Source organism: Nyctereutes procyonoides, unplaced genomic scaffold (assembly GCF_905146905.1).
Source record: "Nyctereutes procyonoides isolate TBG_1078 unplaced genomic scaffold, NYPRO_anot_genome, whole genome shotgun sequence".
NCBI classification, from domain to species: Eukaryota; Metazoa; Chordata; class Mammalia; order Carnivora; family Canidae; genus Nyctereutes; species Nyctereutes procyonoides.
The window spans coordinates 23,019,238-23,307,595 of NW_026575051.1; the positions used below are offsets into that span (position 1 = coordinate 23,019,238).

General features: G+C 35.3%; 2 protein-coding genes across 2 annotated transcripts; one reads left to right on the plus strand and one right to left on the minus strand.

Moving 5' to 3' along the window:
• Positions 1-40,415: 40,415 nt before the first annotated feature.
• BMP5 (bone morphogenetic protein 5) lies at positions 40,416-154,820 on the minus strand. The gene is made up of 7 exons (XM_055330452.1): positions 153,696-154,820; positions 97,307-97,499; positions 78,043-78,191; positions 58,090-58,284; positions 46,908-46,984; positions 45,480-45,590; positions 40,416-42,136 (listed from the first exon to the last, which is right to left on the minus strand). The coding sequence occupies exons 1-7, from the start codon at positions 154,183-154,185 to the stop codon at positions 41,987-41,989; spliced, it is 1,365 nt and encodes a 454-aa protein (XP_055186427.1). The 5' UTR covers positions 154,186-154,820; the 3' UTR covers positions 40,416-41,986.
• Positions 154,821-268,242: 113,422 nt separating this feature from the next.
• On the plus strand, positions 268,243-269,009 carry LOC129512918 (dynactin subunit 6-like). Its single transcript, XM_055330510.1, has one exon. It carries the CDS (start codon positions 268,254-268,256, stop codon positions 268,824-268,826), a length of 573 nt encoding a protein of 190 aa, XP_055186485.1. The 5' UTR covers positions 268,243-268,253; the 3' UTR covers positions 268,827-269,009.
• Positions 269,010-288,358: the final 19,349 nt, after the last annotated feature.

Consider the following 288,358-nt stretch of genomic DNA (forward strand, 5'->3'; position numbering starts at 1 on the left):
ATGAGACATGAATACTACTAACATTATTTCTAGGGTGGTTAAATACAGATATTTTAAATACATACATAAGAGTACATTCACTATTGTGTAACAGGAGTTTTTAAATAATATGCAATCCATAGTTGGGGAAAATAGATTGTCAAATTAAAATACAAATGTATTAATGTAATTTATCCAAGTGAAAATAATTCCTATTAAGTTTGGCATGTGGCCATAATTCTCTGTCCTTTTCATAGTTTACTTAGGCTCTGACACTCCCCATGAATTTAACAGGAGTTTGCTGTGCACATATGAAGTATACACTCTTAAGATTTAGATACTTTTGTTCTTAGCTATAAAATTATTTTCCTGTTGTATATAAAATGACAATGTTAAAGTAATTTTGAAAAGGCATATGTGTATCTTTAAAATATGCATGTTACAGTAGATGTATATATTTACAAATGTGTTCCAAATACAGCAGACCCTTGATAAATATTTTATTATCTTTCACTTAGGTATTCCTTTTCATGACCGTCTGGTTTGGCATCAGGGAACATCTAGAAAATATACAGTACATTCAAACTGACTGCAAAGAATAATACACTCTGTGATGAAAAAAATAATATTGAAAACTTAATATTTTTAATACTTCTCATGAATTTACCAGGAAAATTAGACTGTGTTCACTTGTGGAAGTTATTTAAAGTAAGGGTTTTCTGTATAAAAGGTTTTAATGAGCACAACTTCAAAGAAAGTTTGAATAGTAGCAAGGATTCATAGAGTTACATGCTTTCTTTCAAAAGTGTGCCGTAGCTGCTGTTGATTTTCCTAACATTTGGGGTCGGAATACGAGGCCAGGCAAAGGGCAAAGATGATTCAAAAACCAGTAGATTAATTTACTTTTAGCCAATTATAATTAATATCACATCAAAGCTGTTTACATTGCTGCTGTCACCCATATGCATTAGCCCCAGGTTAATGTGGGAGCCATGAACCAAATGCTAGCTTGCATAAATCTCCACTGTTGTTAGATAGTAAAGTCCATTGCCCTATCCTTACTTCCTGGGAATAACCTTTGATCTTCAGATCAACAGTAAAAATAATTACTGACTTTGGCCAAACTGGGATTAGTCATTTCAGTTCTAAGTAGCTGCACAGCTGGAGACAGATGTGCAGGTCTCCTGCATAGATCCTAAAGAACCTTCCCCAAGCGTTTATATCGTGCTTGTCATTCGTTTATCAGAGGCCAAATGTTTCTCTTTTGTAAACGTGTGTAAAACATTCTCAGAATTTCAAACAATAACAAATCACGGTTGGCTGTGGCCAAAATGCAAAAAAGAAATCTCCCATCTGTCCAAATCAGACAGTTATATTATCAGAAAATGAGTGCTGAAAACAACATACACACACACACTTATTAATATACAGTTTTAATAATTTGCCCAAAGAGAGAATAATAATCAGAGAAAATGTCAAAAATTTAAACAAGGGAGAATTACTATAGAATATATTTTTAATTATGAAAATATTTTAATGTGTTAACTCTTGAAGTTAATTTTTATTGTTAAATGTGTTTTCTCTTCTTTCCTTTTTTGTGCATTGATATTACAATTAATATGTTTGGAAAAATAATCTACATTAATACAATATTCCATATGAATTTTTATATTTGTTCTTGGTGCATTTACATGTCACTTGTTCAGAGAAGATTATTCATTCATTTATTCAATAAATATTATTTAGAGTCTTTTAAGTGCTAGATACAATTCTAGGCATTGAGGATAGAAATTGCTAAGACAAAATGTGAATCTATAGATTCAGACAGAATTAAATTCTACTGAGAAGAGACAAACAGTAAATGAGTGAATAGGTTACTTTCAGGTACTGAATGGTGATAAGATCAGAATTCAACAAAATGACTGAAAATAGCCGAGGTGGGTACATGGCCTGCTTTAAATGAGGTAGTTAGGGAGGGCCTCCCTGAAATTTGTATCTCCTGGTACAAAGCTTAATGACGATAAAGAGTCAATCATAGAAAAATCTGGGATTAAAAACTGTCTGGGCAGAACGAGCAACAAATGCAAGGGTCCTGGGAGGGATTGAACTTGATGTATTCAAGGAGTGCAGAGAAAGCCAGCATAACCAGAGCACAGAGGGAGCTTGAGGAATGGGGCAGGCTCTAATGTCCACTTGGCCTGAGGCTGTGATAAGGAGATCTGATTTTATTTTACATGTATTTTTGTTTTTTCCTAGACATATTTTGAATCTTTTCCCCTAAAGAGCATTGATAACATGGAAAAGCTAGAACTTTCTCTTTCTAAAATAATGAATAAGAAAGAAAAACAGGTACAATGGGGCCTGTTCTAACATTTAAAAAGAATCACTTAACAGACAACTCTTATTTTGTAAAGGATATATATAATCCAGCCAAATTGTGTTTTTGCCTATCTCTTCAGGCTATTGTCAAAGACAAGGCGATAAGGGAAATTTCAAGGTAGATTTCACAACTGTCAAAAACCTCTTGGGGCTGATTTTTACATTTTACTGAGTTTGGCTTCTGGATTGCCTGAATTGACAGAAATGACTTTACTCGGGTATCATACAGACACAGACTAATAAATAAGCAGTATTTCAGGAAGTCTATTGTTTTTATTTCAAGTGTTTACTAGAGCTAGACCCCTTCTTGTTCACTTTAGAAATGACTATCCAGAGGTCACACCACATTTGAAACCAGCTCAGGATTTATATCTTTTTTATACCTAAGCAATAAGCTCCCAAAGAAATTAATAACATTTTACTAAAGAATTCATTAAGTAGATATTATTTTAATTCAGCTTCCCAAAGTCAATAATTTTATTTCATTTAAAATCAAATACATGGGATCCCTGGGTGGCGCAGCGGTTTGGCGCCTGCCTTTGGCTCAGGGCGCGATCCTGGAGACCCGGGATCGAATCCCATATCGGGCTCCCGGTGCATGGAGCCTGCTTCTCCCTCTGCCTGTGTCTCTGCCTCTCTCTCTCTGTGTGACTATCATAAATAAATAAATTAAAAAAAATAAATAAAATCAAATACATGACTTGTAAAGACAATTAGAAAAATACAAAGAAAACCTTACAGGTAATTCCATCATTAAGAGATAGCCCTAGTTAATATTTCAGTTTCCACTTTTCAGTTATTGAGACTCTTGAAATTTACATACTCTCTTATTTCCTGTTTGTTTGTTTTTTAACTTAATTTATCGGGTTTCATATTTTTCTAAGATGAATTCTGGTGATAATTGATAAACTGTAACTATGTAGCCAATATTCTACAATCAGGCCTTAAAACGATTCTAAATGTTCCTTTTATAAGAGAGGGAAAAAAGTTTTCTGAAATCATAAAACTCCTAGAAGAAAACATACGTGGTAAACTCTTTGACATTGGTGTTTTTGGGTTTGACACAAAAAGCAAAGGCAATAAAAGCAAAATTAAACAATGGAGACTACATCAAACTAAAAAGCTTCTGCACAACAAAGAAAACCAATAAAATGAAAAGACAACCTATGAAATGGAAGATAATATTTATAGATCACATATCTGATAGAGTATTATTATCTAATATATATATAATGTACACAATTTAATAGCCACTAATCCATCTAAAAAAAATGGGCAGATATCCTAAATAGACATTTTTCAAAAGGCATAGAGAAAGCCAACAGGCATATGAAAAGATGTTCAATATCATTCATTATCAGAGAAGAGCAAATCATACACACAATGAGATATTACCTCATACCTGTCAGAATAGGTATTATTAAATAGAAGAAATAACAAGTGTTGGCAAGGATGTGGAGAAAAAGGTGGACCTTGTGCACCATTGTGGGGAGTAAATTGGTGGAGCCATTATAGAAAACAGTATGGAAATTCCTCAAAAACCTAAAAAAAGAAATACTATATGATCCAGTAATTCTACTTCTAGGTATTTATTCATAGGTAATGCAAATACTAACACAAAAAAAATTTGCACACCCCTGTCTATGTTTACTGCAGCATTATTTATAGTAGCCAAGACATGGAAGTAACCTAAGTGTTCATCTATGGATGAATGGACAAAGAAAATGTGTTTTATTGATTGATTGAAGAGAATATATTAAGAGAATATATTAAGAGAATATATTAAAAGTTCTATTTTCAAGGAAAAAACTATAAATGTTAACTAGGCATATTATGGTGACCATTTCACAATATATACAATTGAATCATTTTATTATATGCCTGAAAGTAATATAACAGTATATATCAATTACACCTCAATTAAAAAAAGAAAGATTGTCAGGTCCAAAAAATTGATAGTTCTGAGGCTGAGAAATCCTAGTTTAAGGTAAGAAATGTATGATCTTTGTAATTGGAATGAGATCTGTGTTCTTTATGAACTAGAGGGAAGGGTAGTTAGTCAAAAGAGAAAGAGAAGGGGAAAAAAGCTTCCCAAGAGAAGTATACACAGGAAAACTGAGATATTCTTTGTTCTGAGCCCCGTATCTTGATGAACTGGTTACATTCCTGCCTTTGGTTCCATGAGGTATTGCACAGTATCCTTATATCAGTTATTTTTATTTCTTTTTTCTTTTTATTTTTTTCCTTATATCAATTTTTACTTAAACTAGCTACAGTTGGTTTCTGCTACTTGGTCTTGCTTTGAACCTGTGCTTTAGGAAGTAGTTCCAAGAAAATTTACTTTTTGTGAAGAAAACAAATAAAGGATTATAGATTAATGCACAAGTAAAAGAAAGAAGAAAGAAAGAAAGAAAAGATGCAAGCAGTAAAACATACCCCAAGATCAAAATAATCTATATTGTGAAGTGGGAGAAACAAATTATCAATGAATAGTAAATATGAAAAAAAGTATTTACAATTATTTAAATTTGTAAGAGTGTAAGAGGTAAGTTTAAATGAAGTTATGGAGTGAAATATTTATTCCTCTTTTTTTAAGTTCATTACATTGTCTGAGCTCAGTTTCCTCATATGCAAAACTAGATATCAAAAACAATATGACTTCAATCTTTTCACCTGAATGAAAGAAAACCAACTCTATTTTATGAACAATTTGTGACACAATCTTAGTGTGCCCTGAATCAGTAGAACCCCTAAACCTTAAATACATCTGAAACCAGCCATTTTGTTATCAGACCTCTCTTTATCTTCCTTCTTCCCTCTTGCTCTAAAATCTCTGCTTCATTCATTTTTTAAAATAAGCTTTTCTAAGATATACACTTAAAAACATAAGCTTAGTGGCATATAAATTATAGTTCACATTTTTCTAAATAGGCCTCCTCAGGCAAGAGAAACAAAAGCAAAAATAAACTATTGGGACTAGGTCAAAATAAAAAGCTTTTTCCACAGCTAAGGAAATCATTAACAAAACAAAAAGGCAATATTCTGCGTGGGAGAGAATTTTTACAAATAATAAGGGGTTAACATCCAAATATATAGAGAACTTCTATAAGCCAAAACCCAAAAAAACAAATAATCTGATTTAAAATGGGCAGAGGAACTAAACAGACATTTTTCCAAAGAAGACATAAAGTTGACTAACAGACACATGAAAAGATGCTCAACATCACTAATCACTGAGGAAAATGCAAATCAAAACCACAATGAGATATCACCTTACACCTGTCAGATGGCTATTATCTTGTCAAAAAGACAAGAAATAACAAGTGTTGGTAAGCATGTGAAGACAAAAGAGCCCTTGTGCACTGTTGGTGGTGATGTAAGTTGGTGCAACCATGTGGAAAACAGGATGGACATTTTAATTTTAATTTTAATAAAATTAAAACTAAAATACCATATGATCCAGTAATTATTTACCCAAAGAAAATGAGAACATTAATTCAAAGATATACACACCCCTGTGATTATTGCTGCATTATTTCTAATAGCCAAGAAATGGAAGAAACCTAAGTGTTCACCGACACATGAATGGATAAAGAACATATGGCATATACCTACCCACCCACCCACCCACACATCACAGAATATGCCTCAGCCATAAAAAGAACAAAATCCTGACATTTGCAACAACATGGATGGGCCCAGAGGGCATTATACTAAATGAAATTAGTTAGAAAAAGATAAATGCCATATGATTTCACTTATATGTGTAATCTAAAAAACAAAACAAATGAAAAAAGAAACAAGTAAATGAAAAGCAGAAATAGACCCATAAATATGAGAACAAACTGATGGTTGATGGAGGGGGGAATGGGCAAAAATGAGAGAAGAAGAGTAGGAGCACAGGCTTTCAGGTATGCAATCAAGTCAGGGGAATAAAAGGTGGAACAGAGGGAATATAGTCTTTGGTACTGCAAGAGCTTTGTATGGTGACAGATGGGACCAAGCTTGTGGTGAGAATAGCACAAAGTATACAGACTTACGGAATTACTATGTTGTAGTCCTGAAACTAATGTAATGTTGTGTCAACTATACTTCAATTACAAAATAAACTTGATGCAATGTAAAAATAAGTAAATACATAAAGTGCATAATGCACAAGGTTGTGCAACCATCACCACCATCTAATTCCAGAACATTTTTATCACTCCAAAAAGGAACCCCATACCTACCAGCAGTCACTTTTCATTCTCCCTTTCCCCAGCCCTAGTCATCCATTAATCTCTGTCTCTATGTATTTGCCTATCCTGGGTATTTTATATTAACAGAATCACAAATGTGACTTTTTGTGTCTGGCCTCTTTAACTTAGCATGTTTTCAAGGTTCATCCATGTTATAGCACATATCACAACTTTTTTTTTCTTTTACCATCATTGTTTCACTGCTTCATTTTTCTGATTCTATCTGGACTAAAAGCCTCACCGCTGTGACATGGAGGGAAATGGTTGTGAACAAGTCTGGGCCTAAACTTCTTACAAATTCACATCTCCTACCTTGCAAAAAAGTGGCCACTTTTCTGTTTGTAGAATTGCAGCAATTCTTTCCTCAGATCGCTGATTGACTTCACAGGTGTTCAAAATGATTTGATAACTAGCTGAATTCCAGGACCCAGAAGAAATCAGGGTCTCCTACTCCACCATCTTAACGCCTCCCTAATCCATTGTTGATACTAGTGAAAACTCCGTGTTAGTGAAGATTAATTAAATTATATTATTATCCTTATTTTTGTATGCGGTTGAAATTTCCCAAAACGAAATGTAAAAGAATTAAAAATGCCCCGTTATAATAAAAATAATTATATTTTTAGTTACTAACCCTCATGTACAAATGTCCCCTAATTTGGTATCTAAAGGGAGGCTTTAGACCTTTAAAGCAATGTGTCTCATTGTTAATGTATAGAAATGTAACTGATTTCTTTTTTTTAGATTTATTTATTTATTTATTTATTTATTCATTCATTCATTCATTTATTCATTCATGATAGACATAGAGAGAGAGAGAGAGAGAGAGAGAGGCAGAGATACAGGCAGAGGGAGAAGCAGGCACCATGCAGGGAGCCTGATGTGGGACTCTATCCCAGGACTCCAGGATTGCGCCCTGGGCCAAAGACAGGCACCAAACCGCTGAGCCACCCAGGGATCCCCTGTAACTGATTTCTGTGCATTGATTTTATACCCTGCCACTATGCTGAATTCCTGTATAAGTTCTAGCAATTGTGGGAGTGGAGTTTTGTGGGTTTTCCATATCATGTCATCTGCAAAGAGCGAGAGTTTGACTTCTTCCTTGCCTATTCAAATGCCTTTTATTTCTTTTTGTTGTCTGATTGCTGAGGCTAGGACTTCTAGTATTATGTTGAATAGGAGCGGTGATAGTGGACATCCTTGCTGAGTTCTTGACCTTAGGAAAAAAGCTCACAGTTTTTTCCCATTGAGAAGAGAAATTAAGTAGTCATTCCCATTTATAATTGCACCCAAAACCATAAGATACCTAATAAACCTAACCAAAGAGGCAAAAGAAATCTACTCAGAAAACCATAGAACATTATAGAACATGAAAGAAATTGAGGAAGACACAAAGAAATGGAAAAATGTTTCATGCTCATGGATTAGAAGTACAAATATTGTTAAAATGCCTATGCTACCCAGGGTACTCTATACATTCAATGCAATCCCTAACAAAATAGCATCAACTTATTTCACAGAGGTGGAACAAATAATTCTAATATTTTTATAGAGCCAGAAAAGATGTCAAACAGCCTAAGGATTGTTGAAAAAGAAAACCAAAGCTGGTGGCATCACAATTCCACATCTCAAGCCCTATTACAAAGCTGTGATCATCAAGACTGTGGTACTGGCACAAAACAGACACATAGTCAACGGAACAGAATAGAGAACCTGCAAATGGACCCTCAACTCTATGGTTAACTAATCTTCAACAAAGCAGGAAAGAATATCCACTGGAAAAAAGACAGTCTCTTCAACAAATGATGTTGGGGAAAATGGACAACTACATGCAGAAGAATGAAACCGAACCATTTTATTATACCATACACACAAATAAACTCACAATGGATGACAAACCTAAATGTAAGACAAGAATCCATCAAAATCCTAGAGAACACAAGCAGCAACCTCTGTGACCTCGGCCACAGCAACTTCTTGCTAGACACGTCTCCAAAGGCAAGGGAAACAAAGGCAAAAATGAACTATTGGGGCTTCATCAAGATAAAAGGCTTTTGCACAGTAAAGGAAATAGTCAACAAAACTAAAAGATAGCCTACAGAATAGGAGAAGATATTTGCAACCGTCTTATCATGCAAAGGGTTGGTACCCAAAATCTAAAAAGAATTTATCAAACTCAACGCCCAAAGAACAAATAATCCAATCAAGAAAAGGGCAGAAGATGTGAACAGACATTTCTCCGAAGATGACATGCTAATGGCCAACAGACACAGGAAAAAATGTTCAACATCACTTGGTCTCAGGGAAATCCAAATCAAAACCACAATGAGGGGATCCCTGGGTGACTCAATGGTTTAGTGCCTGCCTTTGGCTCAGGGTGTGATCCTGGAGTCCTGGGATCGAGTCCCACCTCAGGTTCCCTGCATGGAGCCTGCTTCTCCCTCTGCCTGTATCTCTGCCTCTTTCTCTCTCTGTCTCTCGTGAATGAATGAATGACGAATGAATGAATGAATAAATAAACAAATAAATAACAAACCACAATGAGATACCACCTCACACCAGTCAGAATGGCTAAAATTAACAAGTCAGGAAATGACAGAGGTTGGTGAGAATGTGGAGAAAGGGGAATCTTCTTACACTGTTGGTGGGAATGCAAGCTAATACACCCGCTCTGGAAAACAATATGAGGTTCACAGATGTCCATATACAATGGAATATATAGAAATAAGTTAATCAGGGAAAGACAATTATACAATCTCACTCATATGTGGAATTTAAGAAACAAAATAGAGGACCATGGAGAAGAGAGGAAAAAATAAAGAGAGGGAGACAAACCATAAGAGACTCTGAATCCTAGAAAACAAAATGAAGGTTGCTGGTAGGGGAACGGGGTAACTGGGTGATGGATATTACAGTGGGCACATGATGTAATGTACACTGGGTGTTGTAATGCTGATGAATCACTGACTTCTACCTCTGAAACTAATAATACATTAAACATTAATTAATTGGATTTGAATAAAATTCTTTTAAAAAGCAATGTGCCATTGTAAGATCTAGGATATGTAAGAGGGCTATCTTTTTTTATAATGTGGGTCAAGGGCATATGGGAATGGGATGCATAAATCATCCACATGAACCAAGATGCACAAATAAAATAGCATTATATTTATATTTTGATCTAAAATAGAAAGGAAATACACTTTTTAATAATATTCAATGTATGTGCTGAAACATACCTGTATTATCTGGTATTACAGTTTATCTGAGGGAAGAGTGCCACAAAGCTGAACTGTTAAGAGTTAGGTATTCACTAGATCATTTGGTTTTGGCATATTTGCAACAGAATAATCACTGATTTTGTTTATATCAATGTTTGGCTTCTTTTACTACAAAGAATATAATCTTTACAATTTTGATATAAAACAGAGGGTGATCATGAAAGATCATGTGTATTCTACATAGATTCATCAGTTATTACACAGCAAAATATTTAAAAGAGTTGTTGAATATAAATTTGAAACCCCCGCCATTTAAAAGGTAAGAAAAAAGCATGAAGAAAAGACTAATTTGTTTTACTATGCTAAGAATTTATACCTCTCCAGACCATAAAAAAAGAGTGAAAAAGCAAGCAACAATCTAGAAAAAGACATTTGCAACTCATAAAACTAAGGATTAGTATTCTGAATGTATATTTAGAATTCTTGTAAAGCAGTATGAAAAGCATAAAACACCCCTACCAACCATACATAAATTAATAGGAATTTCACAGTATCAGATGCAAATAGGGCTCTAAAGTTATAAGATGTCCAATCTCATTAGTAATCAGGAAAATTAAAATTAAAACCACAAGGAAATACCATTTCAACCCCACCATCTGTCAATACTAATACCTGTGAGAATGTAAAATTAAATCATCTGTGAGGGAAGCAAGTGAATTCAGCATGATGGTTAACTGGTGGGAGTGAGGAATGAAATTGCATGAGGGATAGTAAAGAGTAGATAAGGAGCTTCTAGTGGCCATATGGATCTATACATTTTATTGTTTTAAAATTATACATGTACATTTCATTTACTTGTTTAAATGATATATTTAATTATTTAAAAGTTATTCATTCCCAACAAATAAGATGGGGGTGGTAAGAGAGAGAATATGAGAATTAATTTGTTTTTGGTCTTGATTTTTTTGTTTGCTTTTGTTTTTACAAAAAACAGAGTGTTCGGTGAAAAAATTCCTGACTTTTTCTGTAATGGTAACTAGCCAACATTTATATGTTGTCAACACGATGGGGAGTGGGTATTGGGGAACACATTTTATGTGACTATCAAGATAATGTTTATAACAAGAACGTAAGAGAGAAATTGAAAAATTCATTTTAGAAAATGTTTTGTCATTCCAATTTGTGGTAAAATATAATGTATAATACCTATAAAAATTGTGGAGGCCGAGAAAATTAAGGCATTCCACTTTAAGTTCAGTGTTAGCACAAGTACAGCCATCCCAGGCCCCTGTGATTAAGAGCTGAACTTTACTACTTCAGTTACAGGAAAAAGCTTACAGCTTAACATCCTAGAAAGCCCCATATTAGAATGAGAACAGAGCTCAATGCCCTTGAAAGCCCCATATCAGAACGCAAACAGAACTTGAAAAATTCCTCCACCCCTTCTGGAGGTCCCCTAGACCAGCCCTTAAAACTAAGCTGAAACCCACCCCGGGGTCGAGTCCCTGCTCCGCTGTGTTGGGCACACTTGGACCCAAGCTCGAGCTTGTAAACAACTTGTGTGTTTGCATCGGTGTCGGCTCCTTGGTGGTTTCTCGGATTCGCAATCTTGGGCACAACAAAAATTACATAAGTACATATATAAACTTGTGAAAAAAAGGTATTTTATTAACTTTTTAAAACATTCCAAATGAAGAATATCAGTGGTTAACCTATTTGTTAAAATTGTTAAGATAGTAACTCCAAAATAGTTTGCAAGATAAACTTACTGACACCAAGAAAGATGGAAATTTTATAGTCAAGTTACAGCAAGAATTCTGAATCTATATATCATTGTGAGTTATTTTTTCAAGCTGACAGCTTCAAAGTCAAGCTTGAAAAAAACCCTTGAAATCAAAAGGGTTTGCCATATTACACATTACTAAACAAAGATTCTAAGAATGACAAAACATTTTCAATTACATTATGTTCACTGCAATAGTGTTACTGAATAAAATAGTTGCCAGCATTACTAGATAAAATAGATTTATTATTTACTTCAAATGTATTTATTCCAAATTTATCCATTTATTTCAAAATCCTATCAATTAAACATATCAGTTATTCTCATTTTAAATGCATATTTTGTGTACTAATGTTTATTGTCTAGTATTTCAGTGGTTTATATGCATCACATACATATAAATATACATACATTGCATGTGCATGCAACATATATGATTTTTTAAAGTATAGAGACCAACAATCTACATAGCTTTCTATCATCACATGAAATTTTAAATTTGGATTGTTTTCCCTTCACCATAAACATGTGGTGAGAGGACCAATATCAGCCATCACGTTAATTACACAAGTGTTAAAGTTCTGTGTCTTGTTATACAAATCTGCGTTCTTACATCAGTTTTGTGAGGCCATTGTTTTGAATGTTCATATGATTTGGTTCTTTCTTTAAGCTGAGTTTCTTACTTTCTGGTTTTTCAACATTCAACACACCAGTTATTAGTACTTATCTTACACATACTATATGAATAGTTGAATTTCTAAACAGAAGGGAAATGAATTTAGAGAGATGAATACTTTCTAAAAACATAAACTATAACTAGGAAATGAAGCTCTTTGTCATTCTGAGTGCTGCAAAAACACTTTTTTATTCAGCTGCATGAAACATCTCTTTTTTTTCTGGCAAATGCTTTAAGAGTCAACAGAGGCATCAACCATTTGATGAAATTTCCCATCTTCCTCAGCAAGACTCAGGAATTCTTTCTTCTGGACTTTTTCTTCTTGTGTATGTTTCATTAGATTTTTAGGTATTATCATTATTATCACAACGATATTAAGTGTTTGCATCTATCTCAATCAGTAAATTCTAAATCATTGAGGAAAAGAGACTGTGTCTTATCTAAACTTAGATGATTGAAGAATTATTTTTGAATGAATAAATTAGTCATATACTCCTTATTCCTTACATCAGTGTTTCACAAAAGTCTTTTTTAAAAAGTACTACCTTTGAAAATCTTTAGGTTAAAGAGTTCCATTGCTAAATATTATTGTGCAATGCATATACTACATTTCCCTACTAGAAATCCAAAATGTACAACAGTCCGTTAAAAGGTTCTGAGAATTCCTATAGTAAATACAGGAATTTGAATTTGAATTTGAATTTTCTTAACTCAGTATTTCCCAAATATATGAGTCAAACCTTTTCTTTTTATCCTCTGGAACATGTAGTAGTAATGTCCTGTGGAAGTGAATGTCCACGCAATAATACTTTACAAATGCCATGTTATAACATTTCTGCTGTTAAATGAGAGAAAGCAATCAAGGGGAAGAGCAATAATTATACCTATGTAAGTCAGTGGTCTGTTTGCATCTAAAGTAAAGGAAATGAATTCTAAATAGTTAAATTATTTACCCATGAAGGACTATGTCATTTGTTTATATTAAAAACATATGTTCCAAATTGAGAGGTAAATTCTATTCCATATACCTTTTTAGAGGAGAAAAGAATTGTGGTTTGAATGCCTAAAAATTACTATAACATAAAAACTAAAAAGTGTTGCTTTAAATTAAGCCCACAGAAGTTATAAGTCCAATACAATAAATGTTTGTTGCCTTCTCTAGTGTTAGCCTTGAGAATCTCTATATTTAAAACCATGTTATTAAATATCTCTAGGGATAGTTCACTAATCACAAAAGAAAATTATTCTCATCTTTTAATTTTTTACCTGAAACAGCATTATGAAATGATCACCGATTTTATTCTTCAAGTTGGGATTTCAATTTTGTCTATTATTCTAAAAAACTCTATTAAAGGGTATAAGTTTTTTATTGCTAAAGTTACTCAAAAGGAATTCATTTGGTAAATAAAAGTAAATTTTATTTTTTAAAGATTTTATTTTATTATTTATTCACGAGAGACACAGAGAGAGAGGCAGAGACACAGGCAGAGGGAGAAGCAGGTTCCATGCAGGGAGCCGGAAGTGGGACTTGATCCTGGGACTCCAGGATCACACCCTGGGCCAAAGTCAGGCGCTAAATCGGTGAGCTACCCAGGGATCCCCTAAAAGTAAATTTTAATTGATAACATTTATTCTGAAATACACTTTGACATTCAAAAATCAGTTTCATCCCTTTATATAGGTGTCATGGTAGAGACACTTCTATATGAATTTACTAATGAATATGTTGATTATTTGCGATATTTCTAAGATCACAGTTCATTAACTCAAAGAGACTTTTTTTTAAGATACCTTTTAGGTGAATAAAATACTGGAGTAAATTGCAAATAGTAAGTCATCTTTATTCCTTCAAAGGTATCAGTTAGTTATGAAACTAACCAGACCGAATGTCAGTGAAAGATGAATTCTTATAGCATATGCGTGACTAGCAAGACAGCTTAAAGTTCGACTTTTTTTTAGAACCAGAAAATATTTGATGGATGTTTCTTCACATGGAAAACGAGCTATTTCATTCAATCTCAACCATTTGACTTAGTGGAGGTGAAAGGGACAGAAACACAAAAATCATAAGAATTAGACCTGTAATGTTTTAGAATCTTATGTTCCTGATGGGACTGAGTTCAAATGCATTAACATAAATTCTGCAAACCCTTAACCCCCATTCAAAATTATGATGGGAGGAAGTAATTTTTAATTTTCTATATATCTTATTTTGTTCTTTGAGAGATCAAAGAAAGAAGTCTACTTCCATTCAAATAAGCATCAAAATCAAGTGAATATCTCTAATAATGAGAAAACAATTATATTTTCCATCCCTTCCATGTGATTAAATTACATGGAATCAATACAGGTGTGACATATGAATAACTATGAAATCACTAAGAGTGAGGAGGAAGTACCAAGCACTCTTTAACTTTTAAACTATCTTTACAGAACTCTGTAATACAAAAAAAAAAAAAAAGGAAGAGGGCAAAAAGAGGAGATGGGACAAGAAAGAGCAAAATAACTCTGTCCACTTTTTACCATACACTTTTGTTTTTGTAAACTGCTTCCCGGGTGACTGGGTGATGGGCACTGGAGGGGACACTTGACAGGATGAGCTATATGTTGGCAAATCGAACTCCAATAAAAAAAATACAAATAAAAAAAAGAAAAGAAAAAGAAAACTGCGTTCCACACAGCCTTCTTTCCTGTGCATGTGCTATTAATACATTTGTATTATTAATATAATATATACTAAGACTAGAGTAAGATATTTAACAAAGTGAAGCTATGAGTGAAGAAAGGAAAAGATAGTTATTTCTAAAAACTGGGATATGCAATATTCTTTTCAAACACAGAGGAGTCCCACATTTATTTTAATGTTTAGTTTGTTCACTTTTAAAAATTATTTATTAATGGTATTTACTCTAGTTTTTAATAAAATCCATAACTATTTCGATACACAACATCATTGTGAAAATTTCAACAATTTATAGATTTTTAGAAGACTGATATCTTGAAATCACACCATCCACTCATTGCTACACATTTATACATGCAGTCACAGTACTAAAATGTAGACATACTACACGTTTGCCAAGATAGAATGCCCTGGAGCATATACTGCAGCGTCTGTGATCTATATAGTGTGACCTATTTTTAAAATGCCAGTTGCACAAAGGAAAACATAACCTGCCTGAGAAATATTCTGTTGACTGAAAGTCTCATTCTATAATCTTGCCTTTCCTGGTTTTAAGAACACTGGCCAATCATAAAAGTGAAATTTTCATCAAATTTGGTGCAATGATCAAATATTAATTTAGAAGGGGAGTGGGATAGTTTATTGGATCCCAGAGGACAGGCAGAGAGAGCAAGTGTTTACCAAAAGTTGGGGATACTGATATAAGAGAAGCTTATGGAGTCAAGAATTGAGCTGGAAGTGGAGTTTAGTTATCTTTAGAAGTAAATCAACATCAGGCGATTAGAGGACACATTAATACGTAGAAAACTAGAGCAGGGAGAGTAGAAGCAAGGCAGAGAGGGGTTGTGAATGGTCATCTAATGTACATATTATTGTCCAAAGCTGGCTTTAAGGAACTTATTGAGGGGTAACCTAGAGAAAGTCTGGCATCTAAAGGACTGTTGGTTTCAACTACCTTATTAATTGACACTTTTTTTTTCAGATGTGCAGGTAGTTTCCTTCCAAAAAACTGAATCATAAACAATTTGAGTGACAAGACTGTTCTAATGTTTGTCCATTTCAAGGAGAACATGAGGTGACAGAAGAATGTGGCTCCAGTTTTAGTTTTTTATTCCATTTCTATTATTGCCAGAACAAACTACCACAAAGTTAGCAGCTTAAAACAATACACATTTATGATCTCCAAGTTCTATAAGTCAGAAGTCTCAATTTACTCAACTGGTCTCTCTGATTTTCCCAGGCTGTTCTTGAATGTGGTAGGACTGATTTCCTTGCTGGCTGTCAGCTCAGCCTCTAGAGGCCGCCCACAATCTCTGCCTTGTGCCTGCCTTCCTCCATCTTCAAAGTCAGCAACAGTGGGCACAGCCTTTACTTTACTTCCCCTCCTGCCACATCACTCCAGCTACCCCTTTGTGCTACATCCTCCCTCTGGTTATTCTCTTCCTATTCTGCTTTTGAGGATTTCTGGGATTAGATGGGGCCCACCGAAATGGTCCAGGATGATCTCCCTATTTTAACATGACCTGACAGGAAACTTTCGTTCCATCTGCAAGATCCCTTAACAGTAGTGCCTGGATTAGGGTTTGATGAAATAACCCAGGGAAAAAAAGCTGGAGTGCACATCTTTATAATTCTACCTATAACAGTTTTACTACAAAAAAAAAAGTAATTCCTGGACAAGATAAGCATCTTCCCTTAGATATAGGTTTCCATTATAAAAATTCAGAAATCAGGCCTAATAAATGTTAGCTTTCATTTCAGCTCTCTTTGTCAATACCTAGAATCTCCTGATCTTAGCACATGTTAAGCCATTAATGTCCAATGAATATTTCTTGTTAGAGATGAAATAAATGGCCACAATTGTTGAATATTGACCTTATCTCAGTTTTTTTGTTTCATTTTATAAAACTGCTATATTTAATGAAAGTTTATATAATTTATTATATTCTATTATGTACCTAAATTAAAATTTACATAATTTAAAAACTAAAAATATTTTTTATTTTGTAAATAAATAATACAATACCATTGGCAGCTTTTTAAAAAAATCCTATGCCCCTTTCCCTACTCCCAGAACTGGCAAATCCTGCTGTTTTTCACCATCCTGCTACAGTTACAATTTTATTTTTTTATTTTTTTTTTAAATTTTTTTTTTGAATTTATTTATTTATGATAGTCACAGAGAGGAGAGAGAGAGAGAGGGGCAGAGACACAGGCAGAGGGAGAAGCAGGCTCCATGCACCGGGAGCCTGATATGGGATTCAATCCCGGGTCTCCAGGATCGCGCCCTGGGCCAAAGGCAGGCGCCAAACCGCTGCGCCACCCAGGGATCCCCTACAGTTACAATTTTAAATAATATATTATTTGGATGTGAAATATAACTATTATAACTAATATAACTATTGCTTAGCCACTATAAAAGATGAAGAATTTACCAAAATTCCACCTACATTACCCTCTTCCATTTACATCCCAAAGGCATTGGGAATCATGGCAGATTATGTTTTCCAAGGTAAAATCTCCCACTCCTCATCTTACAATGTGATGTTGATTCCCCCATCATCAAGAGGTGGGATATTTGTTCTCTCCTCTTGGAACTGACATGCTTGGGAAAAGAGCAGAAACAATGTTACTTGACTTCCAAGGGTAGATCACAAAAGACAAGAAGACAACAGAGCTTTTATCATTGTTCTCTTGGTATATTCATTCTTGGAAACCAGCCACCATGCTCTGAAGAAATCCAGATTGCCAGGAGAGGCTGTGTGTAGGTGTTTCAACCAATAGGGCCAGCTAAGGTCCTAGCTGGCAGTCAGGATCAACCACCAGACATGGGAGGAAGTCTTGGAGATGACTCTAGTCCCAGCCACCATCTGACTGTAGTCACAAAGTGGGTAAGCCCAGTCTGTCCTCCAAATCATTAAGAAATAACATAATTTTTTTAAGCTGCTATATTTTAAGTTAGCAATAGGTAACTGGAACAGTTACATCTATATTTTACTGTCTTGCAATTCTGGTCAACGGCTCATAGTTTTGTTTGATTTGATAAATGGCTCATTTTAATAACAAAGAATAAAAACATTTAGTGTGATGTGATGATACAAATGTAACTTAATGCAGAATTAAGAAATAAGATTAAACTCCTAGAGAAGAATATGTATTCCTACCTTACTAAGTCCTGTGGTGCAATACATTTTCTACTAAGGTTTTCAGCTTTCTTTTTGTTTTTCATAGTCATAATCAGCTCTCATGCTTTATTTAAAGATATCCTTTTCACATAGTTCTCTTATTCATTTTCTTTTTTTTAAGATTTTATTTATTTATTCATGAGAGACACACACACACAGAGAAGGCGGTGGGGGGGTGGTGGCAAACGGAGAAGCAGGCTCCATGCAAGGAACCCGATGTGGGACTTGATCCCGGGTCTGCAGTATCACACCCTGGGCTGAACTGCTGACACATCCAGGCTGCCCCTCTTATTCATTTTCTTGAGTAATTTTATCTTCATTAGGGACACATGAGCAGGAAATATTCTGAGTTATTAGTATTTTTAAATGTATTTTGCTCTTTTACTTTCTTTATAATGTGGCTTGGTTTAGAATTCTAAATTAAAAATATTTTTGAAAGAAATTGAAGGCATTGCTGTATCATTTTCTAGTGTCCAATGTTATCTTTGAGTCACTGAAATATTTTTAACTCATTGTATTGTAATCTGTTTTTTGTGTTTCATCTATTTATCTAAAAAATTTCAGAATTTTTTTCCTCTTCATTCATATTTTGATCTTTCATCAGGAGACATTCATATGTAAGCCTTTCTTAGTTTGTCCCTTTTGGCCACTATAGGTCCTTTCAGTTTGAAGAACTGTCTTGTTATAGTTTGGGGAAATTTTAATATTTTAAAATTTTATTTTAATATTTCTTTGATTAATTTCTTCCATCTTTCATTCTTTTCCTTCTCTTCTGAACATGTTTTTAAGGATCTTCTAGATCTACCTTCCATGACTCATGCTGTTTTCCCATTTGTCTTTAGCTCTGCACTATGGAAGAGCTCCTTGTTTTTATATGATAAATCCCCAGTTTTCTTTTTTTTTTCCTTGAACCATTTTATTCTTTGGCCCATTCATTTGATTGGTTCAATTTTTGAAAAAAAATTACTTGTTTATTATAATTTGTTTTGATTTCTAATTGTTCATTCTTTAGTAACAATCTAGTCTTTATTTATATAATAGTCTCTCGCATCTCTCTGAATAAACCTAGTATTACTCAAGTGAATTAGTCTCTAAGAGGACATTTGGCAACATCTGGAGATACTTTTGTTCATCACAGTTATGGCAGTTTCTACTGATACCTAGTGAGTGTGGTCAGGGATGTTACTAAATATCCTACAATTTACAGGAAAACACCCTAGAAGAATTAACTGGTTCAAAATGTCAGTAGTACCAAACTTGAGAGACCTGAGAATATACCTATTAGAAATTGTTAAATTCCCTTGGTTCCATATATCACTTTTGATTGCTCTGGAGTTTGTGGATATGTTTTCTTCTATTTATGGTGTGTGTCTGTGTTCCAAATATGTAATGATCTTAGTTCCTAATTCACATTCACACAAAAAGTACAAAGTTGATTCATGGATTTTTCTCTTTGGTGATGTCTATTTTTTTAAGAGTTTCACCTTTGAATGAGACAGCCAATGATTGGGGTCCATTAGAGGGTGGAGTCATGTCAACAGCTCAATAGCCCTGTAGAGTGCTTGAAAATAGAGCAGGTAGGCTAGAGATTCCCATAATTATCAAATTAAAGACATTTTTACTCTGGGGATAAAGTCATTTACTTTATCATTAGTCATTTACTAATTCACTACCAGATGAAAATTGCTTTTTCTTTTTTTTCTTTCTCTCATTTAAGATTTTCTCTGTGTCTGATGTAAAAGTCTGAAGCTATTTCAAATCCTTCTCTACTTCTCTCACAGACCCAAACTCATTCTAGAATACCTCCCCAGACAGGTGTTAGGTTCTAGCCTGGAGGCAAATACTATTGCTGTCAGTCATATCATCTGTGTATATGGCAGAGGAGGAGGGAGTGGGATAGTTCTCCAGGCCTAGCTATTACCAAAGCATTTATTTAATTAATTAATTTCCCTGATGATTCCCCAAACCATCTCCTAGTCTTTGTATTGTCACTGATCTTAGAGTTTCTCATGGGCTCCATTAGGATTGATTGCTCTCACTTCTGGAATCTTGGCTTGGATTCTTCTGCTCTGTTTTCTACATTAATTCCATCCCACCTGTTTTTTAGCTTCCAGGGTTTGTTTAAACTTTCTGGTCTGCTGGTAGCTCTATTTCCTGTTTTCTAACACTATTATGTTTTGATTCTTTATTTAAAATGTTGGTCCCAATCATTTCAATAGAACCATGGGTGGAAAAGAAGGTAAACATGTAAACCAGAAGTTTTCCTGAATCAATTACAGACCTTAGTTTTAATAGATTTTTGTCATTTTTAAAAATTGTCTAATGCTCTGTATTTGGTCATGTTTCCAGAAACATATCCTTAGACAAGGATTCCTGTGTAAGTGATTTATTGAGGAAATGACGCTAGGGGAAACTATTATATTGGGGAGGGGGAAGCTAGGGAGGATGCTAAGTGTGATAGGCAGAATAATGCCCCTCATAGTAAAAAACAAAAACAAAAACAAACCCAAATATGTCACATTCTAAACTCTGGAACCTATGAATTTGTTATCTTTATGGCAGAAGGAACCTTACTGTTGTAATTATGTTAAGGATCTTGAGATAGATTATCCTGAATTATCCAGGTAGGCCCAATGTAATCACAAGAACCTTTGAAAGTGAAAGAGGGAGGTAGCAGTGTCAGAGACTGAGATTTGAAAATGCTACCTCACTGGTAAAAGATGAAAGAAGAGCCCTCAAGTTAAGAAATAAAGACAGCTTTTAGAATCTAGCAAAGACAAAGAAATAATTATCCTTTAGAGCTTTCAGAAGGACTCGGCACTATCAACACTTCATTAGCCCAAAGGAATCAATTTTGGACTTCTGAATTTTCAGTTTGTGTACTTTTAAAACACTGAATTTGTGTAATTTGTTTCAGCTGCAATTGTAAACTAATACATCAAGCATGAGTGAAATTTCAGGCAAAATCTATCTAACAGCTTCTTTGGTCTGACCCCACAGGAGCACCCGCAAGTGCAAGAATTGCCTCTGAGTTGCCCCACATAAGTCAAGGGGCCTGAAGCTTGGATATTACCACACCTGCCCCTGTTGACTGTTAGAGCGAAGTTCCCAGAAATGATTCTCTGTGCCTTCAAATCTAGGGGTTTTTTTTTTGTTTTTGTTTTTGCTTTATTTATTATTTATATGTTTGTATCTAGAAAAGTCCTTCTTTGACGAAGATACAGTCATTCTATTTCTTGTAACATAAGGTTTGAACAATATAGCGAATGGGTTGCAGGAAAGAACCTTCAAAAAATGTAAGGAATTTGGTATTGGTCATCTGATTAAAATAGGGTAGAAGGCAGGGAAAGTCTCGTTAATATTCCAAGACAGGAATCAAACAGCTTTTAACATGAAGTGCCAGCAACTGAAAAAAAAGTATTATCTAAGATCATCAATAATCAAGTACCCTTTGGAGGCAAAGACCTAGGGTACTGTGAGTCTGGGGCTAAGAACATATAAATGGTATAAAGAAATCAAATACTCAGAGATAAATAGTTCTGAATTTAGAAAATTTATAGGGAAAAAAACATGAAAGTCTAAGTACTAAATAAGAAGTGCAAGAAATAACTCTAATAACACACATGTACCCTTGACCTGATAAGGGATAAAACCAAAAAGATATTTATTTAATTCATTCTTTCATCTACTAATTTATATTTGAGCAATGTCTATAATATATTTGCACTTGGTTAGTTACTAGAAATAACAGGGATAAGGCTCCACACATATACAATTTTTGCCTTCAGGAAGCTTACAGTCTCAAACCAGAGGACAGATATAGATTCCTAAATATAAGATACATATCCATTTTATAAGTATAAAATATTTAATTCATTAATATATTAATTAAACTAGTTGACCCTCATTAGGCAAAAGCTGACAAAAAACACAATTCTGGAAATTAGGTCAGAAGGATAAACTGGCTCTAGAGATACTGTATTTGGTTAAATAATTACCTTAAAAATATGGCACAGTCAAAAATATCCAATCTAGATAAACAATTCCTTTCCACCAACACACTCTTTCTAATTCCACAAAAAAAGTTTCCATCAGCTTTTGTGGAAAAAGTATATTATATATCCTCTTCACCATGTGAAAAAGTAATTGCCTATTTCATCAGATCAATGTGGTACTTAAACCTGTAAAGATTTAACCAGCTGTTTATAATTTCATCTATCTTTTATTTTACTCACATTAACTTAATATGGAATTTGGGTAATTGCATGATGGGAATTCAAAACTCTTATTACTATAGAAGATGAGATTTGAAATTGGTTTTTCATATCGACTCTATACAATTTTAGAATTATTGATTCTTTTTTTTTTTAGGTTTTATTTATTTATTCATGACAGACACGATTGAGAGAGAGAGGCAGAGACTCAGAGGGAGAAGCAGGCTTCCATGCAAGGAGCCTGACGTGGGACTCGATTCTGGAACTCCGGGATCACACCCTGGGCTGAAGGTGGTGCTAATAGCTGGGCCACCAGGACTTCCCAGAATTATTGATTATAAAATGAAGATCCCATTGATAAACTAAAACTATTTCTCTACCCTATAACTACACTCACCTATATTACAACTAAAAAACAACCTCAAGCTGTATCTATTTAGTGTGAGTAATTTAAAGTCACATTTCCTTGATTACAATAATATCCTTGAATATATTCAAAGCAAAACCTTCAATCCAAAGCACTTTTACTTTATTTTCCTGGAAGTGAAATTGTATCCAAAAATCTTAGGGTAAAATTGAGTTTTTATATGTTCTAACAAAATGTTTATAAATCATCTCTAGAGCTCTGGCTTGTTAATTCAGTTAGATATGCTGAAATCCAGGTGAGAGAAATTGTGATTACACTAGATTTATTCCTTTTATGAGCCAGAACTACTCAATTCAAAATTCTAAAATCTTATACATTATTTGTAAAAGATATTTATCTAAATTAAACTACTGAGATGCTTGATAAAGTAGATATATGGACTAATTATCAATATCTTACTATTCTTTTATTACTTTTAATATGCTTTAGAAATACAGTATTTTCTACTAAAAGAAAGGCTGCTAGGCATTTATTTTTATTAAACTCCCTTTTCATTAGTTTTACTTGTCATACAGAATTTTTTTTAAAGATTTTATTTACTTACTTGAGAGAGAGAGAGAGTAAGGGGAAGGGCAGGGAGAAAGAAAAGCTCCGTGGTGAGTATGAGCCCCCAAAGTGGAGCTAGATAGCAGAACCCTGAAATCATGACCTGAACTAAAATCAAGAGCCATCCATTTAATCAAACGAACTTCTCAGGCACTCCTGTCATATGGAATTTTTGACTAAGTTTTTTAATAGTTTGTCATTGCTGCTGCTATTTAGGGGGGTTTGTTTTTGTTGCTGCTAATGTTGTTTCTTTTTTTTTAAGATTTTATTTATTTATTCATGAGACACAGAGAGAAAGGGAGAGGCTGAGAAAGGCAGAGGGAGAAGCAGGCTCCCTGCGTGGAGCCTGATACAGTCTCGATCCCAGGACCCTTGGGATCACAACCTGAGCTGAAAGCAGATGCTCAACCACTGAGCCACCCAGGCATTCCTAATGTTGTTTCTATCATAGAAAATGCCATTAAAAATGCCATTTCACGGAATTCTATAAGGGACAATGTAGCCTGGGGTCCAAGGCCAATGTTACAGATAATAAGTTCTTGAAAGTTGAGCTCTGGACAAAGAAAGTACCAAGGTCCATCTACCTGACCAAGTTGCTTTTCTAATTCCAGTTGTCCAACTACTGCCTTTCAGATTGTAACTGTAGTTCATACCTACAAATTTAATCTATTATAACTGAAATATATTACTTGAGCTAGGGTTGGACATTAATCTAGTGATACCACCATTTGACTTCCCAGACATAGATATAAGAGTAGAACCAAATAAAAAGGTAATAACCAGGAGTATATGGCATTTGGTTGCTTAAGTAGAGCAGAGGAGAGACAAAGGGAGTTTCTAATATTAGTCATCCATACAGATATGTCTAAACTGGACTCGAGGTATATGAGCCTTTTAGATACCTGGGAGAAAAGTAACCAGAATTGGTATGATATTCTAAGAAGGAAATATTCAGGAAGAGGAATGGGAGCAGGTAAAGAGTAATACAGTCTTCCTATTCTATCATATTTTTCAAGATGGATCCTTGAAGAACATAAATAGTAAATCCTTTTCTAATGTAATTTATTCACCATAGTATGCTTCTCTGGAAAATTTCCAGTTATTATTTATAAAATGATTTTTTAACATATCTTTCACCCAAAAATAAATAATTAACTATTTTTTGTTAAAAAATAACCTTATGTTAATTAGAACATATAAAAATGATGGCCAACAGCTATATAGACATTCATAAAACAAAATATATCAGCTGGTAGGTGACAGTATGTAAATATCAAGATCCTCCTACTGTATAATTAAACTATAAACATTCTTTTTTTAAAGGTTGTCACTAAATTATTATTCTCTTGATACAAAATAAGGGCAAAATTTTTTATTATTCTTGGGAAATAACTTGACCATTAGCTTCCCAGACTGATAATCTGGGAATTTTCAACAGAAAAGCAACAGTTGTTTCCTAACTACAATGAGGACTAATGGGGGATAAAGTAGGTGATATAGTATTATATATTCACTGTCTGCAAAAGTAAAGGAAAATAAATTGTAAAATAATTCAAACTATAAGTGAGTACTATTTGTTTAAAGAATATAATTTTACCTTTGTGATTTGATAAGCGAATGGAAAATTATTTGATATGTACAGCAAAAATTAACTTTGTTTTATTTCTCTTTTATCATAATGTAAGATAGGATGTGAAGAGTGAATCTTAAGTCTCATGGAAAAGTAATAAACAAATGACAGATATTGTACATTAATATTCATTCTACAAATAAGCTGTATAAATCAGATCAATGGACTTGTCCAGAACTAACCTTTTGAGAAACCAGAGGGAGCATAATGATACCCACAATCAGGGCTCTTGTTATATAAACCAAACATCTTTCACCACCTCATTTCACAAAATGAGAAGAGAGCACTTGGAACAAAATTCCACCTTCTGTTTATAGCTATGTATCAATAAGCTAAGTCTACAATAATGCTATGCAACAATCAATCACAAAAATCTCAGCTGCATACAGGAATAAGCATGTATTTACTTGCAAGTCTTCAGGTTATCTCTGGGTCAGCTAATCTAAGGGGGTAAAGCTTGGAAGCCCTATGGAGCTTGACTGTGTTGTTGCATGTGTCTATGGGTCCATACCTCCAAGATTTTCTCATCCTTCTCCTGAAATAACAGGGTAGCCTAAACATATCCTCATGGTATTGGTAGTGATGCAATAGAAAAAGTCCAATCATGCAAATGCTTTCCCTTTTTTTTTTCATTTTATACTTGCCAATCTTCCATTAAACAAAGTAAGTTATGTTGTCAAGTTCAAAGGCAAGGAGTGGAGAAATACACTTCACCTTTTTGTGAGAGGAACTTTCAGTCTAACAACTAAGCATATGGATACAGAAAGGTTGAATAACTGAGTCTATTAATACAGTCTACCATAACCCTGTCTGTAGCACATAGGATTCAGCTTCTCCTATGGCTTCCTTCTCTCTAATTCCATGGGCTCAAGAGCTATCTACATTTGTTATTGGTAGTTTTCATTTGCTTTTTTTTTTGAAGATTTTATTTATTTATTCATGAGAGACAGAGAGAGAGAGAGAGAGAGAGATTGAGAGAGAGAGAGGCAGAGACACAGGCAGGAGAAGCAGGCTCCATGCAAGGAGTTCGATGTGGGACTCGGTCCTGGGACTTCAGGATCATGTCCTGAGCCAAAGGCAGATGCCTAACCACTGAGCCACCCAGGGGTCCCTTCATTTGCTTTTAAACATATATAGTAAACCTCTCTTGATCCATGAAGATACCATTCGAAAACACCTCTTCCAAACTGCCTGTTTGGGGAATCATTTAGAGGAATGTGGTATCTGAGGTTCATTCTTTAGAGAAAGTTTGATGCCAAGGCCAATACTTGAGCTCTTCTTTTAAGGAGGGGCTCTAGTAGACACTAAAGCCCAACAGTGTAAACATGATAATCAAGTAGCAAAGGATAACAAAGAATGTGGGGAATGGACACTCTGCTTCCTGAGCTTCCTTCCTGCCTCCCATCCCTTCTCTAAATTGCAGCTAGGCCAATCTTTCTATTTAATCTTTTCTTGCTAAATTATACTTTTTATTGCATCATCCCACTTGTTTTTAATTTCTTTGTTACAAGCCATATACATATGATATGACAGAAGGTAAACAATGAAGATGAAAATTTCTCAATAGTTTTAGCAATTACTTTTAGTTTGAAAAAATTAGATATTTATCCACAATTATCTAAATAATAAGCCCTTCTTCATGAAATTTTTTAGATTCCAATATCAGAGTTTTTATAGTCAGTTTATAACTTTTATAAGAATCCTAATAATAATCATGAATAAAATTATAGTATCAGGCTTTTTTGATTTCCTGCCATTACATATATGATTGTGTGCAATGTTTGGCAAAGCACGCATTCTGTGTCTTTTTTTTTATAAATTTATTTTTTATTGGTGTTCAATTTTCCAACATATAAAATAACACCCAGTGCTCATCCCATCAAGTGCCCCCCTCAGTGCCTGTCACCCAGTCACCATCACCCCCTGCTCACCTCCCTTTCTACCACCCCTAGTTCGTTTCCCAGAGTTAGGAGTCTCTCATGTTCTGTCTCCCTTTCTGATATTTCCCACTCACTTTTTCTCCTTTCCCCTTTATTCCCTTTCACTATTATTTATATTCCCCAAATGAATGAGACCATATACTGTTTATCCTTCTCCAATTGACTTATTTCATTCAGCATAATACCCTCCAGTTCCATCCAAGTCGAAGCAAATGGTGGGTATTTGTCGTTTCTAATGGCTGAGTAATATTCCATTGTATACATAGACCACATCTTCTTTATCCATTCATCTTTCGATGGACACCGAGGCTCTTTCCACAGTTTGGCTATTGTGGACATGGCTGCTATAAACATTGGGGTGCAGGTGTCCCGGCGTTTCACTGTATCTGTACCTTTGGGGTAATACCCAGCAGTGCAATTGCTGGGTCGTAGGGCAGATCTATTTTTAACTCTTTGAGAAACCTCCACACAGTTTTCCAGAGTAGTTGCACCACATTCTGTGTCTTTAAGTAATGTTTATTTCTCAAGCATCAGGTAGGTTCATTTTAAGGAAATAAAGAACCATATTCATGTTCTTTTCACTGGCCTGTTTAACGTGTGTGGGCCATCTGGGTCTAGAGACCCAGAAAGAAAGGTCTAAGGACATGTTCAGAATACAGGAGAAAGCCTTAAGAGTATAATTATATCCTGATATACCTTAGCCTGCTAGGGCTAGAACTAAGGTAGTGGCTGTGTTAATGAATTTTAGCCCCCTCCTTTCTTTCTTTTTTTTTTTTTAAACCAACCCAAGACCTTTCCTGACCAAAAAAAAAAAAAAAAATCTTCCAGGCAGCCTTGACTAATATATGAGAAGTGACATTAATATAAAAGCCTTTTTCCATTCTTACTTTCCAAAATTTTGTATTAACCTTCTAGAACACCATACTTTCTTTCACACTGCTGTCTGATAGCTTATACTATTTACAACAGCTAACTTCTGTAACCAAGAGAACTCAAAATAAAAATAAATTCCACCTTTCTCTGGAATCTGAGACATTCCACATTCCAACCTTCCAGTTGAATGGTAAGGAAGAAGACAGAGCCCAGACCAATATCCTTGATCCAATGATGAAAATTGTACTCATCAGTTCCACTCCTATTCCTTGGTGAGAACTTTGTTATGAGGACAGAACTAGTCTCAGGTTGGTCTGGGAATATGGTTTCCAGTTGGACACTTAGTTATGTGTCTATGATAAAGGGGGGTTTGGAGGGGAGACAAAATTCTTCCTCAAGGTTTTCTTTTTAATGTCATTACCTCAAAAAATGTCATTACCTCAATTATTTTTGATACCCAACATATAAGTTCCACAACCTTCCTCCTATCATCCAAGTCCCTGTGTTACCTGATGCCTTCCTACAGGTAGGGTTTTATATTTCCAAATACTGTCATTTAAACATATAGCTTCAATAAAAATTAAACAATAAACAAATCCCCCTTCAACTTTTCCCTTTCTTGCTTCAAGATTATTTATTGTTAAATACAACACATTTTCACCTCCCCAAACCCTCTCTATACCTGCATATTTATCAAGTTTCATCAAATGCTTCCTCTTGCTATAGAGCCTGACATGAGTGCTTAAACCACAATAACAATAACCCTTCCTCCATGAAGCATCCTGAACTCTTTACCTATCTCTCTCTAGGTGCTGGTCATATTCTTTTTGTTAATTTTAAGACTTTTATGATACAATGTTAATACAATATGCCAAGTAATATGAAATATAAAAATCAATGTGATAGATTGTTACAGTAATTACAGTAATAACCCCCAATTTGTTCATGCCTATCCATATTCATGTTCTTATGTATTTCCCTCCCACATGGACGCTGGGTTTGGTTTATTGGATAATAGAAAATGTGACACAAGATCCTGAATGGACTTGCACATCAGACTGTGCTTTCTACCTTCTCTTAGGAACTCTGTAATGACTAGCATGGAAATAAGCCTACAGGTGACATGTGGCCAAGCCATCCCCAATTATTCCTACCTGAAAGAGAACCAACCAACAGCCCCCACCAACTGCCAGACATGAATAATGCTGTCTAGGACCATCCAGCCTCAGCAGATGCAAAAACTGACTACAGCTTCAGGAGTGAATCCAGCTAGGATCAGTAGAACAAGGAGAGCTGAGTCTCGTCCAAATTGCTGATCCACAGAATTGTAGGTTAGTAAATCATTGTTGTAACTCATTAATATGTTAAGGTATTCTTTTATATGACAAAAGCTAACTGAGACATAATATATGTATCCATATTTTTAAAAATATTAATAAACTCAGCTTTTCGTACTACCATTCATACTAAGAAATAGCATTACACGTAACTCCATCCTCAGTTAAAATCATTTTCCCATCCCTTTGGGCTAACCATTATATTGACTTTTGATTTTTTTTATCATGCCCTTGTTATTCTTTAGTGTACATACGTACATATATATATGACTACAGGTGTATTAGTTTTGCTTTATTTTGAAATTTATAAAATTACATCATACCATATATAATCTTCTACAATGTACTTTATTTTTCCAATATTATGCTTGTGAGACTTACCCACAGAGTTGTGGTTTACTCATTTCACTGCTGTATTACATGACATATTTGTCCATTTTCTGTGGATGAACACCTGTGTCATGTTTGGCTTTTTATTTGCAACATACATATATTTGTTTGTTTTTTATTATTTTCCCAGATGAACATTTTTGTCATAAACCTTCTTGCATAATTTTCCAGTTCAGATCTTCAGAAGTGTTGCCACTGAATATTTAGAATAGGAATCATTAGGTGGTAAAGTCTGTGAATATTCTTTACAGATTATGCTAAATTGTTTTCAAAATTATTGTACCAATTTATACTTCCATTAGCAGCATAATGATCCAAATTCTCTCCAAAAATCAATATCAAAACACTCTTCAATAAAAACTATTTGCTAGGGCACATGAGTGTGGCTCAGTGGTTGAGCATCTGCCTTCCACTCAGGTTGTGATCCCAGGGTCCTGGGATCGAGTCCTGCATTGGGCTCCTCCCAGGGAGCCTGCTTCACCCTCTGCCTATGTCTCTGTCTCTTTCTCTATGTCTCTCATGAATAAATAAAATCTTTTAAAACATGAATAAAAAAATAAAAACTATTTGCCAATCTGGTATGAAATGCTATCTCACTGTGGCCTTTATTCTACCCCCTCCCTTTTTTCTTTTAAGATTTCATTTCTTTATCTGGGAGAGAGAGACAGAAAGAGCAAGCATAAGCCGGGAGGAGAGGGAGAAACAGACTCCCCAGCCCGATGTGGGGCTCGATCATAGGACCCTGGGATCATGACCTGAGCAGAAGGCAGAAGCTTAACTGACTAGGCCATCCAGGCATCCCTTAATTTACCTTGTATAAATAGTAGCGAGGCTGAACATTATTCACGTATTATTTGGCCATTATTTCCTTCTTTGTGAAATGCCTGCTCAAATTTTTACTCCTTTTTCTACTAAATTGCTCCTATACCTTTTCTCATTTTTTAAAAAGTTTGTGTCGTCTCATCTTAAAGCATGTCTCGAGTACATTTAGCTTACAAGTAGGGACTCAAACTCTTCACCAAGGAAAGCTAGACAACAGAGAGTTACGCATGTGTCAATTTACACAGCTCCTTCACAACAAGCATTTTTCTTTTTCACAGATATTATTATAGTAAACTGGTTTAGTACACTTATTTCAGAACAGATTAAGTGTTTGTCTTTCTGATTTGATTGTTTGGCACTCTCCACATCCTTGTGAGGAGATGCTTGAAAAGAAAAGTAAGAAAACAGACATCTTCAAAATGTTCATTGTAGTTAAACATGCAACATACTTGGCCAAGCTCTTCTAAATCAACTCACAGAACGTCATCTAGCATATAGCACTCCCTCAGAGAGCTGTTAGAAACCCTGAATAATAAAACAAATAAAATACAGAGCATACTTAAAAGACTTCTTCAGACCCTAGAGACAAAATTTGAGGCACTGATATTTAAAGCTAGTAAAATTGAAATAAGAGCAAGCAGCACAGATTAAAGAAAGGTATCGGCAAAAAATTAACCATATATTTTATTTTTGTAATTAGTATGAACACATGATACATGATAATGTCTACTGGTAAGTAAAACATCTTAACCCTGTAATAATACTGTGCTCCTATAAGACAGTTACACTGATACTACACGTCTAGAAAATTTTGGACTCCTACTCGCGTGGCTTCCTTGTGATATAAATTCTTCTGTATCAGTATACACAGTTCTCCTGAAAACAAATTTCCTTACTAGGTCCTAATGCAACAACAACAACAAAAAGTTTCAGTTTTACAAACAGAAAATACCTCTAATTTTAGATCAAAATAAAGCTATGAACATGAAAGAAATTTTAATAATAGGCTAGGGAATTTACAATTAAGAGTTTCAAGGTGCAATTGTACCTTATCATTGCTGAGAGAGAGGGATGATCAGAAACACCTCAAGAAAGGGGTTTTCAGTCTTTTTTGAAGAACCATTTTAATGTTTGGTAAAACTTTAAATTAGAGATATCTTCATTATGTCTCTCCTGAACCTTTTATGCTACCTTGAAAGCCCCCCCTTCCACTTAGTGCATGTATAGAATTGATGGAGAATAATATATTACTTTTTAGATTTGTTTTTCTTTAAGTCATATGCATATAGTATTTATGCCAAGGACATTCCCAGATAATTAGCTTCATCTTTTATTTCCTCACTACCACTTCACTTTGTCAAAACTCTTTTGACTCTTTTAAGTGCAAGCATTATTATTAAAAAATTATAGAAAGTTATTTAGTAAAAGAATCCCTAAATTTTATTTTCTACAATACCTATAGGGAGTTCCAATTGAGCTTTCTCAATAAACAGATAAACAGATTCACAAAGCCCTGTGGCTGTGAGGAGCACAACTCAGTTGATTTTTCCTTCATGTCAATGCCAATGTGTGTTTCCCACAGGTAGTCCTTGGGCACGATTAAGCAGTGGGTAATAAAAGCTGGAGAAGTGTTCTCACTTAACTGCTACTACTTGCAGCAGTGATCTCATCGATTGCTTGGCTTTAAGTATCACCTATATACTAATAATTTACAGATTTATATCTCTGCCCAGGACCTCTCCTGCAAACTCAGGTTTCATATTTCTAACCACTTTTTGAACATTTCACTCAGAAGTTAACGTTCTCCGAATCAAACTCTTAACTCCTTGGGGCAAACCATCCTATCCTATGTTATGCTGGAGTTCAGTAAATGATTCTCCTTCCATTTTCTCAGCCATATTAATGGCAGTCACCTTTAACTCATGCTTCTGTCCCATTAGCAAATCCTATCTCCTCTACCTGTCACCATAGTCAAGACTGGATTATTTCAAAATCCTCTAAACTGTCTTTTTGCATCTGTTTTTTCAATCTTACCCAGAGATCTCCTCACAACAGCCAACGTTCATTTTATTTTTTTAAGATTTTATTTATTCATGAGAGACACAGAGAGAGAGACAGAGACACAGGCAGAGGGAGAAGCAGGCTCTGTGCAGGGATCCCGATGTGGGACTCGATCCTGAGACTCCAGGACCACGCTCTGGGACTCCAGGACTATGCCCCTGGCCGAAGGCAGGTGCTCAACTGCTGAGCCAGCCAGGTGTCCCTCCAAAGTTCATTTTATTTTATTTTTTTTATTTACTTATGATAGTCACAGAGAGAGAGAGAGAGAGAGAGAGAGAGAGAGAGAGAGAGGCAGAGACACAGGCAGAGGGAGAAGCAGGCTCCATGCACCAGGAGCTCGATGTGGGAGTCGATCCCGGGTCTCCAGGATCGTGCCCCGGGCCAAAGGCAGGCGCCAAACCGCTGCGTCACCCAGGGATCCCCAAATTTCATTTTAAAACACAAGTCATGACCTCTTCTACTCAAAAACTTTGAATGTCTTTTCATTTCAGAGTAAAGATTCAAAATCCTTGTGGTGGCCTTTAAGACTCTACATATGTGGCTCCCTAATATCTCCCAGAATTCATGTCTTTCCTCTGGCCTGAACACTCACTCTTCTCTACCATGGCCACACTAGCCTCCTTGCTTCTCAGAAGTGCCAAGAACACTTGTTGCTACCTCGGTGTGGAATGTCCTTCCCACAGATGACTACATAAATAACTCCTCTTGTTTCTGTGTTCAATTCTGTGTCACCACTACATGAACGAGGTAGCACTTTCCATCTTTCTGAAAGCCTTCCCCCACCCCTTTTATAATTTAGAAGTATTAATCATCCTGTGGACTCCATATTGTGCTCCTTGTTTTATCCCAAGTAGAATGCCCTGGAGGTTCTAGTTCAAGATGGCAATATAGGAAGATCATAAACTTACCTTCTCCCATGGGCACATCTACAGCTATGTAAACGGAACAATTTTCTCTTAAAAAAATCTATAAATTGGCAGAGCAACCCCTTCATGCTGGGTAAAAAAAAATGGAAATCACACTGAAGTGAGGAGGAAAGTCTGAGACACTATCTCACCCTAAACCCAACCCCCAGCATGGAGACCCACAAATAGGAGGCAGCTCAAAACCTACAGCTTCTCCCTGAGGAGCAAAGGGTTGGTTCCTCACATTAGGCATGACACTTTTTGAGACCAGCACCTGAGAAATGAGCCTACAAAATAGCAGACTTAGGGATCAGCTGTGCTTGTGCCCATGAGAGTTGGGAGACTGAGGTGAACTGAGAAACACCATTTAAGGTGCTTACTTGCAGATTCACCTGTTCCAGGGTCTGGTGCCGAAGCAGTCCTTTGAAACATACCGAGATTTTTTTTTTTAATTTTTTCTTTTTTTTAAGATCTTATTTATTTATTCATGAAAGGCATAGAGAAAGAGAGAGAGAGAGAGAGAGAGAGAGAGAGAGGGAGAAGCAGGCTCCATGCAGGGAGCCTGACATGGGACTCGATCCCAGGTCTCCAGAATCACACCCCGGGCTGAAGGCAGTGCTAAACCGCTAAGCCACTGGGGCTGCCCTGAAAAGTACCCAGATTTTATGTGAAAGAGAATCATTTGCTAATTTCGAAGCACTGGTCTGAAGGGCTGGAATATACCCCTCGTTGGAGGCTGGTGGTTGCCATCTTGTTAAAGCCTCTACCTCTGACTTGTTAAAGCTAGCAGGCACCACCATCTCCCTTTCCTTCTTTTTTCCTTTCCTTTCCTTTCCTCTCCTCTTCTCTCCTTCCCTCTCCCTCTCCCTTTCCCTCTCCTTGTTTCCCTCTCCCTGTCTCCCTCTCCCTCTTTCTCTCCCTTCCTTTTTCCTTTCCTTTCCTTTCTGCCCCTGCCTCTTCCCTTGCCCCTTCTCTTGCCCCTTCCCTTTCCATTCCTTCTTCCTTATTCTTTTTTTCTTTTTTCTTTCTTTTTCTTTTTTTTTTTAAGTAGGTACAATCCCTGCCTTGGTCCAGCCAGTGGGCACCATGTTTACATTCTCCAGAGTACTAGTATCTCCTGGAGGGGAACTTCTACATAAGTCTGGTGCCTTGATTTTTCGTCTAAAGACCCAGTTTTTGCAGCTGCCACCCAGGGGACACTCCTTGTTTTCCTGACTCTGGAGGCCAGGGATACTTGTGTTCCTAGGTCCCATAGGACTGTAACAATCAGATTGTGCTTGGCAAGCTACCAGCCCCAGGGCACTGGCCAAATAAGAGACTGAAACACACCCACAGCTTTTCTGTGAAAGAGGCCTACTGCTAGTCCTGGAGCTTTGGCCTTAGAAGTAGGCTTCAGGTTTGGCACACATCTAGAAGCTACAGAGATACTCCCAGGGAACATAGAGGGGGACACCATGTTTGCACTCTCCCTCTATCTTGCTGCAGGTCATGGATACCTCCTTAAAAAGGTGCTTATACACTCATCTGAAGTTCTGATTTTTGCTACTGCCTCTCAGAAAGGCCTCCAGATTACCTGATGATGGTGACCAGCAGAGCTTCACTTTGGTCCCAAAGAACTGTATATATTTGCATGCTTTAAAAGCTGCTGCCTGAGGGTGTGGCTTCCATTCACCCTGAATCTAGAGGCTGACTGAGATTTCCCCCTGTCAGTCAGTCACTGACTGATCTTGGCACACCCTCAACTACTGGGAGCTATTAAAAATAGATAGGCTGTTTATCTCACAAAGATTTGAGAGACAACCAAGAGCTAGGGAAAGGTTGAATGCTCAGGTTCAGCAACTACCCTAGGCTACTCCTTCAACAGTGGAAGATGAGGCCATTTCATCTAATGCATAGAAGCCAATGCTGTGCCAAGCAAAATAAAGAAGCAGAAGAATATGTTCCAAGCAAAAGAATAAGATACAATCTCAGGAGAGAGAAAGAAAAGAAAAAAAAAAAGAAAAGAAAAAAGAAACCTTAATGAAATGCAGATTAGAGGGATGCCTGGGTGGCTCAGTGGCTGAGCATCTGCCTTTGGCTCAAGGCATGATCCTGGAGTCCCAGGATCCAGTCCACATCAGGCTCTGCACAGGGAGCCTGATCCTCCCTCTGCCTATGTCTCTGCCTCTCTCCCTGCATCACTCATGAATAAATAAATAGAACACTAAAAAAAAAAAAGAAATGCAGATTAGAATGTCCTAAAAATGAAAGATATGTTGCTTGGGGACATGCTGCTTTAAAAAAAAGAATTGAGTCCCCTCACTGTCTCAGTTTTGACAGTATTCCTTTTATGTTTGCTCTTTTCCATTAAAATAATAAATGAAACCACCTTCTATTCATTTCCCAATTATTTGTAGAACATCAACTATGGGAGTATCTTTATGATAATACTTCAGGAATCAATAAATGAGTGAACATGGTAGGACTTCTTCATGTTGCCATGTAGAAGAAATAGAAGATTTTCCAAATAACTCTAATAGCTGGCATAACGTGATATATGTCTGAGAAGCAGGAGTGCTACAGCGGTTTATTAGAGCGATTAGACACATCTGGTTTAGTGTATGAGGTGTTTTTGAAGGAAACAGCAAATGAGAAGTCACTCCAGGAATCAGTAGAATATCAGCAGCAGAATTAAGGAAGGGCATTTCTGGTGAATGGAAAAATGTTACCAAGGCCCAGAAGCTAGATGAGTGTACTGGGGATACAGGAACTACTTTATTTCCATTTAATAATAACCGTAGGAGGTTGGTGTGAAAGGAGATTCATTGGACTTATTATGTTCAATAGCCAAGATTTTTCAAATATTCTTTCTTTTCATCATAACTAATTTTTGGAGAAGTGCTTGTTCTCTCATAAAGGCATTATTTCATTTTCAAAATGGAAACACCTTAGAGAGTCTCACTGACATCAACATGCACTGTTAAACATGATACCGTGAATTTTCATCTTAAAGACAAGTAATTTTCAAATTAACAGTCTTGGAGCACCGGTGGCTTAGTCAGTTGAGCATCCAATTCCTGATTTCGGTCCTGATCATGATTTCAGGGCTGTGAGATGGAGACCCACCTTGGGCTCCATACCGGGCGTGGAGTCTCCTTAAGATTCTCTCTCTCCCTCTCCCTTTGCCCCATTCCCCCTGTACTCACATGCACACACTGTCTCATAAATAAATAAATATGTTCAAATCACCAGAGTCTTAATAACCTTAAGAAGAGAATGACATTGTATGCCAAGATAAAATCCTTTTATATTAACTTTAAACTTACAATTTTAAAAACTATTCTAGAAACAATTTTGTGGGATTTGCCAAAAGGGAACAGGCAACAGTATGTCCTTATATTCAAAACAGTAATGGCTGGTTTGTATTAAAGTGTAAATATACTTTATTAATATAATTAATCCGGTTTTCCTGTGGTGGGTATTTTCCAGGTATATATTTTACCTTCCTTTTACTTTCAACCTTCCTGTGTTTTAAAGTTTTAGGTGTTGGGCAGCCCTGGTGGCACAGCGGTTCAGAGCCACCTGCAGCCCGAGGTGTGATCCTAGAGACCTGGGATCAAGTCCCACATCGGGCTCCTTGCATGGAGCCTGCTTCTCCCTCTGCCTGTGTCTCTGCCTGTGTGTCTCTCTCTCTGTGTCTTTCATGAATAAATAAATAAAAAATAAAATCTTTAAAAAAAATAAAGTTTTAGGTGTGACTCTTTTGAATAGAACTTTTTTGGCCGTTGAATTCATCTTATATCCAATTTGGATATAGTGATCTTTTCAGGCCATTTACATTTAACATTATATGACTGTGTATGGATTTACTTCTATCATTTTCGTATATGTAATATTTCCCCTTTGCTATATTTTTAAAAAACCACTTCTTCTTTTTTATCTTGTTGAATTGATTGTATGTTGCCATATTGCAATTATCCCTTCTACTGGTTTAGAATAGACCAGCAAAACTGCAAGCCAAACTTCACCCACCACCTGTCTTCTTAAGTAAAACCTTACTGGAATACAGCTACCATACTCACGAGCTTACTGTCTTCAGCAGCTTTCACACTACTGCAGCAGAGTTGAGTACTTGAAACAGAAACCCCAAGTCTGGGGCACCTGGGTGGCTCAGTGGTTAAGCATCTGCCTTTGGCTCAGGTTGCAATGCTGGGGTCCTGGGATTAAGTCCTTCTCACATCAGGTTCTCTGCAAGGATCCTGATTCTCCCTCTGCCTGTGTCTCTACTTCTCTCTGTGTGTCTCTCATGAATAAATAAATAAAATCTTTAAAAAACCACAAAACCTAATCCAAAACTAATAATCATATCTTTCACAGAAAGATTTTGTCAATCCTGAGTTAAAATATACACACCACTTTGTGTTCTAAAATTAATGAGTTTAATTTAATCATCATTAAGTAAAATGCAAAACCTATTATCTCCAACCATCCACCTTCTATTATATGCTCTATAGTCGTACTATAGTTTACTCTATTCAACTTGATTTGATATTGTTTAATTCTCTTGATTTTTAAAACCATAATTATTAAACATTATTATTTATTGTAGTCTGGTCCCATGTTTACCATCTTCTTGCTTATCATTATGGTCTATATTTCCTTTTGGGGTTGTCTTCCTGGGTAAAACCTTTAGCAGTGCTTTTACTGTTGATGATTAATTCTCTCTCAGTTTAACTCGCCTAAAAATGTTTTTATTTTGCCCTAATATTTGAAATAGTTTTGCTAGATATAGAATTCTACATGACAGTTATTTTTCCTCAGTAACCTGAAGATAGCCACTATCTGTTGACCGACTTCCAAGATGAGAAGCCAACTCTGATGAAGCTGTTAATCCCAAAATTATCTCCAGTCTTCTGGAACACAGATTAATTGGACATTAGAACTCCCTTTGATCCCTTTGATACTTTTAAGTTCTTTCAAATTTCCCATTTTATATTTTTCTTTTCACAAAGTCCTAATGGTTCACTTAAAATATTTTGTATTCCTGGGCAGCCCCAGTGGCAAGCAGTTTAGCACCGCTTTCAGCCCAGAGCCTGATCCTGGAGACCCAGGATGGAGGCCCATGTCGGGTTCCCTGCATGGAGCCTACTTCTCCCTCTGCCTGTGTCTCTGACTCTCTCTCTCTCTCTCTCTCTCTCTGTGTCTCTCATGAATAAATAAATAAAATCTTTAAAAAAATTTTGTATTCCTATTTTTCTCTCTTTTTTAAAACATAAAAATATACCTTTTTTAAGTGTGTGTGTGTGGGGGGTGTATGTGTATTACTGAAGAAAGTATACATAATCTAAGACAACTTATTGGCCTTGTGGCTCAATGTAAAGGATTATTTCTCTAGTTTGGGCTTTTTCTATAGGTATCTGCAGGAAAATAAACACAGTCCAGCTTTTTAGATGGGTTCTATTATATTTCACCACATAGTAGTAGCCACAATAAACTGAGGAAAAAATACTGCACACCTCACTAACCCCTCAGCTTAGGTTCAAACTGGCTGGGTCCAGGGACTGCTTATGCAGTATTTTGTCTCTCATCCCTCCATATATAACCTCCTGATTTTGAAGCTGTAGTGCATCTAACCACTCTCTCTCCATTGTGTATATACGTTGGCCTTTGAGAAATGATGGGAGACTAGCTGCCTCTGCAAAGTTGAAGCTGAGATGCAAAGGTTAAAATGCATGTTTTAAAACTTCTGAAACTTCTTTATTATTTTTAAAGAGTATATCTGATCCAGGTTCTTCTGCCTTTGAGAGGCCCATATTTCAAATAGGCTTTAACAAATATTACAACAGATGTTGTAATTTTGCAGAACCTTTGCTCTCTTTAAATTGCTAGCTTGGATATAGTGTCACTTTTCTGCCCAAATAGGAATATATACTGGCATTGATTGTTACTTTTTCTACTTTCTCTTCAATTATGATCTTAACCAAATTTTATAAAATACAGATGTGATGTATACTTAGCAATGTATATGTTTTATCAGCAAAGGAATCTTCACTTCTAACTCTAAAAAGTTCCAGGCTGAAAAAATAAAATAAAATGAACTAAAATGCAAAAGAGGAAACATAGAAAAGCAGGTAATCTGATATGGAAATTGAATGATAGATTAAGTACTTGACTGAGTAGTTATGAGACGGTGACTTGTGTTTGGGAAAGAGGATTTCTTCTATCTTGAACAGAAGTGCATAAAAAAATTATTCATTGTAAATTTCTTGGGAGATGATATTTGCCAGACTGTAGAGTAGCCAGTAGACTCTGGCTTAGATTTGATGATAGTGATTATAAAATGACAGTTCTTGAGAAAAAAATAAATTTGGATTTTCTTTCTTGTGTTTTTATTATTTCTTTAGTTCGATTTATTTTTACCTTAAAGAACTTGAGTATTTGTGATTTATGCTCTTCTACTTTCAAAAAGAATTAGTCACTTTACAAAGCAAAATAGATATGAAGCAGGAAATATAAAAACAAACACACAAACAAAAAGCCAATACCTAACTAGCTAAAAAGACCTGAGTTGTTTGGATCCTGCTAAAATAGGCTAAATTATTCTGGTCTCTGATAGTAGCTTAAGTATTACCAAAGTAATACTAAAAATTTACTATAATAGCTATTGAGAATAATTTAACTATGCATGTATATATATATATATATATATTTATATATCTAATCTGAAAAATTATGAAAATACTGATGCCAATTATTGTCTTACGTAAAAAGAACAAGTGAGGTAGTTTTCCTTCCCTGTCATTTTTGCTATTTTAAAAATTTCTTTGTTGTTTGAGCAGATTAAGAAGATATTTAATTCATGGATTGCTACTTTGTCCATTTAATAGTGAATATTTATTAAAAACACAAAAACTAGTTTTAGGAATTAAAAACAACATAAGGATCATGTATTCTGCAAACATTTTACATCTGATAGTCATATAGTCTCAGTGTATGACATACTTACATTTTTGTATCCCTCTTAAATAAAGAGCCAAATCAAGAAGCACAGTAAAAACTAGCATCACAAGTTTAATATATTTTTAAAGTATAGAAATATCTTTAAACAGCACATTTAAGGAATAATATAATAGACTTCCGTTTCTTATTCTTACAATGGTACACTATTTACTTAAAAATATATTACTTAATGTACTCCCCAATATAGTTATTATCAAATTCTCTTTAAGATAAACTGTATTTTAAAACAATATTGCAATATACCTGAATTACAGATGAACCCATAATATTTTTAAGCTATTTCTGATGTAAGTTTTACTTGAAAGGTTCAAAAAGGTGATTAATAAATGATGCTTTCTGAATATTTTAGGTGAACTGTAAATAAGCTCAACCATGGAGTCACCATAAATAGCAAGTAATCCATCTAAATGTCATTATTCTGAAAGTGAGTGTGTATTAAAGAAAAGCCTTAGAAGGCAAAGAAAGAAAATAAATTAATTTCAGAGGGAAGAATACACATGCACATACACACAACAGAACCTTCCCATTTGGAATTATTTGTGCTTGGAGGAAGGTTTACAAAATCCCCTTACAAAATAAGGTTTTCATTGAGCACATTCTCAAAGATATGAAAAATGGATTTCAGCTGTTCTTTCGAAATGGCAATTCTGTCAAAGCCATTCTGGGATTTTTGGTAATTTCCTTCAGTTTAGTTTCAGTGCTTTTACCTTAAATAAAATCCCTTGCATCACATCAATCAGCAAACTCAGTTATAAAGGAGAGCTAAAGAAAATGGCTCTGTCGGCATCTCTGCTCCAGTATATTTTATGTATGCAGTGACTCTTGTCTGTGGGGAGGGAGGTGGAGTGCATGTAAATGTTTCTTGATTTTGGACTGTTTTTGAATCTGAAAAAAAAATCTGCAGCAGTAGTGTTCTAGATAATAGGCAGACATGATTTATTTGAGGTAAGAAGGTTGTACTACAATTTTTTAGTGTTAACTTGGAAAGTTATGGACATAGGCTCAAGCCTGTCTCCACAGAGTTCCTGAAGTTTTGAGCGCTTTGCAAAATCTACAATCCACAAGCCAAGAAGGAACATGCTCCTCCAGTTACACCAATTCTGTTAAAGCAAACAGTTACAACAATTATGTGTAATCTTTCAGCTTCTATGTTCTGCCTACCGCTTATTTATTCAAATCCAGTTCAACATTTCACTTTATCTAATGAAGCAGAAACTCTGAAAGAAAAATTGTGTTTATTCAAGCATTTTTGTTTGGGTTGTTACTTTTTTTTTCTTTTTTAGTTTTATTTATCCTATCATAGTTTTCACTGGCACAACATAACCAAATGCATTCAATTTCCTTCATCAATGATTAACATCTAAAGGAGTTTTAGTTTCAGAAAATTATATAAAAATCATATTAGAAAAAATGTTGAAATGGAATTGACTTGGACTTAGCATATCCCACTGAAAGTTACTGGGCTATCTATTGTGTAATAGACCTATAAAATAGATTTTATTGATAAGGCATCCACAAAGGAGAATATATAACTTTAAATAAATAAAAGTGACTATATACACAATATTGTACATAGGTACAGAGATGAAATGAACCAAACTAATTTTGTGAAATTCCCTTCTTGTCTGAAAGCATACTTTTTATTATAATTGTAAACCTTAATACAGATATTTTTCTTATTACCATTATTATTTAATATTAGTGGCAGCCACATGAGCGCACTACCATATTTCTGTATTTTTTCAGAATGACATTGGAGCTGTCATCAAAGTACAGCACGGAGATGGCATTTAATTTGGTTGGAGCACAACAAGGCTTTGGTACGTGGTCAGGAAACATCAGATGTACCTGGGAAAGAAAAACATGTTTTGTTTTCTTGAGAAATAAGATAAACATTTTGTCTACAGTTTTCAAATAATATTCTCGTTTTGTCACTCACAATCAGGCACACCCTTAAACTATCACTCTTCTATTTATGTTCAATGGCTGGGGTGGGGGTTGGGGACTGGTAGTGAAGGATGTATTTTTAAGCATTAACACCTAGAGTCAACTCACCAGTTCTAATTATGTGTTGGGGCCTTGAAAAATATTCTACCAAGTAAGGAAAACTCCTTCTATGGAGTATTCAGTGGAAATTTTCCTGGGGGAAAGAACATGGCAACTAGCACTGAGTTGCTTTTGGTTAGAACAATTACTTCTATTTACTTCATGAGAAATACAGAAATTATAAATACAAATCAGTGAAGGGACACAACTAGCTGTAGAAAGATTTGAATCTAAATTATTTTTTAAAGGACAATTAAGCAATAAATCATAAAACTTATGCCAACTCTTAATTTTCCACAGTAAAGGAAGCATAAAGATCACAGCAAAGTAAACTCCAGGTATAATCCAAAACTTATTTTAAAGCAATAATTTCAACTCTTCTCTACAGAATCTTTTACCAGACTGGCTGGAGTTTAATATCCTTTTACTTTCTTTCTCTCCCAGACAAGTGCCAAAAAGCAGGCTCAACTAAATCAGAAGCAAGGAGCCTAGATATTTTACAAATTGAATATTCCATCTCCTCCAAAAGCCTGAAAAGGTAGCTGTACACCGACAGTGAAATACTCAAGCAAAGGGTTTACTCTCATTTTGATCAGACTGGCAGTCTGCCTGATTTCCATAATTGAGCAAGGAGCCAGAACATGGTTCCCCCTTTCCCACCCACTTACCCTGGCCCTTCCCCCAAAGGAGTTTATGGGAAGTCCCACTGATGAATCCTAAGGGATCCACAAAAAGCAAATACAGCCTCTTAGAGTTTTGGCTGCACAATGTCCTGGCTGAAATGATATAGGAGCACTGCATGTGGACAGAAACAGCAGGAAAAATGAGGTGATCTGACATGAACTTGAAATTTCCTAAGACCTCACAAAACTAAAAGTTGGATAGTCTCTACAAATTTCAGATGCAGCTTGTGTCCCTCATAAGCTTTATCTTCCATAACCCACACATACATGATTGATAACCCCTTGTTTCAATGGCCTTGGCAGCTTCGCGAAGCAATTGTTCTGAAAAAAAAAAGGATTGTTCTTGAATGGTTTCTCAACCATATTAGTCAAAAATATGCTTTCTTTTAGGAACAAACATGCCTGTCTTCTTGTTTCATGTCCTTCAGAGAACAAACGTACAGAGTATACAATGCCAGGAAAAAAAAATCAAACTTCCCATGTATGCTTTAAGTTTTGCAATGACTTATGTCCCATATCCCAGGACAGTGATGCAGAGCAGGATCTTGTTCCAAGTCCATGTCAGATTTTTTTAATGTTTGTTTTTTGACACTGCCTTCTAGACCTCAGCCCTAAAAGCTGACAATATGTGGTTATATATTTATAAGGAAAAAAAGAAAAATGAGAGGTAGAGTATTTTGACAATTTTTTCAATAATTAAACATTGCTTAGCCTGAGGCCGCCTTTGATTCAATAGATACATATTAATGAAGCAGAAGTCTGCTTTTTGAGGCATTGAGATGACAGGAGGCATTTTCTGAGAAATTAAGTGTCATTCCTCTGTAAGCTCAATAGTAGCTATTCTTTTGACCACATGGAAAGACAGTGATTATGTCTATTCTTCCAAGGCTTGAAACAAAGCATTTCTCTCTGTGTGATTGGCTTTTGGGTCATCATGAATCCTCATAGGTAAGGATAAAAGGTTAGAGAGTTCACAGAGATTCTTGGAATACAGTACACCCTTCCTTGCAGAGCTCCCCATTCCCCAGAAATGATATCCTGTATCAAGTACTTTTATTGATAGATAGCAAAGATGAAAGCATAACAAGTCCTAAAATTTTCCCAGTTATTTACTCTATACTTTGCCTATGGCACAGAGATAGACAATCTCATTGGTCAAGAATAAAAAGAAGAATATTTATAAATAACTGCCTTTCAAAATATGGATTTATCTCCCTGTTTCTCTTTACTCCAAAGTTATTCCCAAAGTTTTGGGCAATACCCATGCTCTAGTTGCCATAGATGTGCATCTTTGGTACTACTCTCTAGTACCTGTGATGTCCAGACCAGAAAACATCAAGTCATTCAAGGATTTAATCTGTCAATTTACATATATCATTCCTTATTCAGAAGAAAACTAGGAGAGTCTTTCCATCAGCTTTAAATGTTAAATTAATTCTGAAAAAAAAATGACCTTCTAAAGAGTCAACTCACAAATTCTAATAGTTAGGTTTTTTTGTTGATCGTAAACAAGACTCACCCACAAAGATAGACTATTTTATTCTTATGGCTACTGCTCTCCTACTGCCATCCACCAAATAGCCACTTCTGTCACTAAGTCTTGAATCTAAAACAATTAGTCCTCTTCCTTCTATCCTGATGACATATAGTTAAAATGTTCACATTAACCCAAACATTAATTCAGAACTCCATCACATAGTCTACTGCACCTTCTAGGAGACTCTTAGTCTTCCAGAGATTGTCCCTCTGCCAAATCAGTAAGTCACACACCATAAGACAGGTACGTCAGACTCTCAAGAGGTTTCATGAGCTAATTGGATATAGTACAACCATTTAGAGACCACAAAATCAACATTTCATTATTGTTTTCACAAAAATAAGCTCAGGTTACTAGAGATTAAATCACTACTAAATTCCTGAGTGAGGAAGGGAAAAAATGAAGATGAAATTCTGCCTTAAAAATCATAAAAAAATAAGGATCAAGAAATTGAAATGAGTCTTTTACTTATATTCTACTTGAAGAACTTTAATAATACCAAAGTATGCTGTGAAACATTCTTAAATAATCAGAGTAAAAGCCCTTAGATGAAATTCAGTAAGGCTATTATTCAATGTTTTTGCAATGATTACTAATGAATTGCTAGGTTTGAAACAGCCCCTGGGAACCTGTGTGGTTAGTCATACTGCATAGTGAAGAAATCAGTGCAGAGTGATCACTTCATGCAGTTACTTCAATTTTCCTAGCTAAATCCTTCCCATTCTGGAATCAGGACGAGTCTTTAAACTAGCCTGAATTTCCTGACTATACACATAATCGTTACTTTGGCTCTAAAAAGTACCAAAGGAGTTTTTTTTTTTTTTAATAGTGCATTTATAGCACAAACGGATGCTTTCCTTTAAAATAATGTTTATATGATGCTGGCATCATAAACCATTTTAAATTCTACAAAAACAAAGCATACCAGAGTCTGAACTATGGCATGGTTGGTGGCATTCATGTGAGCATTGAGTGGAAAAGAACATTCTCCATCACAATAAAATGCAGCATATCCTTCTGGTGCTATAATCCAGTCCTAGAATGCACACACACACACACAAAGAAAAAAAAAAGAAGAAAAATAAAGGAAATCGCAAAAATAAATTAATTCTTAAAGATATTCATATTTAGGTCTGCCTAGGTTTCTCTTCTTCATTTAGCAATTATTCTAATAAGACAGCCACCCTCAAGCCTTTAATTTATTTTTAAGTTGAAGTTTACAACACAACTATAAATATTTTCATAAGAAATTGTCCTCTGTAATTTCTCCCAAGAGGTTGCTATGTAGGATAGTCATAGTATGCATTAATTCATGGATTCATGAATAAAAACCATATCATTAAATAGCATTGTAAATATTGTTTAAACAGGAAATGATGAACTCTGGAAAGTTCAAGTGAACCAGAAAGGAAAAGAAGAATAAACTTAATTGAGATAATTCCTATTACTTCCTAATAACTCATTCCTGGCTTTAGAAGTCTGACAATTTCCTAAAGATTTAATATTTGCTCCTTTGCTGTTTTTCTTTCTGTTCACGTGTTAGCTTTATAGTCTCTTTAGAAGAAACAAATTGGAGCAAATTCTTGAGAACTGCACATGAAAATTTGGGGAAGCCAAAAAATTGGCATATGGAATGATTGCCCTGATTTTTTTTCCCCAAGAAGTAAAACCTGGTCCAAATGTAAACTTACTGAATGAATCATGTTGAAATGTTATTATAAAAATTTTAAATGCTTATGCTTTAATATTACTTTTCAATGAGATAGCCCAAATTCAATTCTACAAATCCATTGTAATGGGATAATGTAATCCAAAGATATCAATTTAAACTATCAATACATAAAGACATTAAAAACTGTTTTTGGTTAAATCTTCCTCCTTACCCTTTTTGTGAAGCATATGGAAAAGAGAACAATAAAACTCTTATTTTCAAGAAAAAAGCATTTTTCTATAGATCTACTTTATGACAGACATTGTCATTCAAGGATCCTATTTCCTAGCCATAGAGTTTGAGACTTTGGGGGCAAATGGTGCCGCTCAAATTAATCTGAAAAAGTGATATTAAAATTAAAATTTTGGGATATTAAAACAACAGCACTTTTTCCCACTTTCTGATATCATAGGGCTATGTTTCTTCTTCACCATAGCTATTTTTTACTATAAACCCTAATGATGAGGTTTCAATGGTGGAAAGATAATGGAGAAATAAAAATGATGTGAATAACTCATATACTGAATAGTCATAAAAAATAATTGGTTAGTCTATTGGAAAAATTACTAACAGAGATTACAAGTAACTCCAGATTTATAATAAAACAGAAAAGAAGCATCTAAGTTGACCAACCATTCTTACCTGCCATCCCAGATCCCGGAAACTCACATAGAGCTCATGCTTCTTACAGGCTTGTTTTTGTTCACTCGTATTATAATCTGAAGATAAAAATCGGATTTTTAAAAAATGGAAGCTTATCAGTTATCTTATATTTCTTTTGTGGGATCACTGATAAAACTAAAAAGAAGCTGTAAATTGTTGTAAAACGTTGTAAATTATGAGTTTGAATCTTAAAGCCAGAACCATTTAACTAGCCATGTGAATGTTAGGCAAATCACTTGTCCTGAGTTTCTTATTCTGTAAAATGGAGTCAATGCCATTTACCTTGTGAAGTTCTAACAAAATTTGGTTAGACTCTCTGTTTTATGGTGCACAATCTGATGCCTGCTGTTCACTGAGTACTAACAAAGAATGCTTGTTTACTAATTAATTCACACTGCAGTGGTACTTAAAATTATTATTTATGTATATTAAATACTCATACAATATTTTTTAACATCTTCTATGCGGTAGACACTGAGAAAGTACCAACTGGGTTCTTACTGAGTTGATTTTATTTTAATTAATATATTAAACTCGGAATACTGAAAGTTGAACTTTTCATTTTCACCCAAAAGACATGTCCAACATGTAGACCCTTCCATTTTTGACTGATGACTGTTCTCCCAGCAAAGGGAGAGAGAGTCAAAATACACTGTTTTTTCCTCTTACTCTGTCAAGAAATTCATTCTGTCATTCAATCTGTCAAGAAATCCAACACATTCTACCTTCAAATTGGTCCAAAATCCACCTACTCTTACCACCTCCATGACTAGTCCTGGTTCAAGCCACCATCATCTTTCACCTGAATTACTGCAATATTCTCATTACTAATTCTCCTTGCTCCTGCCCTTGCTCTTCTACAGCAAAGCGGTCAAGTAGACTTCTGACAAGTAACTTGAATTATATCACTCCCCAGCAAGAAGTCCTACCAGGTGGCCCCATATCACTAAGAGTATCCTTTGTGGTTTACAAGGCCCTATCTGATTTGACCCCATTACCCCTCTGACTCATTTCCTACCACTCTTCCTCTCCTTCACTCCATTTTGGCCATGACACCTCCTTGCTGTTTTCCATGTAGGTCAGGTTCCTCCTATCTTAGGGACTTCACTCCCACTCTTCCCTCTTCCTAAAATGCCTTTCCCTTAGAAACATAGGTAACACCTAGAGTTTCTTGAACTTTTCACTTAGGTATCATCTTGTTAATGAAGCCTTCGCTAACTATCCTATTTAAGACTGAAACTCCCACTATGGTATTCCTGATCTCCCTCATCTTGCTCTTGTTTTTTTTCCCCATTTCACTTAATTTTTAATAGGCTATGCCTTTTATTCATTTATTATATGCATTGTTTCTTGTCTATTTCTTCCCCCTAGAGTGTCAGCTCTACAAGTTCAAAGATCTTTGGTTCTGTTTGGTGCTCTAATATATCCCAAGTTTTAGAAACAGTCTCTGAGGGCACCCCAGGTGGCTCAGTGGTTTAGTGCTGCCCTCAGCCCAGGGCCTGATCCTGGAGACCTGGAATCAAGTCCCACGTCGGGCTCCCTGCATGGAGCCTGCGTCTCCCTCTGCCTCCCTCTCCCTCTCTCTCTCTCTGTCTTTCATGAATAAATAAATTAAATATAAGGATAAGAGTGCTGCATTCCATAAATTCTCTTTTCTCGTTTTCCATCATTATCCACACATTTAATTTGTTTTTTTTAAGGTTTTATTTATCTTTATTTATCTTTACTAGCTGAAGTAATGATCTCAGGATCATGAGATTGAGGCCTAAGTCAGGCTCTCTGCCTGATGAGTGAAGTGTGCAGCCTGCTTAAGATTCTCTCTCTCTCTCTCTCCTTGTAGCCCCTCTGGCCCCCCTCTCGTGCTCTCTCACTCTAAAAAAAAAATAATTAATTAAAAAATAAGGATATAAATGGAGAACCTTAATATTGCATCTGAAAAAAAAATATTACATCTGGACTAAAGGAATACCAAAGAAATACAGAGCTTTATAGAAAATCTATGTTGTCTTCTTTGGCATTTGTTCATACGTTGTACAAATAGCATTCTAAAAGCTAACCCATTTTTATTATTTCTAATATGAAATGTGAAAGTGGAAAAAAATATAGGGTAAGGGAGCCAGCAAAATGACTTATTTTTAAAGAAGACAGCTAATTTTTTCTCCTAGGAATAACTGCTACATTCACTCTGACAGTCATCTCTGTCAAATCAATATAGTAGTTTACGAGGCAGAGTAGTGGGTCTTAGGATGTCACCTTCCAGTTTAATTATCCTCAATATCTAGTGAAACTGTAGGCACATCAAAAATCCATGGAGCCTGTCTTAGTGGGTCTTGTCATCCACCTTTCACAGTTACTTCAGGTAATTCTTTTTTAATTTCTGTCTGCCTAGAAAACAAAATAATGATTAAATATTGAACTCAGACTTTTTTACTTCTTGGTCAGAGTTATTCCTGCTATGTAATTAGCTTCATTAAAACAAATTAAATAGGAGATGCCTAGGTGGCTCAGCAGTTTGGCGCCTGCCTTCGGCCCAGGACATGATCCTGGAGTCCTGGGATTGAGTCCCCAGATTGAGTCCCGAGATCAAGTCCTGCATTAGACTACCTGCAGGAGCCTGCTTCTCCCTCTGCCTGTGTCTCTCCCTCTCCCTCTCTCTCTCTCTGTGTCTCTCATGAATAAATAAGTAAAATCTTAAGAAAAGAAACCAAATTAAATATGTAGATAATGATGGAAAATGAGAAAAGAGTATTTATGGAATGCAGCACTCTTATCCTTTGGGTAAACTTTTCCCTTGATCAGAATAGCACAAGGAGTTAATTTTGTCCAGGCAATGGATGAGCATACTGTAACACTAAGTACAATAACATGAAATGGATAAGTTCTCTATACCATTTTTATGGAAAAGAAATAATTGATTCTGGTGCTAGTTTTATTACACAAACTTTTTGAAATTTAGACTAAGAAAATCAGCTTGCATTAGACCAGGGTTCAGAAAACTTTCTTTTTTAAAAAGATAATAAATATTTTAGTCTATGGAGTCTTCCCTTGCAATGACTCAACTTTGCCACTATAGCATGACAGCAGTCATAGACTATGTTAAATGGATGCATATGGCTCTATTCCAATAAAACTTTACTTCTGGATGCTAAAATTTGAATTTCATATGATTTCTATGTGAAAGAAAATGTTATCCTTCTTTTGAATCATTTTCAAACACTTAAAAATGTAAAAACCATTCTTAGCAATTGGGTCTTACAAAAACAGGCCACGGGGCCTTGCTTCACCAACCCCTACATTAGACAATAATGAGAATATTTATTCATTCATCCTTGTCTTAATTAAAAACATTGGATATGAATAAAGACATTGTAGCCAATAACACAAGTATATATGAAAAGTCATAAACTATGTATATGGTTATATGAATTCCATGTTTATAGAAAAAGAAAGTAAAACTTAAAAGTCAAAATAGATCTGTTCCATCTATGAAGCTTTTCATACAGGCTAAGTGATGTATATAATGTAACATCGCATAAAGGTAACGAGCAATGAAATTTATAACAGAATCTGATTCCAAGAGTCTGATTTCATAGAGCGCTAGGACCATATGCTTATTCTGTCAGAAATAAAAATTAATGGATGACTGAAGTAAATGTTGTACCCAAACCAGCAAAGTCTGCAGTTAGGTTTACTATAAATGGTTGGCAGGATAAACTAAAGGAGGAAGGACAAGGAAATTAAATTTATATCTCTAAAAAATATTGGTTGATAGCCCTTCAAAAATTAAAATGAAATGGACATAATGCTACTCTAGATTAACCTGCCTGCAGATGACGAACTCTGCCAGAAATTACTAAGATGTTCTGGTGCCACAAGCGTACTAGAAAAGCATGCTGACATTCCTTGACCATAATGCAGATGTTCCAAATGCGGCATTTCTTTGTTTTGTCTTTTAATGGTAACAATATTGGGAAACCAGGGCCAAAATATTGAAAGTACTGCTAAATACTTTATGTAAACTTTCTTACGACCAATTTCTATAAGCAGTGCAAATTTAATCTTTTTCCTAGTTGAACTTTTGAGAAGTTATTTTGTCTTAGAAAAAAAATGTGAAAAAATACATACTTATAGATGAAAAGTTATTTAAAAAAGAAAGAAAGAAAGAAAAACAACCCTGAACTATACATGGGACTTCAAAGGTCTGTCCACTAGTCTCTGAAAAACAACCAACCAAACAAATAGACATGGGTTAGCTTAGCAACGAAGTGGGGATAAAAAAATTTAAATCCAGGTAACTCCATATACTAATATGGGTTTCATTTTTCTTTCATCTAGTAGTGGCTTTTTTAAAGAATAAAATATATATATATATTCATATATGAATGGTGTGACACCCCACCCCAGGGGAAAAGATGTCCACCTCCATCGGCCAACAGCACAGCCATTCAGGAGCTGTTCAAGCACATCTGGGAGCAGTTCAAGGCCATGTTATGGCACAAGGCCTTCCTGTACTGGTACAGAGGCGAGGACGTGGACGAGATGGAGTTCACAGAGGCCAAGAGCAACATGAACAACCTGGTGTCCGAGTACCAGCAGTACCAAGATGCCACGGCCGAGGAGCATGGCGAGTTCGAGGAGGAGGTGGAGGAGGAGGAGGTGGAGGAGGTAGAGGTGGAGGAGGTGGCCTAGAGCTGATAATCTAGTAAAGCATGTGGAAGCTGTGTGAACTCCTGATGTAAGCATCAGGATTTTCGCTAATTTATAAAAATGGAAATGACAAATGAATGAAGATATAAAAGGTAAAGAAGCAGGAATAATGCTACAACAAACTATTTAATAGTTAATTTTAAAATGACCCTGGGAGTAGAGAAATTCATAATAAACCCTAAACACATAATAATCCCTTCAAAGATGAGGGATTTTAAAAATGCTACTTTTCTGTATTAATCACCATCTTCCATATCCAGTAAATTCCTTGCTTGAATTTATGTACAACCCACCAGAATTACTACTATTGATTTGTATGGGGATAACTGTATTTGTTTATGAGTAGAAATGTCCGACACAGAACAGATACCACAAAATAACTATCCTGTGTGTTTGCTTAACTATGTTTAGCAAAGTGTCTACGTGGATGACCCAATTAATATCTTCACCTTTGAGCTTACTGGCATAAAAACTGTCCACAAACCTGAGTTTCCAACTGCCCACTAGACATCTCCAAATAAAAGCTTCCTGGATGCCTCCGACTCACTATGTTTACTTCTGATCTTGCACTCTTAAGATGCTCACTACTTTGGTTAACAGGATCACCTGTCATTGAGTGGTCCAAGAATGAACATTTAGTAAGTTTCTTGATTTTCTTTATTTCTCCCTCATGTCCTACATTAAATGGATCCACAAAGCCCACTGACTGATCCATTTCTAGTCTAGATAACCTATTGGAAATTCTTTGTTCTCTTGATTACCTCATACTTCCTCAACATCCTCTTCCAGTAACTTGGTCCTAGAATAACAGTTTATCCCTAGTCTCCCTCCTCCACCTCTGACTGTAAGTCTTTCTCTTTTATGGAATTGCTTTTTCTCCTTGCCTATACTTAAAGGACTAATCCTCCCATGGAAGGCTCCATTCCTGCTTTTCTTTTATGTTATTTTCTGTGGCACTGTCCAATCCTATGCTTCATCTAAGCTCATATCCCCATCTTTTTTCTACACCTGCCACTTATTCTTGAAACTTCCTATCCAGAGTCCTGTCTCATCACCCTCTGCTGGTGCCATTCCACATGTTTTGGTTTCCACTTCTCCGTTTCCAATTTATAATCTTCATAGCTTGTAGTGCTGGATTCGACTCCTAATCATTATCTGGGCTTTCAATTTCCTCCCTCGGCATCCTATCCTTTACTCTGATGCCAAATTTAACTTTTTAAAATGCATATCTGATTATGACACTCCTTTTTCCAATTGTCTGCCTGAAGATACTATAGTTCCTTATTATTGCATACCCTACTCTTTGTAATTTGGTTCCTGAATACTTTTCAAGCTTTTCTCACACCTTTCAAACAAGAAAACTTGTGTGCCCAACTATTTAACATGGGTATATGATTCTGTAACTGCACATCAGTCTGAAATGGCTTCACCCACCCTTCCATTTCCAGAAAATGTATATTCTTTCTTGTGTAAGTCTCTCATGAAGTCTTTTGAGCAATACCTAGGTGCTGCTTAGGCGCTCTGTCCTTCCTACTATTTAGTACCCTATACCTACTCTAATAGAATTGACCTGCTAATAATTACTAAGCTCATGTCTTTCCTATTGTCTGTGGGAGTTCTTTTTAAGAAGCAAGATCGTTAGCTATCTATCTTTTATCAGTATATAGTTAATACTGTACTTATCATAAGTGGACGCTTATTTAATATTGAATAAATTTATTTTACAATAAATCATGCCCAGATATATTCTCTCTAAGGATTCTCTTTAGACAGACTTGGCAATAGATGATGCATTAATGCCTATTGACAAGTTTATTTTATATTATATAATTAATTTTCAGGTAGGTTGGCCAAATTAGTTTAAATCACTAAAATTCTTCTTTTTTCTAAGTTTCAAAGACCAAGAAATTCCAGTAAATGACCAGGGCTATTGGTACTTTTTAGGAAGAGAACTTCTAGTTTTCTCTGATGTAAGAGTCTGAACTCTTTATGTATCAGTTTTGAAAAATGAAACCATATGAACTCATTTAAGAAGTCACAGTGATAATGGCTAACAACAAATAAGCATGCACCACTGTTCTTAGACCTTTACACATATTAATTCATTTAATCTTCACAATTATTGTAATCTAACCCTAGGGGGCATATACATTAACATTCTCACTTTACAGATGAGGACACAGAGACAGGGAAAGGTGACATTTGGTCCAAGATTATAAAAATAGTAAGTGGTGGACCCAGGATTAAATGATAAAATGATAAATAGATGATAGATAAATAAATGTACAGATGGATAATATAGACACTGAAATTGTTGTTTTAGGAGGGATTTCCAAGATTCTGTATTATTCAGGGCACAAATAAAGTTTTCAGTATTAATTATTATAAAAATCAAGTGGATTAGAAACATTCTCAATGTGTAGCCTTCTAAGATTTTTCACTGCAGCCTTGATCTTGAGAGCCCCAATTTGAAAACAACCAAAATGTCTTTTAAGAGTGACATGACCAAATAAATTCTGATGCAAGCACTGTTGACTATATTGCAACAGTTAAAAAGAATGAGGTCACTCAATTTGAAAGATGGCTGAGGCATATTGTTTTTTAAAAATCCATCAAACCAACTCTATAACATTCTGGAATAGCCAAAACTATGAGGACAATAAAAAGATCAGTGGTTGCTACGGGGAGGAAAGGATGAATAGAGGATAAATAGCCAGAGGAAAGAGGATTTTGAGGGCAGTGAAAGTACTCTGTATGATACCATAATGATGGATGCATGTCATTATACATTTGTCCAAACCCACAGAATGTACAACACCAAGAGTGTACCCTAATGTAAACTATAAACTTTGGACAATTATATATTCATCCTTGTGATTTATCCTTGGTAAGAAAGGCGCCATTCTGATGAGTCATGTTGATAATGGGGGAAACTAAGCAACATGGGGCAGAGGAATATGGGAAATCTTTGTACCTTCCTCTCAGTTTTGTTGTGAACCTAAAATTGCTCTAAAAAATAATCCTTAAGAATACACAAGGTATATAATTTATATAATTAAACACACATAATAAAAATATATTCTCTAAAAGAGATGTATATATATGGAGGAAAAGATTTGCATGTATAGGAACCATGGTGATATATCAGAGTAACCTATCTCAAAAGCATTTAGATGATCAAGAGTGAATTTTAGCTTTATTAATGTTTTGATTATCTTTAAATAATGAAAATATGTATTAATTATATGACATAAAACATTCTAAAGAGATAATTGTAATTAATTGTTCTTTCTGGTTTTGATTAACATCTGTTTGTCCAAGAGGCATGAGCTTACATTGTATATATTAGGCAAAAGACACTGCCTATCAAATTTGAGAATAACTATAGAATGTTTCCATTTCAATGACTCTTTGAAAGATCTGGCCTAAGAAATCACCATGGTTTCAGGCAAGGCCACTAAGGATTGGATTCACTTTCGACAGTCCCTAGTATCCAGCACACACTAAGCAGTCTTTTCAAGCAGTCTGCAGTATGCCAGGACTTGCCATTTGTCTTATTGATTCTCTCAGAATCTTAATACTCTATTCTTTTCAGCACTCATATAGTCCTGACAACAGCATCTTGCTCTTGGCAGATTCTTTAAGACCTTATAAACATAACACCGAAAGCCTTTAAGCTAACTAAAAAATTTTAAGCTAACTAAAAAATTAACTATTACCTCCATTTCCTTTCCTCCACACCGACATTCAAATAAACATCCATTGTGCTGCCTCATGGTGAAAGAGGCATCTCACACAATGTGTTTGCTCAACCTCCTTGCCAAAAATCTGAAGAGGAGCAAAGAGGGACAGTTTCTGCAGAAAATCTGGACACAATGTTCCTGTGTATATTCACCTGAAAGAGGAATTTAGTTTTTTTCCATTCAGTAGATACATTAATTTATTTAACAAGTTCTTATTTTGTGCTAGACATTGTTCTAAGTTTTTCCATAGGGATACAGAAAAACAAAGGATCATTGAGAAGTTGGAAGACAAGAATCTTTGAAATAGGAAAGAAATTGGGTAAAGAAAGCAAGAATGACTTGGGTTTTCATTCTCCTAGATTAACTGAGACTTTCAACATTTGACAGTATACTTTGCAGAAAAATATGCAATCAGGCAAACATCAAATACAATTCTTTTCCCTGCCATTGGCTTCTTTTTTAGCCGTGTAGTCTTCAAACAGTATTTTATTGTAAAGGCTTAGTACTGTTACAGCATTTATTATTTATATTTGAATAATTTTTAAATTTCACTGGCATTTCAATTTCCTAAGTATCAAATTTTGTGTTTATATTAGCATTCCCTTTCCTTAAATCCCTGTCTGTTAGGCCAAATCCTATGAGAATTTTTCCCGTCTGCTTGATTACTACCTATTGAAAGGTTACGTCTCAAAGACACAAACCAGCTACTTTCTTTCTTATTATCAAAATATGAACATGCTCCAAAACTATCTACCACATATTTCACAGAAATGGTGCCAATGACAAACTTTTTAAAAAGAAAATATTGGTCTATATTAGAATAATTTTCTACTTTAAATGGTGCTAGGAAACTGGTGAAAAGTTACATGATTTCTCTGTTCCATGTGTTTTATTCATCTCTAGTTATAGAAGTACATTTGTTACTTGTGGTCAGAAAGAGAAGATAAATAGAGCTCACCAATAGGGAAAAGGACTTTGATGTCTTCAGTCCTTAGACTGAACACCTCTGCCACAGTCCTTAAGAGCTCCAATAATAAGTATGCAACTTACACTTTTCCCATTGTCATTTCCTCAAAAATTATTCACTATTCTATTCATGGTTTAACAAACCTTTTTTTCTTAATGCAGTCTGCTACATCAAATTAAAAACATTTCAACCAATTTCAGAACCATTCAACATGAAAAGAAAAATATACAACTTTGACAGCCTAGTATTTACAAGGAAGAAAAGGTCTTAGAAAGTTATTTTTCTCCATCTTTCATATTAAGCAATTACAATTTTTGCCAAACTAAATATCTTGTGAAGATCTTTATAAAATAGCTTTGTAACAAGGTACTAATATCTTGTTTTACTTTCAAGTGAAAAATATGGTTAAACTTATTTGTTGGGGAAAATTATTTTAAAACATTGCTCTCTATGTAGCACGTAATTCAGTATAATATAGTTTCATATAGAAATCTTCCCCATTTCTGTTACTAAACACATCAAATAGATGTCTATCTAACATGATGTCTGGGTGCTCATATTTTAGGAAGATGGTAATGAATCCCAGTTTAGTATTTTTGTTAAGAATCCTAGGTGCAAAAAAAGAGAATTACTATGCTAACTTAATAAAAAAAAATGCAGTATTATTTTTCAGTTTTAAGTGACGGGGTAAAAATGAAGATTTCACGAATAATGACAAATACTGTCTGAATGTGTCTTTTTGGAAGAGTAAAGCATTCTAATTTGCTTGAATACCATATGCAGAGATCGTGTCTGTTTTGTTCACCAGTTCATCCATTGGGCCTGGCAAGTACACTGCATATGGTGGCCATTAACATAGAACACATATTTTTCAAATGAACAAACATATTGTACTAAGTTGGGATGTCCTAGGATAAATTTTCCCCTTCAAACAGATTTATTTTTTTATAGATAAAGAAAATTTCTTGGAATAAAATAGCCATCATTTTCATCTAAGAACAGCTTATGAAAATCTGTTTGCAGCCTGGACTAAATACGGTACTTATTGGTATAAATAATATGATTAAATAACTTCAGATTTTGGCAGTTAGAATCATTCAGACAACCATACTTTTATCTCCTTGTCTATCAATTGATAGATTAAATTGCAAGCATATTGGGATCATTGTGCATCTGTGATATTTTGTTACTAGATTTTATACATATGTGTGTTCGTACGTACATACACTTAAAGCAGATTATCTAGATAACACCCTTCCAAATATATACCGGAAATGTAAATATTACCTCAATTTCCATATAATCTATGCTGCTTTTATTGTCAGAGAAAATGGAAACTGTGTGAATCACATGCATCATCTTAAGTACCAAAGAAATATTTTTATGTTGAATTTACCTGGTTGCCCATCCACATTTGAGAGGCCCTGGGGAATTCAACTCAGCAAGTTGTGTAGTTCAGTTTTGGCTAGACTTCATTGACGTAGCTGGTTCATAATTTTATTACTGCCAGCTTGATTTTAATTTGAACTGAATCTTTCAACATACAAAGGCAAGCCATACTTATTTTGAAATGAATTATTGAGTGATTCACTGATGAAACATTCTGAGGATGTTCGAAACATTGTCGGATGATTTAATAGACCAAACAAAGGTATATCCAGAGGGTAAATTTACTGTGGCTACTTGATTTGCAACATATGACCCCATAACTCTGTGCACAACTCTTGCTCAGGTTTTATCTTACCTCCAACACTGGACATTCTGGAGGAGTCCTGATGAGAGCTGGATTTATTGCGGTTTTGATTTTTCCGTTTGTTAGCTGCTCTCACAGATCGAAGAAGTACCTCACTCGCCTTGAAGAAGGCCACCATGAATGGTTGTTTTGACTGAGGCCCATGTCTTCCCACAAGACCAGCGGATTTTACATTGATGCTGCGTCCTAGAACAAAATGCACAAGTGCTTGTTTTATGAGAAAGAAAGTTTACCTGACGTGAATGAATTCTGAGGGTGCTTTGAAAAAGTAACATTATCAGAATGTTTTCTTTGCAGGCCAAAGATTTTTATAAACATTGAAAGTTTGCCATTACAGACAATTATCCATGCTTGGTTTTACATTTTGCATCATTCTTCACCACAGAACACCCTCGGGCTGCCTTCATTACATGATCCTTCTCAGACCTGGAAGTTAGCAATATTTTAAATGGAGAGTCTTGACTACCATCAGTCTGGAAATGTCCACATTAAATAAGAATTTAAAAAATATTACCTATGGACTCTTCTGCTTGAAATGCTCTATAATTTTCCTCTAAGCGATAAAAGCTGAATGGCTGTCTGGGTGTTTCTACTTTCTCCAACTTTTTCAAACCTTTCAAGTGTTAATTAGTCCTGAGAGCCTTCCCCCTTCACCCCTGGCTTATGCCCAGCAAACCTGACAAAGCTATGCTCTCCTTAAAGCTCTTCACAGATCATTCTAGAAGCCCCTGCTGGGGATGAAGTTCTGCTTTCAACTCTAGTTGTTCTTCAATGCAAAGTTCTAGTTGTTCTTCAAGGCAAGGTATTTTGAAGTAATCATGGAAATTTCAGAGCTCCTCCCTCTCTCAGTTTGGACACACCTGAATGTTTACTGAAAGGATTTCAAAAGTTGTTAATCAAACCTGGAGACCCTCAGAGAGAAAAGTTCCAGGTGAGTTTGGAGACTCACCTTTGTCCCTAAACCAATGGTTGTGTATCAGAGGGTGATTGCAACCACAGCTTGTACAGGAATGTGTTAGAAGTCAAAGTGTCCTAGAGACTAGAAGTAGATGTTGATAAAGAACCTCTTGGGGATCCCTGGATGGCTCAGTGGTTTAGTGCCTGCCTTAGGCCCATGGCGTGGTCTTGGAGTCCTGGCATCTAGTCCCACATCAGACTCCCTGCGTGGAGCCTGCTTCTCTCTCTGCCTATGTCTCTGCCCCTCTCTCTCTATGTCTCTCATGAATAAATAAACAAAATCTTTAAAAAATAAAAATAAAAAAGAACCTTTCCCATAAGGTAACAATAATACTTAAAATAATGCCAAAGGCATTTGGAGCACTTACTATGTATGTGCTAGGTATTTTTCTAAGTATTTTCCATACAATATTTAATTTGATTCTACAAATACTTTAGGAGTTAGGTATTACTATTTTCCCCTTTCTACAATTCATTCTTGTTATGCTCTTCTAATTAAAAAAAATCACTGAAAATTATATATTTATATCTATCTATAAAAATATATCTCATTAGGTGATATCTAGTTCCATGAAAATCACCCAAGGAAGATGAGCTATTTAACCTTAGGTTGTAAACTTAGTTAAGAATTACTAAAAACTCATGTGAAGTTTCTACTCTTGATACAGAAGTTTCTGATCTTTTAAGAGTAATATATAATGTGGTTTGAAATATGTGCATGATTGACTCTGCCTTCCCCCCTGAGAGATGTGCATGTTTTCTTAAAATATTTATTCAGTAAAGACTGTGGAGTAACCTCAGTCCATTATAAGACCTGACCCACCTTAGAAGAAAGAAAAGGCAAACAAGTCCTTGAAACGGCATCAATGGCATTTTAGCAAATAAACTCTTGCTCTTAACAAAATTTATTTTGGCAGCATAAACACTTTTGTGTATACTGTATTGTGCAGAGACCTTCTACCGTCAGAAAATGAGACTGTGTCATGTGAGGCTGTGCAGCTGTTGGGAGGGACACAGAGGTCCTTTAAACGTGGAGGTATTGGTTTAAAAAAAAAGAGAAAAAGAAGAGTGTGTGCTAATCCAAGCAGCATCCGTGCCTTCATCAATTGTTCTACAACGTATTGGGAAAACTTGTTCAGTTCCCACAATTATTAACGGCTATCTGCCTCACAAACACTGCTACAGTCAAACGAAAGAAAGAACTTACAAATAATCAAGGCAGTAAACCTTAAACAAATAAGCATATAGGTTTCTCTTTTAAATGCAAACTTACAGTGGCTCTATGCCAGAGTCTATATTTCTTAGAAAAACTCTATCACTGGCATAAATGAAAGAGGCAGTTTGATTTGTGGTCAGAGCAGTTTCCATTCTACTTCCACTGTAACAAATGTATTAATTCAGCTCAGACTTCCTCCTTCTGGCAGCCCTTTTGCTGTAAAAAGAGAAATTAGAAGTTCCAGCCAAATACCATACCTTGAACTGACCCACTTCAATACATAAACACTTTTACAACATGTTTATTCAGGTGTAGCACTTGAAATTGGTTTAAGATGTTTCCAGTGACAGAGAGCTCAGCAAAAGAAAAGGAAAAAAAAAAAAAAAAGAACTGAGAAACTTAACTGTTATGGAATAGAATAACTGGTGATCTGTTCTTCAAAAACGTTTTTTTCCTATCTTAAGAGTATAACATAAAATGTATTTGTTGAGCTTTTATTTTGATTTTTTAATGAAGTGTTAATTTAACAGGAACTAAATTTTTACTTGTATACATTGATGACTGCAGAAATCATTTTTAATATATGATCTCTCTAATACTAACAGAGGTTGCCACAAGATGTTCACAAATGGAATAGACGTAAAATTGGTTTTCCATTCATTCATTACGGTACACACTGCCCCTTTTAGTGTCAACTAAGCACTTAACACAAAGTGCCAAGTTTCCTTCGATTTGCAAGAGTTTTTTTTATTATCATTCTAAAGACTTTCAATACTTTAATTTTTATCTGTGGAGAAATAATACTGCTCTAAAGATTTATGTTCTGAAAACTGTAAAGATGTGTGCATGTTCCAAATACAGGTTTCTTGGGCTTTACAAAGGTGGATATTGTGTGGAAGCAAAGTAGTCTTCAAACCAATGTGAACTCCCTTTAAAATAACTTTTGATATTATTAAGTTTCCTCTTGGTTTCCTTCCTTTCATTCAGCAATGAGGTGACTTTTCACATCCCATAAGTTAATGCTTGCTCAGTTACTCTTGGTCTTGAGCTACACCAATAGAACATGAGCTATGTGACCTATTCTTTCAGATACAATATACCTGGACTGACCATGTAGGCTAAACCTTTTGAATGGCTGAGCAGTGGTTGCTAAAAGTGTTAATAGGCTCCCAGACTATATTGCATGTGTTGAAAATAGTCTTTTATAAATTGTATTTGAATATGTTGAATTCTATTATGAGATGTACAGTAGGCTTTAGCTATTGCAAATGTATCTATCAATAAAGAAGACTTACCTAAAACACTTTGATTTAGGAAAATTATAGGTAGGTGTGTATCACCGTGGTTTTATTTTTCAAAGGCGGTCCTTATTTTTGATTTCCAGCTAAAACCCATAGATATCTAAGGACTAAGGATTGAATATACAGTGAAAATGGAAAGGGAATGGGGTCAAGTAATGAAAAGAATATTAAAAGGTTGGTGATGAGCTTAAGACCAGGCTTCATCCTCTTAGACATGCCTAGGACTTTGCTAGGTTTAATTCACACAGCATGGAGTAAAGAACTACATCATGGGAAAGAACTCATCCTAAGAAAAAGGTGAACCCAGAAGGTATCAATTCAGAGCAATGCCCCAGGGTGTACAGGGAAAAGAAACAATTTGAGCAGCAAATATATGGGCAAATTATTCCTCAGTTTTATGAACTACAGAGTGAATAAAGATGGGCTTAGGATGATATCTTCTGAAGAAATGATTATTCTTGTCATACAAAAATCAGGAGGGAACTATGTGGAGCTGAGGCTCTAACCTGCTTAATTTCGCTATAACTGAAGTTGGAGATTGGAGACCTCCAGACCTGCTACTCTGACCCTCATGCCTTTGTATAAGCACGGGGGTCAGGATATTATATTCACATGCGCCTCAGGGCACAACTAACTATTTCAAATTTACAGTCATTGAGAAGATAGAGTGGCAAACAAAAGATCTATCCCAAGCTTCCTAGTTCTGTATTTCAGACAATTCTTTTTGGAAAATGTGACTTTCAAATGTTTATTTCTTTAAAAAGAGGGTTATTAAAGGAGACTCTGACATAAAACAGCTCTTTAGAGGCATGTTGATATTATAAGGATAAGTGGTTCCAAATATGACCATTTAGCTTCCCTGCAGAATACACAGTTTGAAAGACATTCATTGGAGGATTTATCAGTCTAAACGTTGATATCGCTCTAAGATGTTTGCATAAATTCCAGTTTGTTTTTTTCTTTTACAAACCCATAGTAATTGACTGCTTAACCCAAAACACCTGGGATGTGCCTAAATTACCTTTCCTTCATTTTGAAAAAGACTCTTGCAGCATCCTTTATGGACTATTTCATAGAAGACAAATCAGTGCATTGTTTCTCATCCACATATCCTCTTGATCTGCATTTATTTTCAATCTGTGATTAAATTTGATTCTGGTGCTCTTAAATTATAGTTTCTGGGACTCTAAATTATACTGGAATTTTACTCTTTTTAGAAACAGACGATTTAAAATGTGCAGAATTCTCTGCCCAACATACAGACTAAATCATTTTTATATCAGATTTTAAAGAATGTGGGGAAGACAGAATTTTGTCTACTTAAATCCCATATACATTTTAGCTCAAATTAACTTAAATTAAACATATTGTAATCTAGATATAAATTTCAACTGTTATAATAATTTGATGACATTTGCATAGTTTCTGGTTTTATGGTAAAAACACTGGCCTATTGCCAGATATAAGCACATGGATTTGAAGCATCACAAACAAGAATTTTACATTTATGCTCAAAACTTTCTTGTTTTCAAGATGGTTTACATTGCCTTATAATATCAAACAAAAACAAGGAAAAGTTGGGATTTTAAACTATTTCAGTGATACTGGAAACTCACAGTTAAGAGTCTTGAAAAGTTTCTGAACTTTAGAATGCAAGGTAGTAAGATCTTTGATTCTTCAAAGTAATTCCGGGACTCTATTTAGCAAGCTGGGCTCTTAATGCAATGCCTTTGCTAGATCCCTCCATTCTCTTCTTTATACTGACATTTAAAAGAGTTAATTAAAAATAATCCCTTTGTTTTCTATTAAATATTATGTATTTGCAATTATATATTTGTTATGAAAACATGTTAAAAACAAAAGAAGGGACAAATGTCATAATATATGTGAATAGGTAACAGCAGCGGTATTCCATTTTCTTCTATGACTGAGGTTTGTGAAGGGTAAAGAAGTTTAAAGAAGGAAGATATGTTTTAAAGAATTGAAATTGGGCAGCCCGGTTGGCTCAGCGGTTTAGCGCCGCCTTCAGCCCAGGGCTTGATCCTGGGGACCCAGGAATGAGTCCCACGACGGATTTCCTGCATGGAGGCTGCTTCTCCCTCTGCCTGTGTCTCTGCCTCTCTCTCTCTCTCTCTCTCTTTGTCTTTCTCCCTCTCTCTCTCTCTCTCTTTCTGTCTCTCATGAATACATAAATAAAATCTTTTGAAAAAATAAAGTAAAATAAAACTGGAATTTAAATAAATAAATAAATAAATAAATAAATAAATAAATAAATGAATGAATGAATGAATGAATGAATAAGTTGGAATTTGGGGGGTGCCTGGGTGGCTTAGCCGGTTAAGCCTCCAACTTGATTTCAGCTCTATTCATGATCTCAGAGTTATGAGATCAAGTCCCACATCGGGCTCCATGCTGGGTATAGAGCCTGCTTAAGATTCTCTCTCTGCCCCCTCTTTCTGCCTTTCCCTTCTACTCCTCCCTCCTCTCTTCCTCTCTTAAAACAAAAATCTTTTAAAGACTTGATTTTTTTTTCTAAAAAAATGTCCTGAAATCTCTGCAATACCCCATAGTTTGAGAAAGTGGAAGAAAAAAAAAATAGAGTGGTGGGTTGGAAACATTGGCAGGATGAGTCAAGGCATGATGGATGGGGTTGTGGGGAGCAAATGGCTGGGGACTGCAGCTCATGAGAGTCCATGAAGGAGGGCCTGGGGAAAGAAAGGCTGAGAACTATAAAGGAGCAGGGCCAAAGGTTTGTGCCTAGTTGTGGAAGCTGTCCAGAACACTCAAGTGTTTTATTGCACCAAGGGTGGGACTGAAGTGATGGAAATGATCAGTCTCCTTCCATGGGACATCATTCTGAGATGAGGAGGCTTACTGTCTCAGGCCTGACAAGCCCAACAAATGTCTTTTACTCGGGCATGATTTTCAGCTGGTAGAAAGATGAATCCCCAACTAGGAACTGCAGTTTACCTTCACATAAGCACTTACTTTTTAATAGCTCTTTGCTTTATATATAGCGCCTTTCCCCTGAGACCCTACAAGCTTTACAGACATCATCTGTCACATGCTCCCAAAAGATTGGTTAGCAGTTGGTCTTACAGTCCTCATTTATTTTAAGAAAGCAGAAACATTCTTTTCAGAAAACCATGAAAAGAGTGAATTATTTTTAGCCTTTTTTCCAGCTATTATGTGACTTTTTAAAATAAAAAAGTACACACACACACACACTTCTTTCCTTTAAAATCATAGATTTAAAGAAAACTATAACAAAGCAGAGTTTCAGCAGAAATCAACCAAAAAGTCTTTAAAACTTTTTTGATGTGTTAAGAACCCGTGAAAAAGCTCATAGTATTCAAACTCATTTTAGTTTGATAGCAGTGAAATTAATTTAATTTCACACTTCATTTTATCTTTAGAAGGTAAAAGTGGTCTTTGAAAGAACTGAATGCAGTTACTTGGGAAACTGATGTGTGTCTAAAAGAAACATTGTTTTTTTTACCAGGTTATATGATAAATGATTCAAAAGAATTGTTATCATACAGAAAAGCATGGCTCACTAAATGTCTGATTTTTCCTCTCAGTTTGATAAATGAACCTGTGAAATGATCACAACCCACTTCCAGAATCTTTAGACTACTCCATGCCACCAAAATGAAAGAGAATTTTTTTTTCATCTAATAATACAAACACACGATCAGTGTCCACTTTTGCAAACAAAAAAAGAGTTAAGACATTGTGAATTTGATTCTTTCCTTCACATGTAAAGGTTGGATCACAAAACATTCTTTTGAGTGAAAAAAAAAAAAAAAAAAGCAGAACTTTTCTTTACCAGTTTCTCATGTCTCTGGCTCTGGCGAGTATATAAATTGGCCTGCCTCACATAAAGAACCAGTCACAAGATGAGATCTCATACCACCATGATACCATGATGTTTCCCAGAGTAAAAGCATCCTCTGAGCTGCCTGCATACAAACTAATGGCTGCGTTCCAAGAGTGGTACCTTTTTGGTCATCCTGGCTTAGCAGCAGCATCTAATTGCATAGCCTAAGTAGATCTTTCATATTTCTATCAGCTATATTACTTCGGAGAGAAATCATGTGAATACCTCCACATATAACTGGTACCCAAAAGTAGTAATAAGCATGTACTCCCAGAGGATCAAGAAAATTGGGAATTGAGAAGCTTAGTTCAGTAAATACTTCTAATGACAAAACAGCTACCATCTCTTGAAGTAGATTTATATCCCTCATATTTACTCCTTACAATAAGACAAGGGTTAAATTTTAAAAATGAATAAAATAAGACGCAGAGAAGGATCAGATTTTTAATTCAGCCCTGTGAACCCTAGAGTAGTATGTTAGTCCTTTAAGTACATCGTGTTCCCCTTTGTTAAGGATTGGTTAGGGCTGATGGTTTCTCTTGGGTCTCTGCTTTCCACCTTGAAAAGACTGGAGGAAAACCATCCATCTCAGATCTGTCAATGATACACACATGGTGTCTGGAAGAACAGTGTTATAGCTGCTGCTTTTGTAAAGTTCAAGGTCAGACTGTCTTTAGTAAGCAGGAAAATAAGGATTCAATACTCCTTGCCAGCCATGAAGGGGCAGGTGGTTTCCTCAGTTTCTGTTCCACTTAAATTGAAACTTGTCACACTTCAGAGAAGTTAGCATGCATTTTTAAGGAGCTGGGATATGTAATTTCCTTATCAAATTATTTTACCTCTACTTTCAAATTTTGATCACCTCTTGCAACACAACTATGGGCTCTGGTTGTCATATGTTTTTGTTTCTCTTTTGGTTTACCTCTCTCCCACGTGAGCTCACACCAGGTGTGCCAAGGCGGAATCTCAGCAGCACCGAACACACTGCTCATGCCTTATAGTGACTAAAACTTCCCTTTTCTTCCCATTGTGTTCTCTGCTCACAACGCAAAACCAACCCTGCTGTTATTTTTGCATACGTCTTTAAGAAATATGGATCGGCAATACATTAAACTCACAATGGAAAGAACAATGGGAAGAACAGAGTTAATTCTAGTGCATTGCAAGAATAAGGAGAATATCATATTATTTATGGCCCTCAATCAGTATTACCATGAAAATATTTACCCCTCAGATCATTAGTTAAACCAGAATTAGAGTCTAGAATAGGGAATATAACAAACAACAAAAACAGGCATATGTTCCTGACACTGGCATTTGTTTGGCAAGATTGGTGATCCATGGTTACTGTTCTGAATTAGGGAAAATCAAAAACAGAAATACAGATGTAGCCAAACACTTCCAAATCCCTTTTCATTAAGGGAAATCTATAAAATGGTAAAATACGTCTTTCACCAGATAATGAAGCAAGACTAACTCACTCTTGTTTGTCTCTGCTTACTTAAAATCAGTGATTTCAAAAGTTTGTCACATATATATTTGAATTATGATGCTAAAATTTGGATAAGCAAATTATGTTCACCATGTGTCTCTCATTGAAATATATACATACTGTAAATTAAAGAAAACTGCCATTAAAACCTAGTTTTCAGACACTACATATATATGTATGTATATATGTGTATATATATGTATATATACAATAAACATAGTAAAATAGCACTTTCAAGTTTTTCCATATTTTCCATATTCCATAATCAACATCTATTTATAAAGAAAATTATTTTCTCTCTATGAATCATCATGCAAGACTAAATTAGGCTACGGGAGGCCAATTCAGGGTACTGATCAGAGAAAAAATATAATATAGATATGAAAAAAAGATGTAGATATTTTAAAAGAAATCAGAATCATTGTTCTTCATCTCCAGCAGAATGGAAGGATCTATAAGTTACATTCTAATCATTTTGTTCAAAATACTAGGTTTTTAGAAAAGCAGCCATGCATCATTCACCCAATTAAGCTCTGCTTAAAGGGGGGAAAAAAAAACCACACAACAACAAACAAAAACCTGTTTCATTTTCAAGAGGATTTTTTTCCACTTTTTTTAGGAAAAAAAATTACTGCAATATGTTGCTCCCAAAACACGATTTAGACAGTCTAAGATCTCTTTAGGGTTGAAACAGTACCCTCACCATCAGCTTCGGTGCTGGAAGGTAGGAAGGTGAGATGGGAGAAAGTACTGACTCACACTGACTTTTTGTAAAATAATAAATTAATAAAATTTGGAAACTGCATGCTTAACTGGCCTCAGGGTGAGTCTGCTGCATCCTGACTTCAACTACAAACCTGAGCACCAGTTGACACTTCAAAAGGGAAGGGAGGGAGGTAGAGCTGAGGATTCCATGATGGGGAATATGGATTAAGGGAAAGAAAATGGGAGGAGAACCTATCAAAATGTATAAGTGAGAGACACAGTACACAGGGGAAAGGGATGTTCATTATTAAATTCAAAATAAAGAAATTAAATTTGACTAAATTTAATTACATATTGAAGTGAATCACTGGCAGAGGAAAAGTTACCTTCTTTTCAATTTATGAATTTATCAAATTAACTATAATCATGTAAGGGGCTGAAAGAAATGCTGAAGTAGTTAGATTTAGAAAACAAAAAATATGGTTAAAATGCTGTTACCTTTTGTAGGCCAGATCACAATTCGATTCCAGATATAAAATAGAAAAACCCAAAAGTAATTCCCAACAGATCCAACATAAAGTTCAATTTTGTTCCATAACAATCATTATTAATAGCATTTTTATTTGGAAATTATAAAAATACATTTATTTTCTCAGTTTGGAATTTATACAAAATTCATATAATTTATGAGAGTCATCGTATATTAGAACTGGCTCTGAAAATAAATGTTAGATTCATGGGCAAAATTCTTAAACTTTCTAAGGCTGAGTTTCCTCATGTACAAAACAGGATAATAGTGAAGATAAAATAGACATTCCATTTAAAGAGCTAGCAAAATGCCTGGCATTCAGTAAGCTCTCAATAAATGTTAGTTGCCATTAGTTATTAATATTATTGCAATTGACCATCACAGCAAAAACATGATTTTAATATTTGTTTAGAATGGACTAAAGAAAAAAGGAAAAAAGAAGGAATGGACTAAAGATGTATCTAGAAAGTAATACTCAGATTGATCATAAAGAACTAAAAAATATGAGATATTTAGCATGGAAGAATAATTGATGGTAAAAAATACTGCAAAAATCAGAGTATTGAAAAAGCAGATCTTTATATAGACAGAAAGTAAATTTTGATAGGTAGAGTGAATTGGAAAATATATGAAGTATAGTTTATGAAAACTGTATATGACTAATAAGAGAATTAATAAAGTCTTGGGTTGAGCAAAGTATAAATTTACCAGTGCTCCAATATTTATGTTTAGTTATTCTGGCCATGAATGGCATATTGATGATTTTGCTCATTTTTATGCAGTGGGAAAATAGCAAAAATCTAAAGCATACAGAAAAGATTTATGTTCTCTGACGTGCTTTTAAGACATTAAACAAGTTAGAACACCCATGGGTCACAGCTTACATGGCTTTAGAAAATTAACAATACTGATTTTAAACCTCAAGGGAAATTTATGTCATATTTATTTTCAACAGACATCTAGTCATTTTACCATAAAGATACAGAAATTCTTCTCAACAGAAACTTTTCTGAATCATTCGCATAAAATGACCAATGCAGTTGTTTCTTTCAGCCATTTTTTGAATATCTCTCCATGGCTAAATTCATACAAAGAATGATTTTTAGAAACTAATACATTCCCACAGATTAATTTACGTTGTAATATTTTTGAAATTCTATAGAAATATGATAGAAACAGAGCCACTTTAAAGAAAATGTTCTAGAAAAATTTAGATTAAGTTTTATGTTTTGTTACAATACTGAAAATGTTACTGTGGCCCTTAAAGTAAAGTATGATCCTTCCAAACGCTGTCACAAGAAGACTCTAGATATTAATAATTATTGATTATCAATTATGAACCTGTATCTAAATCCTCCCATGACTACTTGAGAATGTTTTTATGACTGAATATTTTCCCTACGCACACGTGTATACTTACCCAAAGAGAAAATTCATGAGATGTCTAACATTTCTTGCTTCTCTTACCAGTTTATCCATCTCTGATTTTATACAATATTTTGAGTTTCGGTTTGAATGTAACTACTTAATAGCAAACTCCTTTAAGATGGTACATTTCTATTCACTGCACCCTCTCTAAATATATATATATATGGCTTAAAGTACAACTTTATGCTCACAAGTTACAATTACCTGATAAATTATCTCATCCAATATAATGATGCCCAGAAAAAAAAATCAAATAAATGATGAATTCTTCCAGTCACATTTAGCTCATTGTCTCACAGTACAAATAATTCCATAGCCACTAACTTTCACTTATTAGGCACTTTTTTTTTCCTTGTCCCTAAAGCTGTTCTTTTTTTTTTCTTCCAACTTTGATTTAATTTCTGGACTGTGAGGCAAAAGTTCAATTTTACTTACTGAAGTATTTGAAGTTAACTATTCTTCACTCTCTTCCTAACTCATTCTTAAATATTCATCTAAAAATCAAGCAAGTATGCTCTAATTATCCTTAACATTAAACAGGACATAAAGAACTACTTCATTTATAGTAATATTTACCTAGAACAAATCATAGGGGTATATGTTCCTTCTTATTTTCAGAACATTTAGCAAGATATGCGATTCTTACAGTTTCTTGGATGTGGAGACTCTCATTTATTTATTTGAAACCAATTGTCATCACCATAAATTCAGCAAAAGGGAGTCATATGGTTTTATGAACAAAAATGACTTAATTGCTCTATAAGATAAAGTTCAGATAAGGGAAGAGAATATTATCAAATCTCAGATGTTTAAAAGATCCTCTGATAAGTGGACATAATTCAACTTTTTGAACTTAGATAAATAACGGGAAACTGTAGTCAAAACAGCAGGACAAAAAGAAAAATATCACCCTTGATCTCTGAATTTCTCCTGCTACTTATTAGCACTATGTCAGCTGATATTCAGATTAACTGGCCACATAGATCATCTGACCCTTGACACAGATAAATAGTCTTCTGACAACACAGGGGCTTAATGTGGAGATTTTTCCCCTGAGGTAAAAATGGCTGTCTTAGAAACCCTAAGGGTAACATAACAAACTTATTTAACCAAATGCTTCCATTTATAAATAACAGATTCCAGGACATCAAATTTAAGGAGATATTACATTAAGAACTTTTATCTGTCTCACATAAACATGCTCACATTCAATAAAGTAAACAAATCTCAAGTTAGTACCTTGTACATTTGTTTAATATATAATGACACAAGGACTATAGATACTGGGATTATATTTTTCCAATTAGGAATATATACTCTGTAATTCAAAAGATGTCATAGAATTTTTGAAAAATCGGATTTTTTAACACAGCATATTTAAAAAAAATTGCAGAATACTGCAATTTTGAAGATAATTTTTATCAGTATGTTAAATTACCCTGCACTAGTAAGGAAAATTAGCAATTAACACACACTTCGAGGCTTCAGAAAAAGTGGCTAATTTCATTTCTTATTATTAATGTAAATGGAGCAGCTATCAATCTCCAGCAGTGAACAATAACAACAACAACAAAAAAAAAAAAACTTCATGAGTCAGAACCCTGGGTAATAAAAATTCAAAGATACCCACTTACAATCTAATAGTGCTGATAACTAAAGTCAATATGTTTTTTAAATTTGCATAATAGCATTAGTGAAACTAACAGAAGATCAAATTGCTTTTAGAAAAGCTCTGATATGTGTAATTTCTAAAAATAGAATAGAGAAAACCCTTGTGTACTAACAAGCAAAAAAAAAAAAAAATGCTCTAATTTTACCCCTTTGCAATGTCTGGGAAATAGAGCTGTTGACCAGCATAGGTTGTAATCTGAGAAGAGGCAACAGTTACAAGGGTTTGTTTCCTTGACTTTCAGGAAGGTCTTCTCTGATGTTCTTCTAATGAATTTGTAAGGTACCTTCCATCTTCCAATTATTTTATAGAAAATGGCATTTATTTGTGGGGACTTTATGCAATGTGCTATAAATATCAGCATAACATATTTAGAAAAGACTCTTTAGCAAAGGATATCAATATTTCTTTAATTATGTGTTCTACAAATATTAAAATACTGCTTGTAATTCTGCACTCTTTGTAAGAACACATCTTGATGTTAATAGGTTTATGAAGCCAAATACTAGTAATTTATACTGAAGCATTTTGGGTTGGAAATTTTTTCTTTTCTTTTTCTTTTTTTTTTAAGATTTATTTATCTTAGAGATAGGGAGAGAGAGAGAGAGCATGCACGAGTGCACAATGGCAGGGCAGAGGGAGAAGGAGAGAGAATCTCAAGCATACTCAGCGTCAAGCTTAGAGCCAAAGGCAGGGCTCAATCCCAGGACCCTGAGATCATGACCTGAGCTGAAATCAAGAGTCACACCTTCAACTGACTGAGCCACCCTGGCACCCCTAGAAATGTTTTCTGATGGTAGTAATATAGGCCAGCCTTTAATCAATCATCCCTATATATATAAGCCTATCAAGTGACAAAAAGCTTGTTTCCCTTATTTTCATTTATGGAATTAGTTATCCCCAAAATACCTATATTTTCTAGAATAAGATGATTGGGACCCAAAAAAGCTACTATATTAAGTATTAGTAATTTGATAATCTCTGGTACTTATGAATATCTAAGCAATATAAGCAATCAATTAGTCATGATGCATATCTTTGAGTGTTCGTTTCTATTGACTTCATATCCCAGATTAGAATATATTTTAAAAGTTCCCTACCAATATCACTTTATCAACCAAAGTTATTAGACATGAGCATAATAACATAGCCGTCTATACACTGTGCTGCCAACTCAAAGTTTAAGAACATATATCAACAATCTTACCTTTTTCTAGTGGGCTATCATTTTCAAATTTGTCTAAAATTGTACAACCTCCTTATTAAAAAAAATAAAAGAAATCCTAAGTTAAATGAGTGCCACTTAGAGTAAGTGAAAGGTCTCTGTACATTCTCTCATCCTAATATTCAGCATAAAGACATTTTATTCCTGTCTTACCATGTGCCAGGTACTATCATCTAATACAGCCTCACGCTGTCCTTGGAAATAATTACTATTACACTCATTTTATTAATTCTATGGGTGAAATATGAACTGCCTTGTCAGAGCCAAGTATTGAATCTAGTTTTCCTAATAATTTCTTCTTAAAATTAATATTTCCATATTGGAGCTATTTATTTGGTTTATTTACCCTCCTTATTTAAATTAAGTATCGAAAAATAAGAATCAAAACTTTAAATTCTAAGTTATCTGTAGCAATAACTATACATTTCTTTATCTTATATTTAAGTATCAAATGGAATTTATGAGAGCTTAATACCACTGAAATCTGTTTCTTGATTTGGCTACAAAATTAAATGAAACTTTGAAATCTCTACCTATAAATCTGAATTTTTACCTCGATACACTTGGAGATTATGCCACAACTTCATTCGAAGAAAAATGGATATTAGAGTCTTATTTAAAAAAGAACTTTATAATGTTTCTTGGACATTAAACAATACTCTGACAAAACAACATTTTGATGACTTGAATACAAATGAATCAGAAACATACGGATTGAATTTTCTTTGACGTATAAGCGGGTTTGAATAGAAAGGGAAAAAAGTCATTGGCAAAATTCATTCTGAGTATTGCCAAACCTAAAACGTCTGAAAACATAGGATTTTTTAAAAGACATTCTAATGAACCCAAAAATACTCTCTTTGTTTTTCCATCTCTAAATTATTCTATAAACCCAAGTTTGAAGAAAGAATTAATTTACTTGGAAGATTTAAACTATATAAAGCATCAAACAGTGGGAAATTATAGTGTTTGGAGGGAAACTCTAAGTCTTAAAAGCTCAGAACTTGTTAAACTGCTATCTGTGTAATAAACCATGTGTATAAAGGACAATGATGCCATAGATTTATTAACAATCTTAATATAGACCTATTAAGTCAGATAATTCATGCATTTTTTATAATTTGGTGAGCTGAAAATCTTACCATAAATTATAAAACACACCTAAGCTTATTAAACACCATGAGAGAATGCTTGAGAACTTTGAAACTGATTTTGCACAAGTGGATCCAACCACCTACCTGGAATTTCTAGATTTAACCATTAAGAAGCAGCAATGTGGGGTGGCCCTGGTGGCTCAGTGCTTTAGCACTGCCTTCAGCCCAGGGTGTGATCCTGGAGACCCAGGACTGAGTCCCACATCAGGCTCCCTGCATGGAGCCTGCTTCTCCATCTGTCTGTGTCTCTGCCTTCTCTCTCTCTGTGTCTCTCATGAATAAATAAATAAAATCTTAAAAAAAAAAAAAGAAGCAGCAATGTTTTGTTTTTGTTAGTCTGCTCATGTGTTTGCTTTATTTTGCGGAAACAAATGTGGAGTTCGGAGAATTATTCTGTATGAAAAAAAATCAATAGAATATCCTTTAACTCTCCTGCCAAATCCATAGCAGTTCATTTGTCAAATTTCTAAAAAGAATATTTCATAAACCGACATATTTTTCACAGTTCCTCTGAGAAATCATAATGTTACTTTTGATTTAGGCAATCTTTTGATTTCCAAGAGATATATTTCAGTCTCTTTCTTTCTTTCTGTTTTTTTTTTTTTTTTTTTGCAGGAGCAGGATAATCAAAATTTAATAATATACATCACTAATTTTCCCCTTCTTTTATGACTGAAACTGTTTTAACTACTATACTGTGAGTTGGGTACAAAATTCTGCCCCTGTGTTACACGAGACTGATTTGGTTAATAATCACCCAAAAGTTACAGTTTGGAAAGTCTTCTTAAGAGTAATGTGTTTAGTGGAAGGTGGCATATACAAGTCTTTTAAATTGCAAATTCATTCAATGATCATTCAGGCCACGTTTTTAATACCTATCCACAACCTTCATTGTGCCAAGCACAGAGGGTGCAACTGTGAAGGAGAAATACACATCCTATGACCTCATGAAACTGACATTCATTCAAACGTAATCACGATGGTGTTGCTGTGATTGATTAAAGCAGCAGGTCTGGTTCTTTTATGATGTGTGATCAAGCAACAAGAATATTATTATACATAAGTGAGATTTCATTTTCCCTCCATGATTTGCCTCCAAATCACTTTCCTAATAGCATCTGCAGTCATATTTTATATGAATGTTGTTGTAGCCAACTCTGAACTATTGACTTTTCCAGACTATACCAAGCCATTTTGCCATTCTATGAATTTACTCGCATTGTTTCCTCATCTCAGAATGCATTCTCTCTTCCTGTTCTCTCACCACCGCTCCACATACTTCCACAGCTCCCTCTCTTCTCTTCTCCATTTCTTTAAAACTTATTCAAATGACCTGGCTGAAAAGTAACCTGAACCATGGTCCTTTTGGCTCTGTCCTATTTGGAATTGATCCTTTCTCTTTCATTTTCCTGGAGTGTCTTGATTGTACCACTATTTTTTTAGCATTTAAGGCATTTTACTTTTTTCCAAAATTAGCTACCTATGTCTGTCTCCCAGATTCAACTTCCCTTTAACAGGTTGTCTTCCTTCTATAGGTACTCAGTAATTTTACACCAAACAAATGGATAAGTGGATAATTAACACATGAATTTGGAAGCAGACTTTCCTGAGTATCATCCAGTTGTGGCTACCACTTACTTTTGCTGAGAAGTAAACATATGCAGAATTCATTATTGCAAATTAAAGATGGTTTGACTGCTGTGTTTGAAGCAATATTGCAATATCATGTTGAGAACATCAGCAGTAGTAATGAATGAAGCAATAAAAAGCTGAAGCATCTGGTTATTCATATTTATAGAGAAATGTCACGAGTAGATTCTCCATGAAGTTGCAGTTAATAAAACTAAGGTGCCAAGAGGGTCACCTGCTTTCTCAAGTTCAAATAGGCTCTAGCTCTGGTGAAAATCTGTTTTAAGTACTGCTTAAATGCACAAAGCCAGCCTGCCTAGCACATTTAAACATTTTAATATTTTCATATCAGACAATATCAAAGAGAAAAGCAACAAAGGCTTTAGAAAATCTGACTCAAGTAAAGGATTGGGAAGCCTGTGGAAAAAAGTGAAATATTAATTTATTTTAGGCTCGAAAGCAAACAAAGCCCCCCATAAATAATACAACAGTAATTTAAAGTAAAATTAATATATAAGAGAAATAAATCAAGGAGAGGGGGAAACTCCAAAATATAAAATAGTCCTTGGAAAAAGATCTGAATATTTCAACTATAAATTGAAAGCAAGATAGAAGCCAAATTATATAGATAGTAATGAGAACCAATTTAGAAGAAGGAATAGAAAAACCAAAAAAGAGAAATTTCAGAATTTTTAAGTGGGTTGTGAGTGGATAGGGAATGAAAGAGCTGATCATATTTCATAGATCTCTTGAGTTGTTTAGTTAGACATTTCAAGCATCTCCCCGAGGAGAAGACTGGGAGAAGCACATACCACTAATTTAATTTTTCTTGTTTGGGCCACATACCAGGGAAGAAACGACTGCTCACCCCCGCAGTGCTGATTTCCCAGTCACATTTCTGACCATAAATGTACAGTAGTTTAACATTGTAAGAATTCTTGCAAGATTATTTAAGTATGTGCTTTTCTCCATCTACATTTATAAAGTTTGAAGTCTGAAAATGCTTAATGGTAACCTCAAAGCCATAATTGGAAAATAGCCTATAATTCAACATATTTGTTTATAAAAAATTAAAATCCACCATTATAATTAAAATCTATAGAAAAGTCTAGATTTAGTGGTAAAATATCTGAAACTCATCGATAACACTACGAACTCTCTTTTTCTTGATCAAGATCTGAGGCATGAAACCTTCTTCTTAGGCTGTGAATCTGGTTATATGGGTAAACAATGTCACTGTGAAGTCCTATTGCTTATAACAATGAACCTCCTTGCCAGAGACCCAAGTCAGACCCAACTTCTACTTAACTGTATTTTTTAAGCAAGGCTTTAGTAATACAGCAAAGAGGATTGAATAAGGCACTCTAGATCTACAGTGTATTGCCTGAGCCTACAAAAAACTAAAGGTAGTTGAAACTTAAATAATGCACATCCTGTAATTAATCATCCCTTATAAATTACCCTCCCCAGGTCTAGCCCTAACATTCGCAGGATGTGGGGCAAGAAGACAATGTAAGCCCTTTTGGTTGATTTCTAAATATGTAAAAAGTACTAACAAATCATTAAATAAATTATGTTCTATTCTCTTATCATGACAAATATAATTTTAAATGACTTGAAAGTCCAGATTTGAATTTACAATTTTTGGATGCTTTGAGTAACCAAAAGACACAAGGCTCTGAATAAATCAGCCTTGGCTTCCCTGGCCTCCTGATGGAATGTGTAAAGACCCCTTTCACCACAGTCTTTGTCAATTCTGTTCCATTTGTCTAATGCCTGCCCCTGACTTTTTTCCTAATCACATCTTCCTGATTTTTGGGACTGTGGTTCAGATTCACTCACTGTTCTATACTTAAAAATCCATTGGGTTCTTCTCATATGAAATATCACCCATTCACTAATATTACTATGTGATCACTACCTAAGCTTCGCTCAACCGCAAGCCTCACAAGGCCAGTTCTGCACTTGCATACCATTTTATCTCCAGCATCTAGCTAAGCACACCACACATAACTGCTCAATGAATACTTGTAAGCATAAGAGTAATTTCTGGAGTGTCTTCAAAATGAAGATTTCCTACAGACCCTCTCTCCCAACAGGTGATCCTGGAGCTATTGCCTTTGACCAAATATTGGGATATGTTAAGACCTAATGATGTTATTTTCTGCAGTACTTTGTGCTTCTTTCTTCTATCTCCCTCTTCCCTTCCCCTCTGTATTATTGGTAGCTCCTTTGCCTGTTTCCTTAGCACTACTATATACATTGATCATATATATAAAGTTATATATATATATTTATTTTTAGTCAGGTTTTGAGGTATCTTTTACATATAATAATATTTCAATGTACAGTTTTATTAATTCTTACAAAATATATAGTTGTATTGCTACTATAATAATCAAGACATAGACCCATAGTACTTTGTATATAGCTTTCATTAGTATTATTATAATAGTGATACTTGTTTGCTCATGGTTCTTCAATACTTGATTAAAAACTCCTTGAGAGCCAGAAACAATATCTAATTCTTCTTTACTCCTTCATCCTCAATACAGAGCCTAAAATAAATGTGTGTTGAGAAAATATGTTTGTAAATTGAGTAACTAGTTAATATGTTGCACTATCCTATGGGCAGGTGCTACCTTGCACATTTTAAGTATAAAATATTCTATTCTATCTTGCTTAAATTGTATAGAAAGCTATAACTCTCAATGTGTCAAAACCAGCACCACAAAAAATATTTGAAATTCATTGCTTACCATCTCCCGTTTCTGCACAGAGTTGTAAACCCAAATTATTCTGTGGATTAATTACCCAATGATTGCTGGTCACAGTGATATCAAAGACAAGCCAACCCACATCTAAAGCTTGGGCCTTCCTTGTGTCTAACAGGAACAGATCTGCATCCCTAAGGAGAAAAAGAACAACAAAAAAAAATTTTAAAGTGTGAACGAAGATCATCATTTCCTATACTTAAGTGAAAACATTCCAAAAGCAAATCTTTAAAATAACAAAAGTTAATTAAAGAATGAGGGGAACAAGTGACTCAAGTGATGGGTAATAAAATACAGAACCTTTTATTGTTGGGCCCCCAACCCAAATCTGGTGCACATTAGCAATATCTGAAAGTAATTTCCATTTTCCTGCTCTTCACTGGCCTTTACAAACTGACTTAGTGGTCTGGATTTGGGTTCTGAGAATCAGTGTTCCCTGAAACCCCTGTCTGTAAGGAGCCTTCACTGGCAAGTTCACTAGCAAGGGTTAAACTGGGCAGAAATGGAAGGGAAAGTAGGTACTCTAATTTGGGTGGGTTAATGTGGATTGCCAAAGGAATGGAGCACAAGCAGGAAGTGATGCAAGCATCTGCTTCAGAGACATTTTTCCCTTCTTTTTCATTTTTATTACACTTTTTTTCATTATATATATGTATATATATGTATTTTTATTTTTTACTTCATTTTCCATTTTGATTATACAATTACGGATATCAAAGGCCAAGAGGGGCTCTCAGACTGCACCACTGGATTATGGGATGAATCCCATGAATTGAGCAGCAGATGCACCCTAAATAGCTTTAACATCTTCTGCATGCATAAAACCCCTGGGGATAGTAACAGCTAAGATTATGAACATGTATGTTTTAGGATAGTCTCCACAGTGTCACTGTGATTAACTCTTATTAATCTTTACTCTGGCATTAAATTTCCAAATGTATGAGCATTTGTTGAATGATAGCGAACTGCTTTATTTATTATTTCCTTACTACAGCTGCCTCTGATCTAAAAGTTGCACATGTCCAACATTTAATCTTTACAATGGCTCTTCCTCAAAGTAGAATAGAAATATACCATTATGCATTTTATGACCTTTTATACTGTGCTGAATCTGTTTAAGGACATAATATTTATATGAGGAAAGCTAAAGCCATGTCATAATCAGCTATGTTAAATACTATTCTACTGCATTTGCCACCTCTCTGCATCACACAAGTCACTTCAAATGTGGCTTACAAAATGTAAAGAGCAATTTTTTAGTAAAACCAAATTACATATGTGTATTATTTCTTAAGACAAATACTCTATTATAATTGAAAATTTAACTATTTTTAACAGGAGTGAAGATTCCCAATGTTTTAGAAACTGCATCTTCATTTCTTTGTTTCAACTTGATTTATTCATTCTTTCACTAACCTAGGGAAGTTTAAATAAAGGCATTATGATTATTTAAATCATCTAGCTATCCTAGTCCCAATGATGCAACTTTTGTTCCCCTTCACAATTTTAATAATAATGTTTAACAGAGGAGAGTTGCAGATACCTTTTCATATCTAATATAGGACTCAGTTTGAGATACCAAAGACATATGTTAAGCATATACTATCATGCAATGAAAATAGTCCATTAGTTATTACTTGAATTTTAAGGACCCATTATATTCAGTGTGATGGGATAGCAATCAAATTCTCCCTCTTTTTCCTAACTTGGAAAACTCACCAAGTAAGTGGAATCCAAGAGAACACAAATTATCCTTAAATTCTTGAAATATTTGATATCTTTGAAACTATATTGTTGGAATAATTTAATCACATTATCGGTTTCTTAAACAGAATGAGTCACCTTGTAGCCTGGGAAATACTCAAGTGCCACCCTACTGTCAAACCTGCTTTCAATTTGAAATATTGCATAAATGTTCTACTAAGCTCTGCTGAGTTTATAATGCCACCCCTTAGCACGATATAAACAAATACTTGAAAAACAAAAAGAACAAAGAGGTAACATTTGAGAACAATTTCCACTAGTTAACAAATATCTTTAGGTAGTTATTCAGGTAATATTTTCTATCATTTTTAAATTATGCTATTTTTCCAGAAAAAAATCTTCAAACCATCCATATCCAAGTCCCCAAATTTCAAGCATGTGTGTGAAGAAAATGGTTTCAGTTGTAATCGATATATTTAGAAAAAGTATCAGCCAAAGAATTCAAGCAAGCCCTAAATATCTGAATTTCAGAGATGGAACTTGCAGCTTATCAGAAGGAAAATCTAGGCAGGTGATAGGGTGTGAAAAATCCACACATTTCTAGTTCCCCTCTGAAAAGTTTTGAAGTTTCTATTGCTTTCTTCAGCTCCACAGTTTCCTATTCCTGAGCAAAGTTATTTTATTTTTGACTGATAAATTCTATTCTTTAATTTTTCCTCTATCCTTTTATAGAAGCTCTTCTGCATTACCTACAGATAATATAATATGCTTTGGAAGAATCAAGTCTATTACTAATCAACACAATGGTAGCAAGTCTGCAATTTTCACTCATGTAGTACTTTTCATAAGTCTCTTAAAAATAAATCCCTACCCATTCTGTGGAAACTTAAATGTGATTTCTTTTGAAGTACAAAATTACTCCAGTAGAAAATGGAACTTACATCACTGGAAATAGTAGAAATACTATATCCTATGAACAGTATAAAATAAACCTGTTAAAGTTGCTTCATCTTACTATTTTTACTTGATGTTTTTATAGAAATTCTTGAAATAGCTAACAAAAGATATTTTAAAATATTGATTCACTTAAAGGGAATGCAGTAGAGAGAAAAAATATATGCAGCAAAATATATTTATTTGTAGCAGAAATAAATCCATGATATAATTTCTGTATATTTTTTACAATCAAAATAATAAAATTAAAATTAAAATCTCCATTCTAGCAAAAACAATAAAGTCCATGTACATAGATGTGTACAAGCAAATATTTCAGAATGGTGTTGTGTTAGTTTTCAAAGGCTGCCTTAAAAAAGTACATAGACTGGGTGGTTTAAACAACAGAAAATTATTGTTTCACAGTTCTGGGGGCTGGAAGTCCAAATTACGGTGTTGGTAAAGCTGGTTTCTTTAAAAGCTATGAGGGAAGGATCTGTTCCAGGCCCGTCTCCTTATTTTGCAGTAGGTCATCTTTTCCTTGTGTCTTCATATCATCTTCTCTGTGTGTGTGTCTCTCTGTGTCCAAATTCCCCCCCTCCTTTTTTTAAGGTTTTTATTTATTCATAAGAGACAAAGAGAGGCAGAGACACAGGCTGAGGGATAAGTAGGCTCCCTGAGGGGGCCTGATGTGGGATTCCATCCCAAGATTATGACCTGAGCTTAAGGCAGACACTCAACCACTGAGCCACTCAGATGCCTCCAGTTTCCCCTTCTTAAAAGGACACCCTAATGCCTCATTTTAATTGTCTCTTTAGTTATTTCCAAATAAGGTCACATTCTGAGGTACTGGGAACTCAGACTTCAATATATAAATTGGGGAGAGAGGGGAGCACAAGTCAACCCATAACACTATTTCAAAATATATTTTTTATAGGTAGAAATTTTTCTGGATGTGAATGTTCTGTGGGTTTTTTTTATGTTATAGCAATTATCATATTGAAATGTTTTCAAAAACAAATATGTGAAAGTAAATTTATACTGATTAAAATAATTCATAATCACTAACATTTGTATTTTCTTTTTCAGAAGGAATTTGAATATTTATCTAGACTACAATATAAATTAGCATAATAATTTCTTATACAGATAAATGAAGTCATCATTCGGTTATTAAACACAGAGTTATATCTAACAGATAAAGTATTTATAGCATGTATATAGACTTCTAGCTTGTGAAATATATAAATATATTAAAAATAGTTACTTAAGGTGAATAATATGTATGTATGTAGATATATTTATAGTTTGGTACAAATATATTTTGAGCAGATCTTACTTTAATCATGACCAGAGCCTTAAACATCTCTAGTCATGGGGAATTGGTGGACTGTAAATACTGATTTATAATTTTACCACTTTTCAATTTACTGAGGAAAGAGTTTTGCATATGTGCCTTAGGAGTCTCAAAATACCAGAAGGGTAGGAAGGGTAGTACTTCACTAAGGATGGAACAGCAGGAGCCAAAATTCAGTGAACTTTGAATTGTCATCATTCTTATGACTCATCTGAAAATAAAGATGAATGGAATGAGAAAATTTTGACCTATGAAATTTGGGAAAGTATTATTTGGGGAGACACATTACCATCAAATGACATGAGTAGATACTATTCGGGGATGCTTATAGATGCTAGTAATAGAATTGGTTACAAGTAACCAAGGAGAAAAGAGGAAGAACAACTATAAGGGAAGGAACAGAATGAGGGTGAGAGCAAGGGAGAGAGGATAAGGAGGAGGCAGAGAAAAAGAAGACACAAGGAAATTCAGTAACTCTTCCTGGGTGTGTTATATTGAAAATCCAATAACTGGCTGTCTTTGTAAGTCATTGTCTTAAAAATCACTTATATAAGCATAGAGTCAGAAATTGCACTGTGGATACAACATTTATCCATCTAGAAAAGCCTAAAAATAAACAGCAATAACAAAAAAGTGTGTATGTACTAGTCCTTTTGATAATATAGTTCTAATGACAGCATCATAACAGATCGAAAAGTATTTTGTGATATATGACTCAAAATATGGTTACAGTGATAGACATGATGTCAAACATGCATGTAAAAAGTTTGAAAGTTTTCACATGTATATTCTGAGAGGAAAAAAAGGAATATGACTGTATTAATATTTTATGACATGATTAAAATATATGTGCATAATTATGAGTAATTTTTGTATTATTAATATATTCATTATATATCTATGTTTATAAACAAGTCCATTATGTAAATACTCAATTTCTTCCTCTAATTTTTTGTATCTTTTACTTGGGTAAAGCAGATACCATTTTTATATAATCATATCATGTTTATGTGTTCTCCATATAGTCAAGTATATACAGCATGCAAACATACCCAGTAGCACACTGTACATTCAGTTTTGAATATTGGAAATGTTAACTTTCTCTATTGTCTGAATACCTGAATAAAGGGAGTATTCTCATTGTAAAACTAAAATAAAAACAATGACCAAGAATGTCTGATGTAAAATCAGCTAGTCTGGGATTCTACCTCTGAAGGTGACTAAAATTGATCAAAGAATACAAAAACTAAATGGGATATAAATTACTGAGCCAAACTGTTATTTTATTGTTGAAAAATTTTAAAGAAAAATCAAATGATTTCTTATGGTTACTGCATTATTTGGGAGACCAAATCCTTGTTCTCCATATTTCATTTTCAGAACACTTTCTCTTATATCATGGCAGCTCCCTTTAGTCCCAAACTGTATTTTGATTGCTCTCCTTATACCAAAGATCACTGGTTTTTAGATTGGAATATCAAAAATTTAGGCTGAGTCATCAGCTTCAAACAGATGGTAGAACTGGAGCCAAGGATTGACCTGAGACATTTTGGAAATCCATCCATCCATCCATCCATCCATTCATGTAGTCACTCATTCACTTTAACATTTATTGACTCAATTTAACTAAACTCTAACTACCTCATAAGATTCTAGAGTAGGGTTGGCCACAAAAGAAATTTGGGTAAGTGAAAGTGAAGCAGTAGCCATATTTGTGCTTGGAATACTTCCATATGATCAAGTATTATTACAGCTTAGGCATACTGTCAAGATCTACTGGTTCACCTTTTGGGTGTGAGGCAATAGCTAAGCCTAGCTCCTTCAGATACACTAAATCTCCTGGTTCAGTTTCTCTGAATGCAGGGTCAGGCATGTGGATACATCTGTGAGGAAATACGTGGTAGGTAAGGAAATCTTCCGTATCACTGAAAGTGGAGGTTTGAAGATAGGTTGCAATTTGTCCTCATAGCTTCCAGATCATTCTCACAGGTTCTATTTTGTCCTTCTTTCCCCAACTCACCCATCTTTTCTTCCAGTCTTCTCTAAAGACCTTAAGCCCAGTATTAAATGCAGAGAAACAGCCTTACATAGACTATTTAACTACCTTCCACAATTGCATAAGGTCAGATCCTTACAATAAATTCTCACAGTATCATTCCCCAGAGGGATTAGACAGCTACCTTGTATTTGATCAATTGTATTGAACCACTTACATCATGGAAGGGCAGTACTTGTTCTCATTAGAATAGGCACTCTGGATATGAATTTTCCTTCTCTGCCCATAAGATTTTTGCCAAAATCACTATTCATGAACTTATAGAATGCCTTATTTACTGCCATGGAATTTTAATGCTGCTGATGATGATCAAAAAGTTCATTTAACAGCAAATGAAGTGCAGATAGACTCATGTTCATGGCATTCTCTTGCCTCACCATATTACCCATCACCTTATAGCAGATGGCCTGATAGGACAGAGAAATGGCCTCTTTAAAGATTCAGTTATGGGCAGCCTGGGTGGCTCAGCTGTTTAGCGCCGCCTTAGCCCAGGGCCTGATTCTGGAGTCCCGGGATCCAGTCCCACATCAGGCTCCCTGCAGGGAGCCTGCTTCTCCCTCTGCCTGTGTCTCTGTCTCTCTCTGTCTCTCTCTCTTTCTCTCTCTCTTTGTGTGTCTCTCATGAATAAATAAATAAAAACTTTAAAAAAAAAGACTCAGTTATGCCACCAGTTGGTTGTCAGTATCTTATGAAAATGGACAAATATCCTGAGGAAGTCTTATATGCTCTATATCAGCAACCAGTATAGGACTATTTCCCTCATAGTCCTCCCTCATGAGTCTAGAAATCAAGGGGTGGAAACAGGAGTAGCTCTTCTTACTTACTCTTTCTGATCCAACTAGCAATATTTTTGCTGTATGGCCCCAAAACGTTGGGCTCTGTTGATCCAGAGCTCTTAGTTCCCAATGGTGGGATAGTATCATTAGTAGCCTTAGCAGTGTTTCCATTAAGTTAGAAATTGAGACATCCACATGGTCACTTTGAGGTCCTCATGCCAGTGAATCAACAAGCTGGTAAAGGGCTGCTAGAATGTGTGGGTTGATCAATCCTACTTATCAAAAGGAAACTAGGTTGGTTCTACCACAATATGGGAAAAGAGGATATCTGAAATAATAAGACATCACCAGGAATACTCCTTAGGATTTCCATGTCCTATGATAAAAGTCAATAGAAAACTACAGCTCAATGTAGGCATTACTGCTAATAGTCCAGACACTTCAAGAATGAATAACTGATTTACCTCACTAGGTAAGGAACAGTGACTGGCAGTAGTGCTTAGTGAAAATAAAAAGGATATGGAATGCATATCAGAAGAAGGAAGTTATAAATACCAGCTACAACTATGTGACCAGTTACAGAAGTGAGGTAATAGTTATATTATTTTCTTATTTTGATATTAATGTATCAGTACTCATATGAACCAATTTTTTCCCTTCTCCATCTGCCTACCACCTAGTATAAGTAGTTATGATAGTAGCTAACCTCATATTTATATTGAAGTGACAGGATATCAAAGGGGCAATATGACCCAGGTAGGAGAGGAATGAACAACATCCAAAGACAGATAAAAAAAGCAGAGAATGATTTTACTACTATATTTTCTGGAAAGTATGAATGGTTTTAAAATGTATCTGTTGGTGTCAGTTTGACAAAGATGGACTGTGGTGGCTTTATACTTTGTCAAATCAGCTAAACGGAAACTGAAACTCCGAGAACTCTCTTCCCTGTTTGGTTCTGTATTAAGGTTAGCCATACAAGAAATTTGTGCAGGAGTTGAAGTGAAGCATCAGCCAAGTTTATGCTTGGAAGATTGGTAAAGTGCCAGGTTTTCTTCCTGCACACATGCATTGTCACTGATCTGCAGGCTCATCCTACTGTTTTTTTTTTTTTTTTTTGATTTTTATTTATTTATGATAGTCACAGAGAGAGAGAGAGAGAGAGAGAGAGGCAGAGACATAGGCAGAGGGAGAAGCAGGTTCCATGCACCGGGAGCCCGACGTGGGATTCGATCCCGGGTCTCCAGGATCGCGCCCTGGGCCAAAGGCAAGCGCCAAACCGCTGCGCCACCCAGGCATCCTACTGTGAGGAACTGGATCTGCTGCTCTTCCAGCTTCCACTGGATGTCAGTAACATCAGTTTCTCCAAATCCTGGCCCACAATTCCTCCTGCCACAATTCATCCCCTTCACCTTCCCCACATCCTAAGCAAGGGGTATGTGGAGCTCGTGGTGAAGTTTACCAGCTTACCCTTCAGGTCACTCGCATCGTTGAAGCTGGGACTTTCTGAGAAGTAGAATGGTTTCCAATATGTCCTTGGAGTTCCAGATTATTCTCCCAAGTTTTCATTCTCCTCATGCTCTCTACTCCACCTCCATTTCCCTTCCCAGTTGCCTGTCCTACAAACTTCAGACCTATCACCAGATGCAGAAGCAACAGTGTCAAATGAACTATTTAACTAGGTCCCACAATTACAGAAAGACAAATCACTGTAGTAAGTCCTTTATCCTTTATCAGTCACATGATTCTATTTCTCTTATCCAATACTGACTCACATACTCTGGCATGCACTGAATTGTGTCCTCCAAAACGATATGTTGGAGTCCTAATCCCTGGCACCTGTAAATGTGATTATTTGAAAATAGGGTCTTTACTTTATAATCAAGTTGAGATGAGATCATTAGGGTGGGGCTAATCCAGTATGGCTGCTCTCCTTATAAGAAAAAGAGATATAAATAGACACATTCAGAGGGAAGATAACTATGTGAAGACAAAAGCAGATAAGAATTATTTTGACATAAACCAAAGAACATCTGAGGCTACCAGAAATTGCAAGAGGCAGGAATCCTCTCGTAGAGGTTTTGGAGGAATGTGGCCCTACTTGACTTTGGACCTCCAGGCTCCAGAACTGTTAGAAGACAAATTTCTGTTATATTAAGCCATCCACATTTTTGGCAAGTTGTTATAGCAGCTCTCACAAACTAACACACTTCCCTAGTTGGGATATTTCAAATATTAAACAGGAAGTGGTAGGCAGGATCAAAGAATGAAAAAGTAATCCGTAAGATTTGGTAACAGGGAGGCTGTTGGTGGATGATCAGTTGAGTGGAATTATGGGAATCAAATTGCAGGAATTGAGAAGTGAATAAATATAAGAAAGCAAAGAGATGTACTTATTTTTTATTTTTTTTAAAGATTTTATTTATTTATTCATGAGAGACACAGAAAGAGAGAGAAAGAGAGGCAGAGACATAGGCAGAGGAAGAAGCAGGCTCCCTGCAGGAAGCCCAATGTGAGACTCAATCCCGAGACTCCGGGATCACGCCATGGGCCAAAGGCAGACGCTCAACTGCTGAGCCACCCAGGCATCCCAGCAAAGAGATTTAAAGCAAAGTTTTATATCAGTGAGTTTGGCTAAGATAAGAAAAAGGAAAATAGAATAGGATTTGGGGCAATAGGGGCAGACAGAATCAAGTAAAGGAATTTTTAGTTAATGCAGGAAACATGAGGATATTTATATGACCCACTTAAATTCATATTTGAAGATAAAATATCTCACACTATTTTCAACACAAGAAGAGATGTGAATATACTGAAAATCTCCCAAAATAAGCATATGTTTGGTTATCTCTCTATAACACTATCCTTGGGTTCACATGTTAAAATTGTTTATAAAAGAAATTACTTCTTAGCAAAGGAAATTGGAAAAACTAACATGTATTGTATGAGTCTTTGGAAGGAACTCACATTCATTTTTTGCTGGAATCTGTTTTATCAAGGATACTGTTTCACAGACTTATTAGCCAATCAATTATCTTCCTTGTTTCTAAATATGACAAACATTTCTCATTGGTATCTTATTACTTGAGCAGAAGGTATAGAACTCGTGGATCCTCTTAGAAGCCTCTTTATAAGTGTACCTTTATAAAGCAAAGAATCGGAGTTGTAGGTGGAGTTGGTATCTGCTTCATTTCAACAATAACTTGCTATATGCAGGCTTTGCTTAGAATAATTATTCCCTTTAAATTACCTGTCTGGGACAGCCCGGGTGGCTCAGCGGTTTAGCACTGCCTTCAACCCAGGGCCTGATCCTGAAGACCCGGGATCAAGTCCCATGTCAGGCTCCCTGCATGGATCCTGCTTCTCCCCCTGCCTGTGTCTCTGCCTCTCTCTCTCTCTGTGTGTGTCTCTGAATAAATAAATAAAATCTTTTAAAAAAATAAAAAATAAATTACCTGTCTGAACTTGTTTTTTTTCTTCTTTAAGTAAAGATTAAAATAATATCTATCTCAAAAATATATTGCAAGGATGAAAGGATACATAAATACAAAATGCTATGCAAATTACTATGGTTGCTATTTTTTTAACCAATACAAATCACATTTAAGTATGTATATAATAAGTTGTATGTATTATGCTTGGTGGCATAATTAGGATCAGAAGTGATTTACACAATTATTACTACAAAAGTTCTTTAATAACCTGTACTTATAAATTTTGGATATAGGTACACATTCATTCTCTTTAACTTTAGTAACATTTATTAATGCATGTAATCCATAATAAACCATAATCTGTCCCTAAATCAATTAGAGGAAAAAAATTAAGTTGATAACACATCAAAAGGAAGTAAAATTATTTATATAATCAATAATAAGAGATAAAGAGAAATATTCTTCAGATTGTTATGATTTCAATTACTTCTATTTATGCATGTGTATTTGTGTATACACATACATTGTATATAATAGAAAGAAGAAACAGTTAACCAAGAGTATAATCATTCTACAATCTAACCCCAAGCACTAAACCTGATCAAGAAAAGCTTTCAGAAATTGTCTGGAAGATACAGAGATAAATTTTGGAGGAAAGGTTGCATTATTCTACTTCCATAAGACATCTCTAGTTTTTCCAAAATTTCTACTGTTAAAAGTATTTCACCTCCTTCCATCACCCTTTGCCTTTGAATAGCTTATCAAGCCCAATAAAAATATAAAAATGGCCACCCAAGGAGAAAGCATATATCTTTCTCTGGGCATTTGACATAAATACCACAACACTATTTAAGGAACCCAATGTACAACTCTAGTATGGAACAAATTAACAAAGGACAACAAATTAATAAATTATATTCTCTGGAATTTATGTCAAGTTTCTCTCATAAGCAGCTTTAGCTTAAAAGTATTAGAATTTGACTCTTAGCTGATTATTTGCAACTGATTTTTCCTACCAAAATAAATGTGAAATAATAAAGTTCTATAAGTCTCATAGAGCATCAATTTTCAGAATATCTGATTCAGTGCTGTATTAACATTTCAAGGGTACAGATGCAAATTGGTAAAATAGCAATATTAGATGAAATTGAATCACAGGCATGACAAAAATAGAAAAACAAGTTGAATTCCCACTATGAAAATTCAATTTTCTCTCTGCAGAATTTTTTTTAATTGCCAAGATATTGTTAATGTTTAACAGGTTTCCTGGCATTACACATCCCATATTTTCCCTTTCAGAGAATCTAAACATGTGCTACTGGATATATATATACACACAGGAAGCTCCCTCATTTAACAAGAAACAAAGAAGTAAGACTATTACACAGATAATCCAACCACTTTTAATTCTTCCTAATCAATGAGCCATGTGTCCAAAGCGCCATGCCCCCAAAGCTCTTAGAACTCGAAAAGCTCTTCCATGCTATGACACTTAGGATTCCAAATATGAAATTTGTCAAAGGAAAATGGACTTACCGGCACTTTATTCCCATTTTTAAACTTACAACTTACACTTTAAATAGAGCAGGATTTCTCAATCTCACCATTATGGACATAAAGATCATTCTTTATTGTGTGGAAGAGCTACCCTGTCCATTGTAGAAGGTTTAATCGTGCCTCCCACTACCTCAGCATTTCTACCCACTGGATTCCATTAGCTCTCCATCCTCTCACCCTCACCAATTGTGACAGTCAAAAATGTCTCCCAACATTGCTAAATGTTCCCTGGGGCCCAAATTGCCCTAGTTGAGAACCACTGAAAGAGAGCACAAACCCCTGCAAGCTATGCTTGTATGCTATCCTGTATACTTAGAGAAAACGGCATCAAGCATCCAGCATCTTGCTCTGCTATACTGCTCTCAAGAGCCCATGAAATCTTCCTGAGTGGAAATTGTCAGTGTACATTCTGAAGTATGTCCACAGAAGAATCACAAATCTTAGAGAAGCAGGATGGGGGAGATGATGTAAATTTGAAGCTGACTGTGAACTGGAATGATGACAGCTTAACTAAATATATCCAAGTAGTGAAGGTGGCTAATGACATCGAGCAGGCTAGCTTAAAATGTTTTTACAATGGACTACAAAAATTCATATTCAGAGTAGAACATGAGGAAAAGGTTGAATTATACATAGCACATTTATACATATATACACATATGTGGGCCTCTATATGTGAAAAAAAATAATTCAAGGACAGCACTTACACAGTGCCAGACACATGGTGAGTGCCCGTTAAATGGATAACTGTTGGCTGCTGTTCTTAGTAGTAGTAATACTGGCATTGATAGCTTTGTCTTTTCTAATTCTTTATACATTTAAACATTTTACTACTCAGGAATAGTTCTTCTAGGACACACCCCTCTCTCTGTGTCTCTCTCTGGCCCTCTTTCTCCCCTTCCCCCTCCTCTCCCTTTGGCTATAGAAAATGTCCACTCATCTTGAAAGGCCCAGCTCAAGGGTGCACTCCTCTCAGTGGCTTCCCTGAAGGTCCCTCACCTTCCCACATGAAGAATTAATTTCCCCTTCGTTTGTGTTTCCACCACACTTCGTGCATACTTACATCATAGTGCTTAGCACGTTGTATTCCAGTTATTAAAGTCTGTGTGCGGTGGGCCCACCACAGCCCCTGGCCCTCAGGCTATGAGCTTTTGAGATTTTATTTACTCGGCCTCACGTCCCTTGTGCTTGCTACATGGTAGGCGCTCAGCGAAAGCATGCCGACCTTAGCCGAATTATCTGGAAAATTCAATCATGTGGAAACCTCATTTCCCAATCATGCCAGATATATGAGGTGTGACTGAAGAGCAATGCCTTCTATATAGGATTGGGGGCTGTCAGCCTTATATGAGAAGATTAAATAAGTGGAATGATGCAAAGTGTGTTAACTTTGTACCAAGAAAAATAGAAATCTGGATAAATATCAGAACACTCCTCTAAATTGCACACATTTAAATATGAGTAGGAATAAATGGGGGAGGGGAGCAATGGTAGAACTGGAATATATTATTTTAAGACTTTTAAGTCTCACTAAGATAAATACATGTGAAAGAGATGACATAATGGGTCTTTTAAAAATCGTTTATTGCCTAACACTGTCAAGAAATTCATTTACTAGGGACACCTGGGTGGCTCAGTGGTTGAGCATCTGCGTTCAGCTCAGGTTGTGATCCTGGGGTTCTGGGATCGAATCCCATGTACGGCTCCCCACAGAGAGCCTGCTTCTCCCTCTGCCTGTGTCTCTGCCTCTCTCTCTGTGTATCTCATGAATAAATTAAAATATTTTTTAAAAAGAAATTCATATACTAGATGGTTTTTAGATCAGACAATGTCTTGAATATAAAACATATCTATAAAACATCAGTCTAGTTCCCTTAAGAATCCCCACCATAACACTCCTCGATAATACATTAGGGAAAGTGAGCTTCTTGTTTGTTTAATACACACACACACACACACACACACACACACACACACACACATATGCATTGTTGAATGCACTGTATTAAAGAATATAGTCTGCACTGACATTTTGATTGTTTCTGAATTTAATTCAAAACACTAAGTAAATAAAACCCACAAGTCTGAAGACAGAAGTTTTACATAGAAATGTTAAGAGGTGGTCCTAGCTTTGAAAATGGCCAGAAGTATTAGTTTCTTTTCCAACTTCCATTTTAGATCTTGATTTAAGAAATATATGAAGCCATAGATAAACAATACTAAGCAAAATATAATAATAATTGGATTTCAAAAGTACTTTTTTTTAGTTTTTATTTAAATTCTAGCTAGTTAACATATAGCATAATATTGGTTTCAGGAGTAGAATCCAGTGATTCATCATTTACAGATAACGCCCAGTTCAAAAGCACTTTTTAAAATCGAAATTCTATTTTAATTGTGATCACATGATATATAAATGAAGTATTTTTAATCTGTTCCTCCCCACTTTCAGAGAATTAAAATCAAGGTTTCTAGTTGGCCAAAAAACTTCCCATAGTATAAAGGAAAGAAAAGATATATATTTATTTATCTACTTCATTTTCTATGGGAAGAAAAGACTTCCATGGCTTAATTAAAAATAAGAGCCACTTATTGTTAAATGCTAATGTTTTGTTTACTTTCATTTTGGTTTGGTTTTTGCCTGCCTCTATCTCAAGGAGTTGGAAAGGCTATTTTATAAAGAAATGTGTAGCATGAAGTTGTTTCATTATTGTCTCTCTCTCTCAACTATAATTATGCTTGTTTCTGATTATAGAAATAATGTTGGTTATAAAAATTTAGAGTGTATACAAAGGGGTAGGAATTAAAATTTCAAATCCACAAGCCTCCAATAAACACTGAGTGCTTCCTTTCAATTTGTTTTCCACGTGAATTTACTTAAAATAAGCATAATTAGTCTCATACTTTAGTAAATTAATGTTATAATCTGAGAACCTTCTACTGTTATAAAATATCCTTAAAACACAATTTCGACTTGCTATATAAAGTATACATCTCTATTTTCCAAAAAATGAAGTGTGACTTTTTACCTTCTATTTAACACTAAAATCTCCTCAGTTTATATGCTTGAAACAAAAATACTGTAATAAACTTTTATATGTGACTCTTTGTCCAATTTGTCTACATCTCTGATATTTCTGTAAAATTTATAAATAAGTAGTCTCCTATATCAAATTTCAAAGAAGAATTTAATTATTTATTTAACATTTGCTGTCAGGGACAAGTTCACAGAGAGCTTCCATGGTGTTACTGTTAAGTTGGGTGATATTCATTAACTTAAACTGATTCATTAACTTAAACTGGGTGATATTCATTAAACTTAAAAATGTACCAATTCCTTTATTGAATCAAAGATCAGGTGATTTTTACATTAAGTAAATGCACCTGGCATCATATTACTTACTTTATCATCACATAAAAACTGGTGTCAGTAAATGGGAACTATTAGTACTATAATAACCACCTATTTTTGTTTACCTTATGTATACAATCCTCTAAACTTAAATAAAACAGATGCTCCTATGGAGCTATGCGAGTATATATTGACCAATATATTTATAAAGTATCAACTATGGTCTTTGTACTGTGATAATCACTAGTTCTTCCCAAATCACCTGAAATATTTTTATTGTTTTGAAATACTTATTATTGCTTTTATTCTTTTCATATTTGTAAACTGAAACCCTAAGGTATACACCAATTTCCCCATGGAGAAATTCCAAAGTCCATGCTGTTATTGCTATACATTACTGTTTTCTATGGTGGCTAAAAGCCTACATAGAAACCTGAAATATATATTTAAAAAAAAGAAAGAAAAAGAAAAGAAACCTGGGGATCCCTGGGTGGCGCAGCAGTTTAGCGCCTGCCTTTGGCCCAGGGCGCGATCCTGAGACCGGATTGAATCCCACGTCAGGCTCCCGGTGCATGGAGCCTGCTTCTTCTCCCTCTGCCTATGTCTCTGCCTCTCTCTCTCTCTCTCTCTGACTATCATAAATAAATAAAAATTTTAAAAAAAAGAAAAGAAACCTGAAATATTCTAAGAGGCACATTTACTGTTTCTATGTCATGCACCCCTTAAATATATTTATATATTTCTTTGGAACAAAAAGTGGAGTGCAAAAAGTGAATCCTGGATGTATAGACAAAGACAGGGCACAGGACTGAATTTTTGTACACTGCTGATTAAAGAAACTCCATTAATGGATAAATGCCTATTTCAAAGACAAGGAAAGCATTTTGCCAAAGATTCTCTCAGCAGATCAACACTATATAAAATTGAGATACATGCATGATTCTCTCAGCTGATCAATAGTACATAAAATTGAAATACATGCATGAGTTTGTATGTTTCAGAGATTGAAAAAGATAACTGGTAGAAATTCTAGACACATTAGCAAAAACAAAACTCACAGAAACTAGTAAGTATAGCATAAACCTACAGGATGGTTCAGCAACAATACATGATAGTAGATTTCCAGAAAGTCAAATTAAGAGGATTGAATTAATATGGAATTGAATTTACTGAATTGAACTTTTACAAATGCTATTTAGTAAGGTGGATAGCAACCTATACAATTTATACCATCCTAGAGTTTAGAATGACAAGCCAAGAGAGTATCAATTGAAGACATACATGCACTTTAGATGTTAGAAATTGTTTCTCAAAGACTTAGGGAAAATATTAAGGATATTAGGAAATCCTGGATCTAGAATAGATTTAAACACATGTTAAAATAAGTAAAGACTTAGCCAAATTATACTCAAGAGTACTGAAAAAGCATGCAGATGTAGGTGTAGAAACACTGAGAGTAGTATTTTTCAAATCAGGTATAGAAAAATAGCAAGGTTTCAAAATAAACAAATGTCCCATTTTTTTAAAGTTGAAATTCTCAAAACTGTGAAGTCTGATAAGCTAACTATCAGCATCCAAAAATATTCCTAAATGTATTGTTCATAAAAATCAGCAAGGGTTCATCAGGAAGGAGTCTCTAAATTATTATCTATAATCTCTTCTGGTAGTCCTTTATTTCTATTATGCTTATTATGTCTTAAGTCATGTAGTTCACAAACTTAGAGAAAAGAGGTGAAAGAAAGCAAAATGGATGGCTAGTTCAGTGGATAACATTCAAAAATATCCTACACATATACAATGATAGACTTAAGTAAAAGTCAGGACTTTAAATTGTGATCATTGTAAGGTCTGTATCTATATTGAAACAATCAGTAAGTATACTCCAGAGGATAGAGACTGGTGCACTGGTAAAAAAAAAAAAAAAAAAAAAAAAAAAAAAAAAAAAAAAAACACTCGGGATATGAAATAACCAAGTACAAATTCTTTATGCATAAATATTGTGAATGACCAAAAATGGAGATAATTCAAGTATTTTAAGATATGTTGAGTATTATCCCAATCCTGGGTAATATAATTTCAAAATTTTAATTCCTAACAAGCAAATTAGTGCTGAGGATTAAAAAAAAAAAAAACTTACTTAAGACATTATCCTTTCTTTAAAGAGCTCACAGTCCAAGGGTAGAAACAAATAGAAAAAGAAAATTATAAATAAAATATTTGTTACTATGGCAATATAATTAAATAATATTTGAAGTATAACTTTTAATTCTCCTCACTTAATCTCATTTTCTTGGATTTTATATTTAATAGAGCAGACTCCCTACTTCTATACAGGACTCGATCCCAGGACCCTAGGATTATGACTCGAGCTGAAGGCAGATGCTCAACAGACTGAGACAACCAGGCACCCCTCTGATCACTTAATTTTAAAATACATCATCATTATTTAGTATTTTAAAAATAATGTACTATGCCAGGCTCTGTCTCTGACAAAAACAAACAAACCAAAAAACTTGGTATTGGGACGCCTGAGTGGCTCAGTGGTTAAGCGTCTGCCTTTGGGTCAGGGCGTGAACCTGGAGTACTGGGATGGAGTTCCACTTCTGGCTCCCTGCATGGGAGAGAACTCTGCCTATGTCTCTGCTTCTCTCTCTCTCTCTCTCTCTCTCTCTTTCTCTCTCTCTCTCTGTGTGTGTGTGTGTCTCATGAATAAATAAATAATCTTAAAAAAAACTTGGTATATTCATTTTATAAATGAAAAGACTGGATTGAGATTTAAACAAACAAAAATCCACCAATAGACAAATAGCTAGTAAGTGTTCAAGCTGAGAAAGGAACACAGATTTTTCTGCCTTCGAATTACTGCTCTTAAAATAAGATCAGCACTTATTAAGGTATGTCCAGCTGAAACAGTGTTTCACGGGTATTAAATATTATGCACCCCAAGGAAAAGATTCCGTAGTCAAATAATTTTGAGGAAGATTAGGTTACTTTACTATAAAGCATCTCCAAGACTTTAATATTCTGATGTGCATTGTGAATCTCCTAGAGAATGGTCTAACAGGTAGGGTTTTCAAATGCATTTGACCTCAGAAGCTTTTTATTCTTTTTTCTTCATTGAGCATTGCAAAGGGCTATTGTCCCATGAGCACCCATTGGGAACCCTGGCACTCTCAAAGACCAGGAAAAATCTAAATATCGGGGACTAGAAATATTCAACAAGGAGAGGGAGCAGCCTTGGAGAAGACAAGATAGTTGTCTTTAAATATCTGTCTCATCAAAGAAAGATATACTATTTCACCAAAGCGAAGATCTAGATCTAATTATTGGAAGTTACTAGAGACAGATTATCACCTCAATATGATATACCAATAAGAGCTAAAAAAAAAAAAACAATTGAAAAGCTGTCCAACAAAGGTGGCTAATTACCTATAAAGGTGTTGCCCAAGAGATTTCTTCACCAAGTGAAAGGTCAGAGAACTCCACTAAGCTTTCTTTTCAACTATTCTATTTGATGATTCATTTGTGGTAATTATCAGCTGAAGTTTTCATATATGTAGTATTTCTGTCACTGTCCATTTTTGCACCATTTTGAATTAACCATTTTATAAACAGAAGACATACAGGTTAATGCTCAGAAACTATTGCAAATGTAATGCCTTACAACAAAATACACATAACAACACAGATGTAATTTATACTTATGCCAGAAAGAAATAAAGCTGCTCTTCTCTAACTTACAAAATACCAAGTTATTTAAATCATTTTAATTATCAATTTTATGTGTGCAGACTAAAATGAAAATTTTCTCATTTACAAAAAGAGACAAGGGCCTGCAAAGCAAATATGGGGAAACATAAGACCATCTTGTACTCAGATTTGTGTCAGGAGGAAGGAAAAGCTAGGGAATGTAGAAAGCACTTTTCATATCAATTATGCTTACTTTCAATGGGTCTATACCTGGTTTTCAATATCACTACATCCAAAGAAGACATAATTTGATAGATCATATAGGTTATCAATGGATTTTTACTACAATTAACCTTTGTTTGCATAGTAAGTTAGATATAAAGTCATTACCTATTTGTGTATTCCTTGATGATCTGATATATGCTAATCTTAATCGTCTCATTTTCAAATCGACTATTGCTCTGGTCCTTGTATATCCGGAATTCAGCAGCTGTCACTGCTTCCCCATGAGGAATTTGAGTCAGATCAAATCGGAATTCTTTGTAATGCCTTCGCTGGTGAGAAAAATCCTTGTCTCTTTCAACTGGAGAAAAAAAAAAGGAAAGAAAAAATTAGTCCTTTATAAAATATGGAAATTAATGGTAAATTCTCCAGCTTTGAAACTGAAAACAAACAAGTAGGATATTATAAAACTGGGAAAACACTAGAACCACAGACTCATACATGTCTCCAGTTGAAGGAAATTCCACAAACCAAAAACCTTTAGTTCAAAAGCAATATAACCTCTGTGGTTTCGTACAGATTCCTGGATCTGAAATAGAAAGGCTATCCAAAAATGTTTTAAAAAGCAAAGGTTGTAAAATGATTACTAGTATGTATCAGGTACTAGAACACAGAAAGGTTCATACAGGAATTAGGAATACATTATAGAAATCCCTAGAGTTCCAGGTGAAGTCAGTGATGAGATTTAGCACAGCTAAGGGAGGAAAATAGGAAGGACTGAGAAATTGCAGGCACATAAGAACTATGTTTATGACATTATAAAGGTCAAGTAAATAAAACAAATTCATGTTCATGAGAAAGATTACTTCTAACGTCTTCCCCAGAAGAATTTTTTTTCTCCTGTTAGCAAATGAAATGTTTTTCTTTTATTTTAAAAAAAATAGCACTTTTATTACTTCTTATAGATTGTTTAGTACAATCTCCTTACCCATGATGCAGCAGAAAGCCTTCCACAGACCTCTGTCTGTTCTTACTCAAAATAGGGAGAGGAACATATTTTCTCCCTCAGCAACCTTCCTACTAAATGAAGTCAGAGAACTATTCCTCTTGGGAACATTATGGAATGTTGAAAATTCAGGACAGTAAGTGTCAGGCGTATTATTATATAACCTGGCTTTGTAAAATAGAGTATTATTTCATATAGCCCATATCCACTGAGCATCAAAAACCTTCTTAAGGAATTATCTATTTAAAGAACTCGTTTTTAGTAATGCACTATCATTTGATGGAGTTAGTTTCTCAGTATTGGTAGCTTTCTCAAAAATCTCAGTTATCTAGGATACTAGAGGACAGGATCACAAAAATCTCACTGCAAAGCACTGTGCACAGGTGTCTCACAATTATAGCCTATCATAACACTTATATATGTTCCCTGTGATATGCTTCATTGCTAAAATTTTGTTATAAAAAGATAAAAAATGCATAAATTCTATAAATGAACTCACAAGTTTCAAAAGTTGCCGGAAGATATGAAATATCTTCAAGTAGTTCATTGAAATCATGTCAACACTGATATAAATATATGAAACATGGGGTCCTAAACTAGAGAAAGGATTAAGGAAGTGAAAAGAGGGTCGTGACCATCCAGGAATGACTATGGAAGCCAAGGCTGCTAGAACTCTGTGTTCCAGGGCCAGATGGGTTCCATGTCTGAGGAAGCTCATGACAAAAGAATGCATGATTCCTTGCCTTTATCCTTCAAAACAATCTTTGGTTTATTTTCCCCAGGAGTAGGAGGTAGTTTAGGAGAGTGAGGAGCTCATCTCTACCTCACCTCCCATACCTAAGCCAGTAAAGAAAAATATAAACTATGCCTGGGGGCATTTTGTCCTGTGGAGCTTGGCAAGGATGGTGTTCTTGGGCTGTCTGGCTCATGCTGACACCACTTCATATGAGTCATGTTTTGTTTTTTTAAATATCACTATCTTGATCCTAAGAGAGATCCACTTCCAGGGAGATCATTCATCAACTTTTCTCTAAATAAGGAAGGTAATCTCATTTTTAGGATGCTATTTTGGTCATAACTTAAACCTCTTTTCTATCTAAACTTCTACTGGCAATAGCATAGACTGATATGAACAGATCTCCCTCAGCTCTGTTTGTCCATTCTCCCGACTCAGCCATGTGAGAGGGAAAACATAAGGGTAGAAAATGCCTGCAGACTGGATAAGTGCCTTAAAACTTGGGATGTTAAAACTTGCCACAACTTTTGTTTATACAGAGAACAGAATTTAATTCACTGAAAACTTGTTCTTTTCTGATCCTAATTTAAATGAAGTATGGGATCCCTGGGTGGAGCAGCAATTTGGCGCCTGCCTATGGCCCAGGGCGCGATCCTGGAGACCCAGGATCGAATCCCACATCAGGCTCCCGGTGTATGGAGCCTGCTTCTCCCTCTGCCTATGTCTCTGCCCTCTCTCTCTCTCTGTGTGACTATCATAAATAAATAAATAAATAAATAAACAAATAAATAAATAAATAAAGTTAAATGAAGTAGATATTATAAAACAGGATTTACATAGCAGTCATTATAATCAGGTGCTGTTTTAAGCATTGTATTAATATGAACATATTGTACTTTATAAAAACCAATGAGGTAAGTTCTACAATTATCTTCACATTGAAGATGAAGTAACTGAGGAAGCAGAGGGAATAAACACCCAAGAATATGAACCAAGCATCTGAGGCCACCAAGCTATGAAATCTGAAATCTCAAATACACAAGTTCAAAATTCAAAAAGCTCTGAAAACTGAATGTTTGGCTTCAAGTTAATTTGGCAGAAGAACTGGAAATTAGCTGATTTGAGGCAATTTAAAGTCTCTATTTATTCCACTTTATATAAATATTTATTGCTCTGCTGCAGAAATGTTCATGTGTTTGACTAGGTTGCACTGTTCCAGACTCTGCTTGAGGAGTTCCATATTTTATGATAAATGCTCCAACCAATCATTCAAAAATATATTTTTCTATTCTGAAAGTCAATATTTAAAATTCTAAATAACAATCATCATGCAATTTTTTCATTAACAATTAATTTTATTTTTGAAATTTCGATGAAAGAAAAAAAAAACCCAATAGTCCTCAAAAAAAGACCTGAGACATGAGTTTGTTAGGATCCAATCTAAAGCATGCACCTGCATAATGGAGATAAGTATTGAATTCATATTATGTAAAGTCATCTACTGGTCTGGAATCCCCTGTGAGATATTAGTATAATAAAGTGGAAAGCTAGAATTTCAGCTGTTATTATAAAATTTCAGTTTTCTAATCCAGGCTATTTAACCTAACCCCTTAAGGGGGCAAATTTTCAAAGAGTTTAATAAAATTTTATATTAAATATACCACACAAAATAAAGCTGCAGTGCAGATCTGTCCATTGACTCAAATTCCTATATCCTATTGCTTTGAATTATAATTGCACTAGTAAATTCCATGGGACATGTTGGAGTGAATAATGGAATAAAACTTATATTTATATAGCCTTGCACTCCTAATGATGCTCACAAATATTCACAAGGTAATCTCAGTTACCTCAAAGAGCAATCCTAGGGAGGTGTCAAATATTAATACCCCTAATTTAAGAATAAGAAATTGGGTGATGACAGCTAGGTGGTAACAGATCTCTGTCTCCTAAAGCTCATTATAAATCTTTGCTCAATGTCCATACCACCTATGTAATGACATCCTACGGTTCTGTACTTAGAGACTAGTTCATAGCTAGTATATTTATACAGTGTTTCTCAGCAATATCCAAAAGGATGGAGAATAGGCTGGAGAATTAAGGGTTTGATCAGCAATGGTTAATTAGCATCTAACACAAACAATGCTTGACCCAAAGAAGTCTTCTAAGAAATACTGAATGAAAGACTGTATGAATGGATCAAAATCTAACTCTATCTCTTCACTGAGTATCATCTTGCTGAATTACCTGTTGATGAAAGGCATGATAATTTCTTTAACTCTCATTGGTTTGACACATACTTCATTTAACCTCATACCTTACTTATCTCTCTAAGTTTCTATAACTTGTCCAAAAGCCCACTATAAATAATTGGGAGAGAACAAATTTCAATCCATAGTCAAGAATTCAATTCCCAAGTCCTCAACAACACAACACCGTGTTTGTTTGTTTTTCCTGGATGTGTTTTTTTTCTGTTTTATTTCATTATTACTCAGCAAAGTTGACCTTTCAATACTCTCATTCTCCTCTGTGATGCTCCTAGTATAGAGGATACTACACTTTCTGGACTCTGCTCATTCTTCTAGAACTCAGTCCTCCAATGTTTATCTTAGTAAATGTTATGTTATATTCACTTATTTAATATTGATGCCATTTCTTTTTTTTTTATTTACTTAGGATAGTCACAGAGAGAGAGAGAGAGAGAGAGAGAGAGAGAGAGAGAGAGGCAGAGACACAGGCAGAGGGAGAAGCAGGCTCCATGCACCGGGAGCCCGATGTGGGATTCGATCCCGGGTCTCCAGGATCGCGCCCTGGGCCAAAGGCAGGCGCCAAACCACTGCGCCACCCAGGGATCCCCCGATGCCATTTCTTATCTAAGGAATTTTTATGAATAAACAGGTGATTGTATTCATAATTTGAGTTAATATTATATAACATCTGTATTAGCATGCAAGGTCATCCTTTTATTACACCATATTTTAAAATAATTGTAACTGATCAGCTGGATCGTTCCATATTCCAACCTTTTCTCCACCAGATCTACTACCAAAACTGCCCTCCCAAAACAGATGAAGAGGAATATACAGACATGTTTCATATTCCTTAAGTATAAGCTTTTTATAGGAGATATTACTGCCTTGTTTATATTTGATGATTTGGGACTTATTAAGCATTGTTTCACCATATATTACAGTGTACTGTGACCCACTGCAGTTATAAATGGCTTAGAAGAAAAACAAATAAAGGGGCAAATAATCAGAAAAATATATACAATTTTAGTTTTTTAAAACTCATATTAATATTTGGTCCTTTCAATTTACTCTTTAATTTGAATGTTATACCAACTAAATACCATCAGATTCATCAATCATCTTTATTATCATTTCTAACAAAATCTGTATTGCCAGGTTAAAATATATGACTCCATAAAAATAATTACATTCTTATTTGGCGGTAGAAAAGACTCTCTTAATCACTGGATAAACAAAAAACAAACAAAAAAACAAAAGCGAAGGAAGGAAGGTTAGCTCATTGAAAGCAGATCCAGATTTGTCAAACGGGGTAGAATGATACATGTTAAAACATGCTGAGGTCAGAAGGTTGACACTTTTCTCTAGTGAAAACTATTCCTTTATCCTAAACCACAGACACTATTTCTCTCCTGTGAAGTGGAAAAGAGAGTTTGGGAACAAACATAAGTAAATTTAAAATATACATCTGTAGCAAACAATTCACCTATGAAAATTGCGTTTAAAAAGAGAACACAATGACCGGCCAGACTATTTTCATATCTGCTTACATGTCTAACAAGGTCCATAGGCTATATTTTTCCAATTGCCATACATACAGTACACTAATGCCATATACCCTTCTCCCATTGTCATTTATGATACATTCTTGTTTCGAAAATTGCTAAGTGAAAGCCAATGAATAGCATCATAGAGGTTAAATAAGTCCGTCAACATAGGAGTGCTTATTTATTTAAGATGATGGTTGCCGACAGTTTATTCTACAAAAATTAAAAAGAGTTGCTTTAGCACATGTATATACATTCAAACCCAGAGAAAATAAACCACCAAAAATCCAGCAAAATTTACAGTTTACCACTCAAAACACAATTGTAATGTTGGTGGTGAATATTGTTTCTAGAAAGCAGGGTTTTGTATTTTCCAAACACATCCATCGATGTGAACTACCTAGAGCAACTGGAAGTTCACCCACACTGAAAGAACGAGAGAATTAATTAATTATTATTATTATTTGGTTTTAAAAAGTGACAATATGAAAGTATACAAGAGGTAAAATATGAATCAAAAGATTCACGTTCCATGATGAATGTGCTGACAGTAAAAAGAAACAGAAGCACCAAACTACATTCTGAATGCTCTAAATTGCCAACATTTACAAAGATTAAGCTTCTTGTGTTTAAAGACAGATCCTGGAACCTTTTATTGCTGACATATAACTTAACAGAAGTTAATAACTGATTGCCATCCGTCTTTTTCCCAGACACCTCTCTGAATGTCTTTATCATTAATAGAAATTGGATAGAAATTTCCTGATTAAAGATTTTCATGTCTACCATATCTGAAGAGTAGAATTAATTAATGGAGGATTGCAGTTTTATCTGTATAGTGATTTATCTGCCGTCTTCAGGAGATGCATTCATGACCAATCAGTCTTAATCTCCCACACAAGGGCTATAACTCGGAAGACACAAATAGAATCAGTAGCTGCAAGGCAAAGATAGCATTCTCCCAGGAGCCTAGCCAGCTGTTGAAAGAGTACAGACCATTGTTTGCTGCTGAGTGCAAAAAATCATTAAGAGATTACTCATAGAATTATTACTTATCTGTATTGCGTTTTAAAGGAAAAGAAAAAAAAAGGCAAAGATAATGTGACTACCAAGATGTATCACTTCACAAGACATCCTTCACGGACTAGTCCATTGAGAAACATAAACTGGTCCTATAAAGGCCTATTCATTGATCAGTGAGTGCACATATACATGCTCCTTTGAATGGATAACCATTCCAGAGAGTGTGGTAAACTCCAGATTCCAGAAACCCTAAGAGCCTCTTAACACCACAGTAATGTTTGACCTAAAGGAGGGAAAACTGTCCCCCTGAATGTACTGTTTCAGAGAACAATGTCAATTGACTTTTCAAATGTTCTGTAGTTAAAATGCTCTTACTCATACTCGTAAATGCTCCATGAATACAGCTTTATAGAGAAGGAAATCTCCAAAGAAAGCTGAGACGGTTTAATATTTTAAATATTTTATTTTTTATTTATTTATTTATTTATTTATTTATTTATTTATTTATTTATAGTAGAAGATAGCTGAGAAAAGAAGGCACCAGAATAGGAAGAGCCAAATGTGCCTCTGAAAGGAGTTCAGATTTTTTTTTTTAAGATTTATTATTCATTCATTCATTCATTCATTCACAGAGAGAGAGAGAGAGAGAGAGAGAGAGAGAGAGGCAGAGACACAGGCAGAGGGAGAAGCAGGCTCCATGCAGGGAGCCCATCTGCGACTCCATCCCAGGCCTCCAGGATCACACCCCGGGCTGTAGGTGGTGCTAAACTGCTGCCACCAGGGCTGCCCTAATACTTTAAATATTTTAATGAAATGTCTAAACAAATTGATTTCCTGAATCAACTTTGAATATTTGTAATTTTGAAATTTAAAAAATTTAATTAATCATCCAATATCTAAATGTTATTTTGCTTTTAAAAATATAAGCAACTTGGGAACACAAAGAATTCAATCTTGTACAAAGAGAGCTTGGAACTGGGATGAAGATGATGCCATGCTCTACTTGCCCTCAGACTGGATGAACCTAGCAGTCAGCCGTTGGGAGTTGTCTAGAATATTATAATGATAACAACTTTACAGATCAAGCATGGCATGAAAATGGACATTTCATAACAATAAATAAACAACAGTAAAAATAAAGTCATTTTTTATTTGATAATATATACATATTTCAAATTTTTCTTCCTTCTCCTTTATTGTATATAGTCCATTTCCTGGCTGTCAGAGGGTTGCTTTTCTTTTTCTCATCTTCTACATACACTCAACTAGATTATCCTAAAAATAGCTACTGTGCTACTCCTCCATTTATTCAATCCCAAAATGTCTATTGGATAACTGCTCTGGGCCAAATCCTAAAAGCTAAGGAGAAAAAGAAGAAAAGAGATAGGATAGGAGCTCAGAAAGAGAAGAAAGACATGAAAAAGTACAGTTGTGATACAACTGTGTTGAGGTTACCAGGGATATGTGTGATATAAGACGGAATTTTTTTTATAGATTTTATTTACTTATTCATGAAAGAGAGAGAGAGAGAGAGAGAGAGAGAGAGGCAGAGACACAGGCAGAGGGAGAAGCAGGCTCCATGCACCGGGAGCCCGACGTGGGATTCGATCCCGGTTCTCCAGGATTGCGCCCTGGGCCAAAGGCAGGCGCCAAACCGCTGCGCCACCCAGGGATCCCCAGAACTTGATCTCAAAGAAGTTTCACCGGGGTGAGGGGGAGGAGTCTGAGTGGCAATGGGTTAAGCATCTACCTTCACCTCAGGTCATGATCCAGGTTCTTGGGATCAAGCCCCATAATCTGGCTCCCTGCTCCTTGGGGAGCCTGCTTCTCCCTCCTTCTGCCTGCCTCTCCCCCTGCTTGTTTTCTCTGTCAAAAAAACAAATAAATCTTAAAAAAAAAAAAAAAAAAAAGTTTTACCAGGTAAAGGGTTCGTATCAATGGAAAGAGATTTGAAGGCTATGACCAAAGAAGTAAATAATAAATAGTTCATTGTCATTGAGCAATATGGAGTCTAGGAGGTCAGCAGTGAAATTTGAGAAATAGTAAGAGTTCACTGGGAATGGATCAATGTTTTCCATTTTTCCCATCCCACTGGTGCATTCTGTATTCTAATAATTAAAGACAAGAACTTATTTTTTTGTAATCCATATCACAGGCAAGTATACAGTCAATGCTCAATTTTGAAAGAAAGTTGGATGAATTAATGATTCCTCACTAATCCTCTCCCTTTACTGACTTGGAGGTTTTCCTCACCCTTTCCTCTAAGATGCTTTCCCCATTTTCAGAGCTCCAAATCCTACCTCTACCTAACATCTCCAGTTCCAATGCCATAAATACCATTTTGGAAATTCCTGTCCACATTAATTTCTCTTGCTGGGGACCCCATACCACTTTTTCTGTACCTCCCTTTTGATAATGGACATGACATAATGCCTTACTTAAGAGTACTGGATTTGAAGAAAAACTTGAATTCAATCTTATTTAAACTTATTAAAGAGTGTGATATTAGAAAAGCTATTCAACATCCCTATACCTTTATTTACCCATCTTTAAAATGGAGGTAGATAATAAAAGGCCCACTGCAAAGTGTGTTGTAAAGATTAAATTATATTGGAGAGACTCTTCGTGTAAGTGCCGGGAACATAACAAGTTCTCAAAAAGCAGTAGCTATCCTATTAATCACTTTCCACTTGCATTGTAATTATTATGTCATCCCATAAGTAAGACACTTTAGAGAAATAACCCATGTCTTCTTATTATTTAGTTTATCTTTATATTCCTGCATAAACCCCAAACAAGACTTTTTATATAGCAAATAGTTGGTAAAAATTTAATTACAGAAAATTGCTACCTGTCTTAAAACATAGTCATTTTGATCATCAAAATGTCAGTTTGTTTATTTGTCATATAGGTGTATTAATAAGGGGGATTAATATTGTTGGTTTTTTTTCATTTGTTATAGTGGAGTTTAAAAACAGCTAGATTTTTTTAAGAGTGGATTAGAAAATCGTTGTATTTACTTGATAGCTTGCTTGGATATTTCACATCTGCAAGATAGAGAACACAGTGGCATATATTTTGACGTCCACATATTGCGCATCAATCTAATCAAACTTACTGGTTCTGACACATCTCCTCTTTAAGGGAGTATGGGAGTCACTTAGTTATTTTTACTCCTGAGGACAACAAGGCATGATAAAGCATAGAAGATATTTTGTAATTGTTTTTATAAGTATTTTATATAAGAAATTATGAGTTGGAATTTAAAACATATGTTCATTTTTTGTGGGTTCAATATTAATATTAAACTTAAAAAAATTAGTTTAGAGTAAATACAGAATACCAGACTAATCCACTCTATGTAATAAAAAATGAATATTTAATGATGAGTGAATATATTCAGTATATAAATAATGGATTTCAATCACACTGTGTACAAATATTTGAGAAAAGTTTGTGTTTGCCTATAAGAAGTCAACGTAAAAGCACAGCTGTCTGATAATCACCTCTTGGTAAATATTTAGTTCTCATGTTTTCTTTAGTAGAAAAATCTGTGGGTTTTATAGATTGCCTGGCAGCTAGAGGTCAACCATTCTAATCTCACCAGGTTTCACTGAATGACCTCCTGAATTCTTCTGTTCCATCAGTAAAATAAAACAGTCCATTTTTAACCACCTGAAGGTGATAGAGGTTACAGTAAGTCGGTATACAGCAAAGAACCTTCCTTTACATCTTGAATACAATGAAATGATAGTTTATCTACAGTGAATACTTGTGGTTATCTGACAAAAACAGGTCAAAGGTTTTCTGAGTTTTCTTCTGAAATTGCTCAGTGCCTTCTCTAATGACTGATAATTGAAAACAGAGGCTGGAACTATACAATGTGGTGGGTGACAGATAAGCAGTAGATTAATGCCAATACTTGGTTAGGAGACACTAAAAGGTCAGGAGTCACGGGAATTAGCTATTGTGCTACTGTGACAAGACAAACATCAAAAGTCTATTATCCCTTCAAGAGCCCTTCCCCAAACCTGAAACCTATTTCACTTCCTTTGGTTATAATTAAGAGATAATTTTGATGTCCTTGTACACATGATGTCAAACTGAAGCTGCTCCCCTAAGTGTACCAATAGTTAGGGTATGCATACTTTCACTTATATAACAAAATCTTTTTCATATCACATTTTTAGTGTATTCAGTGCTTGTTTTGGAGAATTTTAGAAACATTGTATCCAGCAAAAAATAATTATATTTAATGGGAAGAAAGAGAAATTAGAATAAATTTGTTTGGAATTTCTCTATGGGGATAAAATGAAGAAGGTTAAAGCAGAGTGCATAGTATGAAGGATATGAGAATTCTTGTAGCTGAACATATAAATGTCTTTCTTAAATTAAGTGCTTTAAATTCTAAATAGGTACAGAGTTCATTCAAGTTCAATCTGCAGTTCAGGCTGTCATTTGGAAACAAAAGCAAACTATGAAATGGGTTGCATCAGTGAAGTTTGGTAGATGAAAGGAGGTCACGGAGAAATGTGATTGTATTTAATGACAATGTAAAGTTATTAGAGGCATAATTACATGGCTTTATGGGTTTTTAAGAAGAGGAATAGAATGATATGTAGGACTATATTACACATATACTCTGTAACTAATATAAGGGTAACTATATGCTTAGGCAAGGACCGTAAGTAGCCATTAGTGGCCCAGTTTGTTTCCAACAAAAAAAGTGTTTATTTGCTGTCTGTCTCCTCCACTAGATTTTAGGCTCGACAACAGAAACATTTTTGCTTGGCTCATTGCTGTACACTCAACTCCCACCTCAATCTCTGACATACAGTACGTATTCAATATACATGTGGGAGGAAGGAATATAGGAATATATATCAGGTTCTGGTTCTTTTTTTTGGTTGATTGGTTGTTTTAGGAGGGAGAGTATATAGACCCGTTAATCCAACTTAGGCCAAAGTGGAATCCCTCAACCATTTATTCTCAAATGAGCCCTACCCATATTATAATAGTGTTATTCAAATGATATATTCCTTTTTCCTTTCCTTTTTGAAAGGAATTCCAAAAAAAAATAACTTAGAATCCTAATGTCATATACTTACTTTCAGTTTATACTAACTATATTAAAATGTAAAAACACAGGCTAGACTAATAGAATCCCTAAGATTCTTAAATGGACATATTACTCTTGGGGAAGGAGAAAAATGTAATAGAAAAATTAAATAGTATTGCACTTATTTTATGGTTATTAATAAAATCAAATTTAAAATAATTTCCAGAATTAATCGTGAGTTGTAGAAAGTAACATTTATGTAGTTTTTGAATATAATTCATATATTCTCACTGATTTTTCTCTATTTATATAAAAACACTTAAGAATTTCATTCTTCCACTTTATATACATGTAATATACATACTATATATAAATATATAACCAAGTCTTTGGTAACATGTTTATAATTTATCTTTTTCCTAAATTATTGAAAGTAGTTTCTCCCTTTAAAAATATGTTTTGTTAGTTACTTTTCTGTTCCAAAAAGAATATTATAACTGCTTTTATTTGGTATGTTTTTCTAACATCATCCTTAGATGATGAAGCTAGTAATAGTTCATTCCATCAGCCTATATGTTTATAGATAGTACATAACTTGCTTAACCTTTCTTTATAGCACTTTATTAAAATGGTGATTTCGATGAATCTATACATTGTATTAAAAGATGTTTTCTATAATTGGAGACCTACTTCAGAACATGTGTTAGATTTAATAAAGATGAAACAGGTGCCAAAATCAATAAAGAAATCATACGATCTTCCCACATTTATTGAATGAGACCACATTGTAATTAGAGTCAAGGGATCCCTAGCAGTCTCAGGTCACAGAGCATTCGTATGAACAGTCTAATGTTTTGGTTGATCTGGTTTCACACTCCTGGGCTTTTCCTTTGTATTGGGATTTCGGGTCAACCACAAAACACAGAGCAAAATTCATCACTGAGCAGTATCTGGTTTTGAGTTCAAACTATACAAATCCTCCAAGTTTCTTAAGATGCACACCTGGAAGAAACAATAAGTCTTCTGAGATCCAAGTCAGACTGTCTCATTTTAGATTCCAATTTAACAACATCCTGAGTCTCCAATCCAATTTTATATCAATTATCAGATGGCCTGTTTCCTAATATTTTTGTTGCTAAAAGCTTGACATGTTCTTCATATTATTTAATAATCCACCCAACTAACCCATATGTACTGTTACACAAAGAACCAAATTCAGCAATAGGAAAAACTAAGGACCAATCTTATTTAAACTACACATTCCTCAAAATGGTCAGGAACTGATAATATCTAGTACCTCCAGAATTGAGTGTGATGAGTGTAGGGTTAAAAGAAGGATCCCTGAGGACTAGATGTTTAAGAAAGAGGTGGATTCTTAGATCACTCTCCACATCTGTGCTTGTCCAGTGACTGCTCTTCCCCGCTGAGTCTCAGTTTGGAAGTTTTATGGAAAGAGGAAATGGTGGCACCAGCAGATACAGTGAGAGTGTGGTGGTATACTGAAAATAGAAGAACTAGACAAAGTTCTGCATACTGAATGCTGAGTTCCCAGTATCTTTCCCCATTTGGTTCCCATAATGTTTGACAGTCAGGCTTGTACCTTGCAGACAAGAGAATGAAAGAGTCCTCTCATTGAAATCTGACCATTCCAGAAGAAGGACTAAGTCTCTATAAAATGGCAAAGCAAGAATATCTTAAAAAGAAAATGATACTGACAAGTTCCACCCATATATGACAAGCTTCTAATCAACTTTATAATCTCTCACTATTAACTAACAAAAAGATCACTAGATACCTGAGAAAATTCTCTACCTTCAAATATAGAGACAAAGTAGCTTCTAAAAAGAGGAATTTGAAGGTACTTAAAAAAAAGGCAAACTACTAAAAAACTACCATAATATCTTTTGAGAGCTCAAAGAAGATATTGCATTCATGAAATAAGAGAGAAGATGCTGCAAACAAACAAAAAGACTCAAAAAAAAAAAAATCCCACATTCATTGTTAAAACCTCTCTTGGAAGTAAAGCTAAAATCAATCTCAGTTTGACATATTCAGTTGAAAAATTCTTTAAAAAGGAGAACAATTAGTCAAAATCAAAGAGTGGAAAACAGAACAAGAGAGAAAGACTAAACAAAGAAAGAAAAAAAGAAGAAAGAAAAGGATTAGTCTAGAATTGGCCCTAATAGTCATCATTCCATAGAGATGATGGGGGGAGGAATTATCAAAGAATTAATTCAGTTCACTGATCAAAAGTCCAACAGTTGCAGGACTGAAAATGTCTGCTATGTGGACAAAGATTCTCCAAGCTTCTAGAGACAAAATACAAATCACATACATAGGAACCCAGGAATCAAAATGGATGCCAATTGCTCAAAAACAACACTGCCATCTAGAAGACAAAGGGACAAATGCCTTCAAAATAATGATGAAAAATTATTTCCACCCTAGAATTCCATACTCAACTAAATTAGCCATCAAATATGAAGGTATAATAAGAACACTTCCAGACATGGAAGATATAAAAAATCTAATTGCCAAAAGCATTTCTTAGGAATTTCCTACACAAGTTGTTCCACCAAAATCAAGAAGTAATCCAGAAAGAAAATGAAAGCATTGGCCACAGGAAAGGGGGGGGGTTAACATAAGAGAAACAAAGATAATTCCCAGAATGCTTTTGAAGGGAGATCTCAGGATAAGAGTTATGCTCGACGCACCAGGCAAATAGTCCATCTTGAGTGTGACTCAACAGAAAGATACATGAAGGTTAACATCACATAGATGGCATTTCCCATCTATATCATTCTTTGAACTGGACAAAGTCTAGGTGAGCCCAAACCAGACTAGTGCCTATAAGTAGCTTTCCTGACATATATTTATAAAACTCCTGCTCTCTCCTTAAAGTCCCACTGGCTGGGTCCTCTGAAAATAGTCACTTCCTCCCATAGAAAAAAATTTTGTTTTCTTTTTTGACATATTTCTCAGAGCTGGTTGATGACCATTGTGGGCCTAGAAGCTGAGACTACCAAAAACTCACGCCTTCTCACTGTGTTTTAGTTGACCTGGCCTTGCACACTCCACACTCCCAACCCAAACTCCCAAGGCACTATCTCCTTAGCAAGGGAGATAAACCTGTCAAGCAAACTAAACCACAGTTTCATTCAAAAGCTATGTTTAGCTCATCTTTTGGAAACATTTACCTAAACACTTTGACTTAAAAATCTAGCTTGGTTTTTGTATTATGTTTAAGAGTGATTGGCTTTATATTTACTTATATGTGAACTACAGCTGATAAAACATCAAATATGTTATCAAGAAAATAATAATGTATCCAAGTGTATGTATACAATAATCCATGGAGCACAGTTTCAAATCGAGATCTGCCCCCATCAGTGCCTCTTAGGAAACATTTCAAGAAGCTATGAAGTTTCTTTTGGAACTTTTATATTTATGCTCTGCCTCAGTGTTTATCCTAATTCCAAAAATCTATTGTCTCTCACTTTTCCCATGGATGTGTTTCCTTTACAAATAAGTCACAGAGTGATTTGGAATATTTAACACTAGGGAGCATTTTCAGTGATCCTCATGGCATTGATTACAGTACAGGATATTTAGACTCTGCAAAAATGGTGTTATTTATACAATCATATCAAAGTACACCACAAATTGCTCTTGTACAGGAAGAGAAAATACACTTAGAGTTCTATTTTATTTTCTTATCCCTTGATGTGTGATCACAAGGGCAAGCCAGGCATAACCCTGAAAGCATATATACATTACTAAGCAGTCTATTCTACATTGCTCTTAACACAGAGTGACAAAAAAAGCCATCTCATTGCAATGTTTCACATATTCCCACTTATAACTAGCTTTCTTCTTTTTTGCTTTTGAAGGAAACCTGCTAAAGGTGAAAATAGTGTTATGAATACTCATTAAACAGAAGAGAGCTGACAATGATAATGGAAATGGTAAAGGGACCTCATTTGAAATAGATACTGAATGCATCTGAGAGCATAAGGGATTAGCAAACTCATTAATATTCATTTCCTAATAAATTCAAGTAAGGGATGTCACAGAATATGTAGGCAGAATAACAATCTCAGAAGAATAAAGCAAAATCTGTGGCATTATTTATATTGATGATGGTGCAGAAATTTGAAGCTAGGGATCCCTGGGTGGCGCAGCGGTTTGGCGCCTGCCTTTGGCCCAGGGCGCGATCCTGGAGACCCGGGATCGAGTCCCACGTTGGGCTCCTGGTGCATGGAGCCTGCTTCTCCCTCTGCCTGTGTCTCTGCCTCTCTCTCTCTCTCTCTGTGACTATCATTAATAAATTAAAAAAAAAAGAAATTTGAAGCTATAGTGTCTCCTTTCTTCTTACTCAAAGTCATACAGGGTATTCTATATTTAGTCATAAAATCCTAGTGAATTTATGAAGCTTAGATAGATATTTAATAGCTTTATAATGTTCAGAGAATCAATGATAATCATGCTTATAAGAATTATATACCCTCACTGATATATTTATTTTTTTTAAAAAATAAATGAACACGTTGAAATTAACAGCACAGATGAGATTTGAATGAAAGGTAGGATTCAAGGACAGAGGAAAGGAAGTGCCTGTTCTTGAAATGTAACCTAAAGAGGCTTTAAGAGGACAGAGAGTTTCATATTTTAATAAGCAAGACATTAACCATAGATGAAAAAAACTGTCTAATTAACTCTAATTTTACTTCTTTCTAGAATCAGATCACCTCAGAGAGCACTTAGCCAGTTGCCTGTAGGAAGATAACTTTCTTTACTTCCCCTCTCTCACCTCTGTTCCCCCCCAGTATTCTTTACCTAAAGTGGTGGCTGGATAATAAACATCCAGTAAATGCTAGCTGAATTTCTTTTCTTCTTTCACAAAATATGTATTATATTGAATAAGACGATATACTCTTAGCATAATGTCACATAATGTCTCATAAATGTTAGTTATTATAATTCTATGGACCCTATTTTTGTGCTTAAGACTAAACTACATTGTTCTGGTCTCACAGTTACATAGTTCTATTTTTCTTTCTGTCTGTCTGAGGCTTGGATTCTGTCCAACTTCCAGGAACCCATTTTTTCCTTTCTAGAATGCCAACTATAGACTTCATTGTGTTTAAGAGGAAAGGCAACAGATAGAGCAGATTTGCAACACTTGAAAAACACTTCAGTGGCAAGGGACTAAGAAAGGAATTTTCTGTCAGAAACTATTTGGGGGAAAGTGTTACAAACAGTTTCAATTTAAATTTAAAACCAAAGTGAGAGATAAATTTAAAGTTAAACAGCACATGTTTAGAACTAAAGAATAGGCATATAATCTACACCACTGTGGGTATGTTTTTAATACATTTTGATTTAATACAATTAAATACTTGTTCTTTCTTTCTTAAATATTAAATAGAATCATAAGACCATTTCATTACCTATTGAAGCATAGGATACATGGCTCAATTTCAAAACAAAACAAAATAAAATTAATACATGGGTGAACTTGATCAAGATTCTGAAAACACTTATAAAAATAGCAGAGAATAAACAATTATTAAATAAATAATTATAGGTGGTGTTTATGGAGCTTTTAAAGTATGCCATGCAATGAATTACCCAATAGTATATAAAGTCTGTAACTGAAAATTCAAAATAATCTTAAATGTGATTGTTACTGAATTTTTGCAACAATATTATTAACATTAAGAATGAGTAAATATAAAAAAAAAGAATGAGTAAATATTAACCAAATCCTGGAATAAGTACACACAGAGAATTATTTTGCAAAGAATAGAGAGCCTATTTCAAAAACAAAAACTTTCCTCCATCACTCTAGATATAGGTCTAGAAATAACAGTTTCATTGTCTGGTCTAAAAATCTGACTTGATAAATCTTGGTGAATCAGTCTTGTAATGAATCAGTAGTAGGAACGCGAGAGTTTTGTTTATTGAGTTTGTAAACTCCCAGCTGATAAGCTCTAGGCTATAGAGCCCTTAACCCCACTTCACACACACACACACCTAAGTAGGTCACCTGGAGACCTCCCAGATTATCAATTTTCCCCTCCCACCCCCAGACTGGTGCCAACTAACACATTCCAGAGAGTGCTGACAATTCTGGACTCACCCAGCTGTAGTTTTGTCATTTCTTGATCCAGTGTGGAACATCAATGTTAGGAAGTTCATAGATCTCTCTTAAATACCTACTCACACTACAATTTAAATACATTTCTTATATTGAACTTCAAATCAGAAGAATATTGTGGAAGACTGAAATTAACTAATTATAAACAAAGTTTTTCACATTTCTAATGTGTAATTCTATCCGATGTGTTTTTTTTTTTTTGGTATTGAAAATATGGGAAGAACCCCTAAAATTTATGTAACTACAAGTGTTAAAATAATTCTTTGTTATCCTACAAAATATAACTAATATATAAAATATAACTAGTTTAATTGATCGATGGATGGATAACATAATAATATTTTTTTAATGACTCGAGGTAGATGATAGATATTCAATTTGGGGTAAATCATTCTAGTCTTTTTAAGTTATGTCATTAAATGCTACTTTATAAACTTCTGTGGGTGTTCTCTAGATCTGGGCCATCTCTAAGTTATTTATACCTTTTAAAAAAATATTTTCTGTCCTATTATTACCCCACAGACTCTGTATAAAATCATATATTTTCATGGTATTTTTGTTGTTAAACCTCTGTCAAACTTTATAAGTTATGAATATATACATATTCATCTTAATCCTTTTTCCTTCTAATTGTATTTTGGAATTCCACATAACTCAAAATAAGCTTTAACAAACAAGTATATAGAAACCACAGAATGGGCAAATATTAGAATGCTATTACACTGAACTATTTTGAAAAAAATACTCTAATAGATGAAGTGTTAGGAATCTTTCTAGTAGTAGATCTAAGTAGTAGATCTTACTAATATCATGCTATTTATGGCGATAAAATTTGAATTTTCCCAGTATAATCATTCACCAGAGATACTTTAATAATTATTATTTCATCTGATTTTTAAACTGATTCTCTAAATTAGACGGTTTAAATATTTTCTAAATGGGATCCCTGGGTGGCGCAGCGGTTGGTGCCTGCCTTTGGCCCAGGGCGCGATCCTGGAGACTCGGGATCGAATCCCACGTCGGGCTCCCAGCGCATGGAGCCTGCTTCTCCCTCTGCCTATGTCTCTGCCTCTCTCTCTCTCTCTCTCTCTCTCTCTCTGTGACTATCATAAATAAATAAAAAAAATTTAAAAAAAAAAAAATAAATAAATAAATATTTTCTAAAGCAAATAATATGGAAAATGTTAAACCATGGAGAGGAGTATATTTGTTTTCATACTTAATCACTGATACATGTTCAATTTTCTGTCTAACTCCTAGATAACTTTTAGGACACATTCAATTTCACACACTGTGTAAGGGTTTCTTCAGTTTTCAAATTTCTTGTGGCAGTTTTCTAAGCATCTTCCTAACACTTCATAATCAACTGAAATATTGGCAGGGGCCAGGAAAAGGAGAGAGAACTAGGAGTGATATTGGGGAAAGTTTCCTAATATTCCAGCAAACTCAGAACATAGTAAAATGACAACCTCCTAAAGGCTACCATAGGCCATCCACACCCCAAAAATACTGCCACCCTTCCTCACCCTCCCTTCCCCCACACACAAAACAGGCTCACTTTCTATGATATCATGTTACATGAAATTTGTATATATTGGAATATGTCCTTACTTTGTCCTAATTTGCCATGGTCTCAGATGTCACCTAAGAATACAGTTGATATACACAAGTTTCACTTAACACAGCACTGTGCAAAAACAAGGATCATCTGTATGTATTTGTGTGTGTATATACATGCACACATATATACTGAACACACATACACACACAAGCGTTCATATAATACACAAGCATAAAGTATGCTGTCATACATTGCCTATACCAAAGCATTTTACAATTAGAAGGTTATTTTCACATTGATGTAAAAAATATAGTTAATTGCCTAAATTCATATATTTAAGTTTTTTTGATGGAGCTTTTTTTAAAGATTTATTTATTTATGTATTTATTTATTTATTTATTTATTTATTTATTTATTTATGAGAGACACAGAGAGAGAGAGAGAGGCAGAGACAGACAGAGGGAGAAGCAGGCTCCATGCAAAGAGCCGGATGCGGGACTCAATCCAGAGACTCCAGGATCATGCCCTGGACCGAAGGCAGGTGCTAAGCCACTGAGCCACCCAGAGATCCCCTGGAGTTTATTTTTTTTGAAAGAGAAAGAGTGCATGTGCACACATGAGAGGGGCAGAGGAAAAGAATCCCAAGCAGACTCTGTACTGAGCACAGAGCTCCACACAGGGCTCAATCTCATAACTCTGAGGTCATAACCTACACTGAAATCAAGAGCCAGATTCTGACCTGAGTCACCCAGGCGCCCCAGTGGAACTGTTTCTTAAATGATATACAATTGCTATACAGTGAGATGCACAGAACTTGGGTGCCCAGTTGCACAATTTGATGAATTTGGACAAATGAATACATTCATATAGCTAACATTCCAATCAAGATATAATTTATATTACTTCAGACAGTTCCCTCATGTCCCTTTTCAGTCAATCCCAACCACCATAGATAACTTTTTATGTTCATCTTAAAATTATCTCTAATTTTGCTTATTCTTGAATTTCTGGCTTCTCTCATTCAACAAAATGTTTGGAGATTCGCTCATGTTTTTGTATATATTCATGTTTGTATCTGTTCATTCTCTAAGTATATTAAGTATCATTCAATTTTGTAAATATATCAATCTACTGATTGACAGATATTTGGGTCATTTCAAATTCAAGGATATTATGAATGAAGCTCCTATATATGTTCTAGTAAAAGTCTTTTTGTGAACATAGATTTTTTTTAATGATCTTGAGTAAATATCTAGAAGCATAGTTGCTGGATCTTACATGTATGATTAGTTTTCTGATAAACTGCCAGAAAGTGATCCAAAGTGGTTGTACCATTTTGTACTCCCACTAGCAAATCGTAAGTGCTCTAGCTCAACATCAGGTGTCATCTTTTTAAAATTTTGCTATTTTAGTCAGTGTAGTTTTTGTTTACATTTTCTTAATAACAAGTGATATATGTTTTCATATGTTTTTGCCATGTATATACATTTTCATAAACATTTTTAAATATTCATAAACATTCATTTTTTTGCCACTCATTGTTGGTGAAGTGCATATTCAGTCATCTTGTTGATATAGTATTAGATAGTTTAGCTTATTAATTGTTTGTAGGAATATAATATTCATTTTAGATGCAAGTCCTTGGCTGGATGTGTATATTGATAATGTTTTCTCTGGGGTATGACTTTACTTTCCATTTTCTTAATGGTGTGTTATAAACAGAACTTTCTCATGTTGATGAAGTTCAATATCTAGACACAGAGAGAGAAAGGAAGGGCAAGAGAGTTAAAAGTTATTTAGTTCTTTCAAGGTCATGAAGATATTGTTCCATTTTTGTGTAAAAGCATTATAATTTTTTCATTTAATTCTATGGATTCTATGAATTCATATATGCTTTGAATCCATTCAACAATTCACTGGTTACATGTAGAGTATGAGGTAGGAGGTATGGTTCATTTTTTTCAGTACGTTTATCCAGTTTTTTCAGCACCAATGATGGAAAGACTTTCCTTTTCCATTGAATTTCCTTTCCTCCTTGGCACTTTCTTTGAATGTAATTCTGCAGGTTTATATCAGCATTCTCTATACTTTTCCATTGCTCTCTGCCTCTTCTAACTCAAATGCCACACTGTCTTAATCACTGTAACCTTGTACTAAATCCTGATATTAGATAGTACAAGACTTCCATCTTTGCTCCTCTTTTTTTCCAAGATTATTTTGGCTATTCCAAGTCTTTTCATTTCCACATGCATTTTTAAAGGCAGTTTGTCAATTTAGATCTTTTTTTAAAGATGGTTGGTATTTCAATTTTCATAACATTAAATGTATAAATCAAGTTGGGGAAGATTGTCATCTTAACCATACTGAGCTTTCCAAACCATGATGTCAATCTATCCCTCCATTTGTTTAAATCACTTTAATTTATTCCAGCTATGTCTTATAGTTTTCAGTACAAAGGTCTTGAATATATTTTGTTAAACTTACTTTTGATGCTATAGTAAATAGTGTTTTAATTTTTATTTTCCGATTGTTTGATGCCAGGATAGAAAAATACAGTTTTTATTTTATATTGATCTTGTTTGTATGCTGTGACTTTGCTAAATTCACTAATTTTTGTGATTATGAATTTTTAAAAGAATTTTGTACATGTATGTGTTGTCTAAAAATAGTGTTTTACTTCTCCTTTTAAAATCTATGTATCTTTTATTTCTCCTGACATATTTTACTGGCTAAGAACTCTACTACAATGTTGAATAGACACAGTAAGCACATGTCTTACTATACTTACTACATCTTACCTTATTCTTTTATTTTCTTTTTAAAGATTTTAATTTTAAGTAATCTCTACACCCAGTGTGGGGCTTAAACCCACAACATGGAGATTAAGAGTTGCATGCTCTACCAACTGAAGTAGCCAGGTGCCTCCACCTTATTCTCTGTCTTAGAGTGGAACCACTCAATATTTTATCTTCTACTATATTGACTGAAGATTTTATGTAGATGTCCTTTTTAATATGGATACCATTTACCTGACCTTGAAGATTTTCATCTAGAATTTCTTAGAATACAAATTGCCATACTTTGAAATATCTCCACTCATTCATCTCAAATACATCATTATTTTATTATGAATTATGAATGATATATTATAGAGTTCATACATTTTCATTCTTTAAAATCTTTTGAGTATTGTTTTGAGAGACATTTATAATTAATCCTTTTAATCCTCCATTAATTTAATCAGCCTTCATTAATATAAACTTATGTTTTCTTAAAATATTTTTACTTATTTTTTTGAGGAAAGAGAGAGAGACTGAGACGGGGGGGGCAGAGAGAGAGAGAGAGAGAGAGAGAGAGAGAAGCAGACTCCTTACTTAGCAGAAGCCCCATTCAGGACTCTATCCTAGAACCCTGGGATTATGACCTGAGCTGAAGGCAGATGCTTAACCAACTGAGCCACCCAGGCACCCTTAAAATTACTATTTTTTTTTTAGAGTAGATCTGTTTTAGTTTATCTTTACTTCTAGGGTATAAGTCCTATCCTAGGTATCCTTGCTCCTTAGGTATGGCCTCTCTGAGGTTCCAGCTGCCTGTCCAAAGAGTAGTTTCTCCACACTCTGACTGGGCTAGAGTTGAGTGGGTTGGTCTCTTGTGTGACCCAGACTTAGCCACCTTTTGGACAATGATGCCTGTAGCCACCACTCTCTTCTAGGCCTCACAGAGTCTCTGTCTACATGTGCAGAGCCCAACCCTTGACCACGTTCATGAGAGCAGTTCAGTGCCTCCAGATAGTTCCCTCATCTTTAGTACCTTTTCCTGAAAATTCCAACTGCCTCAGGAGCCCCAGACTTAATCAGCTACCTCCTCAGCTTAGTGGCTGCTGCTCTTAGCTTATGCTCCATCTTCTTGAATATGGCCCTCCAAAATGCTTCTACACAGAAAACCTGAGCCAGTATGGTCTCACCTCATGTAGACTCATTCCACTGAAAATTATAAGCCTCTACTGCCTGCTGTTCAATGCCTAGAAAAACTGCCTCATTTATCTTTTTTCCCAGATTCATAGGTTACTTTGCTTGATTTTATTGTTTTTTAACATTGAAGATTCCAGTCTATGTCCATTAGTGTGTCATAGTCAGAAGAAAAAATATCACTTATGGTAGTTTTTGCTTGAGCCAAAATAATATGTATCAACTTTAAATAATTTTTTTTCCTCACACATCTAATTTTTGCTGTGAGACTAAAAAGAAATGAATTGCTTGCAGCACCAGAGTCTCCTAAGAACTGACATCATGAATGTATTTCCTGACTATTGATATTGATTCTTATGAAAACTTTAAAGCCAAAAATAAAATAAAAATAAAGACTTGTCCAAATCTTCTTTTTTTCATAGGCTTATCATATAAAAAACACACAATGTGCATTGCTGCATTCCAACATGTAAAAACACTTTATTTTCTTTCTATCCTCAGTTAGGATAAATGATTTTTACCCTTACTGATAAATGATTAGCTTTTAAAGCAGACTGGTTGGTTCATTGGATTGCTTGATACAAGTATAAAATTAAAAAAAAAATCCATTAAATATGTAAGTATTTTATAAACTATATAAATCAAAACATTTCTGAAGTCAATTAAACATAGTCCACTAAAGCATAAGTGTACATCTGTACTACAATATTGGGAGCAAAAACTTCAAAAACTTGCATACTGTCTTATCTCTTTGATGATGTTTGATTTAATGTTTTTTTTTCTCCAAATTCAGTTACATTTTTTTGTACATTACTCTAACATACAGACCCTTGGATTTCACACTGATTAGGCTGCCTTTATCCCTCTATGTTGAAAAAAAATATTTTCTTTATTTATTTGAGAGGGAAAGAGAGAGAAAGCATGAGCTGGGGGAGGGGCAGAGGGAGAGACATGGACTCCCCACTGTGCATGGAGCTAGACCCAGAGCTCTTGCGACTCCTGGAGGGAGGGCATATGAAGGGGCTCCCTGAGGGCAGGGCAGTTCCTCGGGGTGTTTGACCTCAGGACCCTGAGCTCCTGACCCCAAGAAAGCCAGACAATTAACCAGCTGAGTCACCCAGGGGCCCCTGCTTTTATCTCTTTAAAGGACTAGATGGCTCTTCTGAAAGCAAGATCATTTAGGAATAGTGAAAGCCAAATAAGCTGTAAATGTGTTTAGATAAAAGGATCTGAATAATTTACTACCTAAAGGCAATTTGAGCACATGGATGAATTTGTTATATTTTTGTGGGTTTTATTTCAACTTTAATAACTGAAAAACTGAAATAAATAGTAGACTAGTTTCTACATTTATGGAATTTTTTTCTTCTAATAATAAGAAAAATTAGGTATCAGTTTTGAAGTGAAGCTTTATATAATTATTTTATGTAATAAAATGGAGGAATTATTTACACTGCACAGTGGAGTCGTCTGATACTCTGAAAAAAATAACTAATCTGAAACAGCAGAAACGATTTATCTGGCATACTATCGTATCAAATGCAATCTCTGGCACATGGTATTCACTTAATAAATGGATGTTGAATGAATTAACCAGGCTTTCCACTACAGTCTGAGCCAAGATTCAAATCCAGGTTTGCTTCTCTCCAGAATTGGTACTCTTAATATCCTGTCCTGAATAATATCCTGAATATCCTGAGAAGAAACTTTAATTCTCTGAATAATTTTAAAATTCAGATTATGGCACTTTTGTTTAACTATAAAGGAAATGTCTTTAAATTTTAAGTAAGTATCAGTCACCAGGTTTCTCATAACAAGTCAAGCTGGACCATAAATTCCTTCTTTCACATCTCTACCAACACATATGCTGAGGATAAGGCACTAAAGGAGAAGCCTACAATCAATCAGTTTTGATGCAATGGGATGAGTTGCTTTAGTTTAATGAAGCTTTGACCCATACTTTGGATAAAGCATCATATTATTTATCGGAACAAGCCAGGAGGTTAGCAGTTGACTGTTCCATCCTCTCCATTAAGCCATTGCCCCCAGACAGATTTTGCAGTTAGAAGAGGAAAAGCAGGCAGAATTTGGAGATGGTCCACTGATACTTTATCAATTATTTTAACTGTGCTGCTGTCATCATGCCTCATTAATCAAATTTTGATTTGGAGAATTGAATTAAAACATTGCCAAGTTTTCTTTCCTCTAATATCAATCTAAAGACAGCATTTTTTTTCTTTTTTTTTTCCTTTTTTTAAAATTTTTATTTATTTATGATAGTCACACACACACACACAGAGAGAGAGAGAGAGAGAGAGAGAGAGAGGCAGGGACACAGGCAGAGGGAGAAGCAGGCTCCATGCACCGGGAGCCCGACGTGGGACTCGATCCCAGGTCTCCAGGATCGCGCCCTGGGCCAAAGGCAGGCGCCAAACCGCTGCGCCACCCAGGGATCCCAGCATTTTTTTTTCAATTAAAAATAAAAACTATCAGCAGAGGGAAGATAGAGGATCATGAAGCTATACAATGTTATAGCTATAACAGATAATACGTATTTGTGAACTCACTTTTAACGTTATGTATTTAAACTAGAGGTAATTTCCTTTTTATAATAAACTTTTTCCTTCAGAGTAATTTTGTGTGATCTATACATTAGCAGATTACACTGTTTTCCCCAAATTTCAAACTCTAAAATAGGCCACAGCAGATTGCTAAAATTCTATGTGTATTCAATAAATAAAATACCAATGTTTTTCTTAACAATTTTATAAATTACATAATCTACTGAAGATCTGTTTTCTTGCCCTTTAAAATTTAGTACAGTTTGACTCTTGCTATATGTAATTTTGAAATTTTACAGAAAAGTAATTGACAACTTCGTACCAAATGAAATACTCAAGACATAAAATTTACGTAAGAAAAAAGTAACAATGGTGTTTAACACCCACCAAAATATTTTCTAAAAGACTTAGATGTTTAGCTAAAAATGTATACTTTGTAATATTGATTTTGACACATTAAATTCATTTTAAGTTCATTTAAAAAGCAAAAAAATGACACCCTGTATATATCATATAACTTGTTTAATTCACCATGTACATGACTGTCAGTTGTATTTATTATTTCCTATACACATGAAAAGCCATAAACAAATGCTATTCTGCAAGTTATTTAAAACATACTAAAATTTGAAATCCCCTAGAGGACATTCACCAAATTTTATGGCTAATATCTTTACACTGCACATGCACATAATAAGAAACAGAGCTGTCATATTTACTTCAATGGATATGTATAATGTGATTTATATTTTTGCCAAGAAACTTGAGTTTCACAACAAATAAGATATGCTGAGACAATAAAAAATAAACATGGAAATTTATGAATTATTCCAAGTTATGATTTTACCATACAAATTACTTGACATCTGCAAGTAACTAAATCACTCTGTAGCAAATTCACCTTAAACCTAAAATGGGTCTGTGGAGCAACTCTTGAAATGAAATTATGGCCTGAAAGCTTTGATATAGAGATATAATCAAAAGGTGGTGAGATTTCCATGGAATGTGTGAATATGCTACACTTCATCTACTATAAAGATGAGTGTCTCCTACTAGCTTTAAGATGTTTTTTATTTACTAGGCAGATCTATGGATGATACTAATAGCGTACTTTAAAATTACTTAAATAGCCAATACATTTACCTGGAATAAAATATGAAGTTGAACTATCAAAAGACCACAGCAAAAAGATTTTCAGAAGGAAACACAGGGAAGCGAGAACTGGTTTTCTGTCATTCAGAGAGTGAGGCGTGCTGCTTCTATCCCTCCCTGACTTGGAAGAGAAGCTATGAACCCTTTAGGCTCAGTTTATCAAACTTCCCCGTGTCAGTATTCTTAAAAAGAAAAACATATATCATACCATTAAGCAGCTATTTTAATTCCTCATGCCCTTACTTTTATAGAATAAATTTGGGGAGGAACCAAATCCACTCCTCCCTGACCTCATCTCTCACCCCCAATGTACTAAGGTACAGAAAATCTCAGGGGAAACAATTCTGTCCCTAGAGAGAGTTTGAAAAATTTTCAGAGCTTCAATATTTAGCAGAAAGAGTAACCCAAGAGTTTCTCACAGGGAAGGATTTTCTCAGATACCCCCATTACCTTTCAATAGCCACCAAACTAAACCTTCATAAATATAAACTGGTCATTCTTTAGTACATAATACTAAAAGTTTTCTTAAGAACTTATATGAAAATATCAGTAATTCAACAAAAGTTCAAGATAGGGAAGCATAAGTGGAATAAAGGTGCTTACCTGAAATTACTGAATTCTTTACTTGATACTCTATACTGTAGCCAATGTATAATTTAAATGAGATATGTCCATAGTAAATAAAATGGGAAGGGAAATACCAGTACTGATTAGATAATGTTCATCTTGTTAATATTTTACTGAACGTTACTAGTTGTTTGGGATGGTCTTCATTATATTATTAGAGAAAAATACTACCCAGAGTAGATTAGAAAAAATGGAAACCTGAAAGGCTCATGATAGCATTATTATACTTTCACTTATTACTCTTGGTACTTACCCTAACACAAGTTTATATGCTCAGAATCCCATGAATGTCTGCTCTCTCACTTCAATATGTTTTTTGAATGCAGTGGCTTCTGAAATTACATCATCAGGCATGCCACAGCCTCAAATGTAGTTGGACTGCCATCAAGCCTAGCATTTATCAAAATGGAACATAGTGCTTCTTAAAATCCCCAACAAAAAACAGCAAGTTCAATCATCCTTTGATATAAAAAATAAATACATTAATGGAAAAACTGTTCAATGTAAAAATGTAAAATTATTTTGTATTTTGATGTTCATGGGTGTAGAATCTAGGTAGTTTTTCACCTACAGGACACATCCCATAGGGGACTAGAAATTTGTGTAAGAAGCAGAAAAGTTTTTATTGTATGAAATGTTTATTATTATTGAGTGTCTCACACTCCACTTACAAAATATCAGTGATATATCTCAATATCATGAAAGTAAAGCTTGCACTCCAAAATTTGAAAAGGACTCTCAGGGCAAATCACATCACTCCTATGGTTTGTTCATAGAGATCATTAATATTCCCAGTGAAGAGTGCTTTTAATTAAATTCCAGTTAAACTTTTTTATAAGGATAAATGATTCTAATATATCCAGTTTGACTCTTAAGCCATTATTTTTAAAACAACTTTCTAAAGACTCCTATTTACTTTCTTAGTCAAGACTAAGACATCACTAAGGCCAAAAGTTTCTGCTTTAAACCAGAATGCTTCCTTGTATATATTTCTATAACACTGCTTGTAAAACGTTCTGTTTGTTGTTCTGTTTCCTGGAAGACCACCCTAATGTATGAATAAATATCTTGCAAAAATTCGGCTGACTCCTGGTTTCTGGTTGACCAACAGCTGTCACTTTGGTATAATCATTCAAAGGCCAAAAGAATGTGAATTTGTAAACAGGGAAAGCCCTACATCCCAGTCACTACATTTTATCCTCTATCTTTGTCATTTAGTAATACACAAAGTTTAGCTGATTGGCAAACTACTCATAATCCAATATATTCATACTATTCATATACTCAATACATACTCACACATATTTATACACATATACATAAGTGTAGCCACCAGATGATGGATGGCATCACAATGAAAAGAAAGTCCTTGTTTATCTCATTTCCTGCTATAACCCCAGGGTTGAAAACAGTGCCTGGTATGTAGTCGGAGCTTAATAAATATTTTGCTGATGACTGAGGAGCTACAACTTTATGCTGTGGTCTGTGGATGACCACAGAGGGCTTGTTGCTGGGGGATAATATCATTTCCCAGTTTTCAACTTCATTTTCTGTACAATCTCTAGTGTCTGTCAGCCTGAAAATGTTATGATTCTAAATATGGGCCACACATCAAGTGGAACAAAAGATGCTGCAGGAGAGTCATTTTTCTCTTCTTTCTGATCAGAAAAGAATGCAGAGTTAAACCTGTTCTTAAAGTTCATCTAGTCTGTGCATGATCTCCTCTAGATCTTAACTAAGAAATTATGTAGACTCTGCTTGAGTACCTTTTGTAACAGGGAATGAAAACTACCCATAAGAGCCTACTTTATTTTTGCACAGTTGGGGTGGTTACAAAATGCTTCCTCATCTTAAACTCAAATGTGATAACCAATACTTCAGGGCTACTGCAGATTATGTCTAACCACACTTCTATGCAAACTCAATTCAAATATGTGATGATAATAATTAGCCTCACTGCATTTTTCCCTCTCCAGGCTAAATGGTCATCATTTATTCCCTCAATAAATATTTATTGTGAGCCTACTATGTGCCAGACACAGTTCTGAGGATTAGGTGTATGGCAATGACAAAAATGAAAAAAACTGACAAAGTTCCTGTCCTTATGGAGTTCATCTTCTAGTGGTGAAAACTGTAATAACAATGACTAAGGGGCAGCCAGGGTGGCTCAGTGGTTTAGCGCCACCTTCAGCCTAGGGTGTGATCCTGGAGTCCCACATCGGGCTCCCTGCATGGAGCCTGCTTCTCCCTCTGCCTCTCTCTCTCTCTGTTATCACTCATGAATAAATAAAATCTTAAAGAAAAAAAAAACAGTGACTAAGAAGTGATGGATGAATAAATAATGTCAGGTAGTATAAGTACCATGTTATATATGTACCTGTTACATATACACATGCATGCATACATTCATATCAGCATAAGAAGAAAGAGTAGTATGGATGCTATTTGGATAATACGACTGTGGAAGGGCTTTCTTAGCAGAAAATTTAAAAAGTGAGAATAAGTCACGTACATATATTGGGGAAGCATATTTAGGCAGTGTGGGTGGCAGGTGCAAAGGCCCTGAGACAGGATGGAACTGGCTTAAAGACAAGCAAGTTGAGCTGACCAGAGTCACTGAAATGCAGGAAGAGCTTTGAAAAAAAAAATTGTAGGAAATCTAGCTAGAAACTAGATTACCTGGAACCTTGTAGGACAGAGTAAGGAGTTCACATTTAATTCTGTGAGATGGAAAGCTTATAGATTTCCTTCAAGTGCTCCTGAACTATTTGAACAACCTACATTCACCTCACCTGACCTTACTGAATTTTTTCTACATGTCTTTTAAATCATGGGAACTAGAAGTTAATGAAAACAATCCTAGATAGATCTAATAAATGATAAGAATAGAATTATTTCCACCCTACTTTAAAAAAATTATTTTAGAAAAAGAGTGAGCAGGGGGAGGTGTAGAGAGAATCTCAAGCAGACTCCCCACTGAGCTAGGAGCCCCAAGCAGGAGTGGATTCCAGGACCCTGAGATCACGACCTGAGCTGAAATTAAGAGCCTGCCACTTAACCAAGTAAGCCACCCAGGTTGTCCCTGCTCTACTTGTGATACTCTTTTAATAAACTCTAAACTTGTAATACATTTTTTTGGTGGGCCAATCAACTTGTTTCCTCCAGAACTTAGGGTCAAAGAACATTTTGGAGTCTTTCACAGTACACATGGTAATTGTCAAAATCTGCTGATGCTCTATTTTTCTTCTAGTTTTTGACCTAGGGCAAAACTTCAAGTTTATCTCCAATGCATCACCATGTTTTGGATAACCTGGCTCCAAATCCCATCTGCTCTTTATGAGTTGTACAATCTTAATCAATTACTTAACTTTTGTATATTTTGTTTAATCATAAAATGGGACTAACAATAGTACTTATATCACAAGTATTTTTTGTTGATTTAATAAGATAATAATAGTCATAAATAGCTTAGAACATGCCTGATGAATGGCAAGCAGTAAGTTCATTATTTTCACTTTACATGAAGCATATATATATACACATACACATATATACATTCATGCATATGTATATTCATTTATAGATTATACATTATTGACTTTAGATATGCATATGCAACATTCTTCCTCATAATTCCCTAACCAGAAGCACTGGACCCCAGTCATACATGCATACTCCTATATCCCCACATTACTCAAGCCATTATACTATCCCACAGAGATCTGCAGTCCCAAATTCTACCCAAGGTAAACCTTATCCAAGGTAAGCCTTATTCTGTGCACATGTTTTCCACCACCTCTTCTCTCTCTGCTCACCATGATCATGCTCTTTTCCAACAAAAGCCCTCACCACAATAGTTTATTTCTTGATAGCAGCACTGCCATATAAGCTATATATCTTTTATCATAAATTCCTTCATTAAATATTTATTTAGCATGTACTAAATGTATATCTGAAAGTTGTCTGACATGATGGTTGGTAGAATAAGTTCCTAGCTCATCTTCTTAACTTACTAGTTGTGTGACTTTGCACATATATTTAGCCTCTCCCAGCCCCAACTTTCTCTTCTGTAGATGGAGAATAATAAACAGGACTCACCTTATAGGGTGTACAGTGGTTTAAATGATAAAATGTATATACAGCACCTAGCATTTTGTGGAAACAGGTACGTGGTAATAGGTGGTTATTACCAAAATTATTGTTTTAATTTTTCTAACAAACTATAAACTTAAAGAGGTTTGTGTCCCATGCTTCTGTATATTCCATAAAGTGCATAGTGGCATGAATTATTAGTGTTGTGGTTTGTTGCATCTTTGGCTGTTTATTTAATAGAGTAGGGAAAAAGAAAGCTGTTTATAATTTTCTTCTCTTAATTTTCCTTCCCTCTTTTCAAATAGCCAAATAGGTCTTTGTGCTATCTTCTCTTTCAAGGGATGATTATGGTCAGTGATAGAAAACAGAGGTGGCCTGCAAGCAACTTCCCTTCCTGGCTTTTTTTTTTTCTTTTTTTCTTTTTTTATGCCTATGACTTAATGTCATTGAGGGGATTATGCTAAATATATCAAAGATGAAGGGAGAAGCTAACCCTTTGGAAGGGAAATTGGTAGGAGAAGCAAGACAGAACAGAAAGATTCCCCAAGACTAGGGAGGGGGTCCAAAACCACTTCCTTCTTGAAGATAGGGGGTGGTAATATTTCTGGAAGGGGTATGGAAAGCAGGCTTCCAACTCCAGGCAATATTACTGGAATATTTCTGGAGAGGAATATGGGTAGCAGACTCACTAAACTTTAAATGAATCTGTGGGCTTGGAAAATAGAAAGTACTTCTTATTTTTCTTAACAAATCTTTATGTCATGATTTTTAAAATATGCATGTATAATCTTTTTTTTGCATGTATAATCTTGATAAAAATAAAAATCAACCTAACAGGATCAAGTATTACAAAAAGTAATTATTAATTTTAAAAACTAGTCATGGCTATTCTTACTCTGATCAGGTGCCATAGAAAACCTCTGATAAGAAGAATTCTACCTTTTTCCTCTAGTAAAATCACAGGAAATATGCCTTAAAAAGGATGAAAAAAACTTTTCTATTTAAGTTTGGGCTATATCAGATTTTTAAGAAGTATACTTCATCACAAAAATATCTTGAGACTATGTCTACAAGAGAGTTGATGATTCTATTAATTTTCCAGAAAATTCAGAAAAAAAAGGCATTAATTCAGATTTTCATACCTCCTATTAGTAAAAATAAATTTTAAGGATAAACTTTTTTTAATGTACCAAGTACTTCTTAATAAGAAAATTCAGAAAAATTTTCTGTTTATATATTTATCTACCCCCACAATATTGAAAGTGATCCAATTCAGGAAGCATGCTATATAAAAAATCTTGATTTGTAGATAAATAATACGTGCTTAACAAGAAAGAGTGGAAGGCATACAGAAAATTCTGGAACTTATATGAAAGACAGAAAGTGAAGAAATTTTGGTGTAGGTATTTTAATAAGACATTTATTTCTGGTGATAAAATGCATAATCATTATGTACCATTTTGAAAAATAGTAGCAAATATAAAGAAGAAAATTAGAAAATCATTACAAATTTAATTCCCAGAGATTAAGCTCTCCAGAGGAAGCTGGTCATTTCCTCTCAGGCGTTTTGTGATAGATTCTTAAAACATATGCATAAGTAGTTATATATTCCTTAACAGTAGTTTGCTCCATATCTCTGATATAGTCCCTGTCCTTTTATTTGAGTCCTGTGCTTCTGCTAATTTATATAAGCTCATTTTACATTTAATTTTTAACATTTATATTTTATTTGTTTATAGTTTGTTACAAATTTTTTACCAATTGATATTGATCTTCTAATTTTATTCTTCTTTTCTTGGGTGGAAAAATGTTCATTTGTGATATAGTGAAAACTATTCTTTTCTAAGATATTTTTCCATTTCCACTCATAGTAGAACTTTTTCCCGAGTGAATGCTCTGAAATAAACATTAACCTAAACCACACAATGACTACAGTTACAAAACTGTATTGTATACTTCAAACTTGCTTAGAGAGTAGATCTTAAAAACTCTCATCACACACAAAAAATGTATAATTATATGTGGTGACAGAGGCTAAGTGTACTGTGACAATCATTTCACAATATTTACATATATGAATATCATGCTATAAAACTAAAATGAATACAATGTCATATGTCAAATTACAATTAATTTAATTAATTAATAAATGTTAATGCAATTTTTATTTGTAAGTATGCATTTATTATATCCTAAATTATTGTTCATGGTAGTGTTTCTTTCTTAGCTATTCTGTTTCGTGGGTTATACCTCATTATACATAAATACAATATTATTTCTACTAATACTTCATTATAATATGTTATAATATTTGATAAGGCTTTACAATGTATATTAAGATTTCATATGGAGATTCCTAAACTTCCTGTTCAACTAGATCTTAGCTAATTTTCGTTTCAAAATGAATTTGAGTATATTTTATCAAGATCTAAGAAAGATTCAGTTAAGAGTTTTAATTTACTATTAACTGGAATAATAGTAAATCCATTCTCATTTACAAAGACAAAATTTTCCCCTTTTCTCATTTGGGAAATGATTTGCCTCTGAATTTATTTATAACTTTGTTATTTATAAAAAATTTAGTCATAAAGGTTGTACATGTTCTTGCTAAGGGTTCCAATTAAACTTTTTTATATCTTTATGTTAGTGTTTGATTTTACTTTTCTAATGTCATTGGGATGTAATTTTCTCATCAGAGTTTTTAACTGGTTGTTCATATTCAAGAAATCTGTGTTTTTAGTACTAGTTTTATGTATGCTCATTTAGCCAAACTGATCTCTTTTAGTACATTTTCAGTTGATTCCTGAAGTATCATAACATATCATAACATAAGGTTACTGTATATAATTGGACTTATAGCATTTTTTCAGAATTTCCAGGCCTGTTAAGTATTGATGGTGATGCTGTTGTTTTGTTGTTTCGTTTGTATTTTTTTTAATAGATAGGGCTTTAGTGTTAAAATGTTTATCACTTTGTGATAGATTTTGTCATGTGAGTAAAATATCTTTCCATTCGTAGTTTTCTCTCTCCAACAAGATCAAAGATTGACTTCTTATTGTGTGCCATTAACTTTCTATGAAGATCATTGGTGTACCAAGAGTAGGCGGTTGGAGCAATCCACACCAGGGCCAGGAAAGAAAGGGATTCACTAAAGACAATAATACAACCAACTCTAAGGCACTCTGCTTTTTATTATCACCAGAACTCAGCAATTCTAAACAGCATTACTGATAAAATATTCCTCCCAGAAATAATTTGGGTTGATCAAAGTTCAAAAAAATTGCTATTGTTACTGTTGTATTTTGATGATATATACATAAGCTTCAAATTAGCACATTTTTATTATTTATCCCTTCATAAACACTGTATCATGTGGGAATTAATATGGAGAACTGTCAGTAGATAGTCAACCCCTATGCACATGGGTAAGAATTTAAGTTCAGTTATATTTTTCCTTTATAATCACTGGGCTTTTTTTATTTATACCTAATCTGCTTAAATGCAGAAATATGTAGTGCCCCATGACTTGGTGACACATATAGCACCCAGAGTGTACTCAAATAATTCTGAACCATTATCAACTTCAGAAGTTTTTACCAAATACAACATAATTTTACTATGAATTTTCTGGTGAAAATATTTAAGCAGAAAAATTTCAAATATGACAGCATTTGAAAGCCACTAGAAGTAAACCAGGGAGACACAGGTAGATAGAATTGCAATTTCTATAAAAGTAAAATGGGATTTTTGTTACTCTCAAATAGATTTAACTTTGTGGTTAAGACTTTCCTTAACTATCTAAAAAAAGAAAAAGACTTTCCTTAACTCTCTGCATATCTGTTGCTATACAAAATAGAAACTTCTCAAAATTAAAATTTATAAAAATTATTCTTTGATCAAGTTGGAGTGAAAACAAATGGACAAAAGTGACTATACTGCTTCTAAATGTATAGTTTTCAACAAACTCATTTGCAAGAGGCTTGAAAACAGAAATATCTTTAATGTTGTTTCTTATATCTTTGACCAATATGTTGATATTGGTCAGTATTTTTATTTTCATTTCAAAAAATGCATTAACATAATTTACAAATGTTAATTTAGTACCTCTTTTCTCATACTGTAATTTTAAAATTATTTTATTGGCAAACATACTTACATATGAATATGTGTATAAATATGTCATTCAATAAAAAATGTCTTACTGTATTTTTATGGTCTTATTTTACTAGACTCATTTCATGATTATTATTGAAAATCATTTGTCATATCGAGAAGCAGTATGTTAAAATGATCTATTCTGAGTGTCTAATATTCTAGGTATGCCATCAGCTAAGACTATATAATTTATTTATTTCAGATTCCCTGATACTAAATCATCCTTTCATTTCTAGGCTAAAACTAATGTGGTAAAGATAAATCACTATTTGAAGTTACACTTAATTTCATGTTGCAAGTATTGTAATTAAGATTTCACCATAGGATTTTTTATTTTAATTTGCGAATAATTTTAATTAAGATTTCTCCCATACAATAAATGATCTCTCTCTTTTTCCTATTTCCTTATCCAAGTTTGCCAATTTATTAAAATTTTCTATGTAGCCATGTTTTTAGCATGATCTCTCTCTTTTTCCTATTTCCTTATACATACATACAATAAATGATCTCTCTCTTTTTCCTATTTCCTTATCCAAGTTTGCCAATTTATTAAAATTTTCTATGTAGCCATGTTTTTAGAATTCTGGGCCAGTCAATGCAGCATTCACTCTGTTTCTTCTTTTTTTTTTTTCAGCCCTGCACACGTAACAAACCTTCTAATCTTGGAAAAAATAATGTTTTGATCAAACTTTTAATAACCACCAACGATGTTTACTTACTCATGTTTCTTGTTGAGATATTTCATTAAGATCTTCACCTTATTAGCATAGAGTTAATGTAGTAATCTATAAAGTGTTAAATCAATATTTTTTCAATATTTACAATTACATATTATTTCTCTTTTTTACTATTGTTGTTTCCTTACTACTTTTTAAATATTTGCCATAAGTTTGATGATTACTTGGTCTTCTGAATCAACAGCTCTTAGATTATTTACTCCTACAGTTTTTTTTCTCATTCAGTAAATTTTGTTTTTATTTCTGTATGTCACCCTTTTAGGATTTATGCAGTATATTGAATTGAATGCTTAATAAATTTTTTTAGATTTTATTTATTTATTTGAGAATTAGTGAATGAGTGAGAGAGGGGTAGGGAGAGAGGGAGAAGCGGACTCCCTGCTGAGACGCCAAAGTGGGGCTCAATCCCAAGACCCTGGGATCATGACCTGAGCCAAAGGCAGTTGCTTAGCTGACAGAGCCACCCAGGTGGCTAAGAATGCACTCTAGAATGCCTAATTTATCAATCTATATTTATTTCCATTCTTTCTTTTAGTACACAAACTTTAAATGCATGAATTTATCATAGAGTTTAGCTTTGGTAGTCACCGTTAGGTTTTGATAAATTTTCATGTGTTATGGTATTTTCTAAATCCTATTCCTTAAACATTTAACTTCTCTTTTAATTTAGCCAAAATATTTATTTTTTTAAAAAGTTATTCTATATCTTATGAATATTAAATTGTAAATATGACATATGAAATCCCTATCTCTCTGTAGTTGTTTTTTTAATAAGCTCTACATCCAATGTGGGGCTTAAACTTAGGCCTCCAAGATCAAAAGTTTCATGCTCTGCAGACCAGGCCAGTCAGGCGCCCCCTATGATTTACTTTTACAAATGAAAACATGCTATTAGGCCAATGGCTTTTTGCAAATGCAGAGTTCTGTGACTGCCATCATAATCAAGATACAGAATCATTCCATCACTGCCTTGCAACTCCATTAGTAGTTAATTCCTTGCCTACCTTTAATTCATGGCAAATACTCATCGGTTCCCCATCTCTAGAGTTATGTTTCATCCAGAATTTCATATAAGGATATCATACAATATGTAGCCTTTTGGGTCTGATATATCTCACTTAGCAAAATGTATTTTAGATTTATCTGTTTCAGCACGTATCAATAGTTTTCTCCTTTCTATTGTTGAGAATTTTGTTGAATGGATGTACCACTATTTGTTTCACCATACAGCTATTGAAGGACATTTAATTCTTTCTACCTTTGGGTAATTATGAATAGAGCTTCTATAAACATTTATGTACAGGTTTTTGTGTGACCTAAGATTTCATTGCTCTAGGACAAATATATAGAAGTGAGATTTCTGGGTCACAATAGCAGGTGTATGTGTAATATAAAAGAAACGTGTCAAGATTTTTTAAGTGGCTGTATCATTTTTGCATTCCTACCGACAATTTATGAGAGCTCTATATCCTTTCCAGCTCTGGATGACGTTTTGAGGTTTTTTTTTTTTCCTTTTTCCATCTTAGCCATTTCTATGACATGTAGTGGCATCTTATTGTAGTTTTAATTAGTATTTTCCTAATGACTGATGATGCTGAACATGGTTTATGTGCTTCTTGGCTATCTATAACTTCTATAATACTTTAAATTTTATATATCATCTGATTAGTGATTTATCTAAACATTCCATGGAATCTCAAAAACAGTGTATCTTTATACTTATACTTCAAAATACAATCTTTGAGATGTGTCAATTAATTTAATTTTATTAATTTCATTATTAAGTACATCATTATATTTGTGCATGTGCTTTACTATGCTGTTTTAAATGTGTGGTAAGATTTCATATTACAATTTTGTTTCTACCAATTTTTACTCATATTTTCAGAATTTGATGTTTTATGCTATTTGATTTCTCACTTTCCATATAAAGAACAGTCCTGAAGCATTGTTGAGTTTTATATGGTTTGTGATCATAGTGACTGGTTCTGTTCCATCTCATTCATTTTCCTTTGAATTCTAGACATGCTATCATAAAATTCTGACCCCTGCTTTCTTCCACTTACACAGCCCTCAAACACTTTATTTCTGATTCAGAATTTATCTAATTATTTAACTGGCACTTCAATTGAGTTACTATTGCAGTTAGCTCACTATCATATCTAAATTTGGGTTTCTGTTTTTTACATATCTTTTAAAAAGTATACCATAATACAGTATTGAAACTCAAAAAGTTATTATGTATGATTGGAAACTTTTCAAAGCTAAGAGAGATTGATAAAATGATGAACACATATGATGAAGAAACATGATTTAGAGACCAGATTTAGCTATAACAAATATGCAGATGTACCCTGGCACTTTTCCTTATCCTCAGATGTCTCTCTCAACCTCAGAGGTGTGAAAGAAGTCAAGGTGATAAAAGTGGGTTGTGAATATTTCACATTACTGAGATCATTTAAGTAACTGCAGATGACAAAAAAAAAAGTGATTCTAAAATATCCCAGCATTCTTCTAAGCAAAGAAGGCTTAGAGTCAAAAATCAAACTTGGATACTGAACCAGACAGGATGTAATTTGCAGTCAAAAGTTGGCAATTGCTGGTGCATTAAAAAATAATATGTGCAGGTTCTTAGTATACCTTCCCTTCAATCCCAAAATGTACCTTTAAAGTAGTATAATCAATGAGATACTTATGACACTTCGGTGTTCCAATTGTTCTTAGTTCATATGAGTCTGCATGTTTTATCATTAAATTATAGACCATTTGGGCATAAGTTCATTGAGATCAAATCCATTTGCTCGGCTGATTTTAATTCTCAAACTGTGTCTCCTCAGAGACCATGAATTCCTCATTCTTCTTAATTTCTGTTTCAGCAATCTGCCACAGCGTGCCTTTGAGCAATTCTTTCAAAAATGGAAAGTGGGAGATATATTCTACAAACGCTTAGGTATTTGAAAATATTTTTATGTGACTGCTATATGCCAATGACACGTTAGAGGAAAAGTAAGAAATCAAGCATAAAAAATGAAAAAAGTGAATAATCATTAAATATCTGGTCACAGGAGGGATTTTCAAGCATAAACAACAATGAAATAAGGCAAATTAAAAAATGAACAAAAATAGCATAAAACTTCGCAAAGAGAATATAAGTGGCTGGTAGACATATAAAAAAAATCAACCTCTGAAGGAATACAAATTTTAAAAAAGATAAGTTTTAGATTATTAAGAGTGTAAATATATCATATTTAAGTTAGGTTTCAGCCTGATAAAATATCATTAGCATTTACTTGTTGAAGCACATATAAAATAAATAAATTTACTAAAACACAATTTAGTGATATATTTCAAGAGATTTAAAAAACAATAAAACCTTTCGTTCCAATAATTCACTTTTTAAAAACATATTTTAAAGAAATGATCAGAAAGTGTCAGCAATGTTTATAAAACTTACATATACAGATAAACATTGCAACAGAATATATGATAGTAAAAACTGGAAAAGTTGCATATACTATAATAAAAGAATGTTTATGTAAATGGTGAATTATTCAAGTGAAATAATATTTGTCATTAAGAATGTGCTCACAAAGAGCAAATTAACAAATGAGAAATATCATATGCTAAAAAATAAAAAATAAACTAAGGGTCCACAAATAAATCCATGCTTATTTGGTCAATTAATCTATGACGAAGGAGGAAAGAATATACAATGTCCAAAAGACAGTCCGTTCAATAAATGGCTCTGGGAAAACTGGACAGCTACATGCAAAAGAATAAAACGGGACTGCTTTCTTATACCATCCAAAAAAATAAACTCAAAATGAATTAAAGACCTAAAATGTGAGACTTGAAACCATATAACTCTTAAAAAAAACCATACGCAGTAGTTTCTTGGACATCAGCCTTAGCAACATGTTTATGAATATGTTTCCTCAGGCAAAGGAAACAATCCCAAAAATAAACTGTTGAGACTTCACCAAAATTAAAAGGTTTTACATAGCTAAGGAAACTATCCAGAAGAAAAAGAGGCAACCTACTAAATGGAAGAAGAGATTTGCAAACGATTTATCCAATAAGATGTTAACATCTAAAATACGAAAAGAGCTTATACAACTCAACACCAATTTATCTCAAACAATCCAATTAAAAATGGGCAGATGATCTGCACAACCATTTTTCCAAAGAAGAGTTATGGATGGCCAAAAGACACGTGAAAAGATGCTCAACATCACTTTTCATCCAGGGAGATAAAAATCAAAACCACAATGAGGTATCACCTCACACCGGTCAGAATGACTAGTATTAAAAAGACAAGGAATAACATTTGTTGGTAAGGATGTGGAGAAAAGAGAACATTGGTGCTTTGTTGGTGGGAATGTAAATTGGTGTAACTACTGTGGAAAACAGTATGGAGCCCCCTCAAGAAATTAAAAAGAGAAACACCATATGATCCAGTAATTCCATACTGGGTATTTATCCAAAGAAATGGCAAATGCTAATTCAAAAACACATTTGCACCCCTATGTTCATTGAAGCATTATTTAAAATAGCCAAGATCTGGAAGCAGCCTAAGTGTCCACCCATAGATGAATGGATAAAAAAGATGTGGTATATTACTCAACTGTACAAAAGAATGAATCTTGCTATTTATGATAACATGGCTAGGCCTAGAGGATATTATGCTAAGTAAAATATGACAGCAAGATGGATACCATATGATTTCCCTTATATGTGGAATCTAAAAAACAAAACAAACAGATTCAGAAATAAAGAGAACAAACTGGTGATTGCTAAAAGGGAGGAGGTGGCAGGATAGGTTTAATAGGTGAAGGGGATTAAGAGGTACAAACTATCAGTTAGAAAATAAGTAAGTCAAGGGAGATGAAAAATGTAGCATAGGGAACACAGTCAATAACATCGTAATAACTTTGTATGTTGACATAAAGTAACTGCTTACTGTAGTGAGCATTGCATAATATAGATTTGCCAACTACCATATTGTATACCTAAAACTAATATAACGTTGTATATTAGTGATACTTAAATAGTAAAAAAAAGACTTTTTAAAGAATAAAGTGTACAACACATAATATATACATTGTTCACCTGATGAAAAAGGTGTCTGTTTAAAGGATAGAAAGAAATACATTGAAGTATGAACAATGGTTGGTTCTAGACAGTGAAATTAAAATGTTTTTCCTGCTTCTTTTCAATTTGGGTATAAAGTATCCACAATATCAACAAATTATATGATCTTAATGCTCTGCTTACATATTGCCAAAATGGCTTTTATAGAATAGTATTTCCACATGGAAGAGATATTTCTCAAGAGTGAGTTCCCTGTAATACTAGGCACCTATGATGCTCTGTTAGGTGAGTCTCAGAGTGCAACATGCTTGTGAAACCATATACTCATGTCCTCCTTGCAGAGATTCGCAATGCTTATCAGCATAATCAAGATTCTGAGAAATCTCCTCTTGGAGATACCAAACCAATTTAATTACTGTTTCTCAGCATAACCTAAACTTACCTGACTATAACACTTCAAATAACATCTCTTAAGAAAACATGGAAATACTTTCAATGAAATACACTTTAGGAGGGCCACCTGGGTGGCTCAGTCAGTTAAGCAATGGACTCTTGATTTCTTGATTTGGTCTCAGGTCAAGATCCCATGGGTTGTGAGATCCTCCCCGTGAGTGGTCCTGTGCACAGTGGGGAATCTGCTTGAGGATCCTCTCCCTCTGCCCCCCCCCCCCGCCATGACTCCTGCACACACACTCTCATTCTCGCTCTCAAATAAATAAGTAAATCTTAAAAAAAAAAGAAATATAGTTTGGGAAATAGTGATAAAAATTCTGATTATGATCGCAGTGCCCAAGAGATTTAAATAATTATGAGTTAGCATGTGTTAGCTATTATGTGTCAATGAAGATAGTTGAATCACAATATGACTTTTGACCGATTCATAAGCACTAACTTTATCATATATCTTCCTAAGTACATCTCAGTCTAAATCATTAAAAATCAAATACTGAGACCACCGATGCTTCTTATAATTGGTAAATTGTGCAGGTGTGGTTAGGTAAAGGCAAATACAAAAAGAGATAAAGAAAACAGAATTATTACAGAGTAGCATGTGACATCCTAAATGTTCTTCTTTACTCTGAAGCTACCCCTTGACTTGCTCTGCAAAGCAGAGATTAGTGTTCAAGAGTTTAGGTACAGGTTGGTATATTAGCTTTGATGTCTGCTTTTCATAATTCCTCTTGACTTTCTTTACTTGGATTGAGAGCTGAAGAGAGCTGAAAATTAATTGTCTTCATGAACCTTATCATTTTGTTTTGAGAAATACTGTCAACCCAAAAAATACTTTCTTTTGGAAAAAAAAATTATTTCAAGGCTTTAGTCTTTAATTTATAATATACATGAGAAGCAGAAAGAATAAATTTAGCTCTCATGTGGTATGGGGGAAATGAGTGAGCTATGTGCAAGGAGTTCACTTATACATGCAAGAGGTAGGGTCATAGCTGCTACAGATCAAGAGATATCCATTAAATGTGGAAAGTTGTATAGAACACAGAGGAGATTTCAACAATAACCAGCAGGATGAAGCAAGAGGCTATGTGCCAAAGTTTCTACCTATAGCAAGAGAAATTTCCTAATTTGTAGGTTGTAGGGGGTCCTGCAGCCCAACATTTTATGTCAGCAGGCTTCTCATGAGATTCTCTGGCCAATGCAGGCTTAGGTCAGAAAAAGTGGACCAAGGACACTCATTGCAGGCTGCAGGACAGTGTGTTTGTGTGGCCTCGATACTGGCCAGCAGGCTGGTAGTTGTCTGGCATCCAAATGGACCCATTCTTTGTTTGCGCCAGCCTCCAACCTCAGCTTTTGAGGTCTTTTTCTGTTTGTAACTTTGATATCCTGCCTCTCTTCCATTTGGCTAAACGTTACTCCTGTTCATGCCAAGTCTATCTTTTGAAGTTGGGAATCAACACCAATCACTTTTCCCTTCCTCTGTTGGTTGCAGGGCACCAGGGTCAGTAACTTTGGTGCCTGCAAAGTGTTTCCTGCCCCCCTGCCTTCCTGCCTCCCTGCCTTCCTGCCTCCAATATCATGAATACTTGCCTCCTTCAAAAGGCCACAGTATGCCAGTTCAGAAGAAGGCCTGTTCAAGCCCGTTTTCAGGGCTTCAACTCCAAGATTCTTGGTAAATTCACTGTTGAGCAATTTTTCCCTAAAATATAAGGCATTACTAATGAAGTTAAAATATCCCAATACATGAAATGATGGAGAAATATAGAGATCTTTACAAAGAGTTTAAACAATGTCCCAAGGACAGCCTTCCCAATCGCAGCCACAAAGGCAACACAGCATAGTAGTAAAGAGATTGGACTCTGAATCCAGTTCCTCCTCTTACAAGATGTAGGACATGGGACAAATGACTTAACATCAGCGGATCTCACTTTCCTCATCTCTGAATAGGGTCATTTTGTGAGAATTAAATAACCAAAGATTTAAGATGCTGTTAGTGCCCTGTCCTATATGTCACAAGCACTGGATACCTGCTACCTATGACAATGAATTTCAAGGAGAGCAGAAATCATTACACATCTGGAGTTCTTCTCTTCTCAGAATCTCACTTTGAGAATCCAGTGTTCTGTTGATATGGATTTTTTTAAACTTTATTTTTTTTTAATTTTTATTTATTTATGATAGTCACACAGAGAGAGAGAGAGGGCCAGAGACATAGGCAGAGGGAGAAGCAGGCTCCATGCACCGGGAGCCCAACGTGGGATTCGATCCCGGGTCTCCAGGATCACGCCCTGGGCCAAAGGCAGGCGCTAAACTGCTGTGCCACCCAGGGACCCCTGTTGATATGGATTGATAGGTAAACACCAATAACCATGATGGTGTGCCAGCAGACTTGGATCTGGGTTTGGCTGCAGTATTTAGTCCACAGGCAGAGCAAATTGATGGTAAAGAGTAACCCCGTGGCAAAATATTAGTCCATTTTTCCCCATAATCATTTCAAACATCAAGTAATAATTGCCTAATACCTAATATCCTGAGTAAATTCAAAGCAATGTAATCAAGAGGTCTTTATACCAATTCTTGGAACTCTCTACCAGTTTCTACTTTACAAAATATGTCTCCAGTGACTATGAGTATCACTGAATCCACATCGTGTTCAGTGTGTACAGTAACAAAGTAAACACTGCACACAACCTTGTAAGCACACAAATGAAGAAGGAAGGCAAGTCAGGGGTCAAGAATTAGGCAAGATCAAACAACTTCATTTTGAAAAATTATATGACATCTTACCCTTTCCTCTTGCTCGGTACGACACAAATAAACAATGAGTGTTTAAGCCAAACTTATGCTCTGGAATGTGCAGTAAGTGAAGACTGCTTTTGGTTACTACCTTTAAAATCACTGGAACCTCCCTATTAATAAAGTCCCACAGTTACAAACACAGGGTTCTGAAAGAGCCCCCAAGCTTCGCTGAAGCTTGGTTCTACCTTTGTTCTATGCCTTTTTGGACTAAAAGTCTTCCTAAGGTTCTGTTTGCTGGTAACAGGCTTTTGTTTATGTATTTTAAATGCATTTAAAGGGATTGAGATTTGAAAAATATTTTCACTATACACAGAAGGTTAATTCTACCCGGTTATTTAAATAACAAAACACATTCTTTCAGATAATGCTTTTAATTTTACTTGGTGCTGGAATCTTCTGTGTGGATTTTTTCAAAGTATGTGACATTGAGCAAAAAAAATCCTGGCACAAGAACCAGGGATTCTGGGCCTAGACCTCGTTCCTCTTGCCTTGTGATGTTGGCAGTAAAACAGGCACAGTCTTTCGCACAGTGCCTTACCCCATAGTAGGTAATCAACTTATATTTGTCAAATGACTGAATAAATGACCTTTCAGAACTCTAGTTCCAGAGCTGTATACTGTGGAATCATATCTACTTCCGTGAGCGCTACACACTGCAGCGATGCAGATAAAACCACGTAATGTACATGAAGATACTTTCCAGAAGTATAAACCATTATTGTCATTGTAATTAAAAATGACACATTTTTCAAAAGTGGGTTACCAAACTAAAGAGTAGTAGCCAGACAGATTATGGCTCCAGTACTGATTCTGTCATTTACAAGTTGGGTGACCTTTGTGAGTTACTGAATCTCTGATCATGTCTCAATTTTCACATCGACAAACTAGGAAAAAAGAAATATTTACACATACAACTGAGATGCAAATTAATTGACATAATGTGTGCAAGTTGCTCAGTCCAGTTTCTGGCATAGGAATTATATTTATTGTTATTTTTGTCCCTTTAATTACTACTGCTACAACTACTATAATTCAAAACTATATCACATGTGACAATATTATATACTTTAAATTTATCACACGCACACACACTAGAATGACAATGGTTTGCTTAATTTGGATAAATTCTTCCTCAAAGTAATCGATAACTGTAGATGTTAGTTGTTTTCACATGGCAATATGGAAGAGAAAAATCTTACATGTTGATGTGAATACATCTATCTATCTATCTATCTATCTATCTATATATATATATAGTTGGAATCCATATTTTATTTTAAGAATTTTAGCATAACAATTAAATATTTAGCAAAGATCATATTTCAGCATGTTATCGAGTAATGAAAAAAACAATAAATTTATATCTTCCCACTAAATGTATTATAAAATATCTATCAGAAGCCAATGTGATGACTTTACAATATGGATATTGTAAACATATACACCTTTGGTTCAACTTTTCAGATCAAACTCATAAGGTCCCATCCTGCTCCAAAATATTATAATGGAAAGCAATTCAAGAAATGTAATAAAAGCATGTGACTGTCATCTGAAAAAACAAAAACAAAAAACCAGCCCAAACAGTCTAGTAAAGTCAAAATACTTAAGGCTAAATAGTATTAAATAGGAATGAAATTATAATAATAATAATACAAGAAATAATAATTGTCACAAATTAGAAAAACATAAATTCAAACACAATTTGAGTTACATACAATACAAAAACTTTCTGGATTGAGTGGTCATTTGAACTGAGCAGCTTTTCTATTTAGAGTTCAGGAATTTATACACCAAGATTTTCATCATAAATCAACTTTTTTTAAAAATTAAAACTAAAAAAAAAAAAGTTGACCCATGAAAATCATCATTAAACGTCTTCAAGATTTTTTTCCCTTCTTTCAAAGGGTTTTTTAGAAAGTGCTCATGCCTTCACAACCAAATTTTTTCTAATTGTATATTATGACTTTGGCCTGCAATCAGTTTCCCCTTCCCCTTAACAAACAAGTAAATAAAAGAGGTAATATCCAGAACTAAAGTAAAGCCATGGGTTCACTCTAAGATTTTGACCAAAGGTAACATGAAAAGCAACTTTCAGTAGAACATCACAGAAACTGCTGCCTTTGAGTGCTCAAAGCGAAGCCCCACAATTACCTATAGGCCCTGAATGGACTGGCCTTGTTTTTCCAGGGCACCCTGAAGAGGGAATGCAGTCCATCAACAGTCCAACTGGAAGACAGAGTCAGGGAAATTCAAGGGTTCATTTTCTTTTGGATAGAGGAAAAGTCATGTGCATAATGTTCCACAATTTTAGCAAGCCATTTATTTGTCAAAATCTGGAGGACTGGGTATAAATCTCCTTGCACATCAGAACTCCATAGAATCTACTCTAATAGAAGTACTTGTAGTAGAAGCAGGGACTATTAATTGAGTCCTTTCTCACAGAGGCTCACAGTCCTGTAACATTACCTTATGAAGTACAATTCTGTATTAGTGTCTCCTCTTGACAGAGGAGGTAACAACTCCAGTAAAGTGAAACAGTTTGTTCAAGGATATGCAGCTGTATGCAAGGCTGATATTCAAAATCCCCTACATTTACACCCTACTGAGAGAGTCAAAGGACTAAATGACCCCTCTTCACTCAAAGCAAAGAAAACATCTACAAAACAGTAACCATAAAGCCTATTTAATTGAGGACCTTCCTTCTTCCCCACCAAATAGGTCTTCAGTGCCTGCCTCAAGATTCTTTGTAGAGGAGCCTATACAATTTCCAAGTTGAACCCTCTCTTCCTCTGCTTGTGATAATTACAGTTGTAAAATCGGGTTAAAATTACCACCCTTAGCTCTTTGAAGGGGAATGTAGATGATACTACTGGAAAGGAGCCCTTCTACTATGTGCTTCTGTGTGATTAGAGGGCAGGGAAATGGTTCTGGGCCTCAGTGTCTAGCAGTTGGTTATTTATGAGAAGTAAACAGCAGCCATACCTGTTCCTACAGTAAGTTCTGCCTCTGTGAGTCAGAAGAACACTGCCAGAGGAGAGTAAGGGTAGCAAAAAACAACAATAATCCCAATCTCCCTCATCCTAACATTATTTCTGCCTGCAACATTAACTGTGGAAGATATCATATGATTCCACTCAGAATTCAAAACGTTTTAACACACAGTCATGGGTCACTTCAGGAAGAAAGACATAGGATTGAAAACAAACAGACTTAAAGATTGAAAAAATATACTTCTCTTCCTATTTGCTCTGCCTATTTGCATGTAGTAGTCCTTTCTATACTCTACCAGCAGAGTTTTCTGGTTGGCAATTGTAGTCCAGTTTGTAGTGTGATCTGCAAGTGCCACTTCTCCCTGGATTTCTGGGGGTTTTGTTTTTAATTTTAGTTTGCTCAAAAATAATTTTTTAAAGAGTTCATTTATTTATTTGACAGAGAGAGAGCACAAGTAGACAGAGCAGCAGGCAGAGGGAGAGGGAAAAGCAGGCTCCCCTGCCTGAGCCTAGAGCCTGATGACAGCCAGAGGTGAGGTTCAATTCCAGGAACCCAGAATCATGACTCCCAGCCAAAGGTGGATGCTTAACCAACGGGGCCACCAAGGTGCCCTAAAATAGTGTTAATACATCACACAAAATTACTGATCCATATACAACTTAAGAATTTTTCAGCATGTCATACCTATTTTGCCACTTTGCCAACTCGTGAAGTTAATAATTCCCACACCAAATCATGATTATCTCTTGAATTTTATAATAACTTAGTAGGACAAAGGTTAACATGTGTGTGTGCATATATAGACACACACACATATACATAATTAACTTGCACTGAAATTGAAGTGGCTCTAGAACTTCCATTGACTAAGCACCTAATTAATTTTCATTTACCCATTTGTGCCAAATATCTTCAGTTTGTGCCTCAAGCAAGATTCACACTCCACATTTCTCTCCTCTGCTCTCTGCATCAGGAAGCTGACTTACATGAGCTCCACCAGCAGGCTCCATGGCCCTGTGGCTCTTGGTGCCGAAGGGAACATGGCAGAAAAAGTATGGGCTGAGTATTTAGTCCTGCTGAGTATTTAGGGGTTGGCTGCTCTCTTTCACAAAGGCCACGGTTCCTGTCAGGATACCTTCCCCATGCAACTGTCTTCTCAGTTTTCTGGTAACTATTTCTGCTCCCCCTCACCCCAGAACTCCTGAAAAAAGGCTCCTCTGCTGTTCCAGGTGCTGCATTATCTCCTGTTTTGCCAGAAAGCTCTGCCCACAACATGATAAACATTACAACATTGGGTAAACCCTCCTCAGATGATTCAGTTTGTCCATGCTGTCTCTTTCCTTCTGGGATGCTGATATACCCGTGAGGATAAAAAAGGTTAAGTAGGATATGGTTCCTACCATCTCAACATGTGATCAAATATGGAGGGCTGGCTTCTCTGGCATGTGACCTGTGCAGTTGCACAGGCCCCACGCTCATAAGGACCGTATACTTCAGGTTATATTCTGCTTCTGCTATGTTGGAATTCTGCTAATTGCTGAACAAGAGGCCCCACATTTGCATTTTACATTGGGCTCCACAAACTATTTAGCCATTCTAGCAGAGCTGTTGGATGGATACACACAACTCTAGTAACAATAACAGCTATTTACTGAGGGCTCACTATGTTCCAACTACTCTTCTTAAAATTATACCTATATTCACTCGTCTCTTCCTCTCCACACCCAATGAGGAAGGTGTTCTTATTACTGGCATTTTTTTTAGATAAGGAACCAGGGTCACAGAGAGAAATTAAGTAACTTGCCCAAGATCACACTGTAGAAAGTGTAGAGTATGGGATTCCAATCCAGTCTTCTGTCTTCTCCTACGCTACTCTACTTCTGTGATAGAAACACAGAAAGGAGCACAGTAAGATTTAATCAATAACTAAAACTTAAATCCATGTGAGCAGTAATATGCCATGGACTTAAGACTGGCAATAACAGTGTCTCCTACATGGGAAGGCTAATCACAAAGTTACAATAAGACAGAAAACCTGTGCAGAGCAAATAAAATTGAATTTCTCATATCATAGCATAAGAATAGTTGAAGGGATTTGTAAAGGTTAATAAACCTTTTGATTTTGACCTGTCTTTTAGTTTTACACCTGTTTATGATGTAATGAATTTACATCCATTTATCTTGACTTTCTCAAACTATCTTCTTTATTCCTAACAATTCCAGGAAAGCTGGTAAACAGCAAGAATAATAAATATTATTTACTTTCAGAGACAAGTTGAATAAACACAATATCTAAGATATAATTTCATTAGATTCATTTATTTCTAAAACAGAGACTTGTTCTTCTAATGCAAGCACCAATACTTGGCTGCTTATGAAAAGAAAAATGAAAGACCACATCATCATGAAGACAGGGATCTTTACTGTCTTAGAAATTATAAAATAGCACATACTCTAGTCTCTATGCCAATCAATTTATTTCAAATTATACAAGATTTTGGTTTTTAAGTTTTATATAATGTTTACATAACTCACTGCCTTCCTGTCTTTGGTTATGTAAGGTTGTTGTTATTATTTTCCTTTCTCCTAAAACCACTAGACATCCTTCTGACTAACCAGAGATGTTTTTTTCCTTCATTTTAGACATTGCACATTTTAATAGATTTCTGTTTCCACTTTCTTAAATTACAGTTTTACCACAATCATCTAGACAATACTTGTATAAATCAGGGCTTACTACCTGATTACATGGACTCATATAGACCTCTGCGAGAAAGGCAGGTAAATACTCCACAGTTATTATAATCTCACTGTCCTAACTTTAAGATTGGATCTCACACATCCCAATCTGACATCAAAAATCACAACAGTTCTCCTCTTCCCCAAATAAATGAACCATTTGTCAGGGCTGACTGGTGAATATTAGAGGCTATCTCAGCCAAGGGTATTATTTTAAGAGATGAGCAAATGGGGAAACCCCACAGCCCGGCCAATAAAATATGAACTTAAGGTGCAAAGAAGCACTCATAAATATGACTTAGAACAAGGGATTCATTGTTTGGCTCCAACCCTTCCAGTGGCTCCTCTGATCTCAGCCCCTCTCTGTGCGTCAGGGAAGCCTCTTCCTTTAACCTGTGGTTTTTTCAAGCTGAGCCACTACATTATTTATGACTGTAAATGTGAGTAGCCTGTCTGTACGCTCCTTGTACACACACACACAGAGAGCCCCCCTTCCTTTTCCCCACTTTGGTATTTTAGCATGGAAGGATGAAAGGGTTTTCCCCTGGAGCTGATGTGGTTGGGATGTTGAATTAGCTGCTGTGTCAGTATGAGGTAGACTGAGGATTTCCCAACACATCCTCCACCTGCACAACCCAAAGACCAGCCTCTGATGACTCATTTCATTCATTTTCTTTCTTCCAAAAGCTTTTTAAAAAATATATGTTTTATTTCTTTCTCTGTCTCATCCTCATTGTCCTCTGCCCTTGATCTTTTTATCCTCCCTCATCCCCTCTTCTCAACTTAAAAAAAGGAAATAATCTCTTCACAGATGTGACATGAGGGTTAAATAGAAATAATATAAGCTAATGCATTTTATAAACTGAGAATTGCATTTTTTTCTTACTGTTACTTTTGTTCACTGTTGCATTTTCTTTCTTTTATTTTCTTACTTTCCCTTAAGTTTCCCTTTTTAAATTTTAATTATGTTATAAAATAGGGAAGGCAAAAACAATTAAATCCTGTCAATGGGATCCTCAGGGAGAGGTGAAGAGGCAAAGAATGGGATATTGGAGAAACAATTTCAGGGGATGGCAAGAGCCAGAGAAGTTCTGATGCCCTGGGGAGCTTTTCTCCTGATGGGTGGAGGCTGCAATTGGCACATCATAACCTTTTCCTTCTCAATTCCAGAGAAACAGGAGACTGTACCTAAATGATCAAGCTGTAACTAATTGATTTTCAGCTAATCTCAGCCTCCAGCTATGAAGAAACAAGGACCAAAGGCGGACCCCAGGAAGGGGTAGGGGCAGTAAGTGGAGGGGTGCCAAGAAAGCCTGGAGGTAGAAAGACCATCAACTAAAGAGGAAAGGCCAAATAACGGGAGGGAAGTGGGGGTGGGAGACGGAGACGATATTGAATAAATGGAAGAATGAAAGGAGGGAAGAGTTGGTGGGTCAGGCAGTCCCAAGCCCTCTGAGTTTATGTTATCATACCTTCATAGTTCCAGCTGTTAACTTCTGATTAAACTTTTACAACTGGCAATTTGTGAGTGACCACTGAGATGAGCAAAAAGGTTTTAATTAAACTATGTAATTAAACCTATGTCCGCAGCCATGCCCATCATTTGACAATAATGTGGCTTTAAAGAACAAGAATCCCTTGGGTCACATTCATGAATGCCAAGGGCTGTTGAAGAAGAAAGTAAAAAGATTTCCACTCTCAGCAACTTCTTTTCTCTTCAAAAGTTAGAGTTGTTAAAGAATTATTGTTTTGCCCAATAGTAGCATTTGTTATTCCATGCCTATCCATGAATAGGTACTATAAGGGTTTTAGGCCATCTTGTCTCCCTTCCCATCACCACCTCCCCCAAAAATCTTACAAGTGTTTATAGGTATGTTTATGTTACGCAAGTGTTAATAACCCTGTTGGAAAGACTACATAGATAGGCATCTTTAGGTAGATCTGTGTATAAATTCCTCTCCACTGGGCACTTGAGTCAGCCAAAAGCAACAATAAATATCAATGATGTCTTTCAAACCTGTCAACCAAGAACATAAGCAATTTTTTCTTTCAGTACCAGGAGAGTTTAATGATTTGGGGAAGTGAGGGGAGAGAGTTTAATTTAAAGTTTTCAAAGATTTTTTCTCTATTTCATATTTTAAAATGCTAAATATGTTGTTATAAAATATGAAAAAAATATAAGCATCACATTCATGTACTTTCATGCTTTAGAATTAATACATGTTCTTGAAATATATCTAAGAAGTTTTTGACTTCAAGCGAACTGATCAGAAACCATTTTAAAAAAAACAAAATTCTTCTTTATCAGAGAAATACATGTAGCCATGGAATATTATGAAAATCAATTTCCTGCATTCACTGTTTTTTGTAATTTCCTCTAAAACATCTACAATGTTGTGTCATTTTAATTGTACTATCACCAAGCAATCAAATAAAATTGCCTTCTAGCTAAAAGATCTTCAGAAATACACTACATGTTTATCTTAATGTAAACAGAAGATATACTTAAAAATTGCAAGCAAGTTGCCTAATCTTCCCTTTTATTTGCATAGATATCTGATATATAAACGAACCCTTAACATTTTTGAAAAAGATGGTTAAAAAAGAAGAGATTTACCAGAAAGATATTTTTGTGTTTAACAAAATAACATGGTACTAACTAAGCAAAGATGCCTGGGACAGTCAACAGTTTTAGGGACAAAGCAGAAGAGTCAACCTGTAAAAGCTGAACACTAGACATTATGACACTGACGAAAGTTGGCCTAAAAACAATGAATCCAAGAGAGTGGAAAATTTCTCTTCACACAATAATTAATATTTGTCTCTTCAAAATGAAGAAATCACTAAAACAATGTAAAGGTCAAAATAAGGTGCTTGTTTTCATATCTATTTGTTTACATTGGCCTTAAGGCAATTTATTCACTTTTTTTTTCTTTTAGGAAATTCTCATCTATTTTCTTTTATGAACAAAAAATTAATCTCATCTGAAATTTTAAAAAATAGATATTTTGTTAAATGCTTCAGTTTAAATTAACTTAATGGATTTTGATGAGCAAAACTAATGTCAGAAAAAAATGTCTTTCTGAATGACAGTAATTGTAGAAAATCCATTATCTGACATGAAAATGACATATAGAAGCATTAATATAAAGGATGCTATTACATCCTTTTAATGTAATTCAACTTATTATGGGAACTGTCAATAGATTCTTTTCACATATTTAAACATCCAGGTGATTTCCTTAATACAAATCCCTGGCCTAGTGCTAATTTGTTCATTTGCCCTTAGTCCCCACTGTATACATATCTTTTAAGATACTAAAATAAATAAATAAATAAAATCCTCTTGAGTCTTATAAGAACATAAAAAATAATTACAGTACTATTTGTTAATTAATATTACATTAAGAACCACTGAAACTCTTAGTACAGTTAATTATGATATTCCACTTTTACCTTTTCTAAGTCTACTTTGACCAGTTTTATTATGGAAGAAATACAGAAGTTAAAGCCTGTACTAAGTAGTGATTGGTTGTAAGTTTTGGAAATATTAAAAGGCACGGTCTAAGGATAAAAGAAATTGTGGTTCAATTTTCCTCAGAGACTCCTAGGAAAAACCTGGTATCAAAATCTATTTGTCAGTATTTTCACATGAAACATTTAGGTTGGACTTATTAAATAAAGAAAAAAAAATATGATTTATTACTGAAGATAAATTGCTGTTTAGCAGTTCTAGCATGATAAAAATAAATATTTTCTGAAGCTTATATCTGATATTGTTTCTATGGCGCAAAATGAATAATTGTGTTTCATGATATAGTTAGTAAACTGCTTTGTTGTTATAATCCAAACAATACAACCAAAATTTCATTGATTTAAAAATATAGGTATTCTTTAGAGATAAAAACAGTTCTAGAAGTCACTGAATAAAACTATTTATTTATTATTGTTTTTGGCTTTCTTATTCTGTATAAATGTATAAAAAGTAATGGCACACAGATTGAAAAATCATACTTAATTCCTTTCTAAAACAAATACATTTCTTTTGTGAATGAGCAAAGTATTTGATTTCAATAAAATATATTTTTAGAACAGATTCATGACTGAGCTTTTGTTTTTAAAAATACATAACACATTCTTGTCTGTCAGATTTTAGATGACCTGAACTAATCTTTTCAGTGACTTATTTTATGCATATGTAAATCATGCTAGATTGAAATTTTTCTATTAGAATATTACAGCTTCATTAAATTATTGAATAATGCCTTCGAAATTGCAACAAACTAAAATATGCGATAAGCCACACTGCATACCACTTATAGTAGGAAAAGGCAATCAAACTAATTTAGAATTAAGCCATATTTTAATGGCTTGAAAGTTCCAAATGAAACCTGTTAATTATATGCAGAAGTAAAGGCTTCCAGGACACCTGATTAGGGCAACCAATGATGACTTACTAAAACTTAATAATGAGAGCTTTGTCTCTAGAAACATGAAACATGATTTATTAAGTACTTTATCCTTTATGCTAGGATTGCTAAGAGCAAATGAGCAGAGCATATTAAGCAACATGTTTTATAAAAGCATTCATGTATTTGAATTTGTTGCTATCTGACTTTTCAAAGACTATTTTCTTTGAGATATTATACAAGGAAGTTTTTAATTAAGTATAATAAAACATGTCAATTTTAAGTCAAAGCAGATTGCAGTTTTCAAACAAAGTTTTGAAAGTTCTTACATTAAAATGTTTCTAATTCTTTCAAGTTGATTAAATTTGTTTATAAAAATGTTGCCTTCAAAATTAAATATATATTGTTATTTTTTGAATGTCTGAAGATAGTGAATTTTCATGTTTAGCCTCTACTAAAACTTTTTTTAAAAATACCATCCTTGTAAAATCATTGTAAATGGCGATTCCTTAATATTTTTTGAGAGATGAAATATTGGGCACTAATTTACCATTTGATATTGTCAATATTTAAAAATTACCATGAAAGTACCAGCACTGAGTAACTCATAATTTAAGAAAATTATTCTCTAATAATGCTGCTAATTAAAGAACTTTTCAATTCATTTTTTTTATCTTAAAGGAAAAGGAAAATTTTGCATAGGTAAACACCGTCACAGCATGTTTTATATTTCTTGCTTCTGGAAACAATCAAATGGGTATGATACCATTTCATCATTAAGAAGTTAAGAAAAGTTAGTTTGAAGATTCCTTTCCAAAATATTTTTCACAGAGTTTCAGAATCTCTCCCTGAAAATCTTGGATAGTAATCTTTTATAGTATTATTTGATCTTAGTTCATTCATATTTTAGGATATTCATATTTTCACAGTAGCTGACCCCCCCAAATGAGAGTTTTTAGGTGGCATATAAATGTAATCTTACATGTTTGTTAAATTGCTAACAAAAAAAATGTTTCAGAATGTCACTTTACTTTTCAATCTGCAAAAGCTTGTTTCTTTTTTATTTGTATTATTATTTTTTTACCCATAGTACAGCTATCCTCATAAATTCTCCTTTTTTGTAGACTATTGCCTATTTATTCATACATTAAAGCAAGATTGAAATTTTAACAAGACCTAAAAGGACCCAAATCTATCCAATCATGTTTAATTTTAGCTTTTCATATTTAAAAAATTAAATATATGTAGTATGTATGTGTGTATGACTTTGTTGCCTAAAGCAAAATCTTACATGGTATCAGTGAAAGGAAGGAAACAGAAGCTGGAGAAGAGAGTTATAGAAAATGACTTTGTATAAACACGACCACCTACCAAGCAGCTACTTTACTATTAAAAAAACTTCCACTTAGTAATAATATAGTTTAACAAATAAAAGAACAACATACCTAAATTGACAAAGCTCATGACCATGTCAGCATCATTCAGAAAGTTGGTATCATGTAGGCTGGCTAGAGGTGGGCTCTGGGTGGTCAGAGGAGTTGTTCGAGATAACTGTATGCGACGAGGGTACCCATTGGGAGAGGCTGGATATCCTTTTCTTGTTCCTCTGGTCTCTCCTGCCAGGGATGCCCTCACTGAGTATTCTGACTCTTCGGGATTTTCTTCATTGGCCATAGCATTGTATAGGTCCAGCATAAAGAGAGGTGCAGAGGAAGCTTGTTTTCCAGGTGAAAATGGTCTGGGTCTATGAGGCAAACCCAAGATAGAGAGAATTTCTCTCTGTATTTCCCGTCTTTCATGGTTCCGTAGTCTTCTATAAATAAAACTGGAGTGAACATGATTGTCTCCCAAACCTCCTTTTGCATAACCCACTAGAACCCAGCAGCTCCAGAGGAAACCCACAATACTCCTAAGTAGAAATACAGTCAGATGCATTTTTGTCCAAAAGCAAAAGTTGATATTTTTAGTCCTTCTTGTCCTCTTAAAAAAAAAAAAATCTAAGTTCCTAGGAGGTACGCTTTCCCAGGAGCTGAAAAAACAAATTTACCTATTCTTCATGACAGTGACATTTCTGAACATAACATTCTCACTGATTTTCCTGTCCTATTTTAAATATTTTGGAATATGTCAAGAGTAGTTATTTCAAAGAAAGCTGAAACTTGGATTTCCAATTATCCACAGTTGTTAAGAGTTTTTGCTGCATTGATGTAGCAGAAGACGGCTAATATTATTTGATCAGATGACCTATGCATTCCTATATGGATTTATGATAATCAGGCCTTTGGTATTTGAATCAACGAAAGTTGATCTTCTGATAAACTGTAGTTCCCAGAGTTATCTTCACTTGCTCTTGAGTTCTTCTCAACCCTTGAGCTCTTTCCAAGACAAATCCTGATTTCTGAATCACAGATCTATGCTGGTCTGCACCTTGGTGTTGGAATATATATTTGTCCGGCAGCTTGGTGATAACTTTACCATCTTTTGTGTCGTCTTAGTGTAAAATAAGACTCAAGGTTGTACTATTCAAGTAAATGTGTTTCCCTGAATTTACTTGAAAACCTTCCTGTAAGTCCATTCAATCCCTTTCTCCTTCTAACTGTTAATTCCACCTCCAGCAGGCACAAATATACCAGCCCTCTTCAAGGGAGATCTAAAGAGTAATGTAAGCACGACCCTGCTGGGAAAGAAGAGGCTTCTCATTGTAATTTGAAACTGGTAAAGCAAAAAGAACTTAACCCTTTTGCTACCAGGAAAGCCTTCATTTTCACAATTTCATAGCCACGCATCTAACAGAGCACAGTGCTACATGGAGCACAGAAGTCCTGAAGGGGAGAAAAGCCAGTTTTCAAGCAGCAGACTGAAAATTTTGCCACCACTTTTATCTAGTACTCTTTCAGATCTTTCTTTTCATAGTACACATTTAATATACTTCTATATTAAGTCTCAGGTTGTGAGTAAATTAACATACATCTCAGTTCTGTATTTGAGGTTATTTCTAGCTTTTATGAGTTATTAAAATTTACTTCATAAAAAATAAAAGGACAAGTTGTAAATTGAGGTTAATTTGTTGTTTCTTAATGACAGCCAGATCTTTTTAGAATAAAATACAGTAGAGAAGTAATCACCAGTAAATATATACTAGCTCCCAAACCAGTAGTTATAGTAATTTAATAATGGTGATGAGATAGCCCAGCTTTAATGATCTTTAAAATTCTAAACAGGAAAATGCATTTATAGTTCTATTAAGTCAGTTACAGTTAAAAGACAAATACCCTAACACTGTCATGATTCTGAACTTTTAAGTCATTTCAGTTGAAATGTAAACAGACTTACTAATTAGATTTTTCCCATAAGTTATACTGTGTCCTTTGGTTTGTTTTAACCCATGCATATAAAAACAAGTCAAATATTCTTTATGACTACATGCAGATTGAAATTTGCATTTTCAAATTTGATGGGTATAATGGGGAAAGTGCACACCTTTAAAATACCGTACTTAATACAAGGAAATGAGCAAAGTATGTGTTTATCCTTAATGTTTAATGCCTTTAAAATTTGGAAGTCTACAATGTTTTTGTGCAGTTATAATTTTCCTTATAAGCTCTCACTTAACCTTAGGGCTCACAGTACTTTCATTGTCTGGGATATTATTCTGATACCAGTGTAGATTTATCAAGCGAATTCTAAAACTATTATGAAATTTTAATGTTTTTCTTTTATTCTACCCAGAGGTGCCTGGTTTCTTGTTTAATTTATTTTTAAATATTTCCTCTGAGTGTCTAAAGCAAAGCCATATTTTTTACAAATCTTCAATTTATTGGTGAAGGCAAGATACTAAAAGGGCTTGCAGAATCTTATTGTGTACCTCATTTTTCTTATACAAACGCACTGCACTAAAACTTGATAATGCTGTTTAATATTTGCCCTATCAAAGATTCATGATTAACAGCCATGTAGCATACATGGAAGCAGACCCAAGTACTGACATACATGGAACACCTCTATAAAATAGATATCACGTGAATAGCAATAATGCACATTGTAAGTACATGAAGGAATATCATTTCAGTAAGAATTATTTAAGCCACTAAATAATTATTGAAATTGTTTATTTCATGTCCAAACCAAACTAAGAATTTATTCATCATTGCTGTGGATTCAAATCAAGCCATTTGAGACAAAAGAAAAACAAAAACAAAAACAAAAACAAAACCAAAACGAAATAAAACAAAACAAAACAAAAACCAAAACCAAAACAACAACAAAAAAAACCACACCTTTTTCTCTGCATTTATAAAACCAATCCCTACTAAAACCTACTATGGTTTTCTCTACATTTTTAAATAAATTATCAAGGTTATGAATATGTTTCATGTTTCTAGAGTACAGCATAAAGTTACAAGTAAAAATTGGCCACACTAGAGGAAGAAACAACATTTATTATCTTCTACATGCGCAGATTTGTTTCCCTAAGACATAAGTGAAAAATGAAAATGAGTCTAGGTGTCACAAGTCTCAAAAACCCATTTTCCAAAAGCATGATTTATAATATCAATCAGTGTAATTGCAATTTAACTGCTTAACCAGACATATAGCCTACCACTATGTTGGAAATCAGTTGCCAATATTTCTGGTCAGAATTTTTAGTATCCACCCTCCCCCTACCTTCCCTCCCAACTCAGACTAGATTTGGCAAACATTCATTTTTCAAAAGAATCAACATGTGCAATGAGAGAAAAAAATAAAGAAGAAAAAAGCTTGCCAGGAATAAGGGGAAATGCTAACCACCAAATGAAAAGTCAGATTCATTTTCAATTAAATGTGTTTTACTACATAATTTGGATTCCCAGGTAGATTTTTATTTTATATACATGAGAGCAATTTGAAAGATAAAGTATCTGCAACTGCAAAGAATAAACATTCCAAAGTTCAGAGCATGTATTTAAAAGTTGTATAAGTCATTGAACATAGTGAATAAATACACGCTGAGAAAGAAGCTGGGACTGGAGAAACACCCAGAGCATCTCAAGAATTGTTCCTAAAGATAATTACATTTCAAGAAGAGGAGCCTGCATAAAACCTACCTCTCATAATGGAATATTTGCCTGGGGTATATACTAATGGAAGCAACCCTCTAGTGGGGTACAGAGACAATTGAATCCACATAAGAAGTATTTCTTCACTGTCATTCTTTCTGTTCACTTTCTCTTCCTTTACTAAAATTTGACACATTTAGCCCATGAATATGTAAACCAACTATGTCCAATAGACAGTCTTTCAAATGAAACTTGCTCAAAAGAAAGTTGAAGCATTTGTAAATCTGTTTTGTCCGGAAGGGTCTTGCTATATTTCACTTCTGGTGGGTTTTGTTGTTGGTTTCTCCTTGAAACAAAAATTCCTCAGTGAAAGACATGACCACAGTGAAAGACAGATACTTAATATACATGGTAATCTACATTCCTAAATTATCTCTCAAGTTTGGAAAATAGTCCAAAATAATGTTAACGCGATTATAAAATTCTTAAGCAGAAGCCATCTTACACCGTGTTGGAGGGAGTGAGGGAAAAGAGTGGAAAGGTGAAACTTAGGAGATTGGAAAGGCTGGCAGCAATGGAAGAATTGAGGGAAAACATCCCCTTTTAGAATCTTCTTGGTGAATACACATGTGAGTACAGAACAGAGCAGCTTCTAGATATTAAACTACCTTCGGCTCACTCTCTTTGAGCCCAAAACATTGCACATGTAAGAAAGAGAATATGGAGTGCATAGCAGGGGTCCAAAGGAAGACTGAGTGGTGCTTCGTCATCACCATCGGCCTTAGATTTGCCTGCAGTAACCTGAAAGGGATTGTAATCACGGACAGCCTATACTTTTTTTTATCTATCTAATGAATATTTGCTAAGGAAAACTTGGAAATTAATAAAAAAAATACAGTCACCAAAATCTTTTAACGTTTGGTATTATTTTTAATGAATGGTGGCATTAGTGAATATTTTTAAGAGAAAAAAGGACTTTTCAATATGCTTTGTATTATTATACATTCCTAAGGTTGTTTTGTGTCGTTTCATGAGTGTAGGTTTTCTAATAGTTACTTAAGGGAAAACAAACCAACATTTAGTCATTATAAATCAAAAACTACTGATGAAATGCCTGTCTAAGGATTGTATCTGACACACAGACCCCAACTGACCGACTTGAGAACAACTGGTCAAATTATTAGGTAAGATGTTTTATCCATCATCCAAATGACAGAATATTTTAAATAGGTAGGTTGACCATTAAGCAGTTATGTAGTTAACCACAAAAGAATGTCTTCATTGGTAGAGCAGTTTATAATTTTGAAAGCTCATTCGCAATAATCCACCATTTGGAATTATTTATTCATTTAAAAAATATTTATTAAATGCCTAACATGTGACTACTATGTGCTATAAACTGTAGAAGCAACAAAAGTTTCAAACAAGGTTCTTGTCCCCACAGAGTTTATAATAATATATTATCACTTCCATTGATTTAATAGCATAAGACTATTTAAATATAGTTATTAAGCAAAGTTATTCCTACTTTGTTTTGAGAGATTAGCTGGAATGAAAGCTGCATAAAAGTGGGGGCTTAGTTTATTTTGTTCACCAGTATCAAACAACACACATTAGCAGCTCAATTAATACTGGTCATACAACATATTTTTGAACAAAGATGAATAGTGTTCCAGAGATTTTTTTTTTTTAAAGGCTCTCTGGAAACATAGGGATACGGATTCATTAGGCAAATTAGTTGACCAATCACTGCATGTCTTAGTACATAGGCTCATCCAACATACTAAAGGTTACTACTTGTATGAAGAAACTTGCTTAGTACATGCCTCATCCCAGTTATAAATTGAAGTACAAACTTCTGTTAATACTAGACAATCATAATAACTTAGAGGGAAAAGCATCATGCAATGAATTACATTAGTAATTGTGAAATACCTAGGTCTATCATTACAGGGAGACCTAGTTAGGTTATGCCTATTGAATTAATGTGGTCCTTGACCTAAAAGAGCAACTTCCATCCCTGTCAATTAAGATCTCATTCTTTTGTATTGTAATGGCTTAGATGTTTTGTTTTTGTTTTTGTTTTTGTTTTTGGTGCTGTTTTTATGGTCCATATTACAATATAAGGGCCCCTGTAAGTGACCACTCTCTGCTTAACAATAACAATACTCTCCCTCTAAGGTCCAACAAGTAGGGATATACTGAGTTGAGATACCCAGAAGACATTGGGATGAGGTGAGATCTGAAAATGCCTGGACCACGGGAAAAGGTACTGGATAAGACAAGCTGGAGAGCACTAAAGTAAAAATTTTAAATTTGTACTTTCTATAACTAATACTTTTGAAGTTAAAAAACTTTACCAACATAGTAACCAATGCAAAATCTGTAGGAATATTACAATTCAAGGAAAAGCACAACTGCCAATTTACCCCCAAATTAACCCTCAGCCCCAAATTAACCCTCAGTGGAAAATAAAACATATAAAGGACACTAGTCATGATTTGTTCAAATAAGATAATCTGAAGGATATTTAAAAATTACCTAATGCAAAATTGTCTTGGTAGCGTATTTACTATTATCTGTAATGCTTTTAAATAAATGTCTCTACTTTTCTATAACATCTTTTTCTCCAGGAAACACAATATTTCACAGAATCCTCATCAAAAGGCTTAGGATAGGAATACCTGGGTGGCTCAGTGGTTGAGCTCAAGGTAGGATTCTTGGGGCGGTGGGATCAAGTCTCACATCAGGCTCCCCACAGGGAACCCGCATCTCCTTCTGCCTATGTTTCTGCCTCTCTCTGTGTGTCTCTCATGAATAAATAAATAAAATCTTAAAAAAAAAAAAGACTTAGGATAAATTTAGAGCCTAATAAGTTTACCCCAACTATATCACAAAAATTGTCCATTAGCAACAGAAGAAAACTGTCTGCACATGTCACCCAAACCCATTAATATTTTGCAACATGAGAGGATATGAAGTCTTTTTCCTAAGACATAACATGCTAAGGAAATACACCTAATAATGTGGATGATAGACAACCATTAGCGATATTCAAGTTATAAGCATATAAAATTCCTCTAACACAAAGGTTCTCAAATCAAGTTGCACATTACAATCACAAACGGGGAGCAGGGAGTATTTTTAAGAAATACTAATGCCTGAGCCACACCAAAAACTAATTAAATCATAATTCCTGAGGACACAGATGCCCGGTTTTTTTCAGTGCTTATTAATATGTAGCCAAAGAACCACTAACAAATAGTCTTAGACATCTAAACCATTACATACATAATAAGAGTATGTTTCAGTGTCATAATAATGTTTCCAAATTACAACAAGACTTCCGATTTTTCCTTGATTGCTGCTAAGATTCCACAGTATATAATAAGTTCCTTAAACAAATACACAACACTTACAGCCACAAAAACGTTTACATCGGTTATAAACCAAATACAATGCGTTCAATACCTACTACACCAATAATAAAACATCATCCCTGCTCTTCTCAAATTTAGAGTCAGTTGTTCCTAGAAAAATTTCCTCAGGAATTTGTATTTTTTGAACACTGAGCTTAAAATTCGATACACAAGATGCTATTGGTTTACAAAATGAGTAAGAATATATTCTTCAAGGTGACATCTGTGAGCACAGTCAACTTTGCTCTTCTATGCAGCTCTTTCTCGGATTATGCCATAATGTGAACAACAACATAACTCTTTAAATTCAATTAAAATAATCATTTGAACTCACATAACACGTGCCCTTCATGCTTACATTGGATATGTTCAATTCTGAAATCTTCCTACCTATGTGCTTTTTAGAGGCGAATGTCTTTGTGTGCAAGCGCATGTACACGTGTGCATGCACATATGCGCACATGTGCCTCAGATTTGCATGTGTGTCTCTGTCATTCTGTCTTGCATTGGATCTCTTGTGCATCTTCCTTCCCCAGTTACTTTCTGCATTTAAAAGCTATTGATTTTCACTTCTTAAATCTTGCATTCTCTTGATATCTTTGTTTTACAATAAACTCTTTATCTGTGTCTCCATTTTTAAAAGCCACTCTTCCTAGTTCTCTTATCTAGAATTCTCTTCAAGTATGTAACTGTTTTCTTTATCTCTCACCTTTCATCACCTCTCTCTCTTCCTTCAGGGTAATTCCACCACCACCACCCCGCCCCCACCCCAGTCTCCACTTCTTTCTCTCTCCTTCTGGAACAGTTGTATTTTCTATTACTGCATGTTTATTATCAAGGCAATGATGTCATCAAATTGCAGTGAAATAATACTTTTCCCATCTGATAAATGCATTTTATGCTTACACTGCTTCTGTAGAAATGGATGCAAATATTGCAGCTTACCAACTGAACACCAGATTGGTGTTTTCAGGTGCAGATATAAGTCCTTTGGAAAAATTTACAACTTTTTAATATCAGTGGCCAAAAAGATAACAATAATAATAACTCTGAGTTTTAATGAGATGTGCAGCCTTATATTGAAAGTACAAGAAAATAACCTAACCTATAACTGGAATTATATCCAGATGCTCGTCTACACCTAGCATAATGGATAACTACTTTGAATCCAAAGTATGAACATTTTGCTCTCAATATTTTTATATTCTGAACATGAGACACAGTTCTCAAAGTAAGAGGCTCTAATTCAATAGGCACTACCACTCAGTACTGTCTTCTAAAATGTCCTAAGGCTTCTAGAAAATTCTCTAGAAATAATGCTTATCAATTGTGTGTTATCTTCCCACCATTTTTAAGTAAATAAAGTTAAGCCACATCATCTATAATTTCTAATGTAATCCAGGAATTCCTCATATATAGATATGCTACTCATTTACATATATTTTTAAACATGTTTCTTAAATCAGGGAGAAAACCTCATTGGACAAAGACCAATCTGATAACACCCCTTAAAGAGAATGGTACAAATGTCAACATTCACAACTGGTCAAGTTGTCAAATACTCTCTAGGTGCTAAAACTTACTTGCCTGGAACTCTGGAGCAATTCAGTTATTCTGAGCTTCTTCTGTTCTAAATCTACAGATATTAATGGGTGCTTGATTCTACAACTATAAGCCCAAAAATACACTGGTGTGATTCCTTTACCAAATGTAAAACTGAATCATCTATATATACTGAATCAGAATCACATAGAGGGATAAAATCAGTAAAATCATGAGGCATCAGCTTAAAATTCATTGCCCTATATTATATGTAGACTATTTTCTTTGCAAGTATCCCTTTGTCATTTGGATGCTTGAATCTTCTAGTAGGTACTCACTACATCTTATCACTTAACGTGTACTCAGAGAATGTCAACCAGGAAAGTAGATTTATATCTTGGTTTTGCCACTTACTGTCTGAATGACCTTGCAAAAGTCACTTTAGTATACTACAACTAGAGAGTAACAGGAAGGAGATACTTTACTTTTCTGAATCTAAGTTGCATCATCTGTGAAATGGGGGGAAAAATACCTCACCATAGGGTTGTTGAACCTATTAAAATGAGAGACTATATGAGAAACTGCTTCATAACAATGAGCTTGTTTCATAACTTATTATCATAAGCATATGACACAGTAGAATTTAGCTTCTCCATTGGTTGGTCCACACTGATAAACTCAGCCTCAGTGTTTATGTTCCTGTTTAGTCCCTTGGTGGGGAAAAAAACACTTAAAATTATCATGAAATGATTATTCCTCAAAATATGGTTGTTATGTCTACAGATAGGCAAAGTTAGACAAAGCCAGGAGTTTCATGCTGTTATCTTTCTGCACAATCTACTAACATCTTAAAAAACGTAAAGCATGTCTCTCTCTAGCCATATTTCCTCCTTATCAATTCATCTCAAATCCCACTGTAGTGGCAGAAAAATAAGTTTAACTAACTGTCCCACCACTGTACAAGGAAGAATATTTATTTATTTATTTATTTATTTATTTATTTATTTATTTATTTATTTTTAAGGAAAAACATTTGCACATTTAACCTGCGGTTTTCCATTAAGCAAATAATCCATATGTGAACTTGGTGAGTGAAAAGAAAGACCTAGCTTGCTTTGACTCAAGTAACTAACATATGACCAAAGGCTGGGAAAAAGGATGGTCCAAAGTATATATGGTCACACCTATAAAAAATGTGTTCCACAATGGAGACGTTCACTCCTCACAATATAATTAGGTTTTGCATCAGAGTGGTTTCAAGAGCAATTCTGGTTCTGCCTATGTTGTTACATGTGAGAAAGGATACTCAACACCCCCACCTCAGTTTCTTCATCTTAAAAAAAGTGGGATAGGGTGCCTGGGTGGCTCTGTCAATTGAGCATCTGCCTTCTGCTCAGGTCATGATATTGGGATCCTGGGATTGAGCCGCCTTTCAGGCTCCCTTCTCAGGGGAGAACCCACTTCCCCCTCTGTCTCTGCCACTCCCTCTGCTTATGCTCTCTCTCTCTCTCAAATAAATAAATAAATAAAATCTTTTTTTATAAAGTGGGATATTGGGGTGCCTGGATGGCTAAGTCGGTTAAGTGTCCAACTCTTGATTTAGGCTCAGGTCATGATCTCAGGGTCATGTGCTGGACATGGAGCCTGCTTAAGATTCTCTCTCCCTCTTCCTCTGCCCCTCTGCCCCTCTTAAAAAACCCTGGGATGATAATAATATGTGTTCTAGAATATTGTAATGATTCCTAAATGACACAGTATATGAATATTCTTTCATAAGTGCAAAGCAATTGTTATGATAAGATTTATTATTCAGAACACTGCCATTGAGAGGTATATTGAACAATTTTTATACCTTTACAGAGAGACTGTTCAAAGGATTTAGCACACTAGTATACATTTAGAATAAATAAAGGTATTTTAATGGCAGTGGTGGTAGCATGCAGTATTTTCCAAACAATCTTACCATGGAGTCATTTACTTAAGGAGATGATTGCTGTTTTGTAAAACACATCCTAGAACTGATCTTCAACTAGCACATTTTGGGACAGAATTAATCTGGTGTTGTAGTTGGATAAAATAGAGGCAAGATAAAACAGAAGCTGAGGAACAGTCTGGTTCCTATGCTCAGGAACCAAACTGAATGTAAATGCTCGGTTCACTATTTTGTAGGTGTGTAACCACATTCTACCTCAGTTTTCTGATCTTTAAAATGGGGACTACAACAGTTCCTAACCATACACAGTTTTATAAAGTTAAATGAGTTAATCAATGTAGGAAGACTTATTATAGAGCCTGGTACATAATAAATGTCAGGTACTATTAGATTTCACTACTTAGTGACTAATTCCTAGAGGATGGAACTCTCTTTTTATGTATCCTTATATCCCCCTGCCTAGTACAGTGTTTGGCAGATAGAAGCTGAATAAGGTGAACGGTCATTCATTTGTTTGAAACATAGCTACTAAGCATTTACCTGTAGCTAAACAACACTCACTTTTAAACAAACATTAGTAAGTATTCACATATCTTATTATTTTACCAATATAGTAAAGTCTAAGAAATGTAGTCATGATTGCTATTGATCCATACAACCTGTTATTACATTGATAACACAACTTAACAAAATGCATCCTGCAATGTAATACACAAAAAAGTCAAAATGCTTTTCTCCCGAAGGACATTTTCTTATGCTGATGTGACCTATAACAACACTAGCCAAATGCACGACATGAACTATAATAAATATCAATCTAGAAATACGTGCTAGAAAACTACTGTTTTCAGTTTTCTTAAATCGAAAGATACAGTTTTACTTTTTCAATTTATAAAGATGCCTTGAGACTACTATGCAGAAGTAAACATCCGTAACATGAGTCTAAGATATAACAATCAGTTCATGACTCTTTCTCTTCCTCTCACTGACCAACTGGAGACAGTTTTACTGTCATTTGCATTCTTTCCATTGGATGGCAAGGCAGTAGAAAAGATTAAATTAAAACAAGCCAAACCTGTTCTGTTCTGGACATTTTTCTTAGGCTAGGTGGTAAAGGAGATTTAAAGGAATGAATAAGCCTCTTTAAAAAGACCCTTGCTGCTAACACAGATAACTGAAAAATAAATTTTTATTCATTTTGATAGAATTAGTCGTAAAAACAAATTTTGGTTCACCATCTAAAAATAGCTATCATTAGAACACATAAAGGCTTTCTGTAAAAGTTGTTTTAAAATTAAAAGTGCCATGAATGGTTCACTAATTTGTATTTAGTGTTATTTGCCAAATACAGCCAATTCTAACTTTTATATATAGTAGGCAGACGGAGATAAAATCCCCAAGTCCAAAAATGTAACCATAATAAATGAAAGAGTTTACTTTTTCCCACATTTATGAGAGTAGAAATGAAAGTCTTTTGGTGTTCAGACCAAACTCAAAACAAAATCCCTCAACTTCTGTTTTAGGATTTTGATGCCAATCTTTAGCTAATGAAGTAACAATCCACAGTACTGTTGCAAAGCAAAAAAAAAAATGGAGTTTTATACAAACACTGACAGGCCCTGACCATCAGTGGCACTAGAAGGCGCCACCATAATTGCAGTCTCCTCAAGACATAACTTCTTTCAGGCTAAGAAGGCGAGCCAATATTTTGTATTTTAATTAAGAAACCTGGACTTTGTTTATAATAATTGACTGTTAGGTCAGTTCTTGCCAGGATATACTTGTAAAAGAATTTTTGCCTCAAGTAAGCATTTAAGATTTTGGAACAGATTTAAAATTGGGGATTGAAATCTTTTTCAGTCATTTATTTTAGCTTTCATTGTAATACTAACAGTTTAAGAATATACTTGTGTAGATTTCCAACGTACTCATCAATGGCCATAAATATTTATTTGCTCCCTGAAGAAAACTTTTAGTCATTCTGATGAAAATATATTGTCTGCTATAGACACAAAACCCACATTGTTTCCCTCATTAACTAGTTAGACCTGAAAATAATTCAATGCTTGCATAGTGTTGTGAAACATATCAATCAGTAGTCAAGACAGAGTAGAACATTTAGGAAGATAATCTAGCAACAGATAAAATATCTTAGATGTGAAACACCCTTATACTAATTTTGAAAATGTCTCTACAGTCGTTCAAATTAAAGTGCTCTATACAATAAATCCTTTAAAGCTCCTATTGTCAAAAAAATTGTATTCTCAATCATAATTATATTTTGGCACATGTGATGATAGCAATATTAATATTGTTCTAAAAGCAAATCAAAGGCAGGATACATGTCTAAGTTGTACCTCTAGCAAATGAGGTTCCAAAGGAAACCAAATAGAACACTGCCACCTTTTGGTTACATAAATTGTAAAGTTGCAGATGTTTTTTGCAGGGTTTTTCGACGAAAATATTTAGAGATACTTGCAGCTTTTAGAAGTACTAATCCTATGTCTGTTGCTATGAAAGTATCCAACTTTAAATTTTTGTCTCTCACCTGTAGTCCTTTAAGTATTTCAGTTTTCATTTTGCAAGTTTGTCCCCAAACTCTTGAACTTTAGTACCTGGAAACAATTCTTCCTGTTTATTTTGTAAAGAAGTGCAAGTAATGAACTCATAATGAAAAACACAAAGGGACTTTTATATCCGAGGGCTCTCTCCATGAACATTTCTATTACTTCTCTTTATACTAAACCACACCACTGCCCTACAGAACAGGATTTTGCAATGATACATTCAAATTCTCCAAAGCACTAATTGCATTTCTTTCAGCTAGAAGGATTTATGCCTTCTCACCCCAGAAGTGTTTTATGTATACAGTTTTAAATTATAGGGTAAAAAAATGATACAGTAGGTGCCCAGATACATAGAGGGAGTAATTGGTGGGTGAAAAGAAACGAAGGCCCATATATAGACATAGATTTCATTTAGAGCAAGATCTGAACTTATGATATCTAAGTGTGGGGACAAAACAAAATGAGGAAAATTAAGAGTAGAAGAATAGACAACCTTAATAAATAAAGTAAATAAAGGAACTAGCTGACCAGCAAATTATACAATTTTTTTTAATTTTTTTTAAATTTATTTATGATAGTCACAGAGAGAGAGAGAGAGAGAGGCAGAGACTCAGACAGAAGGAGAAGCAGGCTCCATGCTCGGGAGCCCGACGTGGGATTCGATCCCGGGTCTCCAGGATCGCGCCCTGGGCCAAAGGCAGGCGCCAAACCGCTGCGCCACCCAGGGATCCCTACAATTTTTTTTTCAGTCCAATTCCAACAACCTGGTTGATGTTACTGATGAACAGCCCCTCAGGCTATAAAAGTAGAATAATAGTAAATAACATATAGTTAAGATAATAAGAAAAAAATATATAGATACATGAATTTAAAGAAAAAAAATAGAAAATCTTAGGTGCCAGCAACAAAGAAGAAAAGTAAAATTGGAGATTTGTAAAGTGACACAATAGATTTTCAAGGGGTTACCAGGTTCTAGCAAATTCTCGTTTCTAGGGGCTGCTGATTAAATGGCCATTTGGGATATGAACATGATCTTGGAACTTACATGAGGTTAGATACGGAAACTGAGATCCCTATAAAAAGCTAAAAGAATGAAAGAGACCCTCCTGAATGGTAGAGGGGAGTAACAGTAAAAGAAAGTCTGGAGAAGTAGTAAAGACATTTAATTTAGCCTGAGGATCTAAGTGGAAGAAATAAAATTCTCCTTTAAAGATGAAAACCAAAGACTTCAAGGTAGTCTTTCAGGATGGTAGTAGAATCCTCAAGTCTAGAAATTAAAAACTAATACTAAACCAATGGAACAAACATAAGTACATGCTATGAGTACATAGCATCCCTTCAACAACCTACAGTTCACAGTATTCCAACAGGAGGATTTTAGGATTTGAGAAGTTCAGGGCAGCCTGGGTGGCTCAGTGGTTTAGTGCCACCTCCAGCCCAGGGTCTGATCCTGGAGACCCAGGATCAATTCGCATGTCAGGCTCCCTGCATGGAGCCTGCTTCTCCCTCTGCCTGGGTCTCTGCCTCTCTCTCTCTTCTCTCTCTTTCTCTTTTTCTCTCTGTCTCTCATGAATAAATAAATAAAATCTTTTAAAAAAAAAGAAAAGAAAAGAAGTTTGAAACAAAAACTACAAATCATATAAAGAAATAATCTAACATAAACAGGAGTCATCACATAAAACAGCAGGTGGTATAACACACCCCAAAATTGGAGGCAATGAAATCATCTGAAGTAGATTATTTTAAAATCTATGCTTAAAATAGTTAAAGAGACAAAAAAAGAAATAGACACCATAATTTAAAAGAAACATCGAAAAAATGGAAGATTTTAAAAATACATTAGTAGAAATAAAAAACATAATCACCAAAATTATAAAAAATCGATGAATGATTTAAACAACCACTGGACACAGCTGAAAGAAAAATTAATGAGCTAGAAGATCTAGGAAGCTTACCCACATATACTACAAGAAAATAAAGAGGAAGGTATATGCAATGAAGTATTGGATATCTCTGTAAAACATTACTGCAGGTTTCTCTTCAATGAACTTAGGGTATTTGTCTCAGTGTAATATTTATAAACTGATTTTAAGACCAACTACCCTCATATCCAACCACTACTGTATGCTCAAATATTGCTTGAAATAGCCACAGATAAAATAATATGTGCCAGTTGCCAAATAGTAAGTGTGGCTTTCAAACTACTCAAGTTAAGAATTTTCACACATTCTACAATGCAGAATTTGAATCACTCATGAAAAATTCTAGCTTCTACTTTAGGTCCTCATGAATATGATAGGCAATCTCAGAAATACCTTCGGTATTCATGCCCTTGAATAATCATCACCTTCACTGTGGGTTGAACTTATGGATTTGCTTCTAATGAGTATAATACAGAAGTAATAGGATCTTCCTTCCAGTATTAGGTTAAAAAAGATTGGAACTTCCATGTGGTGTGCTCTCTCTTTCTGAATCTCTGGCTCTTTTGAAACACCAGACATCCTGTTGTAAGAACATACAGACAGCTTTGAAGTGAGAAATTGAGGCCTACTAGCCACCACATGAGTGAACTTGGAAGTAGATATTCTACGGCCTATACAGCCACATGAATGATCTTGGAAGCAAATCTTGCCCCTCTCCCATCCATCCCCATTGAACCATTGGATAATACTACAGGTACCACCAATAGTTTAACTGTAGCCTCATGACAGACCTTGAGCTACAGGAATCTACTTATGCTGGGGTCACATTCCATGACACATAGAAAGTGTAAAATAATAAATGTTTGCTGTCTCAAGCTTCTACATTTGGGGTTATTATGTAGCAATAGAGAGTTTCTTTTTTTTAATTTCTTATCTGACTACAGTTAATGCATTAATTTTATATAGTAGATAATACATTAGTTTAAATACATTAATTAATACATTACATACATACAATGTTATATTAGTTTCAGGTGTACAACATAGTGATTCAACTTCTTTATATGTTATGTTCACCACAAGTGTAGCTCCCATCTGTCACCATACAATGCTATCACAATGCCATTGACTATATTCCCTATGCTGTACCACTTATTTCTGTGACTTATTCATTCCACAACTCAAATCCTATACGTCTCACTCCCTTTCATCCGTTTTTCCCATCGCCAATCTCTCTGGCAACTCTTAGTTTGTTCTCTGTTCTCTAATTCTGCTTGTTTGTTTTTTCATTTGGATTTTTTTAGATTCTACATATGCATGAAATTATACGATATTTGTCTTTCTTAGTTTGACTTATTTCACCTAGTATTATACTCTCTAGGTCCATACATACACACACACAAACATCATATCTTCTTTATCCATTCATCTATCAATAGACACGTGGGCTGTTTCCTTATATTGGCTATTATAAATAATGCTACAATATCATAGGGGCCCATATATCTTTTTGAATTAATGTTTTCTTTTTCTTTAGGCAATAGCCAGTAGTAGAATTATGGGATTATATCATATCTTTATTTTTAATTTTTTGAGGAACCTCCATACTATTTTCCACAGTGGCTGTACCAATTTACATTCCCACTAACAAAGCACAAGCGTTCCTTTTTTTTTTTTTTCCACATCCTCACTAGCACTTGTTATTTATTGCTTTTGATTTTAGCCTTTCTGAGAGTTGTGAAGTGGTACCTCACTATGGTTTTAATTTTAATTTCCCTGATGATAAATGATGTTGAGAATATTTTCATGTGCCTATTGGCCATCTCTGTGTCTTCTTTGGAAAAGTGCCTATTTAGGTCCCCTGCTCATTTTTAAATCAGATTGTTTATTTGGTGTTGAATTATATAAGTTCTTTGTATATTCTAAATATTAACCTCTTACTGGCTTCATCATTTGCAAATATATTCTCCCATTCGATAGTTTTCCTTTTTGTTTTGTTGATTGTTCTCTTTATTGTGTAAATGCTTCTTATTTTTATGTATTCCCAGTAGTTTATTTTTGCTTTTGTTTTCCTTGCTTTAGCAGACATATCCAGAAAATGTTATGATGACCAATGTCAGAGCAATGCCTGTGCTCTCCTCTAGGATTTTTGTTTCACATTTAGATCTTTAATTTTGAGTTTATTGTTGCATATGGTACAAGAAAGTGATCCAATTTCACTCTTTTTCATGTAGCTCTCCAGTTTTCCCAAAGCCATATATTAAAGAGATTGTTTTGCCCCATTGTGTATTCTTGCATCCTTTGTCATAAATTGACCATATAAGCATAGGTTTATTTCTGAACTCTCTATTCTGTTCCACTGATCTATGTGCCTATTTTTGCGGCACTTACCATACTGTTTTGATTACTATGGCTTTGTAGTATATCTTGAAATCTGAAAATGTAATACCTCTAGCTTTATTTTTCTTTCTCAAAGTTACTTTAACCATTCAGGGTCTTTTGTGGTTCCATACACATTTTCATTTTATTTGTTCTAGTTCTGTGAAAAATGTTCTTGGTATTTTGATATAGATTGCATTCAAATCGATTCTCACATGAGTAATATTTCCTTTAATTTAGGAAAATTATGGTATCAGTATTTCAACATTTATATTGGAATATTATATAATATCACTTATAGTCCAGTTTCTAAAGTTCTAATATCTAGAGATATTATTTTTTTTTCATTGAGGCATTTTATTTGCATATATGTATTACATCCCTATAGAAAGAATCCCAGGATTTTCCCTCCTGTATCTGTTTTGCTTCTTCATGGTCCAAGATGTCAGTGAGGTTGTCAGTACAATGAAACCAAACTGGCAGGACAGGCAGATTATTCTGCCATTTTTCTAAATCTTTGAGATATACAGCAAATCTGGGACTGATCACTCCATACTTGTTTACCCTGTCCATAAGGTTCACAACAATTTTCCCAGCTAGTGATCATTGAATGACTTCAAATTCGCCAATGTAACCAAGTCTCATCATCACAGTTAGAAATTGGACCATGGCCTAATAAGAACCTGGTGTTTGCCTCTCCTTCTGGCATTGTTAATACTCTGGAGAGCATCTGCCAGGATATTTATGCACACTAGTATGGTATCATAGTAAGATGATGGAAAGAGCTAGAGATATCAACATTTTTTATTCATCAAAGAAATTAGTACCAAAATCTATTTTCTGTTTTTAAAAAATGGCTAAGAAATAAGCTATTTTAAAAAGATAATCTGGTATCCTGGGGCATACCATCCATATAGTCCTTGAGAAAATTTAATCTAAGGATATAGTATAAAGTAAGCTTAGAATGTTAGCTTAGAACTTCTATAATACTAATGTTCAAAACACTCCATCTCTAAATATGTCGCCATTTAAAACATCACATAACATTTCTATTTTAAAATTTAGTACCAGAGGGGCACCTGGATGGCTCAGTGAGTTAAGCATGATCTCATGGGTCATGGGAATAAGCCCCAGGACAGGCTCTGTGTTCAGCAGGGAGTCTGAAGATTCTCTCCCTCTGTCCTTTCCCCTACTCACACACAGTCTCTTCCTTTCTCTCTAAAATAAATAAATCTTAAAAAAAATAATTAAATTTTAGTACCAAGGAAACATGTTTATTCTAAAATTGCATTTATTCATTCATATAATAAACAGTTTATTTATTGTCTTACCCTAAGTTAGGTCTTTAGGTTGGTGCTGAGAACACATTTGTTAGAAAAACTATCTGCTCTCAAAGAAGTAGCTATCTAAGGAACAAACATTAAATACCCATCAAAAGGAAAATGATGTTAAGGTGGAAGTTTTAACCAACACCTTAAAATGGCAGATACCAGACATCAACAAGAAGTACTAAACAAATATAAAAAATTTCAAGGGAGGTTTATAAAAACAAATTAAACATTCCATAAGTCCTTCACTTCAGGAATAGACAAGGATCAAAGATGGAAAAAACTTCTGGCATGTTGTGAGTTCCTCCTCCTTTTCCGGGGAAAGAATTGGGGATGGTGTCTACCTCTAACATCAAATTAATTACAAGGATTTCAGTGAGTCCCCTCAGAGAACGTGGTCATGTATGCCTCAGGGTTGGGAGTTGCAGTGGCTGGTGCTCTACTATGACCTAGAAAATGTTAAAGCAAGAAACCACTGGCTAACTGCTAATGATGGGCCAAAGAGAGGTGGCTGAGTTGAGATGGGTCTATTTTCCCAGAATCTGATAAAGCAAAATATATTTTGCAGTTTTTCCATAGACCAAATCTGGGCCACGGATTGCGAAGAGTCCGAGTACTGAGCTGTGTTAAAGCCCAGCCCACAAAGGAGTGACCTGGTTATAGTCAGTAGATATTAAAGGCCACCCCTGGCTTCTTTGAGCCTACAAAAGAAAGAAACCACTAGTGAATGCATCACCCACAGCAAGATAGTGAGACGTCCCTAGGGATGGGGAGTAGCAGCAGGTCTACATAATCCACAGATGTACTTTACCAAAGAAAAGGGTCCATGTTGAACATCTGCAGGCCCAGAGAGTAGGAAGCAAGCACACAGCAACTTGCAACCTGTTGCTCTTCCTTCCCCACATTAGTTATCAAAGGCTACTGCAACAGATTACCTCAAATTGGGTGGCTTATAACAATGCATACAACACAGTCCTGAAGGCTAGAGGTCTAAAATCAAGGTTTGTCTGGGCCATTCCTCTCTCCAAAATCTGTAGGGGAAGATCCTTCTTTGCCTCTTCCAACTTCTCCTGGTTGTCAGTAATCCTCAGTGTTCCTCAGTTTATAGATATATCCCTCCAATATCTCCCTCATGTGTCCATCTCTCTTCTTATATTTTAATAATATAATATATTATATTATATATAATTATATAATAGAATATATATAATTATATATAATATAATATAATATAATTATATAATATAATATAATATAAATATATAATTTTAAAATTACATGATTTTTTTTATTGTCCTTAATTGTCAAAATTACATAAAAGATAGGTGCTCAATAAATTCTCATCTAAAAAAACATTAGAAATGATGAGTGAAACCATGGGAATGCAAGTGTAGAGCAATAAGATATAAGGTCTAAAAATAGAAGGTTAGAAGCATCAATGTTTATGAAACAGGTTGATTTTGAGATTTTGCCTTTCTTGCTTTTTTAATATTAAAGTATACTTTATGTTAGCACATTATAGTGTTAGCAGATGGCAGGGATTTTTTTTATTGTCCTTAATTGTCAAAATTACATAAAAATCTTTGAAGCTGGCAACTTTTCAGTAAAATTAGAACTTTATTAGCTTATGAAATCAAACAGTCTAGGAATCACACATAATCTAATGATAAGACTTCCATACAGGCCACTAGGGCAGCAAAAACATGGAAAAATACTCATTAAATAACAAAAGTACTCTCCTCTCATTACTATTGCCTATTATCCTTTGTGTTTTACCCTGTTACCCTCATGGCTACTAAACTATTTTTCCTATATTTGCCTTGGATCCCTACACTGTATTTTTCAATCCATTCATTTACTGTTTTCTTACTCATCATAGTCCAAATGATGACTTGCTTCACAACCATCCTTTGTAAAGTCTCTTAACTCCTCATCTTCTTAAATTCTTAACATTTCCACATCACAAATCTATTTTTGGGGGGCCCTTCCAAGTGAGTGCACTCTCTGCTTCTATTCACAGAGTCATGCCATATCAGTTAGGCCTTCCTTACTACACTACAAGGCATTTATTACTATTACCAGATTGTTGACAGAAATATCTTTACAGTGGCTTCTCCAGGCTAACCTAGAATCCTCAACCTCCCATCACAATTCAATATCCTTTTCAGCAGATGTCATAATTTATTGAGAACTCACAAACCTGAAATTATCTTTTTATCTTAAGATGATTCTGGGGATCCCTGGGTGGCGCAGCGGTTTAGCGCCTGCCTTTGGCCCAGGGTGCGATCCTGGAGACCCAGGATCGAATCCCACGTCGGGCTCCCAGTGCACGGAGCCTGCTTCTCCCTTTGCCTGTGTCTCTGCCTCTCTCTCTCTCTCTCTCTCTCTCTCTCTCTCTCTCTATCATAAATAATAAATAAAAATTAAAAAAAAATAAAATGATTCTGTATCCCCATCTTATTTTCTTTCTTTCCTGTGTCATACAAAAAGTTGCCTTGAACCCCTTCCATCTCCTACTCTTGCAATGATTCCATACTGTTTCCTAAGATCATCTCCTTCCACCATCTGCTTTTGTCAGCCATAAGATAAACATTCCTTTCAAAAATACATTGGTCACAATATAATACAAACTCTTGTGTTCATCTACCAATCCCTCAAATCATCACTCAATCTCTCTCTGATCCAAATTTCCACTTTGTTATCATTTTGCATTTTGCCAAGTACTGGTATTAATTTTTTTCCCACCACTTAGAGCTGAAACTGTTTCCTTACATATCAAATCTAATATTCTACTTATACTATAAAATGGATTTCCTCCATTCTTGACTTTTCTGATATAGCCCACCAGCATCTGACACTGTAATTGCAATATTTAATGTCAATCCATTATTTCACCATGACACTTTTTCATCTGTTTAATTATATATGCCGCTGATTCTCCTTCCCTTTGTATATTTGGGAAAGCTCCTGATGTGTCTTTTTCATCTTCTATTCTCCCACTAAATATATATGCATATACATGTAATTACTTATTATTTTTATAATATATGTATAAATAATACATGTATCTATATTCCTCATACTCCTGTGATTTGTCCTCTTTTAAACTCACTTTTCCTAAACAGATAATGCCTATTTTTTTTATGGCTTCAACTAATACCATTCTGAAGATTATTATCAAATTAACATTTTTAGTTCTGACTTCTCAGTTCAAGACCCACACTTCTAATTGCTTGTTTTAAGATTTTATTTATTTATTCATGAGAGACACAGAGAGAGAGGCAGAGACATAGGCGGAGGGAGAAGCAGGCTCCCCATGGGAAGCCCGATGCAGGACTGAATCCCAGGACCCCGAGATCAAGCCCTGAGCTAAAGGCAGATGCTCAACCACTGAGCCACCCAGGTGCCCTCTAGTTGCTTGTTGAGTACCTAAAACTGAATAAAATAATGGCATCTTGGTCCCAATATGTGCAAAATGAAATTTATTTGTTCTTCAAAACCCAAGTCCCCTTTATTCCATAAACAGTCACGAAGTGTTAAGTGTTTGATATTACAGTCATCTGCTAAGCGTTCTCTACTCTGATACTATAGAAGACCTTAATAATACTGAGATATAAGATATGATTTCTACCTCTAGCAAATATAATAGTTTCTACCCTTAGGTCTAGTAAAGAAGATAGACATACACAATTTGGTGTATTTTGATACAGCTTAGCTCAGATTACTATAGGTGCCTATCTCAGACTTCAGATGATCCTAGAAGAATTTCTGAAAGGATGGTCTCTAAGCTGCTGTGTTCTAAACAAAATGTAAATTACTAAAAGAGCTCCTGTTTATTTTTTCTTTGAGATTATTTAGCATTAGTTCTTGATCTTGTATGTACATTACTAAGACCTCTAGAACTGTTTTTCAAAGTCAAAATGTCTGGATCCCAACTGAAGATCCTTATTCAGCAGGGTCAGTGGAACTAAAACAATTTTATCTTTCCAAATTTCTCCACTTTAAAGCTTCATACTCATTTAGAATTTCCTTCATTGGAAAGAACCAGGATTAACTATAGAGAGGAAGATTTTTTATCAATTCCTGATCATTAAAAGTCAGAAGAATTTCTTTCATATGCATATGCTCACTTATTAGAAAAAGCCTTCTAATACCTTTCGCTCAATTCCAGAGATACCACCTGTGATATATTTCTATCAATGTCCTCACTATCAATACACTTATCTCTTGGACCTGCCTTCTTCAATAGATAAGGAGCTCCTTGAAAGTAGGGATCTTTGCTTTTCCATTTTGGGGATTTCGATGCTAGATAATGCTAGCTGATCAAAGATAGTTGTAGCCAGGGATAAGGCCAGAGAAGTAAGTATGACCCAGATTTGTAAATGGGCTTGGATTTCATGCTATAGTTTTGAACCTTTATCTTAAAGGTTATGAGGAGCCTCTGAAAAAAAATATTAAGAAGTATACTGTAATTGAACAAAGTGAAGTTATAATGTTAAGCCATATAGTCAGGTCGGAAAAACTTTAATGTTCATTTTCTATAATTCACTTCAGTCCCAATGTTTACTCTCTATTATCATACCTTAGTCAATACTATGGAAACATGGTTATTTCTAATTTAAATGCTTTCTACTCAAAATTTTCCTTCCTTCTACTCCCGCAGTGGGTATTTAATTCTATGTCATGAAAGGAAGGCATCGGTCTCTGGCCTTTGATTTCTATCCATACTATCATCTCCTGAAATGAGTCAGACATGGTTCCCAGGATCCTAATTGGGTTAACTGGATGGATGATATCACCATTCACCAAGAAAAAAGATAGAGGAGTAAGAGTACGTCTGTGGAAAGATCAGAGCAGAGAACGCTATCTTTGCAGAGCCTGGGAAACAATCAAAAGATTAACTCAAGCAGGCAGACAGGCATCTGGGATCTGGAGCTCAGGAGAAAGGGCTGAGCTACAGATGGTGATGTGGATTTGGGATTCATCAACAGAATGCCTGGCAAAGATAGGTGCTCAATAAATTCTCATCTAAAAAACATTAGAAATGATGAGTGAAACCATGGGAATGCAAGTGTAGAGCAATAAGATATAAGGTCTAAAAATAGAAGGTTAGAAGCATCAATGTTTATGAAACAGGTTGAGGAAGCTCTTTAAAGAGCCACATATGTGGGAAAAGAAACAAAGAGATAATGGTGTCACAGAACCAAGATACTGGAGAGTTCAAAAGCATGGATTAATTACCATTCTCAAATAGCTCAGTGAGGTCAAGTAAGATAAGGAATAGAAATTGCCGGTTGTATTAAGCCACAGATTGATCTTCAAAGACCTTTACCTAAAAAATTTGGTGGGGTGGCTTTGATGGAAAACAGATTTCAAAGTGTATGGAAAATGAAATAGTGAGTGAAGACAACTATTTTACAAAAAAAAAAATCTGGAGTGTAAAAGAAGAGGAGAGATAGATTGGCTACTGAAGGAAAAGTTAGGATAAAAAAGAGTTGGGGTGTTGGTTGCATTTAGAATTGCAAAACATAATTTTTTCCACTAGTCAGCATACTAGTCTCAGATTTCTGGTTATAATCCCTTCATTCTCTACCTCACTCATATCACTATCCTATGGTAAATTATGCCAATTCTTTCTGGGAAGCAGCTTTCACATGACTTATGTCAGTGTCCTATTAACACTCTTCTGAAGTGTAATACCTTCTTAACCTTCCTTAAGTCACTTTATACAACACGTTTACATTATCTTACTGAAGTACTGCTTTGATCACATTACGCATCTTCACATTTTTTTTCCAGTGCTTTCCTACTGCCTATCATATAAACAAACACAACTTTTACTTATGGAGAAAAAAAAACCCCTCAAAATTGTTGCTCAGCTCGTACAGAGAAACTTCATTTTTCCAAGATTCTACCATTGGTCATGCCATTCCCTCTACCTAGAGATAATATCCTCCTCACTTTTCCAAATTCCACTCACCATCTAAGACTCAGTCCAGATATCATCTCAACAATGATATTTGTTTTTGATCTTCTCAAGCAGAAGAGATCCCTCTTTCCCAGACACCTTGACAGTCTTGAATTCTGACAGCTCCTATCACACTTTTCACACACTGTGTGTGTTAGTTATTGGTGTGTTTAACTCTCGTGACATAGTAAACAGCTTAAAGATAGAGAATATGGCTTGTGTATCTCTCACCCCTCACAGAACTTTCTTTATATAGTATATGTTCAATAACACCAATAAATACACGAACCCATTTGTTGGCAGTATGAGTGCAAGAAGAGTCAAGGAAAAAAAGCAGTTGCCAAAAAATAAAATTATTTTACTATCTATTCAGTAACTGAGACATTCAAATGCCTCTATTATTATTATTATCATTATTATTATTATCTGAATTTCATAGGTCATATTATAAGGCCTTAATTAGAACCATAAAAATCAGTTTAAAAATGAATTCAATATACATGAATAATAATAATACTAACAGTAGAGTCTCCAAGATACATTAAGAACACCACAGACCCATGTACTGTGAAGGGATTCTATGCCTCCTGGGAAATGCTGGGGACCTAAAGAAAGCATCCTTGCTTATGTTCCTGAGAAGCACAGTAGTGAAAGAGAAGATTAAGAATAATGATCTCATGGAAAGCTTTTGAACTAAGAAATGATTTGACTTTGATTCAGCAAATAAGTTTGGAGTGTATTTTGTGTCTACACAGTGCAGAACAGACAGACAGCAAGATATAAGACCTCCTTAAAAAATCATATAGCCTAATGAGACAGAACGTTATTAATAGCAGGACATTATTGCTGCAGCCTCAAAGGCCCAGCACCAACTTAAAATGTGCATGTGCATGGCAGTGGACCACTATCTGTGGTCCCCAACTGGCTGCAGTCTGAGGCATCTGCAATCTGATACCACCTCAGCCTCTGTGGATGGGAAGCAGAAATCCCCCATTGGACAACCCCTGTGTCTCTAACTCTGTCTTCTCATTGTAGAGCTGGGGCCCCCCAGGTATGATGGCTGCTGCCTAGTACAGAGGGAGAGCTGGGCTCTTCCTCCATCCTGCCAGCATTTCTGTAATCTCTACCCCTCCCATCTTTCAATTTGGATTTACCCAAACCAGAGCTGTCCACGAGGAATATAATACAATTTAGTGACTTGCATACATAATTTCAATTCTAATAGCTACAATATTAAAAGACACAATGAAACTAGTAAAATTAATTGTAATAATATATCCAACATGTCAGCATTTCATGTTATCAAAAAATTACTAGTAAGGTATTTTGCATTTTTTCATTGTTTTTGAAATATAGCATTTTATTTTACACTTACAGTGCATTACAGTGCAGACTAGCAACATTTCAAGTGTTGAACCACCCCATGCACATGTTAGCTGCCATAGTATACAGCACAGCACTAGACATTTGATATCCATAGGGGAACTGAAGTAAGAAGAGATACTCAATACAACCCAGTTGGTCTCGTCTGGTTTGCCTCCCTACAACACCTCAGTTACTAAATCCTGACAGAAACATGTGGTCATCTAAGTGGGAATTATCATGTATAATTATATTTACAACCTAGAGATCCCACACAATTTTTTAATATAAACAGTCACTTGTGGCAAGTCAACTTGTGGCAAGTTCACTAATAGACTTTCTAATGTCAAGGCAAATTGAATTTCCAGAACACAAGAATTTCAATTTATACTTTTTATATATCATCTGAATTCAGTTTGCCGATATTTTGCTTAGGATTTTTTGCATATATTTTCAGGAGTAGATTGGTCTACAATTAATTTTTCTCTATTGCCTACGAAGGTTATTTATACCATGAGTAGGGGAGTATTTCCTGCTTTTCCTTTGTCTGAAAACTTTATATGACTGAAATGATCCATTCCTTTAAAAGTTTATAGAACTCACTCATAAAATTGCCTAGATCTGATACTGTATTTGTGTAGGGATTAACTAATGATTTCATTTCTTTCAATGTTATAAACCACTCAGATTTTTTATTTTTAAAAAATCATGAGAGACTTACATAAATGCTATGCTAGAGATACTGACAAAACTGTGGAAACACGAAGATCGAGATTGCTAAGGAGAAATGGAAAAGCAGAGGTTGCAACCTTAAGATTTGAAATATGAGTGAAATATTGATAGAGGACTACTGGGGTACAGTAAGAGAAGACATGGCAATCTTAACCCAATGCATCACATTAGCAAAGTTTCAAAAGCATCAACTTGTGTAATATTTCCTGGAGGAGCAAGTGGTCCAACCTGTGTGTGCTGTATGGAAAAATACAGAAAAATATGAAAGCAGGCTGGATATTTGAACTCAGTGCTAAGGATTTGGAGCTAATCTTAATAATTACATGTAAGAGGCAGCCCGGGTGGCTCAGCTCTTTAGCCCCTCCTTCAGCCCAGGACGTGATCTTGGAGACCCGGGAACAAGTCCCATGTCGGGCTCCCTGCATGGAGCCTGATTCTCCCTCTGCCTGTGTCTCTGCCTCTCTATCTCTCTCTCTATCTGTGTCTCTCATGAATAAATAAATAAAATCTTTTTAAAAATTACATGTAGGGCTTCCTTATCTTTGTTCTTTGACAGATTAGGGCTGCCTGATATCATTGGAAATCAGCATGCACTGTACTCTCTTAAGCTACTTTTCTCAAAATTTTCTAAGTTTATAATGCCCTTTATTGTGTTCTGGAAATGTAGGCACTATGAGGGATGAGCCAATAGCTATACCACATCTTGAATCCCTTCGCCTTTTAAATTTTACCTGAAAGGAGAGAACAAGTGGTTAACCATGGTTAACCACTTATTTTATCAGATGAAATAATGATTTTATCTGAAAAATAAAAAATAAAGTGGAAAAGTATAAAAATGTAGACATTGCTTTTTTTTAAAGATTTTATTTATTTGGCACAGAGAGAGAAAGAGAGAGCACATTGCACACAAGCACAAGCAGGGGGAGCAGCAGAGGGAGATGGAGAAGCAGGCTTTCCACTGAGCAGAGAGCCTGATGCGGGCCTTGATTCCAGGACCCTAGGATCATGACTTGAGCCAAAGGCAGACAATTAACCAACTGAGCCACCCAGGCACCCCTAGACATTGCTTTAAGACAGACTGATATATATATATATATATATATGAATTATTTTTTTCATTTTAACTTTACTTTTTTTCCCCCTAGGCAGTTTAATGCTAGAATATTTTATAAAATACTGTGAAACACAAAGAGTGAGATTCTGGCAGATTTCTGACCTCAGGAATTTAGCAGATTGACAACTGCTGGAGCAGGGGGAGGTAGCTACAGTTTACATACTACTGGTATGTTCCAAGCACTAACCTACGTGTTTTGCATACACAATCTTGTTTACTTTCCACAGTATCTCTATGAATTAGATATTATCATTTATTTGGATTAATGATGTAGCTTAAGTTCTGAAACTTATACATTCAACAAACAACTTGAATTTTAAGTTAATTAAAAAATAAATAATGGCATGTATTTCTTCAAAAATACTTGTTGGGTAGAACAATGTTAAATAGCTTATGCAAGGTCACACACGTATTACTTGGCAAACACAGAATTGAACCCAGGTCTCAGATCCAAGGGCCTCCATCCTAAGCATATTTTATTGACTGTCTGCTGCACGATTCATAAAACACAATATTGTCTAAATGAAGAGGTGATTATTATTTGACAAATCCAGATTTCTTATACAACTACTCTGTAAATGACTTAACTCAGCTCTAGGCACATAAACAATCGTTGATAGTGATCATTGTTAGTAATGTAATTAACAATTTTGATCAATAAGATAAGCCCAGTCAAAATATTAAGCAGTAAAATTTCTATTTAAAAATTGAATTATTATGTTGGAATTCACCAGATAACTATAAATTCTTCACTTTACTTTGGAATAAAAGAGCTCTGGGGAGAAGGATCTGTGTGAAATGGATATGGAGGCTTTGTGTCTGCTGCAGAGGCGCAGAAAGGGTAAGAGCCAAGGCATTCTTAGGAAAAGTTCAGCGTATTTGTTTTTCTTTTCCCCAGGCTCAGATTTCCAGAGGCCCCAAACATAAGCAGAAAAAGAAGAAGGGAGGAAAAAGAGCTGAAAGGTAAGGTTTAGATAAACGTGACTCATTTGTTCACAGAAAGAGGTTGAATTCCAAAGAGATAACGGGAAAGGGGGTGCTCCTGAGGAGGAGGACAGTAAGAGATGGGGCTCAGGCTGGGTCAGGTTTTTCAGGAACCATGACAACTAGTGCCTATTAGATTAGAAAAGCCAAAAAGAGATTCTGATGGCAGAGAGAGCTTATAAACCAAGGAATAATTCAGAACTGGTCAGGAAGCGCATGACAGCAGAGAATGATCCAGCCTCATTTCCTAACCAGATAACAGCCAAACTTTAGCATACAGTGTTCTGTCAAGAGATATCAAGACAGAGGTTTTAAAAGTACCCAAACTGAAATAAACAGTATTTAAGATAAAAATCCTTATAGTCTCATGAGGTGATATAGGGTTTCTTTGTTTTTTGTTTGTTTGTTTGTTTGTTTGTTTGTTTGTTTGTTTTGTTTTGTTTAGAAAAGGAACACCAACATCACAATCTCTATCTGGGAACTACTCTTCACGTGTCTATCTGCAGAAATGAGAGGCACAAAAGAAACCATAATTAATGAAGATGGGATGATTCCAACACCTCAGACTTTAAGAAAAGTTACATTAATGCCTAACTCAAATGGTATCGTGATAAATACAAACAATGAAAACATTTTACCCAGAAGAAAATTATTACTGTTAAAAGCATTTATTAGTAAGAGATGATTCTATAATAAAGTATCCAAAGAGAATTAAGTTTTAGAAGCAATATTAAGAGACCCAAGGAAGAGCATCTCTTTTTTAATTCATCTTGCTCCCACTGAAATTTGAAACAGAGTATTTCCCACAGATTTAGAAATAATCTATTTAAAATTAAGCATCTTACAAATGCAAAACATCTATTCATTTTTTTTCCCCACTTAGAAAACTCCCAGGCATTGGGCTTGATTAGTCTCCATGGGCTAATGAAGGGCAATGACCCTGGGTGCAACCCAAGACTGCAAGGTCATAGCCAATATGAGGAAGTGGATGCATTTAAACTTTTCTCTAGATGCTCAAATTTTTCCATTCTGTTTTTTTTTTTTAAGAGGGATGTGGAGTTGAATTTGGAGAGGAACACTTTTTGAGTAGTATTTTATGCATGTGTTAACTTAATATAGCCAATACCACACTAATAACTTTTGGAACTCAAATGTATCATTAAGAATTTTTCCTAGTCTCAGAATGTCAGAGAATAAAAAGAGAGGTAGGTGCTATTTCCTGTTTCCTGACTTAAAATCTTCCTCTTTACCTCCTCCAGGGACTCAAAAGTTTCTTTCTTTACTAATTTACACTTTAAAAATTATTTCATTTGTTTGAATTATTACTAAAATGCACAGGATTCTTCTCCAGACCAACAAGTAGGGATAGAAAGTGTAGTCAGTACAATTAAATAACGTTACGTATCCATCATGGGTGTTGATGTGATTGGGAGGAAAATACATGGGTAAGAACGGAAATATACACGGCCAAGGGATGAAAGAGTGAACTTATGATGATTTCAGTGATATTTGATCTGAGTCCTCAAGGAAGACTTTATTCTTTATTACAGAATGGTCTTCCTTTAGCTGAAATGGTCACTCATTTCAACCTTGTGCTTCAGCTAGAATTTGGAGGAGAATCAGGAAATCTGCTTAGCCATGAGATAAATAAAAAGCCACAACAGACTTTGCAGACTAAGTTTCCTGCCTATCAATAAGAATTTGAGAAGGTTAACAGGGTGTGGGGAAGAAATTTCCGACACTTACCCAATAAGCAGAAAGCAAGAGAATTCACTTGGTACCCCTAGGAACTTTGAGCCTCTAAACTGTACGACATGTTTAAAGCATACAAGGAAATGAAGTCAGGATGGGGACTTCCCAGGATGGGGCTGTAGATGATCTTGCTTTACACACAAGAATGTCTTTCAGGAGTTGAAGGATGAAGATTTTTTTTAGCTGAGACTACTTAATCACTACCTGTAGTGGTCATGTGAACCAGACTGAAATAAGGAGACACTGAGAGGAGGAAGACCAGGTGAGGCAATAATTTAGGGGGGAAAAGTTAGTGCTTGAACTAGTGTTTAAGGATTTCTTTTCCTTTAATGCAGTTGGCTCTGGGTCACGCCTCTTGGTAGAATATAGAGTAGAGCAGAGGAAGAGTGGTGGGCAGCAAAGCAAAGTTTATTGAGCCTTAGTACAAAGTGAAGGAGGAGAGAGGGGACCCTAGGGGGTTGCCCTCAGAGTTTCTAAGCCTAGGGTTTTTTTTTTTTAATATGCCAATATTTTATTTACATATAGATGCTCAGCATAATAAAGCTATCTCTGATGTGATATCATGTTGCTGGCTGTTATTACGCAGGTGCAGTAAATAAATAGAAATTACACACCAGATTTGATTCATGAGTCAACAATCAGTACAATTCTGACATCGAAACATTTTGTTTCAGCTCTCAGTAAATAAATGGATTTTTAGTTCATTTTTTTAATTTTAGAAGTACACAAGATCTGTAAATTTTATACCAACTTTTCTATTCGTGACAATATAATTAATTGTGTAAACTTTAGAATTTTGACAAAGATTTAAAGAAGAAAGCAAAGAACCATATCACTCTGCGATAATTTTGCATCTGGTTTCCTCGGATGTTGAAATGTTTTCAAAACTATTTTAAACAACATCATATTCCCCACCTCTATTTCACATAATTAATAATCATCACTATCACAATTATTCTGGTAAATTTCTAACTACGATTCTTCGAGTAGATTCCTTCTAATGGAATTGCCAAGACAAAGGATATAAAAATTTTAAAGATCTTGGGACATATTGTCAACCTGCTTTGCAGAATTTCTGTTACTCTTAATGGAAAGCTTAACTGAAGTGAACAGAAGTGTCAGATTTATGGCATTGTTCTGACTCTCGTTGCCTCTTACCTTTTAAACCATCACCATGCTTCATTCAATGGGAGAAAAATGACAGCTTCCTGTTTTAATTTGCATGCTTTCTAAAAGTATTTGTTTCATCCTTACCACGTTCCAGGCATTGTGCTAGATGCTCTGCCATTAAAAATGTCGACAAAGATGTTCATGTCATTGTAAAGAACAATATCAACACATGAATTTAGGAGGCAGTAACCAGGAATAAGAGATCCTCTAAGTAAAACACAAACCATGGGATTTCGTAAGTGATGGGATAAATATCATCTTAAGCAAAATAAGCCTAGGGGTTTTGATGGGCTAGTTGATGGGATCTCTTCTTGCGCCTATCACCTAATCAGGTTTTTGGGCATGCGCATATGGGGAAGGGTAAGAGGCTCCTTTCAGAGTGGTGTAGAATAAGAGATGTGGTCTTTTCCCTTTTAAGGGTAGTTTCCCCTTAGGTTGGAAGCCCCTTGCCTCTGCTTGCCTTTCTCCCGACTATTCTCCATTACTAGTAGGAGAATGGAGAATATTGGATGCTTTTTAACTACACTGCAGAGATCAATTCTAATAGTTTTAGAAATACACATTTATCTATCTGCCTGTCTATCATCTATCATCTGTTTATTTATTTATTTACTTATTTAGAGAGGAAGAAGGGCACAGCATTGATCAAATATAGGGCTCAATATCATGACCTTGAGATCATGGCCTGGGCTGGAACCAAGAGTTGGATACTTAACTCCCGGAGCCACCCAGGTACCCCTAGAAATACACATTTATTTTTTATCTCACTTTTGGTTGATTTAGATTTGTGAACAATATCCTACCTGTGAAATTGAAACACCTCAGTTAATAGGATTTACTATATTCTTACAGGATCCATGAATACATTAGGTGAATCCCCATATTATTTTGAGAAATGAAAGATCTTTTGTTCTTTAAAGAAAGAAACAAACAAGCAAATGTTGGGAGTTTTAAAAAATGTGAACTTCAAATTGGGAAAAATAATGATCAAAGAATTTATTATTCAATGTTTGCCTTGAAAAGTTATATGCTAGGAAAATGTTAGTGACAGGATTTTTATTGAACTGTAGAATTAAAGCACCTTTTTAAGTGCCTTGTTCATAGATACTGACCAATAGAATCATTACTTAATTACGCAACACATATTTTAAAAATATATAGCCTACCCAATCTATGTAGTATTTCTAATATCTGATAAATGTATTATATATAATAGTATGAAGGGTGAGGAAGAATAAGTTAAACTCCATAAAGAAAAGAGGCTGAAAAATACTCCCAAAATCGGGGTTTATTTCTTTTTTTAACTAAGCATTTAAAATTTAGTACAAAATTCCTAGAAACATGTGTTTTTGTTTTTTTTTTAATATTGGAAAAGATTCTGTCATCAACCACTTAATCTTAAATTCTTTAAAATTCTGTCATCAGTCATTTTATTTTAAATTCTCTATAGTCAGACTGTTTCAAACTGAGATTCAGATATATCCAATTGAATTTTCAACCAATTTGATTCACACAGAATCTAAGTTCATCACAATTCCCACTAAACCAGTAGCCCATACTAGAATCTTTGAAGTACCTATTAATGGTATTAACATTTTTCCAAAACATAATAATCTATGTTCATTCATTCTCAAAATAGAAGGCAATAGAAAAAATATGCTGATATAAGTATTGTTAAATTACCTATTTTCAAATATGTCCTATATATACATATTTTTAGTAGTATAATATTTACCAATATTATTCTTGACCTACTTTGTTATTTAGATTATGAATTTTTCCATGTTCAAACATGTAGACTTATATCTTCATTTTTGGTGGTTCCATTTGATTTTACTGAATAAATGTATAGATTTGTTCTAATTTGCTACCTCAGAAACAAAGCTATAGTAAAAGCTTTTGTTCATATACTTTTACATGCTTCTCTAAATAGGTCCTTAGTTTTTACTAAAGCTGGAATTGCTGGAGAAAGGCATACCGTTGTACTTTTGTTTTTATAGTTCCTGGTATATATTACCATATTCCCTCCCTAGAGAATTGGCTGATTTATATTTCCATCAACAATGAAAGAAAGTGCCTCTTTACAAAGATGTGGGTTTTGACCCAAAGGTATTTTTTATTATTTTTATTTCTCTTTATACTGATGTTAACTATAAATACATATCATCTCTGAGTCATTGTATCCTTTCTCAGCACCACCATTATTGTATGGGTCTATTCTACACCTCACCAGTATGATTGTAGTTAACATCCTAGCTGATCCCCAACGTCAAACTATTTATCTAAATCGCTCTGTCTTTCTCTGTCTCTCTTTTTAACATCAGAAACATGTTATTCTCACATTTAAACTTCTCCATGTCTCCTTTTGTTTAGCAAATTAAGTACAAATTCTACTGTATCACACCAGTTCTAAGAAATGAATTTAACATAGCTAAATTGTTAAAACACAGAGGCACGTGGCAGGGGGAAAAAAATCAATTCTCACTAGCAAAGGACAACCTCAACCAATATCTCATTCCCCTTTTGCCTCTACCTTAATCCCCTTAAACACATATGTGAAGAAACCATGAAAGAGAATCTGCAAAAGGAAAAAATAAATAAAAGTAGATTTGAACTCACAACATTTCAAATATTGAAGTTCTGATAAATATTAATATTTTCAATTTTTAAATAAATAAAAAGAATAAATTAAAAAGATAAAGAAATTAAATCTACCAAAAATGGATCAGGTATATTTAGAAAGAACTGACCATTTTGTCTGGAAATATAAAAACACATAGTTATTAAAACTACAAACTCTGTGCATGGGAGAAATATATTTGTAACTTGTATTACTGACAAAGATCATCTATCTGAAATCTATGAATATCTCTTCAAATCAATAGGAAAAAGGCCAACAACTCAATAGAAAGATAATCAAGAGAGTTCAACAGATACTTTGATAAAAGTGACATTCAAATGGCAAGTGAACACATGAAAGTCATGTGGAACGAAAATTATGACTTGAATGCTATTTCACTCCCTACCTACTATAATGACTAGTGTTGACTATGGAGACTCTCATTCCACCAATTGTAGAAGTAACGTTGATAAAATACTTTAGAAAAGAATTTGGCATTATCTACTAAAATTGAAGAGGCTTATGATCTATGGGCTCTACAACTAGGTATGAACTAAAAAGAAACACACACTGAGAGCCACAATGGAAATGTTGATAGCAGCATTATTTGTAATATTTTTAAAGTAAAAATGAGTCCAATTTAGGTCAGTGGAAGAATTGGTTTGTTCATATGATATTATGCCATACAGAAAATTAACTAATTATAGCTATATGCACCAATACAGGTGAATCTCATCAAAATAATGTCCAGTGAGAGAAGCCAAAAACAAAAGAATATACACTATATCATTCCATTTACATGAAGTCAAGACAAACTTAGAGTAATGGTTACCTTAGGGAGGCTATGCCTTTGAAGAGGGTAGAGATTGGAGAGAGGTAGACTTACAGTGAAACTGTAGATGAGTAAATTCTGTACTCCTCACTTGCGTAAGCCTATTTCAGGGTCCCAAGGAAATCTAATTAATGTGTTCACATGATCATATGTTTTTGTAAAATGTTCAAAAGAAAAACATTCCCTGCAACTGTTTCAGACTGATGGCTCATTCTTGTCCAAATTCCCTTCTCTCACACTCTTTTATTGGTTGCCTTTAAGAGACGTAATAGGCATTCAAGGGATCTCTCTAAAATGAAGTTGAGTTAGTTATTCATTTAGTTTGACTCTAGTGGGATATATTTATTTGGCTAACAATAACTCTTGTGTATAGTTAAGTTATTGCTACCATTCCAGAATAGGACTGGCTTCTAGGAATAATTTTACCACTCACTGTGTTGATTCCTTAGCTTCATGACATAAAGGTATACAGCCAGAGGACACATGGCAATATATGTGTATCCTATAGTGGTAGGCACTGGAAATATTTGGGTAATAGTAAAGAAACAAGGTAAAATGGACAGAGACAGAACCTGTCTATGGAAATTCTTTACATTGTGATGCATAAAATTATAGGTAGAGAATTTATTTCTCAGTGGTATATAGTCAAAACGGAAGTAGTCTTGTGATAGGAATACACTAGATAATGCAACATATACACCCATAAATACACCATAAATATTTATTTTTTTCTTTTTCTGCTGGGAATTAAGAGAAATAGAATTTATCAAAGTTCTCAGATTTGAGAGACTGACTAAATATTAAGCAAAATTAAAAAGAAAAAAAAAACAAAGAAAATCCACCATTAGAAATATTGTAGAAAAATAAAGAGAAATTAATAGCAGAAAAAAATGAAAGATTACCTACAAAGGAACACTAACTAAACTCGGCTGAAATGCTCAAGAGCAGCATAGGAAATAAGATAGTGAATGTCTTTCAAGTTCAAACAGAAATGTCCCTCAGTATCTTAGTAAAAAAAAAAAAAAAAAAAAAAAATTCCAACAACACTATCTTTCAAGAACAATGAAATAAATAAAGGCTTGCATATAGAAACAGTTTCATGAAAAAAAAATTCTTAAGCATGATTTAAGAGGGAAGGAAAAAGATTCTAAAAGGAAGGCTTGAGATACCAGGAGGATCGAGCAGAGAAACTGGTATCTAAAAAACTTTGCCTATAGGATTAAGAATATAGTAAGATTTCACTAACACTAGATAAGAAATGCCTGTGAGTCAGAAATAGGCTCAAGGCAGTTAAAGCAGTCTCAGAAGAGCAAAGATGTTGATTTACTTTAGAATTCATTAAATTTGCATTGTATGTTATAATTTCTAGAATACTAATTAAAAGAATATAGAGCAAATAAATCACATTTTAAACAGAAAGAGAAGAGTGAAATAAGGGGGAAATTTTTAATCTAAAAAAAAACAGAAAAAGAAATGGAAAAAATACAAAACAATAGAAATAAATTCAAGAATATCAATAATTGCAATACATTTAAATGGACTGATTTCATAAATAAAAATCAAGAAAAAAAAAATACCACGTTGATTATATTAAAATCAAGCTATATACTATTTATAGGAGATACTCTGAAATTTAATGAGCTAGAAGGATTGAGAATAAAAGAATAAAATGAGGGCAGCCCAGGTGGCTCAGTGGTTTAGCGCTGCCCTCAGCCCAGGGTGTGATCCTGGAGTCTCAGGATTGAGTCCCACGTCAGGCTCACAGCATGGAGCCTGCTTCTCCCTCTGCCTGTGTCTCTGCCTGCTTCTCTCTCTCTCTCTCTCTCTCTCTTTCTCTCTGTGTGTGTCTCTCATTAATAAATAAATAAAATCTTTAAAAAAAGAATAAAATGAGATAAGTTATGCAAATATTTGCCAAAAGAAAACTGCTGATGTTTATTAGTAATAAAGTTTAGAGCTAAAAATGTGATGAGACATAAATAGATTTACTGTGTAATAAATATTTTAATTAATAAGGAAGTTAAAGTAGTTCTATAATAAAGTCACAAAGTAGCTAAGGTAAAAAAAATAAAAAAAAAATGAGAGCACCAGAAAGAGAAATGGAAAAATAACCAATGTAGTGGGAGCTTTTAATATATATCCCTTATTAAATGATGGATCAATCAAACCAGAAAAAAAAAATGGAACATTTGAACAACACAATTAACAAGCTTAATCTAATGAGATTACATACAACTTTAAAACAGAAATTAAGAAATATACATTCTATGAAATTAAACACAGAAAATAGATCATGTAATAAATCAATTACATGATCAATTTTCAGTAAATTTCAAAGAATTAGTTTAGTGCAGAACCTATCCTCAGATCAGAATGTAATAATTTAGAAATCATTGTTGATAAAATGTTTTATTATTTTAAGAATTTTGAAAACACATCTTAATCCATGACCAATGAAGAAATTATAATGAAAATAATCATATGTCTAAAACTGACATATAATGCAAATCCAACATGTAAAATTTGTTAAGTACAAAAAGTAAAGAGAATTCAGAGGAAAATGTACAGCCTAAATATTTGTTATAAAAGAAGAAAGGCTGATAATTAATGCATTAATTATACAATGTAAAGAATTAGATAAAACAACAGAACAAAACTAAAGAAAACAACAAAAAGGAAATGAAAATAGGGTCAGAAATAAATGAATTATAAAACTAAGAGAAGAGAGATGTTACAAAGCCAGTACGAAAGTTAAAATATATATGCCCCTTGATGGAGAGAGAGAAGGAAGGGAAGGAAGGGAAGGAAGGAAGGAAAATTGAGTTGTTCAGGGACAGGGGGAGTATAAGTTACAGAGGAGATATGCTGGATTTTAGAAATCCCTTCAGATTGAAATTTAGAGACAAAAATATTTCAACTGGCAGATACTAAGTATTGGCTTCACAATGAGGCAAAGCTACCTGTGTGGAAGATGTCACCATAAAACTGGTCAGGAAAAAAAAAGTGTTTGTAAAAAATTCTTTGAGTCTTCTCTGCTACCAGTTCACATTCCAGTCTCCTGATTACTGATAGTGCTCTCCAGGACTGACCTCAGAGTCATCCTGGGGTCACAGTTTTTGGAACATTCTTGGAAGATTCTCATAGTCCCCTCAGAGTCAGCCATTGATGATACTTGCTATCCAACAAGATCTCAGATCATACATTGAACCTATTGACCACCACAGTAACTCTACAAACATCAGTTTCCACTGATGCCAATCTTAGCATTATATGAGGTCTGATGTCAAAATAAAAAGATATTTTAAAAAAATGGGAAATTTTAAAAAATTTCTTGAAATAGTTTAAGGGAAAACATACCTTTTCATAAAGATCCAAATTAGAGGAGGAAATGAAGCAAAAAAGTGTTATTTTCTTCTCTTCTTTTCTCATCTTCTGTGTTAAAAGAAAGAAAGATGAAAGATAAGTATTTTTTATTTACGATATAGGGTCAAATTTCTGAGCTTTCCAAATATATTGGAAAACATAACATAGACAAATGATCAAATATCACACTGTTTTATAAATCTGCATATATAAATATATATGAATATATACATACATACACCTCAAAGAAAATCATAAAAGTGATATAAGTAATTTGTAATAGAAACACAATGGGCCCTAAACATGAAATATCCTATTTTTAATAGTAACTGAAGAAATGCACACTAAGATAGAATATTATTCTCAAGGATCACATTTGATTAATAGAAACATCCAATATTGGGCAGTGTTGGTGGCTCAGCGGTTTAGCACCACCTTCAGCCCAGGTGTGATCCTGGAGACCTGGGGTCGAGTCCCACATTGGATTCCCAGCATGGAGCCTGCTTTTCCATCTGCCTGTGTCTCTGCCTCTCTCTCTCTCTCTGTGTCTCTCATGAATAAATAAATAAAATCTTAAAAAAAAGAAAAGAAACATCCAATATTATACAGACACTATTTCTGATAGTTGCAGTTTGCCATAGAGTATTTGTTAATTTTTTATTTCAATTAAATTTAATTAATATATGTTATATTATTAGTTTCAAAGGTAGAATTCAGTGTTTCATCAGTGGCATACACAGAGTATTTTTTAAAGTTTATGTGATTAAAATAAATCATACAATTGAATTACATGATTTAACACTTTCAGTTTATCAAAGCACTTTGAAACTAGGCTCATATCCAAGGGCTTACTCAACACCTGAAACTCAACATGTCCAAAACTAAATTCATCTTTCCACCAAACCTCCTCTACCCAACCACTTTCCCCATCTGTGATAGATACACTATCCTCCCAGTTGCTCAGGTCAAAAAACCTTGGCATCATTCTTTATTTCACTCCCATATCTAATATGAAAATTCATTTGCTGCCTCTACCTTCAAAATCTATCTGGAGCCTGACAATTTTTCATCACCCACACTGCTGGTGGAGGGTTTCAAGCCATTGTTGTTTTTTTGTTAGAGTTATTGCTTTAGCATCTTACCTGATCTCTGTTTCTACTTTCGCATCTCTACAGGGTACTACTAACAGACTAGTCAGAGAGAAACTCTTAGAATGTAAGATTGCATCACTCCTCTACTCAAAACACTCTCTTCCCATTTCACTCAAATGAAAAGGCAAAGTCCTTATAATTGCTTCTGCATCTGTCAGTATAAATAATAGTAGTTTCCTGCTTAAAAACAAAAGAAGCAACAACAAAAGAACCTTGATGACTCAACATAATGTCACAGGTTGAATGGCCCTAAGTATCTCCCCACCCAAGAGAGTCTCAGGAATCTATAAACTCCCTAGATTTCTTTCACCTATGCTCTGCTGTTCCCTAAGACCATCTTAGACTGCTCTGATTTCCTCCATGAAAATGGCCAACAGTGAAAGAAAGAGAGAGAGAGAGACAAAGTGACAAACAAAGAGAAAAAGAAAGTGAGCGAGCTAGCCAAAAATAAGACTGTAGGTTTTAGGGGCCACCTTTACCAGAGGTATAAATCACTTCTACCCACATTCTACTGGCAGGAATTCATCTTACATCCCCTCCCAGACTATAGAAAAGAACAATCTAGCTGTGTATCCAGGAGGAAATGATGTGGCACTAGCTTTTTCCCCTGCCTGGATCATTGATGAAATTTTTCATCATCTTCAAGTGTTTATCCAAATACCACTTCCCGGAGAGCTTTCAGACTGAACTATCCAACTGATAGTTGCATTCCATAATTCCAATCACTATTCCCCTATTTTACCTTTAATATTTTCCTGAGTATATTATCATTTCTGAATATAATTTACTTATTTATTATAGCTATGGCTTATTATCTTTCCCCCTACTGTGAGATGTAGGACGTTGATATACCTTTTATTTCTAGAACAGTATTTAGCATAAACTAGTTAGCAGTAAAAATTATGAAATAGTTGTGATCCTATGGCTATCATCTTTGATTTTAATTTTAAGCTCCTTATGTCAGTTCTCAGAGGTATAATCTTTCAAAATTGGTTAAAATTTTATGTATTTGTTCATATGGCAAATAATTTCTTTCATCTATAATTTTCTCATTCTTATGATTTCTGGTTACTCATTTCTGATTCTATGCTTATTAAAACTGCCATCATATTTTGTTATTTTAAATTTTTTCTAAATTTTGGGATGCCTGGGTGGCTCTGCAATTGAGTGTCTGTCTTTGGCTCAGGGCAGGGAGCCTGCTTCTCCCTCTGTCTATGTATCTGCCTCTGTCTCTGTGCCTCTTATGAATAAATAAATAAAATCTAAAAAAAAAAATTTTTTCCTAAATCTTGACTTCAATATTTAATTAGTGGTCATTTATTTTCATGCTTGTATAATTCTTTCATGTATTACTTCTTCTAAATCCCTGCTATGCTATCAATAATATCATCTGACATTTTAGATTTAGTTAATTATTGTTATCTTTCAGTGTATTTCATATTTCTTAGTATCCTCATGACATTGGTATTCTTTACATATTTATAGTTATTTAAACTTCATTTTACTTTTTTGTTTCAATTTTCACTAACTTTTTTTATAAAAAGATATATTTATTCATGCAAATGAATGCCAAGTTAGCTGATAGAGAAATTCTAGATCACAAATTTTCCTTTAAAAATACAAATGTTTCTCCACTATCCCCTTGTATTTAATGTGTTAAGTTTGGAGCTTCTGCTGGTTTCACTTTCTTGAAAGCTGATAGTTTATTTTCTGACCAAATGCTGTAAGATTGTTTCTCTTATTTCCAAATTCAAATATTTCACTAGATTTTGTCTTGATATTAGTCTCTTTTCATTAATATTTTCCTTGTTTTAGGGGAGACCTGTCAAATGTGTAGATTCAAGTCCATCTTTGGCCAAGAAAAGTGTTCTAATCTCCAACTACCAGACTTTCCATGGAACTTTAAATTGCCTTCATTAGACTGACCTCAGACTATAATCCTTGTGCTTATCATGCAAAGTTTAATTCTGCTATTGCAAACTCAACTTTTCACAGCTCACACAGCTAATTCCCTTCGTATTTCTACCTGTTTCTAGGCCGGTTCTCATTTCATCTCGATTTATTTTATTAGCTTTTTGTTTTGCACTACTTTTCAAATTATCTTATTAGCATAAAGCTATCAAACAAGGTTCCCATCTGACTCTTGGGTCTGTAGTTAGCTGGGGCTCATAGGTCCTTGGATGCAGGTCTTTTTAAATGCCTTTCATTTCAGAGGTGAAAGTAAGTCCAGGTGGAATGTTTCTTCCTCTCCCAAGGGTGCTCTCAGAATTTTCCAGAATTCTCAGTGCTAACCTACATCACCAAAAGGGAAAATTTTGAATTTGGCTTTTAAAGATCCCATCTTCTATACCATACCAAGCATGAACACCTAAAATTTTATGGCAAATGTACAGCAGTTTTTCCTAATTGTCAGCATTAATTCTGGGTTTCTCTATCTTTTTGCCATTGCCACCAGAGGTGAAACTAGGAGTTTTTTTGTTTTTGTTTTTTCATGATTAAGAGCTTTATTTTCAATTTTGAACACAGGGAAAAAAAAAAAAAGCCTGTAAAATCCTGAGAATTTGATTCAACACTCAATCTTCAAGTCACTAATTCTAATTTTAAATATAAGTGCTTCGATTTTATATTCACAAGACTAATTACAATATACTATAATGAATTTTGTTAGGATTTTTCTGTGTGTGTCACAGAGTATAAATCTCCCTCTAATTTTTCTGTCCAACAGAAATTATACTTTTAGATGACCATTAAACTGTAGTGGTCTTTCCATCAAACATAATAGGCTTGTATCCCTGTGGTGCACATGGATGGCAATGATTTCAGGGAAGTTAACAACTGCTCATGTATTCCATACCCTTTGGCAACAAATATGTTAAACAACAAATATGTTAAAGTGCTTGACAGACAGACCCTGAATCTATCTGAAAGGCCTTCAAATAGATTTTCAATTAAATGTTTTAAAAAGCAGGGAAAAGTAAAGTTAACTTTACAGGGATTTCATGTCACTGACGTTGGTCCATTTTTCTTATTATTGTAACTCTAGCTTCAAAAAAGGCCAATGTCACCAAGGATTTGTTATTTTTAGGGGTATCAGCCCTCTCTTGGCAAAAGTTCTCACTCAGAAAATTTGGGAAATCAGCCCATCTAAACAAGCTCAGTTTCTCCCATTTGTCATGATAACAATAAATATTTGCTTGGCTCATTCTTAATAGTTGACAAGCGAGTCTCCTTACTTTCACTGGTAACTCAAAGGAAAGCACAATTGTTGCCTGCAGAATATTCTCTCATAGGCTCACTTACTTCTGTTATACACTTTGTAGAGGTAAGTCCCTTCTTCCAGCATCTGTTTACCCCTCTGCATCCCACAGGGAGACTACACACAGGCTGCTGTCACTGCTGTCTTGTAGGCTGATCCTACTACTGACATCCATAGCTCACTCCTAGAGTTTTAAGATCATCTTAAATCTTTACTTGATTAATTAGCTGCTTTTCCTTTTATTCAAACATTACCCAACATCATTCATAGGAGCTGCTCCTGCCTGAGGGAAATCCAGATTTCAAGCGTCAATCATCTTCAGAGCCAAAGGATACAAAAGGGTGTCTGTAAATTCCTCACAATGAGGTGGCCTTTTTCATCTAGTGTAGCTCCAAAATCTAGTATAATGTCAGACTCTTTTCAAGTGCTCAATAAATATCTAGAGTCCACATAATCATACTTGCTTCTTATCACCAACTCAACTCTGTGTAAGGCAAAGCTAATTCCATTCTTCTTTAAAGTTCTAGCCTTTTAGGGATCTTAAATCTTAAATACTGTTTGAGAGAGGGTAGAATGTCTTCCCATATAAGATATAACCTTAATTCTACAAAAACCAAGCCATTTTGATTTTTCTTCAGTTTATACCCATATGGCACTTAGCAACACATTGAAATTTAATAGGAAAAAAAAAGGTAACTTTGGCTTGAATCAAAACAAATCTAATTATTATTGATTATTTTAAAAAGATCAAGAGCTTATTAAAATCCTTCCTATCAGCCTATATACAACTTTTTTAAAAGATTAATATTAGAATAATTTTCATTGTGATATAAACAGAAAATATTTATACTCATGTAAATAACCTGCCTCAAGCTACAAAAGGTATTTTCTTTGCCACTAAAGATATTTTTAATTCCAATTGAATACGATAATATTTATGATGTTTGGAAGGTAGAAAAAAAGTCATTTGATCATATTAAAGCTACATAGTATCTTTATTTTTAGACAGCTTCAAATGTAAAATTGGGTCAGAATGGAGACAATAGGTTATTAATAAATGTGGCATTCATGAATAGGAACACATAAATAGGTTTACTGATATAAGTAGGCTCCTAGTACCAGCTGTAACTTTAATTTTTCACATTAGTTCCTTAATCTATCATGCCAGAATGAGGTTATAAAGTCCCGTGTTTTCTCTTTTAAGAATATTTAACAAAAAAAATAACTAAAGAATAGCTTTGTATCTGTCAGCATCAAATCTTTCATGAAAATTTTAATCTTATAATCTTAAAAAATTCTTACCTTATTTTACACTTTCATTTACCTATTATATATCTTGTGCAAGATATGAAAGATACTGTAGGCTGAGTCAATGTGTCAGGGATGTGCTAATAAATGTTTAAAAAGCCAGTGTTCTGGGGGAAGAGGGACGGGAAGCTCTCATGTGTACTGTTTGCCACTGTTTGTGATGGAATTATGCCTTGATCTATCTTTCAGCTAGGGTTCTGGATGCAAATTAGATGTCACCAAAAGAAGTACTTGCACAAATTTTAGAATGAGAAAAGTGAGCCAAAGTCAACTTCCTGTACCGGAAAGCAAAGTCGTAAGGATATTAGATGTTCTTGTAAATCAGCACCCTGTCCCGTCTCCAGGTTGCTCAGTGCCCGAGTCTACTGTGGCAGCAGCAAGGGCAGCTCTCTCCTTCAGGGATGCTTGCTCCCTTGGGGTGTTCTTAAATATACCAGTGCCCAGAGCAATCTTAGAGGAAGTACGAGAAGATTCTGATGAGCCAATTTTGTGATGCTCTGGAAGTTTGTCTTGAATTTAGGGCTTGTGTAGGGCCCGCTCCTTCAGCCCTGCTGTACATTGTATGAGTCTTTAATTGCCAATATCAAGTCCTTAATGCTTAAAATTTGCCACACACCCTGGGTTTTCTTGTTGGTTCCCATTTACAACTTGAAATTTCTTAACTCTGCATATCTGGCCATATCCCCTCAATTTTTCAGATAATCAGCTCAAATATTAATTTATGAAATGTTCTTAGACAAAGGTTTTCTTCCTTTTCTCAGAAGTCCTATAACTCCTTGTGTCTTCATTCTTATGCCACAGGATCCTGGCTAGAATTGTTCTTGTTTTAGAATTTAGACAAGGTGGATTCAGAATAGGTAATGTGGGCACAAATCATATATCTGTGTGAAGATAATTAACTGTGGGAAAGACATTAAGGGAATTAAAGGTAGGCATGCAAGATTGAGCCAATAACACCCTCCTTAGTAGAGGATCTGAGTGATTTTGATACACCTTTCTTCTCTATTTCCTAAGGACTTATGTCTCAATCCCAGAGAGAGTGAGAGCAACAGCAAGTAAAAACTTTTAAAAACAAAGACTACTAAAATTCTTAATATTATTGGTATATACACCATAAATGTAGAAAGAAAGAATTTTCTATAGTTTAGTTTATATACCATAATTATAGAGCCTGAGGAAAATCAGCTCTCCTGGCATGTGAAGGCTGCTCACAAAAGAGTTTCAGCTGTGACATTTGGGGGGCACCAAATTTTCAATAAGTGGTTAAACACATATATGACAGACCCAAGAAAACCCTGTGGTATTAACAGCTTTACTACTTACAGTTTGGGAGGTAGAAATCAGAATAAAGTCATCTCACTGCAAAAAATTAGTTTGGTATCTTTGATTATGAAAAGAGGAAACAAAGTGTACATACACACAAATGAAGCTTTTTGATGGCATTCAGTAACTCAGGTACATTGTCTACCAGCTTTTTTTGAACATGTATAACCAAATCAGAAGAAAAAGAATAAATAGAAAAAGAAAAAATGGTAGGTGGTTATTAAAGCTAGAATTATTAAAGCTAGAATGCTCTACTCTAAAACCGTATAAGCATCATCTAAGAAACCCTAGAAACATCCAAGGAAAATAATTTTAATGATGGAGAATAAAGTCAAAGGAATAATGTTTATTATTAAAGACATGATACTACATTTATTTGCAGGCTTATGTGGCCTGGAATTAAGATCATACAACTAGGGACGCTTGGGTGGCTCAGTTGGTTGAGTACCCGACTCTTGATTTCAGCTTAGGTGGTAATCTCAGTGTTGTCACATTGAGCCCCATCTTGGGGTCCATGTGAAGCCTACTCAAGATTCTCTCTCTCCCTCTCCAAACCCTCCCCCATGCCCCCACTCACACACTCATCACCCTCTCCTCCCAGAAAAGACTATTTAAGTAATGGGTGGCATGCTGTGATATGTATGTATGTTATCTTCCCATCTGATCTAGCTTATAAACTTCCTAAATATCAGTTATGAACTCCATGCAATCCCTAGCATAGTGCCTTATACATAACAGGTGAGCAAAATACGTGTTTAATGAATGAATGTCTTTCTTCTACACATTTTCTTCTCTACCAAACATGCCACACATATGCATACTCTGCCAATACTATAAACTACATTAATCCAAATTCTACTAATGAGAAATTGCAATAATAGGTTCTCATAAAACTTTGTCCTGAAAAAAAAAAACTAAAGCACTTTCAAATTTATATTCTTATTTCTAAATTGCAATATTTCTCTCAGGTACAAAAGTAGCACTAGTTAATTATATATTACAAATGATAATTTGGTATCAATTATTTAAATTATTTTTGTGTCAATTTATGGTTATTTCCCTCCTGGAATTAATGTAGAGAAAAAATTACATAACAGTAAGTTATGCTAATTTCTCTAAAAAATGCTGTATTCTTGAATGTCCAAAATAACTTTAATTATATTTTATTTTCTTCATATGATTTTTTTTTTAATTTTGGGGGCACCTGGATGGCTCAGTTTGTTGAGCTTCTGACTCTTGGTTAGGTCACCATCTCAGGTCATGAGATCAAGCCCTGTGTTGTTATTTAAAAATCTGTGGGCAAAGTTTGGGACTCCATGCTCAGCAAGGAGTCTGCTTGGGATTCTCTCTCTCCCTCTCCCTCTGTCCTTCCCCCCACTTACTCTTTCTTTCTTTTTCTTTCTTTCTTTGTTTCTTTCTTTCTTTCTTTCTCTCTCTCTCTCTCTCAAATATTTTATTTTTAAAAAAAAATTTTAAGTAATCTCTACATCCAATGTGCAGCTCAAACTCACAACCCTGAGATCAAAAGTTATATGCTCCATAGACTGAGTCAGCCAGGTGCCCCAGATTATATTTTCTTTTGAAAAATATTTAGATAGATCAAAATGATTTTAAAATATTTTTGTATGGATGTAGCAGAAGATCTTTTTTTTTTCCTTTGGTAGGGTAATTAGAGTTCCCTTTTGGAAAATTAAAAAAAAAGCAAGTAAATACATCAGCAATTCCAATGAATGTCTTTAAATATTACCTCTGCTGATTTCCAAAGAAGCCAGTTGGTGCCATATTATACCTTATTCTCAGAAAAGAGAGCAATCTTGAATAAGACACGTCTACCTTGAAGACTACCTAATGTTTTACAAGTACAATTAAAAAAAAAAAAGACAAAAATATGGCCTAAGGCCGTACCTAATGAACAAATGATTTAAGCCACAAAGAAAACCCTATATTTGACCAAATTTGCATGCTTTTTATATTTGCCTTTATATTTGCCTTTTTATGTTTGTCAGTAACCATTTAATACTCTGGGAAAATGCATATGCATATATCAACAAATTTCTCCATAAAATCATATCCTGAGAAGTTCTTAAAAATAATATTCTCTGAAGAGGGAGTTCTGATGAAGGTTGAGTCAGAGTGACAGAAAAATCTGCTAATCTCCTATCAAGCAGAGAGCTAAATAACAGTGCTATTAGAGACTTTGATGATTTTGGAGGCAAATTTAATAATGATATAAATCAAATGTTAAAATAATCCTCTAAGGAAACTTACTTCATTTGGGAGAAAAATAAAGTTTCACCAGTAACCATAGTGAGTTGATATTATTGCAGTTGTTTTCATAAGTTGTTGCCATGACTTTTTTGACTTTTGGGCTAGATTTTACTTCAAATACAACAGATGGCAACGATTACACTTCTGTAACTTTTTTTTCTTGAATAACTAAACAGAGCACAATAAAATAAACAGGCTTATACACTAGAGAGTTTTGTCTTGTTTCACATTTTATTAAAACTAAAAGTGAACAAAGTAACTCAAACCAAATATAAAATGAGACCTCCACGTATCCCAAACTTTGCCCACAAATTTTTAAATAATAAAATATTCCATTTTCTACCTTACTCGTGGTTTCAAGAGGACTAAAATAAAATAGAACAAAAATAATGTAAGGAAGAAAGTTTGCAACAGTGACAGCTCAAATCGCAAGCAAATGTTGAAAGCTTAGAAGAAAGTTATTCCGTATCTGTCTCACTTGCTACAAAATTTGAAAAACCAGACTTAAATGGAATTAATATTATCTGGAGGGAAAAATATCTTCTAACAGGATTTTTATTCAAACATTTTTAAATTTATTTCTTAGTATCATATGCTATTTCTCCATGCTCTGACTTTCTCTTCTCATGACCTCTCCAAAAAAGGATTTGGGTAATTTTCAAAACTCAAACTAAAGTATATGAATAAAGCCAAATTATGATTACTGGTCACAGAGCACATTTTAAGTAAATTAACCCTTAAGGATTATTTAATGAAAATGGCACAAATGGTGGGAAATATGGTCTAATGAATAGAACACTTGATTAGATGTCAGGGACCAGAGTTCCATTTCCAGATATTTAAAATGATGATGTATGTCCTTGGGTATGTCATTTAACTTTCTTTATTTTTCTCATTCTGGTAAATGAAGACAATAAATTCTCTGACAAGATAGAATTTATAAATCATGTTCAAATGTTGACATATTATAATTAGTCAGGAACTTTAATGCATCATAATAATATCAATTTTAGAACTATTAGTCATCATGATTTCATTGGCATAGATAAGAGTCTTTCTTAAATAGTGTGTGGAATGGCTTCTAAAGTGCCAAATTGCCTTTTTAATGATCTCATCGTGATTTCATTCTTTGGTTAACAGCTTGAGAATTTGATGGAATAAAGTGTTCTGATTGAGCAATACCCAAAGTATTTGCCTATAAAATTTTTATTTTAAAAACAAATCCTGCAAAACTTCAGCAAAATGACTAAAGAAGACCAGCCAAACAAATCTTTGTAGTGGTTGAAGATGTAATCCTTCTAATTATTGCTGATACTACAAAATCAATTCATTACTAGATATTGCAGATTGGAGGCCACCAATCTTAGTAGAAAACTGAAGTATTTGTATTCACAACATGTTTCCTGACTATAAGAACAGCACTTGATTATTTTTTAAAATCAGAAAAGCAGGAAGAGTAAAACAAAGTAAGCAATAAGCATATAGAATGCTGAGAAACAAACTTATATTTTTACTATACAACTTTCCTGGGTTTTGTCTGTTGGTTTGTTTCTTCCCTCTATGCATGTTCAGAAAGTCCTCTACTTAAGTTTGTTTTCCTGGGAGTGCATTTAAGTTAGCAGCCTCAAATAATCAAATTTTAAATTTTGCATGCAAATAGATCAGGTTATATTCACAAAGAATTAAATTCATACATGCACACACGCACACCACACAATTACAATGTCTACTTATTACAGTTTAAGTGGGCTCAGGCTTCTCTGCCTAGGAGATGAGAACAATACAGGCACAAAGACCTCCAACAAGAAAACCCTACTGGCCACACCTTCGCGCCCAGAGCTGATTTCATCCTTCTCTCAATTCTTCTGCATGGTACAGAAGCAGAAGCGCCTCAGCCCCTCCCAAGCCTGGATAAGCCGAGTGCCTGTTTGATGCTGTGGAGAAGGAACTGTTCTTCCCTTGCCCACACTCTGACTTAATGGGTCTCAGGCATTCCTATTAACTATGACCACCAATCGGAGGGGCCCAACCTGATTGCCTGTACACACACACACACACACACACACACAATGCCACCTGCCCCTCAGCTTACCCCCCCCATCTTGCCCTGTATCTGCCATGCAGGAGCTGAGTACAATAGAAGCAAAGCTTGAGTTATCTCTGAATAGTCATGGTGCCAAGAGTCACAGGCTTCATGGAGATCCCTCCACAAACTGGACAGGAGCATTGCAAGAGCAGGGCAGCTAAGGAGGCTGGGTAGGGGCTTTGCCTATGAGGTATGGGGCCAGTAACACTACGATGTGTTGTAACACACTGTCAAGTCTATGGCCACCTGCCCTTTCTGGTGCCCTAACTTATGAGGTCACAAAAGCATTCTGCAAAAGATTGACTCTATACTAAACAATGCATGTACTTTAATCATAGAAATTTGTAAGCTGTAGAAATTCCATACAATAGATCTATATATTGATATAGGTTATGTATGCACATCTATATACATATGTGTGTGTGTGTGTGTATGCCTATGTTTGATTGTAACTTTGGACTGTGTGATCTTATTTGTTAATACTTGCTACCCCATTTTGCTTGCTGCATTGTTTTAAGTTACTCTTACTTCTATTCATAATTTTTGAAAATTCTTTGAAGTATCATAGTATTCAAGATAAATTTTATTCCTACAGGTGATAATAGACAGCACATTAAAAAAGAGAAAGCTGGGCAGTCTGGGTGGCTCAGCGGTTTAGCCCCTGCCTTCAGCCCAGGGTGTGATCCTGGAGACCCGGGATCGAGTTCCACATCGGGCTTCCAGCATGGAGCCTGCTTCTCCCTCTGCCTGTGTCTCTGCCTCTCTCTCTCTGTTTCTCTTGAATAAATAAATAAAATATTTTTAAAAAGAGAGAGAGCTGGGGTACCTGGGTGGCTCAATGGTTGAGTATCTGGTTTCAGCTTAGGTCATGGTCCCAGGATTCTGGGATCAAGTCTTACATCGGGCTTCCCACCAGGACCCTGCCTCTCCCTCTGCATCTCAAATAAATGAATAAATAAATAAATAAATAAATAAATAAATAAATAAATATCTTTTTTGAAAAAAAGAGAAAGAGCTATCAAAGCAGGATGAAAGTATCTACTTAAATATCCCTCGTTACATCCTATATGCTATGGGGTGGAATGGTTCTAAAACTATTTTAGGGACTGCAGAGGAATACTTGGCTGGGATTTGGAGTGAGGACCTCTACAGTGAGTTCAGGATCGTGCTAGCTCTTATTCACCAAGAGATCCTGGAAATGACACTTAGCTTCTCCTTTCCTCAGTTTTCCTAGGATTTGTTCATGGATTAAATCAATCTTTAATCCATTCCTTCCTCAATACATTTAACACACAAGTGGGAATAGAAATCATAGATGTAGACAAAATAGGCCAGAGAAGAAATGAGAGAACAATGGAGGAAAAGAAGCCCACAAATGATTTCTGAGATGCAGGAAGCATCTCTGATGTGGAAGAAGAAAAAACTCTCAGGAAGAGAGAGATAATCAAATGTTAAACATCTCAGAGAAGTCAAGAAAGGGAAGTATACAGAAAATTGTTGTCATTTTAGTTCAGTGAACAGAGTAGATGCCTGACTGTAGTAGTTGTGCTACTGCAGTCTTCTCTTCAGAGTCTTGATAGTAAAGGAAAGAGGGGGTATGGCATCTGTTAGGCAACTGACATCCATACTTCTCTCACAAATATTGGAAGAAGATCTGGGATCTTTAATTAATTCATTTGTAATCTCCTCCTTATTCAAAGTGCCCCTAACAGAATTCATAAAACCTACTCCTACCTCTGTGTAGCACCACTGGAAGCAATTGTGCAAATCCCACCCAGAGCTCTAAGTGCATAAAAGGACAAGAGTAGACTCCTCATAGGTATGTGACTGATTTGTCTCTATAACCCTGTAAACTGCTTTTGTGCCAGATTCTGGGTATTTGATAAATATTTAGAGCTCAACATGACCATAAGATGCTCTATGTCAGTAACTGTGCTAAGAAAAGCTCAGGGACAGATCTGGGTCTTTCCATGGTGGCAGTGGGGTGGGCTGGGGAGTTGTTGGCTTTGTTTTTATTTTAGGCAGATAGAAGTTTAACTTACATACAGAGCCAAATAAAGCAACAGAGAGAAACATACAGGAAAAAATGGAGATTAGCGATGGACTAAAGATTACCAAGGAGGTGACAGGGGAGGGGATGTGGGATACAGATGGAAGGACAGTCCTTTCCATTGAACTGAGGGGAGTATGATGGAGATAAGGATACATGCAGACGCAGATAAATGTCTGTGAGACTGGGAATGGAAAGAGTGGAGGAATGAGATAGGATGGGATTTGAAAGAGTTTAAGTCTATGAAGCAAGAAGGTTATCTGCTGAGTGTGAGGAGAGGAAATGGCAGAGTCTGGTTTGAGTAGAACTGTGATGGTTTGGAGTGGCTGTTGGGGGCGACAGGCTGTCTGAGACAAGTGTATGAAAGCACTTGCTCCATTATGAGGACTGTCACAGAACTTAAGTGTGTAATGCTACACACACAAATATGGTCATTTGATGGCATGTACATGCAAGCATGATGAGAAACCAAGTTTATTAATTTAAATATATGAAGACTTCTAAATTCCCTAAGAAAAAAGCTAAAATAATAAATTGGTAAAACCTGTGAGCATACAAATCACCAAAGGGAAAATAAAAAGGAAACAAACTGGGGGAAATTCTTCAAATACATCAGCCATCAAGTAAGTTAACAAAGTCAGAAGTTCTGACTCTCAAAGAGAGAGTTCTGCCTCTCAAAGAGAGAGTTCCGCTTCTCAAACAAGTTGTGTTCTATAAAAATTACCACATGCAGGCAGCCCCGGTGGCGCAGCGATTTAGCGCCGCCTGCAGCCCAGGGCGTGATCCTGGAGACGCTGGATCGAGTCCCACGTCGGGCTCCCTGCATGGAGCCTGCTTCTCCCTCTGCTTGTGTCTCTGCCTCTCTCTCCCTCTCTCTCTACATCTCTATGAATAAATAAAATCTTTTTTAAAAAAATTACCACGTGCTTAATACAAGTTCATCTAAAAAAAGAAAGATTAAAAATCAAAATGCCCCATAGGAAAAAGGTGATCTAAACTCACTTGAAATTCAAACATGCAGAGATATTCACCATTTAAATTTTGCCTTATCTGCTTTCAGATTTTTTCCTATGCACATACATGTATAAAAGTAAGAATTACATTGAAATTTAGAAATACATAGAAGTATCACTTGCTTCTTTCACTGAATACACCATGAATATCTTTTCATGCTGATAAATATCCACACAATTATTGTTAAGGGCTATCTGCTGTCCCAATGTAACAACAAAATGCATTTAAGGAAACCTCTTTTGGATATTTTCACGGTTTATAATTGTTACAGTTTGTTCCTATTACAAAGAATTCTTTAAGGAATAGCTTTATACATAACATCTTGGTACATCTGTCTAATTATTTTCCTATGAGAAAAAAAATTTTAAGTGAAATTTCTAAATCAAAGTCACCCAATTAAACCCTTTGAAACAAGTGCCCTCCAGGAAAGATAAGCCAAGTTTTGCTTCGAAGAGCAGTGTGGTGGAGTTTGTCTCCCAAATCCATGCCAATGTTTGGTATCACCCTTTAATCCCTGCCAACCAATACACAAAATATGCTTTGACTTATCTCCATTTTTTAAAATACAAGTGAGAAGTTAATTTTTTAAAGATCCTCTTTAATGGTCATATATATTTCTTATTTTTAAACGCCTTATGAATATGAATATGATGTCTATAAATATTTTATTTTTTTAAATTTTTATTTATTTATGATAGTCACAGATTGAGAGAGAGAGGCAGAGACACAGGCAGAGGGAGAAGCAGGCTCCATGCACCGGGAGCCCGACGTGGGATTCGATCCCAGGTCTCCAGGATCGCGCCCTGGGCCAAAGGCAGACGCCAAACCGCTGTGCCACCCAGGGATCCCTATAAATATTTTCAATAGTGATATTTAATGCTAGCATCATCTACTATTGGTAAAGCTTCAAGTTCATTGATTCTTTCCTCAGCTGTGTCTCATGTGCTGTTTCACCCATTCATCAAATTTTTTATTCTAAATGTTCTCTGATTCTTTTTAATTTCTACTTGTTATTTAATATTTTTTCACGATTTTCTATTGTATCTTTTATTTCTTCAAATATTTCATAAAGTCATTTTAGATGATTAGGCCCTTGAGAATCCTTGAGAATCTAACTGCTATTTTTGCTTACTTTCAGTGTGGGTAGTTTATTTCATCTTATATTTGGTAATATTTAAATATGAGCATCCCTTGATTAGAGAAACTACAGAGTCATTGCAAAGAGCTTGGATTCAGGGAAGAGAGAGAGAGATAAACGATCACTTTGTGATATACCCTAAGAATATTATCACTGTCTTTTGTTAGAGATTTTCTTAGGCACAGAAATCCTATTTGAGAAGACGCTCTTGGCTCTACCTTTGTTTCAAATGAAGAATCACCTTCAATAGATATGTGAATTATTGATCTTGTGCCCCAAGAGACAATGAGATTTTTGTACTGCTGTGTACATGTGTTTCTCAAGACACTGCCTTCCCTCCACTCTTAAATTACATAATTTTGCCTCTTTTGAATATAAATTTCTCCATCATGTTTTCTCTGCACAAAAGCAGTGCCTGCATTTGACCTCTAATAATATCATTAGTAGATTTCTTGCATCTTGTGAACAAGCCATACAAATACAGGTTTCATGCCTCCAGATTTTCCCCGAGTCTTAATTGAGCCTGGAAAGGTGGGAAAATCATCTGATTGGGGACTTCAAATAGCAAGAGATAAAACTGAAAAAGAGCATTGAGAAAAAAAAATCATAATTAATCTCTCAGTCTGTGGCAACAATCCTATTACAAGTAACTTCCCTATCCAAATGCAATGTTTGAGACAATCTCAAGCATGCATCCATTAAGTTGGGAGACAGAGGGGTAAGGAAACAGAGAAATAAGTCACCTGAAAATCATAGAAAGAACTTCAAGTGAATGATGATTGCCAAATGGAAATGGCTGGAAGCAAAGAGTTCAGAAGCCCTCTAAAGTTTTTAGAAAAATGTATTATCTAAACAATCAAGAGTCCACATGTTAAAAACAGTAATAACAACTTGACTCATCCAGACTTAAAAGTTCCCACAGGCCCTACACATTCTCTAGTAAGAGGCAGATTTTAAAGGGATATAGCCACCAACAGCCAGTTCAGATATGGCCAAGTAGAAAATGGATAAGGAAAACCCTCTCAGAGGACAAAGTAAAGAGGCTCAAGTGACACCAGATAAGAGATTACTTCTTAGAGACAAAACATGAGGCCAACCAAGAGCTTTCCCCACCAACCCCAATAGCCTTTATAGTGCTTGTTGCCAAGGATCCCAGCATGACCACAGACCCGTGACTTCTAAAGGTCCTCTTCCTTCCCTTTTCCAATAAGAGTGTTACTGAGTTAATCCTATCCTGACCACTACTGTGTATAACAGATGAGGGTTGAGGGGAGGGAGGGATAATTCCTTACTTTAGTTTGTTGATTAAAGGACCAAGAGGAGGGGTGCCTGGGTGGTCATGACTTTAGGGTTATCAGGTAGATCCCCATGACAGGCTTGGTGCTCAGCGGGGAGTCTGCTTAAGATTCTCTCTCTGCCCCTCCCCCCACTCATACACGCTTTTGTGCATGCACATGCTCTTTCTCAAGTAATAATAAATAATAATAATAAATTAAATCATTAAAAGAAAAAAGTAAAGGACCAAGAGGAGGTGTATTTGGGGTTGATGATGAGGACAACAGAGCCCTGAGGTCCTGAGCTCTGAGGCGGGTGCAGTTCCTGCTTGAGTTTCCTGTTGTCTCCCTTGAGAATGGTACATATGCAGAGGTAGAAGCCACCTGATCTTCTATGTCCAGAAGACAGACAATGGCAGGCAGGTGTATACCTAACCACACATGTTGTTATAAATTTTCCAGCCCCTTTTCAGACATGAACTTTATTTAAAAAGTTATATCACCTCTTGAGAGGGAAAATAAGTCTGTGTACATGTAGATGGAATTGATGTATGCTACATATATATATATATGTATATATACATATATATACATATATATATTAAGATTTTATTTATTTGAGGGAGAGTGAGTGGGAGGGAGAGGGAGAGAGAATCTGAAACAGACTCTACACTGAGCACAGAGCCCAATGCCAGGCTCTATCCCACAACCACGAGATCATGACCTGACCTGAAACCAAGAGCCAGATGCTCAAATGACTGAGCCACCCAGGCAACCAATGTATGCTGCTTCTAGACCTAACTCCCAAAACGTCTCTTGAATATTCTTTCCTTATCTAAATGACTAAGACCAAAGAATTCTGAGACGGTAGTCACACTAATGGAAGGAAGTGAAATTCTTGAGTGACCACTTTTAAGAGAATCATTAAACCAGCTTCAGACTACAATGTAAAACAAGCCACGAAGATTTTCTCTAGGTATACAATCTCCTTTCTGTTATTCAGAGTAAATACCATTAATTTTGAGAGGGAAGTTAGGTCCATGTATGATATACTGATACTAGTTGGGACAGGCTCAAGATACGTAGGAGGCCACCTCAAGATCCTGGACTGCTGAACTGGGACAGACACTAGAGAATCACAGCAACCAAGGTAAATTCTAGAAACTAAAGGATTTACAAAGATGCATTAGAGGTGCTCAGGGAGGAATTCAAACCGTAATTTGACCATATGATAATGGGAATAGAAATTTTCAAAGACATAAAAATAAAGAAGAGTTGAAATTTCATAAGTGTTCTCTTTTGAGGATTGTTTGTGGTTTAAGAGCTACAAATTCATCAGTTTGGGCTCATGGCAGCTTGTATGCCTTATGATAAGTCTTTTACTGTGTACTATGCCAAATAAACTAATATGGCAAGACTCGAAATTTATATATCTGTAACTCAGATATACAAAAAAATGCTCTTTTAAAATCCAAAGATGATGTCATCTGTCTCATGTTTCCATTTCTACTCAGTAGATAAAAAATCTTTTAAATACTTTCAAGGGAGCCTGTCCTTTCAGGTTCAATAGTTTCTTTTGGGTATTAGTAGCTCAGATTTGTCATATATAAACTGACTAAATTTTTTATAATTCCCTTTCTCATTCTTCTGCTTCCTTCCCAAGGGAACCTATAGTCTCAGGGATTTAGGCTACCTTCTCCTGCAATCAAGTTTAACTGAATTAGTCACTGAGAATTCACTGCCCAGATCTGCTGAGATGCACTTGGCCTCATATGGCCCATATTTGGTCTCTGTGCTAGCATTAGCTACTGAAGTCCACCGTCCCTCCACTGCACCACGGCATACTCTGTAGCCCCCTCATACAGTCTGGTTCTTTTAAGCACTTCTAGATCAACCAGCAGTGCACAGGAAACTTCTGGGTTGCTTAGACACCAAATTCAGTCTACTATCTCAATCCCACTTACCTAAACATTTGCCTCAACCAGTTCTTATTTATTAATCTGCCTTATCATCCTCAGACCCCTCAAGCCACACTGAGTATAGTGCTTGGAATTTCCCATGGTACATCCAGGGATGAACAGCAAACTTGCTTTTTCAAGGTTCTCCTGTAACATGTCTCCTCCTCCTAGGGAAACCTCAATTCTTATCCCTGACTCTTCTTTTCTCTAGCTTCACCTCCTAGCAGGAAAAGGAATGTCCATTTTCCATGCCAGGAAGATAAGAATTTCCCTGATGCATACATTCTTCTTAGATGAAAGTGAGCCTTGGGGATCCCTGGGTGGCGCAGCGGTTTGGCGCCTGCCTTTGGCCCAGGGCGCAATCCTGGAGACCCAGGATCGAATCCCACGTTGGGCTCCCGGTGCATGGAGCCTGCTTCTCTCTCTGCCTGTGTCTCTGCCTCTCTCTCTTTCTCTGTGTGACTATCATAAATAAATAAAAATTTAAAAAAAATCCATATTTATGGGGAAGTATCATTTAAAAAAAAAAGAAAGTGAGCCTCAGTCTCAGAGTAATTTGAGGGGTTACAGAAGTAATTAGGAAATGAACAATGAGGGCTTACTCTCCCTGTATGAAGTAGTCCCATAGTGAATTCTCCATGGTCCATAGTGATTTGAGGGACAATCTGAACACTGGTAGTATCTTTCCATAATAAATAAATAAATTCCTATTTTCCAAGAAAAATAGATACCTCCCACCCTCAATCAGGTAGAGTGAACAATTTGAAAAGTCTCAGTGCCGAGATGCTACTCTGAACAAACTCATAAGCAAAGATTTAGTAATGGGGTCAAACAGCTATCACAGAATTAAGATAAATTAAAGTAGAACATATGGAAGAAACACCTAACAAAACTCTCACAGAAATTATTTTCTTATACATCATATCTAAGGGTAATAAATCCTTTCTAAGGAAGAAAACCCACTACGTACCCTTTTATAACTTTGAAGGACTTAACATTATTTATATAAATCTGTTTATAGGGTATAGGTTAAGTCCCTGCCAAAATATCTAGAAGTCTTTGAAATATTTTTATAGATAAAGACTTGAATTGGGTGAATATTTATGACAATTAGAGTCAAGCTTCTGGTGGCCAGCAACAGAAAAATTAGGTAAATAATCCCCCTTCACAATGTTGTCTGCACCTGTAGTCCTTTTGAATCATTTTGATCTTACTAGTTTTTCATGGAGACACCTGTCTCAGGGCCTTTGCACATGCTGCTCCCTCTGCCAGAAATGCCCGACACCCTATATGTCGCAAAATTCACATTCTCTATTCACTCAGGTTTATTCTCAAATATTAGCTCACCAGAAAAGTATTTCTTAACCACATTTTATAAAATAGAATATCCCTTCACTCTGTATCCTCTGGGATCCTTTATTTTTCTTCGTAGCACCAATCATTACCTAACATAATAAATACTACATATTAACTTAATATTAACAAAATAAATAGATATGCATACTGTTTTACCTACTTGAACATAAGTTCCAAAAAGGCAGAAACATAGTCTTTCTTCTGCATTCCTAGCAGACAAGATATATTTATTGAATTTATGAACTAGACTATATCTTCCTACATATGCTACATATTACAAACATATGATTAAAAATTTGGAAAGCTTAAAATATATGGGACTAGTTGCAATGTAGTAATATTATAGTTGGGTTCTCTCCTTTTTTTAAACTAAGACTTCAAATTATTAATGATAATTACATGCATATCATAAATTAGGACTAATAGTTTTTTTTCCCAGCCTTCAAAAGTGTCTTTGTGAGCATCAAATTAGGTAACAAATATAAAATTGTTATGAAAGTGACAAAAATATTGATTAATGGAGGATATTGCATAAATGTAAGATGTTAAAGACATATGGTAAAAGTGAATTATGAAGATAATTAACAGCTAAAAATGATATAGAATATTAGCTAATTCAGGGGCTTCTGAACAGTCCATATTATCTTTCTAAATTTATTAGATTATCTATTTTTTTAAATTTTTTTTATTTATGATAGTCACACACAGATAGAGAGAGAGAGGCAGAGACACAGGCAGAGGGAGAAGCAGGCTCCATGCACCGGGAGCCCGACGTGGGATTCGATCCCGGGTCTCCAGGATCGCGCCCTGGGCCAAAGGCAGGCGCCAAACCGCTGCGCCACCCAGGGATCCCAGATTATCTATTTTTTAAATTAGAATATAACCTTAATTAATATCTTCCAGTGTCTTCTGTTTCTCAATATGTCAGATAGACTTTTATACTGCTTCCCAGATTACATATTCTCCAAACTGCTTCCATAAAAATATATATCATATATAAAGACAAACCAGAAAAATATTTTACTAAATATCATGACCTCTAAGTTTATTTGAATCATATTGGAGAAGGAGGAAATCCTTTTAAAGGACATATTTAAAGAGAAGAAAGCCCTACCTTTGTAACTAATGACAAAATAATGTTACACATACTAACAATGATATTGACTTATAGAGCATTGAAAAAATAAAAAAAAAGACAAGACTAAAATATCAGGTATGACATTGTATTACAGTGACAGAACACTTTCCCCATATATGACTACCCAGAGTATAAGCAACCCCTAAAGACTGAATAGCTTTTCTACAATCTTCTGTAGCTTCACATCACCTTAACACTTCTTATTTTACATTTAGGTAAATATTTTTCCTTCTCCAGTTTCCCTATCTTTTGAACACACTCGCCTTTTCCCAGAATACTTAACTGACACCTGTAGAATTCATTAAAGTATCATTTATGGCTCTCAGTGCAAGCCTATAAAGCCCAAAAACCTAAAAGTAGACCCTTATTTCTCAGAATACAGGCTTACTTGTACAAAAAAGGTAGGATGAGTAGCACAATCTTGGAGGCAAATAATATATGCCAATGATCTAAAGAAACAACAGTGACTATTTTGTCCCAGCCTTGTTGTTATAACAAGTACCTGGTATTCTAGTTAAGGACTATTGGACCAATCAACAAGGTGTTTAATGGGCTTAGTGAAGTGCCAATTATGTGATAAAATGCACCTGGTGGAAAAGCATGCTCCAGACCCTCCTTCCTCTAAGGCAGACAAACCTTGATCTCATGTATTTAGATCTAACTTTATTTACTGAATGATTGATTTACCTTTTTTTTATTTTTTCTCTTTATGAAGTCAACACATGCTTATTTAGAAAATACAAACAGCACAAAAACTATTGAGTATCAATACATACAAAAAAGATGAGCATCTTCATCTCTAAAATAGGAGTTACCATAATTCCTCCTTCATGTGATAGCCCAGAGCATTCAGTGAGGTAAGACATGTACCCAGTTTTTAGTAATTGTTCAGTAAATGCTAATTTTAATAAATATTGTCAATATTATTGTGATTATCTTCACATCTAGAGTATATAGGACATTTTCTCAACTAAATAGAAACTTAAATATCTAGTGAATTAAGGGTTGAATGATAAGATGGGTTTGTCATGAGTCATTTTCTTGTCATTAATGACAATTCCTGAGAGTGTCAGGATGGCTGCATAAATAGTTGATGATGAAGGGCAGAAGAGAGGAAAATCGAAGGACAGAGCAGGGGAAGCTGGTTTTCTGGAGCAACTGGGATCTACAGATATTCCCCCAAAGGTCCCTGCAAACATATCAGATCTGTACAGGCTCTCATCAAGATCATCATGAAAGATCAAGAGCACCATATATATTAGACCACAAACAAAAAAGTCTGCTTGGATGGCTAATTATAGGTACTTTATATGGCAAACAATGCTAGCTATCATTTTAACCAGGCTCACAATAGGATAAATATTACTATAAGTTCCCTATGTGTATTTATTGATTCAATTCTTACAAACATCCAAGGCCACAATTTTGCAGAGAAACCTGAGGCAAGGAGCAATGATATAACCTGCTCAAGATTACATTGGCAGGGCAAAGTTTGAACCCAGGGAGCCTGACTTAGAGCCTGTGCTCCAATCCGCATGCAGCATGAATTTGAACTGCATCTGTTCATGTTGAGTCACTATCCATTACTGAATTTCACAAATCTTTATGGAAATTCTTCTAATTTCACATTTGTTTTATAAGATGGGCCAAACAAAAATAATCAAAAAAAATTCCCACAAACTACACACAAACACATACATACACATACACACACACAATCAGGAAACAGTTTGGAACTGCAATGGTGGGGAAATGGTTTTTCATATTTAGACCAGCCAGGAGTTAAAGCAAGCAGTGCGTGAGAAGCATAGATCAAGTATTCAAGTGGCAGTTGGGGTTAGGACTGTATGTTTCCGACCAGGTAACATACTATACTGAGTTTATGTTATTATTTAGGGCTATCTAAGTACTGCTTAAATGAATGCTTACCCATTTCCTGCTTACGAGCCAAGGTATAAGAAATCATTACTCTTAGAAATCCAACAAATGTAGTTAGTCTTTCTAAGCAGCTAGTCCAACTTCTAAGATTCTACATTAATTTTTCTTTAATTCAAGTCTCTTTCTGTGCTGCTCCAAATGATTAAGAGGTGCTATTTCAATGAAATGGTATTTGACCTATTTTTTCCCTCTCAATATAAGACTCATCTAGTTTTCTCCAGACCCATATTTAAAGGCTAATTAAATGGAAGATGCTCCACTTTTACAACAGATTTGTAAAATGTGTATTGCATAGATAGTTTTTCTATAGTTCATGGAAAATGCTACATTTCTCAAATGCTTATTGATGTACTAGAGTTTTGGAGGCAAAACTACTAAAGATTTCAGTGATTATAAAGCACTTATAATTTCCAAGGGTCACTTTACACAGCCTAGCAGCTCACTCAGTATATAAACTCTACCAATCGCCTGACCTATTAATGATTTTAGTAGTAAAGTACATGGTGTGTTGCATTTGAATAATTTTTGAGAAAACATTGGAAAGCCAAAAACAAATCTTTGAAAATAAATATTTAAACATTAGATACACGAACAGATTAACAACAAAACTGATTTTACCTAGAAAACGTCTATCATATGGGAAGTATTAAGTGATTTTGTCAGCCTTCTCTTCAGGAAAAAAAAAAAAATTCTCAATTACCCTTTGGTTTTCCAAAGATTTGGACTTCTCTCTCACTGCATGCACTCTTGTTAGGATCCTGTGGAGACTCATAAAAACATTTTCTTGTATCCCAGATGGCCCTCTTCTTTTGTGTTTCATTTTTTAGAGGCAGCACTACTTAACAGCTGATGGTTAGCAGTCCCTCTACCGAGTGGGCTGTTTTTGGTGTTTAACAGAGAATATAATTCTCTAAGGACCCATGCTTAAAGAGAAACACAATAGCTACCTACATGTATTTTAGTGGTAAATTCATTCCCTATAAAGCTAAAGTCTGAAGAGTACTTAGCAATGAACATACAAGAAATATTTAATTTAGAAAGTGATACAAACTTTAATCCATGACATTAATTAGGTTTGTCAATAAATTTTTACCCATGAAGGGATTAAGAAAGATTTTTACACTGTGATTTAAAACAGCCAGATCTCAGACAAACCAATATCCCCAAACAGCTTCTAAGCCTGAGTCCAGGCCTGGGCACCCACAGGTCTAGCTGTCTGCCTCTCTTAACATAGCAGCAGAAAAGGTCTGGTTCACAGGATTCGTATCATAGGGCACATCATGTGATATGTATCATTAGCCTGTTTTCTTTAATCAACTACCTGCTAATCATTTGTAGATGGCAATAAAGTTAAGTTCCAGTTACGAAATGAATCATGTCCTCCAAAATTCATATTTTGAAGTCCTAACCCTCTAAATCTCAAAAGTGACTGGATTGGAAAGTAATTAAAGTGAGATCTTATGGGTGAGCCCTAATCTGATATGGCTGGTATTCTCATCAGAAAAGGAGATTAGGATACAGATACCAGATAGGCACCAGGTGAAGACCATGTGAAGACATAGGAGGAGATAGCCATCTGTAAGCCAGGGAGAAAGGCCTCAGAAGAAACCAACCCTCCCAACATCATGATCTTGTATATCTGGCCTCCAGAACTGTGAAAAAAGTAAATTTCTGTTGTCTAATCCACCCAGTGGGGATACTTTGTTATAGTAGTCCAAGCAGACTACTATAGATATAGGCTTGCTTTACCAATACCTACACCAGGGCACATTCCCTGACTAGTCTCTTTCTTTCTTTCTTTTAAGATTTTTATTTATTTATTTGACAGAGCAAGAGAGCACAAGCAGCAGGAGTAGCAGACAGAGAGGGAGGAGCAGACTCCCCACTGAGCAAGAAGCCTGATACAGGCTCTATCCCAGGACCCTAAAATCATGACTTGAGCCAAAGGCAGACGCATTACTGACTGAGCCACCCAGATGCCCCAATTTATTTTCTTTAATCATCTACCAGCTAATAATCTATACAGGGCAATAAAGATGAACTGGCCCTGAGCCCACAGCATATATTCGGCTTCAGACAACAAGAACTGAATTAGATAAATCAGCAAAATACTTTTGAAAATCTAGAGCTAAGCTGTCTCTTCAATGGTTAAGAATTTCATACAAAAGAGGGGGAAAAGCGAAAATAATTCATCCTATATCCAGTGAGATGTTGCCAACAGGAAAACAGGCAACATTTTTATTTTCATCTATATTTTCTATTTCTTACAGATTACATGTCCTCCAGTCCATATATATACATAAGTACCTTCTGTGGGAAAGTGCCTTCTAGCACCCCATGAGATACAGCAATCCCATAATCTGGGATTAAAACAATTGTTCAGATGATAATTCCACATTTGAAATGAAAACTTCAACTCTTGAATTACTAAGAAAGTGTTTTCAGATTAGAAGGGGATTGTAAAAGCTCTTTTCGCAATATAAAGTCAAATCTGCCTTATTTACTTGAATACAAATGCATAGTATAACCCATTTCCAAGATCATGAAAAGGTAGGGTGTAAATCCATTAACACTCAATGCTTTGGTAAGTCATTGTGAAGATGGGTTCAGTGAATCATGAGAGACCCCTATCGACCTTTTTAGGTATTATGAGAAATCCATCACCACTTAAGACCGTAGTGCATTCTCCTGTGCTTATGGGCATTTGTGTAAATCGTGGGCACTTGAGATCAATGGCCATGTCTCATATCTTTGTTTCCCAGCACCTACTGGGAGCCCAGTAACTATTAGCAGCTCAATAATATCCAGTTAGTAATATTGAATTGTACTGGCTACAGGTAAATTGCCTATAAGTAAGAGGTTCCCCACTGAGAGTAGATTAAATGCAAGAGAATTGGTAGAAAGGATAACTGGAACCTCTCACCATTCTAAAGTCGGACTAGAATCGGATCTTAGATACACCTAGGACCTGGTACCTGAATGCAATTAGGCTCTTTGTCCATTTTCTTCCCCAGGTCCTCTCTGAACATCTCTTTAATTTCTTCCTCTCTGTCCATTTTTCTAGTACATACAAAAGTACACAGGGATACTAACAGAAACAATTCTAAATGCTGCAGTTTTTCACTAGATGTAGTAAACCAGCCTGAGTTGGTTCCTTTCCAGATTCGTTAGTAGAATTTGAGCAGGGGAGGCAGCAAGTTTTAGAGTAAACAAAGAGCAGACATTCCCATTGGAGCATTGGAGTCCAGTCTGAGAAAGGAAAGAAAAGAAAGAAAGAAAGAAAGAAAGAAAGAAAGAAAGAAAGAAAGAAAGAAAGAAAGAAAGAAAGAAAGAAAGAAAGAAAGAAAGAAAGAAAGAAAGAAGAAAGAAAGAAAGAAAGAGAAAGAGAAAGAAAAAAGAGAAAGAGAAAGAGAAAGAAAAAAGAAAGAAAGAATAGTTGTTCATACTGTCTGGCACCAGGATATTAAAATAGCTTGAGAAACCAAGAACATATAAAAGGACCAATTTACACATTACCATACTGATTCTCTATATCAGGTGGCTGTGAAAAGTTAATATATTCAATTAATTTGGCAAATAATAATAATATCAATGTAGTGGGAAAAGTTGTTAGTAATGGAAAAGGCCAAAAATATTAAATCAACTAAAATCCCTCTAATTCATAAACACCAATATTTGGTGAAGTAGAATTTTATAAAAATTCTTCAAGTGTGAACATTCTCAAACAGGCTGACGTATTTTTTTAAAATGTGGACTGGTTAGACTATAATATTGGAATATTAGATAAGAGCAAAGCCCTCTTTTTGTTGGAAATTTGGTAAGTTCACTCTAATTTCAGATGCATTATCACTATTTTTACTCCAGAACAGAATTGGCCAGATTGGGTGTGGGTTTAACGATTTTTGCACAAAATTCTCCCCGCTGTTTCAAATTTCTGAGGCATCACTAGAGGTTTTGTGAAGAATTAAAGCATTTCAGCACCATCCAATAGCCTACCTCTTGTCAGTTTCCCTGTAACTATTTGCTGAAGAAATGAATCTCCTGTGCTTACTTTCTCAGTCCAATGGCAGCAATTTCAGCCCAATTTTCTTTCTTTTTTTTTTTTTTAGCCCAATTTTCTGGACAATTTCCAAAGTGGAAAAAGAAGGGGACGACCAATGAAATGTAAAGAGCAGAAAATGAGAGGAGGTATATGATTTCAAAATCAGAGAATTCTATGTTAAAATTCTAAATGGTTATGTGGTAGATGTTTGATCTGCACTTTAGTTCAAGTTAGGTGCTCAGGGAAGGGTTGACTTCACCAAATTGAGACCTCCCAGGCTTGAAGACTCTAAAGCAACTGAGTGATTTCCTAGTGTCCTGCACATCACCTAGAACTAGCAAGTGTTCAAACCACAGAATTGTGTTAGCAGGAAATCAATCTGAAAATTGCAGAAAATAGTTCAGTTCTTTGGGGCACCTGGGTAGCTTGGTTGAGCATCCCACTCCTGGTTTCAGCAGAAGTCATGATCACAGGGTGGTGGAATCAAACTCCACATTGGGCTCCTCACTCAGCAAGATGTCAGCTTGAGATTTTTCCCTCTGCCCTTCCCCCTCTTGCATGCGCACATGTGTGTTCTCTCCAAAATAAAGCTTTTAAAAAGATCAGTTGTTTAAAACCTCCAATGGCCTAATAATTTCCAAGAATTTCTAGAAAATTATATATGGTATATACAATATACACACACTATATTTTTATAAAACAACCACTAGAAAACATCCTAAGATCAACATGCTAACTCATCATCATCCTAATGAAAGCTGGTGAGATGTTTGCAAGATTGACAAGAAAAGTACCATTGCTGGGTCCATGTTCCTCATTTTTCCTATGTATTTCCAGTATTAAATGTGATAAGGTAAAAACAATCTCCTCCTACTCTTGAAGAGTTCTTGTTCAGAGTTTCCATTTCTCTTCCTCATCTTACACACAATGATCCCTTTAACCAAATAATATCTTATTTAGCCAAGTAAAATCCTGGATTACAATTTGCATTTTCTTTTGATTTTACTGAGTAATAGGATTGAGGTATTATAAATCCTACTAGTTTATCCTGTATAGCTGAAGCATTATTAATAAGGGGCATGATTTGTTTATGTAGAGATAGATTTCACTCTATTTCCTTTCTCTATTTCATCTGGAAACTGGGAGTTAAATCACTCTTTTGGACTAAAATTTACATGGTTCTACCAACACAATTCAAAGCAGGAATTAGGTTTAAAGATCCTATATAATAAATTTGAGTTCTCAGTTTCCAAATCCCATGAACCATCCAAATAAACTTTAGATGATTTGTTTAAATGTTCTTTTTCAGAGTATTTATTTAAAATACACAAGAAGTAATGTGCTGTGTTATACTTGATTAATGTCCAATTAAATGTTGTAAATTATAAACCTGACATATTTACCCAGGAGTTAATTTTCCTTATAAAGTAAGATATATATTCTTTATTTTATTCAACACTTTTCATAGATTTTATATTTGAATATTATCAAATTGCACATTACTGAGAATGCCACTGAACTGTTAAATTTCCATCATGCAATTAAAGATGAAGTTACTGTTGACAGTCAGCTTAAACCCTGCGCTTCAAGAGAAATTACTAATTACTCATTTTAAGTTTGCATTCTCCCAGTATGTTGCTGATTTATCCTTCTTCAATGGGGATTTTAAACTATTTCAATCCACTCACCATATACATTTAATATCCACAATATTGTAGTGATAATTTAATAGGCCAAAAGATTGTCTTTACTTGCTTTGTTCTACTATGTAAACATAAGAATTCAGTACATGTTAATTCAATTGATAATATATTTTGGTACTTTAATAATTTTAGCTTCTGATTTTTCACTTCATTTAGATCTACTCTCAAGTAAATTAACATTCATGCTACATATTAGGACTCCAGAAAGGTTTTATTTAAGGAAACTAGCGCTATCTTTTATCATGATAACAACAACAACAGAAAGGCAAATGATATTCTCAAATGATGCAATGTAACCTTTTGAATTTAGGCTTAAATTAAAATTTTCTAGGATGGGTCACCTGGGTGGCTCAGTTGTTTAAGCATCTGACTCTTAAATTCAGCTCAGGTCTTGATCTCAGGGTCATGAGTTCAAGTCCCAAGTTTGACTCCATGTTGGGTGTGGAGCCTACTTAAATAAATTTTTTTTTAATTTTTTTCTAGGATGCTTTGGGTTATTCAATACTGGTTTTAGATTTCTTCTAAATATTAAAATTAAAGCTAAACTCCCTAGTTTATAAAGCTCACTAATTTATAAAGTCGTGCAATTTAAGTACTCAGGAGCTTTAATACATACCATTTCTTACAAAAGTGTCTTCTAAATATTTTTAACTGTAGATTCTTTAAAAACACATTTATAAATGTTTAAAGAAAACTTACCTGTTTAATAAACATATGTTGTGAATTGGCTTCTGAGGTAGTTTTTGTAATTTAAATCTAGCCTGTTTTAGTTTCTACAGTCCACTTACATGTTTTAATAAAATAAACAATCTCCCCAGAGGGGTCTACAAGAAAAAGGTCATGGCAAAGTCCATTTTTTGGATGCAGTTGGAAACAAAGGAAAGAAAATGGGACTAATTGTCTTACCCCCTAATATTTCATTTCTAGACATAAGAGAAGAAATTTCCTAAATATTTGTACTGCTTCTCAGATTAGATATGGCTGACCTACTCTGGACTAGGTAGGACTTTCCCAGTACACTGAGATTCACAGGAGTCACAGGACAATCATTAGACATTTGATGGTATGAAGGCTGGGGACTTGGACTAATTTTATTTATATTTACAAAAACAGATCTTCCTACAGGGAAATTGAAAAAAAAAACAGAAATGAAATAACAACTTCTATTAAACAACCCTTGAGTGGAAATAATGATGACAATGACAACACTATATATCATAGTCTATGGGACACATTTAAAGCAGTGATCAGAGGAAAATATATAGCACTCTACACTTTTATTAGTAAAAATGAAATAATAAATATAGATGAATTTATTTCCCATTTTTAAAAACTAAAAAAAGACAGAACATAAAGACTCCTAACTCTGGGAAACGAACTAGGGGTGATGGAAGGGGAGGAGGGCAGGGGGTGGGGGTGAATGGGTGACGGGCACTGAGGGGGGCACTTGACGGGATGAGCACTGAGTGTTATTCTGTATGTTGGTAAATTGAACACCAATAAAAAATAAATTTATTATTTAAAAAAAAAGATATTTCCTGGGTGGCTCAGTAGTTGAGTGTCTGCCTTGGGCTCAGGTGGTGATCCAGGTCCTAGGATCGAATCCTGCATAGGCCTTCCCACAGGGACCCTGCTTCTCCCTCTATGTCTCTTCCTCTCTGTGTGTCTCCTATGAATAAATAAATGAAATCTTAAGAAAAAATTTAAAAAGCTAGAAAAAGAACAGAACAAAGTCAGCCAAAGGGAAATACAAAAAGGAAATACTTTTCAAAAGCAAACACTCAGGCCCAATACAAAAAATAGTATAACTGATTTGTAAGTCAAAATCCTTTTTTTTTTTTTTTTTGAAGACATTAAAAATGTAGGGGCAGCCTGGGTGGCTCAGTGGTTTAGCGCCTGCCTTCGGCCCAGGGCGTAATCCTGGGGACCCGGGATCGAGTCCCACGTTGGGCTCCCTGTGTGGAGCCTGCTTCTTCCTCTGCCTGTGTCTCTGCCTCTCTCTCTCCCTCTGTCTCTCATGAATAAATAAATAAAATGTTTTTAAAAAATGTAACTATCACTAGCAGAATTGATCAACACAAGAAGTATAAATACAAAAATAATAAATGTCACAAGAAAAATATTAAGACAGAAGAAACAAATTATAGGAGAATAATTTACAGATATCTATGTAAATGTATTTAAAAACTTAGATAAAATGAATTCCACTCCTAGGGAAACACAGACTACCAAATCTGACTCAGTTAGCCTTAGAATGCTTTAAAAGACCATCTCCATAAAATAATAAAGTTATTAAGGAACTGTATTAGTTTTCTAGGGCTGCTGTAACAAATTATCACAAACTTGGTTTAAAATGAGAGAAATGTATTCCTACATAGTTCTGAAGACCACAAATCTGAAATCAAAGTGTTATCAGTGCCACGTTCCCTGTGAAGTTTCTGGTAGAGAACCTATTTTTGCCTTTTGCAGCTTCTGTTAGCTCCTGGTATTCCTTAGCTTATGGCAGTATAACTCCAGTCTCTATTGTCTTCACATGGCCTTCTCTGTGGCTGTGTGCCTTCTGCTTTTCTATCTCTTATAAGGACACTTACCATTGGATTTAGAATGCATCCTAATCTGAGACTATCTCATCTTGAGATCTTTAACTTTATCTGCAAAGACCCAAAGACTTTTTCCAAACACTAGTCCAAGATTAGGACTAAAACATAATATCTGGGGGGCCACTATTTAACCAATCCACTACAGTAACTACTCAAAAAATAATAATAATACAAACCTCAAGTGATTTCGCAAGAGAATCCTGCCAAACTTCAAAGACCAAATAGACCCAATCCTCTATAAATTATTCCAAAGAAAAGGAAGGAAACATCCAAATTCCTTTTATGAAACAAATACTACACTGATATCTAAACCTGATGACAGTAAAAATATAGAATTACATATCATTATCATCAGTGTACATACATGCAAAAACATTAAATAAAATACTAGCAAACACTATTCAGCACCAAAATGAGAAGATAATACGCAATGACTGGATTTATTTTAAAAACACAAGTTGGGGGATCCCTGGGTGGCGCAGCGGTTTGGCGCTCGCCTTTGGCCCAGGGCGCGATCCTGGAGACCCGGGATCGAATCCCACCCACATCGGGCTCCCGGTGCATGGAGCCTGCTTCTCCCTCTGCCTATGTCTCTGCCTCTGTGTGTGTGTGTGTGTGTGTGTGTGTGTGACTATCATAAATAAATAAAAATTAAAAAAAAAACGCAAGTTGGTTCAATATTAGGAAATCCATTAATATCATATACCATATTAATAAGTCTAAGGGGGAAAAATCAGGATTGTTGCCATTGATACTTGGAAAGCCTTTGATAAAATTGAAATCCACTCATGATTTTAAAAAACACTAAAAAATAAGAAATGAGGGATATTTTCTTAACATTGTAAAATATGTGTATCTTAGTCTTAAAGCTAGTGTCTAATTTAGTGAAGAAACATTGGAGACATTTCTCTAAGAACATGAATAACACAAGTATGCCCATTATCTCTACAACTCTTCTACATTGTACTAGAAGTATTAGGTAATATAAACAAAATAAATTAAAAGCATAAGAATGGCTTGAAATAACAAGTAGACTATTTCTATTTACAGATGACAATGATATATCCAGAAAATCATAGAATCAATCATAAAACTAACTCAAAAATAATTCTATAAGATAGCAGGATATAAAATTGACATAAAATTATCTTTAAATATATAAATAAAAAACAAGTAGAACTATATGATAGAGAAAACTTCATCCATGATAGCAGAAGAGAAAATTAAATACTTAGGAATAAACTTTAAAAAAGAATTATGTCCAACCTATGTGATTTTATGACAAAATTTTTTTTAAAATCCCTAAAGGACACGAAAGTAAAATTTGAACAAATGGGAAAGCATCACTTGTTCTGATATAGGATAATGCAGCATTATAAAGATGTCAGTGCTCCCTAAGTTAATTTATAAATGTAATACAATCCCAATAAAAATACTAACAAGTGTTTTTTCAATGAAAATAGACATTTCGATATTAAAATTCATATTAAAAATGCAAAAACAGGGGCGCCTGGGTAGCTTGGTAGTTGAGTATCTGCCTTTGGCTCAGGTGGTGATCCTGGAATCCTGGGATTGAGTCCCACATCAGGTTCCCTGCAGGGAGCCTGCTTCTCCCTCTGCCTATGTCTCTGCCTCTCTAACTATAGGGTAGGAAGTTTTTTGATGTTAACTCCAAATCCAGGGACAATTTAAAAAATTGATAAATTTGACTATATAACAATTTTAAAATACAGGTTTTATTGCCAAGAATACCATAGGTAAAGTCAAAAAGCAACTGAAAATATTTTCAACATGTATTACAAAGGGCTAAAATTCTCAATATAAACAATTTTTTAAAATGGAAGGACAAAGTTCCAATCAAGCAGAAAAATGAGAAAAAAACATATAAATGGACAATTCATAAGAAATAAAAAGAAAAATCCTGAAGGTATGAAAAAATATCCAAACTCATTCATAATTAGGGAAATGTAAATTAAAATAACACTGACCTATTTCAGAATGGCAAAATTTTGAAACTATGCAAACACAATGTATTAGCAAGGCTGGGTAAACAGGCACACTCATACATTGCTGTTGGTAATACATTTCCATACTATTTTGAAATTTTTCATAAGTCTAAAAATATTTTAAATCAAATTGAAAACAAGGGATACCTAGGTGGCCCAGTGGTTTAGCACTTGCCTTCAGCCCAGGGCATGATTCTGGAGTCCAGGGATTGAGTCCGTTTTGAGTCCCACATCGGGCTCCCTGCATGGAGCCTGCTTCTCCCTCTGCCTATGTCTCTGCCTCTCTCTCTCTCTCTCTCTCTTTCTCTCTTTCTCATGAGTAAATAAAATCTCTAAAAAAAATTTAAAAACAAGACAACCAAAAAAAAAAAAAATCCAAGAACTACAGGGTTATCTAAGCTCATGTCTAAGATGGAAATAATTATTTGTTTTATAAAGCTCAGAAGAGGTAATGAATATGAAACAACACTAAAAAAATCATTAAGTGTTACATAAATTTGAAGTATTTTTGCAGAAATTCTGAGGCAAGAACTTTTTAAAGGGGACATAGATTTTGTCAATTGTATTTCAGATCTCCAAACTCAACTTTGGGAAGGATAGGAAATCTTTAATACATCCCATTTTGGAGGTAGTTAATTGTCTTTCAGAGACCAGCTGAACCTTCTGTAGACTCCCCTGCAACGGGGGAGATAAAATTCTTCAAACTACAGTTCCCAGGTTCCCTTGCCAGTTCGCTTCCTGTTAATATCTGTCAATGGAGGAAATGTGCAAGAGAAGAAAAATGGAGGAAAATCTTCAGTGGAGGAGAACTACAAGCAAGAAGAAGAAAAAGAGATTGCTTTCCTGTTCTCTATCTCCTCTGGGCACTGCCCCTGTAGCTGCAGACTGTTGACCCATCCTCCCTTCCTTCAACACTCTTAGCCCAACTTCTCCAAGTGCCCTCAAGGCAACAACAGTAGCCAGTAGCACTACCTTGGTCATTGGAGAGCCAGCCAAGCTACGTGCTTACCAACTGGGCCATGATCTGGGACAATTCAATACCTACCTGACATTTCCATGTCAGCAATCCCTCAAGTTTCAAACCACCAGCCCCACTGAGTCCTTCCATTAGACTCCTAGGTACCATAACCCTAGTCTTTCCTGGTACTTCTCTAACATCCTGCAATTATTAAACTTAGATACCTTAGTATCCCCTTTTCACTCAATGAGTCTTCCTACACCTATGTAACCAAATCCCTAATCCACTCAGTTTGAAGTACCCAGTCAGGTTTATATGTTCCACCCTTGATAGACTGTTTTAGAAGAAATTTATAGTGTGTCTATAGGGGGAGTAGACTTTGTTTATAGTTCATTTATTCCTTAATTTAATACTTATTAAGCAAATACTTGGTCACTGTCACAGACAATAAATGCATGAAGATAAAAACAACATAGCTCCTGCCTTTAAGTGTTCACAATAAATGGATGAAGTAAATATGTGAATTAGTGATCACCAAGTAAATAAGCTGTATAATACAGGAATACTCTAAGTGCTAGGAGAGCCTGTGAAGAGGCACAAGGTTGCAGGCTAGGGCTCTCTAGAAGGGTGAGATAGACATCCTGTTAGTAGAAAGAATATCTGTGAGAACATAACAGATTCAAAGAATGTTGACTAGATCCTGTGACCAGAGGATAGAAGAGGCACACAAAGTGAAGCCAAACAGGGAGATCATTTGTGATCATGAAAGTTCTTGAATGACACAATTAATTTCAAGTTCACCCAAAAGCAATGAAGAACAACTAAAAGATTTTTTAGAGATATTTCCTAAAAAAAAAAAAAAAAAAAAAAAAATCCCTTGTCCTTAGGCCATTTTCCAAAAATGTTTCTTACATAGGCAGCCCAGGTGGCTCAGCGGTTTAGCACCTCCTTCAGCCCCAGGTGTGATCCTGGAGACCCGGGATCAAGTCCTGTATTGGGTTTCCTGCATGGGGCCTGCTTTTCCCTCTGCCTGTGTCTCTGCCTCTCTCTCTGTGTCCTCATGAATAAATAAATAAAATCTTTTAAAAAAAATGTTTCTTACATATTCTTCTGGGAAGAAGTTGACTAATGCATAAATCCACAGTGAACACTAAATAGAGACCTTATTATATATCAGATACCATTCAAAGTAGTTATATCTAGGGGCATCTGGGTGGCTCAGCAGTTGAGTGTTTGTCTTTGGCTCAGGTCATGATCCTAGGGCCCTGGGATCAAGTCCTGCATTGGGCTCCCCGTGGGGAGTCTTCTTCTCCCTCTGCCTATGTCTCTGTCTCTCTCTCTCTGTATCTCTCATGAATAAATTTTAAAAATCTTTAAAAAGAAAAAAAGCAAAGTAGTTATATCTATTAATCCACTCAATCCTCACAACAGTGTTATTAGGTAGCTACTATTATCCTTTCCACTTTACAAAAAGGAAACTGAGGCTCAGAAAGACTCATCAGCTTGCTAAGGTCATAGAACTTGTAAGTGGCAGAGTTAGACTTTAAACTCAACAGCTATGGCTCTGTGATCTATGCTGTTTGCCACTATGCTCCGGTGCTGCGCATACTTACATGGGTTTCCACGCTATGTGGAAAAAACATGAAGTAAACGTTTTACCACAAATGACTCATAGTCTACATTTTATCTGCACCTTGTTCTTTCAAGTAGTAATTTACCTTAAAGATAGCTCCTTATCAACACATTTTGATCCACTTTATTCTGACTACACAGTATTTCATTGCATAAACATTCCAAACTAAAACATTTCTTTATTAATATTAAGGTTCATGACAGGCTTGGATCTTAGATATAATGCTGCAACAAAATTTATAGCAGAGGAAATGTTCAAAGGAAATATTTTTAATATTAAAAATATTGCATAATGGCCTATCACAAATAGAGATGTGAGATGTTCGGTGGCCCTCTCATCAGAACGCCTATAGCCCCACAGTGCTGCCAATGGGAGTTTTCATCAAATTTTGTTTTTAAATTTTTTGCCTATCTGATAGATAGTGATTCCTACAATATTTTTTTTTTGAGATTTATTTATTTATTTGCAAGAGAGTGAGAATGAGGGGAGGGCAGAGGCAAAGGGAGACAATCTCCAGCAGACTCCCACTGAGTGCAGAGCCTATCAGGTTGGGGACTCAATCTCACAACCCTCTGAAATCATGACCTAAGCTGAAATCAAGAGTCAGATGCTTTCCAACTGAGTCACCCAGGTGCCCCAGGCTATAGTATTTTAAAAATAGTCTGACACCATGAAATGTGTGTTTTGGAAAGATCATGCTGAGGCAGTATGGAGGTTAGCTTGATTACACCAAAACTCAAGCAGAAAGGACAAGTAGAAAGCAGTTAAAAGCAGACTCTGTAAAAAATGAGGATGGCCTAATCAGAGCAGTGCCTTGAATGCATTAGAAGGAAAAACAAAGTGGGGGTGGGGGGACAAATCACAAAGGCCAGCTGTTGACCTTTGTTCATGATATTTAATATTGTGTTAAAGGTGGGCAAGAGAGAGAAAGGATTCAAAAATATTCCCTAGGTTTCTGAGTTAGGAAACCAGGAGAAATATAATGAAAATAACTGTCCCAGGAAACACTGAAGAAGGCACAGGTCTGGGGGCATGCCAGAGGAAACAAGGATGATAAAAAGTTCCCTACAAATCTATGACTCTATTATTTATTTATGGAAACTACCTTCATTGGTGGCAAGGGATATTTCGGAATATTCATATATATTTAATGTCACTGAAGAATGAGTCATTGATTTTTGCAGTGACACAGAGGCCCTTAAATCAAATTACCCAGCACATTTATGAAACCAGCCGCACTGGGCCATAGTATTCTTTTAGTACTCTGCCATCTAGTGAATAACAATTATTTGTGCAATTTGGCCTATAAATTGGTTCTTCAGAAAAAAGAAACACGAATTTTTTGCCTTCTCATCATATATGTTTTCAGAGCTTCCAACTGATAGAAAACTAACCTGAAAATGCCTCACATTTTTGGCAAAATCTAAGCTCATAATTATAAATTTTTTAACATAGAGGAAAGAATGAAAGCATAGATTCTATTAGCTGAATCCCAAAATTTGACCTTGGGCTTATCTTGAAAATTAATGTAACCAAAGTCACAAGGAAAGCTATTGTTTCCTTTATGTCATGTCACTCCCTTCCATCATTAAAAACCACAACAACAAAAAACACAACGCAAACTCTTTACTCATTTCTCCTTTGTAATAAAATAAGTAAATAGTCTTTGTCCATTCAATGAGCTGTGCTTAATAATATTATCAAGACTTTATCATCTTAAAAATAATCTTACATGACACATTAGAGATTGTATTCAAATGTTGTGAAAGTATATCATAAAAAATGTGTTTTCTCTATATTTCTATGAACCCTTCATTGATTCCTCCCGAGTTGATTACTTGTTTTGTGCAACTAATGAACTATGGTACTTTTGTGTTGCTAATACATGGTATTACATTTCATACTTTATAAATACATGGATTTTAATTATTAGTTTGCAAGCCTGTCTCCTCAAAGGACCTATGAATTTCCTGATTGAAGACAGACAATGTCATATTCGGTTTTATAACTCCTGTAACTCATGATGTACAGTACCTCTCTGTTTTCAATAAATGTTAATGAGTAAATGATTAAAATGATTGGATTGAATTAATGGCAAATATTTGTAATTTCATTAATTCTAATTAAAATCAAATTAACATATAATTTAAAATAAGCAATCACTGCACCCATATTCCTTTATTAAGCTTAGAAGAGACAAGACTGAACATATTGCCCGAGTACCCACAGGGCCCTAAAATATAGATGTATGCTCATTAGAATTATTGGAGATAGGTAGGCAAAAATCCTCCTTTGAAATTTGTCCTTATAGGTAATGGCAATATTCCCAGCCTCGTCAACCTCTTTCCTTTGGCAGATCTGTGTAGTCCATCTGTTGAACTTGAATGCTGAAATGATCTCAAAGTGAGCATGCCTTATGGATATCTTTATCCCACATGACTATATGCCAGCAGAAATCATAAACTCGAGCTATTTCAGATTGTCGAATGAAATTGGTCCCAAGAGAGTATTTCATTGCCTTATAGATAATGATTATGAATAAAATCTCAAAAATCATAAAATTTGCCCTAAGGGTTCAATTGATTAGTACTATACAATAGTTGTAGAGCCTCTTACTCTATCTACGTGTCTAACCTCTATAATTTTACTGTATCCAAGCTCATGCAAATGGGTTCAAATAACCACATCGATTTTGTGAGTTTTTGAAAGTATTCTTACAAATTATATTCCTTTGTGCATCTGTTTTTATTTTTATCTTAGCATCTCTGCTTTAAAAAAAAAAGATTTTATTTATTTATTGAAAAAGAGAACGCACACGTGAGTTGGGGAAGGGGCAGAAGGAGAGGAGAGAGAGAATCTGCCCTGAGCACAGAGCCTGATGCAGGGGTCCATCCCATGACCTGAGCGGAAATAAAAAATCATGGATCCTTAAGCCACCCAGGTGCCTCAGCACTTCTGCTGTTAAAAAACAAAACTGAGTACTTTTTTGGATCGTTAATCATATTTGTATATTTCACAGAGCATTATCCCCATCTGTCTTGTGATAGTGAAGATGCAAGAAGAGGGAAAAAAAGTATTATTTCTCTTAAGAAATGTAATTTTACTACTTATGTCTGACCTCTATGATATACATTTCTTATACCTACTGTCTCGACAGCTGTGTACCTCAGAAAATTTAGATGATAGAAGTAATCTCCCTGTTCAGATAGAATCTCATCAAATTATCTTGATTGGGGAACTCAGGAGAAGGAATTAAACATATTCTACTCCCACCCCCACCCACATCGTATCCAGGGCCTTCCTCTATGTCTTTTTCTCTTTCATAATCGCTTTTCCTCAAAAAACACATTTTCTGTTCCATCAGGCTGTGAGTTTATAGGGGCACACTCTGTCATCAAAGCTGGAGTGGGTGGGAATGGAGCTGTAGTCATCCAATTTTAGATTTTAGTAATTTAAATTTAGAATGAAATTAGAAAAATCCATTTGGCTTCAAATCCCAACCATAGTTCCTATTAAACCTTATCTGTAATACTGATAATAGTGATAGGCATCTGCCAATGTTTGTGTCTTAGTTCTCAAATTCTGAAATTTGGAGGTAAAAAAATAGTGTAATTTAGTATTAGCTTCCTCAGATACCATCATATATTATTAATAATGATTTCTTTTTTTCTAACTATTGATACAGACCTGACTTTATTTTCAAAATTATCATGAGATACACTATCTGTGAAAAACACTGCTGTTATAATCGTCAATGGATAAAGTCTAAAAAATTGCAAACAGAACAAATCAGCATATGATAGAAAAATAAGAAGACTCATAGTCTTAAAAAGAAAACCTTAAATAATTATATAAAAATAATCAAAAATCAATTTAAAGAATATTTGTACTTAATACTTAGGTAAAGTAATAATGTGAGAATGAACACATTTTAAGAAAAAGAAAGAAAACCTAGCATAAAAGAACTCTCCCAGGAGGACCCCAAGAACATGGGAGAATTCACAGATTTAAGGAATCATCCTGTTCCAAGGACATGAAAGTATAGCTGACAATCCGGACTCCCAGGAGCACTGGGAAGGCACTGCCTCAAAGCCCCTGGATGAAAACAGGCTCATAGAATAGTACAGCCATTACCTGCAGTGTCCCGTTTCTCCGGAGAGAAGACATCTGCAATGCCGTGGAGTCACCCTTCATACTGATTCGGTAGGTGAGCCCACACAAGATCTTTTTCTCTCTCAAGCCACATATTGTGGAATTAATAGAGAAAATGCTAACATCCAGAGTGGCTGGAAATCAAAACCTGAGAATTAAGAAGCTCATCTGTAAGTCCACTAAAGAGGCCCCTCTTTGGATGTTGTTTAAACCCTGACCCATTTTGGTAATTACCTTAATTCTTCCCTGGAAAGAGGTATTTCATTGGCCACAGCTGAGCCTGTGGAAGAAGACTGTGTGACACTCAAGTAAGACTATAAAGCCAACACATAGGATGTCAGGAAAGCAAACCAGGAGCATAGAGAAGGTGAAAGTGGTTTTCCACTAGACCTACAGGATAAATACAGAAGTGGGATTTTGAATGAAAATGCCTAAAGACAACAATGACAAGCTCAAAAAATGCTGGTCATTTAACTGTATAAGATCAAAGACATCAGTGCCTAGTAATCCAAGAAGTCACCCAGGAACTGAGTATTAAAGAAGGTTTGGTCCTAAATAGACTTATAAACAAAAATACCCCTACAGACTCAGAGCTATAGTTACAAACAGGATCCTTCCATCGTGTGGTTCTTTTGAACATCATTGGCTGCCCTGACAAATCAACGCCAGCCTGATCTGATTTTCCCAAAGAATCCAGAGATTGCTCTGAGAAAAGGAATTGGGAGATACAAGGAAGGTCAGTAACATATTTATCTCAGTGTCGTAATGAGCTTTTAGATATAGTTTTCTATATAAAACATCAGATTTTAAAATTTAGGAAATAGAAAGTGATGATAAAATTCTAAAATTAAGTGAAAAAAATACAGGTTTTTTTTGTTTGTTTATTTTGTTTTGTTTACAAAATCCTTACACATAAAAAAAAATCCTTACACATAGATCCATGTAGCTTCAGCAACTATCAGAAATGCAAATTCTTCTGCTCCGCCCCAGATTTATTGAATTAATATCTCTGGGGTGGGCCCAGCAGTCTGTCAGGTAATAAGCCCTCCAGCTGATTCTGATAAACACTGAAGCTTAAAAACCACTGGTGAAGACTATAAAAAAAAGAAACGTAGAAATTTAAAGTAAAAGAAGTAAAACCCTTACATTGTCACATGGTTATGCTGATACATTTGATATTAATTACATACAGATTTGAGTTGAAAAGCGAATTTACAACTGACATTATCAGAGATTTCAATGAAGCTGGACTTTTTAAAAAAATATTTTAAGTGTGTTCTAACTAGGAAATCATAGGACCAGGATCATATTGTGCTCTATTATAGTGTATTATTTATTATATCTGTTTATCTATTCTTGTAAGAAAGTCAGTAAATTTTTCAAAAGTAGCAAGTTCCACTTAAGGAACTAAACTGCATGAAAAGAAAATCAAATACAAACACTGTGCTTGACAAGAAAATATGGGGCTTAGGAAGAGCACAGAACAGGAAGCAGACAGCTGGACTGAGCAACATACTGAGTTCAGTGAACAAAACAAATTAAATCAGAAGTCTCCGACATCCACCTCTATCTTACAAAATGAATGAAATTAAAGTGTGAATAATTGCATGTTACTGATGACAGGGCTTGCTACTGACTCTGAATCTAAGGGCATATCTAATAAGAAAGGAAACGGCTAGGGATGGAATAAATTCTGCCAACTAGCAGACCACTGGTGTGAGAAAATTGAAAATGATGGATGTCTCACAGATAGAAACTAGAATAACATGAATGGAAAGTAGAAGTTGTGGACAACCCAGGCTGAATCATGAGCAGTCATTTAAGGATGAACTGAAAAACAAAAAAATCATTTGGCAAATGATAATTTTCCCCTTTTGATGAAAAAATAAATGCAAAACCTCGCCCTAACAAGTGGAAGTCCTTCAGGAAATCCGTGAGCAAACAAGCATGACTGAAATAAACTGAATCAAGAAGAACATATGCTGGAACAGGAGGCGGGGAGGTTGTAAGACATAGAGTCAAGCAGAGGTAAAGACAGAGAATATGTAAAATGGAGGGTGATTGCAGAAGACAGATTCTACTGAAACCATATTGCTCGTCCTCTGTGGACAGTCCATGCCAGAGGCTCACTGCTTCTTATATTTTGAGAACTGTGTAGCATAGAAAACTGGGCTCTCTTCATTCCAGCTCATATAACTTGGATAATTGACAAATGATATAAAACCAAGTACCATAAAAATAAAACACTTTTCAATATTTTTTTCTTTTTTTCAAAGATTTTATTTATTTATTCATGAGAGACACACACACAGAGAGAGAGAGAGAGAGAGAGAGAGAGAGGCAGAGACATAGGCAGAGGGAGAAGCAGGCTTTCTGCAGGGAGCCTGGTGCAGGACTCGATCCCACGACCCTGGGATCACAACCTGTGCTGGAGGTAGACACTCAACCACAGATCCACCCAGGTGCCCTTGATAAACTTTAAACAAAAAGGAAAGAAATGGGCAGCCTGGGTGGCTCAGCGGTTCAGCACTGCCTTAAGCCCAGGGCCTGATCCTGGAGACCCAGGATCAAGTCCCACGTCGGGCTCCCTACGTGGAGCCTGTGTCTCTGCCTCTCTCTCTCTCTCTCTCTCTGTATCTCTCATGAATAAATAAATAAAATCTTTAATAAAGAAAAGAACTGTCCCTATACATCTTTCACGTACATGTTATTAGCCTATTACTAAGGACACCAATTTAGGGGGAGAGCCTGTGGATAAATTTGATATATTTTAAAATAAATGTTTGATGATAATATAGAAAAGTCCCCAAAGGAAGAAAGGGTGTAAATAAAAGGCACAAAAGGAGAGAGGCCAACATATTTAGATTTAGCGAACGGAAGAAAATGTCTGTAAAAGAACAACAGGGGGTCTGGTAGTAGCTCTTCCTTTTATCAACAGATCTAAGGGACCCAGACCAGGACCTGACAACCAGATCTTCCCCTCCTTCCAATGGGGACAGCGAGACACATATCAATATTTGAACAGAGACTTGGAAAATTTCTTACAAAATTTGAAAAAGAACCAAAGGGTTAATAAGGAACTATAAAAAAATTAGATCACGTATAGCCCTATTCTGCTAGCAACCACTTTTTTGCATTTTGCCATCTTTCATTTCCAGTACTTTTCTAAGCATAACCACAGTTGGGACCATGCTGTGCTTTCTTGTATGTGGTAGCAGTGAAATACATGGGAAATTCTCCTAGATGGTGGTCGGTGGTTTCTTCTTGACCAGCTCTTTTTTTTTTTTTTTTTTTTTTTTTTTGGCTGACCTGGAACCAGCTTGTTTTGCTGCAATGAGGATGGGAAGTAATGTCAAGAGAATGACGGAATCTTTTTTGATTCTTTTCATTAATTCACCTCATCTGGAAACAAATAATCATGAATAATTTGTGAATGCTTTGTTCATTTCCCTTTGCCCATCTTTTATTAAGATTCCAGTAAAACACAGTTTTAGCTTCTGCAGAATTATAAAATATTTTAACAACCATTGGGGACTCATGTACTTTTATTATCTATTCTCTTAGAAATTGCCCTGTGTATTTTCACAAGTTCACTTATTTTCAAATAAATTTTTAGTATCACTTCCTCTCCAAATACAAATAATCCCTTTTCATCTTATTTGTTACAGAATTATGGAGATTTATTAAGAGAGCTATAAATACTAAACATTCTTATCTAGGTACAAGGCATATTTTTGTCTTTGCTTTCATCTGAATCTCTTTTATTCTCTTTATTGGAGTCTTACAGTTATCTTTATCCTGGTAGTGCACAATTGCTGCTAAATGTCTTTGTAGATAAGTTATTTTTGTTTTTATTATGACGATCTTTTATTCTATTTGTTTTCTTTCCAGTTACTATTCATATAAAGAATGCTATGGGATGGGGGTAACGGTGGCACCTGGGTGGCTCAGTCTATCAAGTATCTGACTTCACCTCCTGTCATGATCCAAGGTCCTGGGATTGAGCCCCATATCAGGCTCCCAGCTCAGCAGAGAGTCTGCTTGTCTCCCTCTCCCTCTACGTCTCCCCTGACTCATGTTCCTTCTTCTCTCTCTCACATAAATAAATATTTTTTAAAAGAACTCTACTTTTTGCTATTATTTCGTAAATAACTTCTCAATTCTGTAATCCTTTTAACATTTCTATAGTTCAAAAAACACGCTTTCACATTTTTCAGGTGTGCTATGGTAATATCTACAAAAGCTGATGATTTCCATTCGTGCCTTGTGTTTTGTGCACCTTTCTAAATCCTTGAGCAAATACTTCTGCAACAGCCCCAACTAATAATGGTGGTAACAGCAGCTCTCCATTCAGTAAAACTGAAGGCAATCATGCTGACTGACCTTTCATTTGAACATACATTTTAGTACCACATTTAAAGTGACTACCCAGGGTAGCCCTGGTGGCTCAGTGGTTTATCGCCACCTTCAGTCTGGAGTGTGATCCTGGAGACCTGGGATTGAGTCTCACGTCAGGCTCCCTGCATGGAGCCTGCTTCTCTCTCTGTCTGTGTGTCTCTCGTGAATAAATAAATAAAATCTTAAAAAAATAAAGTGACTACCCATTCCTATGTTGTGAAGATCATTGGATTTTATTAAGAATCCCATATGGTTTTTCTCCTTTGTGGTTCTCAAGAGTCTCACCAAAATAAGGTTGCAGACTTCAAGTTATGAACTATTTGATGCCAGATGCAGACTAGTTCATGCCCGTTGTTCTTCCTCCAGTTCTGAATCAAAACTGCAGTACACCACCCATAAAACCTTCCTGATTTCTCTAAGTTCCACTGTGCCAAGAAAGAGTCAACTTTGCATCCTTAATGGGAAGGGAGCAGAGCTCTGAAGTAACCAAGCAATGTCTTTTTCACAGGTAGATTGCAAGGAATCTGCAGTTTGGCCCGTGTAATGATGGATATATATTTGTTAACAAAATGACTTGATTTATAGATAAATGACATGACTCTCACCAAGCACATTAATCACACCTGATCTGCACCCAGAAGTAACAGGCCTCAAAGTTTTACCATTGACAGGGCAACAAAAGCACAACCAGTCAGAAGACAAAAATTTGGACAAATCACATTAGTAATTGTCATTAATTTCAGTTTCACAGATTCTTCAGTCCATTTAGATTAGGAAAACAAAGATGTTTAAGGCAGAAATCTCCCACAACAGATAACTTAAACATTCCTTTTGCAAACACCAGCAAATGAAGTAAAAGTAAGTCTGACACAAGTGCCTCTTAAGAAAAGGCCCTGTAAGTCTGGCTCAAAATATACACAGCAAATGCATCTCTGGGAAGAGATATCTTCATTCTGTGAAGCTTTTTCAATAAGCAAAACTTGACAGCCCTATTCTAAGGCTGAGTAGTGTCAAACCAAGTAAACAGAAAGCGTTTTTTTTTTTAAGTACATCTTATCCAAAGATTCTACATACTGAAAGGGTTTTTATATTTTATTCTAAAGGGAGAAAAAAAGGGCCAAAAAAGTTAAGTGACTTTCTTTGTTGACTGTGCAAAATAATTAATTAGAAAGTAGGTGTCAAGTCACCAATTTTAGATCTACAGCATCACTGTTATGCCTTATTTGATGGAAGATGAGGAGAATAAGAAAACAAAAACAGTACATATAAATTTATCATAAAACAATCAATTATTGGGGCAGCCCCCGGTGGCGCAGCGGTTTAGCACTGCCTGCAGCCTAGGGCATGATCCTGGAGACCCTGGATCGAGTCCCACGTCAGGCTCTCTGCATGGTGCCTGCTTCTCCCTCTGCCTGTGTCTCTGCCTCTCTCTCTCTTTCTGTGTCTCTATGAATAAATAAATAAAGAATCTTAAAAAAAAACAATTATTATATAAAACAGATTTTCATCCCTTGTGCTGTAATTCATAGTTTCATAGGTTTTCTAATATAACCTCTTGCAGGTTGTCATATATCCTTTGTAGAAAGGGCTAAAAAATGTTAACACAGAATTATTTTCAACTCATTAACACTGTGAGATTGATAGAAGATAATAACTAGACTTTCATATTCAGGATATTTTGCACACTATAAATGCTATGGTTTACTTTTTAATATTTTTGTTTTTATTTTTGAAGATCATGACCCTTAATAATAATCATGAATAATAATAATAAGCTTAGTAAAATTTGCCAATAATAGAAAAGTTAGTAATTAATAGCAAGCTATCTTGTGGTAAATTAAATCAGACTTTCTAGGAAAAAGAATTGGAAGTATCACCTTTTTAGCAAGATACTAACAAGAATATATATCTTACATATATTCATCTTTCTAAGGACCTTTTCAGAATAATATTACATAATAATTAGCTAGTTGCATTTAGCACTCATGTTTCCTTTTGAAACATCTTATCCAAATCAATATCCTTCCTTGACTATACCTAGCACAGCACCTGAGACATAGTAGGCACTTGAACTATTTTAATTAGATTCCAAAACTGGTTTTCAAATGACCTTGTTTTTTATAATTTTGTTTCATAACTGGACGGCTCAAAAGCAGACATGAGCCTTCAATTAATATTTTAACTGAGTTCATTGAGTTCAAGCAACTTGATCATACCTGAGTAAAATGATAAAATTTAGAGTTTAAGCCATGCAGGCCTAGAAATAGATCCTATGACAATTCATCAATAGAAACTCAGACCTTGAAGTCCTGCCCCAAACAGCAGGCTGAACATACCCATTTCATCAATAAAACAATCAAGTCCTCTATACTTTCACTGGGGGCTTTCCACATTCTTTGAAGATGTAACGTAATTGATAGGAGCACTTTTTCATTTCCTTGCCTGCATGCCTTCCTTCCTTCCTCTTTTCTCTTTCTTTCATCTTTCTTTATTCCCTTCTTTTCTTCTCTCTCTCTGGGAAACAAAACATATTAACAAAAAGTGAAGATAACAAGGACCATATTCTAGTACAAACAGAAAAAAATGAGCAGCAAGTAGAAAATACAAATAAAAAGAAGGCACCATAAGCCTTCTTCACTGAAACTGGTCAAATCTCCAATGGATATTTAAGGAAAACCCTCAGGTCAAAGTAGAGAGTCTTAAGGAGCTTTTTCAGTCAACCTATAATTCTGCAACAGAAATTTACTCAAGAAAATCATGACCTGGAAGGAAATAGGCAGAAGTTGATGCAGAAGTGTAGGCTAATGTAACATTCAATAAGTAAACTATAAATTCCAGAGTAGAAGGAGACTATAAGATACTAAATTAATCAGAAGGTTTATGTCAATTGGCTCAATATTTCTGCTGAAGAAAGCTTTTGACAGAATACACAAAAACTACCTTCCTGAAACAACAGAATACAATGCTTTAAAGACTAATAAACAGGGCAGCCCCAGTGGGCAGCGGTTTGGCGCCGCCTTCAGTGCAGGGCGTGATCCTGGAGACCCTGGATGGAGTCCCACGTCAGGCTCTCGGCATGGAGCCTGCTTCTCCCTCTGCCTGTGTCTCTGCTTCTCTCTCTGTCTCTATGAGTAAATAAATAAAATCTTAAAAAAAAAAAAGACTAACACATAAAGCTAATTCCAAAAATACCTGGTGATCAGACTCCTCCACAGAAAGATGTCCAAAAATCAGTTGCCTTAGTTGCCTGAAATTGGTATATTACCCATGCCCCATAATTAAGCCAACAACTTTCTCTTCTAAACTTTATCAAAGAAAGTGCCTAAAATAAATTTGTGCCTCTAGGTAATCACCCACTTGGTTCTACAACAGCAGCTGAACTTTCTGGAAATACATCTGCCTTTGACCTAAGCTCCAGTATAGATTATTATTATAATGTGATCAAGATGACCCTTCTTTTTGGCTCTTTTCCTGTGAATGGTGGAACACATAATTAATTACCTCTTGATCAAAGAGATGTGGCAACAAGTTGTCTGAAGAGTTCAGACCTGCCTCCTCTGGTACTATAGGACTCAGAGATAAAGAAAAGTACATGTCTCCCATCTGGATACTAGAGCTACTTCATTGATGAACAGTGGCTAAAACATTTCTTCACTCACTCTGTGTGAGTGACATATGTCTAATCCCCTATTGAAAAAGGAGAAGAGGGGATCCCTGGGTGGCTCGGTGGTTTGGAGCCTGCCTTTGGCCCGGGGTGCAGTCCTGGGGTCCCAGGATCGAGTCCCGCATCGGGTTCCCGGCATGGAACCTGCTTCTCCCTCTGCCTCCCTCTGCCTGCCTCTCTCTCTCTCTCTCTCTCTCTCTCTCTCTATGTCTATCATAAATAAATAAATAAATAAATAAATAAATAAATAAATAAATAAATCTTTAAAAAAAAAAAAGAAAAAATAAAAAGGAGAAAAGAGACCAACTGCCCTGATTTGTCCAGAACTACCCAGGGTTTAGCACTGAAAGTCCCACATCTCAGGAAACTCACTCTCAGACAAACCAATAACATGGTTATTCTCAATATCCAAGATAGCTGTGTTTCTTCTCTGCATGTAAAGGACATGCCTTGACACTAATATGAAACTTTAAATGGGGTTCCACATAGGTGCAGGTGAGTACCAACACGGATAGGATAAAGTCACACTTTCTGGGCACAAATCCAGAAAGGCTTTTTTATGACTTCCTCTTTCTAGAACTCCAAAAGTACAAAACTTTGCACAATGCACGAATTATCATGCCACTTTAGTAATCCTATCTGAATCTAAAAAACCTGTGTCCTTATATTATTATGAGAATACTCCTGATATAAAGAATCCCATTATTTATTTGGACCAGCTCATACATCTTATCTGGGCCCTGACATACCTTTCTGCTGGACCCTTGGAATGAAATTTACTCAGGAATTACTTTTCCCCTGATTATTACACTTGTGCTCTTTAATAGAACTTATTTATCACTACCCTGGCATGTGCATTCTTGAAGCAAACAATTAACCTCTGATCATATAGTTTTAACTAAAAGAAGACCACCATTTAAATAACTGCCTATGGTACTTGCAATACAAAAAAAAAACGCTTTTGCTTTATCTCAATGCAGTTCAGGTAAGTGACAAATTATTTAAATGTCATTAAAACAGCTTTATTTAAAAATCTATATCATAAAAGTAAGATCTTACTTTTAACTGATTAATTTTTCATTCTTGAAATCTATAGGTTATATAAGACTCTGGATTAATATGATTCTGTAAAATATTAGGTTGCAAAAAAATTGAAGTAATGCTAATTCTAAAATGTTTTTCATTAAAAATTATAAACAAAACAAAGAATAAAAGCAGGTTTGGAGACTTTGGAAAACTCCTCTGCAAATAACTGAGAATGGGAACCTATTTTAGTTCTTTTTCATAGTATCACAACAAGACAGGGTTCAGAAAGTACATTTTTACCCTGAGCTTTCCCAGCCCAAAGGAAGATGGAGTTGTATGCTTGAACTGTATCCAGTTTTTAAGAACACATTTTTCTGTTGTTGTTTTTTTAATTCTATTTGTTTTTTCATGAGAGACAGAGAGAAGCAGAGACACAGGCAGAGGGAGAGAAGCAGGCCTCATGAGCAATCCAAAACGATGAGGCAGCAGTCTCACACTTAAATTTAGAGTTGGGGGGTGGTGCATGAGCTCCCACAACTCCCTTTGTCTTGATGGAGAGGATGTTTTTACTGCCCAGTAGGGATATTCTTTGCACACTCTCTCACTCTTCTTTTTTGGACTGAGAAATTTGGAGAAAGGAGTTTATGATACTTTGCTCAATGATTGAGCTCTTTCTCTCTATTAAAGCAGCACATCTTCCAGGAAGAGCAGCTCTCCCCATCACAAGAGAAAGCACCCTGCCCCTCCCTGTCAGGGGAGCCTATGGTGGCTCAGTGGTGCCAGCCCCTGGATGGGCACAGCCTGTTTAATTAAGAAGTCAAAATTTAGAAAGCCCTTGTGGCCACACACCTACACAACTCTTTTTACCCAGTTATAATCTCTACTAAAACTTTAACTTCCTTCTCTCTGACCTGTGCGATCTCTCAACTGGTTGCAAATTTGGAGTCAAGGATGTAGTCATGGTTAACCCCTTCTAAAACCTCACACTGCTGATTAAAAGGATGGGGTTATGTAGAGATTTCATTTTTCCTTATAGTTAATGATGTAGAAACGTTCCCAAACTGTTTCTACCCTGGGATTCTTATGTGCCACACAAAATTAAGGATAAGGAATAAACTTCATAAGAGAATTCCATAACCCTAGAATTTAAGCTAGTCTATAAGGAGATACAGCTGTAGTTTTGTTATTTATCATATGCCAATTCTCAAACCCTTATTGATACAACACAATATCTATATTGAACCACAGCTATTTTTTTTTAAGTTTTATATTATTATTTTGTAGGTTGTCTAGAGACTCTTTCTTGATGGCAATGTTTGGCAAACAGAACTAACAAAAGAGCAATTTTTGTTTAGAATACAGAAGATAATAACTTTAAATATCAGTCCTAAAGTTCTGGGATACAGGAGTTCTTAAAATTATTTTCTAAAATTGATTATGGTGTTGAAATGTAGGTGTGTATAGGTTTATATTGTGCAGATAAATAACTGAGCTATCTTTAATTAATTATCAAAACTATACTATGGTCTCTTTTTCAGGGTAATGATATTTTCTAACTCAGTTTGCTAAACAAAAGATTAATGTATGTTAACGATTGCCTGGAAAAATGGATATTTATTATAGACTACTGTAATTCATAACCTTATTATTTAAGCATAAGCCATTAGCATGGTTGATTTCCTTTTGTAGCCTTTAGATAGGTTTTCCTGAAATTCAGATAAGGATGTTGACCTGAAGAAATCCAGGCTTAAAATATGCCACTTTGATTTAAAATGAGTTCACTGAAACTTAGATAATATCCAATCTATATAAATTGCAGAACTAGTTACTACATTGGACACAAGACTGTTAAACATTACTTCGAAAATAGGAAGTGATTAAAATGAATAGCTTCCAGAAGTGCTTGACCCATGTACTTATATTCAATAAAATTGTACAAATTATGGCTAAGCATATGTTATTAATAGCTTCTTAGTCTTAGATGGTTTCGAATTTATCAGTATGTACATCTGTCTTTATTTTCAGTTTTCTGATGACATTTTTATTGATTAACTTTTTCCTGATTTAAATTGTGGTATTTTGGGGGGATCCGTGGGTGGCTCAGCAGTTTGGCGCCTGCCTTTGGCCCAGGGCACGATCCTGGAGACCCGGGATTGAGTCCCACGTCCGGCTCCCGGCATGGAACCTGCTTCTCCCTCCTCCTGTGTCTCTGCCTCTCTCTCTCTTTCTCTCTCTCTTTCTTTCTCTCTCTCTCTCTCTCTCTCTCATAAATAAATAAATAAATAAATATTTAAAAAATAAGTAAAAATAAATAAATTGTGGTATTTTAAATATTTGTTGATCTAGAAGAGGAAGAACAAATTGCACTCTGATCAAGTGATACCTAGCTCTTTAATAATGAAACAGATACATAAACTAGATCATTTGGTGTCTAACTATGAAAATGACAGATGAGCCCAGGCCTAGAAAAAGCTTTGCTAGCAGCGGAAAAGACTGTTTCAATGAAGATAGAGAAGAATGAGGGGTGAGGGATAAAGTAAATACCTTTATTCTTTACTTTTCTTGTAAAATAGTGTGATAGTAGGGGACAAGCACATGAGGAAATAGATTAGAATTCAACTTTTATTCCTTTAGGACAACCAGTTGCTCACTTTTACCAGTATATTGATTTATCTAGATTTAACCTTCAAAAAAATACTTTAATTGCAGTAGGTCTTCATTTTTATTTTAGTCACTTTTTAAATTTTGTCCATTAGTTTTGGATACAGTTGATTACAATTCTGGAGCAAATAGTAAGAATACTTTTTATGTGATCCATGTCTTTCCTACTTTACTATTGTGGTAGAAAGTGTTGTCTGTAATAGCAAGACTTTCTTTATGTTATTGTGTCCTGTACACACACTTCTCCATGCACTAAACCAAAATCTGAGTTAGAACACACAAAATTTGTATGGGGCAGCAGTAGAGTGAGACATGACAAAAGGGCATAGAAAGAAAACCATCTGGGAGCTGAGACAGAATTGTGATCAAATACAGGCTCTTCCACCTGATATCCTGATTTCGAGCTGACTTTGGGCAAGGTATTTCATGTCCGTGAGCTTCACATTTCTGATCTCTAAGATGGAACAATACTTAACCTAACAAGGTCGATGTAAGGGCTAAGCATTTAACATGCCTTGTGCTTACAAAGGATTTCAAAAGTATTTAGAATACTCCTTGCTCCTTTTCCTTCCAAAATATTTTTTATTAAGTAGTGCATTTTCAGTAAGCTATTGATGTCAACAAAGACAAAAATAAAATAAGGTATAGAGGATAGTGAGAATTCTTTCTGGATAATTTAAAGTAAGAAGTAAATAGCTATTACATCCAAACCAAAGTCAGTTTTTGCTGAGTTTTTTTTTTCCCCATCTGAGAAAACATATCTCATAACACTTTCCTTCATTAACCAACTTAACAGTATATAGCTTCCCTAATCCTCTTGTGAACTGTGATTATTAAAATTCTTGGCAGCTTGATGTGTTGGAGATGAGAACATATTAACTCAGTTATAGCCAGTGAGGCATGCTTTATTAGAATGCTACCTTGCCTCCTATGACTTGGGTTTAGCTTGTCAAAAGTAACAAATGAAAGACTTAACTTCCCATAACTTTTTCTTCCCACTCCATCTATTATATCTTTCAATATCCTCCAAAGTGCTTTTATACTCCAAAGAACCCTGGACTTAGATATTCTTTGAATTTGAATGTTAAAATGTCCATAACATATTAATTTTGTCAGACAAGGTTTGAGCTAAATATTTAATCTTTTGTTAGCTCTCTATCAGAGGCAAGTTCTGCTCAAGAGTTTTTAGGGCTTTGTATATATATATATATAAAGATATTATGTGAACAACATTTGAGTCTTTCTAACAACTGAGGAGACACAAAGTCAACTCTATTGCCTAACCAACTGCCTCAGTGCTCCTTCTTCTTAAAACTTCAGGTAATAAATAGCTTCTTTGGGTCTGGTTTATCTAGAATGATTTATAACTTCCTATATAGAAGTCTAAAATTCTGTGTGTAGTGTAAGCACGTGCTAGGCATCCTCAAGAGTTTGCCCTATTAAGTACAAAATACACACAAAATAAAATCTTTTTAAAATCAAGGAGCTGAAAATCCAAGTTTCCCTTCAATCTTAGTCCTTAACTAGTAATAAGTGGGTTCACTTGCTCAAAGAAATGAAGTAAGTGAATTCCCATTGGGATTTTTAGTTTAATATGTACAGTATGTACCAGGAACTAGGATTGTAAGACAAACAGAATATCGTGGTCTCTTTCGTATCCAAATTTAAAGTCTAGAGTGGGTGTCTTCATCTGTTCAGGCTGCTATAACAGTACACCACAGTCAGAGTAGTTTATAAACGCCAGGCTTGTATTGCTTACCATTATGGGGGCCATGGTGCCAGCATCATCCGGGGAGAACCTCTTCTGGGCTGTCATTTTCTCATTGTATCCTCACTTGATGATGAGTTGGAGGAGAGTTGTGTGGGGTCTCTTTTACAAGAACGCCAATCTCATTCACCAGGGCTCCACTCTCATGATCTAATCTCCTTACAAAGACCCCAGCTCTTAATACTATCACATTGGGAATTAGGGTTTCAATTTATGCATTTTGGAGGGACACAATAATTTGTTCATAGTAGACACAGGCAGATGATTAAAGACAGCATATGGGCTTTAATGGGGCAAGCCTTTAAATGCTTCCAGCTTCTGGCTTAAACAACTAAATGGATGCTAACTACTGTCAGTCTTTAGAGAGAGCACACTCTACTTCCTGAGATTAGAAGAAACATAGTTATTTCAGTTTGATAGTCTGTGATACTCAGTTGAGTTTTAAATGTGTTTCCCAGAAAAAGCTCTCAAAAGTATATACTCTTTCCCCAACTCTAATGCTGCTGCTAAACCAAAATCATTTCACCTAGAAGTAAAAACAAGTGGAACTTCCTATGAGCATTACTTTCAAATTCCAATAAACCTTCAGCTTTATAAGGAAGATGGTGGCCATGTTCCACTGCTAGCCAAAATACTTGCTAGTATTTTTTTTGAAGGTTAAATCTAGAAATAAAAGCCCCAGCAGTCAAGTTCTTTTTTGATAAGACATGAAATGTAATTATAACTACAAAGATGATGCGGGGGCTTGAGACATATATTTCACTCTTTTAAAGAGCAAAGTTTATTTTTTATTTAAGTAATCTCTATACCCAACCTGGGGCTCGAACCCACAACCATGAGATCAAGAGTTGCATGCTTTTTAGACTGAGCCAGTCAACCACCCCTAGTCATAGAACTTTTAGGTTCAGTATTGTATGGACTTGTCTCTTCATTTCTTCTTTAGTCTTATGGTCTGAAATATTTAGGTCAGAGGCTGTAATGTAGTATTCAGCAATGCTGGGAGAGCAAATTAAAGAACTATTATAATTATAAAATTATAATTAATTATTATTATTAGGTTAGAAATAGAGTTTTCAAAAGGAGGTTCTCAAAAATAGACATTGCTGAGTGAAAGGAGCCCAAACTCAGAGAAGAGATTTTGGGGATGGCCTAAAATTCAAGTTGAGGGGCTCTTGGGTAGCTCAGTCAGTTAAGCATCTGCCTTCAGCTCAGGTCATGATCTCAGGCACCTGGGATAGAGCCCTGTGTTAGGCTCCCTGCTCAGTGGGGAGCCTGGTTCTCCCCGGCCCTCTGCCCCAATCCCCCTGCTCATTCTTCACCCACTCTCTCTCTCAAATAAATAAATAAAATCTCTTAAAAATTTTTAAAATTGAAGTTGAATTAACACAGTAAAAGTTAAGGATACTGTATTTCATTGATCCTAAGTTCAAATTCTTTCACAACAAAATGGCAAATGATCTCTGAAATTAAGGTACAGATTTCAATCATTTTAAAGTTGCCATCATTCTGGTAGCACCAGCAATGTAACTTATGCCTAAGCAGAAGGTACCTATTTATGATATCATAATTTTAATAATTCTGTATAGTTTGAGTATGCATGTTGCATTTAGCTGCAACAGAATGCCCTTAAAAAGGTTATGTTATGATTCAGCACTGAATAAAAAGTTGCCATATATCCGGAAAAGCATGAAAACAGAGCAATGTTTTATAATATAAACATCTGTATCTAATAATTACAAAAGACCTTTTTCAATGATTATAAAGTAAAAATAATTATTTTGGGGTGAGAGATTTAAGTTCTACTCTCAGGAAATTTCAATTATGTAATGTCATGTTATCAGCTATAGTCACCATGTTATATATTAGATCCAAACAAAAAATAATAATAAAATGGATTTGGTAATTATATGGGAAGGGGGAAACTCCTTTCACAATGTATATATACATCTAATTGTTATAATGTACTCCTTAGATATCTTTCATTTCTCTGTCAACTACACCTCAATAAAGCTGAAAACTATTCTAAATGATAAGAAAGCATTTTATTATTGTTTAATTGGCAATATCTTTTCCTTCTTAGAAGTATGTAGAAGAACGGTGCCAGTTAAAATCAAAGGCATCTTAAACTCAATAAAATGTGGTAAATGAGCAAATCCCAAAGTTTTCCATTGTCTTTTTATATATCTTTAATTAGACATCTGTTTAGTGTTATTTAAGCTTAGTTGATAATTTTAAGTTATTTTGAAAACTAGAGTCTGGACCTCAAAGAAATTTTTTTTTCTTTTTTAAGGTATTATATCTGTTAGTGCTACCTGATGGCAGGAAATCCTAATTATTGGGAAAGTATTTAAAAAGGAAAACAATTTCTAAAGTGCTGAAACTTTACATTTTAAAGTAATACATTCTGGCAAATGTCCCAGACACTTTTATGGACCTGGAAAAATAGTTGCACTGGACTGTATAAAGGAAGTGACATGGTAGATTTAGATTCTGATTAACTTTTCCCAGGGATTTCAGAGAAACATTCTCCAAGTCAAAGTCTTGCGGGGGGGGGGGTGGCGGATGTAAATTTCAGAAGTTTGAGTTTCCTGGATTGGTAGCAGATCATTTATGCATGCCATAAATGTTGAGCACCTGTTTGTATATGGAGCTACACAGGAGTCTATGGTGAATGCAAGAATAAATAGGCAGAGTCTCTGTCATCAAGAACCCTATAGTCTGAACAAGAACCTAAAATACGTACACAAATACTGATAGCTCAGAATGATGAAGAGCCTCCAGGGAGATGTGAGCTCAGGACCCTGGCAATGAGAAGTTCACAAACCTGTACTTGAGTGAAAGTGGGAGGGGATATGGAGATCCAACAATTAATAGAGCTGTGTGACATCAGCTGCTTTGGGGAGCTACCCTTGAAAGTTGCCTATAATATTCTTCTTCAAAGCCAGCTTAAGTATTTGTTCACTTTAAGATGGTTGTTGTAAATTCTGGGGAATAAAGGGGCAAATAAAAAGTATTAGCATTACTTTTCCTGATGATACCATAGTATTGGATTTTAAAAATATCTTTTGAGTTTGTGTCCTTTTTAATGAGATGTCTTTTTAAAACATAGCATTTCAAGATCCAATTAGAAGTAGTTGACAGTTTTATAATTTTTTATTACTGATTTCAAGGCCCTTGTTGCAATTTTAAAAACAACTTTGTATTAGTGGGTTAATTAAATGATTAGTGCCTTCTTTTTGTATGTACCTCAATTGAACACATTTTTTCTCCAGATATTTTTTTGCTATTACTTTTGTGGAGACTTCTTTATTTCACTTTCTACCATAACCAATTATTTATAAGATTGTCTTTTTTAGAAAGACCATGAGTATTTGAAGGCAAAGTCTATATCCTACTCACTTTCCCTCCCACATCACCTAGTAGAGTACTGGGAAATTAATAACAACTCAATAAGTATCATAAATGAATATATGCATGAAAAATTTCTATAATGATGAAAATAAATTTTAAAATAGAAAGAAAGCATATTAAAAATATCTTGGTTCTCATGCTATATGTGTTGCATTTCAATTCCAGAAACTAATTTATTTCAAATATTTTTAATTTTGGATAATACCATTACCTCTCCAAATGTAAGAGCTTGTTGATATATAGAAAACCACTAAGCAGATAGGATGGTATATGCATTACATTTGACTTTTGAGCAACATGGGTTTGAACTACTCAGGTCCAGTTACACACAATTTTTTTTTTACACAGTACTGCAGATGTACTTTCTCTTCCTTATTATTTTCTTAATAACATTTTCTTTCCTCTAGCATACTTTATGGTAGGAGTACAGTATATAATACATACAACTTAACAAAAGTTTTGTTAGTCGGCTGTTTATGTCATCAGTAAGGCTTCCTGTCAACGATAGGCTGTTAGTAGTTAAGTCTTGGGAGAGTCAAAAGTTATATGAGGATTTTTGACTGCGCGAGGGTCAGTGCTCCTAAACCCCTAGATCCCCTTGTTCAAGGGCCAACCGTATTTGCAATTCCTCTGACTGAAGCAAACTCAGAACTACAAACTATAATATTTCATTATTTCACTCATGACCTACTGAAAAGAAGTTGTGAATAATAATACCTAAGTACTCTTCAATGTGCTCACTGCAAATTAAACTTAAATTTCATTATTTTCTATTACTTCAGAACCATTGCTGCTGCTATCAAAAAACAATTATTGAGGCTCCTGGGTGGCTCAGTGGTTGAGTGTCTGCCTTTGGCTCAAGTCATGATCCCAGAGTCCCAGGATCAAGTCCCTTATAGGCTCCCGGTAGGGAGCCTGCTTCTCTCTGCCTAGGTCTCTGCCTCTATCTTTGTGTCTCTCGTGAATAAAATTTTTTAAAAGCTTTAAAAAATTATTGGTTGGTTATACAAATAAATACCCAGATAAATAACTATTATTCAGATAAATAACTCATAATTCATCCTAAAAATTGTGAGGCACCTGGAATGTTAAAGGAATAGGGAGTACTTATAGTAAAGGGATCGAGAGGTAATTTCAGTATGCTGGTTTTGTTTGGTATAACCACAAGAAACATCAAAAAAACCATTTTAGTTGTTAATCTCATGTAAAAAAGAAAATGGATTTAAGGTTTATTTAGTATCATAAAGAAAAATTATTTTAAATTGCGATACGCAAAAAAGATACCACTTTCCTTCTTGCTACCAAACAACATTAATGACCAGAAATAGTGGTGTTTTTTTTAAAAAGGAAAAAATGTTCAGATTGTCAATATGTCTTTGTTTTTACAGTTCTACATGAACTAGATGTGGGTCTTTTTTTTTAAGATTTTTTTTATTCATTCATGAGAGACACAGAGAAAGAGGCAGAGAAATAGGCAGAGGGAGAAGCAAACTCCACTCAGGGAGCCCAATGTAGGACTCAATCCTAGGTTCCGGGATCATGCCCTGAGCCAAAGGCAGATGCTCAACCGCTGATCCACCCAGGCATCCCAGATGTAAGTCTTTAAAATCATGGACTATATTGTTCATCTCCAGGACCTCTTCTGTATGTTAATTGTTGAACGAACAGATCAACTACTAACAAGAGCTGCAATCATGATGCACTACAGTAATTCTTTCTTCTTTTTCTTTCTCTTTTTCTTAAATGGACACATTTGTATTTTAAAAACTAAATAAATTTGTGTATTACAGCTTATTTAAATGAATCAGAACCAAATAAAGTGAAATATGAATCTTACCTCCCAATCTTTCTTCCTCCCTCCCTAGAGGAAAACCATCAACAGTTTATCGAATATGTGTGACCCCATATTTTTCTATGCTTATTTAAATATATATGCATACATTTAAATAAGATAGAGATATATATGCTCTTAAGCAAAACTCGAATCCTACTATACATAATGTTTTCTAACAATTTTATTGGGAGAAAATTTACATGCCATAACACAATATGTGGTCTTCTGTGTTTGACTTCTTTCACTCAGAATAATGTTGTGGAAGTTTATCCACATTATTACATTTGATCCCTTTTTGTTGACCAATAGTATTCCACTGTACGGATTTAACATATTTTGTTAATCCATTCATCAGTGGTTGGACATTTGGGTTGTTTCCACTTTTTGGCCTTCACGAATAATGTTACCATAAACATTTATGTACAAGTCTTTAGTAGACATGTTTTCATTTTTCTTGGGTAGATACCTAGAAGCAGAACTGCCGGGCCCTGTTGTAATTCTGCATTTAATTTTGATACACTACGTATTTTTCAAAGTGACTGTACCCTTTTACATTCCCACAAGCAATATATGAGGGTTCTAATAATTCCCTATTGTCATCGATATTTGATATTGCCTTTTTGACTATAGCCTTTCTAGTAATTTGAAGCAGTATGTCATTGTGGTTTTGATGTACACAGGTCTCGATGTGCATACATTCCTGTGCATGTTGATCATTCTTATATCATCTTTGGGGAAATCTCTATTCAAATCCTTTGACAATTTTTAATTGGGTTGGTTTCTTGTTATAAGAATTCTCCATGTATTCTAGTTACAAGTTTCTTATTCGATATATGATTTGCAAATATTTTCTCCCCATCTGTAGGTCTTCATTTCACTTTGTAGAGGATGCTATTTGAAGCAAAAGTTTTTAATTATGATGAAGTCCAACTTATTGTTTTTCTTTTCTGACTTTTGCTTTTGGTTTCATATCTAAGACATCATTCACTAACCCAAGAGCATAAAGATTTGCTCTTGTTTTTTCCTCTAAGAGTTGCATGTTTTAGATCTTTGCACTTTGTTTATTGATTCATCTTGACCTTAAATTTTGCATTTGGTGATAAAAGGATCCAAATTCATTCTTCTGAATGTGAATATCTAGTTGTCCAGCACCATTTGTGGAAAAACGGTATTGTCCCTCATTGGTATCTTGTTGAAAGTCAATTGACTATTAACATAAACGTTTATTCCTGGGCTCTCAATTATATTCTATTAATCTAGATATGTATATTACAGTACTATACTTCAGTCTTCAGTCTTGCATCTCTGTAGTAAGTTTTGAAATCAGAAAGTGTAAGTTCTCCAACTTTCCTCGCTTTGTCAAGATTTTTTGGTTATCCTGGGTTCCTTCTATTTCTACATGAATTTTAGGATCCATTTACCAATTTCTGAAAAAAAAAAACAGACACTAACTGGGATTTTGATAGGAATTGTATTGAATCTGTATATCAATTTGAGAAATATTGCTATTCTAGCAATTGTGAGTCTTCCAATCTATGAAAACGGATGTTTTTCCATTTATATAGGTATTCTTTAACTTTTTCAGCTACATTTTGCATTTTTTAGGTTATTAAACTTGAAGGTTTTTTTTTGGTAAATTTATTCCCAAGTATTTTTATTCTTTTTTATTCTATTGTAGGATAATCAATTGCTTTCTTAGTTTCATTTTCAGATTGTTCATCGATAATGTACGAAATGCAATTGATTTTTGTATACTGATCTTGTATCCTGCAATCTTGCTGAACTGATTTATTAGGTCTACTAGTTTTTTATTGGATACATATTATTTTTAAAATCCCTCTTTTCAGGGACCCCTGGGTGGCTCAGCGGTTTAGCGCCTGCCTTCAGCCCAGGGCGTGGTCTTGGAGACCCGGGATGGAGTGCCGCATCAGGCTCCCTGCATGGAGCCTGCTTCTCCCTCTGCCTGTGTCTCTGCCTCTCTGCCTCTCTGTCTCTCTCTCTCTCTCTCTCTCTCTCTCTCTCTCTCTCTGTCCTTCATGAATAAATAAATAAAATCTTAAAAAAATAAAATAAAATAAAATCCCTCTTTTCTTTTTTTTCTTATTTATTTATTTATTTATTTATTTATTTATTTATTTATTTATTTATTTATTTATTTTAAATCCCCCTTTTCACTTCACAACTTTTGATTATGGATAGCTTTTCAAGTCTGTATATATACCTCTTTAATTCCTGTTTTAAGAGTGCATGGAATTCCACATTATGATATAACAAAATATGTTTATCCATCCCCCTCTTGATAGGCATTTATATTGATTTCTCTTTTTATTTTGCTATCACAAAAACACTAAATGAAAATCTTTGATCATGTCTAACTACTCACACATGTTTATATTTTTACAGGTCAGAATCCTAAAAACAGAATTGACCAATCATAATGTATATTTATCTAAAATTGAAAAAATATTGAAAAATGTTCCCCCAAAGGGGCTCCAAATGTTTCCATCATTAAAGGAAAAGATAGATTTATTAAGGATAACTATCAAAGCAACTAACAGTTCCTGATAGTAGTCCTTTAACTTTGGTAGAAAGAATTCCTCGTCAGTAAAGCAGCAGATTCTTCCTGTGACAGTCCATTTTAAACATAAATAATGGAGAGGAACTAAAAGGATTTACTGTAGTTCAATAGATCAATCATAGATGCTGTGAAACTTTCTGACATTTTTGCTTACTGATTCCCAATGGAATGTGGTTCACTAGGTCTCGAATAGGAAGCACATGTTCAGAATCCGGAAGCACATGTTCCAAATGCAGAAACACATGCAGACTGGGTGTAGCTATATATTCAACAAGCACTTCTCTAAATAAATGATTACTTAGTTTGTATACATCTATACATTGCTACATAAATATATACATACTATCCATATGCATTTGGCAAGAAAACCCCTTCTTGCTACGTGAGGGGTATATTATAATCATATTCCAAAGGAAGTGTGACGTCACTCCCTACCAGGAGATCCATCCCAACTTTCAAAGAGGGTTTTTAAGTACTCCTCCATTGCCTTTGAATTCAGGGCCATTGCCTATAAATAAAAAGATAAAGACCAGAGGCCAAATGCCCATCCCTTGGAGCATCACAACTTTATTCTTTTTATATTGTAAAACTATCAACAAACATTGTGCAGAGAAAACAGAATGGAAGCAAAATCTTCAATAGAAATGGTTTCACAAGAACAATTCTCTAAGTAAGTATATTGGCAAAGAATAAAATCTTTATGCCTCACTAACATGTTCTCAGAAGCAAAAGGTTGGTTGAAAATGTTAGCCCTACGTAAGATGACCAACAATCTGGAAAATGAAAAATGTAGACTATCCCAGACTATAAATTATAAACTTAGCCACAAGATTAATGCTTATTAATGTGTTTTTGTTTTTGTTTTTACAGAGAGAGGGCTGATTGACAGAAGAATCCAGGGTATAGGAGTTCTAGTTGATAGGTGTTTGGAGCTAAGTTAACACTAGAGTAAAATCTGAGTTACTTACTATTTGTCAAGATTCTCTTTTTCTTAAAATAAAAATGTTCTAGTTCAATTTTTGTCTCACCCGCAAAGCACATAAGCACATATCTACTAAGAGATTCCTATGTGAAAACTCTGGGTAAAGTAATGACAATGGTTAAAGCCTTAAAGGGGAGAACTAGGCATCCATATACATAATCATAACACAAAATCCTATAAAAGTTTACCGATCATGGTTTACAGAGACTTTTCATGCTTTATAATAGAGCCAATGTTCTACAAACAACATAAAGTAATTACCCCTTTACAGCTATTTGCCAAAGTAAGTTTAAGTAATTATACTACTTTATTCGAATTTTTAAAGTGATAAAGGAGATTTTTACCTCCCAAAGGCAGGGGCTGTGTCTGTCTTGTTCACTGTATCCCCAGCATTTATCACAATACTTAATATATAGTAGACACTAAATAAAGATAAGTTGAAATATAAAGGAATTCAGGCTAATACAGAAACACATTAAAAAAGAAAAACACAATTTGGACAAATGTATGAATTCCATAGAAATATATATTTTTGTTCAGTTTTGTGGCTGTCTTCTTAGAAAATTGCTGTAATTGGAATTGTGTTTAAAGTATGTGCACATTTTACATTGTAATGTACAATGACTTACTATCCTCCACAAAGTTTACATCATTTTACACTTTATCACTAGTATATAAAGTTCCCATTTCTCAAACATGCCTTAGCATTTTGTCAATTCCTCCTTCTTGGTCAGTTGGGTATGTGGCAAATAATCTTGCAGTGCTATTTTCATTGGTATTCTTTTAATTACAAAATAGAAAGAAAAATTTTTTCTGTTCATATACCTTTAATTGTTCTTTATGAATTGGCTTTGTTTCCTTCTCCAACTTTTTATGAATGTGGAAGTTCTTTGTATAGCACTGTTATATAGTACCTTTTTCTCCCATATATTGCCTTTTTTCCCCTATTTTTATGTTTGTTTGTTAATGCCATCTATTCTGTAACCAAACCTACAAAAATTTTATTTTTGATTTCTGACTTTGGTGTCACACCAAAAGCCATTTGCAAACCTAAAATCATATAATAATTTATCCATATTTTATAGTTGCATTTTTTCATTTAAATTTCAATACATCAAGAAAGTATTTTCATTTAAGCTGTGATGTATAAATTTAAATTTTTTTCCAATGAGCTAGCTAATCTAATATCATTTAATATGTAGACCAATAGCCTTGAGATGCTATATTTCTAATACAAAAAAAATTATGATTATCCCTAGATTTTTGGTTATGTGTCATTTATCTTTGTTTTAATGGTAGGATCACCTTTTTAGAATTACAGTATCTTTACAATTCCTTTTGTGTCATAATACTTTTTGTATTTATAACTCATCAAGAAGTTCTGCTTTTCTAAGTAGAACATTCTAGTTTCTAGACCAAAATTTTCTAATAAATTTTAAAATCCTTTAGTCAGATTTTTCTCCCAAAATCTCATTGGAATTTTTTTTTTAATTTTATAAATTAATTTTTATTGGTGTTCAATTTACCAACATACAGAATAACACCCAGTGCTCATCCCGTCAAGTGTCCCCCTCAGTGCCCGTCACCCATTCACCCCCACCCCCCGCCCTCCTCCCCCTCCACCACCCCTAGTTCATTTCCCAGAGTTAGAAGTCTTTATGTTCTGTCTCCCTTTCTGATATTTCTCACACATTTCTTCTCCCTTCCCTTACATTCCCTTTCACTATTATTCATATTCCCCAAATGAATGAGAACATACACTGTTTGTCCTTCTCCGGTTACTGTGGCCAAGTTCAAAAAGGGTGTTGCCTGAGTTCTCCTCTGGGATTTTGATGGAATCTTGTCTCACATTTAGATCTTTCATCTATTTTGAGTTTATCTTTGTGTATGGTGCAAGAGAGTGGTCCAGTTTCATTCTTCTGCATGTGGATGTCCAATTTTCCCAGCACCATTTATTGAAGAGACTGTCTTTCTTCCAGTGGATCATCTTTCCTCCTTTATCGTATATTAGTTGACCATAAAGTTCAGGGTCCACTTCTGGGTTCACTATTCTGTTCCATTGATCTATGTGTCTGTTTTTGTGCCAGTACCACACTGTCTTGATGAACACAGCTTTGTAGTACAACCTGAAATCTGGCATTGTGATGCCCCCAGATATGGTTTTCTTTTTTAAAATTCCCCTGGCTGTTCGGGGTCTTTTCTGATTCCACACAAATCTTAAAATAATTTGTTCTAAGTTTCTGAAGAAAGTCCATGGTATTTTGATAGGGATTGCATTATACGTGTAAATTGCCCTGGGTAACATTGACATTTTCACAATATTAATTCTGCCAATCCATGAGCATGGAATATTTTTCCATCTCTTTGTGTCTTCCTCAATTTCTTTCAGAAGTGTTCTATAATTTTTAGGGTATATTTTGAGAACCATTTGAATGGTAAATGGTTCTCCACCCTTTTATTTTCAGGTTGTAGGTGTCCTTCTGTCTAAAATGAGTCTCTTGTAGACAGCAAATAGATGGGTCCTGCTTTTTTATCCAGTCTGAAACCCTGCACCTTTTGATGGGGTCATTAAGCCCATTAACGTTCAGAGTTACTATTGACAGATATGAGTTTAGTGTCATCATGATATCTATTTAGTCCTTGTTTTTGTGGATTGTTCCACTGAACTTCTTCTTAAAGGGGAGTTTTAAGAGTCCCCCTTAAAATTTCTTGCAGAGCTGGTTTGGAGGTCACATATTCTTTCAGTTCCTGCCTGTCTCGGAAGCTCTTTATCTCTCCTTCCATTTTGAATGAGAGCCTTGCTGGATAAAGTATTCTTGGTTGCATGTTCTTCTCATTTAGGACCCTGAATATATCCTGCCAGCCCTTTCTGGCCTGCCAGGTCTCTGTGGAGAGGTCTGCTGTTACCCTAATATTCCTCCCCATGAAAGTCAGGGACTTCTTGTCTCTTGCTGCTTTAAGGATCTTCTCTTTATCTTTGGAATTTGCAAGCTTCACTATTAGATGTCGAGGTGTTGAACGGTTTTTATTGATTTTAGGGGGGGATCTCTCTATTTCCTGGATCTGAATGCCTGTTTCCCTTCCCAGATTGGGAAAGTTTTCAGCTAGGATTTGTTCAAATACATATTCTGGCCCTCTGGCCCTTTCGGCGCCCTCGGGAACCCCAATTAAACGTAGGTTTTTCTTCCTTAGAGTGTCATTTATTTCCCTTAATCTGTCTTCATGGTTCTTTAATTGTTTATCTCTTTTTTCCTCAGTTTCCCTCTTTGCCATTAACTTGTCTTCTATGTCACTCACTCGTTCTTCCACCTCGTTAACCCTCGTCGTTAGGACTTCTAGTTTGGATTGCATCTCATTCAATTGATTTTTAATTTCTGCCTGATTGGATCTAAATTCTGCAGTCATGAAGTCTCGTGAGTCCTTAATGCTTTTTTCTAGAGCCTTTTCTAGTAGCTGTAGAATAGTGCTTCTGAATTGGCTTTCTGACATTGAAGTGTAATCCAGATTTTGTAACTCTGTGGGAGAGAGGGCTGTTTCTGATTCTTTCTTTTGAGGTGAGGTTTTCCTTCTAGTCATTTTGCTCAGTGCAGAGTGGCCAAAAACAAGTTGTATTGGAACACGGGGGAGTATCACTGGTCCGTCCAGCTGGTCTTCTGGGGGAGGGGCCTGTTGTGCTGATTTTCAGGTGTTAGCACTTGGGGGAGCTGCTCTGCCCCTGCCTGCTGCAGGACTCAGTGGGGGTTGTCTACCCCGTGAGGCCCCAGGAAGAACAACCCCAGTGGCGGGGCCAGCTCTGGAGCCCTGGAGTCAGCTCCCGCAGTAACTCCAGAGCTCTCCGTCTGCAGGGCCTGGATGCTCCGGGTGGGGCCGCTGATCTGCTCATCTCGGGGCAGGAGCGTCCTCGCTGTCCTGGGCCCTCCCGGCCTCTGCCTGTCCCGGGGGAGGCCGGATCCTGGGCTGTGTCCCGGCGCCCTGTGCTCCGGGGCCTGCGCTGGTGGATTCGCGCTCCCGCCCCGCAGCCCCCTCCGCGGAGCCGCCGCCCGAGCCCCTCCGAGCTGCTCCGGCCCCGCCGTGCGCGCTGCAGCCCTTAGGGAGCTCGGCGCACTCTCCCGGGGCGCAGGTGTCTTTTAGTGTCCCCGGGAGCCCGAGGGCATCCCCGCCCTCCTGGGTCCTGCTCCACCTCCCTGCGAGCCCCTTTCCGCCCGCCCGGGAAGGTTGGTGCAGCTCCTGCTCCTCCGGGACGGGGCTCTCCTGTCCTGGGGACACTCGCCCCGGCCTCAGCCCGGCTCCTCGCGGGGCCCCTCCCCCTCGGAGGCCTTTTGTTCCTTTATCTCTTTTTCCCCGTCTTCCTACCTGGTTAGAAGCGCGAACTCCTCTCACTGTAGCGTTCCAGCTGGTCTCTCTTTACATCTCAGGCCGAATTCGTAGATTTTCAGGATGATTTGAAGGTTATCTAGGTAATTTGGTGGGGACAGGTGACTTGGGGACCCTGCTCTTCCGCCATCTTGCCCCTCCCCTCTCTCATTGGAATTAGTTCTGGAATTCTCCAAATGTTGTTTAAAACTCTCCACAAGGTAGTTATTTTGTATGATTTTCACATAATTTCAAAACTAATGAAGTTTTTCAAGAAAAAATAATAAAAAATAAAACTGATGGTTACCAGAATGGAAGTGAGTAGGGGGATGGGTTAAATAGGTGATGGGGATGAAGGAGTGCATTTGTGATGAGCACTGGATTTTGTGTGGCAGTGTTGAATTAATATATTGTACACCTGAAACTAATATTACACTGTATGTTAACTGGAATTTAAATAAAAACTTAAATAAATGGAAAAAATAAATCTTAATTAGAAAATTAAGAATGTCAAAAATCTCATCATAAAGAAAAGTCGCATGGGTCTTTCCAGGGAACCTAAGGTAAACGGGGGGAAAAAAAAAACCCAAACCAAACCAAAACAAAAAACTGTGTTTTAACCACCAGAGGGCAGTGCACTCTAAATAATGGACCTCAGTTGGTCTTAAAAGGAAGCCCAGTCTAACTTGAAAATCAAGTTTATCTAAAAATAATAGACTATAAATGTACTTTAGACTCTATAATAATTACAAAATTTTATCCTGGTGTTAGCAATATAATATTTATTTAGAATACTCACAGAAATATAGACACTAAATTATCCATATTAAAATGTCAGCTGCTGCCTGCACAGCACCATTGTGGAAGACCTACATGAAAACAGATAATGCCCTGTATGAATGAAAACTCTCTGAAGACAGGAACTGTGTCTTGTTCACCACTTGTTTCTTCAGCATGTATATAGGATCCAGTTTATAGTAACAAGTCAAATATTTCATGAAGAAAAATAATTAAATGATCTGTACTCTTAGCCCTGAACAATTTCTGAATTAATTCACATGAAACTTGGTACCACCATAGGAACTAGTACTGCCCTTAAGCAAGAGATTCTCCTGTCCTGGGCCCTGCACTTCTGTGGGCCCTGCTTGCCCTCCTCTAGCTGCACCTTGTCTTTATCAAGCTAGATCTCTCCTCTTTCCCTTCCATGGTCAGCACAACATGGCCACCTAAAATCTATGATCACCTGTTTACATCATGCTCTGGTATCTCAGACACAGAATTAACTAGAATACACATTCAGAGACTATCTTGTCTGCTTCTCTGAGCCCATCTTACCTGAGTTGATCATGCTGTGAGTTGTGGGTAACCCTAGCCTCAAAGGCTAGCCAATGGGAAGATATTTCTTTGGAATGTAGGCAGAGTTTTATTATGCAGGCTGGGATTTATGGACAAGAGAAATGGAAGGGGGGATTTTATCTTTTTATTCCTTATATTTCCAAATTATATAATTTAAATAATTATAATGCATTAATTGATAATTTTTTAAATACAGAGGAAAAGATACAGAAAGAAGAATCAAAACAATATGGTGACAGATTGGATGTAGAAGGTAAAAGGGAATGAGTGATCTGTGTCTATCTTTTGGGCTTGGGGACTGCTTGAATAACAGTATCAGCAAATGAAATTAGGAATTCAAAAAGGAGAATAGGTTTGAGGATATGGTATAAGGATGATAAATTCTATGAATAACTGGTTATATTGACAAGCCTTTAAGAGCCATGTACAAGTATCTCAAAGGCAGTCAGAAATGCCAGTGGAGAGCTCAGTTGTAAGATTCAGACTAGACCATACGTTTAGAAGCATCTATGTATAACTGACAATATAAGCAAAGAGGTCATCCAGGAAAAGTATATAGAATACAAAGAGAATAAGGCCAAAGTCATTACCTTGGGAAACAATATTTTAGCATAAGAGGAAAGAAGGTGACTGAGCAAGAGTGATCAGACAGGCAGGAGAACAATACAGAGAGTGGAAACCAGGGAAGACTTTGACTATGTACAGAGCTCTTAGATTATCAAATGGAGCTGAAAAGTTTTATGCAATACATTCTTAAAAGCACTGTCTGGATTTGATCTTCAGAAGGTCATATGTGGCCTCAGAGACAGTTCTGTCCATCAGTGGTCAGGGCAATGGCAGAGTGGTACAGGTTGAACAATGAATGAGAGGTTGGGGAGTAGAGTTAGTGATAGTCTACATGTACACACTTCTTTGAAGAAGATAAGGAAAAAAAGAAAGCAAACACTTTGGGGCTTGATGGGAGAGGGTAATCCCAAGAAAAGTTGTGGGTTAATAATAAGAAAAATCTGAAGATATATCATCTGGAAAACTACCACCAATGGAAACCCAAACATGACCACTAGCTCTTTTCCTGTTCCTTCTTGACTCCCAACTGACAATCTTTGATTGGTGCCAATTAGAAGACAAACACTAAACAAATGGACAATTTTCTGCCCATTACTATAGGTTCTCTTCTAGGAAGATTAATGTTAAGATACTGCTTTTATTCATCATCACTGATCATTTTCTTAGAATGTATATTAAGTAAATAAAGTCTCAATTTAGACAACTTCAAGTTCTAAGTAGTAAGTAGTACATTGATACACAAATTTGATAATGCAGAGTTAAAAGTTAAGAAGAAAAAAAAAAGTAGCCTACCCAAAGTTTCTTAGTTTCATTTGGTGTGCTCATCTTGCCTTTAATTTCTATTCTTATGACTAAAATTGTAAATAATAAAGGTTTAGTATTGATTTATGCCAATTTGGACTTTAATGGATTCATTATTGGTCTAATTCAAACATTGCTTCCCACCTCTTTACAGAGTTACCCTTCCATGAGCACCTACTGCAAATTCCCCCTGCCCTGCTCCTCTTCGTTCTCTTCTTTCTCATCCATCTCAAGCAATGAGCCATTGTTAGTTGAGCAGTTCACATCCAGTCACACCCCAAAGTCCCATGAGGATGCCTGCTATCTTTATGTGGGCTCCAGAGGAAACAAGATGGTGAACTACATGCACTTTTATAGTCCAAGGGGGAATTATAAAAAAAAAAATAAGCCCTATGCTTTCCTCATTTTTTTGTACACACTCCAAAATAATTCCCTCTTAGCTCCCCTGTTAGACTCTCCATTCTATTTTTCAAAACACCCCACTTTTTATTCACAATATCTTACCATTCTCCCTACCCATTCCCAACCTAGTAGCACAGGGCCTTAAATCTGATTCATTCTATCTGCACAACACTCAAGGAAGGGCAGGAATATAGTTGGTGAGAAGCATGGCCCTTCTTTCCCAAACATGGCACTTGTATGAGTTGGGGACAAAGGCCAGCTGATGCCCCACGTCCCAGGGCCCTTATGACCCAGGCAGACTGCTGAACAAAGGACACTCCTCTCCAGGGCAAAGACAAATTATCAAAGTTTTTTCAGATAGCTGGAATTCATAAAGTAGCACAAAAGTTTCCCAACTACCTCCTAGTTGCTTTATAATTTGGGTGGTTCTTCTGCCTTCTCTGATAAAGTGAGTCACATTATTAGATAGAGCAGTAACTGTACTTCTCAAGGGTGGATGTCTTAGAAAAAAAGAAGTTTGGAGATATTTATCCGAGTCCACAATAAACTTCTTTGCCAAATACCCTCGTTCTCAATTTCCATCCAGGGGAGAGGGAGAGGGTTGTTTATTCACTGGTTACTTCTGCTTATTTCATTTTGAAAGAAGACTAAAATCCATCGTAATACCAACTCCAGGATACCAACTGAGCCATTCAATAGCCTCACAGAGCTATCTATTTTTATATCCAAAATTGTCTCATCATAGCATCTCAAGGTGAACAAGAGGTAAGTTTTTAGAAGTTACTCCTATATATTTCTGTAACACTATGATTCAAGGTTTCTTAAAAGAATTAGCAACATTTGTTCAGGTATTCATTCAGCAAAGCTATTCTAGAGTGTCTTGTGGCAGGTGCAGGCATTGTGATAGACAATGGGAATAGAAACATGAGTAAGATATGAGCCTCTGTGCATAAGGAGCTTACAGACAATAAATCGTTAGCCCCAGTACAATGTGACCAGTGCTGTGATCCATGAGGCACAAGTGGCCATGAGGGAATAGGGAACCCACTCCAGTCTGAGGAAATCAGAGATAACTTCCTGGAGGAAGTATCACAAAAGCTGAGCCTTAAAGAATGAGTGGGAGTTATTGTGGCCCAGAGAAGACAAAAATGTATTCAGGTAGAGCAAAGATCTGAGGAGAATAAAAGTCTAAGAGAGCCTGGCACAGTAAGAGAGCTGACAATGGTTTACCATCACTATGCTAGGTTTAAAGTAAGAAATTTTACTTTAATAAATCAAAATGTGCAGCAAAGATGTTTGTTCACAACTTCACATTAATATAATACATCTGCTACAACTAATGAACCAATATTGATACGTTATTATTAACCAATGTCTATACTTTATTCAGATTTCCTTAGTTTTTACCTAATGTCCTCCTCCTGTCCCAGGATCCCATCCAGGATATCCTTTTACATTTATCTGCTATATCCCCTTAAGGCTCCTCTTGGCTCTGACAGTTTCTCAGACTTCCTTTGTTTTCAATGACCTGTGAGAAGTGCGGTTGTGACGGGTCACAGTTGTGAGTAGTATTTGTTATTTTTAGAATGTCATTCAGTTTGTTTTTTTGTCTGATTTTTTTTCATGATTAAGACAGGTTATGTGTCTGGGGAGGATGTATAGAATATTTAATAAAAAATCTAGTGGACATAAGGGCAAGGCTGACCTCAAATAAAATTGGAAAGTGTTGACCCATTTCCCCACTACATGCACATACATTTCCACCTCCACCTTCCCGGGCTGAGCACTCAGTGGGATCTCTCAACCATTTCTCTGAGCCTCTCAGGTTCTTCTTGAAAACAAGCTCCCTTTTCCTCTCTCTCCCTGTCTGCTCACTTTGCCATCCTACCCCATGCTTCCCTCACTCCCCAAACATCTTGCACACACTATTCTCTGCCCCCCAAATTTCTCCACAGTTCCCACAGGCCTTGATGCCCACCTCACCCCATTCCACACTCCATTTACCGAATACCTCCCATTGGCTCCTCTGGGGCAACTTCCTCAGCAAATCATCTGCCAAACTTGGCCATACCCCGCCTCTTAAAAAGTTAAATTCTTTCACTCTGAGAGCAGTTCAAGCTGTTCCCTCAAAGCAGGTGTCTCTGATTGTGTCCAGGTGTTCATCTGCTTCTGTGATAAATACTTCTTCCTATATTTTTTAAGCTACATGAGGGCAGAAAATAATTGTTTTCTCACCCAATACTGTCAGTGCCTGGAACAAGGACTCATGGCCAGTAGTTTCAGAAGTCTCCACAGCAACATCGTCTCCATATCTTAAGCTATCCAAACAGTTAGTAACCTAACAGGGTTCATGGAAACAAAAATATATCAAAGATGCCTACTGTGATAATAACATTTTTTTGATTATCAGAAGTCATTAGATAAAACTCTCAACTCTGCCTATAACCCATAACTCCCAAACTGCCTTTCCACTAGAAATCATAAACTTGCCCTCATGCACACATAGGCATGTGTAGGAGTGGGTATGGGGGATATTTTTGAGAAAGATGATAGCAGTAGGAAACAGTATTAAATCCTCTTTTAAGGGCCACCTGGGTGGCTCAGTGGTTGAGCATCTGCCTTCTGCTCAGAGCATGACCCCAGAATCCTGGGATCAAGTTTCACATAGTAGGAATTCAATTCCTACTGGAATTCAATTTCAATATTAAAATGTTAACAACCAATAGAATATAAACAAGATTTCCCAGGAAAGAAATGAATATCATCCAAATGAAGAGTATATTTTAGGTGAAACACTACAAGCATATATTCCTTTATGGCTGTTCTCTAGAATATGTGCTAATGCAAAGACTGCATCATTCTGTTTATATTTTTGGGCAAAATACCTGAGATGACCAACAACTCACAGCCTCAAAAGCATGCACTTTTCTCCTTACACTTTTTTCCTCCCTAATTGCTGATTAACAAAGAGTGTTTTCTGGACCTGAATCACTTAGCAATTGCTTGTTTGATACGAACTTGGAAAATGTGACTATCCCCACAGAAGGGAACTCATTAATGAGCCATAAAGGAGAAACTTAGGTCAAGTATGTCATGAGAAATCTATTAGGCAAGTATTTTATATATATTTTTTAAAAGTCTTATTTTCTCTCCCTTTTTTCCTCTCAACTTCAGCAGAATAGTTCTCAACTAGGTAAACCGACATCATTTTATCCTTCATTTCTGTCAGCAAACATTTGTCAAAAGCTTGTGAGGTCCTGCTCACTGTAGTAGCACCAAAGAGACACCTACATAAAGACACAATTCCTGCTCTCATGGAGCTTCTACTTTAAAGGCAGAAGACGGACAAAGAGAAAATAAATATGCAAATATACATCATTAAAATTTCAAATTGGAAGGGCCTCTTAAGATAGAAGTGATCTTCAATAATATGAAAAATGCAGCCTTGATATAGCCTAAGAGAAACATATTCCAGGGAAGAGAATAGCAAGGACATGAGGCCTGAAGGCTGCACCAAGTGAAACTTATTCAAGACATGAACCAAAAGCCAATGTAGCTGGAGCATCCTGAGTAGAGGGAAAAATAATAGGAGATAAAGTCAGGAGAAAGTCAGGACCCAGATCTTGCAGTGTTTTTCAGGCAGCAAAAAGGAAATCAGATTTTATTCTAAGCAAAGTGCAAAACTATTGGAAATGTTTAAGCAAAAAAGTGGAACCAAGCTATGATTTGCATTTTTTAAATATTCTAGTCCAGTGTGGTGAATGAATTATAAGAGTAAAATGAGAATCAGAGAGGATAATTAGGAAGCTGTTGCAGGGATCCCTGGGTGGCGCAGCAGTTTAGCGCCTGCCTTTGGCCCAGGGCACGATCCTGGAGACCCGGGATCGAATCCCACGTCGGGCTCCTGGTGCATGGAGCCTGCTTCTCCCTCTGCCTGTGTCTCTGCCCCTCTCTCTCTCATTCTATGTGACTATCATAAATAAATAAAAATTAAAAAAAAAAAAAAAAAAAAAAAAAGGAAGCTGTTGCAGTAATCCAGAAAAGAGGTGAGGATCACATGAACTGGATTCTAATAGTGAAAGCAAAGAGAAATTGATTAATTTGAGGTATCAATGATTGGGAATGTCAGCTGGGCAGAAATGGGGCGGCACAGATATGGAAGATGAGGAAAACAAGAACGAGTACATGACACCTATTGGGCTTCCAGAGGATTAAAGGTGACACTGTTCACTAACAAGAGACAACAACTGGGAGCAAAGGGAAGAGAAGGGAGGAGTCGAATGTTCCTAGTTAAGCATGTTAAGTTTGGAATGCCTAATCAAGTGCTAGGTTACAGATGGGGAACCCAAAGCCAATGTTTAAGTAACTTGCCCAGGATCATCTACAGCTGGTACACGTCCTAGTATTTGAAGTTCTGTTCTTCTTATTCCAAAGAGAGTGCAAATTTGGAGGGGACCTCCAAAATTGTATTACTCATCTTGTACCCACAACACTGAATCAGCCTACTGACAAGCCAAATACAGACTCAATCTTCTCTGTGTCATCCCAGATACTTGCTGAGTGGTGTTACAGACAGTAAAAACAAAAATAATGAAAGCATTACCACAGGAAGTTCTTTCTCAAATCTGCTTAATATTAAAAATCACTTAGCACTTTGCATGTTCATGGCTGACTGAAGCACGTGAAATTCGATTGCAAGAATTTGAAGATCTTCAGAGAGAAATTCACTAACAAGGATAAGTGTTCTAAATATAACTTTGATTGGATCCTGGAACAGAAAAACAGCATTAATGGAAAAACTGTTGAAACCCAAAAAGAGTCTGTAATTTAGTTAATAGTACTGTACCAATGTTTATTTCTTAGTTCTCAAAATGCAGCATAGTTTTGTGAGATGTTGATGTGAGGGAAAGAAGCTGAAAGGCATATTGCAAGAAGTCATTGCAATATCTTTGCAACTTTTGTGCAAATCTAAAGTTATTCCAATGTAAGAGATTAAGACAAATAGACAAAAGGAGACTGATGTCTCATGGAACCTAAGTGTTTGGAATGCCACACAGGGAACTAGAACCGTAAAAGAATTCAATAGTGCTCATGGGTATAAGCAAAATGTTCAACTTCACCAGCAGTTGAAGAAACACAAATAAACATGAGATATAATGTGCTTCCACTGAAATCAGCCAATTTATAATGACAACCATTGTTGAGTGGATTCGGGGGAAATTATCCCTTTATATACTGTGAGGAATATTCATTGCATCAGGATCTTTCTATTAGAGCCAATAGAAAACTTACCTCATACTGAGATAGGAGAGAATTTGTCAGTTCAGGTAGCTGGAAAGTTTCTAGGTAGGCCACGTTTTAAGTGAGAACTAGACCCAGCTTGCCAAAATCCAGATTCTTTCTGCCTCATCTTTGCTTTCTGTGGTGTTAGCTTTACTCTAAAGTTGACTCCCCTTACACAACAATCTCCATAGCTGTATTCTTCCTCCTTTCCATCAAGGAAATGATTTTTCCAATAGTTCTGAAAATGTAAGTACTTCTCAACTCCATGGCCTATATTATGTGTCCATTCCTGAGTCCTTCACTCTGGCCCAGAAGGAGTGCTTCATAAACTGGGGTCAATCCCTCCAATATCCTCTGGATGAGAATATCAGAGGGAAGATCCATCGAAGGAAACAGAAAATACTATTTCCATGAAAGAGTGGTATGAGTCAATTTTTATAGAAGACTTCTTAAAATAAAGAATTTCAAATAAATTCCAGTTTTTTAATTTATTTCAAATTAAAGTTTTACAAGAAAAGAAGTCATGGGAGACGGGGTCCAAACCATGGCGGAGAAGGCTCAAAAGAGTGTGAAGATTGCTCCTGGAGCAGTTGTGTGTGTAGAAAGTGAAATTCGAGGAGATGTAACCATAGGACCTAGGACGGTAATACACCCTAAAGCACGAATTATTGCAGAAGCCGGGTCGATAGTGATTGGTGAGGGTATCCTCATAGAAGAACAGGCACTTATCATAAATGCTCACCCTGATAATATCACCCCTGATGCTGAGGATCCAGAACCAAAACCTATGATCATTGGCACCAATAATGTGTTTGAAGTTGGCTGTTATTCCCAAGCCATGAAAATGGGAGATAATAATGTTATTGAATCAAAAGCATATGTGGGCAGAAATGTAATACTGACAAGTGGTTGCATCATTGGGGCTTGCTGCAGCCTGAATACATTTGAGGTCATCCCTGAGAATACAGTGATTTATGGTGCAGACTGCCTTCGTCGGGTACAGACTGAGCGACCACAGCCCCAGACACTACAGCTGGATTTCCTGATGAAAATCTTGCCAAACTACCACCACCTAAAGAAGACTATGAAAGGAAGCTCAACTCCAGTTAAGAACTAAGAACAATATATGACATCAAGATAACAGTTTGACTACTGTCTTTTGAAAGGGCCACAGTTGTTCACGTACTCTTAGCAATTCACAGAATAATATGTGTTGATTTTATTTTGTAAAATTGAGTCAGAGAGGAAGGTAATGGATTTTCTTTGTAACTGTCCTCTATAATTTATATAAAATGCATTATTTTCCTATAAAAAAAGAAGTCATGAACAAAAGGCATTCTGATCATTTTATACATCAAATATTTGAAAAAATCTAAATTCCCGGCAATAGTATGGTTGCTACTTAAGTTACAATTCACTGTCATGCAGCCATTAAATATGATCTTTTCAAAGAATATTTACTGACACATGACTAAGAACCATACCGTACCACTGTACTGATGAGTTCAACAAATAATTATTGATGGTTACGTGTCAGGCACTGGGATATGTCAGTGAGCAATACAGACAAAAATATCTGAAATCCTGAAATTAAGTGAAAAAATAATATTACAAAAAGAATATGAACCAATTCTTTTAAACAGCAACATTCTCAAATGCATGCACATGCAAGTATCTGCAAAGTACCAATCTTTTCATATGCTCACACACACAAATGTCTGCTAAGTGAAACATCAATACATTAAAAGAAGTTTTCTTTGGCTGGTGATTTAAATGGGATATTTTTATATTCTTTAGTTGTCTACCATAAACAAATTGTGTATCATAAATATGTGCTTCCTGTTAAACCAGAAAATAAGTAACAAATTTGCTATTTTTCAAAAGAGTGGATACTGGCTTCTGTTGATATTTTGGCATTTGCAAAACACTGGCTAAATGTTTAAGTCATTTCCTTTCACTCTTAGGTAATTGGGGGTTGGGTAATGAGAAATGAAGAAAAAGGAGAATGCTGAATTTATTTTTCTCCCTGAGATCTAATTCCATCTAATTTACTTATATCAAACCCTTCTTGTATCAAATCTCATTCATTGTAGTAAATGTTGATGCTGAATTTGTATTTCTCAAGATAGAATTGCTATTTTTAGATTTGTGAAAAATCAAGATTGGATACAAGGAATGGACATTACCTATTTTTACTATCTAAGATATGATTGCAGAGAGAATTATTATTTCACATTTCAGAATTCCCACAGCATGACTTCTGTCATGTGTTAAAAATAACTTTAATACTGTCCAAGACATTCTGTATTAAACTTGGTGTGTGAATTCCAAAACCATTCCCAGAGCAGAAATGTTTTTAAAGAAATTTCCCATGAGAAAATACAGCATCTGACTTTGGTGATATGAAAAAAAAAAATCCACTCAACCAACTTTCCTGTTTTAATTACCTACTACCATACCATCAGTGGTAACAACCTCCTTGGCATTATGGGCTAAATGTAAGTGCTTTGAGGAATTTTGTTCTATAGAATTAATTCCTATACAGGGTTCCTATGATATGAAGCAGGAACATGGTCAACCTTGACCTTTCAGGGTTGAAAAGTTTTTCAAACAAGACTATAAAGCTTCCTTGGAATTTGGTGAGTGATGGGTGGATTCAAATAGATTCTCAGGAGTGTTATAATTAAGTTACTATTTGTTACATATTAAACAAAAATCTCTGAAGTCCCTGCATAATCAGGAAAGTTCAAAGAGGTCTCATACATGTGAGGTGTTCTCTGACAAAGCTGACATCCTGATCTGAGAAAGAAATGATTCCTTCCTAATTCCTAGAAAAGTCTGCATAACTGACCTAAGATTTACCCCAGAAGGAGACAAGAACAATTTGCTCATTAGATCTTTGACATTTGTCCCTTCATTATTTTTTTGAAAACCATTTAAAGATTCTTGATTCATCCGAAATACTATATCAGGTACATCAATTATTTTTATGAATAGGACCCCCAGTAAAGTAATACAAGTATCAGATACTTCTCAATTCAAATGTCTTTCTAGACCTTTGGTAATAACAGCTTTTTTAATATATAACATATCCATAATCATTTAGTATGTGTGACTGCTCAAATACATGTACTGAACCCATCATTTTATAAAAGGTTGAAGCATTCGTTTATAACAAATCAAGGGAGTATGATTTTTCCATATTAGAAGAAACTTCTTTAGGAGCAAGGAATTGGCAGAGGTCAATGACAGGCTAATATCTGTTTGATAGCTGATATTTTCTGGAAAGAAAAGAAATAGAATAAAACAGAAAGAGGAAGGATGGAAGGAGGAAGGAAGGAAGGAAGGAAGGAAGGAAGGAAGGAAGGAAGGAAGGAAGGAAGGAAAAGAAAAGTTAGAAATAATATCAGGTATTAACAAGTTAAAATTATTCCTAGCCAAATAAATATTTTATAAATTTTATTAGTATACTTTGTGACTTTCTCAGACTTTAAACTTCTAATGAGCTATAATCTCAAATGAGATTTGGAGAAGAAATTTAAGGATTCTTGAGCACTTTCCAAAATCAAAGTTCGTAGAACAACAACAGTAAAAAGATCTTAAATTTAGCTTTTAAATTCTTCCACAAAATATTCTAACAATACTGCTGAACTGTTTCATCTACAGTTAAACATAGAAATATACAGCTGACATTCATGGCTCAGTGTTAATATAATTCATTCAGCAGAAAACCATGAAGAGCTTCTAGTGCCTAATACAAATAAGAATACATGAATGGGAGTCCAAACTGGAAAAAAAATCTATTCTGGCAGTAAAAAATCACAAATTTTCCTTTTACTTCTATAACAGAATGTGCTATTTGACAACAAAATGTACAAGTATTTGACTTTAAGATCAAGAAATAGAATAAACTGATTAAAATAATAATATTAGGTAAGTAATTGCTAAGTATCCACCAGAATGTGTACTGTTCCTATCACATGAAGGACAAATTAAACCATCCTGGCCTTTATCTTCAGGAAATCACACACTGGGGCCATTTAAATTAATCTGGATTTTGCACCTGGACTTATCAAATTGTTATTTATAAAGTCTTCTACCCCAAAATATATTTACTATAACACTAGTAAATCTTGCACATGGGCCTCTTTTAAGTCCTTGCAGGGACTCTAGAAACGTATTTACATGGTATATGCTTTTGATAATTTAACTGCAACCAGATAAGACTCCTATTTCATTCCACACACACTCCCTTCCATCATATTTCTCTTCACGGTAGGTAGTGTTGGCTTGGCCGTGGGAATTTTGAGGATCTGGCTAGAAGGATTTGCCCTTGGGAATCCCTTTAGTGTTGGTCTGGTGGGCTATATTCATGCAGTTTGCAGTTGCCCTCATGTATAGTTAAATACTTGTTAACTATCTCAGTGTAAAAATAATGTGTTTAGGAACTAATCTGCTCCAACTCACCTGTCATGGAGGCACAAAAATGCAAGGCACAAAAAATGCAAGACACAAAAGTAAGTAATGATACAAAATATCCTATGGCATCTGACACTAGAAATATGTGAGCAATGAAGAGAAACAGAATTATTCAGTTTTCCTGTTACCTGATAAATGGATTTCAGATAAATTCATTCACATTATCTAATCTAATGAAATGCTCACTTGGTCTTAAATTATTCCTGCAAAAGTCTTCAAAAGATACAACCTTAAAAATGCAAGCCCAGGAGAACAAAAGGAAAGCTTACCATTCTTGTTCCTAGTATGAACTTATAGTCAGCCACAGTAAAAGGTAAAATAATGATGATCTAATGGTATGTACCAAGAAGCTATCTATCGTAACTTATTTTTTACTACACAAGAGGATATTGAAATATGGGTTTACAAACTTGTCCTTAATACTAGTAAAGACATTCTTCACAACAAGCAAAATATTTAAAAGCAAACATGGAGAATAAGAAGATAAAATTCTACTTCTAAGAGCACGAATGTTTTGTGACATTAGTGTATTTTAAAATATTTAGATATCCGGTCTTAATATATTACATTACATGTTTATAAAGCATATAGTATGTTAATATTTGTAGCTAATATTTACATTATACTAGGCACTGCTCTAAGCACTTAATACATATGAATTCTCAAAGCAAACCTATGGAGGAGTAGTAGTGTCTCATTTTACAAAAGAAGAAACTGGAGCCGGGGCAAGATGGTGGAAGAGTAGGGTCCCCAAGTCACCTGTCCCCACCAAATTACCTAGATAACCTTCAAATCATCCTGAAAACCTACGAATTCGGCTTGAGATTTAAAGAGAGAACAGCTGGAATGCTACAGTGAGAAGAGTTCGCGCTTCTTTCAAGGTAGGAAGACGGGGAAAAGAATTAAAGAGGGATCCCTGGGTGGCGTAGTGGTTTGGCGCCTGCCTTTGGCCCAGGGCGCGATCCTGGAGACCCGGGATCCAGTCCCACGTCAGGCTCCCGGTGCATGGAGCCTGCTTCTCCCTCTGCCTGTGTCTCTGCCTCTCTCTCTCTGTGACTATCATAAATAAATAAAAAATTTTTTTAAAAAAAGAAAAGAATTAAAGAAACAAAAGGCCTCCAAGGGGGAGGGGCCCCGTGAGGAGCCGGGCTAAGGCCGGGGCAGTGCCCCCAGGACAGGAGAGCCCCGTCCCGGAGAAGCAGGAGCTGCACCAATCTTCCCGGATGGAAAGGCGCTCGCAGGGAGTTGGAGCAGGACCCCAGGAGGGCGGGGATGCCCTCAGGCTCCCTGGGACACTAACAGGCACCTGCGCCCCGGGGAGAGCGCGCCACACCCCCGGCCGAGCTCCCTAAAGGGCTGCAGCGTGTGCTCGGCTGGACCCAGGAGCAGCTCGGAGGGGCTCGGGCGGCAGCTCCGCGGAGGGGGCTGCGCGGCGGAAGCGCGAATCCCACAGCGCAGGCGCCGGAGCCCAGGGCACAGGGACACAGCCCAGGATCCGGCCTCCCCCCAGGCCAGGCGGAGGCTGGGAGGTCACAGGACAGCAAGGATGCTCCTGCCGCGAGGCGGCCCCGAGCTGAGCAGATCAGCGCCCCGCCCCCGGAGCATCCAGGCCCCTGCGGCCAGAGAGCTGCGGTAGTTACTGCAGGAGCTGACTCAGGTGGAGAGCTGGCTGCTGCTACTGTTGTTGTTCCTCCTGCGGCCTCACAGGATAAACAACCCACACTGAGCCTCACAGTGGCCTCACAGGATAAACAACTTTCACTGAGCCCTGCACCAGGCTGGGGCTGAGCAGCTCCCCCAAGTTCTCACACCGGAGAACCGGCACAGGTAGCCCCTTCCCCACAAGACCAGCTAGACGGACAGGGGGAAAACAAATTATTGACCAAGCAGCACTGAAAAGTTCCAGGGGAAGTCGAGGGATTTACAGTATACAGAATCAGAGGATACTCCCCCTTGTTTTTTTATTTACTGTTTGCTTCCCCCCTTTTTTTTCTTTTCTTTTCTTTCTTTTCTTTTCTTTTCTTTTTTTCTTCTCTTCTCTTCTCTTTTTTTTCCTTCTTTTTTTTTCTTTTTCTTTTCTTCTTCCTCTTCTCTCTTTTTCTCCTTTTCCCAATACAACTTGTTTTTGGCCACTCTGCACTGAGCAAAATGACTAGAAGGAAAAACTCACCTCAAAAGAAAGAATCAGAAACAATCTCTCTCCCACAGAGTTACAGAATTTGGATTACTATTCAATGTCAGAAAGCCAATTCAGAAGCACAATTATAAAGCTACTGGTGGCTCTAGAAAAAAGCATAAAGGACTCAAGAGACTTCATGACTGCAGAATTTAGATCTAATCAGGCAGAAATTAAAAATCAATTAAATGAGATACAATCCAAACTGGAGGTCCCAATGACGAGGGTTAACGAGGTGGAAGAACGAGTGAGTGACATAGAAGACAAGTTGATGGCAAAGAGAGAAACTGAGGAAAAAAGAGAAAAACAATTAAAAGATCATGAGGATAGATTAAGGGAAATAAATGACAGTCTGAGGAAGAAAAATCTATGTTTAATTGGGGTTCCCGAGGGCGCCGAAAGGGACAGAGGTCCAGAATATGTATTTGAACAAATCATAGCTGAAAACTTTCCTAATCTGGGAAGGGAAACAGGCATTCAGATCCAGGAAATAGAGAGATCCCCCCCTAAAGTCAATAAAAACCGCTCAACACCTCGACATTTAATAGTAAAGCTTGCAAATTCCAAAGATAAAGAGAAGATCCTTAAAGCAGCAAGAGACAAGAAATCTCTAACTTTTATGGGGAGAAATATTAAATTAATAGCAGACCTCTCCACAGAAACCTGGCAGGCCAGAAAAGGCTGGCAGGATATATTCAGGGTCCTAAATGAGAAGAACATGCAGCCAAGAATACTTTATCCAGCAAGGCTCTCATTCAGAATAGAAGGAGAGATAAAGAGCTTCCAAGATAGGCAGAAACTGAAAGAATATGTGACGACCAAACCGGCTCTGCAAGAAATATTAAAGGGGACCCTGTAAAAGAAAGAGGAAGTCCAAGGAAACAATCCACAAAAACAGGGACTGAATAGGTATCATGATGACACTAAACTCATATCTTTCAATAGTAACTCTGAATGTGAATGGGCTTAATGACCCCATCAAAAGGCACAGGGTTTCAGACTGGATAAAAGAAGCAGGACCCATCTATTTGCTATCTACAAGAGACTCATTTTAGACATAAGGACACCTACAGAATGAAAATAAAAGGTTGGAGAACCATGTACCATTCAAATGGTCCTCAAAAGAAAGCAGGGGTAGCCATCCTAATATCAGATAAACTAAAGTTTATCCCGAAGACTGTAGTGAGAGATGAAGAGGGACACTATATCATACTTAAAGGATCTATCCAACAAGAGGACTTAACAATAATCAATATATATGCCCTGAATGTGGGAGCTGCCAAGTATATCAATCAATTAATAACCAAAGTTAAGACATACTTAGATAATAATACACTTATACTTGGTGACTTCAGTGTAGCTCTTTTTACAATCGATAGGTCTTCTAACCACAACATCTCCAAAGAAACAAGAGCTTTAAATGATACTCTGGACCAGATGGATTTCACAGATATCTACAGAACTTTATATCCAAAAGAAACTGAATACACATTCTTCTCAAGTGCACATGGAACTTTCTCCAGAATAGACCCATACTGGGTCACAAATCAGGTCTTAACCGATACCAAAAGATTGGGATCGTCCCTTGCATATTTTCAGACCATAATGCTTTGAAATTAGAACTAAATCACAAGAAGAAGTTTGGAAGGACTTCAAACACGTGGAGGTTAAGGACCATCCTGCTAAAAGATGAAAGGGTCAACCAGGAAATTAGAGAAGAATAAAAAAGATTCATGGAAACTAATGAGAATGAAGATACAACCATTCATTCAAAATCTTTGGGATACAGCAAAAGCAGTCCTGAGGGGGAAATACATTGCAATACAAGCAGCCATCCAAAAACTGGAAAGAACTCAAATACAAAAGCTAACCTTGCACCTAAAGGAGATGGAGAAAAAAAAAACAGCAAATAGATCCTACACCCAGCAGAAGAAGAAAGTTAATAAAGATTCAAGCAGAACTCAATGAAATAGAGACCAGAAGAACTGTGGAACAGATCAACAAAACCAGGAGTTGGTTCTTTGAAAGAATTAATAAGATAGATAAACCATTAGCCAGCCTTATTAAAAAGAAGAGAGAAAAGACTCAAATTAATAAAATCATGAATGAGAAAGGAGGCATCACCCCCAACATCAAGGAAATACAAACGATTTTAAAAACATTATGAGCAGCTATACGCCAATAAATTAGGCAATCTAGAAGAAATGGACGCATTTCTGGAAAACCACAAACTACCAAAACTGGAACAGGAAGAAATAGAAAACCTGAACAGCCAATAACCAGGGAGGAAATTGAAGAAGTCATCAAAAACCTCCCAAGACACAAAAGTCCAGGGCCAGATGGCTTCCCAGGGGAATTCTATCAAACATTAAAGAAGAAACTGTACCTATTCTACTAAAGCTGTACGGAAAGATAGAAACAGATGGAGTACTTCCAAACTCGTTCTTTGAGGCCAGCATCACCTTAATTCCAAAACCAAAGACCCCATCAAAAAGGAGAATTATAGGCCAATATCCCTGATGAACATGGATGCAAAAATTCTCAACAAGATACTAGCCAATAGGATACAATACATTAAGAAGATTATTCACCATGACCAAGTGGGAATTATCCCCGGGATGCAAGGCTGGTTCAACACTCATAAAACAATCAATGTGATTCATCATATCAGCAAGAGAAAAAACAAGAACCATATGATCCTCTCAATAGATGCAGAGAAAGCATTTGAAAAAATACAGCATCCATTCCTGATCAAAACTCTTCAGGGTGTAGGGATAGAGGGAACATTCCTCAACATCTTAAAAGCCATCTAAGAAAAGCCCACAGCAAATATCATTCTCAATGGGGAAGCACTGGGAGCCTTTCCCCTAAGATCAGGAACCAGACAGGGATGTCCACTCTCACCACTGCTATTCAACATAGTACTAGAAGTCCTAGCCTCAGCAATCAGACAACAAAAAGAAATAAAAGGCATTCAAATTGGCAAAGAAGAAGTCAAACTCTCCCTCTTTGCAGATGACATGATACTCTACATAGAAAACCCAAAAGACTCCATCCCAAGATTGCTAGAACTCATACAGCAATTTGGTAGCGTGGCAGGATACAAAATCAATGCCCAGAAGTCAGTGGCATTTCTATACACCAACATGAGACTGAAGAAAGAGAAATCAAGGAGTCAATCCCATTTACAATTGCACCCAAAAGCATCAGATACCTAGGAATAAATCTAACCAAAGAGGTAAAGGATCTATACCCTAAAAACTACAAAACACTTCTGAAAGAAATTGAGGAAGACACAAAGAGATGGAAAAATATTCCATGCTCATGGATTGGCAGAATTAATGTTGTGAAAATGTCAATGTTACCCAGGGCATTTTACACGTTTAATGCAATCCCTATCAAAATACCATTAACTTTCTTCAGAGAGTTGGACAAATTATTTTAAGATTTATGTGGAATCAGAAAAGACCCCGAATAGCCAGGGGAATTTTAAAAAAGAAAACCATATCTGGGGGCATCACAATGCCAGATTTCAGGTTGTACTACAAAGCTGTGGTCATCAAGATAGTGTGGTACTGGCACAAAAACAGACACATAGATCAATGGAACAGAATAGAGAATCCAGAAGTGGACCCTCAACTTTATGGTCAACTGATATTCGACAAAGGAGGAAAGACTATCCACTGGAAGAAAGACAGTCTCTTCAATCAATGGTGCTGGGAAAATTGGATGTCCACATGCAGAAGAATGAAACTAGACCACTCTCTTTCACCATACACAAAGATAAACTCAAAATGGATGAAAGATCTAAATGTGAGACAAGATTCCATCTAAATCCTAGAGGAGAACACAGGCAACACCCTTCCTGAACTTGGCCACAGCAACTTCTTGCAAGATACATCCATGAAGGCAAGAGAAACAAAAGCAAAAATGAACTATTAGGACTTCATCAAGATAAGAAGCTTTTGCACAGCAAAAGAAACAGTCAACAAAACTAAAAGACAACCTACAGAATGGGAGAAGATATTTGCAAATGACCTATCAGATAAAGGGCTAGTTTCCAAAATCTATAAAGAACTTATTAAACTCAACACCAAAGAAACAAACAATCCAATCATGAAATGGGCAAAAGACATGAAGAGAAATCTCACAGAGGAAGACATAGACATGGCCAACACGCACATGAGAAAATGCTCTGCATCACTTGCCATCAGGGAAATCCAAATCAAAACCACAATGAGATACCACCTCACACCAGTGAGAATGGGGAAAATTAACAAGGCAGGAAACCACAAATGTTGGAGAGGATGCGGAGAAAGGGAACACTCTTACACTGTTGGTGGGAATGTGAACTGGTGCAGCCACTCTGGAAAACTGTGTGGAGGTTCCTCAAAGAGTTAAAAATAGACCTGCCCTACGACCCAGCAATTGCATTGTTAGAGATTTACCCCAAAGATTTAGATGCAATGAAACGCCGGGACACCTGCACCCCGATTTTTCTAGCAGCAAAGTCCACAATAGCCAAACTGTGGAAGGAGCCTCGGTGTCCATGGAAAGATGAATGGATAAAGAAGATGTGGTCTATGTATACAATGGAATATTACTCAGCCATTAGAAACGACAAATACCCACCATTTGCTTCAACGTGGATGGAACTGGAAGGTATTATGCTGAGTGAAGTAAGTCAAGCGGAGAAGGACAAAATTATATGTTCTCATTCATTTGGGGAATATAAATAATAGTGAAAGGGAATATAGGAGAAGGGAGAAGAAATGTGTGGGAAATATCAGAAAGGGAGACAAAACATAAAGACTCCTAACTCTGGGAAACGAACTAGGGGTGATGGAAGGGGAGGAGGGCGGGGGTTGGGGGTGAATGGGTGATGGGCGCTGAGGGGGCACTTGACAGGATGAGCACTGGGTGTTATTCTGTATGTTGGTAAATTGAACACCAATAAAAAATATTTATTATTAAAAAAAAAGAACCCCAGTCTGGAATTGTTCAATTTTAGTGAAAGAGTTCCTAATTGTTCTTCCTTTCCACAGCAAAAGTGTCATGATTTAATATTAGGATGAAATGTGAGTTTCCAAATGCAATGCTCATAGTAACAAGAAATGAGCTGGTATTTGTAAGCCAACTAATGTGGAAGTTCTTTTAGAAGAGTTTCATATTAGAATCCTCAAGGATCACTCACACTCAGAAGCTGTTTAATTGTCATCTGAATGTAATTTTTTCTACAGTTCAACAAACTACATATTGTTTGGCTACAGAATGGATGGCTTCTGCTGTTTTATCATTAAATCAACTTATGTTTAAATCACTTTCTGGTTGTTATTGATGAGGCTAGCCAAGAAATGAAAATGCCTTCAATATTAAAGAAAAAAATGTTTTGGGTTTTAAATTCATTATTTCAAGGGCTAAACTAATTTGCAGCTTCAAATATTAGTTTAATAAGTCAATTGAAGGATTTTTGTCAGATAAGATGCACCTCATCTGTTCCCTACTTCTCTGGATCATTATCTTTTTTTGCCTCATATCTACAATCTTGAAAAACTTTGTTTCATATATTTTATCTGTATTTTTCTTGTTGCTTTGGGGCAGGGGGTGGGTGGTATATATGGTCCCTATTAGTTCTTCTAGACTGGAAGCAAAGTGTTTGAACTGATTTTAACAAGAAAAAATTCATGAAAAGTTTTTGGAAGAAGGAAAGCACTGTTGAAGCAATCGAAGATGATGACATACCATGTGGAACAGCGTGGAAAATAATAAAAATTTGATCGATTAACTGTTTAACCCAAGTGCAGGGAAATTAATTTAATCTACTCTAGAAAATATTGAAAATTGACCATCTTATTTTCAGTCAAATAAGTTAACTTTTCCTGCAGAAACAAACAAACCCCTCAAAATTTTAGGTTATACTCCATCACAGGACCCAGGCTGGTAGAGCGGCCTGCATCTGAGCTTTCTAGTTTGATGGTAGAGGTTAACTCAGGAAGTGCTGAAACTTCAAACTGTTTTATAGCTCCTGCTCAGATATGGCACACATCACATTCGCCCATATTTTGGGGGGTCACATGCTTATTCTTGTCTGGATATAGGTCCCTATAAGAAGGGCCTTACATGTAAGGTTCTTGAATATTTCAACAATAGTAAAATCTACAATGCTCAACAAAATTTTAAAAATCAGTGGTTCTTAAACTTTTGAATTCTTAAGTTCTCCCAAAAAATACAAATATATAACAAATATGGATATTTTTCATACACTAATATCCTAGGCCTTGTAAACTCCTGTAGTTTACCCAAAGACCAGAGGCTATAGACTCTACGTTAAAAATCTCTGATTATATAACTTTGATATCCTAAATCTCTGGGGCCAGGAGAAATCTAGGTTATTATAAATTTTATAGAGTGGGAAGGTAATATTTTGGGAGAACCAGAATGTCCTCCAATTTTATTGATTATAAATTCTAATCTGTTTGTAAACATATCAAGATATTCAATAGAATAAAATATAAATGAATATATTCGGTATTTGTTATATATGATAATTAGAAAGTCATTTAATATCCCAGGACATAACACATTATTTTCAGAAGTATTGGTTGAACCATCTTAACAAAAATATTCTTTAGACTGAAAAAAAGTTTGCTAAACTTCATTTGAACTTTTAACTCTCTCATGTGATTGGGCCTGTGAGAGTAACAAAACACCTGTCGGTCAAGGAGCGTTACTTCTGTTTAAGAAATCTTGCCAGATTTGTCAGGCTGTGAGACTACACATGCTCCATTAAAAGTCAGAGAATACCATCATAACATTGAAATAAGAAATAAAATAAGTATTGTTTCATTTCTGTTTTGAAGAATGGAAAAGAAAATAAATCAAGAACAAGATACCTCAAAAAGGCCAAAGAATAAAATATTTCTGTTTGGGGTACACTTTTATCCATCTTATTTTGTATGGAAGATCTGCATTGTTGTTTATAGTGTTATCATTATAAAATATATGAAAATAGGTCAGAAAATATATATTGGTTTAAGAAAAGCATATTATTTTTATATTTGTTATAGCTATTTAAATTCTAATTATTTGAAAATTTTAATTGTGTATCTGAAAACAATAAATATATGCCACAAATTGTCTTAGGATTTTTTTTAGAACAAGTCAGGAAGCAAACTAGTAAATAAAACACAATAGGATGACTGAACACTGTAATAATCAGAGTCCTGGTACCTAAATAGAAAAATTCCAGGTGCTTTTATTTACAAGCAAAGTATTTTCAAAAGTATAGGCAGAGTGATAGATAAACCACAGGAACACTGCAGTGCTTAGAGTTAGGAACACTGAAGCCTTACCATGTGGAAGCTCAAAAGACAGAGATGAGAGCAGGTGATAGAACCCAGAATCAGTCTTGCAGAGAAATCCACCTAGAAGAGCTATGATTTTTGGTGGAAGGGCACCATCATCCCAAAATAGTCACCCAGAGTAGAAGGAATCAATACTCTGACCTTACGTTCCTGCCTTCTCCTGATCTGCTGGGGCTTACCTTTGGTAAAATCCACCTGGAAAGTTTAGAAATCAAAGAAACTATTTGATGCTGGCAGTAGGTCTTGAAGGGCAAATGGAAGGATCCTGGCCCAAATATGTAAGTACAGATTTGGATGATTTTGAGAAAATTAAATAATATGATTCTAAGTGGATTATACTCCAGATATATCTTTCAATTGCAAAAACAGCATTAAATTTTGCTTCATCATTATTTTCTTCTCCTGCTCCCATAGGGCAGAGAGAGGGATGAAGAGACAGAACAAGGCTCGTGAGAGACTTCTTGTCTCAATGTCTATAATTCCTCACAATGGGATGCTACACATAAATCTTTTTATCCTAAATGCCTAGCACATATTTAGCACACAATAAGTATTTATTGAATTAATGTAATTGATAACTGAACGAATCATGTTTAAATGGAAAGGAACTGATGTAAATAAATCCCAGCGGTTAAAATGGAAATCTATATAACACAGATTGTTAATCTGAAATGTAACTCCAACTGTAATTTCTCATAAATCTATGTGAAACCCAGATATTTTAATTCTCTAACACCCTGGCCTAGATTTCAAAATTATTCCTTTAGGTACTCTCATACAAGTCTTTGTATCTAAACATACAACAGGCCCTGTGTTTTCAATTTATTTTATGGTGTGATGGCTCTTGAAATATATCATTACTAATTCCTCCAGTTTTCTTTGGGTGTTATATTGTAAAATATTAATCTCTAAATGAAAACAGGATGATTTGTTGGAATGAATCAGTACTCACTTAAGCCACCCAGAGAAATAAATCTCAACACTTTCAGGAGAGGCAGGGGAGCCTTGTTCTTTTGGCCTCAACTTGACTCACCCAGAGAGCGATCATCTTTAAATAGCATAAGTAAAAATCAAAGTCCCTTAGAGACCTAAAATGTGTAGCTAAATCTATTTCCAAGTCAGTTTTCACTTGACTGAAAACACTACCCCTATGTAATTCACACTCAGAAAGCCTATATTCTCAAGCTAATTATGAAGTCATTCTATCCTGCCCTTTACTTCTCCTCTCTTTTCTTCTTCTATACCAGGTATAAAACATTCTCAAGTGACATAAACAATTATATGGAAAAAGAAGGAAGGCCAAAGTATATGCATAATTTGCCAACTTCTTTACAGACTTTATGATAAAACCTGATGGGGGTTTTTTGTTCAAATTTTACGCATTCTACCTTGAACGTATATGACAAAAAAAAATTCTGTATAATAGAAAGTCTAGGAAAAAAAACTGAAGAAAAGGAAAAAGGGAAAGGGAAGGAGAAAGAATTTTCTTCTACTTATCCATTTGTAATTCTTGAATTTGATGTTTCAAACAAAGTAACAAAGAAAAAAATGGAAAAAATATGTAAGAGAAACAATACATGTCACTTTAAGTCTTCCAGAACCTTAAATAGATCATAGTCTATGGTCTACAGTTTGATGGACTGTGAACTAGAAATAAAAAGGAGTTTTTATAATGCAGATCTTACTGACTCAGGTGAACTTGAAGATAAAGACAAGGAATTTAGGGGAGAAGATGTAAACTCCATTTAAAGAAAGACCATGGGCTTTTGAGTCAGAATATGCTGGTTTCAGTGTGGCTACAGATTTCAAATGTGTCTTTTGACAAAGCAAAACAGGATTCTTATCAGTAAGTTGCCATAAGATGAGCTAAAAACAATTGCTAAGAAGCTTCTCTTGAAACCGAGAGAACTTCTGTGGTTGCTTGGTAAGAAGACATTATGTGATACAGGAAAGACAAACACTGAACAATATATAAATGAAATTAGTATACATAACCTATAAGGATCCTTCCAACTCTTCCACAGTGAGTGTCCCCAGGACTCTGAGATCTAGTTAAGTTACTTCTTTAAATCAAAACATTCATCTATGGAAAGCTGCATTCAGCAATCAACCAGTGTACAGCTAACAGTCTCATAAAGCAATTCCGTGCAGTTCATTATCAAAGGGTACATTTTGACAACTAGTTTATCTTAGTGGTCACAATATGAAATTATACTGTTTAAAGTTAGACATTCTTTGTATGATTGAGGTTTTAATGGTGGGAATTTAATGACATAATATTTTTTTAAGTTTTTAAAGAATGTTTTCAAACATACACATGTCCTAGGATTTGTCAGACACTAATGTGGGTAGAACATAGTGAAAAAGTGGAAAACACAAGTCAAAGCGCTGAGAACTAGATAAAATAGGCCATAATGAGATTTGATAAGAAATTATATTTTAGTCTCAGAGCAACATGAAGCAATTTAAAAGGTTTAAGAAGAGGAATATACCATATGAACTATTTATATTGTTTTGAGTCTATTGACTAATGTAGTAGACTAGATTTTATAAAGGCAATGGCAAGAATCTTGTCTTTTTAAAAAAAAAAATCCCCAATCAACACAGTGCCTTATGTTAGAGATATGGTACTTGCTGATCTAACTAAAATGTCTTTATGGTTGATTAACAGAACTTGTGGTAGGCACCACTCTCAAGGATCCCTCCTTATATGATCCTCTTCCTTTGAGTGTAGACAGAACCTGCAACTTGTATCTAACAAAATACTCCAGATGTGATGGAATATCCTTTCCACAATTAGGTTAGATAAGATTATAACTTTCATCTTGTTAAAAAAAAAAAGAAACTTTAACCTTGTTAACAGACTCTCTATATTGCCCTCTTGGCTTGTACATTGTGATGAAGCAAGATACCATGTTGGAGAGATCCACATGGCAAGTTATAGTTAACAGCCAGCTAGGAACTGAGACTTTCAATCTAACAGCTCTTTTAGAAAATAAGTCGTGTCAGTTTTTCCATCTGGATGTAAGTCCTCCCTCAGTCAAGCTTTCAGATGAGACCCCAGCCCCTGACCAACAACTTGATTGCAGCTTCATGAGAGAGCCTAAAGCAGAGAAGCCAGAGAAGCTATGCCCAGACTCTTCAGTCAAAGAAACTGTTTAAGCCACTACATTTGTAGCAACTTATTACATAGCAAAAGATATAATAAATAGTATTATGAGGAAATAATCAATTTACACTAACTCATTCTTTTCTGAGAATGACTTTTGCATACAAGTGTAGGTGCTTGGGCCAAAAGATCAGTCACTATGGCCACTAGGTAATTTCCTATCCTGAACTGGGTCATTTGGAATCTGTCTCCCAAGAATTAAACACTTGGAGAAGAGAGATTAATTGGGTAGAGGTAAGTCATATTACTAATGCCACTCTAGAAAAAAGGTTGAAGGCATAATTCAAAAAGCCATATTTATGCCAATGGCAAAATAAGTAGATTTCAAAGAATCTCCTGTAGAATTAGATTTTTAAAACTAGAATTTTTCTACACAACCTTTTAAGATCATAATGCAGGTGTGAGAAAATAAGTTCAACAATTTATAGTCCTATTGCCATAGCCCTTCATTTTATATTATGGGAAGAATTGAGTTCAATTTGTGAACAATAATTTCTTTTGCCTGTCAACAATTTTCATTGTGGACAATGAAATTCGGGATACAAGATGTACATCCCTAATCATGGCACTGTGGTTAAAAAAGTAATCAGTGATAAGAGTCTGAGCTGAAAGTGGAGAATGGTTGATATTGTTTATAATTCTGAAAGGATAATATGCAAAATACAGAAGTATCTTTTTTCTTTCAGGATATGGAAAATAAGGGAGGGATAAGATGCGATAAAAAAAAACCACCACTCTATTCATAAAGTAAATACATTATACAGAATGTATCATAACCTCCCTTAAAGTTATAAATTTTTATAAACCTACGAAGAACTCCATATAAGACGGGGGGGGGGGGGAGGGAGAAAATTCCCGTATCTATACTGCTGCCATTCCAACCTCTTCCAGAAGAGGGCAGCGCTAAGGAAGAGATGGAAGACACAACACAGTAAGCCTTTAAGCTATTGGGTCACAGTTACATTGAATATCATAAATAAACCAAGTTAAAAGAAAGATATGCTTTGATGTAAGAAAAACTCAGATAAAACATTTATAAATCTGGGTGGGGGGAGTGGTGGCATAACACAAAGGTATAAGCTTTAATTATTATTTACTACAATTGCTAATTCTACATCATCAACACAATTACTAATACACAAATATCACCAACAATCTAACGGGGACTTAAATTAATATCAGTTTCCTTTATAAAAGAAGCAATATTCTTTCTTCATAGGTATAAAATGAGAACTCAAAATGTCAATGTTAATTCAAGGCATCAAGAGGCAGCAGTCACTCTGAATCTAGAAACTATAATCCAATTAGTATGTCATTCCTCATTGGGTGGTGAGTGCATGGAAATTTGAATAGCTACTTTCCTTGTCTTAAATGTGTATACATGATCACAAGAGATGGAGAAACTGACTTGTAAAGTTTGAATAAGATGCAAGATTGTTTTTCTGTGTGGTCTTTCATCCTGAAGTCTAATTTAAACTATTTACAAAGTCTACCAAAACATAGCAAAGGACATTGGTGGAACTCTGTCTTATTCCAAACCCCTTCTTTTTTCACCCCTCAGGCTGTACACAGACATAACCACTGAGATCTAAATTGTGCCCTTAACTGCAGAGAGGATGCCTTACACAAAGTCTCATGTGTGGATTCATGATAGAATTTGCCCCAATATCCTGTGTTATGCAGATCGTTTTGTCTCACTCATTTGGTTCAATAGCCATTACTTTAACTGTTATTTGTTAGTGTGTCTATTAGTATGTTCTGAAAAAGACTACAATTATGTAAAGCATTTTGAAATAGGAGATATTAAGAATCTATTCAGTTTGGGGACATTTTTCTATTGTGTACGGGTATATGCATATTTTAACCATCAGTACCTCATGTTATAGAAATACATTTTACCTGTAGGTAAATGTTTCAGGATATCCACTTATTTAAAGGATAAATAAATAAATATTGCTAAATAACCCAAGAAGAGAAAAATAGTTGAAGAACAAAATAATTCGAGTGCAATATAATGGAAGTAATAAAAAGTATGGAGCAGAATTCTGAACTTTATGATTACTACTAAAGGAAAAAATGAAAATTTTTACCAGTGAAATAACTGTGCTTTGGAAAAGTATGAATCGTAGGCTAAATGGATATAACAAAAGCAGTTTAATTTCATGTAAAAAATCATTTGGTATTCTCTAAAATAAAATATCTAAATCACTGGCATAACAGTGAAAAATGCAGCGTAGTAAATATAAAGATACTAGATTAGAATTCAAGAGAAAAGAATTAAGACTAGGGCTGGCAAATAATTTCAACTCAAGCTTGGTTGGTACCAATTCCAAATTATAGCACTTGCTTAAAACATTTCTTTGAGGGTGAGTTATGGACCACAGCTGGGTTCAGCAGGAAAAATGCTGATTAGTTTTTAGTACAGGTAGGTACGGAAGGAAGCATATTCAGGGGTGGAGAGAATGGCGAACTGTGGAATCCCTGTCCTCAGAAATATTGCTGAAATTATGACTCCAATTTAAGCCCCAACCTATTCCTAGAATGGGGCTGAGGGGACGGGTGTGCCTCTATCACTTTGATCTTTTTTTTTTCTCCTGGTTCTTTTATCTCTAGTTCTTTTATCTCTAAAAAGAGAAGAGTATGTGGAAATGCCACATTTTTCTACTTAAAAACTGTCTTATTCAAAAATGGTTTTAATATTCAGAGAGATGACCACAAATATTGAAAGAGAAAATCTGTGCAGCACAACATGTAATTGAAAGGTGAATTCAAAACCAAGCCAAGCAAACAAAAAACAAAACAAAACCAAGCCAAGCAGAGCAGAGAAGGCACTTGTGCAGCAGACTGCAAAGTTTCCTCCTGGAGAGTTTTGGTCCATGATGGCAAGAGATCCAATGAAGAGACTTATGAAAGCTCTTAATCCTTTTCCTTTTAAGTTGACTGTTACTCACATGAAGTCCTTAAGCTCACTAAGAACCGGACATGGCGTATTCTTTGGAGTTGTTCTCAGATGTAGAAAAATCCCTCTGAGGTAAGATTAAATGGTAACCGGTAATATTTGTAGATTTGTGACAGGAGAGAAAACTGCACATAGGCCTTATTAGATTGTATTTTTTGTACCCAGTTTTCCTAAAGGCCCTCTGGAAGAGCCTGCTAGTTTTCATCAAAATACATTCATCCTTTCCTTCACAGCAAGAAAGTTGCAGCTGGGCACATCATTTGGCTGGGAAGTGCCTGCAGCCTGGTCCGACCAGAGACCTCAGTTCTCTCTACCACAAAGTTAGTAGAGGTGATGTGAGCCACTTCCTGGTCTTGGCCTTGTTTTAATCTGGAACATTTGTGATCTTTGCTCCCTTCCTATGAGCTGGCACACACACACCTGTGACCCAGTTTTTACCATGAAAATGAGGATAATGCTCTAGGGAAAAGATGGAGTAATAGGGCAGAAGGAATTTGAGTCA

Excerpts from the sequence above, each read along its gene's own strand:
- BMP5 (XM_055330452.1), bottom strand. The coding sequence starts at position 154,185 with ATGCATCTGACTGTATTTCTACTTAGGAGTATTGTGGGTTTCCTCTGG. Across the intron at positions 78,192-97,306 it reads ATCAAGGAATACACAAATAG|GGATGCAGATCTGTTCCTGT; the intron begins GTAATGACTTTA and ends TTTTCTCCTTAG. Across the intron at positions 46,985-58,089 it reads CAGAATGTCCAGTGTTGGAG|ATTATAATACGAGTGAACAA; the intron begins GTAAGATAAAAC and ends TTTTATCTTCAG.
- LOC129512918 (XM_055330510.1), top strand. The coding sequence starts at position 268,254 with ATGGCGGAGAAGGCTCAAAAGAGTGTGAAGATTGCTCCTGGAGCAGTT.